Source organism: Bos javanicus, chromosome 3 (assembly GCF_032452875.1).
Source record: "Bos javanicus breed banteng chromosome 3, ARS-OSU_banteng_1.0, whole genome shotgun sequence".
Lineage (NCBI taxonomy): Eukaryota > Metazoa > Chordata > Mammalia > Artiodactyla > Bovidae > Bos > Bos javanicus.
Genome location: NC_083870.1, coordinates 41,608,959 through 41,897,316, shown reverse-complemented (window position 1 = coordinate 41,897,316; position 288,358 = coordinate 41,608,959). Strand labels below are relative to the sequence as shown.

The following is a 288,358-nucleotide window of genomic DNA, read 5'->3' as shown; positions in this document are numbered from 1 at the left end:
CTTAATGCCTCTCAGTGAAGCTTCCAGAATGATGTTAATTTATGGTAAGATACATTTCTGATGAGAATTATTATAAAGGAAGAAAAAAATTCATGTGAGAATTCTAGAAGCCCTGAAGGTCTAGAAGAGCATTCATTTGAAAACTTTTTTCTCCTTTTTCTTCCTCCTTCAAAATTTTGAATGGAAAATACATAAGGAGTCTCATTTTTACATATTGTGTTTGAGATGAGTTTTCTCAGATAAAGCCCAACTCTTTTAAACTGGAGGCTCCCCTTTAACTATCACAGCACAGATGACACTTGCTACTTTTCTTCCAATTCCAGCAAATGGAGAGAATCTAAGTTTTCAGTTCAGTGCTTCAAAATTTCTATATCCTGGTACAATATTTTAATTTTCAAGGACTGGCTATACTATTGATGGTGTTTAAAAGATTTTTTCCTACAAGTAGCATATTTCCAGTAGCAACTATTTTCTTCTTGAGAAACCACATTAACGTTTATTCACAAATGATTTAAAGTTTGAAACTTACAGTACTGTATATCCAATGACCTATCTTCATGTGAAAGGTCCCCAGAGAGGGGTCTAGAATTGAAGTCCTTATTTCCCCCCAAATTCTGCTCATTTTTTCATACTGAACAAATGTTTTAAAACTAGACATACTCCTCCCAGCCTCACTATTAAATACTCCTATGTGCTTTTATCTCCAACAAAGAACTTACCTTCTCTCCAGGCACTTGCAGTGCCTTCTACTGAACATACAGCTTCATAGTTCGCCGCTCTGCTCCTTTTGCCTGGAATATAAGTCTCCTTCTGGACCCCTTTGTGTCTTCTACTCATGATTTAGGTACTTCACTCTCTTGATGCTGCTGCTAAGTCACTTCCGTCATGTCCGACTCTGTGCGACCCCATAGACGGCAGCCCACCAGGCTCCCCCGTCCCTGGGATTCTCCAGGCAAGAACGCTGGAGTGAGTTGCCATTTCCTTCTCCAATGCATGAAAGTGAAAAGTAAAAGTGAAGTCGCTCAGTCCTGTCCGACTCTTAGTGACCCCATGGACTGCAGCCTACCAGGCTCCTCCATCCATGGGATTTTCCAGGCAAGAGGACTGGAGTGGGGTGCCATTGCCTTCTCCACTTAACTCTTAGGAAATGGTAATAACTGAGGAAACTCTCAGTCCAGGAGGAGAGACAGACAAGGACTATTTTAATGTAGAGAAAGGTGACAGAAATTCTGCTACAGTAATCTGTTTCTGTGTCTCTTTACCATTTGAATTGTGAACTGTCAAACTGTGTCTAATTTATTTTTATCTTTAGCATATAGACTAATAGTAAATATCATTGTACGTTTATTGCCCAATAGATACTCAGGAAGTGTTTATTGAATGAATATAATTCTCATGATCTACAAATATAAAAACATTACTTATACAAGTCTTGTTAATGTTTCTTTCCTTCTCAGATAAGCTCTATTCAACAGCTCACTGATAAGATTTAAATTTATGTGAGATCATAAATTCTGAAATGGAATATCGGGTGCTTTCCAAAATTAATGTAATATATTTCACAAATTCCACCACAGACTGTGCTTTTGAAGTGCAAAAATACAGGGTTAAAAACTAAGAGAAAGATGAGTCCTTGAAAGGAATTTTTGTCTGAGATAGTAATTTCTTCTCCACACAAAGCAACTTTCTTCCCTTTGCAGATCCTGTCTAGGGTTCTATTTTGCTATATGATCAAAGAATCAGAAGACTAGTTTGTAGTTTTGGCTTCTCCTTTTGCTAGCTATATAATGTATGAAATTTGCTTTGGAGGCTTAGTTTTCTTATTCACAAATATGGATGATGATACCTGCCATGATTATCTCACATACTTAAGATGAGTCTCAAATGAACCAATACACTTATTGGTAACCAATACAATTTCCAATTGAAATATATAAGTTGCTGTGAAAGTGTCAAGTATTATGATTAGGCAAAATGTATTAATTTTGTTATGAAGATCAGAAGAGATGAAGTAAATATCTTAGTAAAAATAGATAAAATTTCTAAATTTATTTGATAAAAAGTTTTATGAATACCTATCAATGCTTATCAATACTACTATTACAATAATATTAGTTGATTTTTTAAATATTTACAATATGCTGAAACTCATGTGGATTACCACATTTTATTATAATCACAGATCTATATGGTATAAATGATTATAAATATCCCCTTACAGGTAAAGGAACTGAAGATTACATATACTGAGTGATAAAGTTATTCTATACTATTGTCAAACTGTAGTATGCAAACTAATTTTGTTCTGGTTCTTAAAGTAGTCATTGTAAAGAAAAAAAGAGCTCCAAAATGCAAGAATATGTTCCTGTTAGTAAGTTATTTACTTTTCCCATACTTTTTCAAATACTATTCTGAGCTAAATAGCATGTTTACACATTCTCTGATTAAAAACAGTATTCCAGTTACTTAAGAATAGCACATAGCCTTATTCTAGGAAAGAAAAGTAAATTTGAGAAGGCCTCTGTAAGAGATGTTTGCCTTACCTATAAGCACTCATCTTTCCTGGAGACTTCTTTCCGTGCCTACTAAATCAGGATGTACCATCCGTTACCTACTCTGTTACTCAAACTACTTTGGATTATGCTTTTTCTTAAATTAATTTATTTTTAATTGGAAGATGGTAACTTTACAATATTGTGTTGGTGTCTGCCATATATCAACATGAATCAGCCATAGGTATGTCTATGTCCCCTTTTTCTTGAACCTCCCTCCCACCTCCCACCTGATCCCACCCCTCTAGGTTTCCACAGAGTGCCAAATTCAAGCTCTCTGCATCATACAGTAAATTTCCACTGGCTATCTAATTTTACATAGAGTTATGTATATGGATTATTCTTTAATCTTTCTCTCCCTCATCCCTATTTCCTATCCTCATTTCATGCAATCAATTATCATATCCTATTTCTTCTTCTCTGTACCTATTTCTTGATTCAGTTTCATCTCTTCATTTCCTTTCTACCCAACTTGGCCAAATCAGAATGGTGTTTTGCTTATAATACAGAAAACATCTCTGAACTGGTCCTATTAAATCTATGTTTTATAGTAACAGTTTGGTTAATCTTTTATATTGGAAATTAGATCATGCTAGCTACCTCTTTGCTTAAAAGTTTGTGGATTCCACTTGTTCTTCAAATAAAGTTAAAGAGGCTTGGGATTGCGTTGAGTCTCTGTATTACCTGGTTTACCTTATCTCATATCATACTACTTTCTTCTTATTTTATACCTTGTAGTCATGCTAGCTTTATTTCAGTTTAGCCAGTGCCCAGGCTTGTTCCAGTGTCAGGAATCTTTGCATGAAAATTCTGGTGGGAATGCTCTGTTACTCCCACCCTGTCATTTGGATAACACTTGCTTGTTCTTCAGGCTGGACTTTACATATCACTTCATAAAAGAGTCATTCCTTGATTACCCCTATCTTAGATCAGATCCCACTGTTAATTGCTCTCAGCTGCTGTGTTTTCTTGTTTTAATAGACTATATCACAATAGTTTTTGGTTACTGTAGAAATTATGTGTGTAACTCAAATAAAATACAGACATTTTGTTTTCCTTATATCCTATCCTCACAGCTGAGTAGTGTGGAAAAAAAATAGATTCAGAAGATGGGATGGCAAAATATCATAAATAACTAACCTCTAAAATTTTCCCCATCATACCAGTTTATTTTAATCTCTCTTTGAAGGCAGAATTTCTATTTTGTTCACTGATGTGTTTTATGACTGTTGTACAGTGCCTGGCACAGAGTGGGTATGCAATAAGATCTGGTGATTAAATACATGAAGTTTCTCTATGAATCATTTAGAACTCTAGAATTCTACCCCAGAAGGTAGAATAAAATATAATACTGTCCAACTTATTTAGATAAATGGAAACTGTCATTAATATAATATCTTCTCTGGATCAACGGGTTCTTCTAGGTATGCTATGTAAATTTTTTACATTTTTGATATTTCATTATCCTTGATAACTAATGTATTTGTTTATTCTTATTGTTTAATTCTAGAGATACTAATCTGAGCTTAATGTAATCTTATTTTTACAAATGAAGAAGTTAAGTACGGCAGAGACTTGTAGATACCCTCCATATCCTTTCTTTTCTTCCATAAAAATAAGATTCTCTACGTGGCACATAGCTCAACATTTCTTGGACTCTCTTACATTGAGCGATGGCTGTGTGGGTAATTCTCCTTATTGTCTTATGAGAGAAGCCGTGTATACTACTGCAGCCTGGAGCTTTTCAGAGAATGCGTGCCTGCAGCACATGCCTTTTCTCTTCCTCTAATTGACCCTGGATGTGGTATGGCAGCCTCCACTATCCTGACAGCAATAATCAGGGGATAGGGGAACAAGTTGCATCCTTGGTAGGAATGTTCATGTATGCAGGAAATAAATTTCTAGCATGTCTGAGATATTGAAATTCTGGATCCAGTAATTTTAAGTACAGTTTTTCTGTATATACAAGGTAGACTTGGAAGCTTAAGTTACTCCTTAAGGCCACCAGGTGGCAACCAATCTCAAGGCTCCTTGGCTCAAAGGCCATCCATCACTTCCAAGGACCACTCTTCCATGGACATCATTTAGAAATGACTCTTTAATTTGTGCACCTTTTTAACCTTAGTCGTCTATCCTGGTTCTTATGTGATTTTTTTTGTCCATTTTACTTTTTGTCTGTTGTACATGTTCAGTTCAGTTCAGTTCAGTTCAGCTGCTCAGTAGTGTCCGACTCTCTGAGACCCCAAGAATCACAGCACAGCCAGGCCTCCCTGTCCATCACCATCTCCTGGAGTTCACTCAAACTCACGTCCATCAAGTCGGTGATGCCATCCAGCCATCTCATCCTCTGTCGTCCCCTTCTCCTCCTGCCCCCTAATCCCTCCCAGCATCAGAGTTAGCATGCTTCAATGGTTCATTCAGTTATTCCTTTGTGTGTGTGTTTTATTTCATTAGTCTTTGCATCTACTGCAAAAGTGTAGGCATTCATTAAAAGCTGAATGCCTACACTTTTGCAGTAGATGCAGAGACTAGTGAAATAAAGTGGCTACTCTCAAGGAGCTCATAGACTGTTGGTGGCCCGGAGGAGACGTGGGCATCCTTAAATAAGAGTACGATTTAAAAGGTAGTGGCTGTAGTAGAATGTGAGTACAAGATTTAAATGCCACCAGAAGGAAGTGCCTGACATGTTTCTAATATTTTTAGTTGATGATTAATTAGCTAATACCCTGTTTAATTTATTTCCTGCCTTACAACTCAGTAAGGTCAGAGCACTTCTGACATCTCTATTTGGACTATAGCAAGCTTAAGCCTAAAAGAGGAGTGTCTGATGAGATTCTGGCCCTTCATCTCCTTCTGACAGCCCTTATACATTGAGCTCTACAGTCTACTAATGAGATCCGAATTGTATCATTAGGCCGGTAGTTTGGTTTCATTATCACCAATTCTTTCATTGTGGCACTGCTAATCTTTCCAATTAGCCAAGGGAAATCACTGCCAACTAATCAGATGACTGGACTGATGAAAATGGTTACTCAGAAATTGTTGTTTAAACTATGATAATTTGTCCAAAAAAATTAAAAAGACATTAGGAAGGATTAACAATCCCAAGGGGCTTACATGGACATAGATTTAAAAACAGGTCTGAATGTTTAGTTAGTTTGTCTTTGAAAATTTTCAAAGTAAAATATTTTCAGATGTTGATAAATTATCTTACTCTTTGAACACTTTCTTCTTTTCTCTGATTAAGAAGGTATTCTGTACCATAGATTATTACCTCCCCATGCACACATATTACACATGCTCACAATACACTTCCATTTTATAATGTCTGCATCATCAAAGGAAACCAAGCTTCAGACATGTTAGTTTTCTATGGGCATATTATTTAAAATTAAAACAGCATTTTATTTTCTTAAAAAATAAAAGCAAAAAGTTTATTGCCAATTGCCTGTGGTGTAATTCCCAGTATCCCAGTTGTTTTTCACAGATGAATATATCAATTTTGAACCAATATAAATCTTCATAGGTCCCACTTAAATTTAACTCCAGATTAGAAAAAAAAAAAAAAAAGTATGGAATGGGCCTTTCATGCATCAGGTTGCAATCTTGTTGTGGAAACTTCTAAGGATAATGGCTCAAGGAACAGCTCTAAACTTATTTCATGGTTCTGACCTCCATAAGACCAGCAGTTAATCACTGCAACTGACTGAAGTACAGTCTAAAAATAGACTATGTTAGACATCCACTTTCTTTTGCTATGAAAAGAAATACTTAGAATTACTTTAACATTTATGGATGGCAGGAGAGTATTGAATAGCGAAAATAATTTACTTCTTTAGCATTAGTTTTTCATCTTACTGGATGTTTTATAAACATGAAGTAGAATTTTAGATCTTGATTCCTTTGTATGTGGAATTTGAGAGAAACACATTTTCCTACTTAACGCCCTCTGATGATTATGTTTGTCCTTTTATATATGTGTGGAGAAAATGATGACAGATTTTATCACCTAAACTTTATCTTCTCTTTTCCACTTTATTCAGTTTACTTAATTCCTTAAATCTTAACATTCAAGTACTATTTCTTAAGATTCTTCTTCCATAATTCTCAATTATTATGTGCCCTTCTATTTAAGTTACAAGATATTTTAATAATAGTGCTATCCTAAGTCTTATATGCAGATATAATGTTAACATTATTTAGAAAGAGACATTTTAAAGTAAGGTCTTCAATACTGCCTTAAACTCATCTGGAACTAATTTCTGGAGAGTCAAAAGTTATTCTTTTGGAGCTGAACAAACCAAAGGGCATGGATTACTCACTTTGTATTATTTAAATACAATCCCTTTGATCTTACCTATCTATTTATGCAGAGTCTATCTGTCCAATATGTCTATGTAGAGAGTTAGAGGTGATTGAGAGAAAAGAGGATTTAATGGTATTAAGTGTCAATTTCAATGAGAAGCCTGCAGTCTGACCAAGATATCTGATGGGAATTCCTTACAAGAGATGGACTTAATTGGGATTTGAACATGTTTTAAAAGCTGTGATGAATAATTCTCCTAGGGAAAATGCATCTAATAAATAAAATTACTAATTGAACTGTAACGTTGATCTTTAAAATAACATACATGATTAGGTGCATATCATCAGAGTGGCCTTCCTGTCTAAATATAAGGCTTTTGAGTGTTTTATTCCTTTCTGCCTATTGACTTTGGTTAATATATTCTGTGGATTTATACTTGACATATTCAGTAGAAAAGAATTAAAGACTCCTTAGGTTACTGTCAAGAATGATGAAGTAACAGAGATCCACAAGGCTTTCATGGACTGCTGGTGTGAAAGCATTTTAAATCTTTGGGATCTCTTCTGTAATACCTCCACTATAGCATCTTTGAGAATGAGCCTTATTTCTACTTTTTGAAAGGGATATATGATGGCTTGTAAATTTTACACAAGAGGAACAAATTCAACAAAAGTAGGATTTGACTGGCAGGTACCAGCTAAGCACTTGGGAGATGAGATACAAATGACTGAACTCTAAGAAGTGAATGACTGATTGGTGTTGTTTAGTTGCTCAGTTGTGTCTGATTGTTTTGTGACCCCATGGACTGTAGCCTGCCAGACTCTTCTGTCCATAGGATTTGCCAGGCAGGAATACTGGAGTGGGTTGCCATTTCCTTCTCTAGGGGATCTTCTCACCCTAGGGATCAAACCAGAGTCTCTTATGTCTCCTGCATTGGCAGTTGGGAATTTTACCACTGAGCCACAGGGAAGCCCAGATGGCTAGTAAGATGCTACAACTGTGCAAAACCAGCAGGTGTAGGAGAGGAGAACGAGAGGGAATGTGAAGGTTGATTTGACTAATGATGTTTGTAGGGGTGGGCTGTATATCAGGGATATACATTTAGCAAATAGAATCTCCCCCCCCCCCCCCCGACCACAACCTTATGGAATAGTAACTATTATTTTTCAAATTTGAAAGAAGTTGAATTTGTAGACTCCTTGGCTTGTTGGATAAGGTTAAATAACTTCCCCAAAGTCACCATGCTGGAAACAAATACAGGTCTGAGAAATTCCAAAGTGATGCTCAGTTAAGGATTGTTTGGAAAACAAGATGGTGCATTTCAATGAGTGAAAAAGAATAGGTATTTTCGCTTAATATATAGGAAGGATGAAGATGAAAGGAAAGACAAAAAAGAGCTCCCATAAGGCTAACATAAAGCAGGAAGGTTTGCCACTTGAGGTGCTTTTAGGCTCAGATTGAGGATTCTCTCGTAAAGAACCAAACATGTACATTTCACATTTCAGCTGTGTGCCATTTTGAAACCACAAATAATTTTAATAACTACTTTTATTTTCTACTTAGTATGCTAAGAAGAGATATACTTAAAGTGAAATGTCAAGTCAGATGGGCCTCTAATTGTTTTATATCTATTGCCTGGCTAACATTTTTAAAATCATCATTACATGATTTAGCATTGCTCCTTTTAATATAATTAAAATAGGATTCACTATCAAACTCATACAACTATCACCTTCAGCTGTTAAGAAGTCATTCATGTGAGAACGTTGAGATTTTGATGCCGAATCATTTGTCATTTTGTAGCCTATCAGAATGACCCATAAAACTAATCTATTTCAAGTGAGTTATGCAATAAAATTATTTGAGTACAATGACAGTTTGGTGTTTCAATTCAGACTGTGCCCACACAAGTGCTGAAAACTGCTTTGGGTGTGACAGTAGCATTTCACACGATGCTCTCTGTTGGTTTGGTGGAAACATTTGGCCTCTGAGCTATAATTTGCAATCCTTAACTTAGATCAGCATGCTACCTACTGAAAATATGTGGTTAAGAATCTAAGAAAAATGATAAAAGTGAGCTTATATACAAAACAGAAATAGACCCACAAACAGAAAACAAACTTGTGGTTACCAAAGGGGAAAGGGAAGGGAGGGATAAATTAGGATTTGGGAATAACATATACAAACTTCTATATATAAAATAGATAAGCAACAAAGACCTACTGTATAGCACAGGGAACTCTGCACAATATTTTATAATAACCTATAGGGGAAAAGACTGAGAAAAATATGTATATATATATATATAACTGAACAACTTTGCAGTATATCTGAAACTAACACAGCATTGTATATCAACTATAATTAAAAAAAATAAATTGAGATTTTTAGAAACATGAGAAATTTTAGAGATTTTCTGGCATTCCCTTTTGCATTTTTAAATGAGAGAAATAAAGCCTGCAAAGAAGAAATGAATAGCCTAGGGCACCATAGCTACTCAGTCACAGAAAAAGAATAATTGTGGTTTCCCAGGTCACTGTTCACATGCCTTGGTTGCCTGAAAGGAAAGTTGCTCAGTTGTGTCTGACTCTTTGCGACCCCATGGACTGTATAGTCCATGGAATTCTCCAGGGCAGAGTACTGGAGTGGGTAGCCTTTCCCTTCTCCAGGGGATCTTCCCAACCCAGGGATAGAACCCAGCTCTCCCGCATTGCAGGTGGATTCTTTAACCAGCTGAGCCACAAGGGAAGCCCAAGAATACTGGAATGAGTAGCCTACCCTTCTCCAGTGGATCTTCACGGCCCAGGGATAGAGACCCAGGGATTGAACAAGGGCCTCCTGCGTTGCAGGGGGATTCTTTACCAACTGAGCTATCTGTGAAGCCCTTCAGCCACAATACCTGAGAGTGTGAAAGAACACCCTTTGGTTGTCTGGCAGGGCAGTTTTTCCTGCATTGTTAATATATGCAAATATATGCTAATTGAAAAGGAGATATTTGTCAGGCCTTAGGGAATCCACGTTTAGCTGCTACTAAGGAAGCTATCTCCAAAGAATACAAACTAGAATAAAATTGTTCCAAAGCCTGATTAATTTTTTGTGGTCTACATAGTGCTGCGTGCTCATTTATCCAATTCCATCAGCTGCATCTCCTCTGTCGTAGTCTCTTCATTTTTGCAAAGATCACACAGCACACATGCTCAGAATTATCCCTTTCATTTAAGCATGTAGCCACAACCTCTCACTCAGGCTTTGTGGTTTCTGGTGCAGTGGCAGATGTTGGAGTGCCTTTCAAGTTGAAACTTTTCATGTTGGTGATAGACTGGCGTTAAGCTATTTTTAACTTGGAGTGAGTTCTGGAGATTAAAGCAGACAGTTGACTTTGGAACTAGACTTATTTTAGAGGAGGAGACTAAAAGTAGGAGCAACTTTCTTGCAATCTGTTTTTGAAAAGAAAATGCCTTGAAAATACTAAAAGCAAACTCAATGTTTTGGACATGTGAATATGAAAATAAATCAGTAAAACATGGAAGTAGAAATTCTTAAAAAAGAACAGTGAGCATAGCTCTGATAAACATTATGATGATAAATAATTATAGAGGTCTTACTATATGGCAGATGTAGTTCTAAGTGCTTTCATATGTATTAAATAATTTATATTGTGTTCTGTACAAAACCACTTGAAGTTTTCCATTAGGTACAATATAAATCCAAAATCCTTAACATGTATATCAGTGTGTTTTTAGTACTTTTTTAAAGTTCTCCTGCATATGCCATATGCCCTATGCATTTGGTTTACTTGCTATTTTTAAAAAGTTTATTATCTCCATTGGGCTAGATACTGCTTTAGGTATTGCAAATGCAAAAGACAGAAATTACTTTTTACTTTTTAAGAGCTTGCTGTCTAGCTTGGGAAATGACTCATTGCTGTTTCTAGACCCTGTAAACTCAATTGGAAGGAATGGATGTTGCTAAGGCCTATATTGAACTCTCACATAATTAACTAGTATTCACCTGAAACAAATAGATTGCCAGAAAGATGGGTTTATTTGGAATTGGCAGAGAATTACGATTTGGGATCTGTAGCTATGGCAAAGGCACATGCAAGTCCCTATGGGGCATGGGAAGGAGAATGCTTTTATACAGAGGAAACGGAAATTGGGAGAGCTGTGTAAAGTAAACAAGGAGTCAGTGACTTTTCATGGGCTGAATTCTTGCCAGGAAAGAAGAGGCACTTTTCTCCTTCCTTGTGGGTTCTGGTACTTTCGGGGCATGAGAACTGCCCCTTTCTAGTCTCCCAGTTCTATTTAATTGGGGTTTCTCTTTACTAAATTTTTATATTTTCCCCTTTTGATCACAGTCCTTCTCTGAAAGTATCACTGATCAAAAGTCAGGTTTTCTAATTTCAGCAACCTTTTGTCCTTTGGTGTCAGGAAAAGCCTTTCCTGGGTAGATTGCTTCACACTGGAGGGAAAGTGCATAGATTGGAAACCTATTAGGGTCACATTGAGTAACAAGGAGAGGGAGGAGGGAGAGCTCTAAGGTACTTTTTTCTAAAGTTCATGTGTTGTCAAGATCATAAACATCAGAAGTAATCGGACATGTTTTGTCATTATCAAAAGCTTGGCCTCAAACATTAACAGGTCTAACAGGTCTAGTTGGAATATCATGGGAAAGCAATGTCATCCAAAGCTGTCTACTTCAATTCTGAGAAATCTTTACTTTCATGTGACCAGATGATATGCAGGTCCAATCAGGTATGTCGTGTGAATACAAGAGTCTGTTCCTTGGAACTTGGCCACACAGGTTTGGCTAATAGGGGCTTTTCCAGAGAGATTGGATAGAGTCCTTCTGGAGGTATCTTTTCTGGTTGTCAACATCTCCAGTTTGCAGAGTGTGATGCTTAAGGATTTTAACTCTCAAGGGCATATTGTAAAAAGATTGCTCTACCAAAACATGGTAATTTTTTAATAGAAGCAGTTAGCCTTTTGCACCATTGACATATTTTCTCTTTTATCAGTAGTGGTTCAAAAGAAACAGGACCCAAGTGCACTGGGCATCTTGTGACTATCTTCAGAGGTGAGAGTTTATGAGTTTCAAAAGGGGTGGATCTGAGATTTAAAAGGATCAGAAACAATGCTTTTTGATCAAGTTATTTGGAGGGCCTCCACAAATTTTGCCAGTTGAGTCTTAATAATGTGTTAATGTGTTTGGCTAACACCAGAGGATTAAGCATGGTACGCACAGTGAAAATTTTGTTAAAACTGGCCATAGTTTAATGCATGTGCGATGGTGAGGAGTGAGAATCTGAGAGCCCCTGGTAAAAAAAACTAGCTTGATTTGTTCCAAACTAGAGCTTTCTCTTTTTATCAAACCAGCAATTGTTGAATTTTTAATCTTGTTTTTCTTTTTTTTTTTTGAGGCCAGTTTTTCTAAATTATAATTTGGGGAAATATCCCTTTGGACCATGAGACAGGTTTGACTATTTTTGGTCTCTTTTAAGGATTGCATCCCTGGAACTTTCCTGGAAGGCAATTAAGATTTTGTCTTCCAATGCAGGGGATGCAGGTTCAATTCCTGGTTGAGAGCTAAGATCCGGCATGCCTCGTGGCCCAAAAACAAAAACATAAAGCAGAAGGAGTATTGTAACAAATAATAAAGACTTAAACAATGAGAAAAGAAAAGAATAGCATTCCTCCAGGAATATCAGCAAGGTGATTTCCCTTAGCTTCCAAAGAGTCAAGTTGAGAATGCCCCAATCTTAATGATAGCTGGAGTTGCAGGTAAAAGTATTAATTATTCCTGAACATAGGGGCTGTTTTAAATTTTATTTCCACTGGAAGCAAGAAAACCATATTGCTTCCACAACTTTCCAAAATCATGAGCTACTCCAAAAATGTATCTGCTGTCATTATAAGTATTGGCAATTTTGTCCTTGGCTTAAAGAATAAGCCCCTGTAAGAGTTAATAATTCAGTCTATTGGACCGAAGTAGCCATAGGTGATGATGCTGCCTCAACAACACCAGAAAGACTTGTAATAGCTTGGTTAATTCAGTATTTACCATTGTCACCCTTTAAATAAGAACCATCAGTGAACCATGAGAATTTAACATTACCCTATGGAATTTCTTGTAGATCATTGAGAGGAGTCAGGAGGTGGTCCATTAGTATTAAGCAGTAAAGAAGGACTTAATCAGATAGAGGGAAGAATAGCCAAGTTATTACAATCAGATCAGATCAGATCAGTTGCTCAGTCGTGTCCAATTCTTTGCAACCCCATGAATCGCAGCACGCCAGGCCTCCCTGTCCCTCACCAACTCCCAGAGTTCACTCAACTCACGTCCATCGAGTCAGTGATGCCATCCAGCCATCTCATCCTCTGTCATCCCCTTCTCCTCCTGCCCCCAATCCCTCCCAGCATCAGAGTCTTTTCCAATGAGTCAACTCTTCGCATGAGGTGGCCAAAGTTATTGCAATGCAGAAGAGTTATGTGAGGAACAGTTAACAAAAGTATTTCATTGGAGGTGAGGTGGCTGGCTGAGAAATGTTAAATGTGATGAGAATTCTAGAGAGCCTGTACTACATGAGGTACAAAAATGGTTAAAGGCAATCCTACGAGTATATTCTCCATGGCATTAGCGAAAAGGACAGTGGTCATAATGGTTCTAAGGCAAGGGCATTAGCACATGCTGAGAGTTCAATTGCTGGCTATAATACGCTATGGATTGGTGGTGATCTCCATGTTTTTGGGTGAGTACCCAATGACTATTCTCTTCCTTTTTATATAAAGAGAGTAAAAAGAAAGTCACAAGGAAGGTAAAAAGAAAATCTGATAATTGGGATGCCCAAGGGCAGTGGGTTCATCGAGCTCTCCTTTAAGGCTTGTTTGCTATGTTGTCAGGTTCTGCCCATGAAATTAGATTAGGGTTGTTATTGTTTAGTATAACATAGAGGTTTGGCAATGAGAATTTTACAAGCCAATTTTGGCAGAGAAAACCTTACATTTGGCAGTTACTTTTGGGTTTGGGGAAACTTAGAACACCATGAAATCTATCTGGATCTAGATATAACTTTTGTTCTGATATTAGATGCCATAAATTTAGAATTTGGGTTTTGGAAAACTGTAATTTTTCTTTGAATACCTTATATCCGTTAAGGCTAGACACTTTGGCAAGTGGATGCCACCTTCCTGTTACAAGACTTGAGAAGGAAAGCAAAAGAAGCGCATCATCCACGTATTGCAACAGAGTAGAAATTCTCAGGAACTTGATACCATCCAGATCAACTTTCAGGATTTGCAAGAAATAAGGAATCAGTATAATTCAGAGTCATTACTGTTTAGGTGAAAGGTTGTACTTTTCAAGTGAAGGGAAAAAGGTATTGGCTAGCTTCATCAACTGGAATACTAAATGCACTGCATGAAATAATTCAAGTAAAAAATTTGCTTCCAGTGAAAATGAATGTTAGTAGTGTATGAGGGTTAAAAATAATGATGTCAAGGGATAACAGTAGTTTATTGTTCAGAGGTCCTGGTCAAACCTTTACCCTTGGCCCTAAGGTTTTTCACTGGTAAAATGGTTGTGTCACAAGGGCTCAAAGAAGGTATAATCAGGCCTTGCTTCTTGTCATCTTCTATTATGGACTTAATGCCTTGAAGGGCTTCTTTCCTTGTAGGGTGTTGGCTGATTCTGGTAAGAGGCTTTTAGGGGTTTATTTAAATCTTGATTAGGAGGTGCATTGTGAATTTTGCCAGCATCAGTTGGAGATTTTGCCCATAAGGAAAGTGGTAGCTGATTAATAGGGCAAATTGATCAGTGTTTCCAGTGTCAGCTCTAGGACTATCAGAGCTGATTCAAATATGTCAAGGGGACATTTAATTCTCCTGGTGGGCTACTTTGATAAACACTCTTAAATTCTAGAATTATCAATATTTTCCCCTTCTGAGAGAAAAAAAAAAACCTGGCTTGATAGTTCTCTAAGTCTCTGCCTAATAAATGGATTGGGGCAGAGGAAGTAAGAGGAAAAGAGTGTGTGTGTATCAAATGGCCTAAATGAAATAATAGATTTTTAAAAATTTATTTATTTTAATTGGAGGCTAATTACTTTACAATATTGTAGTGGTTTTGCCATACATTGACATGAATCAACCATGGGTGTATATGTGTTCCCCATCCTGAAACCCTCTCCCAGCTCCCTCCCCATCTCATCCCTCTGGGTCATCCCAGTGCACCAGCCCTGAGCACCCTGTCTCATGCATTGAACCTGGACTGGCAATCTGTTTCACATATGATAATATACATGTTTCATTTGGATTCTCTCAAATCATCCCATCCTCTCCTCCCACAGAGTTCAAAAGACTGTTCTATACATCTGTGTCTCTTTTGTTGTCTCGCATATAGGGTTATTGTTACCATCTTTCTCAATTCCATATATATGCATTAGTATACTATATCGGTGTTTATCTTTCTGGCTTACTTCACTCTGTATAATAGGCTCAAGTTTAATCCACCTCATTAGAACTGATTCAAATGTATTCTTTTTAATGGCTGAGTAATACTCCATTGTGTATATGTACCACAGCTTTCTTATCCATTCCTCTGCTGATGGACATCTAGGTTGCTTCCATGTCCTGGCTATTATAAACAGTGCTGTGATGAACACTGGGGTACATGTGTCTCTTTCCCTTCTGGTTTCCTCAGTGTGTATGCCCAGCAGTGGGATTTCTGGGTCATATGGCAGTTCTATTTCCAGTTTTTTAAGGAATCTCCACACTGTTCTCCATAGTGGCTGTACTAGTTTGCATTCCCACCAACAGTGTAAGGGGGTTCCCTTTTCTCGACACCCTCTCCAGCATTTATTGCTTGTAGACTTTTGGATAGCAGCCATTCTGACAGGTGTGAAATGGTACCTCATTGTGGGTTTGATTTGCATTTCTCTGATAATGAGTGATGTTGAGCATCTTTTCATGTGTTTGTTAGCCAACTGTATGTCTTCTTCGGAGAAATGTCTGTTTAGTTCTTTGTCCCATTTTTTGCTTGGGTCGTTTATTTTTCTAGAATTGAGCTGCAGGAGCTGCTTGTATATTTTTGAGGTTAATTCTTTGTCAGTTGCTTTGTTTACTGTCATTCTCTCCCATTTTGAAGGCTGTCTTTTCACCTTGCTTATAGTTTCCTTTGTTGTGTAAAAGCTTTTAAGTTTAATTAGGTCCCTTATTTTTGCTTTTACTTCCATTACTATGGGAGGTGGGTCATAGAGGATCCTGCTGACATTTATGTCAGCGAGTGTTTTGCCTATGTTTTCCTCTAGGAGTTTTATAGTTTCTGGTCTTACATTTAGATCTTTAATCCATTTTGAGTTTATTTTTGTGTATGGTGATAAAAATGTTCTAGTTTCATTCTTTTACAAGTGGTTGACCAGTTTTCCCAGCACCACTTGTTAAAGAGATTGTCTTTTCTCCATTGTATATTCTTTCCTCCTTTGTCAAAGATAAAGTGTCCATAAATGCGTGGATTTATCTCTGGGCTTTCTATTTTGTTCCATTGATCTATATTTCTGTCTTTGTGCCAGTACCATACTGTCTTGATGACTGTGGCTTTGTAGTATAGCCTGAAGTCAGGCAGGTTGATTCCTCCAGTCCCATTCTTCTTTCTCAAGGTTGCTTTGGCTATTTGAGGTTTTTTGTATTTCCATACAAATTGTGAAGTTATTTGTTCTAGTTCTGTGAAAAATACTGTTGGTAGCTTGATAGGGATTGCACTGAACCTATAGATTGCTTTGCATAATATACTCATTTTCACTATATTGATTCTTCCAATCCATGAACATGGTATACTTCTCCATCTATTTGTGTCCTCTTTGATTTCTTTCATCTGTGTTTTACAGTTTTCTATATATAGGTCTTTTGTTTCTTTAGATAGATATATTCCTAAGTGTTTTATTCTTTTCATTGCAATGGTGAATGGAATTGTTTCCTTAATTTCTCTTTCTGTTTTCTCTTTGTTAGCATATAGGAATGCAAGGGATTTCTGTGTGTTGATTTTATATCCTGCAACTTTACTATATTCATTGATTAGCTCTAGTAATTTTCGGGTAGAGTCTTCAGAGTTTTCTATGTAGAGGATCATGTCATCTGCAAACAGTGAGAGTTGTACTTCTTCTTTTCCAATCTGGATTCCTTTTATTTCTTTTTCTGCTCTGATTGTTCTGGCCAAAACTTCTAAAACTGTGTTGAACAGTAGTGATTAGAGTGGGCATCCTTGTCTTCTTCCTGACTTTAGGGGAAATGCTTTCAATTTTTCACCATTGAGGATAATGTTTGCTGTGGGTTTGTCATATATAGCTTTTACTATTTTGAAGTATGTTCCTTCTATTCCTGCTTTCTGGAGGGTTTTTATCATAAATGGATGTTGAATTTTGTAAAAATATTTTCCTGCATATATTGAGATAATCATATGGTTTTTATCTTTCAATTTGTTAATGTGGTGTATCACATTGATTGATTTGCAGATATTGAAGAATCCTTGCATCCCTGAGATAAAGCCCATTTGGTCGTGATGTATGGTCTTTTAAATATGTTGTTGTATTCTGTTTGTTAGAATTTTGTTAAGGATTTTTGCATTTATGTTCATCAGTGATATTGGCCTGTAGGTTTTTTTTTTTTTTTTTTTGGTGGATCTTTGTCAGGTTTTGGTATTAGGGTGATGGTGGCCTCATAGAATGAGTTTGAAAGTCTACCTTCCTCTGCAATTTTCTGAAAAGTTTGAGTAGGATAGTTGTTAGCTCTCTAAATTTTTGGATAGAATTCAGCTGTAAAGCCATCTGGTCCTGGGCTTTTGTTTGCTGAAAGATTTCTGATTACAGTTTCGATTTCTGTGCTTGTGATGGGTCTGTTAAGATTTTCTATTTCTTCCTGGTTCAGTTTTGGAAAGTTATACTTTTTCAAGAATTTGTTCATTTCTTCCAAGTTGTCCATTGTATTGGTGTATAGTTGCTGATTGTAGTCTCTTATGATCCTTTGTATTTCTGTGTTGTCTGTTGTAATTTCTCCATTTTCATTTCTAATTTTGTTGATTTGATTCTTCTCCCATTTTTTCTTGATGAGTCTTGCTAATGGTTTGTCAATTTTATTTATCTTCTCAAAGAATCAGCTTTTAGCTTTGTTGATCTTTGCTATGGTCTCTTTGATTTCTTTTGCATTTATTTCTGCCCTAATTTTTAAGATTTCTTTCCTTCTACTAAACATGGGGTTCTTAATTTCTTCCTTTTCTAGTTTCTTTAGGTGTAGAATTAGGTTATTTATTTGACTTTTTTTTCTTGTTTCTTTAGGTAAGCCTGTATTGCTATGAACCTTCCCCTTAGCACTGCTTTTACAGTGTCCCATAAGTTTTGGCTTGTTGTGTCTTCATTTTCATTAGTTTCTATGCATATTTTGATTTCTTCTGTGATTTGTTGGTTACTCAGCAGTGTCTTGTTCAGCCTCCATATGTTGGAATTTTTAATAGTTTTTATCCTGTAATTGACATCTGATCTTACTGCACTGTGGCCAGAAAAGATGCTTGGAATGATTTCAGTTTTTTTTTTTTTTTTTTTTAAATTTACCAAGGCTAGGTTTATGGCCCAGGATGTGATCTATCCTGGAGAAGGTTCCGTGTTCACTTGAGAAAAAGGTGAAATTTATTGTTTTGAGGTGAAATGTCCTATTGATATTAATTAGGTCAAACTGGTCCATTATATCATTTAGAGTTTGTGTTTCTTTGTTAATTTTCTGTTTAGTTGATCTAGCCATAGGTGTGAGTGGGGTATTAAAGTCTCCCACTATTATTGTGTTATTGTTAATTTCCCCTTTCATACTTGTTAGCATTTGCCTTACATATTGTGGTGCTCCTATGTTGGGTGCATATATATATTTATAATTGTTATATCTTCTTCTTGAATTGGTCCTTTGATCATTATGGAGTGTCCTTCTTTGTCTCTTTTCACAGTCTTTATTTTAAAGTCTATCTTATCTGATATGAGTATTGCTACTCCTGCTTTCTTTTGGTCTCCATTTGAGTGCAATATCTTTTTCCAGCCCTTCACTTTCAGTCCTTATGTGTCCCTTGTTTTGAGGTGGGTCTCTTGTAGACAACATATATAGTGATCTTGTTTTTGTATCCATTCAGCCAGTCTTTGTCTTTTGGTTGGGACATTCAACCTATTTACATTTAAGGTAAGTATTGATAAGTATGATCCCATTCGGAGAAGGCAATGGCACCCCACTCCAGTACTCGTGCCTGGAAAATCCCATGGTGGGAGGAGCCTGGTGGGCTACAGTCCATGGGGTCGCTACGAGTCGGACACGACTGAGTGACTTCACTTTCAGTTTTCACTTTCATGCATTGGAGAAGGAAATGGCAACCCACTCCAGTGTTCTTGCCTGGAGAATCCCAGGGACGGGGGAGCCTGGGGAGCTGCCATCTATGGGGTCGCACAGATTCGGACATGACTGAAGTGACTTAGCAGCAGCAGCAGCATGATCCCATTGCCATTTATTTTGTTGATTTGGGTTTGAGTTTATACACCTTTTCTGTGTTTCCTGTCTAGAGAAGATCCTTTAGCATTTGTTGAAGAGCTGGTTTGGTGGTGCTGAATTCTCTGAGCTTTTGCTTGTCTGTAAAGCTTTTGATTTCTCCTTCATGTTTGAATCATATCCTTACTGGGTATAGTAATATGGGTTGTAGGTTTTTCTCTTTCATTACTTTAAGTATATCCTGCGCATTCCCTTCTGGCCTGAAGAGTTTCTATTGAAAGATCAGCTGTTATCCTTATGGGAATCTCCTTGTGTGTTATTTGTTGTTTTCCCCTTGCTGCTTTTAATATTTGTTCTTTGTGTTTGATCTTTGTTAATTTGATTAATATATATTTTGAGTATTTCACCTTGGGTTATCCTATTTGGGACTCTGGGTTTCTTGGACTTGGGTGGCTATTTTCTTCCCCATTTTAGAGAAGTTTTCAACTATTATCTTCTCAAGTATTTTCTCATGGCCTTTCTTTTTGTCTTCTTCATCTGGGACTCCTATGATTCAAATGTTGGCGAGTTTAACATTGTCCCAGAGGTCTCTGAGGTTGTTGTCATTTCTTTTAATTCTTCTTTTTCCTCTCTGCTTCATTTATTTCTACCATTCTATCTTCTACCTCACTTATTCTATCTTCTGGCTCAGTTATTCTACTGTTGGTTCCCTCCAGAGTGTTTTTTATCTCATTTATTGCATTATTCATTATTGATTGACTTTTTTATTTCTTCTAGGTCCTTGTTAAACATTTTTTGAATCTTCTCAGTCTTTGTCTCCAGGCTATTTATCTATAACTCCATTTTGTTTTCAAGATTTTGGATCATTTTTACTACCATTATTCTGAATTCTTTTTCAGGGAGACTCCTTATCTCCTCCTCTTTTGTTTGGTTTGGTAGGCATTTGTCATGTTCCTTTACTTGCTGAGTATTTCTCTGCCTTTTCATCTTGTTTAGATTGCTGTGTTTGGGTTAGCCTTTCTGTATTCTGGCAGTTTGTGGTTCCTCTTTATTGTGGAGGGTCCTTGCTGTGGGTGGGGTTGGATGGGTGGCTTGTCAAGGTTTCCTGGTTAGGGAAGCTTGTGTCGGTGTTCTGGTGGGTGGAGCTGGATATCTTCTCTCTGGAGTGCAATGAAGTGTCCACTAGTGAGTTTTGAGATGTCTATAGGTTTGGTGTGACTTTGGGCAACCTGTATACTGAAGCCCAGGGCTGTGTTCCTGCATTGCTGGAGAATTTGCATGGTATGTCTTGCTCTGGAACTTATTGGCTCTTGGGGGGTGCTTGGTTTCAGTGTATGTATAGAGGCTTTTGGATGAGCTCTTATCAATTAATGTTCCCTGGAGTCAGGAGTTTTCTGGTTTTGGACTTAAGTCTCCTGCCTCTGGTTTTCAGTCTTATTCTTACAGTAGCCTCAAGACTTCTCCATCTACACAGCACCGATGATAGGTTAAAGATGAAAATCTTCTTCACAGTGAGGGATGCCCAGACAGGTTCACAGAGTTACATGGAGAAGAGAGGAGAGAGGAGGGAGATAGAGGTGACCAGGAAGAGAAGAGGGGGAATCAAAAGGTGAGAGAGCCAGCTAGCCAGTAGTCAATTCCCTATGTGCTCTCCACAGTCTGAACCCCTCAGAGAAATTCACGCAATTATCAGAGAAGAGAAGAGGGAGGAAGGAGACAGAGGTGATCAAGAGGAAAAGAGTGGGAATCAAAAGGAGAGAGACAGATCCAGCCAGTAATCAATTCCCTAAGTGTTTCCTCAGCCTGGAACACACAGAGAGATTCACGGAGTTGGGTAGTGAAGAGAAGGAAGAGAGAGGAGATAGAGCTCACCTGGAGAGTCAAAAAGGGGAGTCAAAAAGGGGAGAGAGGAATCAAGCTAGTAATCACACTCCCAAGTAAAAATGAGTACTGAAGATTGGGTTCTTAAAGGTATAAAGTTGATAACATATACGAAAAAGCAAAGATTAAAAATCTGGAGTAGATGTTAGGCTCTCAAGAATATAATAGTAAAAAAACAAAACAAAGTCACCAAAATTATAAAAAAATATATATGAAGTTTGCTTAAAAAATAGGGTCTTTTTTTGGCAAAGTAATAATAGGTTATAAAAATGAAAATTAAAGGAGTAATAGAGGACTTAAAAATAAAAAAAAAATTTAGAAAAATGATAGTAGTAAAAATATATCCAGGCATTTCTCTGGAGCTGTTGTGGGCAGTGTGGGGTCAGTTCAGTTTCAGATAGTTCCTTGATCCAGCTTATATTTCTCAAGATCTATAGGCCCCTTTCAATGTAGTCAGTGCTAACTACAGGGTTTTAATCTGTTGCACCTGTCACTTCCAAGGCAGTTCCCTCTATTTATTTTAGCTTCTTCTGTTTGCTGGTCTCTTCAGTGTCTAATTTCTTCCCTGACACAAGGGGGTGAAGGTGGTCACTTTTAGGCTCACTTGCTTAGTCGTGCTGTGGGGAGGGAGGAACACTGTAAACAAATATCACTGGCATCTGTGGGGAGTGCTCGCAGTGTCTAGGCCACACTGGGTTTGCCCCCACTCACGGCGTGTGGGCTTTCCCAGTCTACACTTCTCAGGCTCTAGGTTGCTGTGCTGGGGAACTGTCTGAGATGGGCCCTGGTATGTTTGCACTTCCCAGGTCTAAGCTGCTCAGGTTCTGGTTCTCAGGTTCTCCACAAATGCGCAGACTTGGTTGGGCCTGTGTTTTGTGCCCTTCACAGGTCCGAGCTGCTCAGGCGACCAGGTGCTTGGTGAGCACAGTCTCCCCAGGTGGCGAGTGTGTCTTATTACCTCCCTGGTCCCAGCCACTCGGTTTCCTGTGTAGCAGCGGGCGTGCCCATTTCAGGTGTGCCGTGTTTCTCTTCTGGGGAGCTGATCTCTGGCTGCGACTCTCCCAGCGGATGTCAACTGTTCAGAATCCCAAGAAGTCTTGGTTAGCAACTGGGAGCCTACTTGCAGTTTGGTAGAGGATGCCTCTCTGGGGCTGAGATTGCCCCTTTCAGGCTCTGGGTGGCCCCGCCTGAGTCCCTGTCTCCGGCAGGGGATGGGCCAGTCTGCAGCCGGCTAGCTCTCCTCTGGTATTCGCTCAGTCCTTTGTTCTGTGAGTGGGCCTGGCCGTGCCTTAGGTTAGGGCTTTTCATGGGTTAGTTTTCTCTCTCTCTCTCTCTTTTCTCTCTTTCTCTCTCTCTCTGGCTATCCCACAGTTTGGGTTGCTATCTCAGGTTAGTTCCCTCAGATTGCCCCTCAGGGCATTCAGGCCTGTCCTTATCCTAAGCAATGCAGCCCGCGCCTCCCTGTTCAGCCCCCACTTGCTGGTGGTGGACGCAAGTGCTGGGAGTTGCCATTAGGCTCGTAATCTGTGGGTTTTATTTATTTATTTATTTTTCCTCCCAGTTATGTTGCCCTCTGAGATTCCAAAACTCCCCACAGACCCGCTGTTGAGATTGTTTCCTAGTGTTTGGAAACGTCTCCTCTTTTAAGACTCCCTTCCTGGAAATGGATCTCCGTCCCTACCTATTTTGTCTCTCTTTTTATCTTTTATATTTTGTCCTACCTCCTTTCGAAGACAATGGGCTGCCTTTGTGGGTGTCTTACGTCCTCTGCCAGCATTCAGAAGTTGTTTTGTGAAATTTGCTCAGGATTCAAATGTTCTTTCAATGGATTTGTGGGGGAGAAAGTGGTCTCTCTGTCCTATCCCTCTGCCATCTCAGGACCTCATCCCAAAAAATAGATTTAGACACAGGAACCTCTTGAGGTTTGTTTTGAGATAGGTCCCCACTATCTGAACTGTTCCAGTACTCCAAGGCAGGCTCTGCTGTACAGTCGTGGGGTTGAATCTCAAGAGTTTGGTTCTGGTGTTAGTTAAAACTGGAAGACAGTCATCCCCAATCTGGAGAAATGCTTTTTCAGCTGATTAAGAGAAGGGATTGGTAAAGGCCCTTGTAGTTCTGCAGAGCCCCGTTTTGGAGAACTGGAAGGGCATTGGAAAGCCTGGTTAGAAGGTTGAAGGTACCTAAAGTTCTTAAATTTGTGATGGTCTCTTTTCCCTGACTCTTTGCAGTAACAGGAGAAACTAGGAGGGTTTGGTTTTGTTAGGAACCTTCACTTACTGGAACCGAAGACTAAGAATTTGGTGGTCTTCCTTAGAGGTGGCTTCTCTAGAGTATTGCAATAAGCATTTCACTCAGTTCTGGAAACTTTTGAGCTGTTTCATGTTGCAGTCCAATTTAGTTTTAAGGAAATTAAATTTAGGAGACTTAACAAGTTCCCTATAATAGCCATTGATACTCTAAATTGCCTTTGCTCAGTTCAGTTCATTTAGTTAGAAATGTGCATGAAGAAGGACTATGTTTTTTAAACATGAAATTGGCTGAAGTCCTTGTAAGGTGGACATCCTCAAAATACTTAGATAACTGTGTTCCAGTTCCTAGTTTTTCCTCTAGAGCAAAGGATAATTTTCAAACAGCTTAAACAGCTTATAGCACTAAAGGCTTAATCCAAACAGCTTGTATGCCAATCTCAGCCAAGTCTTATGGAGGCAGCTTGGTCCAGGAAGAGCCAGAACAAAGGCTTTTTAAAATTTTAATAGCCAGTCTTCAAAAGATAGCCCTTCTAGAGTAATAGGCTAAAGACTTCAAAACTCAGTAGTGTTTTGGAGAAACAACCTCTGTTACCAAAGGAGTAGCTGGAAGACTTAGGCACTTTCAGGAGAGGCAGTGTTCCACAGGAAATAGGCTGAGGGCTAGCCAGTTTCAATAAAACAGTCTGATCTCTAAATCAAAGCGGAGTGTCATAAGAGTACTTGCGTAAATATATCCTGAATAAAGCCAGGAGAGCTTAAAATGGAAAGAGGATGTGAGCTGGGGTTCAGAAGAACATCATTCCTTCAAACTCCAGGGTCAATGGAAAAAGCAGTGAGGGACAATGGGCTCAACTGCGGGTATTGCACTTGTTTGCGCACAGGCCCCTGAAACACTGGGAGTCTTCTCTGGTTCCTGTAAACGTCACCAGAATATTGACCTCAGACAAACAGACTGTCAGATCTTTCTCCAGATAAGATGAGTCACAGTCACAGAGAATCACAGTTTGGGGTCTGCAACTGCGGCAAAGCTTTAGGAGAGTCCCTGCACAACAAGGGGAAGAGAGTTACATTTATAGAGGGAAAAGGAAGCTGGGAGGGCTACAATAAACCAAGAGTTCCTGGCTTATTGTTGGCTGAGTTCTTGCCAGAAGAGAAGGGGAGTCTTTCTTCTTGTTGGGATTTGTTACTGTCACATGATGTGAGAGTTCCCTTTCTGGTCTCCCAATACTAAACTGAGGTTTATGTTTATTTTTTATAGTATTTAATTAATTGCTGTATTTTTATCAGTTACTAGTTAATCATCAACTATATTCCATATATTGATGACACATTCAAGTCTGAGATCCTACTTATGACTTAAATGCTTTACAAAGCATTTAATACATATTAGAAAGATACATACACATTGGAAATACATACTAGAAAGATATCAGCTTCTTTAAGCTTATTCACAGTTAGGGAAAGGTAAAAAGGAGCATAGTGGAGAAGTTATTCTAAATGTAGAAGGAAACTAGGAAAGAGGATTTGCAAAAAGGAAAGGAGAGCTATCAGAATTAAAATATTATCAACTATGCCAAAGCCTTTGACTGTGTGGATCACAATAAACTGTGGGAAATTCTTCAAGAGATGGGAATACCAGACCACCTGACCTGCCTCTTGAGAAATCTGTATGCAGGTCAGGAAGCAACAGTTAGAACTAGACATGGAACAACAGACTGGTTCCAAATAGGAAAAGGAGTACGTCAAGGCTGTATATTGTCACCCTGCTTATTTAACTTACCTGTGGAGTACATCATGAGAAACGCTGGGCTGGAAGAAGCACAAGCTGGAATCAAGATTGCCAGGAGAAATATCAGTAACCTCAGATATGCAGATGACACCGCCCTTATGACAGAAAGTGAAGAGGAACTAAAAAGCCTCCTGATGAAAGTGAAAGAGGAGAGTGAAAAAGTTGGCTTAAAGCTCAACAATCAGAAAACTAAGATCATGGCATCTGGTCCCATCACTTCATGGGAAATAGATGGGGAAACAGGGGAAACAGTGTCAGACTTTATTTTTTTGGGTTCCAAAATCACTGCAGATGGTGACTGCAGCCATGAAATTAAAAGATACTTACTCCTTGGAAAGAAAGTTATGACCAACCTAGATAGCATATTGCAAAGCAGAGACATTACTTTGCCGACAAAGGTCCGTCTAGTCAAGGCTATGGTTTTTCCAGTGGTCATGTATGGATGTGAGAGTTGGACTGTGAAGAAAGCTGAGTGCCGAAGAATTGATGCTTTTGAATTGTGGTGTTGGAGAATACTCTTGAGAGTCCCTTGGACTGCAAGGAGATCCATCCAGTCCATTCTGAAGGAGATTAGCCCTGGGATTTCTTTGGAAGGAATGACGCTAAAGCTGAAACTCCAGTACTTTGGCCACCTCATGTGAAGAGTTGACTCATTGGAAAAGACTCTGATGCTGGGAAGGATTGGGGGCAGGAGGAGAAGGGGACGACAGAGGATGAGATGGCTGGATGGCATCACTGACTCGATGGATGTGAGTCTGAGTGAACTGTGGGAGTTGGTGATGGACAGGGAGGCCTGGTGTGCTGCGATTCATGGGGTTGCAAAGAGTCGGACACGACTGAGCGACTGAACCGAACTGAACTGAAAAAAAAAAAAAAAGGATATTGAAAAGTGTCAAGAAGAATGAGGACTGAGTTAAGACCCTTTAATTTGTCTTCTTTCTGTAAATTGGTAGTAATAGAAGCCAAGTATCTAGTGATTACAGAGGAAATGAATGAATGTGTGCTAAGTCACTTCAGTTGTGTTTGACTCTTTGCAACCTTTTAGACTGTAGCCCTCTGTCCATAGCTTTCTCCAGGCAGGAATACTGGAGTGGGTTGCCATTTCCTTCTCCAGAAATGAGTGAATAGGGTCTATGAAGTAGTCATTTAAATAGTTTTCATTGAATGGAATTAGCCCAATGTTAGCTTTAGGAGCCATAGGGGATGTCAGTGTCCAAACTTTGAGTCTCCAACAGTTACTTTGTTGGATAATCGTTTATTGTCCACTGATTGTTCAGTTGCTTAGTTGCCTCTGACTCTGTAACCTCATGGACTGTAGCATTCCAGGTTCCTCTGTCTTCCATTATCTCTCAGAGTTTGCTCAAATTCATGTCTATTATGTTGATGCTATCTAACCATCTCATCCTCTGCCACCCCCTTCTCCTTTTGCATTCTGTCTTTCCCAGCATCGGGGTATTTTCCAATGAGTCGGCTCTTTGCAACAGGTGGTCATAGGATTGGAGCTTCAGCACCAGTCCTTCCAGTGAATATTCAGGGTTGATTTCCTTTGATCAAATTGACTGATTTGATCTCCTTGCAGTCCAAGGGACTCTCAAGAGTCTTCTTCAGCACCACAGTTCGAAAGCATCAATTCTTCAGTGCTCAGCCTTTTTTATGGTCCAGCTCTCACATCTGTACATGACTACTGGAAAAACCAGAGCTTTGGCTATACAGACGTTTGTTGGCAAAGCGAGGTCTCTGTTTTTTAATACACTGTCTGGATTTGTCATTCCTTTTCTTCTAAGGAGCAAGCATCTTTTAATTATATGGCTGTAGTCACCATCCGCAGTGATTTTGGAGCCCAAGAAAGTAAAATCTGTTACTGCTTCCACTTTTTGCCCTTCTATTTACCATGAAATAATGGGACCAGATGCAATGTTACTTTTTTTTCTTGTTGAGTTTCAAAGCAGCTTTTCCACTCTCTTCTTTCATCCTCATCAAAGCTCTTTAGTTCCTCTTCAGTTTTATCATTAGAGTGGTGTCATCTGCATATCTGAGGTTGTTGATATTTCTCCTGGAAATCTTGATTCCATCTTGTGCTTCGTCCAGCCTGGCATTTTGCATAATGTACTCTGCATAGAAGTTAAATAAGCAGAGTGACAATATACATCTTTGATGTACTCCTTTCCAAATTTAGAACCAGTTCATTGTTCCATGTCCAGTTTTAACTGTTGCTTATTGACCCACATATAGGTTTCTCAAGAGGCAAGTAAGGTGGTCTGGTATTCCCATCTCTCAATTTTCCAGTTTGTTGTGATCCAAACAGTCAAAGGCTTTAGCATAGTCAGTGAAACAGAAATAAATGATTTTCTGGAACTCCCTTGCATTCTCTATGATCTGTTGAATGTTGGCAATTTGATCTCTGATTCCTTTCTTTTCTGTACCCAGCTTGTACATCTGGAATTTCTTTGTTCATGAGCTGCTCATGAACAAAGCCTAGCTTGAAGGATTTTGAGCATAACCTTACTATGAATACAATGTGAAATAAATGTAATTGCTTGGTAGTTTGAACATTCTTTGGCATTGCCCTTATTTGTAATTGGAATGAAAAATGACCTTTTCCAGTCCTGTGGCCACTGTTGAGTTTTCCAAATTTGCTGACATACCGAGTGCAGCACTTTCATAGCATCATCTTTTAGGATTTGAAATAGCTCACCTGGAATTCTGTCACCTCCACTGGCTTTGTTCACAGTAATGATTCCTAAGGCTCACTTGACTTCATACTCCAGATGTCTGGCTCTAGGTGAGTTACTACACCATTCTGGCTATCTGGGTCATTAAGACCTTTCTGGTACAGTTCTTCTGTGTATTCTTGCCACTGCTTCTTAATCTCTTCTGCCTGTTAGATTCTTACAGTTTCTGTTCTTTATCTTGCCCATCCTTGCATGAAATGTTCTCTTGATCTCTTCAATTTTCTTGAGATCTCTAGTCTTTCCTTTTCTATTCTTTTCTTCCATTTCTTTGCATTGTTAATTTAAGAAGACCTTCTTGTCTCTTCTCTGGAACTCTGCATTCACTTGGATATATCTTTCCCTTTCTTCCTTGCCTTTGTTTTCCTTAGCTACTTGTAAAGCCTCCTCAGACAACCCCTTTGCCTTCTTGCATTTCTCTGTCTTTGGGATGATTCTGGTCACTGCATCCTATACAATGTTATGAACCTCCATCCATGGTTCTTCAGGCACTCTATCTTCCAGGTCTAATTCCTGGAATCTATTTGTCACCTCCACTGTGTAATCATAAGGGATTTCATTTAGGTCATACCTGAATGGTCTAGTAGTTTTCCATACTTTCTTCAATTTAATCCTGAATTTTGTAATAAGGGGCTCATGATCCGAGCCACAATCAGCTCCATCTTGTTTTTACTGACTGTATTGAGCTTTTCCATCTTTGACTGCAAAGAACATAATCAATCTGACTTCAGAATTAACCATTTGTTGATGTCCACGTTTAGAGTCATGTCTTGTGTTGTTGGAAAATGATGTTAGTTATGACCAGTTTGTTTTCCTGACAATACTTTATTAACCTTTGCCTACCTCAATTTGAACTCCAAAACCAAACTTGCCTGTTACTCCAAATATTTCTTGACTTCCTACTTTTGCATTCCAATTCCCTGTGATGAAAAGGACATTTGTGAGTGTGTGTGTGTGTGTCAGTTCTAGAAGTTGTTGTATATTTTCATAGAACTGGTCAATCACAACTTCTTTGGCATTAGTGATTGGGGCATAGACTTGGATTACTGTGATGGTGAATGTTTTGCCTTTGAAACAAACAAAGATCTTTCTGTTGTTTTTGTGATTGCACCTAAGTACTGCATTTCAGACTCTTGTTGACTATGAGGGCGACTCCGTTTCTTCTAAGGGATTCTTACCCACAGTAGTAGATATAAGGTTCATCTGAATTAAATTTGCCCATTCCTGTCTCTTTCAGTTCACTGATTCCTAAAAATTCCAATGTTCACTCTTGCCATCTCCTGCTTGACCATGTTCAATTTAACTTGATTCATGGACCCAACATTCCAGGATATGCAGTATTGTTCTTTACAGCATTGGACTTTGGTTTCACTCCACTCCCCACCCCTGGCACATCCACAGCTGAGCATCATTTCTGCTTTGACCCAGATGCTTCATTCTTATTGGAGCTATTAGTAATTGCCCTCTACTCTTCCCCAGTAGCATATTGAACACCTTCTGACCTGGAGGGAGGTGGGGGTTCATCTTCAGGCATCATATCTTTTTGCCTTTTCATGCTGTTCATGGTGTTCTCCAGGCAATAATATTGAGGTGGGTTGCCATTTCCTTCTCCAGTGGACCACATTTTGTCAGAAATCTTCACTATGATGCATCTGTCTTGGGTGGGCTTGCATGAAATGACTGATAGCTTCATTGAGTTACACATGCCTCTTTGCCACAGCAAGGCTGTGATCCATGAAGGGGACATTATCCATAGGAAGAGCAATAGAGCCTGTTTATATTAGCTCTTTTACATGAAGCATTTGTATTTTAAATTTTTTTCATACTGTGAAGATACCATAATCAACAGATAGATTATATTTTCAAGGATATAAACCCTACTGGACCCTTTCAAAAGACTTTGAAATTTTGATTGATGATCCAAAGTCTGCAATCTTTAGGAATACACAAGAGCTTGAAGCAGTCTATAGACAATGATGGAATTACTTGAAAGTTAACCTGGCTTTTTTTCCCAAGAGTTAATATACCAGTAAATTCTTTGGCTAAATTTCAGTTATGAACATAATTTTTCTTTTTGAAAAAAGAGTGTTCTTGCTCTGTTCTCAAAGTGTATCGTAACTCTAAAACTTTTTTAAACTTTCCAAACACAGAAAACTATAGGTTTCAGATAGGACCAGATCTCTAACTGGGGTCTCTCTGCCCACCTTAAGCAGCGTCTGACTTAGCAGTAGAGCTGGCAGATGGCTGAATATTCATCTCTTCTTCGTTTTCTCATTGTTTGTAGGAATAAATTAAAATTTTGCTTATAGAAAACAGTGTTTTTGGTAGCTAGGTTATCTTTGTATTTCAGAATTTTGGGATGGGGAATTTAACTGACATGTTTGGCTATGAGTGAAGAAAGGTTGAATTTTGAGATGTTGAAAAAGTTGACAGTTTTGAGCTATTTGCTTTGACTTCCAAAGATTCTTGTGTGACTACTTGGTAGGCATCATAAAAATTTGCTGGTTATTAGAGTTAGAAAAGACTCTGATGCTGGGAAATATTGAGGGCAGGAGCAGAAGGGGACGACATGGGACAAGGTAGTTGGATGGTATCATTTATTCAATAGACATGAATGTGAGCAAGCTCTAGGAGATGGTGAAGGACAGGGAAGCCTGGCGTCTTGCAGTCCATGGGGTCTCAAACAGTCAGACATGACTGAGTAACTGAACAACAACAAGTCTATGATGGGAATTTCTAGCCTTTGAAATTTGAGGGAGTTGTAATTTTTTTTCAAACATTAGGAAACATTGTCACTATTATTTTGGCAGGACTAAGTGGATAACTGATGTTTTTGTTTAACTTGAAGTTGTACACTTTCTCTTTGCTAACAGCACCTTGATTTCATTAGGGGATTATACCTTCCTCATGATTAATATATTGTTCATAAGGATTTTATTCTTTCTCTGGATTTATGGATGGACAAATAGACTATTGGATTACTGTATCCTTTGGCTCAAATGATTGATTTGAGGTTAGTCATGTGACCTAACCATAACCCAGTAAGACTTTTCTGGAAATAGTAGGAGAGAACATATTTCATTCCACTAGTAGGGTTACCAGTCAAGATGATGTAAGCTTGAGTCTTTTGAGGCCATCTGATATCTGAGAATAAAGCCTTTAAAAATCAAAGTAGGTTTTATGATGTGAAATAAGTCAGATGGAAAAAGAAAAATACCATATGATTTATACATATGTGGAATATTAAAATAAACAGTAAATGAGCAAAAGCAAATAGATACAGTGAACAAATTGATGGGTTGCCAGAGGATGGGGACAAGGGTTGAAATGGTTAGAGTTAACTGTATTACAGATGGTAACTAGACTTTTGGTGGTGAGCATGCTGTAGTGTATACAGAAGTTGAATTATTATGCCGTACACCTGAATCTTATTTAATATTATAAACCAAAGTTACCTTAATTTAAAAAAAAAATCTGCCACCATATGTGTATATTAGAAAAAAATTAAAGAGCTAATTTTCTGCTTAAAACAAAAGCAAAAGCAAGCCAAAGCAGAGCTGAGAGATAAAGAGAAACCAAGTCCTAAAAACATCATTTGAATCCTGGAATAAGCCAAATCTGAACTTTACAACCAGGAATTTTTTTTTTTTAACATTGCTTGAGCCATAAATTCTCTTTTTAGCTTAAACCAGTTTGAGTTAGGTTTTAGATATATGCAACAGAGGGAGTTCAGACTGATAATTGGAAAGATCTTTCAGAAATACAAACAGTGCCATTTTTTATCACCATAATTTAAAAAGAATATTTTCACAAAAGATAGGAAAATAAAAGATAATTATTAAGATAGAAATAATTTAATAAGATTATTGCCTTTAATGCTCTCATTTCTTGGCAAGCAAGTTAAAACCATATCATAGGGCACTGAGGAACAGGGGGTCTAATAGAATAGTAATGGAATTGAGATGCAAGAGACAGGATTTAAGTCTTGCTTCTGCCAGTGTTGGTGATTATCAAGGAATTATTGAAGTTCTCTCATCAGTGCTCTCTCAGTGTTTAACTGGAACAAATGATTTCTGAATAGGTACCCCATATGTTCTTTCTGAAGAAAAAGGCAGGCTTGTTTATATAAAAATGTCCAAAAGTTTCAAGTCACCATAATGCACATTTATTTCTTACCTATGATTATGACTTAAGGACCAGATAAAGTTTAATCTCTAATGACTGACAAATTAACCTGTTCCTCTTCTTTCAAAGATTAAAATATTTGACTTTGAAAGATTAAAACAATTGACTATTCAATTTCTTGAAGTTTTAAAGTTTTTGCTAACATTCTGGATAAGATTTTGATATTATAAAATGCACTCTATTGAGTATGTTAGAGTTAAATGAAATAAAATGATTTTTTTAAAGAATGCTCACATTGTGTGAAAAATGAACATCTGTTTTATGGGCTAATTATGTGATGTATAGAAAGTTTCTTGTTGTTCATAGCTGTATTTTGAAGGATTAGTCAACGAGCCATGTCATAAACACTGTTAAAATGAGATTTTGTGCATGAATGAATCAAGCTATTTTCTATATGCTCAGCAATTTTTTTAAAATGACAGACTTGTTTTAAATGAATTTTATGACCAGAGTGAAACAACTGACTTTACATAATTTTAGCAGGCGAAACATCTGGTTTAGTGAAGTCCAGTGTTTCTTTACCAGGGGGCTATTCTCTTTGATTTTGTTATTTTCAAAGTTCTAGATGCTAAGCTGAGCTCCTGTACAATTTTAGGTCAAAGAAAAGGAACATGGGTGTGTTTCTGTGGAAGAGTCCCTGTTTTATAGTGAAGAACTTGCATCACATCCAATCATGTTTGGCAAAAGTAAGAGGGAAAGCAGATGAAGCAATTACTGAGGTTGCCCTGGAGGCCCCAGGTCTGCACAGCATGTTGGTTTACACTGTCTGCTTACTGACCTCTTTCCATGCAGGTGAGGGTTTCTCCTCTGTTTGCTTTTGCTGCTTCCTAGTGTAGGAACCAGAGGTAATGGACCATTTTGCACAGTATATAGGAGCAAAGTGAAAGCAGCTATTTCTCCTTCAGAAATCTACTGAAATGTCACCTGCAGTGAGAATACGTTACGGAAGAGCAAGGTCATACACTTGGCCATGTAAACAGCTTGATCAGAACCAATGGCCCCAGTTTTTTAAAGGCTACAACTTCAATTATGACTTGGCCTAAATATGTCAGCACCTTCTTTGTGTGTGTGTGTGTGTGTATAAACATTTAATTTTATTTATTTATTTTTAATTTATTATTATTTTTTTTTTACTTTACAATATTGTATTGGTTTTGCCATACATCAACATGCATCTGCCATGCCTTCTTTTGAGGGCAGCTATCAATCAGGTGGGGACTATTTCATTTTAATATTTTCCCGCATTGAGCTACTAATTCTACTTGTACTGAATGTCTTCCATAGTTGTGCTTTGCTGTATGACATGGATTTAGCTGCTTGTAGGTACCAGTGATAAATAGTGTGGTAGATACAGCGTGTGGACTCTAGAGCCATATTATCTTGAGTTCTGACACTATTAGCTGTATGACTTTGGGAAACTTACCTAATCTCTGAGTGCCTCAGTTTCCTTACATATAAAATTGGTTCAAGATTTGTTGTGAAGATCAAATGAACATGACTGGTATATTGTAAGAACTCTATCAGTGTAAAATATTATTTTCATTATTTATTAAGCTTTGTTGGAGAAGACTCTTGAGAGTCCCTTGGACTGCAAGGAGACCCAACCAGTCCATTCTGAAGGAGATCAGCCCTGGGATTTTTTTGGAGGGAATGATGCTGAAGCTGAAACTCCAGTACTTTGGCCACCTCATGCAAAGAGTTGATTCACTGGAAAAGACTCTGATTCTGGGAAATATTGAAGGCAGGAGGAGAAGGGGACGACAGAGGATGAGATGGCTGGATGGCATCACCGACTCGATGGATGTAAGTTTGAGTGAACTCCGGGAGCTGGTGATGGACAGGGAGGCCTGGCGTACTGCGATTCATGGGGTCGCAAAGAGTCGGACACAACTGAGCTACTGAACTGAACTGAACTGAAGCTTTGATACATCATTCAGTCCTTTTTTTTTTTTTTTTGATGATTCAGAAAAATGAATGGTATCATCACACAGTGATTCTGGAATGTTTATTCACTATATCTGTTACGTCCATATCATTGTCATAAGTGCTGCTGAAGACAGTAAACCAGATTATTAGCCCCTGAATATCTATGGTGATGTCTGACATGGGGATACTAGTGACAAAAAATTAACATTGGCAATTTTTAAGGCATCTTTGCAATTTGTTTTTACTGTGTCAGTTAAGTTCGCAAGCAAAACATGTATAGCAGATATTGCTATTCAATATATTGGAGGCACTGAACACAGCATTGGAAAGTCAAAGAAATAAACTGAATACTTTGGGCTGATGGAAGTATGTTGACCCTTAGTGTCTCATCTCTGTGCATTTAGGTTTAACTTGAGAACACTACCTGGTTTCTAAGACAGGGCCTGATACACAATCAATATTTGTTGTGCTTTTAATTTGCAAAGCATCTCATCCAGAATTTCTCAAGCTTGGCTCTATTGACTGTTTGGGCCAGATAATTCTTTGTTGGCATGTAAGATGTTTAGCAGCACCCCTTGTCTCTGTCTACTAGATCCACAGTCCTTTCTCCCTTCTCAGTTGCTATAACCAAAAATATTTCCATACATTTTAAAACATACTCCAGGGATCATACATATTTAGCTTCATTTGAAAACTATTGATCCTAATTTTATCATCATATTTCCTTATAGGAAGAATGGCCACATCAGGCTTGTCACTTACAGCTGGGAGGATTGAATTTTGATGTTTATGTGTCTTATGCAGTGTCCTCTGGCTAGTGACTAGTGGAACCAGCAGTTGAACTTGACAGGGCTTTTGGCTGAATCCTCTACCTTCTGACTTACATGACCGTGTGTGGCATAAAGGTAAATGTGGTGGTGGAAATGGGCAGGATTGACATAGCTCAGTAGAGTGCAAAGGCTGCCTGGCTGATTCAGCTAGGCTTGCTGGAATCATGACCACACAGCGATTCTTCAGCGATGTTTCTGTTCTTAGTGTTATCTTTGAAAAAAATTTAAAAAAAATGGCCACAGTTATAGTTTCTGGGGATAGTCCCAAAAGGAATATGCTATCTACTTTACTTAGGGGCAACAAACTGTCTATCTTATTTACAGAGATGGAAAGGGTAGCTTGCTTCAGTTTTCCTGGTGATGGACACAGTTTCCTAATACGGAAAGACATTCTGATTGTGTTTATATTTGTGATAGTCTAACTTAATTTTCCTTTCTTTCTTCTAGTGAAATATTCAAATCATTCCTGGAGGGAAAAGGTGAGGAAAAGAGTGCCTGCTGTCTTAGAGTCTGGTGTAAATCACTGGTAGAGACTAGCCTGTGAAATACAATAGCTGCTGCTTCCAGGAGGTTTTAACAGACACAGGAGATCTAAATTTTACATAACTGTGAAGATAAATTAGGGCCTTCTCCAAATGATGCTCCCTGAACTATAAATCTCCTTTGCAGTTTCAAATTCTATCTAAACAACTTGGCATTAAAATTCATTCACTAAGATAAGTTGGGCTAGAGCAGGTGTAAGCAATGATCACGATTAATATAAAGAAGCTAGAGAAGAAGAGATAAAGTGGAAACAACAGAAACAGAATGAGGCAGCTGGAGAGAGTTAGAGTACAATTCGAAAATAAACTCATGAAAATGATTTATAAAGAATTTGGTTTAAAAAATGCAGGGATGAGAACTCACGATTTTAAATCAGACCTCTTTACCCATTACAGTGAACAAAAATATACTCAGGATAGGTTTTAGCTAAGAAAGTAGATACCATCAGAAGTGAGTTTAACAGAGGGTTCAGCATGGCTTCCAAACTTATTATTAACATCATCAGTAAATCTTCCTTTATTGCATCAAAGTCAGAAGCAAGGTTCTTGAAGCAAAGATGGGACTAAAGCCATCTGAAATCAAAGGTTTACCATTGACTAATTCTGTAAGCTTAGATCAGTTGTTCTAAGGTTTAAGCCTAAACTGAATGATATGGGAGACTTGTAAAAACACAGATTACTAGGCTTTAACCCAGAGTTTTTGATTCAGTAGTTCTAGGGAGAGGGTCCAAGAATTTACCTTTGTGACACGTTGCCATGTGATGGTGATTGACGGGAGGCCACTGGGGGTTTCCCTACTGGGACCTATATGAGCATAATTTTCCTTAGGCATAGAATGTGACCAAAGACTATCTACCACTATAGTACTTACATGTGCAAAGTCTTTAAAGTATATATATTTTCTTAAAAATTGCTTTCAGTTACAATCTAAGACTATTTCACTGATTTGGCCTATTTTATTGGGAACATAATCAGATTATTCTAGTACAATAAAACTGTCAGTGGTAAATTCTAATGTCCTCTTAGAAATTCTGTATTCTCAAAAATGGACATAAATGTTATATTTTTTTTTAAGAGGAGGCAGAAGATTGGCTCTCATGTCTTTTCAGATGGCCTGTCTCTGAATATGCTTTCCTTTAGCTTTCTGATAGCTTTTGACAGTTAGGAAAATGGAAAATACTCTGGTAGTAGGTGAATTCTGAAAATAATACTTCCACAGATCAGTGATAATACAGTTTTTAACCTCTCAAAATTCCATATCTCCAACATGTACTACCCTCTAAGCAGTGTTATGATTTTTACTTGAACACTAATTTATAAGCCTGAACACTTTACAAATCTCCTGTGGAGACTCATGATTTAGAGAGTGGCTAACCTGAATTCTATGGAGTTCTAAAGGACAGAAATGTTAATTAAAAAGTATTGGGAATTTGAATATTTTACAATACAATCCTCAAAACTGTATATAGAAATATATTCAAGAATAAAAACTTTAAGCATCTGGGGAAAATGAAATTATTCTTTGGAGTTTTGGAGGAACATTCTCATGTTTAAACAGACATTTTGAGTCATACCATGTTCTAGATTCTATGCTAGTTGCCAAGGAAACATTTAAATGAAGGATTGATCTTAATTTTTTTTTTTTACATATTTTTATTTATCTATTGGCTGCTCTGGGTCTTAGTTGTGGCATACAAACTATTATACATCCTTGCAGCATGCGGGATCTTTAGTTGTGGCCTGCAAACTATTAGTTGTGGCATGTGGTTCCTTACTTGCGGTATGTGGGAGAAAGGAGCAGTTACTCAACAAGAGACTGACCCAGACTTACCTCTGAGTGTCCAGGAGTCCCTGGCAGAGGCCTGGGTTGGCAGTGGCCTGTTGCAGGGTCCAGGGCACTGGACCTTTTGAAGGAGATAGACATTATCTTCATTACTTCCACTATAGTTTGGCCTCAGGCCAAACAACAGGGAGGGAACACAACCCCACCCATCAACAGAAAATTGGATTAAAGATTTATGGAGAACGGCCCTGCCCATCAGAACAAGACCCAGTTTCCCCCACTGTTAGTCTCTCCTATCAGGAAGCTTCCATACGCCTCTTATCCTTATCCTTCAGAGGGCAGGCAGAATGAAAATGACAATCACAGAAAACTAATCAAACTGGTGACATGGACCATGAAAGTGAAAGTGAAATGGCTCAGTCATGTCTGACTCTTTGGCTGCAGTCCATGGGGTCACTAAGAGCCAGGCACGACTGAGCGACTTCACTTTCACTTTTCACTTTCATACATTGGAGAAGGAAATGGCAACCCACTCCAGTGTTCTTGCCTGGAGAATCCCAAGAACAGAGGAGCCTAGTGGGTTGCCATCTATGGGGTCACACAGAGTCGGACACGACTGAAGCGACTTAGCAGCAGCAGCAGGACTGTAGCCTACCAGGCTTCTCCATCCATGGGATTCTCCAGGCAAGAATACTGGAGTGGGTTACCATTTCCTTCTCCAGGGGATCTTCCAGACACAGGGATAGAACCCAGGTCTCCCTCATTGGAGGCAGATGCTTTAACCTCTGAGCCATCAGCCTTGTCTAACTCAGTGAAACAATGAGCAATGCCCTGTAGGGCCACCCAAGACAGATGGGTCATGGTGGAGAGTTCTGACCAAACGTGGCCCACTGGAGAAGGGAATGGCAAACCACTTCAGTATTCTTGCTTTGGGAACCCAATGAACAGCATGAAAAGGCAAAAAGATAGGCCTGAAAGATGAACTCCCCAGGTTGGTAGGTGCCCAGTATGCTACAGGAGAAGAGTGGAGAAGTATCTCCAGAAAGAGTGAAGAGACAGATCCAAAGCAAAAAGAACACCAAGTTGTAGATGTGACTGGTGATGGAAGTAAAGCCCAATGCTGTAAAGAGCAGTATTGCATAGGAACCTGGAATGTTAGGTCCATGAATCAAGGCAAATTGGAAGTGGTCAAACAGGATATGGCAAGAGTGAACATTGACATTTTAGGAATTGGTGAACTAAAATGGACTGGAATGGGTGAATTTAACTCAGATGACCATTATATCTACTACTGTGGGTAAGAATCCCTTAGAAGAAATGGAGTGGCCATCATAGTCAACAAAAGAGTCTGAAATACAGTACTTGGATGCAATCTCAAAAACGACAGAATGATCTCCTTTCATTTCCAAGGCAAACCATTCAATATCAGGGTAATCCAAGTCTATACCCCAACCAGTCATGCTGAAGAAGCTGAAGCTGAATGGTTCAATGAAGACCTACAAGACCTTTTAGAACTAACACCCAAAAAAGATGTCCTTTACATTATAGGGGACTGGAATGCAAAAGGAGGAAGTCAAGAGGTACCTGCAATAACAGGCAAACTTGGCCTTGGAGTACAAAATGAAGCAGGGCAAAGGGTAACAGAGTTTTGCCAAGAGAGAGCACTGGTCATAGCAAACACCCTCTTCCAACAACACAAGAGAAGACTCTTTATCTGGACATCACCAGATGGTCAATACTGAAATCAGATTGATATGTTCTTTGCAGCTGAAGATGGAAAAACTCTATACAGTCAGCAAAAACAAGACCAGGAGCTGACTGTGGCTCTGATCATGAACTCCTTATTTGCCAAATTCAGACTGAAATTGGAGAAAGTAGGGAAAACCACTAGACCATTCAGGTATGCCCTAAATGAAATCCCTTATGATTATATAGTGAAAGTGAGAAATAGATTCAAGGTATTAGATCTGATAGACAGAGTGCCTGAAGAACTATAGAGGGAGGTTCGAGACATTGTACAGGAGGTAGCGATCAAGACCATCTCCAAGAAAAAGAAATGTAAAAAAAGGCAAAATGGTTGTCTGAGGTCTTACAAATGGTTGTCTGAGGAAGTCTTCTGAGAAAAGAAGAGAAGCTTATGGCAAAGGATAAAAGGAAATACGTATCCATTTGAATGCAGAGTTCCAACGAATAATAAGCAGAGATAAGAAAGCCTTCCTCAGTGATCAATGCAAAGAAATAGAGGAAATCAACAGAATGGGAAAGACTAGAGATGTCTTCAAGAAAATTAGAGATACCAAGGGAACATTTCATGCAAAGATGAACACAATAAAGGACAGAAATGGTATGGTCCTAACAGAAGCAGAAGATATTAAGTAGAGGTGGCAAGGACACACAGAACTATACAAAAAGATCTTCATGACTCAGATAATCTCAGTGCTGTGATCGCTCACCTAGAGCCAGACATCCTGGAATGCAAAGTCAAGTGGGTCTTAGGAAGCATCACTACGAACAAAGCTAGCAGAGGTGATGGAATTCCAGTTGAACTATTTCAAATCCTAAAAAATGATGTTGTGAAACTGCCACTAAATATGCAAACAAATTTGGAAAACTCAGCAGTCGCCACAGGACTGGAAAAAGCTGATTTTCATTCCAGTCCCAAGAAAGGCAATGCCAAAGTGCCGGGAGCCAGTGTGAGGAACTCTGCCCATGGCAAAAGTGGCTCAGCATATGCAAAAGCGGGATCAAGCCTCAGGATTCCCCCTGGAAATTCTCGAGCATCTACCCCCAAAACCAGAGTCTGCCTACTTTACTGCTTTGTGCTCTCACCTACACCTCTGACTTTACGGGGGGCTGTCCCCCACCACCATCTCTATCTCTGAAAAAGAGTTAACTTACAGCACCAGTTAATAAAATTCCTGGGCGTGACAAGAGTGTTTCAACCTACAAACTCCTCTGAAGTTTCTCTAGCCTGCTTGACAGGCTTGTCCAGCCACATGTGATTGTTCACAGCCTCCCAACCTTGAGAGGCACAAGATGCTCTAAACTTTCTAAAAACAGATTCTTTTGAGAAGTTAGAAAATTATTAGTATAGTATTAGTGGGCTAGTTACGAATTATACTGGTGGAGGGTTTCATTGTTGAGCCAATATTTGCTGCTACATCTCCATATCCCTTGCCCCTTATACACATTAATGAATATAACTAACATATAAGAGAAATAAGTATTAACCTTGATATTAATCACGTTGGACCTTAGGCTAAGTAAATTCTTTTCTTGATTATAGCCCACTGCACCTTTGCCCTGTAGGAATGCAAATTTATCTGGTGCCTTCGGAGAGTGGTGCCTGACTTAAGAAACCTTTGGAGAAAATAAGTTTTCTGGTTGACTAATCATCATCAGAAAGGGTCATAAAATGTTAGCAGGCCTCTTGGCCAGAAGATGATGTAAATCACCTGAGAACTTTGTATATCGGAAGGAATGCAGAAAAAAAGCGTGGTTTCAATAAGGGTCAGGACTGCTGATCCCACGTGACTGTATTTTCCACTTATCTCTATGTATAATTCAAAGTATAAAAGCGAACCTGGAAAATAAAGAAACGGATCAGTTCCTGGAAAGACTGGTCTCCTCATGTCGTTCTTTCTCTCACCTTCTGGCTGAATTCCCATCTGGAGAATGAGGTTCGCCAAGCCTACTAATATTGCCTAGGCTTCTAAGATCTGACTGGGGAGGCTTTAGTGTCTCCTCTCCTTTGGGAGAACGGGAGGATGCCTGCGGCCTATGTAGGTGGTGCAAATTCCTTGTCTTGGAATTTTATTGGTTTTCCACATAAACCAAGTTATTCAGCCTCTTTTCTCCACTGAATTTCACACTGAGCTATCCCTGTTTAACCATTTTTTATATCTTTAATTAACACTTAAATACGCTATTGTTTCCTGATCGCCGACACTGTCTCCCCTTCGAATTCCCTAGATCCATCAGGGCAGGACCCTGGCACCAAAGAATGCTCAAACCACCACACAACTGCACTCATCTCACACTCTAATAAACTAATGTTCAAAATTCTCCAAGCCAGGCTTCAACAGTACATGAACCATTTAGAAATGGCAGAGGAATCAGTGATCATATTGTCAACATCATTGGATCATCGAAAAAGCACAAGAGTTCCAGAAAAACATCTACACTCATTTATAGACTGCGCCAAAGGCATTGACTGTATGGCTCACAGCAAACTGTGACAAATTCTTAAAGAGATCGGAATACCAGACCACCTTAACTGACTCCTGAGAAATCTGTATGCAGGTCAAGAAGCAACAGTTAGAATGAGATGAACAACAGACTGGTTCCAAATTGGGAAAGGAGTATGTCAAGGCTGTTTTTGTCACCCTGCTTATTTAACTTATATGCAGAGTACATTATGCAAAATGCTGGGCTGGATGAAGCACAAGCTGGAATCAAGATTGCCAGGAAAAATATCATAACCTCAGATACACAGATGACATCATCCTTCTGTCAGAAAGCAAAGAACTAAAGAGCCTCTTGATGAAAGTGAAAGAGGAGAGTGAAAAAGTTGGCTTAAAAATCAACATTCAGAAAGCTAAGATCATGGCACCCAGTCCCATCATCCCATGGCGAATAGGTAGGGAAACAATGGAAACAGCGAGAGATTTTATTTTTGGGGGCTCAAAATCACTGCAGATGGTGACTGAGCCATGAAATTAAAGCCATGAAATTAAACTGCTCCTTGGAACTGGAGAAGGCAATGGCACCCTACTCCAGTACTCTTGCCTGGAAAATCCCATGGATGGAGGAGCCTGGTAGTCTGCGGTCCATGGGGTCACCAAGAGTCAGACATGACTGAGCAAATTCACTTTCACTTTTCATTTTCATGCATTGGAGAAGGAAATGGCAACCCACTCCAGTGTTCTTGCCTGGAGAATCTCAGGGACGGGGAGCCTGGTGGGCTGCTGTCTGTGGGGTCGCACAGAGTCGGACACGACTGAAGTGACTTAGCAGCAGCAGCAGCAGCAGGTCCTTGGAAGAAAAGCTATGACCAACCTAGATAGCATATTAAAAGACAGAGACATTATGTTGCCAACAATGCTCCATGTAGTCAAAGGTATGTTTTTTTTTTTCCAGTAGTCATGACATGAATGGATGTGAAAGTTGGACTATAAAGAAAGCTGAGCACCAAAGAATTAATGCTTTTGAATTGTGGTGTTAGAGAAGACTCTTCAGAGTCCCTTGGACTGCAAGGAGATCCAACCAGTCAGTCCTAAAAGAAATCAGTCCTCAATATTCATTGAAAGGACTGATTGTGAAGCTGGAACTCCAGTTCTTTTACCACTTGATGCAAAGAACTCACTCACTGGAAAAGACCCTTATGTTAGGAAAGATTGAAGGCAGGAGGAGAATGGGATGAATGAAGATGAGATGGCTGACTTGATTGACATGAGTTTGAGTAGGCTTCCAGAGTTGTTGACGGACAGGGAAGCCTGGCATGGTGCCAACCATGGGGTGGTAAAGAGTCGGACGTGACTAAGTGACTGAACTGAACTGAACTGTTGTGGGATCTATGTAGTTCCCTAAACAGAGATCTATAAGCAGGGATCAAGCCTGGGTGCCCTGCACTGGGGGCATGAAGTCTTAGCCACTGGACCAACAGGCAAGTCCCCATCCTAGTTTTTAAGAAGCTTACAATATGTGAAGAAGATTCTTACAAGTAACTATGTATGATAGAATATGAAGTCTTCAGTGGGAGTATGTATGAAATGAATGAGAACAGATAAAGGGTAGAAAAAATAAAAGTATAAATGGGAAATCATTTATAGAAAGAAATACCTCATAGGTTACCAAATAAGCATTTTAAATTATGTAGGCTATTCAGAACCAAATGGACTGCTAGCTATGTGTTTTAAGCAGCAGAAGTAAGAAGCTGCTAGAAGTTTCTAAGGTTATTTTTGTTGCATATTATTGAGGCCTAAATAAGGATCCTTTGATTACCGTGTCTTTCTACCTGTCCTTTCATCCTTCTCAAATCAGATCAGTCGCTCAGTCGTGTCCGACTCTTTGCGACCCCATGAATCGCAGCACGCCAGGCCTCCCTGTCCATCACCAACTCCCGGAGTTCACTGAGACTCACGTCCATCGAGTCAGTGATGCCATCTAGCCATCCCATCCTCTGTTCTCCCCTTCTCCTCCTTCTGCCTATCTCTCCCAGCATCAGAGTCTTTTCCAGTGAGTCAACTCTTCACATGAGGTGGCCAAAGTACTGGAGTTTCAGCTTTAGCATCATTCCTTCCAAAGAACACCCAGGTCTGATCTCCTTTAGAATGGACTGGTTGGACCTCCTTGCAGTCCAAGGGACTCTCAAGACTTTTCTCCAACACCACAGTTCAAAATCATCAATTCTTCAGTGCTCAGTTTTCTTCATAGTCCAAGTCTCACATCCATACATGACCACTGGAAAAACCATAGCCTTGACTAGATGGACCCTTGTTGACAAAGTAACGTCCCTGCTTTTGAATATGCTATCTAGGTTGGTCATAACTTTCCTTCCAAGGAGTAAGCGTCTTTTAATTTCATGGCTGAAATCACCATCGGCAGTGATTTTGGAGCCCAGAAAAATAAAGTCTGACACTATTTCCACTGTTTCCCCATCTATTTCCCATGAAGTGATGGGACCAGATGCCGTGATCTTGTTTTATGAATCTTGAATTTTAGGCCAACTTTTTCACTCTCTTCTTTCACTTTCATCAAGAGGCTCTTTAGTTCCTCTTCACTTTCTGCCATAAGTGTGGTGTAATCTGCATATCTGAGGTTATTGATATTTATCCCGGCAATCTTGATTCCAGCTTGTGCTTCTTCCAGCCCAGGGTTTTTCATGATGTACTCTGCATATAAGTTAAATAAGCAGGGTGACAATATATAGCCTTGATGTACTCCTTTTCCTATTTGGAACCAGTCTGTTGTTCCATGTCCAGTTCTAACTGTTGCTTCCTGGCCTGCATATAGGTTTCTCAAGAGGAAGATCAGGTGGTCTGGTATTCCCATCTCTTTCAGAATTTTCCACAGTTTATAGTGATCCACACAGTCAAAGGCTTTGATATAGTCAATAAAGCAGACATAGATGTTTTTCTGGAACTCTCTTGCTTTTTCCATGATCTAGTGGATGTTGGCAATCTGATCTTTGGTTCCTTTGCCTTTTCTAAAACCAGCTTGAACATCTGGAAGTTCACAGTTTCACGTATTGCTAAAGCCTCGGTTGGAGAATTTTGAACATTACTTTACTAGCGTGTGAGATGAGTGCAATTGTGCGTTAGTTTGAGCATTCTTTGGCATTGCCTTTCTTTGGGATTGGAATGAAAACTGTCCTTTTCAAGTCCTGTGGTGACTGCTGAGTTTTCCAAATTTGCTGGCATATTGAATGCAGCACTTTCAGAGCATCATCTTTCAGGATTTGAAATAGCTCAACTGGAATTCCATCACTTCCACTAGCTTTGTTCGTAGTGATGCTTTCTGAGGCCCACCTGACTTCATATTCCAGGATGTCTGGCTCTAGGTGAGTGATCACACCATCGTGATTATCTGGGTCATGAAGATCTTTTTTGTACAGTTCTTCTGTGTATTCTTGCCACCTCTTAATTTACTATTATTCTTTAAATACATATATTAAAGTGCTCACAACCTCTTAATCATAGTTATCTTTGAATCCAGGTTTAATGGTAAAATTGAAGATGTTAAATTTAGTTCTTCAGACTCTATATTGTCATTGAATTGATATCAAAGCTAAACCTAAATTTAAGATCTTTTGATTTAAATATGAATGGAATTTCTGCTGTATAATATTGCTTCCTTTTGAAAGTTGAAACGGAGTTGTGTTTTGAACATACTCAAAGAAGAGTAGACCTCCTATAAGGAATTTTTTTTAGACCTGGAGTGGCAGTTGTTCTGGTGAATGGATCTGGGTGGGAGAGTAAATTGTTTAAAATGTGGAACTTGAATTAAATTTCATCAGTGAGCCATGGAAATAAAGACTTTAAAGACTTTAAAATTTTAAATATATGTACATTTTTGGAATGTTAAATTATGACCTTTTGATCAGGGTTATCCCTGTGTGTGTGGTCTCCTGAACATAGCAGCAAGTCTTTTCATCATCAACTAAGATGGATGGACTTGTTATGGACTGAATCATATCCCCTCAAAATTTGTATGCTTGTCTTAACCTGTAATGTGACTATATTTAGAAATGGGGTCTTTAAAGGTTAAATTGGAAAAGGCTCTGATGCTGGGAGGGATTGGGGGCAGGAGAAGAAGGGGATGACAGAGGATGAAATGTCTGGATGGCATCACTGATTCGATGGACGTGAGTCTGAGTGAACTCCGGGAGTTGGTGATGGATAGGGAGGCCTGGTGTGCTTCGATTCATGGGGTTGCAACGAGTCAGACACGACTGAGCGACTGAACTGAACTGAAAGGTTAAATGAGGTCATAAGGGTGGAGCCCTAATCTGACAAGACTAGTGTCTTTATTAGAAGAAGAGGCACCAGACATCTCTCTCCCCTGTGCATGCACAGAGAAAAGGCCAGGTGATGACATGGTAAGCAGGCAGCTGTCTATGAGCTAAGAAGAGGGGCATTGCCAGAATCCAACCCTGTTGGCACCTTGGTCTTGGACTTGATCTTGGTCTCCAGAGCTGTGAGAAAATAAATTTCTGTTATTTAAGCTGATTAGTTTCTGATATTCTGTTATGGCAGCCTGGGCTGATTAATGTATTACTTAATAGTAAGAAAAACATCTATTTTATTGATTACACCAAAACTTTTGACTCTGTAGATCACAGAAAACTGTGGAATTCATAAAGAAATGGGAATACCAGACCACCTTACCTGACTCCTGAGAAATCTGTATGCAGGTCAAAAAGCAACAGTCAGAACCGGACATGGAACAACAGACTGGTTCCAAATTGGTAAAAGAGTTTGTCAAGGCTGTATATATGTCACCCTACTTATTTAATCTCTATGCAGAATACATCATGTGAAATGCCAGGCTAGATGAAGCACAAGCTGGAATCAAGATTGCTGAGAGAAATATAAATAACTTCAGATATGCAGATGACACTACCCTTATGCCAAATAGCAGAGAAGAACTGAAGAGCCTCTTGATGAAAGTGAAATAAGAGAGTGAAGACGCTGACTTAAAACTCAACATTAAAAAAACTAAGATTGTGGCATCTGGTTCCATCACTCCATGGCAAATAGATGGAGAAACATGGAAACAATGACAGAATTTATTTTCTTGGGCTCCAAAATCACTGAATATGGTGACTGGAACCTTGAAATTAGAAGATGCTTACTCCTTGGAAGAAAAGCTATGACCAACCTAGACAGCTTATTAAAAAGCAGAGACGTTGCTTTCCCAACAAAGGTCTGTCTAGTCAAGGCTGTGGTTTTTCCAGTAGTCATGTATGGATGTCAGAGTTGGACTATAAAGAAAGCTGAGTGCCGAAGTATTGATTCTTTTGAACTGTGGTGTTAGAGAAGACTCTTGAAAGTCCCTTGGACTACACGGAGATCTAATCAGTCTATACTAAAGGAAATCAGTCCTGGATATTCATTGGAAGGACTGATGCTGAAGCTGAAAGTCTAAAACTTTTGCCACCTGATGTGCCTCAATTGAAAAGACCCTGATGCTGGGAAAGATTGAAGGTGGGAGGAGAAGGGGACGACAGAGGATGAGATGGTTGGATGGCATCACCTTTGTGATGGACATGAATTTGAGCAAGCTCTGGGAGTTGGTGATGGACAGGGAAGCCTGGCATGCTGCAGTTCATGGGGTTGCTAAGAGCCGAACATGACTGAGTGACTGCACTGAACTGAACTAAATAGTAAGAAATGTTACGTGTGTGTGAACTCAGTTCTGTCTTACTCTTTGTGACCCTATGGACTGTGGCCCACCAGGCTCCTCTGTCTATGGGATTTTCCAGGCAAGAATACTGGAATGGGTTGCCATTTCCTCCTCCAAGAGATCTTCCCCACCCAGGGATTGAACCTGCATCTCCTGTTTTTTTTTTTTTTTTCTGCATTGCAGGCAGATTCTTTACCACTGAACCATTGGGAAAGCTCATAATAGTAAGAAATATCATATCCTAATGCTACCCATTTGACTTTATTGATCTCAACATCTATATATTATGTGACTAGATATTAGAAGATACTTTTTTTTTTCTAAATGGATTTTTCTAAAAATATTTTTGAAAAGGACTTACAGGCTCCTTAATTGAAAGATTAGAAAGTAAGAAACTGCTTTGTCACAAAGATGAGATGATTTTTTATAATAGTTTAATATGATGATGGGCTTTTTGGCCTTTGAAATTATCTAAATATCTATTCCCTGGATAATAGCTACTTTCTGATATGTTTTAACTCTGTTTACTAAATACATTTCTTAAATTCATCTATATCATGTGCTGTGACTAATGTAAACAGAACAGCTATCAAATTCATTTCATTAAGAGATTAGATGGAGATTTTGCAAATTTCCCATGAAATTTTAATGTACAATTCTTTCCTTAATTAAAAGCAAACAGCCTTGCTTTTGGGGATTGGGCCATCTAATTATGTATAAAAAGAGAGAGAATACATTTATAAAGAGTATTTGAGTAAAAAGGGAAGAGAATACAATCAAAGAAGGAATGACATCCTGGAAAGCGGTATGCAAGAATTAAAAGCAAGAACTGTTTTTAAATCATCTGTTCTTCAGATTCCCTCAATGGTCAATGCTCCAGTGAAAGGCAAGAGTCAAGTTTATGAGACTTTGGCAAAGAGTGCGGATACTGAGATTGTTGATCCAGACTATAGAGAAAAGCTTGCCCAAGATTTCAGAGTTTATTCTGACCTCCACTACTAACTCACTACATAACCATAGGCAGGTGAGTTAATCTTTCTGTGACTTCATTTATGCCTTTGTCAAATGGAAATAATGACACCTCTTCATGGGAGAATTTTGAGGTTTAATTAAATAGTGCTTTGAGCTTCTTAGATTAAAGTTGCTATAGAAATGCAAAGTGAAATTATTGAAGTCATTTTTCCTATTCCTGTGTGGAACATGATGATTGAAACACACTTATTTTAATAGAAAATGGACTAATTGCCTAAAGAAATATTCCTTATGGAATATGACACATGTAAACAATAGGCCAAACCTCTTTATAATAAATAGGATCATAATCTAATTCCTTAAAAAAGTTTATATAATTTTTAATGGTTATATTCCATTTACAGTTATTACAAAATGTTGGTTGTATTCCTTGTGTTGTTCAACACATTCTTGAGTCTATCCTGCACCCAATAGTTTGTACCTCCCACCCCCTCACGCTATATTGGCCCTCCCCCCTTCCCCACTGGTAACCATTAATTTGTTCTCTGTATCTGTGGGTCTGCTTCTTTTTTTTGTTATATTCGCTAGTTTGCTATATTTTTTAGATTCCTCATATAAGTGACAGCATATGGTATTTCAGAGAAGACAATGGCACCCCCATTCCAGTACTCTTGCCTGGAAAATCACATGGTTGGAGGAGGAGCCTGGTAGGCTGCAGTCCATGGGGTCACTATAAGTCAGACATAACTGAAGTGACTTAGCAGCAGCAGCAGCAGCAGCATATGGTATTTGTCTTTCTCTGACTTATTTCACTTAGCATGATGCCCTCCAAGTTCATTCATGTTGCTACAAATGGCAAAATTTCATTCTTTTATTGGTTGACTAGTATTTCATTATGTATATATATGCCACATCTTCTTTATTCATTCATCTGTTGATGGACATGTAAGTTGCTTCCATATCTTGACAATTGTAAATAATGCTACTGTTAATATTGGGGTGCATGTGTGTTTCTGAATTAGTGCTTTGAGGGTTTTTTTTTTTTTTGTATATACCAAGATTGAAATTGCTGAGTCATATGGTAGTTCTGGTCTTCCCAGCTAGTGCTAATGCTAAAGAGCCCTGGTGCCAATGCAGGTGACATGAGACATGGGCTCGGTCCAAGAGTCAGAAAGATCCCCTGGTATAGGAAATGGCAACCCAGTCCAGTATTCTTCCCTGGAGAATTCCGTGAACAGAGGAGCCTGGCAGGCTCCAGTCCATGGGTTCGCAAAGAGTCGAACACAACTGAAGTGATTTAGCATGCACACATGGTAGTTCTATTTTTAGTTTTTTGAGAAACCTCCATACTGTTTCCCACCAACAGTGCACAGGAGTTCTCTTTTCTCCACATTCTTGCTTATATTTGTTATTTACATTCTTTTTGATGACAGCTGAATCAACAAATATGAGATAATATATCTCATTGTGATTTTGATGTGCATTTTCCTGATGATTAGTGATGTTGAGCATTTTTTTCATGTGCCTGTTGGCCTTCTGCATTTCCATTTTAGAAAACTGCTCAGTTCTTCTGCTCATTTTTTAATTGGGTAGGCTTTTTTTGATGTTGAGTTGTATGAGCTGTTTATATATGTTGACTATTAACCCTTTATCAGTCCTGTAATTGTCAAATATCTTCTCCCATTCTGTAGGCTGTCTTTTAATTTGGCGATACTTTGCTGTGCAAAAGCTTTTAAGTTTAATTAGGTCCCATTTACTCATTTTTGCTTTTATTTTATATAGAAGAGAGATCAAAAAAATATTGCTGTGATTTATATTAAAATAATGCATAATCTAATTCTTAATTTAATGACAAAATTTTAATCTGTGGCAAGTGAGTGCATGCTCAGTCATGTCTGACTCTTTGTGACCCTATGGACTGTAGCCCACCTCGCTCCTCTGTCCATGAAATTTTCCAGGCAAGAATACTGGGGTGGATTGCCATTTCCTACTCGAAGAGATCTTTCAATCCAGGGATCTAACCTGTGTCTTTTGTATCTCTGTACTGGCAGCAGGATTCTTTACCCCTGTACCACATGGATAGCCTAAAAAAGACTTGTTTTTTTCAATAATTATTTAACATGTAAAAATTCTAATATCTTGAGGTAGTAACAGTGGAATCTGGCTTATAGTCTGGTCCAGACATGTGATGACTCCAACACTACAGCTTATAGGCTTGATTCATTCATTTCCCCAGTTCTTTTTCTTGCAAATTGATTGCCCATTGCTTTTCTCGTTAAAAAACAAAAAACAAAACAGTGCTGTTTAAGAAAGTGTTAGTCGCTCAGTCCTCTTTGAGACCCCAAAGACCGTATCCCACCAGTCTTCTCTGTCATTGAATTCTCCAGATAAGGATCCTGGAGTGGGTTGCTATTCCCTTCTCCAGGGGATCTTCCCAACCTAGGGATCAAACCTGGGTTTTCTGCATTGCAGGAAGATTCTTTACCATCTGAGCCAGCTGTTTAAGTAAGGAAGATGCCAACTTTCTGAAGGAGGAAGTTTCCATGTGAAAAATCATTTGTGTGTACATTCTTGTCTGGGGTATGATCATGTGAGCAAGTGGCTCAGGACCATTGAGAAAGAGGAGGTCAAGGAACTGAGGGGCTTCAGTAATAGAAGATCATCTACAGTGGTAGTGTTAGAGAGAGTGATAAACCAGGATGCAAATTCTGAAATATAAGAGTGAGACCTGAGAGTCTATAGATGATTCTACAAAGAGCTGTAACAAGTGTTGAAACCTGGAGACAAGAGGTTCAAAATTGAGTCATGGCACCATTGGAATGAAGGGAGAATAAGTAGAAATGAAGAGCAGAGGGTACCCAAGCTCTTCATACCAGAACTTCATACCAGTTCCCACCTGAAACTCTAACCTGGGGACACTTCCTGCTGGGAGAGGAAATAGCCTTCTTTTGAGAGAGGAAGTCATGTCCTTCAGGGAGAAGCAGGTTTCTTTTTGATCAGGTTATATTACTGAGCAGAGGTTTTTAGAACTGATTATGTGCTAGGACCTTATTAGAAACTTTAAAAGCAATATTGTGGCTGAGCCCCATTTCAGGCTAACTAACTCAGGATCTTTGAGGGTAGATCCCAAAGAACAGAATGAAAAATCAAACAAAAACCTAACTAATATCTCTCCAAGTCATTAGGCAGGGTTCAAAAACTAGTACCATAAGCTTAGTTTGAGTTTGATCAAGGTGAAGGGAACATTGAGAGCAGAGGTTGGAAAGGTAGGGGATTTTGCTTATAACATATTTTGAGTTCTGTAGGACATTCTGAGTGGCAGTCAGAAGTCTGAAAGTGGATGTGTGATGTCATAGCAGATTGAAGTGACCTATGTTCCTAGGTTTGTTGGACAAAAAGATGTCAGACTTCATGACCACAGGCTGTGTTCATTAGACAGGGGCATTGGGGATGCTGGGAGTTCTTTCCAGGGTCACACAGAGTTCTCTGCCTTCCCTTTCACTTTTCTCCATTAGACGCAAGGAGGACAGGAAAGGGAAAAAGTTTATTCTTAGTAATCAAGGCCCCCTTTTGACCCTGACAACGAAAGTAGTGATGAGTATGAGCATAATCCAGAATACATTTTCTGTTTGCTTTCTCATTTTTTGATAACCAAAATGTCAGCCTTGTTGAGCATTATTATTATTTTTAAATAACATTGACTAAGGTACTTTGTCAGGAATTGTGAATTCTTGTTTTATGACCATCTCTTATATTTAGGAAACCTGTATCTTGGGTTGAACATGTGTATCTTAGGAAACCTGTATCTCACACAGATGAACAGTTTAGGCTTTGGTGAAAGATTATTCAGTACTAGCTTATAGTTTATAGATGTTGTGCAATAAAAGTGAAATTATATTGACACAGTCTTCCTGACAACATGAAAGGCAGAAGTAGGTCTCTGCTAGTGATTAAAATTTAACATGATTATTCTGAGGATTAAATTCTGCTCTCTAGATTTGAATATCTGTAAGTTGCTGGTAAGATTTATAACTCCTAGTGTGTCTGAGGATCTAGGTTGTAGAAAAATCTACAACGTCAACACAAACTGGAGATCCTACACGTTTTAAGAATTTGGTAAGTCAATAAAGTGAACATAGCATTTATATGTAAAGAATAACTTTTAAAACTGAACTCTCCCTACCACACCTTACTCTCTTTTTATACTACAGCACTTCTGTGGCATTCAGGGGAATCAGAACTTACATGGAACTGGAACATCAGCAAATGGCTCAGGACATCTAATTTATGCAGAATTGGTGCCTGTGTCATATATAGCACTGCAGACTTTATGCTTCTCTACTCAACTGTATTCTGTTCCCTGAGACCATTACATCACTCTCACAAGGCATTTATTTCATTTTTCTGGCTGAAACAGTGGGTGTAGGCAAAGCTCTGCAGGATGTTATGGGGAGATTCTAAAGGCAAGTTACTTATGACTGCAACAGATGTTGATGATTTTTAGGGAACTGCTGACTTTATATTGTGAGTCTCTTTCTCTCTTAGGGAAAAATAAGGAATTTCCAATTTCTTGCTAGCTGTAAGAACCATAAGGGCTGAACAGCCTAGCTATAAAAGTGGAACACTAAAATTCTGACAAAGAAAAATATATCTGACCAAAAAATGAAGGCACCTCAGTTCTTATAGAAAGCAAATTTTTCTCTCAATGTTTGTCACTCCACAGGTATGAATAAAGGAAGATGTAAGAAATTTAACCCTACATTTTGAAATATGTATCTCTATCATTTGATTTTAAGAAAAAGGTGAGCACAGAAGTGCAAACAGTATCAATATTTCTAGATATTATCAATCATTCCTGCTGTTAGTCTAGTATTAGTAGTATAGTGATAATAGCTATAGAAAGTTCTTATAATAAGCATATGGTTCCACTGTTATTTCTTGACAGTATAAAACTGAAGTATTTGGCTTGTGTTAGTGTGGACTCAAGACTTGAAATTTCTCTTAATCAGCTACTTAATCACTTTGTTTAACCAATTATTCTGTTATGACTGTAAATATAAAAAATTCAAAGCAATTCTAAAATTAATGAGGAAATAAGCAACTAAACTATATCAAATATTAAGATGCACAGTCTGGAGTTCAGACTGAGATATTTGTTTATTTTCAGTAACTTATTGGTTGATTGATTCATTCAGTTATTTAGTGGGATATTACTATATTCTTGGCACGAATTTAGGCTCTGCAGATAAAAACATGAGTAAGACAACTATGATCCTTACTATGATGGAGCTTCGTTGTTGTTTTGGCATTCTGTGAGAAGTAGAGAAAATAAGCAGTTTCAATGACATGAAACTGAATCTTGCAGCTACGTTTGATCAAGAAGCATTTAACAAGGTGGTCCATGTCTGCCTCCTGCTTTTATGAAAGTCACAGCACACCTAGTCAAGTACTGTGGACTTCAGAGTTCATGGAAGGAGTCCCTAAGCCTGCCATTAATTATCTTCAGTGTCCACAGTAATTAGTGCCTAGCTTATTTAATAGGTATACCTGAAATAAAGAGGGACCATAAATATTTGCTGAATCAGGGAATGGATTGTCTCAACTTAGAATCAATTTGTGTAGGACCTAAACTTACTGTTTTATTACTGAGTTTAATTCTAGTTTCTCCCATTGCCTGATTTTTTTCCTTCCTTTTTAAATCACACATTCTGGTCCTAACTTTCCTTCCCCCCTCCTCCTTTTTTTTTTTTTTTGGTGAAACTGAAATATTGGGGTTTTGAGAAAGTTTCATTAGACATAATAAATTTCAAAATTAGCCTAAAGAAAGCCCCAGGAAGGTTAAAGGCCCCAAGAAGGAATTTTACTGTAGCCCAGAACTGTTTATTCTTTAACAAATAGTCCAGTTCTCTTTGAGGATTCATTAGATGGGGTTCTGTTTTTTAGAAACACTAGAAATTTTGTCATTCCTCCAGAGCAACATCAACAATTTGAGTTGCTGTGATATGTTGGTTCAGATATGGGGTTTATTTGAAGAGATTGTGTAGCATCATTAGTCAGCTTCTGACAACACTAATCTTATGAAATAGCACACACAGAGTTGCAAAAGTAATTAATTAAACTGTGAAGTCAAGGACAAGGTTTTGTGTCTGTTTTATAAATGTGACCTAGTGTTTCCCTGAAAATCATTTCACTACATCACTATATATTCCGGCAGCAACAAAATCCACATGTTTCTTTGTGAATTTGTCTGAGTCCTATTTTTCTTTATATTTTAATATCGATGCTTTATTTGAAATTATTTGGACTAAGTGAGCTTTACATTTGGCCAAGAGGCATAAGCAAAAATTCTGATAACAGAAGAGGCATGAAAACACTGAGAATGTGAATATGAATTTAGAGAAAAGAAGGCTTATAGTATGCAAGTAGACTTTATGATTGGACTAGAGAAAGTATATTGGGTAATAATTGGAAAAAAAAGTTGTAAATGACAGGTGGAATTAGAGCAGCCTGAAATTGATGTAATGAGAAACGGAAAACCATGGTTTTTTAATGAAAGGGGTGTGTGGTAATTTTTATTGAGGTGAGCCTGATGGAAGAATGCAGATTAGATTTTGTGAGGAGAGGCTGGAGAGAGATGTCAGTAGCATTTGGCGTTTTTGTAGGTAGAATATGGTAAGAACTTGTATTACTTGAGACATTGAGATGAGTCTTAAGATGGAAGAAAAATCCTTTGAAAGATAAGACAACATTTTTTTTTGTATTTTAGTGAAAGATTGGATGTAGAGAATCAGGATGATGGAAGAGTTAAACATGTCTAGAAGAATAGTGGTATTATTGATGAAATATAATGGCTTGGCTAGTCAAGTCAGCAACATAGAGAGTTTGCAGTTTGCCAGGGAATACTGTGTTAATATAGTGACCCCAGGAGACTCAGTCCAGGATGGAAGACAGGCAAGCAAACAGATACTTGTATTAAAAGTGCTGTGATTGAGGCAACTACCAAGTAGTATGACTACACAAAAAGGGGGCAAATAGCATAGCTGAGAAAATAATTAGGAAAGCTGCTTAGAAGAAGCACAATCTAATCTTTGAAACAGGCAAGAACTGACCAGATAGGAAAGATACTATAGATAGTGCTGTACGTAGAAGGAGTAGCAGGGGAGTAGGGGGAATGCGAGGACTGAAGTCTAAGTATTTATTTGTTAAGGATGATGGAGTGTTGAATGTATTGTATATTAAGGAGATTTTACTTTATTCCCTAGGGATGATCATTCAAGTAAGATTAGTTCATTTATGGATATGCCACCTTTTTATTGATGGATCAATTGTATTATAAGTACCACTTAGATAGAAACTCTGAATTTGAAGATATGACATAGATTTAAAAGTCATTAAGTAGGTAGTTGAAGCCATGTGATAGGATGAGTTCTTAAAAGGAGTGCAAAGAAGAAAGAACCATGGATTAAATAAAATCCATGGATCAAATAGATAAAACCATGATTTACTGGGGGATTGGACATCCCTAGTAAGCTTAGTCAAGGAACAGGACAGTATGAAATTTTTGTCTTAGTTTTAACACAATACAGCTAACTCTGTAGAAACTACTTGGAAACTTTTGGAAACTGAATTAGTAAACTTCCACTTTTATCTCTCCTTTCCTCATGGTGTTTTCCTTTTGAGTCTGAGATGTACAAGTATCCAAGCCCCAGTTCATGCACAGCTGTTATTGATCTTTGAGAATTAGTGATTAGGAGAAGGTTAGAGTTGAAAGAAAACTGGGGGACCTCTAGGTAAGTGGCTTTTATAATTAGGGGAAAAAACATGTTTTCTGACAATAAAATCTTAAAATAGAAGCATTTAAAAAAGTAGGTAAAATGAGTTTGCTTTCATTGGAGGTGGTGGGGTGATGGGGAGATTGTGGTTCATTGTCCCACATCAGTTAAGGTCTTTTATCACTTGTGGTAGATTCTGAGGAATCCCTCTAGAAACCTCAAACTCTATAGGGCTGCTTTTGAAAACTACTGATAGACCCCAGTGTTCTCATTTGCAGAAGCCAGCAAACTCACTCAAAGACATACAGTTAGATCCAGTTTTAGAACAAATGGTCTGCCTTCTGGGAGAGTTTCTTGCACTGTAGGAGGAACTGTTCTTCAATAATGTTACTTAGAAGGTGCATTTACTTAGAATCATTGACAGATTAATGAATATCAGATTTCTTATTTGTGCACCCCCTAAAAACACAGAATAAGGAAGAAAGGGAACACATGAGAGGGGAATGATGAGTGTTTCACTCTTCCCTGCCCTGTTAGCCCATGCCTCTTTGATAAAACCTGTTTGTTCTGCCAAGACGTATATTTCTAAGAGATGTCTTACTTTCAGGAGAAAAAAGGCAAAATAGGGAACCAGAAGCTGAGTGGGTGAAAATATAAAGGCTTTTTCCTTTTAGAAGATGAATTTTAAGGCAAGAAATAATGCAAATGACTGTGGTTGCTGTAGAAATAAAATTTACTTCTGAAATTTACTCTGTTATGGAGAGATCAGTTTAACGAAAGAGTAAATTAAGCTCAGTTTTGTCTTCTTTATATTTATGTTTAGAATCTGACCTTAGTAAAAATGGAAATTATTTTCAATAAAATCAATTTGGAGAAGTTAATTTCTTAGGGTATTCTGAGAATGGAACAATGTTTTTAATGTTTTTAGATATGGGAAGGTAATCACCTTGTTGTTTAGTCTTATACTTCTTTGGTTATTAATGTCTCAGTTCAGTTCAGTCACTCAGTTGTGTCTGACTCCTTGCGACCCCATGAACCGCAGCACGCCAGGCTTCCCTGTCCATCACCAACTCCCAGAGTCCACCCAAACCCATGTCCGTTGTGTTGGTGATGCCATCCAACCATCTCATCCTCTGTCATCCCCTTCTCCTCCTGCCCCCAATCCCTCCCAGCATCTAGGTCTTTTCAAATGATTCAGCTCTTCACATCAGGTGACCAAAGTTTTGGTTTCAGCTTCAACATCAGTCCTTCCAATGAACACCCAGGACTGATCTCCTTTAGGATGGACCGGTTGGATCTCCTTGCAGTCCAAGGGACTCTCAAGAGTCTTCTCCAACACCACAGTTCAAAAGCATCAATTCTTTGGTGCTCAGCTTTCTTTATAGTTCAATTCTCACATCCATACATTACTACTGGGAAAACCATATCCTTGACTAGATGGACCTTTGTTGACAAAGTAATGTCTCTTCTTTTGAATATGCTCTCTAGGTTGGTCATAACTTTCCTTCTAAGGAGTAAGCGTCTTTTAATTTCATGGCTACAGTCACCATCTGCAGTGATTTTGGAGCCCCCAAAATAAAGTCTGCCACTGTTTCCACTGTTTCCCCATCTATTTCCCATAAAGTGGTGGGACCAGATGCCATGATCTTCATTTTCTGAATGTTCAGCTTTAAGCCAACTCTTTCACTTTCCTTTTTCACCTTCATCCAGAGGCTTAGTTCTTCTTCACTTTCTGCCATAAGGGTGGTGTCATCTGCATATCTGAGGCTATTGATATTTCTCCCAGCAATTTTGATTCCAGCTTGTGCTTCTTCCAGCCCAGCGTTTCTCATGATTTACTGTGGAATTATTCTGTGTCAGACACTGTGCTAGGAAATATAAGTATAACTCATTGTCCCTATGCTTGAGGCATGTGTATGCTCAGTCATGTCAGACTCTTTGTACAGACCCATGGACTATAGCCCACCAGTCTCCTCTGCCCATGGAATTTTTCAGGCAGAAATACTGGAGTGGGTTGCCATTTCCTCCTCAAAGGATCTTCCCCGACCCAAGGACCAAACCTGTGTCTCTTGCAGCTCCTTCATTGGCAGATTCTTTACCACTCAGCCACCTAGGAAGTCCTATGCTTGAGGAGTCCACACTAACTTCAAAAAAAACAAATAGAATGTGATGTGATAATTTTGATAATATGAGATCAATACTTTGAGAGAATGAGATTTTTAAGCTTCAACAATAAGGTGGTACTTTAAGTGAATTCTGAATGATAAATAGACATTTAGAGAGTAAGATATCAGTCTTAAATGTCAATTATGAAGAAACACATAAAATCCTTTAATGTAACTTGGAAAGTGGGGAGATTGCTTTATCAGGGGATATTCTATAAATCCATAGCTGATGAAAGTGGCCCTTGGCCAAAGCAAAAAGTATAATTATGTAGGAAATAATCAGAGGTCAGTAGATAAAAGAGGTATTTCTAAACAGGGCATCTCTTTTTGGGCATGGGGATGGAGATTAGAAGGTTAATTGAATAGAGCAGGAAACTGTAAGTGAAACCAACAAATTAGAAGGTAATATTTGAGACCAGTATCTGGAATAACATTGATTTAGATTTTACATATGATTAGGTTTTATTTGTTTATCCTAGATATCTGATAATAGAAGGAGCAGGTGTGTTGAAAGAGACAAAGGTGTGATAGAAAGCAGGGTTGTGGATGGAATGGTTTTTTTTTATTAACTGCGGTAGGGAGGAAAAATACACTGGGGGACAAGTGAAGGAAAGATAAGGATTCTGGTTGAAACATATTGAGTGTGAGGTGCCTGTGGAATATCTATGAAGAAATATAAACATTGAAACATAAATGTCCTGTTTACTCGGTTGTGAAATCAGAATGATGTATTTTGCCCTCCCTATTCCCAAGGATGTTGTAAGGCCTTAAAATAGAAATGCAATAGCATTGAAAAATAGAAAACAATGTACAATGAAAGAAAAGTTCTTTATGTTATACTTGTTTAGTCTACATTTTCTAAGGAAGAATGATAGAAAAAGCTAATAATAAATTAATTATGCATTTTAACCACTTTACTGGGTTAGACTTTACCAGAAGAGCAACAATGTCATTTGAGTGTAAGAACTCATTACTTATATAAAGACATGTTTAACTTCTTTTTCAATGTATACTGCATATTTCAAGAGTAAATTCTAATGGAGTTTGATAAAGATATTACAGATATATATTTTTATTATTTTGGTTCATATTAGGGTGGAAGTAAATGAATGTCTTCTAAAGTAGCTTGGTAAACAAACAAAATATCACTGATGGCAGGAGCCTCAATTCTCTACTCAGTATGACTTTATCTATGTGTGTGTGTGTGTCTATATATATGAGTTATTTTTTTTAATAAAATTATTTTTATTTCCTGAAGCTATTATGCATCTTAACTGCAGTAGCTTCTAGACCAAGGCAAGTGTTATACTCTTTCCTTTTGCTGTTTATGTGCTGCTGTGGTAGTTAATTTCAGAGGAGGAGTTAAATTTCATGGAGCATACTACCTCTGCTCAATTCCAGTCAGATTCTAATGGTGCTGCCGGAAAGCTGTGTTAGCATTATAAGAGAATGTCCTCCAGACGCCAGGAAATGTAGGACAGGCCTCATAATAGGAACATGGCCTGCAGATCAGGCAAGAATGTGCTCTGAAGGCTGTGTCACAAAGCAATAATTGGATTTGGCTCAGTCATAAAAAAGTCCTATTAGAGGCTTTTTGGTTTTGTTTTGAAGATTAAGGGGACAACTTAATCTTTACAACAACAACTTAATCTTGAGTTCTTATGAAGAAAAAAAATTGCTGTTAATACTAGGATGTTAATTGCTTTGCTATGATCTTAGTTTTTTGAATGTTGAGTTTAAGCCAGCTTTTTCAGTCTCTTCTTTCACCTTCTCAAGAGGCTCTTTAGTTCCTCTTCGCTTTCAGCCGTAAGGGTGGTGTCATCTACATATCTGCGGTTATTGATAGCTCTCCTGGCAGTCTTGATTCCAGCTTGTGCTTCATCCAGCCCAGCATTTTGCATGATGGACTCTGAATATAAGTTAAATAAACAGGGTGACAATATATAGCCTTGATCTACTCCTTTCCCAATTTTGAACCAGTCTGTTGTTCCATTTCCAGTTCTGTTGCTTCTTGACTGGGATACAGGTTTCACAGGAGGCAGGTAAGGTAGTCTGCTATTCCCATCTCTTTAAGAATTTCCCACAGTTTGTTGTGATCCACACTGTCAAAGGCTTTGGTGTAGTCAATAAGGAAGAAGTAGATGTTTCACTGGAATTCTCTAGCTTTTTCTATGTTCTAACAATGTTGGCAATTTGATCTCTGTTTCCTCTGCTTTTTTTCTAAATCCAGCTTTATATCTGGATGTTCTCAGTTCATGTACTCTTGAAGCCTAGCTTGGAGGATGTTGAGGATGACCTTGCTAGCATGTGAAAGAGTGCAACTGTGTGATAGTTTGAACATTTTTTGGCATTGCCCTTTTTTGGGATTGGAATGAAAACACATTTTCCAGTCCTGTGGCCACTGCTGAGTTTTCCAAATTTGCTGGCATATTAAATGCAGCACTTAAAGAGCATTATCTTTTAGGATTTGAGAGAGCTCAGCTGAAATTCTATCACCTCTGCTAGCTTTGATTATAGTGATGTGTCCTAAGGCCTGCTTGACTTTGCATTCTAGGATATCTGGCTCTAGGTGAGTGATCATACCAACTTGATTATCCGTGTCATTTAGATTTTTTTTTATGGTTCTTCCATGTATTTTTGCTACCTCTTCTTAGTATCTTCTGCTTCTATTAGGTCCATACCATTTCTGTCCTTTATTGTGCCTATTTTTGTATTTTGCATGAAATGTTCCCTTGGTATCACTTGTTCCTTGGAAGAAAAGCTATGACAAATCTAGACAGCATATTAAAAAGCAGAGACATTACTTTGCCTGCCAAGGTCTGAATAGTCAAAGCTATGGTTTTTCCAGTAGTCATGTATGGATGTGAGATTTGGACCATAGAAATGGCTGGATGCCAAATCATCGATGCTTTTGAACTGTGGTATTGGAGAAGACTCTTGAGAGTCCCTTGAATAGCAAGGAGATCAAAACAGTCAATCCTAAAGGAAATCAACTCTGAATATTCATTGGAAGTACTGATGATGAAACTAAAGCTCCAATACTTTGGCCACCTGATGCAAAGAGCTGACTCAGAAAAAACCCTGATGCTGGGAAAGATTGAAAGCAGGAAGAGAAGGGAACAACAGAGGATGAGATGGTTGGATGGCATCGCTGGCTCAATATACATGAGTTTGAGCAAGCTCTGGGAGATGGTGAAGGACAGGGAAGCCTGGTGTGCTGCAGTCCATGTGGTTGCAAAGTGTTGGATGCAACTGAGGAACTGAACAACAACAAATAGCTTAGGGATGTAACTTGGTACTAAACTACATAGATGAGTATGATTTACCAGCAGGTTTCTTGCAGCTCTGTTCCTGAGAACGTGTTTATATTCACCATATTGCTTCATATCTATACCTACGAGTGATGTTTTAAGATGGTTATTTTTATGAAAGTACTAGGAATGCATGAAAAGGTACAAATTTATGTTCTTTCTATATTATTTTCAAGTCATGTTCAATAATAATAATTTATACTTGTAAAACTTATGTGGCAATCAGTGAACTGAGCTTCAAAGAAGGTATGTTTTCTGTCAGTTAGTTTGATATTTTGGAGACAAGGCAGACTGCAAATATGATTAAATTCTTCTAAACCTAAATTCTTCTAAACCTAAATTCTTCTAAACCTAAATTCTTCTAAACCACATAATTTTCAGGTGTGATTCAGAAAAAATCAGCCTGGTAAAGTCAGTTTGTGGAGGATTTCCTTCTGATTGGTTATGTGGTAGAGTAAACGCTTTTCTGTTCTTTGTTCAAGAGATTGCCATCAATGGAATTCATCAATTATAGTTAATAACTAAAAGTTTGGTGAAATTGGTTTTTCCTCCACAAGCTAATGTTTTCATTGTGTTTTTTTCTGGTAGAAGTTCAACAATTCAACAGAACACATTTTATTAAGCTCAGGACCTTTTCTGAAGAGTCATTGATTAGGACAAACTATCAGCTAAGAGATTTATGCTGATCTTACTCAATTTTAGAAACAACTCATTCCATGATCTAGATGTTAGTGTGGATACAGGCCACTAAGCTGAATGATATGCAGTGCCTCTGAGCCTTTCCAGAAATGATTGTTTGTAGCTATGAGAAGTCAGAGATTAAGGCTTTGTGTCATCCTACAGTATCTAAGTTATAATTACTGTTCCTTGCGTATTGTGCTAGGTAGACCACTTTATAGTAGCTTTTCTCATGGTTCACTTATCATGTGATGATGGAGAGGAAAAATATGCTTTATCAATAAACTGACATTATTTTATATTGTCATATAAGAACTCAGATTGTGCATTTAGTAAAGTGCACATCATACCTACCCTGTCAAGTTAGCAAGACGCCATTTTTAAAATTTATTTATTTTTAATTGAAGGATAATTGCTTTACAGTATTATGTTGGTTTCTACCAAAAGGGTGCCATTTTTTATTCTTTTTAAAGGACACATATTTCTAGGAGGCTTGGTTTTTAGAAACTATACAGTGTTGATGATTTTTCATATTTGTTCTAACTTGAAGGGATACTTAATTTTGCTGACAGTTGTATCCAGATTTAGCTTTTTCAGAAAATATTTGGTAATCCTGAGTGCTAAGGAGACCAGATAGGGTTTTTAAAAAATCTATTTAAGGAGAATAAAGCTAAGGAATAAATCTATTTAGGGAGAATAAAGCTAATACCATGTAAAATTTACCTTAGTAGAAAAGCAACTGGTTTCATTTGTTTATGAACATAAGTATAATTTTATATTTATGCTTTTAAAATAATTCTTCTGTTTGAAAGATTTGTACTTTTGATGGTACTTTCAGATCTGAAGACTATTTTCTTGATAGTACTAAAAATCGATTTTATGAAAATAAGATTTCATCAGAGAAAATACTATGAATTATAAAGATGAGATATATAAATATGGTGATAGGAACCATAGATAGAGATTTTGAGTTCATGATAAATATTATCACAAACTTATCACTATATGAAATGTTGCATATGGAAACTCACTATTTTCTTTCTTTTTTATCTCTACATTTTGGTAATGCTCTGACACACTGGCATTTTCTGAATGCATAGATATAAGTGCATGTGCAAGTAGTAAGTATTATGATTCAAGTTCCACAAAAACAAACGTCACACAAACACAGTCAGACCATGATCATATTATTATTTAAATGACATAGAAGTTTGTTAATGATCTGGTTAATTCAGAAAAATACCAGTTAAACAGTTCACTTAGAATTAAAACTTTCTGAGCTTGGATTTCTTTACTGATTGAATAACAAGTATGATTTTAAACAGTCAATGTTTCCCTCATAAAATTCATTTGTTGGACATTAAAAAAAAAAAAACAGTGATTAGAATAAGTTCTTATTTATTTCAGGCACAAACTGATAATTTATTAAGAAAACACTTTTAAACTAAGTGTTTAATGCAAATCACACTTTTAAACCTATATTACCCCCATTGCAGTGACAGTAGTAAAATCTGTGCTTGCTCTAGCAGCACATACACTATAATTGGATATGGTGATGAACTCTTCCATAGAAAACAATAAAGTGCTTTACAAGCCGTACATCTCACAAAAAAGCTGTGAACATCCAGGTTTTGAATTTACATTGTATCATATTACATTATTTCCTTGAAAGTAGTGGAGACCCAGATATCCACTAGAGGCCATCTACTAAAAATTCATTCATTTCTGAAATTGACTTTCTTCATACAAACTCTTGATGTACAAAATATTGGCTTAATATTTTTGTAGTGTGTGTACAATGACAAGTGAGTCCCCTAAATTTTCTAACTCTCAAAAGCAGAGGAGAACATATGTAAGTGTTTCAAAGAGAAGACAGCATTGCAAAAGAACACAGAATGGTCATTAAATCATGCTAATATCTTTTTGTAGGTTAAAAAAAATTGTTAAATTTTAACAATTTCAAGATTGAGTTTTTCATCCTAAAATGTTGATGGTAAGATATTTGAGAATGATATTTTACTTGTGACATTTGAAGTGAATTACTCTTTAAGAATTATTTCTTTATACAATGCCTTATCTGATTTATTATATCCTTACTTTACAAAGGAAATGATGATATTATGTATATGTGAAACTAAACATTTACAACAATATAAGTTATATATTGTTTATTATAGAATATACTTTTTAAATTGTAAAACCAACCCACACTGGTTTCCATAAAACTGCCTTAAGTATGAAGAAAGTACATCCAAAAACCATGACATGTTTCATATATATTGATTATATGTTTTTGGTGTGATTAACATAAGATATTATTAAAGCTCTGTTTTTTTTATTACACCACTTCTGCACACAATGAATCAGGGTAACAAGGGGTTGTCTTCTCATCTTGTGTTCTGAATTGATTATTTAAACATTTAAACCACTTGGGCAACTCCCAAGTTTTCCCACAATTTTCTTTTGTACAAATCTTGCCAACAGCTCTTCAGAATTTATAAGTCTAGATGACATTACAAAAATTTAATCTTAAGAGTTTTCATATGTGCTTCATGTATTTTTAGAATCCTGATATAAGGAGTTAATTATTGCCAGTTGTATGTAAAATTTAAGTTAAAACATTGATATACTTAATTATATAAGAACAAAATTTGCATGTGTAATAAATGAGTAGAGTCCAGTCCAGTTGTGACCATGCTGCATCTTTGCAAGCAACTATATGGGTTGCTTCCAGTGGAGTGAACAGAGTAGCTCATCCTTACTGAATCAGTTTTAGGATTCCATGTCAGTGATCCAATAAACTTGGGGTAAAATAAAGAATCTATGTAAGAGATCTGGCTTGATTTTCTTTTTAGTTTATAATGCTTATGTAAAGGAGTAGGTTGAGAAGATACTTCTTTCTTGACCACTCTCGAAAAGTGACCCATAATGATTACTGAGATTAAACTTCAGTGTATTTTATAAAAAAATATTACTTACTTTCACAGAAGTGAAGAGATACAATTGCACAATGGTGGTTACAATGGTAGAAATACGTATTGCCAATAAAGTGTTAGCAAGAGATTTAAAAATGACTGTACAGCACCGCATCAGAGAATCGTATAACAGCAAAATGATTAATATTATTTTCTCATATAAATAAGATCTTTAAATCTGTTTTAGAAATAAATGAGGGGAAAGTGTTTTTTCCCCTAATTCCTACCAAAATATTTTCTGATGTGGAGCAAAACACAGTAAAAAATGACAGATTAAAAAAAAAAAAAAGACATTCATGCATTTAAGCCACCATTAATCTCTGACTCTAATATAAGGCAGATCATTAATCTTTTGTAAAAGTATGACTTTAGCCACTTAAGCTCTTTTAGTGCTTTTCATGACAAGGACATGATAGGCCTTGTAAATTAAGAAGTTAAGATGTGTTTCCAACAGGTTAATTTATACAAGTTCAGATGTTTTTTGAAACACCAACTTTATAATAAAATAATGCTTTGGAGAAATGATGAAAGTTATAATAAAGAGAAAACAGAAGGGGTCCTATAGAGTTGATCACAAATGACACTGTTTAGATTGATGACAACAAATTACATTTGCTTATGTGTCATCCTCAGTCTTAATGATGTGGAAAAGGGTGACATTGAACAGGACCTGGTGACCATTGTTCCAGGCATACAGAGCTCTATCTCTTGCATTGTAGTCAAGCATGGATATGTGAAAGTATTGGTTATGAAAGGGAATGTCCGTGTACTCATATGTGGAGGTTTTGGTGGAATAGGAATAATACACCTTGGCTCCAGTTAAGTGGGAGTTGGTGACATACAGTGTCCCACAGATCATGAAGGATTCCCCTGCACTTCTCTTGGGATAGCCAGTGTTCCAGCTCTTCATCACCTCCAGTGTATCTTGGTTAAGTTGGCTGATGACAATATTGCCTGCATTCTGGTTAGTTGCATACACAGCCCACAGCCCGATTTCATCAGCCATTAAGTCGATGTCAGAGAACCCACCCCATGTGTAAGGATAAACGTTGTGAAAACCAGCATATTCCAGGCTTCGTTGGGCAAGCACTCTCCCCAAATCAAAGCTGTATTTGATGATGATGTTACTCTGATACTTGTTAAAATAAAGTGAGCCATTGTAGACAACATGGTTAGTTCCTGCCCATTTGAAAGGGAGGTTGTATGTTCTTGATTCAGCCCCACTGACAAAGTCAGCAATTGATTTGTACTCACGGACAATTTTATTGTTGGTATAACTGTCCATGTACCAAACCTGGAGAAAAGGGGGAAAATGGAATAATTAAATTATATACGTTTTTGAGAATTCCAAAATAAAGACACTAAGAATCAGGACATATTACTATTGTTATTCTCAGGCTCTGGAATGTTCTCTTTCTACTTACCTGCTGCAGTGTGATAGTACTGCAGACTTTGACAAAAAACAGTGGCATGGCCTATATGAAAAGGAACAATGTACTGCCTTGAAATTGATTTGTTTTTTTGTCCTTTCTTTTTTTATTGTTTTTAAAATTTTTGATCATTTGGTGCTTATCACTGAGTGAATCATATATCAATGCAAAACACATCACTTTGTTCATTTACCTGATCAACTTGATTAGTGATAATTGCAAAAATCATCACATTTGGAAAATTTATTTATTCCACCCCTTGCTCTGAAAAATGTATGGTCTACTTTTGTACATTCAACTTATTTTCCCTTTATGGACACCACAGAACCTTCTAGTAATAATTGTTCATTGGATCATCCTATAGGTACAAGCACCTTTTAATGAAATAATTTTACTAATTAAGCTACTAAACTTAATTGGATATAACTTGTTTGGATATAACCCTTGAGAATCCTAATGTATACTGAGTTCAGTAATAGAACATTAATAGAACCACGGTATGTTTCTAATATATTGATTTTCTTAATATGGATATTGCCAAATACCCTTAAAGTTTCAGCAACGGTTTCTTTAAAATTACCCCTAGATTCTAGGAATATGTGGCTTGTTTAGTGAATTGGTTAACTCTTGAGATTTTTACTTATTTAGTGTTTTTTTTTTTTTTACACTAAGGAGCAAATTATAGGAGTATATGGAGAATTTTGTCCACTTATAATTAGCTCTTTAAAAGCATAAAACAGGTTTAAAACCAGTAAAAATTAGGCTCACTATACTGATAAATTATAGGATAGAACATTTTACTAAAGTAAGTTTAACATATATCTGTAGATATGTTAATATTATCAAACTGAAAATATTTGCAAACAGTAAGTATAGTACTTTCCAAGTAGAAATTGATGTCCTTGAAAACAAGTGAATAATCTAGTAGACATAAAATTTAATAAAACATAATTCTAAGCAAAGGTATTTGAGGAAGCAACATACTCTGTTATTTTTCTCAGATGCTAGCGGATCTGTCATCCAAGCACCAAATCGGGTTCCAGATGTCTTGACTGTAATTGGGCCTGTGATTTTCATCAGTTTGCCACAGGCTGAAAATAGAGTAATATAAACATGTTGGGTGAAAATGGCCAATGATTCCAACACACATATTTACACCAACAGCAAAGAAACGAATCCTAAAACAAAACAAAGAGAATTAATATCATTTATTCTAAATAAATGATCATTCATGTTGGGTGCTAAGATTTAACTATAATTTGAATCATAAGTAGTGGCTTTTTCAGTGCTGTAAATCCAAAGTGTGGAGTTTTAAAATGAGAAATTATTTCTATAATCTGGACAGAAATAAATGAAGAAAGTCACTTTACCAATTCAGCTGCTGTTTCTAAGTAGTCAGAAAAGTTAAACTATCCATGGACCTGTTTACCTGATCTTCAGCTCAGCTTCCCCTCACCTCACCCTCTCTCTTCATGCTTTGAGACTTTGGACTACTTTTATAAGCCAGAAAGAATTCTATAAGCTGATTTTCAGTTTCTACTGGTAAATGAGCAGCTCCTGTGAAAGTTATTTTTATAGAATATAATAATAACACTGTAATCACAGTCTGCCTGAATGAGGTAAAGTTTTAAAGGGTAAAATGCCTTTAGGTCTGGTAGAGCAGCCCTAAGCTTTAGTAGAAGGGGAAAAAAAAAAAAATCCCTCAAAACTCAAGCCCTCAGACCCTGTAGTCCCATGCCATGAAAGATACAGAGTATAAATTGATATAATAAATGATACAAAATAATGACTGCTGAAAAATTATAGTTTTTATCACTCTAGTTATGAATAAAATCTTAGGAAGAGCTTAGACATCATAAGTGCCAAAGTCTAAATGAAAAAGGAACCCAGGCATTTTGTGAATTTTTTTTTTTAACAGCAAAATTTAAAAGTAATTTATCATACACATTCTGAGTGTCTATCAATGTTGACTTTGGTCTAAACAAAAAATATTTCCTATTCATTTATACCACTTTTTCCTTTCTGTTCTTTTTTTTCCACTTAAAAAATTGTTCTAAATGGCCCATGCTGCTTATCCACCTCTGCCTGTCCTTAGAATTGATAAAATTCTCCTTAGTAGCTGTTGGTTCCTGTGTGTTTGGAAAGAAAAGAACAGATTCCCAAAACAAATAAAGGGCAAAACTAATTGTAGCTTTGGGCTTATCCTGGCTAATTTTTCTCTATGTATGTTAATCATAAGAATAATTTATAACTGGCAGAATACTAAGCATGCAGCTAGAAAGATGATAAATGCTAACATTATATTTTGTTCTATTACTTTATTGATAACTACACAGTAAGTAATCTCCAGCTTTTTATAAAGTCTAAGCGCAGGAGCAGCCAAGAGGAGCTACCCACCGCCCGAGGCCAGGGACGGCGGCCCAGGCGAGCAACCCCACACCCAAGGAGCAGTGGCTGCGCAGGCGCAGGAGGGCCCAGAGGAGCTATTCCACGTTCAAGGTCAGGAGGGGGGCGGTGAGGAGATACCTCTCATCCAAGGTAAGGAGCAGCGGCTGCGCTTTGCTGGAGCAGCCATGAAGAGATACCCCACGACCAAGGTAAGAGAAACCCAAGTAAGACGGTAGGTGTTGCAAGAGGGCATCAAGGTAGACACACTGAAACCATACTCACAGAAAACTAGTCAATCTAATCACACTAGGACCACAGCCTTGTCTAACTCAATGAAACTAAGCCATGCCTGTGAGGCAACCCAAGATGGGTGGGATATGGTGGAGAGGTCTGACAGAATGTGGTCCACTGGAGAAGGCAATGGCAAACCACTTCAGTATTCTTGCCTTGAGAACCCCATGAACAGTATGAAAAGGCAAAATGATAGGCTATTGAAAGAGGAATTCCCCAGGTGAGTAGGTGTCCAATATGCTACTGGAGATCAGTGGAGAAATAACTCCAGAAAGAATGAAGGGATGGAGCCAAAGCAAAAACAATACCCAGTTGTGGATGTGACTGGTGATAGAAGCAAGGTCAGATGCTGTAAAGAGCAATACTGCATAGGAACCTGGAATGTCAGGTCCATGAATCAAGGCAAGTTGGAAGTAGTCAAACAGGAAATGGCAAGAGTGAACGTCAACATTCTAGGAATCAGCAAACTAAAATGGACTGGAATGGGTGAATTTAACTCAGATGACCATTATGTCTACTACTGCGGGCAGGAATCCCTTAGAAGAAATGAGGTAGCCATCGTGGTCAACAAAAGTCTGAAATGCAGTACTTGGATGCAATCTCAAAAATGACAGAATGATCTCTGTTCATCTCCAAGGCAAACCATTCAATATCACAGTAATCCAAGTCTATGCCCCAACCAGTAACACTGAAGAAGCTGAAGTTAAACGGTGAAGACCTAAAGACCTTTTAGAACTAACACCCAAAAAAGATGTCCTTTTCATTATAGGGGACTGGAGTGCAAAAGTAGGAAGTCAAGAAACACCTGGAGTAACAGGCAAATTTGGCCTTGGAATACGGAATGAAGCAGGGCAAAGACTGATAGAGTTTTGCCAGGAAAATGCACTGGTCATAGCAAACACCCTTTTCCAACAACACAAGAGAAGACTCTACACATAGACATCACCAGATGGTCAACACCGAAATCAGATTGATTATATTCTTAGCAGCCAAAGATGGAGAAGCTCTATACAGTCAAAAAACAAGACCAGGAGCTGACTGTGGCTCAGACCATGAACTCCTTATTGCCAAATTCAGACTTAAATTGGATAAAGTAGGGAAAACCACTAGACCATTCAGGTATGACCTAAATCAAATCCCTTATGATTATACAGTGGAAGTGAGAAATAGATTTAAGGGCCTAGATCTGATAGATAGAGTGCCTGATGAACTATGGACAGAGGTTCATGACATTGTACAAGAGACAGGGATCAAGACCATCCCCATGGAAAAGAAATGCAAAAAAGCTAAATGGCTGTCTGGGGAGGCCTTACAAATAGCTGTGAAAAGAAGAGAAGTGAAAAGCAAAGGAGAAAAGGAAAGATATAAGCATCTGAATGCAGAGTTCTAAAGAACAGCAAGAAGAGATAAGAAAGCCTTCTTCAGTGATCAATGCAAAGAAATAGAGGAAAACAACAGAATGGGAAAGCCTAGAGATCTCTTCAAGAAAATTAGAGATACCAAGGGAACATTTCATGCAAAGATGGGCTCGATAAAGGACAGAAATGGTATGGACCTAACAGAAGCAGAAGATATTAAGAAGAGGTGGCAGGAATACACAGAAGAACTGTACACAAAAGATCTTCATAACCAAGATAATCATGATGGTGTCATCACTGACCTAGAGCCAGACATCCTGGAATGTGAAGTCAAGTGGGCCTTAGAAAGCATCACTACAGACAAAGCTAGTGGAGGTGATGGAATTCTAGTGGAGCTATTTCAAATCCTGAAAGATGATGCTGTGAAAGTGCTGCACTCAATATGCCAGCACATTTGGAAAACTCAGCAGTGGCCACAGGACTGGAAAAGGTCAGTTTTCATTTCAATCCCAAAGAAAGGCAATGCCAAAGAATGCTCAAACTACCACACAATTGCACTCATCTCACACTCTAGTCAAGTAATGCTCAAAATTCTTCAAGCCAGGCTTCAGCAGTATGTGAACTATGAACTTCCAGATGTTCAAGATGGTTTTAGAAAAGGCAGAGGAACCACAGACCAAATTGCCAACATCTGCTGGATCATCGAAAAAGCAAGAGAATTCCAGAAAAACATCTATTTCTGCTTTATTGACTACGCCAAAGTCTTTGACTGTGTGGATCACAATAAACTGTGGAAAATTCTGAAAGAGATGGGAATACCAGACCACCTGACCTGCCTCTTGAGAAACTTGTATGCAGGTCAGGAAGCAACAGTTAGAAGTGGACATGGAACAACAGACTGGTTCCAAATAGGAAAAGGAGTACGTCAAGGCTGTATATTGTCACCCTGTTTATTTAACTTATATGCAGAGTACATCGTGAGAAACGCTGGGCTGGAAGAAGCACAGGCTGGAATCAAGATTGCCAGGAGAAATATCAATAACCTCAGATATGCAGATGACACTTACCCTTATGGCAGAAAGTGAAGAGGAACTAAAAAGCCTCTTGATGAAAGTGAAAGAAGAGAGTGAAAAAGTTGGCTTAAAGCTTAACATTCAGAAAACGAAGATCATGGCATCTGGTCCCATCACTTCATGACAAATAGATGGGGAAACAGTGGAAACAGTGTCAGACTTTATTTTTTTGGGCTCCAAAATCACTACAGATGGTGATGGCAGCCATGAAATTAAAAGACACTTATTCCTTGGAAGGAAAGTTATGACCAACCTAGATTGCATATTGAAAAGCAGAGACATTACTTTGCCAACAAAGATCTGTCTAGTCAAGGCTATGGTTTTTCCTGTGGTCATGTATGGATGTGAGAGTTGGACTATAAAGAAAGCTGAGCGCCGAAGAATTGATGCTTTTGAACTGTGGTGTTGGAGAAGATTCTTAAGAGTCCCTTGGACTGCAAGGAGGTCCAACCAGTCCATTCTAAAGGAGATCTGCCCTGGGATATCTTTGGAAGGAATGATGTTAAAGCTGAAACTCCAGTACTTTGGCCACCTCATGTGAAGAGTTGACTCACTGCAAAAAACTCTGATGCTCGGAGGGATTGGGGGCAGGAAGAGAAGGGGACGACAGAGGATGAGATGGCTGGATGGCATCACTGACTTGATGGACGTGAGTCTGAGTGAACTCCGGGAGTTGGCGATGGACAGGGAGGCCTGGCGTGCTGCGATTCATGGGATTGCAAAGAGTCGGACATGACTGAGTGACTGAACTGAACTGAACTGAACTGAAGCTGAAGATATTTCTTCTCTCTCTTATTTTTTTTTAGAAAACTAGATGTGATAGCATCTTTGTACATTTTATATAAATGAGTTACTTTATAATTTCCCAAGACTGGATAAACTGAGCCAATCAGAAGTCAAGTGGCATTATCTATATTGAATAGCAAGATCGTTGGTTAAACCTATTAGCTCAAGTTGGTATAAACTCATGAACAGTATGTGAGTAAAACGTATCAGTTTGAACTAGAAAAAGGTAAATATATCCTGGGTTGTGTTGTGCTTATTCGTGTCTAACTCTTTGCAACCCCATGGGCCATAGCCGGCCAGGCTCCTCTGTCCATGACATTTTCCTGTCAAGAATACTGGAGTGGGTTGTCATCTCCTACTCCAGGGGGTCTTCCTGACCAAGGGAATGAACCCAGGTCTCCTGCATTGCAGGCAGATTCTTTACCATGGCACCATGTGGTAAGCCCCAAATGTATCCTGAAAGAGTATAAGTTGAATGTATTCTCTGAATGCACTCAATAAGTGAAAGCTATATACTCTTTAATGGTGGCTTACATAAATATTTGTAAATGCACAGATGACAAAAGTGCATGAAAATTTAAAGTATATGTACGTTGAGATAGAAAGACATCCCTTTTACTAAGAAAACACCACAAGTAAAATATGTGGCTTCCTCCTTAGGTGTGAACAATAAATTATTTCATTGAACAAAATATAAATATCAAATGTAGGTGAAATATGAAAAGTAACTGACATGGATGATAGTGCTTTTATTGCCTTTATTTTGCAAGATCTCATCAAAATGATGGTAAAGAAGTAAAATGTGGGGGTGGGGGTCAAAGCAAAGAGAATGGTACAAAAGCCTTGAGAGGAGAAGAAATTTTTAACAGATTTCTAGAAGGCAGAAAGTGATGGAGAATGGTAATTAATTAAAGGTGTAGGATTAAGTGAGATGCAATCATGTCTGTGCAAAGTAGATAAGAGCTGAGGATGGAGCTGCTCTGCTTTGAAGAAAAGTAAGGGACTCAGCATCTAAGAGCACTCAAAATGTCAGTGCAGGAAGATCCTGAACTCACCTTCTTCCATGGATACAGCAAGTCTGCAACTACATATGGAATAGTTCCAATGGAGTATTATTCCCTTGGAAAGGGATCTGAAAGCTGAATGAACAGAGTCTCCACAACAAAGGGGACAGCATTGAGGTGGGTAGAAGAGGCAGAGGTGGGCCTCTTGACAAGAGAAAAACAAAGCACCAGATTAAAAAGTTCATGGACCATAGGTGAAGAGGATCCACTTCCTGATCTTTAAGCATCTTCTGGAGATGGGTAAAGCAACTGGAATACTACCTGTGGACTGAGACACTGGTGGGAGCAATTTTGCAATCTCAGGCCACCTTGCTGAGGCCAATGCTGGTGGTTGCCATTTTGAAATTCTTCCTCTAACTTGTTAGTGCCAGTGGGTGCAGAGGAGGTGACTGTTGCTTTTCATTCTAGCCATACACGTACAATATTGAATTATAATTTAAAAAGTTAATATAGTTGCAAAAACTTAAAAGTGGACATTAAAAAAGCAAAAGTCACATTTATATACTGCCTATTGAAAAATCATTCCCAGATTTTTATTTGCCATGCTTCCTTGCAGGTCTAGGAGGTAGTTGGAAATTGAAGATGCAAATAGTCTCCAGAATTGGAAGCTGTGAATCCTCTGCATTTTAATTTGATTTCAGTACTGTAAGCACTAGAGTGAAATTGTGTTCTCTAAACTTCTTGCTCTGTTGTACAATTAATAATGCAATCTCTCTCTCTTCAGTTTTTTTTTATCTTAAAAAGGTAGAATCCATATTATGAATTTTAACATTCATCAGTCACTTCATATAGGTGTTAAGATAAGCTAGTAAGTGATAACATTGGTTACTACATTTGCAGGAGCTGTACTAAAAGGTACTGATCATGTGATTCCAGTAGAATTGTTTTTTGTTTCAGAATAGTAAGTGATTATGACCTTGGAATAATATGTGGCTATTGAATATCTTTCTCTATAGAAGGAATAATTAGATTAAAAGGTCTTAAAAAATATCTTTCAAAGGTAAATAACATTACATGATCATTAAAAAAGTAGATACAAAGAATCTCAGATGCCATTTTAAATTAGTTCTGGAGATAGATCAATATAATGTACCACATATGAAACATAAAGTAGGATAATGTTCACCCCCACAAAACTTTATACCCAGAGGAAATAACCAAATGGTAACACAATCAATAATAAATTATGATGATGTCAGACTGTTTTGATACTGAAAGTGAATAGAGATTTTGTAGTTACAAAGTTTAATATAACATTTTAGATGGACAGACCATAAAGTTAAACCCCAAACTGGGGTTTTTAACCTGTCTTCTCAGCAAAATTGACCTGGTTGCCGTAGGGGGCCTCCAGTGTCTGAAGACTGAAATATAGCTTGGACAAAGCAAGAAGATGCAAAGCTCATATTTCCTTCAGTCATACACATACTTTAGATGTTAAGTTGTTTTCTGGGCTTAATGTTTTTTGGGACTAAGATTCTCACCATGAATCTTATGAATCAACATTTCTAGAAACATAACACTTTGGTGGTTTGGGGTATCTTGGCTTCTGAAGCGTTTGGCTCTACCCCAGCATTGTATCTATATGGCAAAGAGATACTGCTAAGCCTTGTATTGTTTAGACCAGGAATTAAGAAAGAAATTACACCAGAGGTTAAAAGCTTCTAAACCTCAACTAAAAATGACTTTGCTTTCCTCTTGCAGCAGTAGGATTTTCCTCTGACGTATGATAGAGGGTGAAATAAATAGTTATGATTTAAATGTGAAATAAGTATTTTTAAGCAACCATTTACTGAGAATTTACTATGTACCAGGACTGTGCTAGATACTGAGGGCATAAGGTGAACAGGAAGACAAAATAGGTTCATAGGTTCTAGCTTCTCAAAATATGATTGTTTACATGCTATCCTTTCTGTTCCTCTTCTTTTCCTTTTTTGAATTCCACTGGCAAGGAAAGTTAAGTAGAGTTTATTTCAGACCAAAAGTATTTGGAGAAAAAAAAAATGTAGCATTGAGTGCCCTAAATATCTGTTGATGATAAATAAAATTTATAGAAATTCAGCCCTGGGTACTGAACTATATAATAACACTTCCTTCATTAACACAGCCTTCTTAGATACTAAAAATTTATCTCATTTTAAGCCACATTTAACTGTACTCTTCTTCAGAACATACCCATGAATGGTCAAACATAGAAACAAGCAAATTCAACTAATCTCCCATGTTTTGTTTTCTGTAAAAAATGAAGGTGAGAGTCTTGAAAGGATAAGTTCAATGGAGTTATATTTGTCTAACAACATGGAGTTATTATGTCTAACAACACTTGATAAGGGTAGTGGTCTTATCTGTGTGAAAGTAACTTATGTCTATTATCTAGTAAATCAATATAAATTTACAAACATTTAACTCTGGGAGATTTCAGTGAATAGGTTTATAAGTTAGATGAAAAGCATTTTCAAAATATGCCTGTGAATCTGTGTTACCTCTGGTTTCAAATAAAAATGTTTTGTATCTAATCTGGCCAGGGAAGATCCTATAAATCCTTAAGAACTTTGTGTTTTGTGTACTTTGATTTTTCTCTGTATATCTTTCTGGTACCATTGTCTTTGTCTTTCCAGTACCATTCGGAATTTGATCTCAGCCCACCATAAGTTTTAATCCCAAAGTGACAGCCTTTCAGTAAACCAGTTGTTGTAATATTAATGTAAAAAGTACACTTGAAGTGAAGAATTCACTTTTGTTTTGTTGAACAAAGCTAGTGGAGGTGATGGAATTCCAGTTGAGCTATTCCAAATCCTAAAAGATGATGCTGTGAAAGTGCTGCACTCATATGCCAGCAAATCTGGAAAATTCAGCAGTGGCCACAGGACTGGAAAATGTATTTTCATCCCAGTCCCAAAGAAAGGCAATGATAAAGAATGCTCAAACAACCACACAATTGCACTCCTCTCACAGGCTAGCAAAGTAATCTCAAAATTCTCCAAGCCAGACTTCAGCAGTATGTACACCATGAACTTCCAGAATTTCAAGCTGGATTTAGAAAAAGCAGAGGAACCAGAGATCAAATTGCCAACATCCGTTGGATCGTTGAAAAAGCAAGAGAGTTCCAGATGCCAAAGCCTTTGACTATGTGGATCACAAAAAGCTATGGAAAATTCTTTAAGAGATGGGAATACCAGAGCTCCTTACTGCTTCCTGAGAAATCTGTATGAAAGTCAAGAAGCAACAGTTAGAACTAGACATGAAACAACAGACTGGTTCCAAATTGGGAAAAGCATACGTCAAGGCTGTATATTGTCACCCTGCTTATTTGACTTATATGCAGAGTACATCATGTGAAATGCTGGGCTGGATGAATCACAAGCTGGAATCAAGACTGCCTTGCTGGGAGAAAGATCAATAACCTCAGATATGCAGATGACCCCATACTTATTGCAGAAAGTGAAGAAGAACTAAAGAGCCTCTTGAAAGTGAAAGAAGAGAGTGAAAAAGTTGGCTTAAAACTCAACATTCATAAAACTAAGATCATGGCATCTGGCCCCATCACTCCATGGCAAATAGATGGGGAAACAGTGAGAGACTTTATTTTGGGGGGCTCAAAAATCACTGCAGATGGTGACAGCATCCATGGAATTAAAAGACACTTATTCCTTGGAAGAAAAATTTAGTTCAGTTCAGTATCTCAGTCACGTCTGACTCTTTGCGACCCCATGAATTGCAGCATGCCAGGCCTCCCTGTCCATCACCATCTTGTGGAGTTCACTCAGACTCACGTCCATCAAGTCAGTGATGCCATCCAGTCATCTCATCCTCTGTCATCCCCTTCTTCTCCTGCTCCCAATCCCTCCCAGCATCAGAGTCTTTTAGAATGAGTCAACTCTTCACATGAGGTGGCCAAAGTACTGGAGTTTCAGCTTTAGCATCATTCCTTCCAAAGAAATCCCAGGGCTGATCTTCAGAATGGACTGGTTGGATCTCCTTGCAGTCCAAGGGACTCTCAAAAGTCTTCTCCAACACCACAGTTCAAAAGCATCAATTCTTCGGCACTCAGCTTTCTTCACAGTCCAAATCTCACGTCCATACATGACCACTGGAAAAACCATAGCTTTGACTAGATGGACCTTTGTTGGCAAAGTAATGTCTCTGCTTTTCAGACCAACCTAAACAGCATATTAAAAAGCAGAGACATTACTTTGCCAACAAAGGTTAGTCTAGTCAAGGCTATGGTTTTTCCAGTAGTTATGTATGGACATGAGAGTTGGACTATAAAGAAAGATGAGCATGGAACAATTGCTGCTTTTGAACTGTGGTGTTGGGGAAGACTCTTGAAAGTCCCTTAGACTGCAAGGGGATACAACCAGTCCATCAAAAAGGAAATCAGTCCTAAATATTTATTGCAAGAACTGATGCTGGAGCTGAAACTCCAATACTTTGGCCACCTGATACAAAGAACTGACTCCCTGGAAAACACTCTGATGCTGGGAAAGATTGAAGGCCGGAGGACAAGGGGATGACAGAGGATGAGATGGTTGGATGGCATTACCTTCACGATGGACATGAGTTTGAGTAAGCTCTGGGAATTGGTGATAGATAGGGAAGCCTGGCGTGCTGCCGTCCATGGGGTCACAAAGAATTGGACCTGGATGAGCCACTGAACTGAACTGAGAAGGATGAGAAAGACAGTGATGAGAAAGACATAACACCTCTGTTCTGGTGAAGCTTACATTTTGATGGGAAGAGCGAGAAAATAAATGAAAAAATAAGCAACCTAGCTAATAGATCAGATAAGAATAAATTTAGTGTATATTTAAGTAATTTGATAAAGAGGGACAGGGGAACTGCTTTAGATGGGTGAGTAGGGAATACCTTTCAAAGAAGGTGGTGTTTAATTTGGGATCTAATTGACAAGGAGGAAGCTATGGATCCTTGAAGAGAGATAGGTTTAGACCGTGAATCAGCTAGAGGAAGGCAGGATTCTAAAGTAACTGGAGGCATGGTTTAAGAAATTTGCCTGGATTTGAATCCTGATTTTATCACTCACTCCCTGGGGGTCTTGAACAGTTGGTAACCTCTCAGTGTCTGGTGGGTAACAGCAGTAATAATACCTAACTCAAACACTTATTGGGAGGATTGTATAAAAATATATGCCAAGTGTTTTGATTAGTGTTTTATACACAGTTAATTGTCTAATAAATGTTAGCCATTACTATAGGTCAATAAATCTTAGCTATTATTATTGTTCTTGCAAAGGAACTGAATTTGAATATGCTTGAAAGTTAAAAGGAAAACTGAATCTAAAATGAAGAAGGCCAGTGTATCCGGAGAAAACTTGGAAAAGTAGATGGTGAGGTTGTAGAGGTGAATAGAATAAAGCTTTGCAAAATCACTGTAAGTATTTGAATTTTATTCTAGGTTAATGGAAAGCTATTGGAGGATTTTAAGAAAATGGGAAAGTGACAAAATGTAAGTTGTATTTAAAAAAGATTACTCTAGCTATACGTGGAAAATTAATTGTAGGGGAGATATAGGCAAAGAGACCCATTGAATGTTATCACATTGGGCAGATGAGAGATAATGAAAGTGGTAATGAAGACTGGATGAAGCACAAACTGGAACCAAGATTGTTGGGAGAAATATCAATAACCTCAGATATGCAGATGACACCACTCTTATGGCAGAAAGTGAAGAATTAAAGAGCCTCTTGATGAGAGTGAAAGAGGAGAGTGAAAAAGTTGGCTTAAAACTTAACACTCAGAAAACTAAGATCATGGCATCTGGTCCCATCACTTCATGGCAAATAGATGGAGAAACAATGGAAACAGTGACAGACTTTATTTTTGGGCTCCAAAATGACTGCAGATGGTGACTGCAGCCATGAAATTAAAAGATGCTTACTCCTTGGAAGAAAAGTTATGACCAACCTAGACAGTTTATTAAAAAGCAGAGACATTACTTTGCCAATAAAGGTCCATCTAGTCAAAGCTCTGGTTTTTCCAGTAGTCGTGTATGGATGTGAGAGTTGGAGTATAAAAAAAGCTGAGCATGGGAAAATTGATGCTTTTGAACTGTGGTGTTGGAGAAGATTCTCAAGAGTCCCTTGGACAGCAAGGAGATCCAACTAGTCCATCCTAAAGGAAATCAGTCCTGAATATTCATTGGAAGGACTGATGCTGAAGCTGAAACTCCAATATTTGGGTCACCTGATACGAGGAACTGACTCATTGAAAAAGACCCTAATGCTGGGAAAGCTTGCAGGCGGGAGGAGAAGGGGATAACAGAGGATGAAATGGTTGGATGGCATCACTGACTCAATGGACATGAGTCTGAATAAACTCTGGATGTTGGTGATGGACAGGGAGGCCTGGCGTGCTGCAGTCCATCGGGTCACAAGGAGTCAGACATGACTGAGCAACTGAACTGAATGAAGATGGAGAAAAGTAGATGTATTTTGGTTTTAAATATTTTTTTCTTTCTTGGATAAAGTCAATGGGACCAGGCTTTGGATTAGATATTAGAGTGGGAAGTAGAAAGAGAAAGAAAATCTCAAATTGAAAAATAATTGGGGGTACTCTTTCTACCCCCTTCTGATGCCTATGTCAGAAGCTTTCTCTATCTCCTTTATACTTTAATAAAACTTTATTACACAAAAGCTCTGAGCGATCAAGCCTCGTCTCTGGCCCCGGATTGAATTCTTCTCTTCCGGGGGCCAAGAATCCTGGTGTATTCGTGTGATTCAACAACAACCTTTCATCTTGGGGGCTCGTCCGGGATCCTTCAGGACAAGGTAAGGATGCTTGGAGCTTTAGTTCTTTGTTCTCTTAGCGAACACGTTTTCTGCTGTGCTTTACTAACTCTACGGTGTGCTTGTGTAAATGAATGGCATGCCCTGCGTACAACAAGTAAGGGGCCCTGCTCTGCGGTTCCACAGTGATCTCATACGGCTTATGGCAAAAACCTGTCAGGGCGTTATACTGACCTGCCAATGCCAAGAGGCACCCAATGTCTCCTTCAGGAACCGACCAGAAATGGGCAAAGCGTGTGGACCGAACTCTCCTTTCTCGGTCAAACTTTTCGGTCTCTTTGACCATTTCATAACTCCTTGGGAATTAGAAGTACTAACCTAATCTATCGGATCATAGACTTTCAAGGGACTTGTGATCTATACTGTTATTGTGTACTGTGGCTTAGGTCCCAAACTTGAATTGGTAGTCAAGAAAGCGCCTAGCCTCGCTAGGAATTGAAAGTTATGGATATTGTTCCCCTAATCTATGTAAATGAAACTATTTGTATGGTGATCTGCCCTTCTTCAAGATTCAAGTTAATCATTTTATGGCCCAGGATAAACCATTTGGCACCAAGACTACCCGAAAATGCATCTTATGGGTGAGGGGCCTAGTGCCATTCTGAATTTTAAGACATTCCTTTCTTTCATTAACAGACTGCTAGTGACTATATAACACCCAGCTGAAGACTAGCAGGCGGGTACTCTTTCTACCCCCTTCTGATGCCTATGTCAGAAGCTTTCTCTATCTCCTTTATACTTTAATAAAACTTTATTACACACACACAAAAAAAAAAGAAAAATAATTGAAATATTGGCTTGTTCAGATGGTTAGATTATAGGGTCATTTACTCAGATTAAATGCTCAGGAAGGAATGGGTTTGGAAACAAAACTCAAGAATTCTGTATGAATTATTTTATGTTGTTTCATGACTATTATCCTTACTAGTAGAGAGGTAGAGATGACAGTATACAAATCTAGATAGTGGACACCCTTCTGAGACAGTTTTCAGAGTCTTCAGCACACTGATATTAGTGAAAGCCAGAGCCTTGAAGAGAGGGCACACACAAAGAAGAGGAAAGCATATAGAACATAATTCTGGGACATCACAGTATTTATAGCACCCAGTAAAGGAGCCCAATAAGAAGCTAAGAATGGAATAGGGAAAATAGTGTAGTGTTAAGAAATCCTAAAGAAGAACATGTTTTAGGAAGGATGAAGTACTGACCTCAGGGGAATACAGAGATTGTTCAGAAATAATCAAAGAAATGATCATGGAATTTGGCATCAAGAAGTCATTCATGATTAGAAGAATCAAATGAAGACAATGTTGAGATCAGAAGCTGAGTTAGAGTTGGTTTTGAAAAGACTGTAAACTAAAGCAGGAGCTATAAAAGATTATTTTAACTAAGAAGCAGAGAAAAGAGGGTGGAGAAATACGATGTTATGGGAAAATTTAGTTACTGTAACATCTTGTACTGATGTTACTCTTGTTGCTTAATAAAGATTTGTTTGCCTTTATAAATAATCTAGTAAAGAGGGAGAAACTTATAATACAAATGGAAAAAATGAATTTCATAAGCAGATGATAGATGGTGATTGCAGCCATGAAATTAAGACAGTTACTCCTTGGAAGGAAAGTTATGACCAATCTAGACAGCATATTAAAAAGCAGAGACATTACTTTGCCAACAAAAGTCCGTCTAGTCAAGGCTACGGTTTTTCTAGTGGTCATATATGGATGTGTGAGTTGGACTATAAAGAAAGCTGAGTGCAGAAGAATCGATGCTTTTGAACTGTGGTGTTGGAGAAGACTCTTTAGAGTACCTTGGATAGTATGGAGATCCAGCCAGTCCATCCTAAAGGAGATCAGTCCTGTGTGTTCATTGGAAGAACTGATGTTGAAGCTGAAACTCTAATACTTTGGCCACCTGATGCGAAAAGCTGACTCATTTGAAAATACCCTGATGCTGGGAAAGATTGCGGGCAGAAGAATGGGACGACAGAGGAGGAGATGGCTGGATGGCATCATGGACTCAATGGATATGGGTTTGGGTGGACTCTGGGAGTTGGTGATGGACAGGGAGGCCTGGCATGCTGCTGCGGTTCATGGGGTCGCAAAGAGTTGGACACGACTGAGTGACTGAACTGAACACTGAACTATCTTTTTATGGTTTTGTTGTTGTTTGTCTTTCTGTTCTTACTTCCACAGTTTCTCAGGAAATGTTCTTTGTTCAATGTATTTCATCCAGGTTAGAATCCTGAGGTGAGTGATAGGAGATCTGGTTTTTGAGTCATAATATTAAATCATCATATTATATTGGATAATGTACTTATTTTCCAGGATGGAGTTTTCTCATCTCTGAGATGCAAGTTCTGAAGCTTAACATTTTGTTACTTTAACTAAAGGGACATGGAATGGATAGAAGCTTCTCTTAGAAATGGTTATTAGATTCCTAAGCTAAAGTTCATCTTGTCAAGTGAAATTAATAAATTAAAATTTCAGGAATTTATAAAAACTGGCCGCTTTTTTAGTTATAATTTGTGGTAGTATTAAGTAAACACAGGTATTCTCATTCTGACCAAGCACAGAAGTTACACAGTAAAATAAAAAATAAAAGTCATTTCTGTTTCTTGGTTCCCTCGAACTGGCTTTTACTCAAGTAAACATTATTTTTCTGACTTTTCTCTCACTTCCTATGAGGACAAAGGAAGCCAGACAGAAAGGATAATTTCCCAAAATGCCTGAAAGATAAATGTTCCTGCAAAAATGATTGGCATAGAAGGAAGTTAGAAGTCTTGCTTCATTGATTTTCTCCTGCTGTGCTCTTCTGTCTGCTGTGAGACACATGAAAATATTAACATTTCTACATATGCATGGTTTTGTATGTTCAGAAAATATACTGAATGGGTAGTTGAAAAAAGTAACCATTTTAATACTCTGAGGATTTTGAGACATTAAGTTTTTTATGATCAGTTGCAATCCATATTTATCAGTAAGTAGTTCAGGAAAAGATATCATTTGGGATTCCACAGGAAGATCAGTTGTTTGGATCAATGAAGCATAAAAACCATCTGTCTTTTTGTTTATTTCTTTAATATATAATTGTACTTTGTAATATCCTGGACTAGTAGCTCAGGCTTTGAATCCTAAGGCCATGACCATATAAATAAATGGAGTGGCAAATATGTTTATGACTGAATGTTATTTCTTTTCACTTAAGGCTGTTGGAGAACTCATGTAGCAAGTAGATATGATTTGATCTTTGAAGTCTGTTTATTAAAGCTGCTTAGGTTTGTCTCCGTCATATATTGGATAGTAAAATCTGTTTATATTTATATTATTTAACCTTTTATTTGCATGTCTAATCTCACCGACTGCACTGTTGAAGGAAAGTTGGGGGATAAGAATGGACATATAGATGCTGTATTGCATGGCTTAGAATGAGTTTTCAGTGCGTGTCTGGTAAATGGGATCAAGAATAACATGTGTCTAAATACCTCCACTATCCAAAATTAACAGAATTTTACTCTTAAATTATTTTAAAAACTGCGTGAACTTTTTCTGAGCTTAAGCTTATTTTATGTAGCATCTTTAAGAAGAAACCTATTTAATATCCAAACTAAATGGAGCAGAATTGTATCCTGAAAACCAGTAATTTGGCAATTCACGCTTGCCTCTGAAAAACACAGGTTTTATATTGTTAAAAGGCTTATAATTTAGTTGTAATCTAGAAAAATGTAGGACATAGAAAAGGAAGATAAATAATAAACAATTTATGGTAGAACAAAATATATAAAGTACTCCCAAAATGTCATAAAATCACTAGGATTTCAGGGTTCCAGAAGAATTAATCATCAAGTTCATGGACACTATAGACGTAGCATTCTATATTGTAATTTTGAATTTTAGGAAGAATCAGTTCAGTTCAGTCACTCATTCAAGTTCGACTCTTTGCAAACCCATGGACTGCATCATACCAGGCTTCCCTATCCATCACCAATTCCCAGAGTTTACTCAAACTCATGTCCATTGATTCAGTGATGCCATCCAACCATCTCATCCTCTGTCCTCCCGCCTTCAAATTTCCTAGCATTAGGGTCTTTTCCAGTGAGTTAGTTCTTTGCATCAGGTAGCCCAAGTATTGGAGTTTCAGCTTCAGCATCAGTCCTTCCAATGAATATTCTGGACTGATTTCCTTTAGGATAGACTGGTTGGATCTCCTTGCAGTCCAAGGGACTCTTAAAAGTCTTCTCCAACACCACAGTTCAAAAGTATCAATTCTTTGGTTCTCAGCTTTCTTTGTAGTCCAACTCTCACATCCATACATGACTACTGGAAAAACTGTAGCTTTGACTAGATGGACCTTTGTTGGCAAAGTAATGTCTCTGCTTTTTAATATATTGTCTAGGTTGGTCATAGCTTTTCTTCCAAGGAGGAAACGTCTTTTAATTTCATGGCTGCAGTTACTATCTGCAGTGATTTTGGAGCGCCACCCCCCCCAAGTAAAATCTCTCACTGTTTCCATTGTTTCCCTGTCTATTTGCCATGAAGTGATGGGACCAAATGCCATGATCTTAGTTTTCTGAATGTTGAGTTTTGAGCCAAGTTTTTCACTCTTCTCTTTCACTTAGGAAGAATAGGACTTAGGAAGTGCTTATTCTTCACAGTGGAAAGTGCTATTCTTCACTTAGGAAGAATAGGATTCCGAATCACTCAGTAGTGTCTGACTCTTTTCTACCCCATGGGCTGTAGCCTACCAGGCTCCACCATCCATTGGATTTTCCAGGCAAGAGTACTGGAGTGGATCGCCATTTTCTTCTCCAGGGAATCTTCCTGACCCAGGGCTCAAACCAGGATCTCCCATGTTGTAGGCAGATGCTTTACTGTCTGAGCCACTAGAGAATTTCTCAATTTAATTTGAGGAGGTATTCTTATAAATATCTCCCATTAAATCTCCAAGTTAAATCCCAGGCACACAGTTTGACTTTTCTGTTAATTCTTCCTTTCACTGAGATTTTTACTGTCTATTGCTTTAAGTGGTAAGTAGAGCAAAATATAAGGTATTCTGAATGAAATACTGCATTGCTCTTAAAACAACAGATGGCAACAAAAACCAAGACTAAAAAAAGGTTGTGTTTTTGTTGTCTTTTTTCCCCAAAAGATAGTTATTTTACAGTTGATGTACACTGATTTATTTCTTGAAAGCAACATAAAGCTTTTTATTTTAAAAATAGTATTTGCTCTCAGAGACCCTATAGACACTAATTTTTACCTATTATGTTTCAGATATTTTATCATATTCTATATAGATTCAACTGAAACAAGACACAGATGATCCCTGACTTCTCAGTGCAGGGATAACTCCATAACGTAGTAAAGATTAAAGAAAAGCAAATGGGAATTTTGTGTAAAATATCTGAAAAGCCATGGGGAAGAGGGGTGGGGGCATGTGGGAGACTATGCTAAGGGAATTCAGCCATGTTAAGGAGCAATCAGAGAAGTCTCCATAGAAAAGTTGGTATCTGGTCTAAAATTAAAAAGCAAGCTTTGAATTTGGATAAGTAAGGTGGAGAGGAAATTCAGAGTCCAGGAGGGGAAGAAGCATGCAAGATTGAGAAATTGAAAGGATTAGAGTGAGTGCATGATGAGAATTGGAGAGAAAAGGCAGAGTGAGGCAGAATCCATGTCATCGAAATAAACCATGAACAGCTATTTAGATTTAATTTTAAAGGAAAATCACTTAAACATGGTGTGCTATAATTAGATTTGCATTTCAAAAAGAGTATAAATACCTATTGTGGTGGAGCAGGAATGACTTCAGGTAAGGGGAGTCCTTCGGAGGTCTTTGCAGTATTCCATCTGAGAGGTGATGAATGGTGTTCTTGATTAGGGTGGTGGAAGTGTGGATGTAAAGAGGTGGCTTTGAGAAATCCATGAGCGAGAGGTAAAGATGTGGTAATTGTGTGTGAGTGAAGTTCAGGGAAGAATCAAAAATGACTCTGACGTCTTTCTACAGCAATTGGGTTCTTTTTTTGTTGTTTTTGTTTTTTTTAATTTATTAATTTATTTTTTTACTTTACAATATTGTATTGGTTTTGCCATACATCAACATGCATTCGCCACGGGTGTACACGTATTCTGGCCTGGAGAATTCCATGGACTGTATAGCCTATGGGGTCTCAAAGAGTTGGACACAAATGAGCAACTTTCACTTTCACTTTAGTAACAAAGAAATGAAAGTGAAAGTGAAAGTTGCTCATTTGTGTCCAACTCTTTGAGACCCCATAGGCTATACAGTCCATGGAATTCTTCAGGCCAGAATACGGGAGTGGGTAGCCTTTCCATTCTCCAGGGGATCTTCCCAACCCAGGGATTGAACCCAGATCTCCTGCAATGCAGACGGATTCTTTACCAGCTGAGCCACAAGGGAAGCCCACTGTGGCTCTGTTACTATGTACCCAACAAAAGATACCATGTGTGAGAAAGAAATCTCAGTCTTTGAACTCAGAAGGATTTGGGATTAGAGTTGCTGCCTCCAACATGTACTTTTGGCAAATTTAAGCTGAGTATCTGTTCCATAAATTGCTAGTAATAATACCCGACCCACAGTTGCTGCAGCAGTTATGACTAACATACATAAAAAAGCTGGCAGTGTCTGTCAAGCAGTAGGCTCTCAGCATTGCTGCAGTTGTCTGCCTATGTGCTTATTCCCCACAATAATGCAAGCTTCTTGGCAGTAGAAGGGCACTGCCTGCTACTCATCTTTGTATCCCCAAATACCTGGTTAAGTGCCAATGCACACTGGAGAGTTAATAAATATTTATTGAATGTACAAATAAGATTATTGTCACAATTTGGTTTTTCTTTTACAACTAATTTGGCATAAACATGATAAAGATTGTAACCCAAGTTGAAATTACTTACAATTTCAAGTTTCTAATGCTGTTACTTCTGTTAAACATCAAGGCTCAGAACTGTTCCTGTAATAGAAGGGTGTGTCTTATATTTCACTAGATGGCACCAAACCATTGCCCTAAAATAGAACTAACATAAGGAAGTGGGAGAGGAGTGTAAAGGGCTGGAAAGTCAGAAAGCCTGATTATAATCTACATTAGATTTCTATTGGTGATCTCAGGGGTTGTACAAGAGCATTAACTGTGCTTTTCCAGTTAGATTCTCACAGGCATATAATTATAGTTTGCATGCCTTGGAATGTGATATGATTTAATTAAGCACAGGGGACTTATTCAGTCCCTCACAGGAGAAAATTAAGTACTTAGGAAACAGCATTACTGTACCTTATTCAGGCCACTAGGGTGCATTGCTGTTGAAGCTTTTTTTTTTCTTCTAATTTTTATTTTCTCTAAAACTTTAATTCCCTAGAAGAAATAAGCTGAATGGTGCCCTAGTGATCTCAGTGTCTTATGACTCCTTCTCATGACCTTATTAAGTTAAACTTTGCAGGCAATGACACTAGTTTATTTTTTAGTTTCTTAAAATTCGTGTGATGTACACTGACATTTTCCCTAAAAACAAATCAGCTGCAAAGGTGAGTGGAAATGTATTCCTCATAGTTGAAGTTTTATTTTCTTTCCCCAGTCCATTTTTACACTCTACTAATTGCCTGTTGTATGTTGAGGCTTTTGTGAAGAACAAAGATGTCACTGATGGATAAGCCTTCTTGCTCCTGTTACTATATTGCTGATATCATAATTATTCAATATCCCACTCTACATCTGAGCAGCATAGTAGCTGGATTTTAGACCTTTTTGGAACATTGAACTCCTGATATGTTTGTTTTTTTTTTCCCTCTACATTACTGTGAATGGTCCTAATTTTATTTAACATCTATTTTCTGAGTCTGTATGTTCTAATATTTTGATATTCAGGCACTTCTTTATGAGATACTGCTGGGTAGGCAGCTAGAAGTGTTCACAGAGATAAGTTGGTCCAATCTGTACAAATTTTCAGGGATTATAAAAACTAAGTAAAGTGTTACTCAAATTATAACTTGGTGTCACACAAAGTTATATATGTATGTATTTTTTGATGTAAATATATGTACCTAACCAAGTACTTCCATTGAAATTGGAGAAATTCTTTTTCTAATGAAAAAATGTGAAGATTCACTTATTTTTTCAAGAACCAGTGTGACTCTCACAGTGTCAGGGCTGTCTCTCTCTACCTGGAGATGTTTTCTATATTGTAATTAAGCCAATAGCAAACCTCTTTGCTCAGAGAGTCTCAGTAAATGGTTTTGATGAATTGGCATAAACATGGTGTGATGGAGAAAAGTACCCAAATGTTCCAAACCATTCTTGGGGCAAATAAATGAGTTAGAATCACTGGTTGTGGCACTGGCCTCTTTGTTAAGTGAATAGGAATCTGAGGGTTACCGATAATCTAAAGTGAAGTACTTGTGATGTGAGAACTATTTTCAGTATTTTGTAAGGTCATATCAATTAATCAAAGAGCATTCATCTCATTAAATAAAAAAGTAAATACTAATGTTATTGCTATTTGATATCTATATTTGCTGGGCTGGATGAAGCATAAGCTGGAATCAAGATTGCTGGGGAAATATTAATAACCTCAGATACGCAGATGGCACCACTCTTATGGCAGAAAGTGAAAAAGAACTAAAGAGCCTCTTGATGAAAGTGAAAGAAGAAAGACAAAAAGTTGGCTTAAAGTTCAACATTCAGAAAACAAAGATCATGACATTCAGTCTCATCACTTCATGGGAAATAGATGGGGAAACAGTGGAAACAGTGGCAGACTTTATTTTTTGGGCTCCAAAATGACCACAGATGGTGACTGCAGCCATGAAATTAAAAGACGCTTACTCCTTGGAAGAAAAGTTATGACCAACCTGGACAGCATATTCAAAAGCAGAGACATTACTTTGCCAACAAAGGTCTGTCTAGTCAAGGCTATGGTTTTTCCAGTAGTCATGTATGGATGTGAGAGTTGGACTACAAAGAAAGCTGAGCGTGGAAGAATTGATGCTTTTGAACTGTGGTGTTGGAGAAGACTCTTGAGAGTCCCTTGGACTGCAAGGTGCTCCAACCAGTCCATCCTAAAGGAAATCAGTCCTGAATATTCATTGGAAGGACTGATGCTGAAGCTCAAACTCCAATATTTTGGCCACCTAATGTGAAAAGCTGACTCATTTGAAAAGACCTTCATGCTGGGAAAGATTGAAGGCAGGGGGAGAAGGGGGTGACAGAGGATGAGATGGCTGGATGGCATCACTGACTCAATGGACATGAGTTTGAGTAAACTTAGGGAGTGGGTGATGGACAGGGAGGCCTGGTGTGCTGCAGTCCATGGGGTCGCAGAGTTGGACATGACTGAGTGACTGAACTGAACTGATATCTATATTGTTGCTAGGTTGTATATTTTTGATTAGGTAAAATAAAAATAGAATAGCATGTTTTCAGGTTGTTTTACTTGTTCTTCATTACCTAGATACAGTTTTGGTTCAATAAACTTTTTGTTGTAGTTACCAAAAACATGTTAACTAATTAATACAATTTATTTGACACATTCTTTCAAACTTGTGGTCCATGGTGGAAAATTAATAAAATGAGTCTTTGATATATATTGCTGATTGCAGTCCTGAGGCCTAAGGACACCATAGAGACATTATCCATGTTTCAGTAAGGAGAAATATGTTGAATTTGTGTCTGCATAGATTAACCCTTTTTGTCCCAAATATAATTTTTAATATTGGGGGACATTCTGTGTCAGAAGTTATATGTGGATTGGAAAAAACAAACAGCATTGTGAAAGAGCTGAGATGAGTGTAGAATTACCTAACTGTAGTAGACATTTTTTTCCAGCTAAGCAAACTTAGAGAGAGTATATGTCAAAAGTAAGTGAGTAAGTAATTGTTAGTCACTCAGTCATGCCAGACTCTTTGTGACCCCATGGGCTGCAGCCCACCAGACTCCTCTATCCATGAGACTTTCCAGGCAAGGATACTAGAGTGGCTTACCATTTCCTTCTCCAGGGGATCTTCCCAACCCAGGGATCGAACCTGGGTTTCCTGCACTGCAGGCAGATTCTTTACTGAGTGAGCTACAAGGGAAGCCCTATATGTCAGAAGTAAAGTTCACTTCTAAATAGCAAATCCCAAGAGTTTTCTGTGTTATTCCTTCAAAAACATAACTTGGCACACTCCAAGGTGATGACTAGGTGTAGAGCGTTTCTGTTGCTTGTCTTTGTTTTAGTAGAATCCATTTGTGCTAAGTAGGTGCCTGGACTTAGCATACAAAACCAGTGGCTTGGGTTTATTGTAAAATGGTAGGAATGACAGAGCGAATTGATATACAAGGTCTTTAATGGTTCACTAACAACAAATGGACCTCTTCCACATCAAACTGAAGCCCTACATAGACCAGTCCTATGTACTGTCATTTACAGAAAATCTTTACCCAGATGTTTTATGGGCTAACACCACCCTTATGGCAGAAAGTGAAGAGAAACTAAAAAGCCTCATGATGAAAATGAAAGAGGAGAGTGAAAAAGTTGGCTTAAAGCTCAACATTCAGAAAACTAAGATCATGGCATCTGGTCCCATCACTTCATGGGAAATAGATGGGGAAACAGTGTCAGACTTTATTTTTTTGGGCTCCAAGATCACTGCAGATGGTGACTGCAGCCATGAAATTAAAAGATACTTACTCCTTGGAAGGAAAGTTACGACCAACCTAGATAGCATATTCAAAAGCAGAGACATTACTTTGCCAACAAAAGTCCGTCTAGTCAAGGCTACGGTTTTTCCAATGGTCATGTATGGATGTGAGAGTTGGATTGTGAAGAAAACTGAGCGCTGAAGAATTGATGCCTTTGAACTGTGGTGTTGGAGAAGACTCTTGAGAGTCCCTTGGACTGCAAGGAAATCCAACCAGTCCATTCTGAAGGAGATCAGTCCTGGGTGTTCTTTGGATGCTGAAGCTGAAACTCCAATACTTTGGAGTTTCCTCATGTGAAGAGTTGACTCATTGGAAAAGACTCTGATGCTGGGAGGGATTGAGGGCAGGAGGAGAAGGGGACAACAGAGGATGAGATGGCTGGATGGCATCACCGACTCAATGGACATGAGTCTGAGTGAACTCTGGGAGTTGGTGATGGACAGGGAGGCCTGGCGTGCTGCAATTCATGGGTTTGCAAAGAATCGGACACAACTGAGCAACTGAACTGAACTGAAATATGCATTTTAATACTTCTTTGAACCACTAAAGTAACTTAGATATTGAGAGCCCTCAAACAATTCTTTATTTGGGATTTTTTTCTTGTTTGGTGCAGACATCATTTAGCAAGCTATAAAATCAGTCTGTACATAGAACTAAATTATTTCTTGATTAAAAAAAGAATAAAATATAACAGCAGAATTTATGTCAGTAATGTTTACCTATTTTCCATTTGCAGTAAACTCCACAGTTTGAACTATAAAAGCAAACCATATAAAGGAGTTTTTAAGTGTTGTATTAAATGACTTTTCCCTTGCTTAGTCCTATGCCATCTTGACACAAATATGTGGCTGAAGGAGATAATTTTTTTTTGTAAGTAAAAGAGATTATTCTGTTAGTTTTTGAAATACCTAATATTTACTCTGTTGAAAGTTTAGAAATTGTTATAGGACTGCTTATAGAATTAATTTATTCAGCAAACTTTACTAATTTAATAAGATTTTTAGGCACTGAGAGATACAGTACTTAGAGTGAATATCATAGACACTGTACTTATTCTTGTGGAACAAAACTCTAACAAAAGAGTCATCCAGTTACACACAAAATGATAATGAAACATGGAAAGTCCAATCATTGATGAGATATCAAGATTTGAGAGCACCTAGCAGGAATGCAGAGGGTACGGGGGGAGGGCTGTGAAGATTCTGGTGAGGCATAACATTTAAATTGAGACCTGCAAAATGAATAAGACTTTGTCACCTGTGGCAAGTGAAAGTGTATTTATTGATAAAGAAAAGATAAACAGAGGAGAGAGTGTTTCAGGAAAAGGGACAAACCAAGCCTCAATACGGTCCTATGGTTAGAGTGTAGACCGCGTGTGAAACTGGGACGTAGTGTGTAAGGGGAGAAAAGACAGGACCTGAAGTGAGGATGTGGGCTTCCCAGCTGGTACTAGTGGTAAAGAACTCACCTGCCAGTGCAGGAGATGTTAAGAATCATGGGTTTGATCCCTGGGTCGGGAAGATCCCCTGGAGAAGGAAATGGCAGCCCACTCCAGTATTCTTGCCTGGAGAATCACATAGACAGAGGAGTCTGGTGGGCTGCAGTCCATGGGGTCACAAAGAGTTGGACATTACTGAAGTGACTTAGCTGCAGCAGGAGCAATGAGGATGTAGGGAGGACCACACATGAAGGGCATCCTAAGCCTCATGCCCTAGGAGCAACTGTATCCTAGGGCATAAGGGAAGCATAGGAGATTTTAAATAGAGGAAAATCATTTCAGATTTATATTTTAAAAAGTCTCTTTGGCAATAATGTGGACAGTGGGTGGAGAAGAGCAAGTAGTGGAATCTACTCAAGTCATGACCTTAGGTGAAAAAGTATGGACTTTGCATGATGAGAAATAGGAACTGAGGGTTATTGCACATGTGTTTACCCTTGGGGGTTTATGTTACTGCCTTCTGATTAATTTTTTTGGATTCTCTTGGAAATCCTGAGATGACTGCTGTAGGGCCTCCCATGTGGTTATTCCCCACTTTATTTTGAGATTGTGATTACTGAATGCAACATTTTGCAATTCAGCTGTTTTTATCATTTGGATTGCATCTGTAAAATAAGTAGTCTTTAAAATATTCTTGTAAGTCATCCACATTTTAAGTATTTATATTTATTCTCTGAATGTTTTTTTACTAGAAATTCTTGTTTTCAAATTCTTCAGTCCTCTTCCCAGTTTATTTCATATTCTAGAAAAGTTTTTCTTTTCCTTGAGAGAACACTTTCTATGGTTATTGAGCACCCCCCTTCCAAATCCTATCATATCACATCAACAACTAAAACATTATTTCTAAATGGACTTACAACCCCTCCTTATTCAATTCGTAGACCCTTATTTATTTCATATAAGTTACAAACTAGCCTCCTGATGACTTCAATTGAGTAATTAGCTTATGCATGCAACAGAAAAGTTTGTAAACTCAGACCAGGTTGAACCACATATTTTAGTAGTTAAGAATTCGAGTCCATGACTCAAGTCAAATGCTTGGCCCCTTGTAGAGCAAATATGCATTTGAGTAGGTGCCTCCTTTTTATTTCTTGAGTGGATCAGATCATGTGATGGCAGCTCTGCATGGTAGAGGAATGGTTGTCGTTTCCTTTAACATGGCTGTTTCACATTTGTTCCCAGGGCAATATCCTTTTCCCCAGTCTCTAACTTGCTCCACTACCAGAAATGGCTTCCCTCTTCCCAAGCAGTGATTGATCATCACCTATCCTCTCTGTCTGAAACAAAACTTATTATTTTCATAGTGTAGCTGATAGAATTGCTGTGTCTGTCAGACCTCTTTATTTCAAGTGATCAAACAGTCACAGGGTGCTCTGAAAGTCAGGCAGCCATTAATCATAATGACCAGGAATGCTTAAGCCTTTAAGGAACACTTGCTTTACACTTAGAAAGCAGGCACTAGTTGCCCTATAATTAGGAGTTCATGACTATTTGCAAAATGCAAGAGAGCAGTTTTCATTGACACTACTTAAAAACACAAGCTGGACAAACGGAATTGCTCTACTCACTTAGCTTCTTCATGCAGTCACGAAGTCTGGTTTCCAAGCTGAGCACCCTTTGATGTAGCTCCTCATAGTCATAGGCACCGATCTCCTCCTGAATTCCCGTGAGGACAGCAGACAGATTCCGGATTTCCTCCTTGAATTGGGTGATTAACTTGGCATCTGTTTTGTACTGTTCTAGCACAGGAATCAAAGGCAGGAGCTCGTCCATCTTCTCTTTCAGCTCCTGTGAAAAGCAGCCAGTTGTTTCTGAGAGTCACTTAACCAGATCAAGCAGCTACATTCTTCGTCATGATGCTACAGGAAGATTATTAAAAAAGATTCATAATGCCTTACTGATTTTTTTATTGAAATTGGGTATTTCAGGAGCATGTAAGTGGCCACATGATCATTAGTAGTAAATCCACTTATCTCACGATTCAGTACAAGAACATCTCTTTAAATGGTTAGATGATTTTCTATGCAACGAACTGATCCTTATCATAATGACAGAACTTCCTATGGTAGCAGTTAGGGGTTTATGTAAAATATTGCTTTCTGGTGACTTTTTATAAAGTGAACAATGCATTATTTAGTCAGGAAATATCAGTATGGTCCATCTTCTAAATATGAATTATTATAAATAGGTCAAATACCCTGTTTAGCCAAGTCTACTTACCCATTAACTAATTATCAATAATATAAGGGTATTTATTGAAAATTTTGAACCCTGGAAGAGCTTTACACTAACAGAGTTTTTCCAATTTTAGGCTTGTTCCATTCCTCCCTTCTACTCCTCCCTCTTTTTAATATCCTTCTTAGCACAGCATCATTAGGAATGTAAGTTCATCAAGTATAAAAAAAATCATGCAAAGCTTTGCAAAGCTCAAAGAAATGTATGTTGCTGTTTACTGTTTTGAATTATTACTTATACTCTGACTTCATTTGCCTTAGCATAGGTAATTTAGAGCTCTTTATGTAGGGCAGAGTTGCTTACCAGTGTAGTGAATTAACTCTTTCAAGGACTAAGGTGGTTATGATTTATGTAATAAATGAGCATAGAGTTTTTTGAAATGGAAACACTGATTTTTGTCTAGAGAACAAGAAGTATACTTTGCCAATGCAGTTTTTCCCTCATTCTTATTTTAGGAATGAGTTTCTGGCCATGTCACGTTTTTTTTCCTTTCCTTTAAGTTGATGGTGGTACCCAGTAAAAATATTCCATGAGTTTGATTCAGTTGTAAATTTATTACAAATTTTCTCATTTGTGGAAGAGCTGTTACTGCTATGATCATTTGAGAATAATCCATAGGTGTTGTCAGAAACCATGCTGTATGCTAACTAATTTAAGGAGCTGAAAATTGCATTTTACAATTACGTTTAGAAGATGTTATTACTGTCAATGTGTTAAAATAACAAGAGCTCCCATTGCCACCCTGATTTATGGGCTTCTGTATCTTGTGGGGAAATTTCCATGTGTTCTGTAAGACTGGAATTCTCAGCGTTTATCTGTATGTCCATGTTGAGTGGGAGGGAGCAGAGGGTCTTAATGATGAGAAACATTAATAAATATCACAGTCAAAAGGCAGAGTTGCAGAGCTTTGCTCATTTTAGTGTCTCATTTTGAAATAAACTTCTTAGTTTGAGCATTTTGTGCTATCCCTAAAGGAAGACACAATTGCTTCATTAGAATTTTAATGAGAAGAGTTCTGATAGTACCATTTACTGCACATTATAACAACTGTTACAGTGATGAGTTTTACATTCTACTTATGGGTATATTGAAAAGAGAGCAATTCAGATGACATTTTTGGTGGCATTTTATTTCCCCTAAGCTAAAATCTATATATAGATATGGGTAAAAGTGTCAGTCACTCGCCCATGTCTGACTCTTTATGGCCCCATAGGCTGTAGCTCATCAGTCTTCTTGTCCGTGGAATTCTCCAGGCAAGAATACTGGGGTGGGTTGCTATTCCCTTCTCCAGGGGATCTTTCTGACCCAGGGATCGAACCTATATCTCCTGCACTACAGGCAGATTCTTTACCATCTGAGTTACCAGTTTATATGTATATAAATTTTGGAATCTTTTCAAAAATTTATAATTCAATTATTGGCAGTCAGTTCTAACTCAGGGCAATTGTCAGAGAGCAATGGAAAGTCTAACTAATGTATGTATCAAATACTTCAAATATGAAAGTAGAGTAACACAGATCTGTGTGCTTAATAATCCTTTCTTGAATTTCACATTCTACTACATTGCTTTTATAGCAAAGAGTATAGCTAGACTGTCTTACCCAACCAAGATCTCTTCATAGAAGAAGACAGTCTCAAGTATGATATTGAGACAAGTTTTTTTTTTTTAATCATAAAGGATATGGAAGATACAACATACTTAGATTTTTTGGCAAGTTGAAGATGGTGTGCTAGAGGAGGATTTTCTTCCAAGGTAAATGTATTAAATGGTAAACTTACTTTTGGAATATGCCATTTCTTCTTCTCAAATATGGCAGCTCAGCAGCTAGAGCAAAATCTGACTCGTGGTAGGACTTGGTGAATAAACACATTCAGCAAGTATATATTGAGCATTTAATTATTATTATTATATTTAATTCAGAGAACTATGGTTTAGTTGGAGAGGCAATGTAGCATTGGTTTAAAGAGGTTTAACTTAGGAGTTGGACTTTGTAGTTCTGATACATATTAGATATACGATCCTAGATGAGTTGCATGATTTCTTTGTACATGAGTTTCTTCATCTGAATGATGGGAATAAGCATAGTGTCTACCTTACAGGATTTTTGTGAGGATTAAAGTAGTTAATATATAATATATTTAAAGTTATTGAAACTATATGTTGAATACATGTAATTCTTCAGAAAAAATGATGCTATTATCATTATTGCTACATGAATTTTGACATACAAGTTCAGTATATACATGGATTACATGAACTAGGAAAATCAAAATCATTATGTCCTATGATGCCGCCTGAAAATTAAGTTTTCTTATCAGCAACTTGTCTGCTGCTAGACACACTTACAGAATAGGCAGTTTTCTCTCTCTTTTATTTTTTCTCCCAGCCTTGTATCTTTTTGTTTCTTTGTCTCCTATCTTCTCCCTAAAGTTCCCATAGATGCACATACATCATCATGTGTCACCAACTCTGCCAGCCCTGGTCCTGCAAGCAGTTCTTTGGCATGAGTTCTATGTTGTCCATCTAACTTTGAATGATTTTCACTTTGAGCCAGAAACTCCGAGCTCCTCTCCTTCTGTCCCTCTTCCTTTCTGGGAATGCTCCCTAGGCACTCTAAGTGCCAGCTTGTCATTTCTTACTTGGTTGATGGCTCCAGCATCAGGCTCACTGTATTGCTGTATACCCTAATCTTGAATATTGAAAATTGACATAGAAAATCTTTTGGTTTTCTTGCTCTCCTGTGTGATTTAATATTTTCTGGGGAAGAAAGTGAGCACTAGTCTAAAACCATTTTCTTGATTATTGGTAAATCTTTCCCTGAAAAGATTTTTGATAACCCTTCCCGTGAAGTTGTCTAAACAAAATTAATCACTTCTCCCTTTGTGCTGTCAAGTAATGTTTATGCCTCTTTTTACTGTCAGTGTGACCAGTTTGTTAGGTCTCTTTCACAGAAGAGAGTCTATGTGTTATATACCCAGCAGAGGGCCCAACACTGTTTTGTGCACACTATGTGCTCAATAAATATTGGTTAAAATTAATTTGTTTGCTTGTCAACCTTATATCCTTCTGTGTTTACCATTTCTCCATAAATTCTCTGTCCTTCTAAGTTTGCTTATTGTCTCATTCACAGTAATCTTTCAATTTATTTTTATCTTCTAGGCCTTGCTCTGATTTGTTATAATTTCTTAACCTTCTGGCTTTGCTTGCTTCTCTCTTTAACCTCAAGATTCATCACGTTAGTCCCCTCTCTCATCAGTACCCTGAACTTTCTTACCCTCTTGTCCTTCTTTTGTATCTTTCTGATAAAACTTTAAAACTGGCTCTCTATTCAGGCTCCTGAGCAGCAATGAAGGAAATGACAAAACAATGATAATTTCTGCCATATTATACTGTGTCATCCAGAGATCCTATTTTGTGACCCTATCTCCCTGCCAATCACAGTTATGTGTGAAAATAACTTCTGATGTTTGACCAAGAACTTGAATTCAGGACCATTCCCTCAGCCTTAGCAACGAATCTTACTTCCTAATTGGCAGGGAAAGCAGAGGCTATTATGTTTGTAAAATCTTAGTCTGTTTTATAAACTATGTCCTGTGCCTTTGTCAGGCAGACTGTGTCTTTTTCATAGAAGATCAAATGGCATTATCATGGTCAGATTTTATTTCAGTCTATGACAGTGTCACATAGTGTGCTCAAAAGCACCATTTCTCCATTTTCAGTGTTTCTAGATACTCAATAATGGCTTAAAACATGAAAAAAAAAAAACTTTATTTGTAAATAGTGAAACCAACCCTCTTCTATGTGCGGTTAATAATGGTGGTGTTATTGCTTCTTTTAATAATTTATATTCTCTATATTTCTCCTCATATTAGCAAGGCATAAAATCATCATAAAGTCTTTGACAAATTTAGTTATTGATTTTCCTATATTTCCCATTGGCATACACATTGAAATGCCTTTAAATCTATCCACAATATCCATCTAGCTCAAGGAGGGTGAGGCTGTTTTTAGAGTAAGTTTTCTATGCATTCCAACCAGCTAATGGTCAGTTTCAGTGGAGAGATGATTGATGTCCCCATTGAGTCTTGAACCTTATGCATATGGGCCGATGAACAGTTATTTCTAGCTGAGTGTCATGGTGGCTGTCCGTTGTACTCAGTGTCTTATTTGTATTAATAAGACAGCTGAAGTCACACCTACTTGAAAATGCTTGGTCATTAGTGTCTTCCGGTCATCTTCAATCTGCCGAAACTTGGCTTTCAGCCCTTTCATTTGTGTTTCCATTTTTAGGACGTATTGGAAATCTCTTTGAGTTCTCAAGTTTAAGACTTCAATAGATTGGGACATATTCTGAACCTGTTAAACAAGAACACTGGCTGTACATTATTGTCTATACTACTGAGGTATATGCAAAAAAAAAAAAATCAGTTTTTCCCACTAATAAAACTGTCAGTGCCGAGTCCATAATTACATTTCCACAGGATATACTTTCAGAAGGCAATTCTTCATACGAAACATTCCAATAATGTAGCAAAAGAAAATTACTGCTAGGCAGGAAATAATAAAATGAACATTCTAGCATTAGAAATGACTAAATATAAATAAGAATTTGATATATCATAATAATAAATTAAAAAAAAAAGAATATTCATTCCAGGGCTTAGTAAGCTTATGATGGCTCAATCTGTTAAATGTTAAGATAAGTTCTTTCTATCAGTACTAAATCTGACATCCTCAAAGTCTAGGATGCAGAGCAATTTTGGGGGTAGTGAAGTGTCCAACAGATCTAGAATGCATTTATTCCAGTACAGTCACTTCAGGCTGCATGTGCTATACTCCCAGGGGTGAGGCTGAATTGAGCAAGACGAATGGTAGTAGGGCTGGGACACCTCCTAACTTGGAGAGGGTACTATTGAAAAGACCTGGAAATCCCTTTGCTGTTCACCTTTAACTGTCACAACATTATAAATTTGCTATTCCCCAATACAAAATGAAAAATTTTAAATGATGTGCATCAAGATATGGAAGGATTATAAGAGTACATATTAGGTGGTTGATATTATTTTCCTGGTGGGTGGTGAGATATGGGTGAGAAGAGAAGTAACAAAATAAATATTGCAGAAAGATGTCCCTGGTAATTATTATATAGAAATCCATCTGCATAGAATTATATTTTTACTTACATAAATGAATACATGAAAGCATGGTCAAAAATGGTGAGATTCCAGGTGAGTTTTGCTTCATTTGGGCTTCCCTGGTAGCTCATCTGGTTAAGAATCTGCCTGCAATTCGGGACACCCTGGGTTCAATCCCTGGGTTGGGAAGATCTCCTGGAGAAGGGAACAGCTACCCACTCCAGTATTCTGGCCAGGAGAATTCCATGGACTCTATAGTTCATGTGGTCACAGAGTCAGACACAGCTGAGTGACTTTCATTTTCAACTTGCTTCATTTAATATATTTTTATCTGTTATTCCATATGTTTTAAAATAAACATGTATTATTTATATAACACATAAAAACTTATTTTCATTGTGAAACTTGTGAATTACAAATAAGAAAGGGATGATTTGTTCAGAGACAAATTTCTGTCATCAGGTAAAGTCACAGAGCTTAGTGGACCAGCTAGTTTTAAAGAGCCCATTGTCAATACATCCCTCAGATCTAGACTATTCAGAAAAGGTAGTGAATTCTTCTGCTTTGGCTTGCCTCAGTTCCTCCACTATTTTTTCCCCAGAGGTCATATTTTTCTGTTTCTCTTTCAGCTGTCTTAATGGATAGTCCTGTCCTTTACAAATCTTGTCTTTCAAGACATACTACAATCTCACTTATATTAACCTAATTGTGAATTGTGTGTGAATGGGAAGCACAAAAGTGGCTGTCCTTCTGTAAATTCCATGAGGTTAGATGCTCTGTCTTATTCATACCTTTTACTCACGAGACCTTACACAGAACCAGGGATGGAATAATTGCTCAATAAATATCTACTGGGTAAAATTATCTTATTTTTATCTATTGGGTAAAATTACCACAGACTTGTCTAACTCCATGAAACTGTGAGCCATGCCACGTAGGGCCACCCAAAACAGATGGGTCATGGTGGAGAGTTCTGACAAAATGTAGCACACTAGACAAGGGAATGGCAAACCACTTCAGTATTTTTGCCTTGAGAACCCCATGAACAGTATGAAAAGGCAAAAAAGATAGGACACTGAAAGATGAACTCCCTAGGTCGTTAGGTGCATAATATGCTACTGGAGATCAGAGGAGAAATAACTCCAGAGAATGAAGAGAGGGAGCCAAAGCAAAAACAACACCCAGTTGTGGATGTGACTGGTGATGGAAGCAAGGTCTGATGCTGTAAAGAGCAATATTGCATAGGAACATGGAATTTAGGTCCATGAATCAGGACAAATTCGAAGTGGTCAAACAGAAGATGATAAGAGTGAACGATGACGTTTTAGGAATCAGAGAACTAAAATGGACTGGAATGGGTGAATTTAACTCAGATGACCATTATGTCTACTACTATGAGTAAGAATCTCTTAGAAGAAATGGAGTAGCCATCATAGTCAACAAAAGAGTCTGAAATGCAGTACTTGGATGCAATCTCAAAAATGACAGAATGATCTCTGTTCATTTCCAAGGCAAACCATTCAATATCATGGTAATCCAAGTCTATGCCCCAACCAGTAATGCTGAAGAAGCTGAAATTGAATAGTTCTATGAAGACCTATAAGACCTTCTAGAACCAACACCCAAAAAAAGATGTCCTTTTCATTATAGGGGACTGGAATGCAAAAGTAGGAAGTCAAGAAACACCTGGAGTAACAGGCAAATTTGGCCTTGGAATACACACTGAAGCAGGGCAAAGACTAATAGAGTTTTGCCAAGAGAACACACTGGTCATAGCAAACACCCTGTTCCAACAACACAAGAGAACACTGTACACATGGACATCACCAGATGGTCAACACCGAAATCAGATTGATTATATTCTTTGCAGCTGAAGATGGAGAAAGCCTATGCAGTCAGCAAAAACAAGACCGGGAGCTGACTGTGGCTCAGATCATGAACTCCTTATTGCCAAATTCAGACTTAAATTGGAGAAAGTCGGGAAAACCACTAGAAAATTTAGGTATGCCCTAAATCAAAACCCTAATGATTATACAGTGGAAGTAAGAAATAGATTTAAGGGACTAGATCTGATAGACAGAGTGCCTGGTGAACTATGGACAGAGGTTCATGACATTGTACAAGAGACAGGGAGCAAGACCATCCCCATGGAAAAGAAATGCAAAAAAGCAAAATGGCTGTCTGGGGAGGCCTTACAAATAGCTGTGAAAGAGAAGTAAAACTCAAAGGAGAAAAGGAAAGATATACCCATTTGAATGCAGAGTTCCAAAGAATAGCAAGGAGAGATAAGAAAGCCTTCCTCAGTGATCAGTGCAAAGAAATAGAGGAAAACAATTGAATGGGAAAGACTAGAGATCTCTTCAAGAAAACTAGAGATACCAAGGGAATATTTCATGCTAAGATGGGCTCAATAAAGGACAGAAATGGTATAGAACTAAGAGAAGCAGAAGATATTAAGAAGAAGTGGCAAGAATACACAGAAGAACTGTACAAAACAGATCTTCATGACCCAGATAATCATGATGATGTGATCACTCACCTATAACCAGATATCCTGGAATATGAAGTCAAGTGGGCCTTAGGAAGCATCACTATGAACAAAGCTAGTGGAGGCGATGGAATTCCATTTGAGGTCTTTCAAATCCTAAAATTTGATGCTGTGAAAGTGCTGCCCTCAATATGCCGGCAAATTTGGAAAACTTAGCAGTGGCCACAGAACTGGAAAAGGTCAGTTTTCATTCCGATCCCAAAGGCAATGCCAAGAAATGCTCAAACTACTGCACAGTTGCACTCATCTCACACACTAATAAAATAATGCTCAAAATTCTCCAAGTCAGGCTTCAGCAATAAGTGAACCATGAACTTCCAGATGTTCAAGCTGGTTTTAAAAAGGCAGAGGAACCATAGATCAAATTGCCAACATCCACTGGATCATCAAAAAAGCAAGAGAGTTCCATAAAAACATCTATGTCTGCTTTATTGATTATACCAAAGCCTTTGTGTGGATCACCACAAACTGTGGAAAATTCTTCAAGAGATGGGAATACCAGACCACCTGACCTTCCTTTTGAGAAACCTGTATGCAGGTCAGGAAGCAACAGTTAGAACTGGACATGGAAGAACAGACTGGTTCCAAATAGGAAAAGGAGTACATCAAGGCTGTATATTGTCACCCTGCCTATTTAACTTCTATGCAGAGTACATCATGAGAAACGCTGGGCTGGAAGAAGCAAAAGCTGGAATCAAGATTGCCAGGCAAAATATCAGTAATCTCAGATATGCAGATGACACCACCCTTATGGCAGAAAGTGAAGAGGAACTAAAGAGTTTTTTGATGAAAGTGAAAGAGGACTGTGAAAAAGTTGGTATAAAGCTCAACATTCAGAAAATGAAGATCATGGCATCTGGTCCCATCACTTCATGGCAAATAGATGGAGAAACAGTGGAAATAGTGGCAGACTTTATTTTTGGGGGGCTTCAAAATGACTGCAGATGGTGATTGCAGTCATGAAATTAAAAGATGCTTCCTCCTTGGAAGAAAAGTTATGACCAACCTAGACAGCATATTAAAAAGCAGAGACATTACTTTGCTAACAAAGGTCCGTTTAGTCAAGGCTATGGTTTTTCCAGTGGTCATGTATGGATGTGGGAGTTGGACTATAAGGAAAGCTGAGCACTGAAGAATTGATGCTTTTGAACTGTGGTGTTGGAGAAGACTTTTGAGAGTCCTTTGGACTGCAAGGAGATCCAACCAGTCCATCCTAAAGCAGATCAGTCCTGGGTGTTCATTGGAAGGACTGATGTTGAAGCTGAAACTCCAATACTTTGGCCACCTGATGTGAAGAGGTGACTCATTTGAAAGGTCCCTGATGCTGGGAAAGATTGAAGGCAGGAGGAGAAGGAGACATAGACCATGTGGTGGCTGGGTGTTGGTAATGGATAGGGAAGCCTAGCATGCTGCTGTCCATGGTGTTGCAAGGAGTAGGATACGACTGAGCGACTGAACAGAACTGAAAATTATCTTTGGCTTTCAGTAGCAGTAAAAGGTAACAAGTTAATATTTTAAGAAATATGTCTTTCTCCTGTCATTGGTTAGGCTATAGTATTACATGGCTCTGAAATATTTCTTAATTTACTATCATTCCTACATTCAGAAAGCTTTGTTTAAAAAAATCTTTGATTCAGCCCAAAATTACGGAGGCAACAATGAAAGCCTGGTGACTGCATCTTAGATAAATGCAGTGCTTTCAAAATAATTTTCAGCTCCCTTATGGTTAAGCATGAAAGAGGAAAAGCCATTTGTGTTAAAGAAACACTTGACACATTTAAATGCGGTATTTGTCTATGAAGACAGTCATCATTTGCATGGCCAATATTCTCCTAGGATTTCTGTGTACTTTGGTAGAGTCCACAGAGTTAAGGAAGATCCCCTGGAGGAGGGCACGGCAACCCACTCCAGTATTCCTTTCTGGAGAATCCCTGTGGACAGAGAAGTCTGGTGGGCTATAGACCATGGGGCCGGAAAGAGTCGGACCTGACTGAGTAACTAAGCACAGCACACAGAGTTAGAAATTGATAGACAAGTGAGATATTATGGATAGTTAAAACACCCTCTCTTTTATTTTGCCTCTAAGTTACCCTATGAAGTTAATTTTCAACTTTATTTGTGTTATGGGAAAATGTACTGAGAGAATTTTTGCTGAGACTTAATTGTGACCTTCAATATTGAATAATCATATATAATTATAAGAACTACCTTTGGGGTGTGACTAGAGATGGAATAGTCTAGTTGGGAAGGATGGTTCTGGGCTGCCTTTTGCTCTTCCTGATGGCTGTACCTCAGACCATTTACTTTCCCACTGGTCATGGAGACCCACTGAGAATCAGTTTCTTGCTGAGACTGGAGACTGGACCCTCACCAGCATTACACTTGTGGGAAGGAGACTTCCTCCTCTGTTAGTCTGCTTATCACTGATGTTCTTCCATTCAGCTGCCTACTCATGTCTCTCTCCACCGTGTGGCAAGCTTATTGTCCCCCTTCATTCATAGTTTTTTTTTTTTTTTTAATTCTTTATTTATCCTGTTAATTAGGATAAAGGAAATATCTGAGTCCTTTCTAAACTTAAACACAAATTAACTTAGATTTTCACCCCCATTTATAATTAGCGTCCAACTCTTTGCAGACCCCATGGACCGTAGCTGGCCAGGCCCCTCTGTACATGGAATTCTCCAGGCAAGAATACTGGAATGGTTGCCATTCCCTTCTCCAGGGGATTTTCCTGATCCAGGAATCAAAGCTGGGTCTTCCGCTTTGCAGGCAGATTTTTTACTGTCTGAGCCACCAGAGAGGCCATGACTAATGCAGAGGCTACTTAAAAAATTAATAATAAAGCCCTACATTTCAGTATGCTTGGATAGCATTGGGGTTAACACAACTAAACAGGTATTTCATTACTGTAGGTCTCCACGGATCCTTTAATATTAAACTCTGTGATGGAAATCTTCAAGAGTGATGTATCATGTACTGTTGTTTAAAATTATTTTATTGGAAGGATGTCACCAGCTTCCTCTTCCAAAAATCACATTTTAGGCAATATTGACCTAGACAATGGAGGTACGTACAGAGAAGCTAAATAGCTGACAGACAAACTTTTTTTAGGTAAAAGATTTTAGCTGGGACACACTAAGGCCTGATGTATTGTAAAACCAATTGTAATCTTTCTAATATTTAGAAGTATAAATGTACTTGTTTAAAATATTTTACAGAGCTTGTATTAAATAATTGTGGGTACCATAAGTGGCATTTTGAATGACGCTGGCATGGTGTTAGAAAATGCAAAATTGATCTGGTGTGGATTCACAGTCTACTGATTGAGTGGCAATGATAAGGTTTTTAGCCTCAAAAAGCACCATTTTCCTTTTATGTAAACTTCGAAGGACATCTGCCTGCTATGAAATTGGAATGGAGCAGATACAAATATAATAGATGGGAACTATTGTTATTAATATTATTCTTATTATGAGTATTCCCTTATATGATTAAATCAATCCTTTGGTTAATAGTGAAATGGGCTACTTAATGGTCAGGCTTCTATTTGCTGTCTGGTACCTTGGATATTTGTAAAGCTATGAAGTCAATAGGGGCTTCCCTGGTGGCTCAGATAGTAAAGAATTTGCCTGCAATGCGGGAGACCCAGTTTTCATCCCTGGGATGGGAAGATCCCCTGGAGAAAGAAATGGCAACACTGTAGTATTCTTGCCTGGAGAATCCCATGGACAGAGGAGCCTGGTAGGCTATAGTCCTTGGGATCGCAAAGTGTCACAAAGAAGTGACTGAGCCACTGACCATTTCACATTTTCAGAGAAGTCAGCAAGGGACTGGCTGAATCTGAGTGAACTCCGGGAGTTGGTGATGGAGAGGGAGGCCTGGCGTGCTGCAATTCATGGGGTCGCAAAGAGTCGGACACGACTGAGTGACTGAATTGAACTGAACTGAAGATACTGTTAATAAATTTTGTCTTTTGTCATTTAAGTATTGAATTTTTAAAGATGTAATTTTCTAGAATTTCTTTAAAACTAAACAAATTGCCTATTGAATGGTGTGGTCATATAAATTTCAGTGATTGCTTTCAATTGGTTACCTTTAGTTGTACTCTTCTTGCCTCATTCGTCCTTCACAAATTTTAGGTTTTATTATAGCTCTGGAATACATTCCACTCTGGACATGTAGAGAGTATTATCTACTTCCTGACTTTCCCAGTTTATTTTAATTTTTCAACTGATTTTTGAGTAAATGTCTATTTTTAGATGTGTGTATGCAATAATATCGGAGAAGGCAATGGCACCCCACTCCAGTACTCTTGCCTGGAAAATCCCATGGACGGAGGAGCCTGGTGGGCTGCAGTCCATGGGGTCGCTAGGAGTCGGTCACCACTGAGCAACTTCACTTTCACTTTCATACATTGGAGAAGGAAATGGCAGCCCGTTCCAGTGTTCTTGCCTGGAGAATCCCAGGGACGGGGAGCCTGGTGGGCTGCCGTCTATGGGGTCACACAGAGTCAGACACGACTGAAGTGACTTAGCATAGCATGCAATAATATACTTAAAATAGTAATACAAATAAGACAGTCATGTCTAAGAAAATGTTTTCTCATCAAACTTGTAGAAAGAAGATATTTTTTGTGTGTAGAAAAGAAGATTGGAGCAGAAAGTAATCTGAGAAGAAATACAAACTAATAGAAAAGCAAAATTGGACTTAAAAGATTAAATCTTTTTACCAGCCTAATTAATTTCCTTAGTAACCAAACAATACTAAACTGCATGTTTCAATTTTTTTCAGAGATATAAAGAAAATCTAGATTGGAAAACAATACACAAGAATAACCATAGTTCATATGTCATGATTTCTAACAGTTGATAGCTGGAGTCATTAACTTGAATGACAATTAAATTTGCTCTTGTCTGGGAGACAGATTTTCAAGGAACAGGGAAGACTGGATCTTGTTTAAAAACAGTCTTAAGAAAAGAGCAAATAGATGATGATAACTCTGAGGATAAGGGCATCAGAAAGACTAATCTCTGTATGAAAATATGAAAAAAAATCTTCTTAAAATCTTAGGGCATCAAAACACTTTCAAATAATGTGCACTGAGGAAAGTTATTTTATTTATGTGGCAGTGGAAGAGAGTTACTGCAGCTTAAATTCCATAAAATAAGAATGTCTGTATTAACAGATTCAATGCTTTCATTTTCTAGTTTCTCTATTTTCTGTTAAAGCTTCCTATTTTGTGCCATAATTGTGTAGATGATCATGGAAATGATATTACACAGAGTGAATTGTTGAGCATGATATCCTCTGAAAACACATACTACCTAATTTATCTTATTATCCCCAAGGGTATTTAAAGTTCAAATATGTTGTCATCCTTCCATGAGTCTGGCCACTCCGGCTGTCCAACTATATTCAGGGACTGACACAGTGAAAGTCTGAATGAGAAAAATTGAAAGAACCATTCACTGTTTTTTTTCTTTTGTCCCTAAACTAAACATAAATAACCTTTCATGAGATGACTTTCATCTGTGAAAGAGAATAAATCAAGGGCATTCTGCATTTGATTGTTATGGATCCAGCTTAAGTAAATTATAGGGAGAGAATGCTCTTGAATGAAATTGAAGAACTTAATGTTCAAAGGAATGACTTAGAGGATGATGATAAATACTTAGAATTATTCATTATCTGTCCAGATAGCTTGCATATTGTATGCCATTATTTTTACTTCCTTGCAAGGTTGTTAATGAGATCCAAAAGTATGAGCTCAATGAGTTTAGTGTGATCTTGACAGCTGAGGCTAAATTTCTGACACAGGAATAAGGCTTTGTACTGTTTTTTTTCTTAAGGGGAGATCAATTGGATATTGAGAAATATGATGGAAATTAGTCTTAGAGCAAGATTGGAAACAGTAAAAGTCATAAATAGAACAGTAGGGCAGGAATCTTGAGGTACTGCTTTCAAGGGGGTAAAACATTTATTTGAGAAGGGGGAAAAATTGAAAGACTCCTCCTTACGCTAACCTGCTTTCCCATATTTCCTTTACAAAGAATGGTAGATTTCAGTAAGAATATTCACAGGGGATAGAGGACACCTACCTTTTCCAGCAGCTGGCGAAGCTGCCTGCTTTTGGCATCCCGGGAACACAGGTTTTGTTCTGGAGCAACCACTGTGCAAATGCATCGTCCATCAGGATCCTGTGCTGAGCTATATACCTGCCACCCTTCTTTGGGACTAATCTGAGTCTGAGGAAACCAATAGCAAACATACAAAACACACAGAGAGTTAAAGAGAGCATGAGTTTGCATAATTTTAGGCAAAGTATCTTTTTATTTTTACAGTTTTTCTCTAAATAGTTTTCTCTTAAATAGTTTTTCTCTAAGTTAAAAACGAGATTGAACAATTCAAGTAGGCAGCACATGTTCATTCACTTACAACTTCCTTTTCAATGGACAGAAGGAGACTCCACCTTTTTCTTTTGGTTCCATATTATTGATTTTGACTGTATATTATTGATTGTTTATCCTACACCACTCCCTAATGCTTTCTGTCATATTTGGACATTTTAATGCAACTTTAGAAGTATCTGCTAAATACTTAGTCACATATCACCAGTCTTTCTGCATAAGATCTGTTAGTTTGTCTTTTTCAACACAAATGGTAATTAGTAGTATATATATATTTTTTATGATTATTGTTCATGTGTAATCTTCTGAAGCAAAATTCTCTCCCAGAGAGCTTCCTATGTATTGAAGGGTCAATTATTAATAAAGCTGGAAAGGTATCACCTGAGAACATAGGGTAAAAGTAATTAGACCAACATTGTTTCGCAAAGGATATAGAGTCTCAGAGGAGTTAAAGACAGTATTTTGGCAGAGGCCAAATTACTCTGGCAATATTGATCTTCCCAGATTACTTTTATGCACTTATCACCTGCCTCCCTAGAAGCTTATCTCAAAATGATGTTTCTATTCTATTGCAGTCTGCCTCCTATTTATGTTTCTAGTTTTACCCCCTGTATCTTCCTATAAGAAACTTTTTCCCATCCAAATTGGTCTTGGTGTGTCCTGAAAGCATGCCCACCTAGATTCACACCTTTGTATATTTTACTCATTTTGTTCTATTTGAAATACCTCCCTAATAAACCTTCAATTATTCAGCCCTTATGGTTTCCCCTTGGGATTCCCTGGTGGCTAAGCTGGTAAAGAACCCACTTGCAATGCAGGAGACCTGGGTTCGATCCCTGAGTTGGGAAGATCCTTTGGAGAAGGAAATGGCCGCACACACTAGTATTCTTGCCTGGAAAATTCTATGGACTGTCTAGTCCATGGGTTGGCAAAGAGTCGGACATGACTGAGAGAGTTTCAGTTTCACTTTATGGTTTCCCTGGTGGCTTAGTGGTAAAGAATCCACCTACAATGCAAGGGACATGGGAGACATGGGTTCAGTCCCTCGGTCAGGAATGTCCTCTGGAGGAGGAAATAGCAATCCACTCCAGTATTCTTGCCAGGAAAATCCCATGGACAGAGGACTGTGGCAGGCTATAGTCCTTGGGGGTCTCAAAGACTTGGACACAACTGAGCATCTGATAGATAGAGTGCCTGATGAACTATGGAATGAGGCAAAAAATAAGAAATGCAAAAAAGCAAAATGGCTGTCTGGGGAGGCCTTACAAATAGCTGTGAAAAGAAGAGAAATGAAAAGCAAAGGAGAAAAGGAAATATATAAACATCTGAATGCAGAGTTCCAAAGAATAGCAAGAAGAGATAAGAAAGCCTTCTTCAGTGATCAATGCAAAGAAATAGAGGAAAACAACAGAATGGGAAAGACTAGGGATCTCTTCAAGAAAATCAGAGATACCAAAGGAACATTTCATGCAAAGATGAGCTCAATAAAGGACAGAAATGGTATGGACCTAACAGAAGCAGAAGATATTAAAAAGAGATGGCAAGAATACACAGAAGAACTGTACAAAAAAGATCTTCACCACCCAGATAATCACGATGGTATGATCACTGACCTAGAGCCAGACATCCTGGAATGTGAAGTCAAGTGGGCCTTAGAAAGCATCACTACGAACAAAGCTAGTGGAGGTGATGGAATTCCAGTTGAGCTATTCCAAATCCTGAAAGATGATGCTGTGAAAGTGCTGCACTCAATATGCCAACAAATTTGGAAAACTCAGCAGTGGCCCAGGCTTCAGCAATATGTGAACCGTGAACTTCCTGATGTTCAAGCTGGTTTTAGAAAAGGCAGAGGAACCAGAGATCAAATTGCCAACATCCGCTGGATCATGGAAAAAGCAAGAGAGTTCCAGAAAAACATCTATTTCTGCTTTATTGACTATGCCAAAGCCTTTGACTGTGTGGGTCACAATAACTGTGGAAAATTCTTCAAGAGACGGGAATACCAGACCACCTGACCTGCCTCGTGAGAAATTTGTATGCAGGTCAGGAAGCAACAGTTAGAACTAGACATGGAACAACAGACTGGTTCCAAATAGGAAAAGGAGTTCGTCAAGGCTGTATATTGTCACCCTGTTTATTTAACTTATATGCAGAGTACACCATGAGAAACGCTGGACTGGAAGAAACACAAACTGGAATCGAGATTGCCGGGAGAAATATCAATAACCTCAGATATGCAGATGACACCACCCTTATGGCAGAAAGTGAAGAGAAACTCAAAAGCCTCTTGATGAAAGTGAAAGAGGAGAGTGAAAAAGTTGGCTTAAAGTTCAGCATTCAGAAAATGAAGATCATGGCATCCGGTCCCATCACTTCATGGGAAATAAATGGGGAAACAGTGGAAACAGTGTCAGACTTTATTTTTCTGGGCTCCAAAATCACTACAGATGGTGACTGCAGCCATGAAATTAAAAGACACTTACTCCTTGGAAGGAAAGTTATGACCAACCTAGATAGCATATTCAAAAGCAGAGACATTACTTTGCCAACAAAGGTTCGTCTAGTCAAGGCTATGGTTTTTCCTGTGGTCATGTATGGATGTGAGAGTTGGACTGTGAAGAAGGCTGAGCGCCGAAGAATTGATGCTTTTGATCTGTGGTGTTGGAGAAGACTCTTGAGAGTCCCTTGGACTGCGAGGAGATCCACCAGTCCATTCTGACGGAGATCAGCCCTGGGATTTCTTTGGAAGGAATGATGCTAAAGCTGAAACTCCAGTACTTTGGCCACCTCATGCAAAGAGTTGACTCATTGGAAAAGACTCTGATGCTGGGAGGGATTGAGGGCAGGAGGAGAAGGGGACAACAGAGGATGAGATGGCTGGATGGCCTCACTGACTCGATGGACGTGAGTCTGAGTGAACTCTGGGAGTTGGTGATGGACAGGGAGGCCTGGTGTGCTGTGATTCATGGGGTCGCAAAGAGTCGGACAGGACTGAGCGACTGATCTGATCTGATCTGAGCATCTGAGACTGAGACATGGTTTCAGCCTCTTCTGAAGGATTTTCTGTACTATTCACTGGACATTTAATATGCATTGTCTAGTAGTATTATCTATCTTTCTTATGTCTTGTTTAAATATTAGTCTATATCCAACTATGGGATATATTGGCTATTTCCTGTCTGCTATATTAATTACATTCTATCAAGTACAAAAATAAGTAACTCATTTTTGCCTAGTTATTTTTCAGAAGAGCTGTGCTTTGAGCGTAGATTCTGCATTGACAATCAGAAATTGTGGTTGCCTTGAGGCAGTTTTCAGAGAGACTCTTTTTCATTCCTCCAACTGCTGAGGGTATCAGAGGCTTGACCCTCAACTGAGTTTTCTCTGGGGTTTGTTGAGGCTGAGGAATACTGCCTGCTCAAGATTAGACCCTATTCCAAGGGACAGCTCACATGCATTGACTTGCTAATGGAAGGATACAATCAAGGATGCCAAGAATCAGGAATAATAGTTATTCCCATTTCACAGAAGAGAAAGTTAGTTAACCTGCTTAAGAATGTGCAGCTTATATGCAGTAGAGTTTTGTATGAAGCAAGAGTGGTACTGTTTAATAGATTGAGAGCCACATGGATAATTTTAAATTTTCTAGTGGGCAGGTTTAAAAAAATAAAAGGATATAAGTGAAATTAATTTAATAATATATTTTATTTAACCTGATATATACAAATATTATATATATACATATATATACATGTATAATCAATATAAAAAATATTCATGAGATATTTTACATTGTTTTTCCTCCTTTTTTGTACACTGTTTGAAACTGATTGTGCATTTTACTCTCATGGCATACCTCAATTTGGACTAGCCACATTCCAGTAGCCACAGTGGCTCCCTTATTAGACTGTATAGCTATATTGTCTTGCTGTTAATTCCAATGTTATGGCCATATTAATATGATGCTGAACATCTAGATAATTATTCTTAAAGGTCAATCATATGGATACTGAAAAAACTACATAACAGATGTTACATAGACAGACTATCCGGTTTGCGTCTGAGTTTCTTTCTCCTGTGAAAATACTAGATAAATTGGTGGGCCTCTTTCTAGCTAAGCTCTGACTAACTTCTGCAACTGGGATTTGAAATTCTTCGGCTTTTCTTTGCCTTCTCCTCTATGTTTCCCAGGGAATCAAAATAAAAGGAGGTATTTCTTAAATGATCAGGAGAAGAGAGAGATGCATTTTGTCTATAAAAGAAGGTATTTAAAGACTCAGGCTGAAGGGACTAGAACAAAGGAGGATGAGAGGACTGAGGTGGGGTTAGAAACAAGGAGGTGAATGGTGACCAGCAGAGAACTATTTTGCATAATGCTTGGTGTAACTGCAGTGGTGTGTTTGCCTAAATGTATACTGAGGCACTTTACTTGGTAGGAAGCAGATTCTTAAGCAAACTCAGCCTGGCTGAACTCTCTACACAGAGCTGCTGTAGAATCTACTGTCTTGGAATTTGCAGAACAGATATACTCTCCTATTCTCTCCCAGGCCATGGCTTATCACATACCATCAACCAACACACAGATTTTTTTTTTTTCAAGAGCTTTAGAGATAATCACTACAGGGTGCTTAAAGTCATTCCAACACCAATCATGCAGAGGCTATAAATTTTAAACTTATGAAATTCAGATGTCATAGTCCTTGTCCTTGGTCTGTAATGAAAAGCAACTGATACCAAACCTACCTTTTAATCTCCTTTTTCAGATAATTCATAGAAGTATCCTGTGCTGCCATTTATTTCTGGGCTGTTGGATTCATTACCACTTCTTTTTTTTTTTTCCATTCCCCTTGCTCCTTCTTTCTAGCATTTATGCCTGACTACTGATTAGGATAGAAAAAATGTACTTAGAATTATATATGACTAGAATAGATAGGATCTTAAAGATAGTCTTTTTTTTTTAAATAAGAAGAAAAATGCAAAGAGATTATCTACAGAATGGGGATAGGTACAGCTGAGAGGGTAACAGGCAGGAAGGCCAGGGATCTCAAAATGGAGAAAATAGCCTGTAAGTGTCAGACATTTTTGTCTCTCTTAAGCAGCAGGAGGAAACAAACTAGCGATATTTTTTCCTTCTCTATACAAATTTAAAAGGTTTCTCTTAAAATACTGTGTTGCCATAATGACACCTGGTTTCACCTGAAGTTAACCAATGCCTTTTTCTTATGGAAATGTTTGTCTTAAGCTATGCTAATGTACTATGCATTTACCCCAAACTCTGCCTTCAAGTCGGTTCAGCCTCTTGGCTCAGAACCTACTTGACAAACCAGTATGTTATACTCAGATATTGTTCCCCTAATCTATGTAAATGAGACAATTTGTATGGTGGTCTACCCTTCAAGATTCAAGTTAATCATTTTATGGCCCAGGATAAATCATTTGGTGCCAAGATTATCCCAAAATATATCTTATGGGTGAGGGGCCTGGTGCCATTCTGAGTTTTAAGACATTCCTTTCTTTCATTAACAGACTTCTAGGGACTATATGACATCCAGCTGGAGACTAGCAGGAGGGTACTCTTCTGCCCCCTTCTGATGCCTATGTCAGAAGCTTTCTCTATCTCCTTTATACTTTAATAAAACTTCATTACACAAAAGCTCTGAGCGATCAAGTCTCTGGCCCTGGATTGAATTCAATCTCCTCCGGGGGCCAAAAATTCCGATGTCTTTGCGTGATTCAACAACAACCTTTCACAGCTTAGCAGAGTACTTTTAATGATATAATTAAAGGTTTAAGCTGAGTGACTGTGTGGAACAAATATATCTTGACATAGGTCCTATAGTTTCAACTAAGCTGCTCTTGACATTGGACACAAATCTCAAATGTGTCAGAAAACTAAGGCTTCTCACTAGAATGTGTTTAGCTTTTGTATAAAGGAAAAGGGGCCGCACAATTATAATACTGACATATCTTTAACAGCAGTGCAAATACTGATTATTAAACCTGGCAGCATTAATATTGATGTTTGCTTGCCAGGTGTTTGGCTAACCAGTGAGAAGCTTATCACATCTGGGCAAGGTGTCAGTTGCTCTCTGGAATGAGGGAAGCAGAAAAGGTGAGTAGAATTTGATGTTCATTTATCATTCTTCCTGAAGTGTCAGCTTAATAAGAATAGACTCTGGTCTTGTTTGTACGTTCAATTGTCTTCTTCTAAGTATTATTGAGAAGAACCCTGGCCTTATCTATACAGAGTTAGTTTGAATGATCTCAACTTTGGCAGCTTACCTCTTTGGCAAGAAAAGGTAACTCAAAAGAGAAATAAGCTAGTATAAAAGATGAGGGCTTGACAGTTGTGTGGGTTTGATAGAGATTTCTGTGTCAGGTTTAGTGATGAATGAAGGAAGCTTTGTGAGTAGCTCTAGTGTCCTCATTTGTGGCACCCATACTGGCATTGAAAAGAGGGTAAAAATAAAACCAACTAAGACCTCAGGTAGAGAGTTATATTTAGATGGGTTTTAGATACCAGTGAGAAAAGATCTGCTCCCATTTTAACTTAAAAAGAAAAATGATTCCTCAAGTGTCAACATGAACCTCATGTAATAGTAATAGAAACATTTATGGAGCTCCTAGTCTTCAGTTGGCAGTTCACATGCGTTACTGCCTTTGCATATCACAGTAACTCTATGGACCAGATGGTATCATTCTGCCCATTTTACAGGTGAGGAAACTGCAAATTTGAGACAGTAAGAAATTTGCTCAAGGTCATGATGGTGGTAATCAGCAAAGCTTGGATTTGCATACTTGCAGTCTGGCATCAGAGTTTGAAAGTTTAACCACCACACTGCACCACCAGTTGTCTGAAATTCCCTTTTTTGTATAGTGAAGATGATCCTCATAGCATTTTCTGAACTCCCAAGGAGCTGACTGCTTGGACCTGGAGGGTGCAGGGGTTTATTACTACCCAAAGCATTGCTATGCACAGTGATTACTGATGCAGTTCTCTGAACCTTTTGTGTTAATTAGAAGAACTAAATGAACTATTTAGCAGTTTTTAATATTACAAACTCATGAAATATTTAAGAATGCTCTAAAGAGGAGAATTAAAATGATAATTTTAACAATCGGATTTCAAGTTGGGGTTTTTTGTTTATAATTTAGTTACAAACCTATGCTTTATAAATATAGAGCTATTACTGCATGAGAAGCTCTCAGAACTTCAAGGGCTTTGTAACAGAAAAGAAAGATCCTGAAGACTGGGGTAAAAGTAAAATTATTGTATATTTCAGCATATTTTTCTTTTTATAAGATCCCTTCTCTTGTATTTGTTTCACTTCTTTTGAACCACCTATCCTTAGGAATAGGCATCATCTTATTTATGAGGTATCTGAAATTCAAAGAACTTAAGCAATTTTTTTCCAAGTCACCTGTTTAGTAAGTGGCATCTATGGGACTTATACCAGTTTTTCTCCAGTTTTCAACCCAGAGCTATTTATGTTTATGCCCTGCAGATAAGTGCCTTTGTCCATTCACCAATAGCTGAAAAAACTGTAGAGGATGTGTACCCAGGCAGGTGGACGGCATTATCCAAATTGTGGAAACAGGCAGAAATTGGAACTCTAGAGGAGTGGTTAGCAGTAGTCTTGGCAGAACACAAGTGCAGAGGCAGGTGAAGGGACAGAATCCTGATCCTTTGAAGAGGACAGAATCAACTAGTTGCACATTGCTAGGTCTCAGGTTTTATGCTGAGTGCCTGGGCATTTCTTAAAAGTACAGACTGAGGCAAAAAGAATAAGGGCTTTAGCTACTAAAAGTGGTGTACAGGCAGGGGAAAATAAAGTAGGAAAAAATCTGTTTACTAAAACCTGTTTGATTTACAGTAGGAGATACCTGATGCATTAGAGGAGATACCTGATGAAAACTCCTTATAAATTTTCTGTCTGAGGATACATTTGGTTTCGGATAATGAAATGTGGTTTAGCATGCTAATGGCTTTAGTTGTGGGGAGCAAAGAAATGTGAGGACAGAAATTACAGAGATGCTGACAGACCCCGCTAAAAGAAGCTGTGTTATGGAGGATGTGTTAATAAAGATGTCACTGCATTGCAGTTCTCTTCCCATTTCTTATGAGACTAGTTGGAACTGAAATAAGAAATGTATATTCTTCACTGAAGAGAACCTCAGAGCTCTATGAAAAACAACTATAAATACAGAACAAACAGTTAAAAGACTGAAGGCATCATCAAAGTTAGGTTGGTTGATCATTTCTGCTCGTATTCTGGAAATTACAATGACAGAGTTGGGAAAGACTTAGAAGTCGTACCTGGGACTGTCTTTCCACTCAGTGGCACTTCCGTGTATTCTGGTTGTGTTTCCACTTAAACTCTGCATGATAGGAATTTCAGTTTTTCATAGGCAGTCCATTTCATTGGTGGAAACCTGAAGGACTGGATCTCTTTGTAATTTTCCCCTTTGGCCCTACTTCTTTAAGTACTTGCTGCTGCTGCTGCTAAGTCGCTTCAGTCGTGTCCGACTCTGTGCGACCCCGTAGAGGGCAGCCCACCAGGCTTCCTCGTCCCTGGGATTCTCCAGGCAAGAACACTGGAGTGGGTTGCCATTTCCTTCTCCAATGCATGAAAGTGAAAAGTGAAAGTGAAGTCGCTCAGTCGGGTCTGACTCTTAGCGACCCCATGGACTGCAGCCTTCCAGGTGCCTCCGCCCATGGGATTTTCCAGGCAAGAGTACTGGAGTGGGGTGCCATTAAACAGGAATAAATCTACTCTCTTACCCACTTCACAATTCTACTCTACAAAGGCAATTATCACATTCTCTGTGTCTTTCAAGATTTACCATTCTGTTCTCTCATCCATCTCCTTAATGTGTTTAGTTGGTCTTTCACAAAATGGACATTGCCTAAGGATTTGGGGGAGTAAAATAGTGGTACAAAACAGAGAAGTCAGATATTTTCATCCAGAACGGAAAATAAAATTGGTGAGTTAAGAAAGTTGGAAAGCTTTGAGAGTTTGTGTTAGGTAGTCTACTCCTTTTCCAGAACTTAAAAGTGACTGCCTCACTGAAGTAGTTATTTGTGAGGAGAAGCTATTTGAAAATGTAGCAAAACAAATCACTTATGCCCAAGGTCCCCTCGAGGCCTCTTCCCACCACAGCGGTGGGGCTGACTGAGAACAGCTGGTGTGAGCCGAATGTCCTGTGCTTATCTAATTGCTTTTTACCAGGTTCTTCCTGGTGTGGAATCCACAGCATGGGGGATTTCTCAGAAGCTCAGCCTCAGGGGGAAGTTACTCTGCATCATAGAGATGTGCCAGAGGGAGCCTGAGCTTTTTCAGAGCCAAGGCTTTGCCTTTGCAGACAACAGCTCCTCCGAAGGCTGGAACAATTAGAAGGAAAAGAAAACAGGGCCAAAGAGAAGGATAAAGGCACGTTTCAAGATTCTAAGAGAAACAGAGAGCTTTTTCCCCTAATAAGGAGCTGTGTTTAACTTACTTACTAACAAAAATATCTTGGAAATTTAAAAACCTGTTTAAGCTTTTGAGCAATCAAATGTACACTACCTCTGAAAGACCATATCCATATTTGTGTAAATCTGCTTTTTTTGCCATCTGTGCATCCCACAGACTCTCATAAAACAAATGTTAAGACCTGCACTATTTATTTATTTGAGCTGGTATCACCAACTCAATGGATAAGAGTTTGAACAAACTCCAGGTAATAGAGAAGGACAGGGAAGCCAGGTGTGCTGGGATCATGGGGTCGCACAGAATCAGACACGACTGAGTGACTGAACATTATTTATTTATTTATTCATTCATTCATTTTGGGGGATGTTTCAGGCTTATATCATTTGTACCACCTAAAGTGAATATAGATAGAGTTTGAGAAGGGCTGGACATCATAGCTCTGCTTGCTACAAAGGGAATTGTCTACCAGGTAGAGAGACTCTCATGTGGCACCAGGGTCCGGGAGAAGTAGGGAGAGCAAAGGTGTGTGAGATGACTTCCCTGGCCAGGACTGCAGTCAGGTGGCTTGCTTCCACCCTTGGCTCTGCCATTAACCAGAGAGGGGAACTCTTTTTAGTTGCATACACATTTAGACTGCAAGTCAGTCTTCCCACTTGCAGAATAAGGAGGTTGGATTAGATCAGTCATATTTCCAGCTAAGCTCCTGAGAGTTTTAAGGTTCCCTTGGAGGTATTTTGATCAGGGAAGGGGGTTGATTATGTGGGGAGGGAACAGATGGTAGAGGCCCAGTAAGGCCTCACTCCTCCATCATTTATTTTTTGACACATAACCTGTTTTATATATTAGATTTCCACTTCAAGATTCATTCAACAAATATTTATTCTGCATGTATTACATAAGTTTTAATTAAAAAAAAAAAAAAAGAGGCACCACTGCCAAAAGTAATGCAAAAATAACTGGCCTGGATAGTTTTTAAGATCTTTTCCAGTGTTAACATTTAATGATCTTAATCTAGGAAATATATATTCATTCATTTTTCACCATAGGAATCCTAAGATATGAGCAATTATCTTGTATAGTTAAGATGGAGAAAGTACTTCTGTAAAGTTTGCACTTCCGTAAAACATGCACATAGAAACACATACACACTCACTCGCATACACTTTTGTAACCTGATTTCTCCATTCTAGTGAATAGCATGGAGAAGGCAATGGCACCCCACTCCAGTACTCTTGCCTGGAAAATCCCATGGACAGAGGAGTCTGGTAGTCTGCAGTCCATTGGGTTGCTAAGGAGTCGGACACGACTGAGCGACTTCACTTTCACTTTTCACTTTTATGCATTGGAGGAGGAAATGGCAACCCACTCCAGTGTTCTTGCCTAGAGAATTCCAGGGACGGGGGAGCCTGGTGGACTGCCGTCTCTGGGGTCGCACGTAGTCGGACACGACTGAATCGACTTAGCAGCAGCAGCAGCAGCAGCAGCAGCAGCAGCAGCAGTGAATACCATAGTGTAAACTTCTCTGAATTCTAGTTTGTTTTTTGTCACTCAAAGCAAGATTCGGTTGTGTTAGAACATTTGTAGGCCATACCAATATTTTATATTTTTCAACCAAGATTGCTAATCAGAAAGTAAAGGAATGAATTTACTTTAAACTCATAAATGAGTAAGAAACCCTAAACGAATCTTTGGAAAGTTGATTTTCCTCCATCAACAATAAATAGAAGATAACCAAACCAATATCTATAGATGCAAAAAAAAATATATATATCAGAACCAAGGTACCATGTTTGAAATATAATTTGTTCATGAATTGCTTCAATGGTTCATTTCCTGAAAGAGTTAATTCAAAAACTAAGTAGTTAAAAATCACCAGGTACTTGAACATTGAAGATACTTGGTTTGGTAAATATTAAATAGTTTACATTTTTTGTTTTGTCATTGCTTATTGCTGCCACATCAATAAGCTTGTGTTATATGCTTTCTTTATAACTATGAATAATCCCTTTTACATCCTTCCTGCCACACACATCATATAGGGAAGGAGGGCATTCTCAATCATGGAAACACTGAGGCAGCAGCAGTGACTGAGGGAGGTTAAGATGTGAAAGCAGGTCACACTGTGCCTCACGTGTGCTCTGCTGGTGCCCTGAGCACTGGGTGTTGCTGGCAAATTATGTAATTAATTTGATCTGACTCTACTCAGTTAATTATACATTGATTGATAGAGTAATTATTAGTAGTAACTGCAAACAGGTCTTAAAGGCGAATTGCTTTTTTTTCTTTTGAAGTATCTGACTTTTTCTGATCTGTTGGAGCAGTCCAATGATAAAAACAGATTAAAAAAAAGTAAAGGACTCCCAATACTAATGATTTCTGTAATTTTTATTTGCTAACATAGAAATTGTTTTTCTAGGATATTCCTTCTATTTTAATTTGTAACCTTCTATTTGACAAAACAATAGTTTTTATTTGAAACATTTTCGGGTATTGCTAACTAAACCATGTTTCATAAACTATGAGAAAAGACATTTGTTATCATGTGGGAAGGGTTAAAAAAACATTAATGAGCAAAAACTACAGGAGTACAGGAGTTAAACTTGTGACAGGAGAAGTCTTTATCAAACAACACAGGGAGATAATTGTATTAAGTAAGTTTTCTGTTGTTCATGATCGTTAGCTCAAAAAAAAAAGAAAAGGTTTTTTTTTTTGGTCAGGCTTTAAATTGTTGAGCTTTTTTTTTATTATTATTCATTCATATTTAGTACAGATTGGTTTCTCTGACTGAATACATTTCAAACACAGGAATTGAATTCTGAAGAAGAGCCTGCTATAGTAAAACTAGATTAGCTAGAATATACTCTGTAGCATACTCTGTAGGACAAATTATGAGGATTTTACATATGTTAAAAGAAGTGAAATCATAAGAAACAAAACACACTTTAAAAAGAAAGAATCCTTTAAAACCTCAGAATAATATAAAATAAAGCTTTGCATTAAGAATTTAATGAATCTAGTATTTCCTGTCACAGCTAATTTCTCAGGCAGTTCATTTATTCTTTGATGTAACTTTAAAGTGTTCATAAAAGAATAGCCATGACTATAGTTACCACATAAATACTGTATCGTTGAAGTAGACCTGTGAATAGAGAAGCAAAATCTCAGCCTTTGCAGTTTATTAAAAAAAAAAAAAAAAAGCCCACTGTTTTAATGCACTTACTTCCCAAGACAGCCAAACCCACCAGAGTGACTTACTAAGGTATCTGGCGTTGATAGCCTCGTGGTGTTCAGTCCTACCAAGGATGGGAGAGTTTGGGACATCCAGTTTGAGATCATTGCCATGGTACTAAGCACAGCGCCAAGCTTCAGCAGTGGAAGGCTCATTGCTGTGGAGCTAATGAGTTTTCATAGTGACTGATTAAGATCCTGGTGCTGGGCTGGCAGCGGGAGGCGTGACTGCAGCAGCCACATCCACGGCATGAAAAGAGATCAACTTCCTTAGCTCTAATCACGCGGGAAAGCTCACAGAACCTCTTTCCCCCACCCTCTCGGGAAGTGCCCTGTTCTTCCTTTTCCTCCTTTACTGCATACTTTGCTGGATCATCACACAAAATATTCTTGATGGGGCTTCGTTGGTAATTTTTAGAGCATAAGGATAAACGGAGGAGGAAACTTGAGCTTTTCCTGCTCCACTGTAGTCAGTTACCATGAAGAGTTCACTGCCTCTGGGATTTCTGTCAGGATAATCTGCTGTTCCTTATTCTTCATAAAAACAACAAAAAAACCCTCTTAATTGAGGTCTCTCACAGCACACGTTTCAAACTCCAAACTTACTGTCTACAGATTTCTCTGAGCATGGAAAAAGTGGTTTTAGACAAAACATGAAAATAAAATCTGCAAAGAATATCCAAGATCATTAGATACTGTGTAAGAAATTGTTATTTTCTTTAATGTAGTAGCCTAAAATTAGCACTGTTGCTTCTTAAAAAAATTGTCAGGGATTGATAGCTACTGCCTGTGGAGGACACTGCCCTAGGCATATAACATGTGAGCAGACAGAAAAGGCAGCCTTGGAAAAAGGCTTCTGATAATGAAATTTCATAGGTTCCCAGTTTTGCTTTCATGAATGAATGCTTAGCAGCTTCACAGGCACACAGCAAACTCAGTTAAATCTATTTTCACCTTGTGCAGAGTGACAGACTAATATTGGAAGTCTATATCATGAGAGAACATTAAAAAAAGCACAGGACTTGGCTTCAGGGAATCTTAGGGTCTAATTCCTTGTTCTCTTTTAGTTAGTTGAGTGACTGATCAGTGAATTAAAACTCCTTAGCTTCACTTTGTTTTCCTTCAATGAGTAGAGGTTGGATTCTCTGCTCTCGAAGGCCTCGTCTAGCTTTAAAATCCAATGATCTGTTTATTAGAGTTATGTTGGTAAGTGTGTGTATTGAATTTGGGCTTATGGGTAATTTTAATATATTCTTTTTATAAATACTACAAAATTGCCCACATCCAAATCTCAGGTCCCAGATGGTATAAATCAGAGGCCCCTGTCTTATATAATATATGTGATTTAAAATAAAAATGCAGAGAGAAGACATGAAGAGAAATATGGCTGAACGAAAATTAAATGAAAAGAAATATTATAAAAAAGAAAAAAAATATGTTTTGATTCCTTAGGAGAATTCTGTAATTATTTATATCTAGAAAGAAATATATATTTTCTTCAACAGTTTGGCAGAAGAAATAAAGAAAATATCTTTAATAAAATTTAAATATATATGTATATATATGTATTTATAGAGGTGTGTGCCTTTATCCTTAAAAACAGCTTTAAACTGGGGTGAGTACTGAGACTCCTCAAATCTTTCTTGCATATATTACCTTGAAATCCAGGCTACTTTTTTTCCTTCAGAATATATCCAGATGATTTCAGCTGGCCCTTATTGTTTAACCACAGTGCCCATAAAACCAAATACTTCTTAGTTTTGTCTTTTTCAAAAATTGTATCATATGGTAAATTTAACATAAAAGCACAATAGTTTATATATTAAACATAATATTAAATAACAGAGTATTCATGGAAAGGACTATGAAATTTGACATTATTATTACAATATGGCAGTAACAAAACATAAAGTAGATTCACAAATCTAATTCTTTAAAAAATTACCTGGTAAAAAAAAGAGAAGAGTGTCTTTTCAAGAGCTTAATTTACAAAATTGAAAACTAATATACGTGCAATTACTGGATAATTTAAGATGCAACATGTCGGATGATAATTATACTTATTAATGAACTATCAGTCAACAAAATAATAGCATCCTTAGAAGACTAATAGCATGAATGTCAGGGGAAATCGGTACTCTTATTTGCAAATTAAAGAGAAATGAAGAAAAATACAATATAATTGGAAGCCTTCTTATAATTTCCCAGAAATGCAAATACCTGCACTGAAGAACTAAAAGAAAACAACAGTGAAACTTTATGGTTTGATAATGTTTATAAACAACATAAAAGCCATAATGTGTTTTCAGAAAAACAGATTTAAAAGGTACACACTGAAAGAAAAAAAGCTTAAATTATGATAATTGTTAGTTATGGAAAATAAAACATAGCTATGATTTGTTAAAGTTAAACAGTTTGCATTTCTCTCATAATCTAGTAAATTGATTATAATTTCCATTTTATAGGTTGAGTTCTCATTTGCAGATGGGGGGAGCTGATTTTTCTATATAGATGTAACAACCTGTGTTCAGGACTAGAAACCCAGTGGTTACAGAAGCTCTATTAATACAAGCATGGTGTGAATGTTGATGGAGGAAGTAGCAAGAAATGAGCCTGGAAATACTAGCAGTTACCAACTCCCAGGGCTTCAGGGTCAACCAAAGATGTTTGGACATTATCTTGGATGTAATTCAGGAGTCTTAAGCAGGGCTCTGAAGTCATTTGTTTTGTGTCTGAGTTTATCACATTGGCATTTTTATGATTTGGGATAGGCAGATGGGGTTGTAGAAACAACAAAGCATATCAGAGGTAAGAGCATCACTTTAGGAGCATATTCTCGTAATTTGGTCAGAAAGTGATTTCCTAGAATACTGTCAGTGGAATTTAAAAGGATGGATTCCATAAAGAATTGGGGTGAAATTAATAGCACTTAGTGATTAAATAGATGTGAGAAGTCTAGGAGAGGAAGTTGCTTGGGGGAATTTCCAGGTTTGGGAATTTGGGTGGTGAATGTTGCTCATCAAGGTAGTAATACAAGTAGAAGTATGACTTTAGAGAGACAGTAGATTTTATTGTTATATGCTGGATGTTAGTTGCCTGTGGTAGAGAATCCCTGGATGGTGAGGTACTCACATATCACAACTCTTCAGAAAAGAGTTACATTTCATTAGACCATGCAAACTTAATGACCTCATAATATAATAATGTGTCCTACTTAGATAACAAAAATGGTTAATTTTATAATATAGTGTTAAAACTACTAAAAATTTTATTTAGACTTTAATTCAATCTCTATATTTAATTACATATACATAATTTCCTATATGCTTTTCTTTAAAAATAGCAAAGTAAGCCATACGTTCCTGATCCTGTTTTCTCTTCATTTATTTCCCCTATTACTCACTATCCCTTTGCAGCATATCTTCTTGAGAGTTGTCTGTATTCACTATTTTAAATTTATCTTTCCCTAGTGAACAAAAACTTTCATTAATGGCAAGTTTGTGTTCATACTTCTCTGCTCCACTCGATACTACTTTTATCAAGGCTATGGATAATACCACATTGCCGGATCCAGCAGTCAGTTCTTAGTTCTCAACTTTCTTGACCTATGAACAGCATTCGTCAGACAGTTACTTTCTCCTCCTTGAAATATTTTTTTTCATTTTTTTATTATTAGATTATAAATGCCTTATAATGTTGTTAGTTTCTGCTATACAACAAATCAGCTGTAAGTATACATATATCCCCTCTGTTGAGCCTCCCTCCCACGCTCCCACCGCATCCCACCACTTGAAGGATACCACATTCACCTAGTTTTCCTTCTACTTTCTGACAGCTCTTTCTCAGTCACTTTTGTTGATGCTTCTTCATCTATATGCTAATGACTCCCAAATTCATTTCTTCCTCACAAACCTCTCCTATCAATTCAGACCTGTATATCCAATTATCTACTTGACATCTCCACTTGGATGGTTAATAGACATCTTAAATTGAACACGTTAAAAAAAAATGAGCTTCTGATATGCCTTTCTGCTCTCTAGTGAACAAAACAAAAGAAATAAACCAAACAATTATATACATGCAATCATTCCTAAATTCTTCTTTATTTCAGCTCCATAGTTGAACAGTTAGATTTCAACCTTAACTTTTTATTTTATTTTTCACATCTTATCAGTTTCAACAGCATATCTTTTCATCTCTACTTTCAAAATATACCCAACATTCGCTGTTTCACGTCATACTCACTGCTACCAGGCTGCTCCAAGTCATCATCATCTTTTCATCTGTTACAAGAGCCACCAGTTATTGACCTTGTACCATTTCAGTCCTTTTGTAATCCCCAGGAATGATGCTAAAGCTGAAACTCCAGTACTTTGGCCACCTCATGCGAAGAGTTGACTCATTGGAAAAGACTCTGATGCTGGGAGGGATTGGGGACAGGAGGAGAAGGGGATGACAGAGGATGAGATGGCTGGATGGCATCACTGACTCGATGGACGTGAGTCTCAGTGAACTCCGGGAGTTGGTGATGGACAGGGAGGCCTGGCGTGCTGCGATTCATGGGGTCGCGAAGAGTCGGACACGACCGAGCGACTGATCTGATCTGAATCAAAGTGATTCTGTTAAGTTACAAGTCAGATTATATTATTCTTCTACTTTAAGTTATTTACTAGATTCCTATTTCACCCTGGCTAAAGCAAAAATGTTTAGCATGATCGTAAGGGTCTGCATAATCTGCTTTCTCTTACTTCTCTAATCTCATTTCTTATAACCCTTCCCTTCATTCTCTTCAATGGAGTCACTCTCGTTCTTCAGGGATGCAAGATAATTTTCTACCTCAGGGCTTTTGGAATTGCTCTTCTCTGGCGGAATTCCAGTTTCTCAAATGTCTTCTCACTTCCTTTCTGTTTTAATTCAAAGATCACTTTCTTATAAAATCTTTGCTGACTATGTGGTCTCAGATTGCTACACTTTTCATCTAATCATTTCATGTTATCCTTTGCTGATTTGTACTTTTTTTTTTTCCCATAGAATTTACCACAGGTTAAGATCCTATATAATTATTCATCTTGTTTTTTACTTGGTTTCTCCCCTAGAAATAAAGCTTCAGGAAAGCAGGAATGTTGCCTATTTTGTTCACTGGGGTATTTTCTATGCCTAGGAGAGTGCCTAGTACATGGCAGTACATGCCTAGTAAATGTGTGCACAAATTAATATACTACTGTTTTGTCCTTGAATTTCCCTCATGTTAAAAGGAGACCCTTTTAAATGCAAAAATTGAAATAAAGCACCCCTCTATTTTTTGCAAAATAAGCCAGAGTAATATTATTGCATTTTGCATGTGTGTGTTTGTGTCTGCATAATGAACGTATACCTGAGTATAAAGATAGTTTATACTTAAAAGTTAAGAATGTTTGTTCCTTCCAAAATTGAGATTTAGAATGTAAGCACTTCTGGTGTAAGCCAACAAGTCCTGTCTCTAACTCGTATTCTGACTTCTCCTGATATGCCTCAAGTCACTGGAACCCTAAATAAATATGAAAGCAGTCTTCTTTCCCTTTTGCCTTTGGCTAATGAAGTTTGTCTCTGATAACACAGGGTGAGATGGAAGAGACTGTAGGCTATGGAAAGGATGGGTTTAAATAAAATGAATTGGAGAAGATGGAGATCTGAGTGTCCATTCACTTGACTTCCTTTCATTTGTCCCTTGGCAATCAATTAGGGACTACTTGTGGCTCCTGGAATTCAGTGCTTTGCCATTCTTGCCTTGAGGTTTCAGTGTTGTCTTAAAACTGTTCACTGAGAAAGAATGAATTGAGTGAAAAACATTAGCAAAGTTCTCTAAAGGAGGGATTTCTGTCTTCTTATCTTTGCCTTCATCTGTGAAGCTGACTGATGCTGTATAAGCCCGGGGGATCCTCTGTTGGCAGCTGTTGTTGCTACTTCAAAGGAGAAAAAAATGGATGTGTGGGGGAGGAATATATTCAGGGCAAACATGGTTTTTTCCTCTGACTTTCTACTCAAAATTGAAGAAGTGAGAAAATATAAATCTAGGATTGAGCTAGAGGGAAGGAGGATACAAACTGGTACAAAGAGAGCCCCTCAGACTATAAGGCAAAAGACTTAAATTCTGCATCATCTTCCTCATTGCCTTGCTCCAGGTTGTTCTACTGGGAAATTAAGAAATTAAACTGAATTTCCTGTATAGTCCATTCCATGATACAGTGCCATATTTAAGAGCTCAGGTTTGATCTTTGCAGTCACACAGGCCCTTCCTTACTTTCTGCTTTGACGCTACTAGACTAGATGGCTAGCTGTGTAACTGTCCAGACCCTCGGTATAACTTGGGGATAACAAGAGAATCTGATTCCTTAGGAATTTGTGGGGATGAAATAATCATCTGCATATATAACCCTTATCACAAGACCTGGAAAACAAGGGGTTCACAATCAGTATTTGTCATCATTATTCTAGTGCAAAAGATGTTTATCTTTTCCCCACAGTTATAGAAGAAAGAATAGAGACAGAAATTGTTAGCAATGAGGAAGTGAAGATCACCAAACTTTGTATAAATTACTGATAGAAAGGTTTAGATTTAAGAGTTTTAAAAGTGGAAAATATTCTTAATTCTAATATGATTGATTCAAAGGGAATGACTGCTCACAATATCCTAGAAAGGATTTAAAACATATACATCCCATAGGCCAGCTTTGAGGAGCTTCTTATTTAAGCCTGTCTGCCTGGCACTGTTCTTAGAACTTCATTTGTATGAATTCATTTAGTTCTCACATGACCTCTATGAGGTTGGTATTGTTACTATAACCAGTTTGTAGATGAGGAACTGAGATACTGTAAGGTTAAGTAAGCTAGGACTTCCCTGGTGGCTCAGACGGTAAAACTGTCTGTTTACAATGCGGGAGACCTGGGTTCGATCCCTGTGTTGGAAGATCCCCTGGAGAAGGAAATGGCAACCCACTCAAGTACTCTTGCCTGGAAAATCCCATGGACAGAGGAGCCTGGTAGGCTACAGTCCATGGGGTTGCAAAGAGTCAGACACGACTGAGTAACTTCACTGACTTCACTAAGTAAGCTAGCTGAGGTCACACAGCTAATTAAGGGTAAGTGTAGTATTTGAACCCCAGCTGTCATGTTCTAAGTATGCTCTTAAGTGTTATGCACACACACATACAATAACAGTATTAAAGCAACTACTTATTTCAAACTTTATCTTTTTTAAATAATTGGGATTATTTGGGGGAAGCATTGCAGTGAAGTCATTGCAGGATCTCAGTAAATGAATACTTAAAGCTGAACATAAAAATTAAAAGTAACATGTCTTCACTTATTGAGTTCATCTTTGAATGTGACAGAGCAAGGCTGTCATCAGGGAGACACTGACTCTCAGGTAAGTGTTTAGTCCCTGCTTCATTTTCTTTGGAATCTATTTTCAGATTTTTCTAACTCAACCCAGCTTATGAGGGCAAACTGAAGTGTCAGATTATTGCCAAAATCTTTTCTGGAAGAAATTGTTTAGGAAGAGAAATCCCAAAAGAGGTTGGAAAATTGCCTGGTGATCAGAAAGAAGACTATTCCAGTGGTAACATGAAAGAATAAAATTGAATCTTGAGACGTGCAATTTTCTATAAGGTTGTAAGTTGTTTCTTAAAGCATATCTCCCTCTTGACATTTGAAATGTTTAGCTGGAACTAAAATTCTGGTAGTAGTAAATAACTCTGAACCTCAGAGTATAAGAGAAGATTACATTTGTAGACTGCTTTTTAGCAAATTCACAGAAATAGCAGGAGCTCTGGAGAGTTAGTGTATATGTAGCAGCATTAGCTACTTATTTGTCAGCATTGTCCCCTCCTCAGTATGTGTAGTCAAGGTTGTTCCGTAATTTTTCAAGAAAGATCCAGCAGACAAACATAGTTAAACATAAATGTCTAAAGATCTGAACTTGAAACATCAGGCAAGCTTTGTCACTGAAAGTGTCATAAGAGTTATGTAGTTCTATGAAAGGCGGTCAGTAAAACAGTTAAGGCCAGGTCATTAAAATAACTCACATAAATGATGCTGCACAAACTCATTACCTCATTCCCTTGTCCTTTTCTGTGTCAACACATTTAAGAACTACTGGCCTTGTAGAAACAGTTTTAGGAGGGCATAAGTAACTTAACTTAGAAATAGTTGCCTTTGTGAATACTCATCTAAAAGGAGTCCAGTGACATATGTATGAACTTGACAATGGATAAGAAAAGGAAAACAGTGTTGATAGAGGTTGTCTCTTGTTATTGAAATCAAATACTTTTTTCTGCTTATTAATTTTTTTTTATTCTCTCTGTATTTCCCAGATTAATTATGTATTATTTTCTGGTAATAAATTATTGATAATGAATTTCTGATAATAAATTGTTGTTAGAAAAACAAGCAGAAGTATGTCATTATCTTGTCATTGACTTTTAAAGACACTAATCTACTAAACATTTATTAGATATTCAATATATTCCTTGGTCCAGAAAGAGTACTATACGGAAAAATGCAAGATTGATTGGGTACAGCGTCATCTTTTGGGTAATTTACCAATCTGGGAATGTAACAGAGTATAAACAAACATGCACACATGAGCTAAATGGTTCGGATCTTATAGACGTACTGGAGGAGTAAAAGAAAAGGAGACGGTACCTCATAGTGAAATGGCCAGGAAAAATACAGTGCTTGAACTGGTTTTAAAAGTTTAGCTCTAATTCTCTGAATTTTTCACTCCAGGAAATGAACAGTGTCATTTACTATGGACCCCAAAATAAAATTTAAGTCACAGGAATTTTGTTTTATGCTTCAAAAAGTAGAGAATTATATTCTTCAGCCCTTCCTTTGTTAATATTCACCATTTGTGCTAGTACTTTACATTTTTACTTCTCTTCCAATTTTAAACCCATTATATTTACTTAAACCATAACAATATAGGGCTACTGAGTGAAAAAAGAGACTAGAAAAAGTGAACATTATTGTGAAAACAGCATTTTCTCTGAGAAGGAGGTGATGTGATAGAAATATCAAAGCTCTTAAAGGACATTGAATTATCAAGAAAATTGTATTTAAAATTACATGTCAATCAGGAGTAGTTTGAATTCTAATATTTATACATAATCTGAGTCATAAAGCATATGGCTGAAAATTTAATTCTAGTGTAGAGGCTTCTTGTCAAGTGTCTGCGAAAAGATATGAAGACACAGTATAGCGTGAAGAGTGTTGAGATATTGCCATTATTGAAAGCAGATCATCTTTGCAATGTATTCTTTTTCCCCCTCCCCCCTCCCTGCTTTCCCTTCTCCCTTTTTTCTCTCCCTTCTTTTCATCTTCCACTCTCCTGTGATTCTGACGTGTTCCCTAGGCTGTATGGCTACAATTTAAGCCCAGGTAATTCTAGTATTTTACATTTCCAATTTGGAAGTTTTATGTTTTACCTCTCTACTCATTCAACGCTATTTAAGAAAAAACAAAATAAAAGTTCCTTTTTCTGAACATTCATGCATGCTAATGCTATAGTTGACCTCCTACTGTGGTCCTTAAAGTTTTCAAGAAGTTATTGAATTTAAAGCTGGAGATTGTTCATAACTTCTGTTCAAAATGTATGTCATTCATGTGCACATCATTAATAGCTTTTTCTTCTAAGAGTGATTCAGAAACATGCCCATGATAAAATATGTCCTTTCTTATATAGTTTACCTTTCAATAATATATAACATCTATCAAAATACATGTATAAGTTAGTATTTTCTATAACACCTCCATTTAGAATTATTTGAGGAGCAGTGTTTATTGCATGGTGAATTACTTATGCATTCAACAGGGATTTATTGATCAGCCTCTGTATGTGTGTGCGTGTTAAGTCACTTCAGTCATGTCTAAGTCTGTGTGACTCTATGGACTGTTGCCTGCCAGGCTCCTCTGTCCATGGAATTCTCTAGACAAGAATTCTGGAGTGGGTTGCTATTTGCTTCTCCATGAAATAGAGTATTGAAGAAAAAGTGCTGAGGAATCACCTAGAACAGGGATAAATATTAAGGTACATATGAATCACTGGGGGGTGGGGATATTGTTAAAATGTAAATACATTCTATTTCAGATGCTGAGAGCAGGGCCTGAGGTTCTACATTTTTAACAAGCTACCAGGCAACCAGAAGTGGCTGATCTACAGACCACTTTGGTAGATGGGGCCACGGAAGCCAACCAGAGACAAGAGAACTAAGTGAAGAGCTGATGTTTGTGGACACATTCTGTGTCCAACAAAGGAGGTACAACCAAGGAAGGAAAAAAAGGTCAAGCTCTGCAAGAGAGGGGAGTGAGGATTCCCAAACAAAAATTTCGTACTGAAAAAAAATGTTCCCACCGTCCAGAGAGTTGTTAGCAGAAAGCAGACATTTACATTTAATGCATTTTAAATGGGTCCTAAAATTTCTTAAAGTTCTAGTTAGAATTTTATCTTGAAAAAGAAAGGGGAACACAAAATAAAGTATCTTAAAATTGTGGGGATATATTAGCATAGATAAGAATAGATGAATAATATGTGTGTATGAGATTATTATTTTTTTAAATCTTATCATTTGGTTTCACAGCACAATCATAAAGAGATTTGTTTTTGCAAAACTCTTCAAGAAATTCCCTAACTTTTTCAGAACCTCTCTTGTTCCTTTGACATGCAAATCATTGTCTCTTAAAGAGCTCATTCCGTAATTTCTCTCTTCAATTGTTAAAAGATATAAATTTGCCAGTTACTGTTTAATAATTCCTATGTATTTTATCAGGGCAGTTCTCTCATAACACTTCCACCACTGCATGAAATTATGTATTTTGGATGATTTTGACTAACTTCTCTTATATTTGCATTGAGTAGCATTGGATACTTGCCAACCTAAAAATCAGTTGCTCTTGATGGATGCTATCATTAAGGAGTAAGGGATATTTTAGTAGGATTTGAGGGGTTTCATTTTAAAAGTGTCCATAATTATTAAATATTTGCATTTTGATGGTTGTTGCTGTCTTATACAGCTTCACAATGGCAGGACTTGGGTGACATGAACTCAGGGTTGACTAGACACTTAGCATAGGCAGTTACCCATGTACTCTGATACTGGGATGAGTGGAATAAAAGAGGATGATGTTTTCACATAATTCACTCATTTTAGGGAAATAGTGGGGCTTCCCTCACAGCTCAGTTGTTAAAAATTTGCCTGCAATGTGGGAGACCTGGGTTTAATCCCTGAGTTGGGAAGATTCCTTGGAGGAAGACATGGTAACCCACTCCAGTATTCTTGCCTGGAGAATCCCCATGAACAGTGGAGCCTAGTGGGCTATGTCCCTGGAGTTGCAGAGTCAGACATGACTGAGCAACTAAGCACAGTACAGTCTATTAACTATATCTAGAAAGTTGATGCATTGTGTTTCAGCAGTTATGAAAGCTGAAATGTGTACATTTGATTTGGTTATATTCTCGTCCAACCAGGGAGGAAATAATCAGGGGATATGTGGAGTTCTGGGTACTGCCTTAAGTTACCAGTGTTAGAGTCTCACTGAAGGCTCCAGGTATCCCCCAAACCCCAGGAACATACTGGGCCCACAGAAGGTTCAAGCTAAAGGAAAAACCTGAAAAGTTGCTAATTGGCAGCTGAACAAAAATGAAACTACCCACGTGATGAGGATTGGCAGGTGGGGATACCTGGATTCTAATCCTAGTTCTTCATTTAAATTTAGCAGTCTGGCATACCTGAGTCACCTTTTCAGCTCCAACATCCTCTGACTCTGTGTACATAGTATTAAAAGCATGGGTTTTGAAATTGTATAGACCTGGGTTGGAATCCCAGTTCTGTCACTTACTATGTGATCCTGAGTACTTTCTGAAACTCATTCTACTGATCTTAAAATTAAGGATTTTAATAACTACTGATAGAACCCATCTGATAAAGAACATTCAAGCCATGTATATAGTCCAACAGAGTTAGGCCTATTAACTTGTCATATCACGAGAGGTGGCACACCGGGATAACCATGGAGCATCTCACCACGTAAAGGAAGGAACAGGGTTTAAAATAGGACTTGAGGGAAGGATAGAGTTTACATAGCATTTAAATAGAGCAGAATTTTGATAATGCTAAAAAAAGAGCAAGGCTCTGATGTAAAGCACTGAACATGAAGACTGAGTTGAGAAGTGGACTCTGGATTCTGTTTCCTTGGAAACTACAAAGTTAGGATGAATGCTAAACATGGTGTCCCAAAAAACCTTATCTAAGTTTTGTACCTGGGTTGGAAATTGAGGCTGCTTCTCAGTGTCAGAGTCGCTCAGATCCTCTAGGCAAGAGTGGACTGTTCCGTTTTTACCGATCTGATTTCAAACAGCTAAGTTTCTCGTAGTCTGTGGTTTCAGCAATCCAAGTATCCTGACACTACCTCCCCCAGGGAAGTAACAAAAGCTGTTTTTAGAGGTTGACTCATGAGCCTGTATTGGAGTGTGTTGTCATGCCCTTCTCCAGGGGATCTTTCCAACCCAGGGATTGGACCGGGGTCTCTTAAGTCTCTTGTACTGGCAGGCAGGTTCTTTATCACTAATCCACCTGGGGAACCCTACTAATAAAATTAGACAATGCGTTTGAAGTGCTAGGCACAGCTCCTGTCCTCTAAGCAATTATTACAGTTAGTAGTAGTAGTACGATTGTTTAGCTCTCCTTTCACACATAACCTTTCCGTAATAAAATTGGTTGTTGATTTTAAAGTGCCCAGTCTTTCATCACTAGAACACAACTTTGAAAGCCTAATCAGTCAACAAAGGGATGGAGTCCACTGTGACCTTATGAGCCCAGTGCCCTGAACAGACGTCTGGATGCAGTATCGTCACTCATTGCCCTTGAAAATACAGATTTCCTGCCCAGGCTTGATCAGAAATACTCCTCAAGGGGCTTGGAATGGGACATATATTTGTACTTTTCAAAAATTCCTGGTGTTGATGCCCAGCCAAAATTTCAGAAACATCCATATAAGCAAATAAGCCCAGGGAAGCATCATCACAGTCCGTACATTATCCCCAAATGGTTAAGAGTAAAGATTTAAAATGTCAAAGAGTATGGCTTAAAGGTCATCTAGTCCAGATTTCACTCAATACTGAAATGTACTTTGCAACATCCCTGATACTAGCATTTTTCATCCAAGATACTTTCAGTGTTGGTAAAATCAATCTTACACAACTAGCTACTTTGATATTAGATATGTCCTACTATGAGTAAGACCTTGTTGCCATTCATATTCCATTGACCATTTTGGTTCTGCCTTGTGTTATACCAACTGAGAGGTCTACTTCTTTCTGTTATGATATGGCCCTTTAAAATAACAAACTCCCTAACCTTGCCTTTTTTCAAGTCGAATATGCCCAGACTTTTTGGCTCTTCCTCTAATGATATGCTTGTAAGGCTTTTACCTTCCTGTTATTCTTATTTGGACACACTCTCGTTGGTTAATATTACTATGCTCAGAACAGAATGAAACTCTCTGAAATATGCCAGGTTTGTCTGATCATCCTAGATCAGAGAAGAATAAAAAGGCTTATTCATACATGTTTTTCTTTTGCAGGATTAATGAAATTTACTGTAATTTAAATATATTATCCTTCCCTTAATGAATTTTTATTATAACTGACTTAAAATGTTTTCCACTCTAACAACTGATGTTTATTAAAGTCAAATCCAGTTTGAGAGAACATGGAAAATTTGCACGTATGATAATCTATATCTCAGTGGTGAATGAAATTAAAATTTTCTCATCAGTCCACAGGATGATTTAAGAAACATTGTATTTTTAAAATTCCTTAAGCAGTCGCTATGCTCAGATTTCCCAAATAGCTGATCTGCTGAGAATTTGAGAGTCTTACATTCTGGATCTCCAGGCATCTTGCTGATTGAGAAGTGGGCTGCAACTCAGTGGAGAAAACAACTTAGAGGCTACCAGTGCTTTTTCTGTTTTATGGCTTTGAACTCTAAAATTCAATACTCTTCCTCTTTTCCTTACCCATTTAGCAAACTCAAATGTATTGGATTAGCTGACATATAGTTGGTTAATTCAGGGAAGATGTCAATATAATGTGTATTTAGATTGGTTCATATGTATTTTTTCCAAATTATTAACATCTTGCACCAAAAGTAACAGAAGCAAAGTACAGTAGCACAGCTGAACACAGCAAGCTGAAGTTATGTGCTTCTTTATACATTGTCCAATGTCATTTTTCCTCCCTTGAGGGGGACATGCACTTTGTCCTTTAGCTGAGTACTCCCAGATTGTGCCTTTTGCTCTTTATAGCTCAGTTGACTCAATAGGTCCTTACCTCCCTTTCCATCAAGTTGTCTTCAAATTTTCTTGAAAGTTAAAATCCTATATTCACTGAAATATTTCCTTACTTATTAGAAACTATATATGTTTAACCATTTTAGTATGCTAGCACAGTCATTTTTTTGTTAGTTCTCTAATCAGATCATATAGATGTGAGTGGTTTGACATAACCAATTATCTTGTAACCCTTCTTGTTTTTAATGCATGATTTTGGAAATGTGATATTTTTCATCAGGTGTTTATTTTGCATTTTATTTGCAGAGTGCTTAGGACTTTCCTAGCCAGGATTGGTTGAGGGATAGTGTGGTTTGAGGGGTTTTGTGGGGCTGGGATCCTCTAACCCTCAGCCAGCTCAGTACCTGTGCTTCTTCTAACTCAAGTGTTTGGGGTCACCCTCAACATCAGTGCCAATATGCCTCACTAAATGTGAACATCTAATGGCTGAATAGATGACACTTTTCTCTGTCAGGAATTGTCAGCCACCTCAGTACCACCACATGAAGAGGCTGACCCATAAAAACAGATGCTCAGGATTCCTACATTTTTGCCCCATGGTGATATAGCCACTATCCCATTCCATTTGGCATTATCCAATATGATTTTGCTTTATCTTTATTCCTTGGCTTTAATTTCTTGCCTCAGACCCCAGAGTTGATAAGTATCTCTTTCCCCTCCACACATGGAATTCACTTTTGCTTTCCTCAGGTGTCTGTACCACACAAACTTTATTTCTGTGTGGTTTCTTGTTTATTCTGTCTTTTCTATTATGTTTCTAAGCACAGTGGATCCTTCTCAACCAGGCAGATTTTTCAGTAGTGTCTCTGGTTGGAACAGCCTTGGCCAGTCCTTAAGAGGAAGTTGATTTAGACAGACTCTGTCATGGGAGCACATAATGACATTTTTGATCCTGAGGGCTTACTTTCAAAGACACTATTACTTTCCAATAAGGCTGTGCCTTTTCAATCTTTATATCTACAAAAGCAATCTATTTATTAGCACAAGACCAGAGTGGAATTCAATTTATGCTGCAGACCTCTATGCCTTTCGTTCTTCTTTTATAATGTTTTTTTAATGTTATTTTATATTCTGGTAGATTGTTCAAGTATATTGACAATTTTATACATGGGGAAGGATATTAGTGTAGATGGTAAAGGCATATTAATTTTTCCAGGTCAGTGGCAGGTCATTCAGGAATATTTTGTGCCATATAAGAATGTCCTATTCTAAAATCATTAGTCTTTATCCTCGCATATCTAATACCCCCATAAAGTCACAGCCTGGACAAATCCTGGGAGACACTGGCTGTGGTGCCCTCAGCCTAGGACTGGTAATGTTCACATGGACTCAGAGTTGGTGAGCTCAAGGACTACTAGGTCAAAACATGAAACTCTTAAACATTTAACTTCACCAGATGTTCCTTTAAGAAAAGAAAAAGAAAGGTTTTTATTAAGGTCCCTAAGAATTCACACAACATTTTTTGTTGGTTGAATGTTTATATATTTGGTCAGAATCTTTCTCAGAGAAAGGTAATCCAGTGATTTATCATTATATGTAACAAAGCTGCTTGCATTTATAAAAGCACCAAAAAATGAAAACAGCCATTATGTTTAACAAACTGAAAAAAATCTATCAGTATGTAGAGCACTAATGACCATTCATTTCTATATTTAAACATAGCCAGATGAAACAACTTGTCTCTAATTCCCAGAAAATTGTTTTACCAGCCAAGTATATTTAAGGAAACACCATTTATGTTTGGTAAATATAAACTAATAAACTACAATTATTTCTACTTTAAAAATGTCATCGCTATTTTGGAAGTAGAAGCTCAGTATTTTGTCTCGGTCAATAGAATCATTGATTCTGATTAAAATGTATTTTTGTGCTTGATTTAAATTGAATAAAGCTTCTTTAACTATATCTATATTATTTCTTTTACCAAAATTAAATGCTTTCAATATCATTGCTCAAATACTGTAATTTCATGTTGAATCTATAGATCATAAAATTTGAAAATACATAATGCCACCTCTGAGTTTACAGTGATTAGGGCCTTAATTTAAATGCTTGGCTTCATAATATCATAAGTACTTTGTTAAATGTTATAGTATATTAGGAATGCAATCTCTGTTTTAAAATCCGGTTAGTGTTCATTTTAAAAATAGCTATAAAAGAATATGGGAAATTGAAGAGCATTTATTGGTACTTAATGTAAGCTCAGTAAATTATCCAAATAAGCATTCATCTCCATATTAATGATTTTACATATGCATTCTGCATAAAACTTTGTAAGTTAGGTAATCATTGAACTGCAACAGGTAATGATCATTTACTAAAATATTTGAAATAGTTTTTTTAAATAAATAATAAGTATTCAAAGTAATTTTTTAAATAAACAATAAGTGTAGCACAGTACTGGAATATGGTTTCACTAATTTTAGGTTTTATATGTGTCAGTGATTTAAAATATTTATTTGTTTTGACTGTTTGTTGTGCCTGAGAGAAACCAAGTAAAAATATTACATTCTGATGATGTTAGAGGACAGTGCCATTCTCTAAAATTCAAACACTTGGCTCTTTGCTTACACAGTGGTGACTTACTGGTCTGCCTTTTGTGTAGTCTTGGAACAGCAGTGTGTTTATGAGCCCCTAGAAGTGGCTCTAGTGGTAAGTGCCTGCCTGCCAATGCAGGAAATGTAAGAGATGGGGGTTTGATCCCTGGGTCGGGAAGATCCCCTGGGGAGGAGCATGGCAACTTTCTCCAGTATTCTTGCTTGGTGAATCCCACGGACAGAGGACCCTGGTGGGCGACAGTCCTTAGAGTTGCACAGAGTCTGGCACAACTGAAGCAACTTGTCTCACACACACGCACGACCCGTTGTATTACCAGTACTTTACAACAGGCTTTTGTGGTTGCTTTGTATTGTTAAACCTATTTTGATCATGAACAACTGGAAGTCCAGAGAGTTTAAAAGCATTTGTCATACAGCAAGGTGGCAGACAAAAAAAAAAAAAAAATTGAAGCATCTGATTCTTCAAATCTGGAAATTATAGTTACTGGTAATTTTAGTCTTTGTGATCCTCTACAACTAGGACACTTTTGCTGTCATAACTTGAGCACTAATCTAAAAATGATAGACTGCCATAGCACTGTATATAGCAATGTTCTTCAAATCCAGGAAGATTGTTACACCTTGGCAGTTACACAGTGTTTATTAAGAGGATGTGGACTACAGTGTTATTCCTCTGCCTGGTTGTTTCATGTTAGGCAGTATTCTGCTCCTTGAAGAAGAATGAGGTTCATAATTATTTATCCCACCATGTCAAAATAACTCAGTGATAAAGAGCTTGTTCCCTAGATTTAGCCAGAACTGGCTGTGAATTCTGGTTCTGTTACCTTAACAATTCTGTAAGGAAGTTATTTAACTTATAGATACTTCAGTTACCTTATCTTTATATTAGGAATAAATACTACTACTTAACTGATAAAGTTATTGTGAGGATTACCATGGAATAATTGACCATCTAAAATGCTTAGTATAGTGTCTAAACTATATTAATATTAAAAATATTAGCTATTGCCTATATTGACTTCCAAGAAATACCATGTAGTCAGTAAATAATTGTGAATTTTACTTGTCAATTAAAAAATCAATTTCCTTATCGTCCCCACATAATGTGCATATTATCTCTTTGTACTTGGACATTTAAAAGATCTCTGAGATGTCATTAGCTTCAGAGATGTTGCTCACCATTTTAAAAACCGTCTATAATTCATCAGTAACATTGTGCTAACTTTTGCCCCTAACAATCTTCCCTGACACACGGTTTCAGCTACACTGCACAACAGTGACCTCATTGCCCTCACTGGTATCACTGAGACTAGTAAATGTGAAATTATCCATACTTGAATTGGCTGCAGATAACACAGGCCTCATCATACAAGCATGGGATTTACAGTTTTTTCATAAAGTATACGTTGTCCCTGCCTGGCTTTCCAATTGCTTATTCTACTTTGTCCTCATAAGTCACAGTATAAGACATCTCAATAACTAAGTTTCTGGTTCCTCTGTGCCCTTGGATACTATTTCTTTCTTCTAGAATATTAAAGGGTTTCTTATCCATAAAAATTTAACTCAAAATTTGTTTTCTCTCTGAAGGTTTTCTCAGCTCCTGCCTTTCAGCTAACTTAGGGGAAATCAGAGAGGTGTTTTCTTACAGTGGTTTCCAGTGGAGATAGAAGTAGAGTCAGAATTATAGGGATTTTAAAAATATTTGTATGTTAGGGACTCTACCGAATGTTGTGGGGAGCACTGGAATGTATGATATAAATTTTTTCCCCACATATTTCTAAAGCATCCACTACTTCTTTCTGTCACCCCATAGAGAAGCACTGAGTCTTGATTCTGTGGCTCTTATACTACCTAGTTAAGGTGTCAGTCAGCCAGTTCAGTCGCTCAGTCACGTCCAACTCTTTGAGACCCCATGGACTGCAGCACGCCAGGCTTCCCTGGCATAAGTGTAATACTTCTGTGAATCCCCTCATGACTAACAATTTCATTAATTAGAATTATTTCTGAGCTCATACTGCTTGGTGAAGTCAATTTAAAGAAATTGGTTTATGAAACAAAGTAATTAAATCTAGTAGTAATGAAGGAAAGTGAAATGACTCTGTATACAACAGAATTTTTAGATAGATAATCTCCCTTATACTGAAAGGGAAAGTACTGAGATGTCAGTTGGTGAGCAATCTGGAAAAGTACTTAAAATACATATTGATTAAGGGTAAGTGAAACAAATCTGTGTGATATTGTAATGGTGGATGCATGTCCTTATACATTTGTCAAAACCCATAGAATGAACAATACAAATAGTGATTCATAATGTACACTGTGAGTGAAAGTTGCTTAGTCTGTCCGACTCTTTGCGACCCCATGGACTATATAGTCCATGGAATTCTCTGGGCCAGAATACTGGAGTGGATAGCCTTTTCCTTCTCCGGGGGATCTTCCCAACCCAGGGATCGAACCCAGGTATCTCGCAATACAGGTGGATTCTTTACCAGCTGAGCCACAAGGGAAGCTCAATGTACACTGTGGACATTAGTTAATAGCAATGTGTTAATATTAGTTTGTAAGTTCTAACAAAGGTACCACATTGTATTAGTTTGAGCTGCTGCTGCTACTGCTGCTGCTAAGTCGCTTCAGTCGTGTCTGACTCTGTGTGACCCCATAGACGGCAGCCTACCAGGCTCCTCCGTCCTTGGGATTCTCCAGGCAAGAACGCTGGAGTGGGTTGCCATTTCCTTCTCCAATGCATGAAAGTGAAAAGTGAAAGTGAAGTCGCTCAGTCATGTCTGACTCTTCGAGACCCCATGGACTGCAGCCTACCAGGCTCCTCCGTCCATGGGAGTTTCCAGGCAAGAGTACTGGAGTGGGGTGCCATTGCCCTCTCCATAGTTTGAGCTACTGTAACAAAATACTGGGTGTCTTGGTGTCAGAGGCTTATCTTCTCACAGCTCTGGAGGCCATAAGTCAGAGATCAGGGTACCAGCATAGCAGGTCCTGGCAAGATCTCTCCTGACTTGCAGATGACTGCCTTTACATTGAGTCCTAACATGGCAGTGAAAGTTCTGATCTCTTCTGAGGGCACGAATGCCATCATGAGAGGCCCACCCCTCATGATTTCATCTAAACCTGCTTATCTCCCAAAGCCTGAATTTCAAAATACCATCACATTGAAGTTTAGGGATTCGATATGAAATTCAAGTGGCATACAATACAGTTCATTACATGCATTAATGCAAAATATTAATAATAAAGGAAATTGTGCAGATATCTGCACCAGGAAGTTGTATTTGGTAGACTGTACTTTCTACTCAATTTTTCTGTAAACCTAAAACTATTCTAAAAATGAATTTTATTCATCTAAAAGTTTGAAGTACATATTCTGGGACACAGAAAGATTTAAATGAGCAAATGTAAATTGCATACAGGAAGTGGCAATTCAATATACTGAATATTGACCTTCCCAGATGGAGCTAGTGGTAAAGAACCCACATACCGATCAAGGCAGGAGGCCTAAGAGATGTAGGTTTAATCCCTAGGTAGGGAAGATCCCCTGGAGGAGGGCATGGCAACCCACTTCAGTATGTCCTGGAGAATCCCATGGACAGAGGAGCCTGTTAGGTTGCAGTCCATGGGGTCACAAAGAGTTAGAACAACTGAAGCGACTTAGCACATACTGAATGTTATAAAACAGTATTATTTCAGATATGCTGTTTTTCTGTCATTAGACTATTTGTCCCATTTTGAAGCTATAACAAGATCCCCAAAAATGTTTTTATGGAAGAGAATTAGAAAATATCAATTCTTATATGTAACTTCATAATCTTGCAAAAATGGCCTTGCCAATTTTGAAATAAGTACAAGAAAAGGTTTCAGGGGCGTGATTTAAGTGAGTGTCACAAAGTTGACTTTAGTTGAATAACAAAGCTTTTTAATGTTTCTTGAAATTCATGTCAGTGTATGGCAAAAACCACTACAATGCGGTAATTAGCCTCCAATTAAAATAAATAAATTCATATTTGAAAAAAACAATTTGCGCAAAAATGAGGAAACAATTTACATAAACGGCTGGTTTGCTCACGCTAAAGAGAATTTATCAGAACTCTCTGGTAGATTCAGTGTTGCTCTCCTAATTTATTTACTGTACTTCAGATTAAAGGATTTCAGAAGTAACACAAGGAGGTTGTAAATATTTAAAAGATGGTGGCTTAGATCAGCAATTCCTAAGGTTCTTGGTTTAAAATTTATTTTTCCCTTATAAAGTGAAGATTGGGATTGTTCATAAATATTCATTTCATGAATATCTTTCCACAACTCTCTTTCTACTGCGGAAGCCACCTGCTCCGAGCAGCCTTAGAGTGCAAACCATATCAGAGAGAATTGGCGTATGCCAGAAGGCAGTGGAGCCAAGTGTTGGATGCCTTCTCAATCTCCTTCCTCCAGACAGCAATTCCAAAGACACCTGGACAGTGAGTGCTGAGAGACATGATGGCTGCTGGGTAATTTCATAATATATGCTCTAAAATGCTTTACAAACTTACATATTTTAAAGTATTTCTGTATCCTCTGGGATGAAGTCTGGCTAAAACATAAGTGTTAGTTTCAGAAATTTGGGGTAGTCAGTTAAATAGTTCTGGCTCTGTTGTTTTATTTGTATATGTTTTAAGATAAAAATGAGTTTAAGGTGGTCCATAGTGAGAAATAATTTAATGTGAATATTCTACCATGTCTGACCCTTCGCGACACTATGGACTATAGTCCGCCAGGCTTCTGTGTCCATGGGATTCTTCAGGCAAGAATACTGAAGTGGGCTACCATTTCCTTCCCCATGAGATCTTCCCAACCCAGGGATTGAACTTTTGTCTCTTATATCTGTTGCATTGCCAGGCGTGTTCTTTACCACTAGCGCCACCTGGGAAGCTCCAAAAGTGAGAACAAATTTAATGTGAATATTCCAAATTGAGTAGTCATTCATCTAGTTTAAGCTTTTCTATATTTCAGTTTTTCCATTTTTTGTTCATAATAACCATTCTACCTTAATTCTATATGTCAAAAATTTTTACAGGACTGCATGGTTTGTCTAAGGGTTTCAGCATGAAAAAGTGAAACAGTAAAAGTGTTAGTCACTCAGTCTTGCCTGACCCCATTAAGTGTAGCCCACAAGGCTCCTCTGTCCATGGAATTCTCCAGGCAAGAATACTGGAGTGGGTAGCTGTTTCTTGCCTAAGGATTTCAGAATAGGCTGTAGCAAATCATTGCATCACATAATTGATGTTAAATTGCCTTGTCAGAGGGAGTATTCTTTAGTGGGATGAACATGGGATGAAGTCACCATATTTGGATCCCATATCTAGTTCTGTTCACCCTTTTATGTGTGACAACAAACTGTTTTTCAACAAACTGTTCACCTGATATCTGAAACTTAATCATTGGTAAATGGATCTTTCATTGAGCTAATTTAAAGAGTGAGTGAGCTTGCATGTGATGGTTCTTTGCAAACAACAAAGTAGCATGCAAAGATTAGTTATTAAATATGCAGATAAGCACAATATTCGACAAGCAATCAGTGGCATGAGCCATGATTATTTTTCATTTGTTGATAATTTGAAGCAGTGTAGAGTTGAACCATAACCTTAAAATTTCAACCCTCCTGTTTGTTTAAGATAAACCCATAAGAATGGCCCCATCAGAACTCTGTAGGGAAAAATGAAATCCCTCTCTTTTCATCTATTTCCCACCTAAATCCTGACAGACTTCCTGACTCTAATTAGGTTGTCTTGACCTCTACTTTGTAAGATGGAGATCAGTAGATCAGAATATTGAACATGTATATTGCTCTGGTTAAAGATGTTTAGATTTCATTGATGCCATTGTTACATTTTAAAAACCAGTTTTGCAAAGAACTGTGTTTCCAAAATGGCATTAATAAACAAAAGAGCATCATCAGATGTTACCTTTGTATATTTTAATGTTTATGAGGAAGTGTTTAATAATCATTCTGAAATGTGAAAAGGAAGAAAAAATAATAAATAGGTGAAACTTTTTCTGGGCTTGTAGATTTCAGTGCTACCTTTAAAAGGAAACTATTTTTTAACTAAATTCCCTCCAAAGTTGTTGTATGCATGGAAAATCTTACTAAAACATGATCTTAGTGTAAGCATTTAAATTAGTTGGTTACATGGCACTTCCATACTTAGACTTTTAATGAAATACATCTTTCTTCAGATTTTATTTATACAACACAATTTTCATTAAAGCTTAGTTGTGACTTTAATATCAGCCATGAAGTCATAGGACTATTCAGATTTCCTTAGAGTTTGCTGGAAGTTTTCTCTGTTTGATAGTTAACGGCTGGTATAGGATGTGTGTGGCAGGTCACATCACTTTAGATGCAGCTCAGGACCTGAGAGGATCTCATGATCATGCTCTGGACGCACCATGGGATTTAAGTGACTTCTTCATCCAGTGACCAGAGAAGCTGCAACTGAACATTGAGTCTTCCATTTCAATGAAAAAATGTGGTCCTCCTGAAATTGACAAGTCTTTGGAGAGACCCCAAAAAAGTTTTATGCCTTTAGTTCAGTTCAGTCCCTTGGTTGTGTCCAACTCTTTAGACCCATGGACTGGAGCACACCAGGCCTCCCTGTCCATCAGCAACTCATGGAGTTTACTCGAACTCATGTCCATTGAGTCGGTGATACCATCCAAATATCTCATCCTATGTCGTCCCCTTCTCCTTCTGCCCTCAATCTTTTCCAGCATCAGTCTTTTCAAATGAGTCAGCTGTTTGCATCAGGTTGCCAAAGTATTGGAGTTTCAGCTTCAGCATCAGTCCTTCCAATGAATATTCAGGACTGATTTTCTTTAGGATGGACTGGTTGGATCTCCTTGCAGTCCAAGGGACTCTCAAGAGTCTTCTCCAACACCACAGTTCAAAAGCATGAATTCTTCTGTGCTCAGCTTTCTTTATAGTCCAACTCTCACATCCATATCGACTACTGGAGAAACCAGAGCTTTGACTAGACAGACTTTTGTTGGCAAAATAATGCCTGCTTTTTAATATGCCGTCTAGATTGGTCATAACTTTTATTCCAAGGAGCAAGTGTCTTTTAATTTCATGGCTGCAGTCACCATCTGTAGTGATTTTGGAGCCCCCCAAAATAAAGTCTGTCACTGTTTCCATTGTTTTCCCATTTATTTGCCATGAAGTGATGGGGCCAGATGCTATGGTCTTAGTTTTCTGAATGTTGAGTTTTAAGACAAATTTTTCACTCTCCTGTTTTACCATCATCATGAGGCTCTTTAGTTCTTCTTCACTTTCTGCCATTAAGTGTGGTGTCATCTGCCACCATAAGGGTGGTTTATGCCTTAGAATGAGACGAAGTGTAATATTACCTAGGAAGAGAGGCCTTGGCAATATTTTTAATCACACGATGATGTGGAGGACCAAATTGTTGGTTCAACGGTCATATGCTTTACTTCAGGGTATTGACTGATATGCAATGCTAGTATAGCATGCCTGAGCACACCTCTGCCTAGACTGTTCTACTGTGGATCTTGTCAATGTCAGAGGAACAGATACAGTTATCATGGAGAGCCCACAAAGCACACAGGTATTCATGGATGTTGGTCAGCCCATTAAAACATCACACTGGAAAGAACTGTCTGCCAAAAGCTGATACAACTTGTATCAACTACAATAAGGGCTAATGGTGCCATTTGTAGCACTGAGGCTCTAACACTGAGTTGAGTTTGGTGGTTTTAGGTAGCAGCAGGGGGAGAAATAATAGAGGCAAGATTCTAGTATTAACCTGGGCTCATGCCAGAAGCCATGGCCTGTGAACTACCAGCATAGTAGCATCTTCTGGGTAAATCTTTTGAGTAATGGCAACAGAGTTCTAGGAAGCAAGCTTACGATGGTAGCAAAAAAGTCTACTATAGAGTTTTGGAAAACAAAAGCTGCCAGAATCCCTGAAAACTGATTCAGAATTAGCCTCTATACATATTTTTTTCTGCTTTAATCATATTTGTTGATGTATTGACCAGAAATGATTGTAAAAATTCTGAGGCATGTTGCCAAGGGAGAAAAATGTGAAAACGTGATTTGGAATGAGCTAAATTATCTTCTTAGCCTTGTGGTTCTAACAAAATTAGAAGAGAGCTATAAAACTTCGTCAGAAGATTTCGTGGGATCCTGATGGACTGTGGTACCATTCTTTTTTGAAGGATTAGTGAAAACACATTTCTGTCTAAAATACAAAAGATAGGACTTTATGTTTGTCTATTAATCATTATATTTTCTTTTCAATATCAGTTTTTATGGTATTATGTGTTGCTAACTATACAACAGAGTTTGAATGGTACCTTCTGAATTTGTTCCTATTTATTCCTATTTTTGATAGTATCTGTATTTTACAAAATGAAAAACTATTCCCTAAAAATATAACCTTCTTTCAACTCAATATTTCAGCTATTTTGCTATATCTTAAATTATTTGTTGCTGTGCTCTGTGTCATTTCATCTTCTCTTTGTAAAAGTTTTCATTTTATTTTTGTTAGATATTTTATTTATCTTTCTTGGACTTAATGAGCTGTTTTGCCTTTTGGTGCAATACATTGGATCTGATTCCAAAGTCCTTTTCTCCTATCTTTTTATCATGGCTGGAATATTACTAATTCACATAGTCAAAGGGGTTTATATAGAAACCTAGGTTTAGCTATGGATTGATTGAATTTCATTGCGATAAATGCAATTCTGAATAGCAAATAGCCACATATCTTATATTCAATGTTCAGAAAATCTTTATTTATAGAAAGCTGATACAAAGCCCATTTTGTTAATACATTTTCTAAAGTTCTCAAATATTCACAGCATCAGCAGTAGCATAAATTTGTAAGAGGTAAAACTGCTTAAATATCAAGTTTCTTCTAAATTACATTCTCATTGAAAGGAAAAATAGTCCATCCATAGTAGATGGAAAAAACTCCATTTTAGGAGATATCCTCCATACCCTATAATCTGGAATTATAAAAACAGCAGTTGATACAAGAAACTGTAGACCTTTTACCAACAGAAATCCCATCTCTTTTTCTGTACTCTTGCCTAAATATTTAACATTATGTCTAGCTTTCTGATGAAATCATGTAGGAATTATTAACCATTTCTTCACTGATTACAACTTTAGTCAAGAGTCCCAAGAAAATTCATTCCACATAATATAATTTCTTTAGCTATATATACATTACCTAGAAATTGAGTCATATGAAATATTTATATATAAACATATTTATTTTAAAATATTATTGTATATAAGATGCAACATTAAGATTAATAATGTTTTTGAAGAAAACTGTATTGAACAACTATTGATTGTAAAATAATCTAATTTTCAGAAATGCTATATCCAAAAATTATATATATGTAAGACTCAGCAAAAGTAGCACAATATTATTTCTACTGTTAATATTGTGAACATATATATTTCTTTTAAGAGTAGAGGAACTCTATCAGTTCTGATATTACTATATAATCATATATTTGATTTCCATATATATATATATGTATGTATATGTATATAGGTTTAGGGTAACCCTAAAAAATATGCAAACCTTCACTGAAATCCCTTTCTTGTCTGTCAGTGCTGTCTTCCAGTTCTGCAGCCCTGGCTACCTATAAAAGTCTATTGCTCTGGTACCAGGAGAGCTCTTGGAACCTGGAAAACTGCTTTAGTTGCAGGGAGAACACTGATGTTAGCCTGAAGTGCTGCTGCTGCTAAGTCACTTCAGTCGTGTCCGATTCTGTGTAACCCCATAGATGGCAGCCCACCAGGCTCTGCCGTCCCTGGGATTCTCCAGGCAAGAACACTGGAGTGGGTTGCCATTTCCTTCTCCAGTGCATGAAGTGAAAAGTGAAAGTGAAGTCACTCAGTCGTGTCCGACTGGTCGCGACCAGTCGTACCAAGAGTACTGGAGTGGGTGAAGTGCAGGAGAGGGTAAAGTATGAGAGTCCGGCTATGACCTTGACACCTGATGCATCTTTCTGCAGAAGACTGTTTTCTGGACAGCAATCTAGATCTTCTGGACAATGCTAGGTGACATTGACCAATTACAGTTAGTTGTAGTGAGCAACCTAATGAAGGTCTAATTATTCTCAACAAAGAAGGGGTGGCTATCAAGAATGGGGAAGTCCAGGAAAATAGGTAGAGATTTTATGAAGTCCAGCCTTCCATGAAGAAGTCCAGTCACCCGCCTACAGCAGCACCAGTAAGGATCATCCGTATATAGATCACACTGAAGATCAGCTGCCTTTTGGTGAAAGTCTGAAAGTGAAAGTGAAGTCGCTCAGTCGTGTCCGACTCTTTGTGACCCCATGGACTGTAGCCTACCAGGCTCCTCCCTCCATGGGATTCTCCAGGCAAAAGTACTGGAGTGGGTTGCCATTTCCTTCTCCAGGGGAATCTTCCTGACCCAGGGATGGAACCCAGGTCTCCTGAATTCCAGGCAGACGCTTTAACCTCTGAGCCACCAGGGAAGCCCAAGGGGACGCTGTGGCTGCATAGGCTGGGAAACGAATCCGGGCCTCCCGAGTGGCAGGTGAGAATTCTAAATAGTACTAATTGTGGTGACCCAAGGATGAAAGAGCAGGTAAAACCAAAGAAGGTCTTGGAAAGCAGGAATAGAAAAACCAGACCCTTATCATCCTTCCCTCTCCCGTGTTATAACTATTGATGGATTTCAGGTTCTCCTGAGCAGCATAACCTGTCTCCCCTTCTACCCCTTAAGAAGAAGGTGTTTGCCTTACTCTTCCCCCATCCAGGATACATGCCTCATCCAATCAGCATATGGCCCAGAAGACTGTTATCCAACTCCTTGTACCCTGGGTATAAAAGTGGACTAAGGACCCCTGTTCAAATGTTGGTTCTCCCTTGAGCTGGCCTGCCATTCTAACAGCATCTTCCACTCAAATAAACTTTATTTCCCTCTCATTCTGTCTCATTTCTGGAAGTTCTTTTCCAACCTGCACACAGACTAAGACACTAATGCCTGGTCTTGCCCGTTTGGATAAATAGTTCATAAATCAAGAAAATGAATTGAATACTGCTACTGCTGCTAAGTCGCTTCAGTCATGTCCAACTCTGTGAGACCCCATAGAGGGCAGTCCACCAGGCTCCCCCATCCCTGGGATTCTCCAGGCAAGAACACTGGAGTGGGTTGCCATTTCCTTCTCCAATGCATGAAAGTGAAAAGTGAAAGTGAAGTCGCTCAGTCGTGTCCGACTCCTAGCGACCCCATGGACTGCAGCCCACCTGGCTCCTCCATCCATGGGATTCTCCAGGCAAAAGTACTGGAGTGGGGTGCCATTGCCTTCTCCGAATGAATTGAATACTGACTGTTTATTAACATTTACAGCACCATCAGTGATCTAGAAGAATCTGTGTTTTCCTTGGCTTCTTCTTAAATCTTTTGATTTCTAGATTCATCTGTGGACTTTTTTGGAGCCCCAAATCTCTCTCAGTTATCTTCTGAGACCATTTTTCTTGGTCTTCCTGAAATTTCCCTCTTTACTTGTCTATCTGTTTTTTCATATTTCTCTGCCTATATGTCATTAATGTTCTTTATGTATTTTTTAAAATAATTTGAAGAAGCACATCAGTTTCCCTTAATATGTATATAGACATCAGAGACAAAAGAAGAGGATGATCCCTTGTCTAAGTTGATTTCATGTAAAAGGTATTATAAAAACTTCAATTGAATTTCTGAACGTTCAATGAGGCCTGCAGCTAACTGTAGGCTGTGAACAAGAGGGTGTGTATACAAAATGGGAAGTTATTTTCCCCTGATTTCATATAAATATGGGAAGATTTTGTGTTTATTTTACTCCCTGAGATTTTGGATGGAACACAGAAGAGAGATAATGGAAGAGAAAAGATGAAATGTGTGAGAAAGAAAAAAAAGGAAAGCCCAAATACTTTTAAAATTAAGAATAAATAATACTCAATTTTAAGTTGATGGTTTTATAGTATTGAATCACACATTTTGGCTAAAAGATAACATACAGAAACTTGAAATTGTCGGAGGGGTGGGACTGATGGTGGGTCTGTAGAGGGGGGATGATTTTTTGCACCCATCAAAGAAATTGTTGATGCTTTACATCTGGTTTAGTACCAGGGCAAAAAAAAAAAAAAAGACTGGAGAATGAAGTAGGATCAAGGGCTTGGAATGAGTTTTAGAAGAGTTTTATGGGTCGTATAGTAGAGGAAGATCCTAGCAAATAGTTGCAGTAGTGACTTTGTAGGAGTGTACTTTTTCCCTCAATGAACACGCATCCTACTATTAACATGTTTGTGTATTCCCCTACCAAATTGAATCCGAGCCATTTTCATGCAGTGAATAAAGTAGTTTGCAAGTGCTGTGGAGAAGCCAGCTGAGATGACTTCAGCCATCTAACTGCAGCTGCATGAGATACCCTAATTAAAAGTGACACAGATGAAGCCCATCAACCCACAGAGCTATGACAGACCATAATAAATTGTGCCAAATATTTTGGACACTAAATTTATTAGACAGGAAATTTGGGGATAATATTTTACACAGCAGTAGATAATTGTAGCTCACTCCTTTACCAGTTTACTTATGAGATCATATTTTCTCTTTGTTGATTATTTCTAATTCATTCAGCTGACATTTATTAAATGTCATATACTATAACAGGCTCTTGATATTCTAAAGTAAATAAAATACCAGTGGATTACTCAAAGAGGAACATTTTAAATGGATATCAGTTTTGAAAGAAATATTAACATGCCTTATTAAGAATTCCATATAAAGGAAGATAGCATGAATAAAATGCTAGTTACTACTGGATGGATATATTAAAATAAAAGCAATAGAAATAAAATATAAGCACAAAAATATTGATGATCTGCTGACCACTGTTACTCATAGGAAGCACAGTTTTTTATATGGAACAGTTTCTTATAGCATATTTTCACTTTAAATGGATTTGCTTTTTTTTTTTTTAACTTAGGTTACAAGTCAATTCAGTGCTTTCAAGGTGTGATATGTAACAAAGACCAGTATTTATATGCACTAGATCATCTACATTAATGCCAATTTAATTTTGTAAAGCCAAGCATGGTCCTTAGCTATTGAAGAAAATGGATGTTAATAGCAAAATTTCTGATGAGTATATGCAAAACTATCTACATTTTATATTCATTGCTAGTGTTTACAATTTCAGGTTTGGCATGGACATTATTTACTTTTAAATAATGATATGTAGTGATATTTTACTACATTAGAATCATGTGAGGTTGGCATTTTATAAAAGATATAAATGTTGCATAGGCAATTTTACATAATTTAATCTAATCCTTATTTCTCACAAAATCTCAAAATTGCCTTTACATGCACTGTGGATGTTAAACTTAGGCATATTTTAATTTTTTCAAATGAGGAGCAAATTTAATCATATAAAGCTCACAGTCCTTATTATCTTAAGCTTTATATATTCTGTGTTCCTACTGGATAAAAATGAAACTCTACCTTGAATGAGACATTAATATTTTTGATAATAAATGATTCTGAAATTTATTTTATTCTCACCTAATGGGTGTGCCAAACAAAAGATGTGCAATGGGTCTGACCTCAATCCTACACCAGAATGTCTGGAGAAGACTAGGGAAAAGATAAGTTTTTGTATTTTCCCCAACTATTCTGACTACAAACTGGTAAATATAAGAGACCCATAGCAGATAACTGGTCAGATTTATTGTTCTATCAAAGCCTTCATACACAGAGGCTTATAAAACCTCTGAACAACAGGTTTGAAGTTGAAAGTTGTACATTTATCTGACATTCACCCTTTCCCTGATATTTTTTTTTCCTTTACCTTTGTAGAAAAACAGTGGTCACTTTTTACTCTAGCAATTTGAAAAACTTTACTTGGAAAATTTGCTTTACAGTATGTTCACATATCTTATATTTTCCCTCCCCTCCTCCCCTCACTTTTTTTCATTTTAATATCCAAGACTATTGAAAGAAGCCCAATAATTTTCCTCACTCATATTTTAAAAGCAGTGACATTTACATTGCATGCAAAATGCAGCAACAATTTGACTGATGTCCAAACCATTTTAAACACCCATGAGTTGCTCTGAGCATTATCATGTCCTTGGTGTAAAGAAACTACAGAGCCTGATAAAAGCCTATAGAAGAAGGAATGTGTTTAGAGGCAGATATTTGTCCTTCCTATTCAACCCAGGATTATTTAACAGATTGAAGGTAGTTGTATTCATAATTTGCTATCACTTTCAACTCAATATTTTTAGTGAAGTATAACAGTAATAGGACTTTGTTCAAATAGATTGAATGCTAGCTTGTATGTGGGTGCATATGTTCATTCATTCTGCTAATGAACCTCAATTCCTGAATGCCTGATCTCTCATATATTTAAAGGGTCTTTACAGATCTTTGGTCACTGAAGAAGCTGTCAACCTGACAAGAATAAGCATGACCAAAAAGATCTCTTCATTTTTTTCCAACACACAGTTTTAAATTTGGTTTTCAGAGTCACTTAACAGGCGATATATAATGGAGAACCAGAAATATAATCTCAGTGCTCTACTAATGGAGGTGTCAGATGGGAGATGATTATTTCCAATTATTATTTGATATTTCTAAGGCAATCTCTTTTGAAGTATTAACAATATATATGTGACCTATAAAATGGTAAACAGGTAAATTATCTGGTTTGTTAAATCAGTGCTGATATTTAGTCCAGACAGTTTAAACCCTTAAAACAATGTTTCAGGTGGATTGACTTTTATACCTTGTATGCTGTGTAAACTCAAAGAGAATGGCACTTTTTCAGGATGTGCCACTCTGCGACTTTCCATCTTTAAGAAAATGCAGTTTATAGTATAATAAATGATTACTTTATATTCATTTTTATGTCATTTTTGAATTATCTTTTAAAATTTCTTTTTAAACTTGTTCCATAGTTCAGTGAATGTAACAATAATACAACTTATAACTGTTATTCAACAACTTAAACTACTTGTTCCATAACAGTATAACTTCAGGAGTATTTAAGAGGCATCATATATATTAAAAGGACACCTGCCAGCTTAAGCTTGTTATTAGCATACTTGGAAATGTTTCCCCTGTGGAGCTGGAAATACATATGGTGTAGAAGCATCTGAATGATTTCTTTTATTTGGCACTCTTAAGATATAGAGGACAGGATCCCAGTATTGAGCTGTTTACCTTCCACAGGGAGAATAAATATGAGTACCAATAGACATAAGTACTCTGCTTACTCTCAGCTCAGCAGGGGATGAAGTGACTACATAAAATGAATGGGCACTGGGTTTTAACGTGTTTATCTGTAAATCTTTTTCTGAGTCATTATGTGCTTGTCCAGCTGCTAATTTTTATTTCTAACCTCAGTTAATGGGATTTATTTCTCCATGGGTTTTACCCTAGTCCTGGACTAAATTTCTTTATATGCTTATTTGTTTGCAATCTTTTGTCTTGTTTCTGGTGAATTCTTTTACAACCTGAAACCTCCAATTCAGTTGGTAGAGGTAGACTATGCATATAAGCACATGCTGATGAAATTATTCTTTATTCAAGCTAGGATTTTTGAATTCAAGAATGTGCTATTCTACTTTGGTAGACCATAAGAACATTGTTATTATTATTTGCTTATATTAAAGTAGACCTAAATTCCAGGTCTGTTAATCATTTTCCAAGTCTTATACATACCGCATGTATTGATGACAACTTTTAACTTTTCGTTCCTATGAAAGCTCCATCCCTCCTATTGGGCACATTCTGGATCCATATCTGATCCATATCATGGCACCTTCTGAAGGATGGATAACTCTTGGGCAGGGACAGGGGCAGTGGCTTAGAAATCATATGGTTTTCAGTTATTAGCTTATTAAATTAATTTAATTGGTCATGAATAGCTTTTGAAACTAAAACGGAATAGAACAGGATAAGACTGAATTTTATAATTCTTATATTTCCAGTGTAGGTGTAAGAACTTTGAATTTTTTCTTGTGTGTTTATGTGCTGCTTGTGGTAAATGGTATGGACCCAACAGAAGCAGAAGATATCAAGAGGAGGTGGCAAGAATACACAGAAGAACTGTACAAAAAAGATCTTCATGACCCAGATAATCACGATGGTGTGATCACTGACCTAGAGCCAGACATCCTGGAATGTGAAGTCAAGTGGGCCTTAGAAAGCATCACTACGAACAAAGCTAGTGGAGGTGATGGAATTCCAGTTGAGCTATTTCAAATCCTGAAAGGTGATGCTGTGAAAGTGCTGCACACAACTTGCCAGCAAATTTGGAAAACTCAGCAGTGGCCACAGGACTGGAAAAGGTAAATTTTCATTCAGATCCCAAAGAAAGGCAATGCCAAAGAATGCTCAAACTACCGCACAATTGCACTTATCTCACACTCTAGTAAAGTAATGCTCAAAATTCTCCAAGCCAGGCTTCAGCAATCCATAAACCATGAACTTCCTGATGTTCAAGCTGGTTTTAGAAAAGGCAGAGGAACCAGAGATCAAATTGCCAACATCTGCTGGATCATGGAAAAAGCAAGAGTTCCAGAAAAACATCTATTTCTGCTTTATTGACTATGCCAAAGCCTTTGACTGTGTGGATCACAATAAACTGTGGAAAATTCTGAAAGAGATGGCAATACAAGACCACCTACCTGCCCCTTGAAATCTGAATGCAGGTCAGGAAGCAACAGTTAGAACTGGACATGGAACAACAGACTGGTTCCAAATAGGCAAAGGAGTACGTCAAGGCTGTATATTGTCACCCTGCTTATTTAACTTATATGCAGAGTACATCATGAGAAACGCTGGACTGGAAGAAACACAGCTGGAATCAAGATTGCCGGGAGAAATATCAATAACCTCAGATATGCAGATGACACCACCCTTATGGCAGAAAGTGAAGATGAACTAAAAAGCCTCTTGAGGAAAGTGAAAGTGGAGAGTGAAAAAGTTGGCTTAAAGCTCAACATTCAGTAAATGAAGATCATGGCATCCGGTCCCATCACTTCATGGGTAATGATGAGGAAACAGTGGAAACAGTGGCAGACTTTATTTTTCTGGGCTCCAAAATCACTACAGATGGTGATTGCAGCCATGAAATTAAAAGACGCTTACTCCTTGAAAGGAAAGTTATGTCCAACCTAGATAGCATATTCAAAAGCAGAGACATTACTTTGCCAACAAAAGTTCATCTAGTCAAGGCTATGGTTTTTCCTGTGGTCATGTATGGATGTGAGAGTTGGACTGTGAAGAAGGCTGAGCGCCGAAGAATTGATGCTTTTGAACTGTGGTGTTGGAGAAGACTCTTGAGAGTCCCTTGGACTGCAAGGAGATCCAGCCAGTCCATTCTGAAGGAGATCAGCCCTGGGATTTCTTTGGAAGGAATGATGCTAAAGCTGAAACTCCAGTACTTTGGCCACCTCATGCTAAGAGTTGACTCATTGGAAAAGACTCTGATGCTGGGAGGGATTTGGAGCAGGAGGAGAAGGGGACAACAGAGGATGAGATGGCTGGATGGCATCACTGACTCGATGGATGTGAGTCTGAGTGAACTCCAGGAGTTGGTGATGGACAGGGAGGCCTGGCGTGCTGTGATTCATGGGGTCGCAAAGAGTCGGACATGACTGAGTGACTGAACTGAACTAAACTGTGGTAAATATAGTTCTTACTCTCCTCTGAGAACCTAAAGTCTTGTACAGAGTTTCTCAGGCTAGAGTCATCAAATGGACCCATTTAAAAGGTAGATGATGAGAGTGATGATGATACTGTAAATGGCATTGTTTACTTAGATTGACTTTTGTAATATATGTACAAATATATGTAACAAATATGTATAGAGATTAGGAATAAATTTATTATTCTTTGTACTCTTATATAACATATATCATATAGCCCTTTGCAGTTCAGTTCAGTCACTCAGTCATGTCTGACTCTTTGAGGCCCCATGAATCGCAGCACGCCAGGCCTCCCTGTCCATCACCAACTCCCAGATTACCCAAACTCATGTCCATCGAGTCAGTGATGCCATCCAGCCATCTCATCCTCTGTCATCCCCCTCTCCTCCTGCCCCCCATCCCTCCCAGCATCAGAGTCTTTTCCAATGAGTCAAGTCTTCGCATGAGGTGGCCAAAGTATTGGAGTTTCAGCTTTAGTATCAATCCTTCCAATGAACACCCAGGACTGGTCTCTTTTAGGATGGACTGGTTGGATCTCCTTGCAGTCCAAGGGACCCTCAAGAGTCTTCTCCAGCACCACAGTTCAAAAGCATCAATTCTTCGGCGCTCAGCTTTCTTCACAGTCCAACTCTCACATCCATACATGACCACTGGAAAAACCATAGCCTTAACTAGACGGACCTTTGTTGGTAAAGTAATGTTTCTGCTTTTGAATATGCTATCTAGGTTGGTCATAACTTTCCTGCCAAGGAGTAAGTGTCTTTTAATTTCATGGCTGCAGTCACTATCTGCAGTGATTTTGGAGCCCCCCAAAATAAGTCTGATGCTGTTTCCACTGTTTCTCCGTCTATTTCCCATGAAATGATGGGACCAGATGTCATGATCTTCGTTTTCTGAATGTTTAGCTTTAAACCAACTTTTTCACTCTTCTCTTTCACTTTCATCAAGAGGCATTTTAGTTCCTCTTCACTTTCTGCCATATGGGTGGTGTCATCTGCATATCTGAGGTTATTGATATTTCTCCCGGCAATCTTGATTCTAGCTTGTGCTTCTTCCAGTCCAGCGTTTCTCATGATGTACTCTGCATATAAGTTAAATAAGCAGGGGGACAATATACAGCCTTGACATAATCTTTTTCCTCTTTGGGACCAGTCTGTTGTTCCATGTCCAGTTCTAACTGTTGTTTCCTGACCTGCATATAGGTTTCTCAAGAGGCAGGTCAGGTGGTCTGCTGTTCCCATCTCTTTCAGAATTTTCCACAGCTTATTGTGATTCACACAGTCAAAGGCTTTGGTATAGTCAATAAAGCAGAAATAGATGATTTTCTGGAACTCTCTTCCTTTTTCCATGATCCAGTGGAATTTGGCAATTTGATCTCTGGTTCCTCTGCCTTTTCTGAAACCAGCTTGAATATCTGGAAGTTCACGGTTCACGTACTGCTGAAGCCTGGCTTGGAGAATTTTGAGCATTACTTTACTAGCGTGTGAGATAAGTGCAATTGTGCAGTAGTTTGAGCATTCTTTGGCATTGCATTTCTTTGGGATTGGAATGAAAACTGCCCTTTTCCAGTTCTGTGGTCACTGCTGAGTTTTCCAAATTTGCTGGCATATTGAGTGCAGCACTTTCACAGCATCATCTTTCAGGATTTGAAATAGCTCAACTGAATTCCATCACGTGCACTAGCTTTGTTTGTGGTGATGCTTTCTAAGGCCCACTTGACTTCACATTCCGGGATGTCTGGCTCTCGGTGAGTGATCAGACCATCGTGATTATCTGGGTCGTAAAGATCTTTTTTGTACAGTTCTTCTGTGTTTCTTGCCACCTCTTCTTAATATCTTCTGCTTCTGTTAAGTTCATAACATTTCTGTCCTTTATTGAGCCCATCTTTGCATGAAATGTTCCCTTGGTCTCTAATTTTCTTGGTATCTCTAATATCTCTTTTATTCTTATATAACTAAAAGTAAAAAAAGTAAAATTGAAAATAGTACAATTTAGATCAATAGCATTAATGTTATTAATATAATTGCTTTCTTGACTTAAACTGACCAGGTGAAGCTTGATGCTATAAAGATATGTTGGCACCTTTTAATTTTCATTTGCTATTGATTTTATCTTTTAATTTTGAGAATGTTGTATTGTCTCTGAATCACCGTCCAGGTCACTGTAATTATTTTGCATACTTATTGTGACAGTTACTATTTATGAACTGCTGTAGGTGATATGTTCCCGAAAGAGCAGCTGCACTTAGTGCACTCAAAATTTGTACTTGTACTTAATGCATTTCTGCTGGCCTTCTTATTTGGGTTTATTATGCTTATGCCATGCTATGCTCAGTAGCTAATTTGTGTTCATATCACTGCGACCCCATGAAGCCTGCAAGGCTTCTCTGTCCCTGGGATTCTCCAGGCAAGAATACTGGAGAGAGTTGCCTTTTGTTCCTCCAGGGAGTCTTCCTGACCCAGGGATTAAGCCTATATCTCTTACACCTCCTGCACTGGCAGATGGATTCTTTACCCCTGAGCCACCTGCGAACCCCCAGCATGCCTATGCACTCTGTACCTATACAGGGTCGCTATTCTCTGATCACATTTTTCTACTTGAACTATTGAAAAGCATGTTTTATATCATTCCTTGACTTTGACAGTCCCTGAGAACGAATGCAGTAAAAGCAAAAAGAAAAGAACAACAAAAAAAAGTAAATGCAAACAATAAAATCCTGAATCAAAACTACAATGAAAGATGATCACAGGATGATCTAGAACATGATTGAATTTAACTCTGAATTTTCAGCTTATCTTTTAAAGAGAAAACACAAAATTAAAACCTATCATAGAACTTTCCAGAGTATATTGAGGAGCTCAGGAATTCCTTAGACTCTGACATGGAAAACTTTCCCTGGAGGATTTCTCAAACCTTTTTGACTGCAGATGGATATGTATGTGTCTGTATCTCGTGTGCCCCAATTATTTATAGAAAAATAATCTCTGATAGAAAAAATATTGAAAGAAACAAAATGGTAGCAATGCATGAATTTACATGTTGAAAATTAACAAAACCATCAATTGTCCTAAAACATATATCACCATAAAATATGAAAAAATAGATACCAATACAAGATAGCAATTATCATGGGCTTGTAACAAAATTTTCTTTGCAAAACTTATTAGAATTCTAATAATTTATATTAACATGTATACACAATGAACTTTGTAAAATGATTAATTATTATATGGAGAACATTAAATTATGATGCAAAGTAGACTCTGCTCCCTAAGCAGAGTAAAGGTCCTTCTGGCCTTTGGTCTGTGAAGGCCAAACCTTTATTAATTCTCTTAGCACATTTCTACTACAGCCCTCGAGTGAGCATAAAAATGAAACTAATGAATAATGATGGATAATGTATGAAACTGAAGGGTGTGTTTTTAAAAATCAGTTTGAGCCATAGGAATACATGTGGGTAGTGCAACATAAATTCGGAAACAGTCGACCAGAAGTTTAAATAAAGTATTAGAAATAGAAATAAATATACCAAACTTTAGACAGGTAAAAATAGATTGTTCCACATTAAAACATAAAAATTGACCTATAGTCAATTAGTTCTGGAATGTAGAGCTAAGAAATAAGTGAATATAATCAGGCAACACATCTGATATAAGATGGAAAATCCTTTCTAAAGTAGATACATCTTTTAAGATTATGATAAGGAGTTTTGGTGTATAAAATCATTAAAGAAAAAAAATTCCCTCCTGTTTCTGTGGAAAATTTTTGTAATTTCTTTTGAGACAAATCCTATTAACAGTATATTTTAATTAAGTATCTGTTTAGCTTGAAAAAACATCATTATATAGCTGAAAGCAAAAAAAAAAAAGTTGCTTTTGTTTTTTACTTCTGGACATTTATTTGTTAGTTTTTACATAGGATTTTTTTCAAAGAAATGAGTTATTCTCCCTTAATATTCATCGACGTTAGAGATATCTTAAGCTTACTAAAGAAAAGTTTTAGAGGGGTTATTCCATATTTTCCAATTTGGAAGGATGATTTTAAATATTTATAATTTCTGAGCAAATGTATATGAGATAATAACAAATAGAATATCTTATTTCCTTCTTTATCAAAGATTTTAATGTTGAGTCACATTGCATTGCTTTTTTGCTATGCTTTTCTTTGGAGAAGAACATATTTACTTCACAGGTAGGATTTTCCCCCTTAAATTTATGGTTTAAAAATAAAGGACCCTTATTCCAAAAGAAAAATGTTTCTTAACTATAAAATACATTTTCAGACTATGCCAGGATATAGGGAGAAATAACAGAAAAGTATAGTTGCTTGGCATTTTCAAACTGCATCATAATATTAAGATGACACTTTAATGAAAGAATTTGATGGATTAAGGATATTCCAATTGGGAAAAGTTAATGGCAATTCTGTGTGCTTTGACATTTGCACATGCTAGACAAATACAAATCTGTTTTCCCATTTCTTGAGCGACTGAGCACATAAACACAGCATCAAGGGCTATAAGCAAACAATAGCACACTTAAAAGTGGATGATTTTAAAATGTTTAATGATAATTCAACCTCTGAGTTCCAACCTAAGTTAGGAATTCTTAAGAATTCTTTATATATATATAAATTTTTCAAGTGGAGTTAGTATGACCTGGGTCAAATATACTTCAGAGTGCAGGATAAATTGGAACATTCAATTTATCTTTCAGGAGATTAAAAAAAGATTTTTTTAAAAAAAGGATCTCTTGTTGGAGGCTAATTATAATAGCTACATGTTTGCCTGCTGCTGCTGCTGCTAAGTTGCTTCAGTCGTGGCCGATTCTGTGTGACCTCATAGACGGCAGCCCACCAGGCTCCCCAGCCCCTGGGATTCTCCAGGCAAGAACACTGGAGTGGGTTGCCATTTCCTTCTCCAATGCATGAAAGTGAAAAGTGAAAGTGAAGTCGCTCAGTCATGGCCGACTTTTCACGACCCCATGGACTGCAGCCTATCAGGCTCCTCCATCCATGAGATTTTCCAGGCAAGAGTGCTGGAGTCCGGTGGTGCGGGGAGCAGGAGCTCCGCCCATGGCAAAGGTCATGAGGAAGGAGGCTTGGCATACGCAAAGGTGGGATCGAGCCTCAGGAGTCCCCCTGGAAATTCTCGAGCATCTACCCCCAAAACCAGAGTCTGCCTACTTTCTGCTTTGTGCTCTCACCTACACCTCTGACTTTACGGGGGGCTGTCCCCCACTACCTCTCTCTAAAAAAAGAGTTAACTTACAGCTCCAGTTAATAAAGTTCCTGGGTCTGATAGTGTTTCAACCTACAAACTCCTTTGGAAGTCCTCTAGCCTGCCTGAATAGGTTTTTCCAGCCACATGTGATTGCTCAGAGCCTCCCAACTGTGAGAGGCATGAGATGTTCTGAACTGTCTAAATACAGATTCCTTTGAGCAGTTAAAAGATTGATTAGACACTGTATTGGTGAAGGGTTTTTCACTTGTTGGGCCAATGTCTGCTGCTAAGTCTCCATATCCCTTACCCGCTGTGTCCCTGGCAGTGTTTGTAACCTGGGACCCTTGAGTTAATTCTTTTACTTGTTATAGCCCACCACACCTTTGCCCTATAGGAATGCAACTTTATCTAATGCTTTTGGAGGGTGGCTCCTGACCAATCACCTTTAGAGAAAAATAAGATTTCTGAAGAAAGGGTCTTAAAATGTTAACAGGCCTCCGGGCCAGAAGATGATGCAAATCACCTAAACTTTTGCATATGATAAGTTTGCAGGAAGAAAGCCTGGCTTACTGCATGACTCTACCCCTTCCCCCATTATCCTCTATGCATAACTTAAGGTATAAAAACTACTTTGGAAAATAAAGTGTGGGCCTTGTTCTCTGAAACTTGGTCTCCCCATGTCGTTCTTTCTTTCTCCTTCTGGCTGAATTTTTTCCTCTGAGGCGGGGAAGCTCGTCAAGCCTACTAATTTTGCCTGGGCTTCTAAGATCTGACCGGGGAGGCCTTAGTGTCTCCTCTCCTTCGGGAGAACAGGAGGACGCCTGCGGCTTTCGTAGGTGACGTAAATTCCCTGCTTTGGAATTTTATTCAGCCTCTTTTCTTCACTGAATTTCCTCACTGAGCTATCCTTATTTCACCACTCTTTATATCCTTAATTAACATTTAATTAAGCAATTGTTTTCTGATCCTCGCCGACGCCATCCCCGCTTCGAATTCCCTGGATCCGCCGGAGCTGGACCCCGGCAGGGTGCCATTGCCTACTATTGGTCAAATACATTATTGAATTTAATCTTCATATAAACTTTTTGAAGTAGATTATATACTCTCCTTTTGACAGATTGGGAAACTATGGAAGTTTAGTGAGGTTAAATTGCTCACTCAAGGTTATATAACTAGTTAAGTGGCAGATCTAGGATTTGATTTTTGACTGATTCTAAATACATACAGTAATAGCAGCTTTACTTGTGAAGTGATTAGAAGTTTTTCAATTATAGTAGGTGATTAAATGTAATTTTAAATGATATTCAAATCTGAATTCTATGTGTTTAAATGATTTTATTTAATACTGTGTAATTTGGGGAACTAACTGATATCAATAAGTATGCATTTTCCATAAAAGAAAAAAAAAACAGAATTGGATGATGAAAGTACAAAATCCTCAACATTTAATACATTCAGTCAGCATTTATATGGGTGCCACGGAGTATACAAAGGGGAAAGGTTTTTATATTTGGTATCTATTGCTGTGCAACAAAGTACATCAAAACAGCTGCTTTTAGAAAACAAACTGAGTATCTCAAAATGTATGTGTGTCAGGAATCAGTACAGCTCAGCTGAGTGCCTCAGCCTCAAGTCTTTCATGAGGCCACAATCATGGTTGGAGTTGTGATCACTTCTGAAGACTCAAATGAGGGAAGATCGGCTTCTGAGCTCAGTCGTGGGTGTTGGCAGAGTTTAGCTCCTCACAGGTTATTCAGCTGGTGGTGTCATTTCCTCCCTGGCTATTGGCTTGAGACTGCCCTTGGTTCCTTGCTATATAAGTTTATTCCTAGGGCAGCTCACGACATGATAGAAGAAGAAGGAGAGAGCAGTGAAGGACAGAGTAAGAAAAGGTGAAAAAAAGAGGCTGAGGAGCAAGACCCCAACCCCTTGGCAGACAAGGGAATAGAGGGTCGACTTAAAGATTTTCTTCAGGGGGCAGGTACATAATTTTTTAAACATTCTTAAGCAGAAGAAGTTAGAACAACAAGTTAGTTAGAATATGAGATAAGTATCTTTGTAACTTCATATTGAAGGTATAATTCTATTACTTTTGTGAATTCTGTTCATTAGAAGAGTCACTAGATGGGACCATAGTCAAGTAGATAGGATTCCATAAGAGCATGAATACCAGACAGGAATCTTTGGGGTCATTTATTTTTCTGGAGTTGAGCTGTAGGAGTTGCTTGTATATTTTTGAGATGAGTTGTTTGTCAGTTGCTTCATTTGCTATTATTTTCTCCCATTCTGAAGGCTGTCTTTTCACCTTGCTAATAGTTTCCTTTGATGTGCAGAAGCTTTTAAGGTTAATTAGGTCCCATTTGTTTATTTTTGCTTTTATTTCCAATATTCTGGGAGGTGGGTCATAGAGATCCTGCTGTGATGTATGTCAGAGAGTGTTTTGCCTATGTTCTCCTCTAGGAGTTTTATAGTTTCTGGTCTTACGTTTAGATCTTTAATCCATTTTGAGTTTATTTTTGTGTATGGTGTTAGAAAGTGGTCTAGTTTCATTCTTTTACACGTGGTTGACCAGATTTCCCAGCACCACTTGTTAAAGAGATTGTCTTTAATCCATTGTATATTCTTGCCTCCTTTGTGTGGAAGCTCCCTGCCAAAGCAAGCAATATTTGTTAATTTCTGGTTGACACTGGCATATGAATTTAGGGTCTTACCAATTACCAAAGCTTTTATCTCATGAGTTTAATCTTTAATCTTTTCCTTTAATCACCAAAGGAAATAATTCTTATCCAAGGATAATTTTTAACTGCAAAAATACATGTAAACACTTTGAATTCTCAGTAAAAATGGATTGAATACATACATTAATATATGTCCAATATGTAAATAAATAATTTAAACTTGGAAATGTATGTATATTTCAATTAATACTTAATATGTACATTTTTATGTATTAAACTGCATTTCAATCTGTGTTTTAAAATTAGCTTTTTAGAGAGGACTTCTCTACCACATAATGGCCCTAGAATCTTAAGTTGGATTATAGAAGTTGAATCATTACAAGAAATTTTAAAATCCTCATTTGAAATAGAATATTCCATTACTGTGTTTTATTTTTTCCTGTGGCTTATAGTAGCCTGGCATTACCTATGAATTTGCTTATGTTTTTGATGTTTTCTTCACTCGAATATAAATTTCCAGGTGATAAGAAGTTTGTCTTTTTTTTTTTTTTCATTCCTGAGTACTTATTATCTAGACAAATCCATGGACACAGACTTAAGAAATAGTCACTGAAAAAAATGAATATAATGGATATGCAGATTGCTGGGCTTCCTTGGTGGCTCAGTGGTAAAGAATCCTCCTGCCAGTGCAGAAGATTCAGGAGACATGGGTTCAATCCCTGGGTTGGGAAGGTCCTCTGGAGAAGGAAATGGCAACCTGCTTCAGTATTCTTACCTGAAAAATCCCATGGACAGAGGAGCCTGACAGGCTACAGTTCTTGGGGTCACAAAGAGTCAGACATGACTGAGAGTGTATACACACACACACACACACAATACACACACACAGATAGTTATGCAGCATAGAAGAAAGGGTACCCTGCCAGACTGAGCCCGTGACATGTTTTATCACAGTTTCCCCAGAAGAAATAATGCTTGAGCTAAAACATACTGGAGTTAGAGGAAAGGAAGGTGAAGAACCTAAATTGATAGTGATACCAGTCTGTGCATATATTTGATCTTACCCAGAAGCTCATGATCTGGGTTATATGGAGAAGGCATTCAGTGGGTTACAGTTTGGTTGTGAAGATAGATGATGAAGCAACCAAACTGAATATTAAAGGAAGAAACTATTTAGCATAGGAAATCAAGGGGTCACAACTAGATACTGAAGGAAGTGAAGCCAGGAAAGAGGTTTATAACATGCAACAGAATGGAAATGTTACTTGATTGAAAAGCTCAATGTCACCAAAGACAAGTAGAATAAATTTGAATATTGGAGTTTATGATTGAGATATGGAACATATTTTTGATGACAAAGTCAGAGTAGGTCATGGATATAAGTTGCTATAGTGGTTTAGGCTTGAAGGTTAATGGAATCTGTTTTGAGGACATTTTAAATTTCTAGATTTAGTGAAAATTTCAAAATTCCTCTCAAAATAGATGCCTATACTTAAAGAAATCACTAACCATGTTTAAAAAATAAGGTTTCAAAAATGTAATAGATGTTCATGAGATTTTTGTATACTATATGTCCTTTACTTCTAAATATCTTTTACCAAATTCCTATATATAAGTCTATTTCAATGATTCAGTTTGCTACTGTTTTTCAGAGTCTATTTATGTCATGAGAGATACAAATATGATAAAATATGATAAAATCTCTTCTTAATAAACCGCTGAAAACTAATACAACTAAGTCAGTCAAACAACCTTAAAAGAGGTTTGCATTATTTTGAATATGCAAAATAAACAGTTGTCACATCAGTTGGGAGAACCAGAGAGGACTTCAGAAAAAATTATATCAATCACACAGAATGATGAAGAATTGCAGGAGGAAACAAACCCTGAAATTAAGCAGCGGAGATAAATGTGAGAGATATTTGGGAAGAAAAATATAGACGTGTAATGCCTTTCAGGATGTGGGGTACAGAGACATAGAGCTGGAAAGGTTAAGATAGGTAGAGAAGCAGGCTACAGGAATAGGGGTTTGGATTTAAATGTGTCTCTGATGGTCTGGAAAGAAGAGGTGAAAAATGGTGGTGCTATGATCTAGAAGACAAAGGAAGAGAAGGAGGGTATGATATATAATTAGGAAGTCAATAGTAGTTTGCAGAGAACAATTTCAATATTTAGTAGATCTGTTGAATAGTACAGATCCACACTTAATCATGATCACAAGGGATAAATTTGGGGAGTAAATAAATTCTGAGAAAGTGGAAGCATCAAGATGTGCTCTGTTTCCATAATTTTGGCAGCATAGTGAGGAGACAGATGGTGTAGAAACTTGAAATAGTTGCATCACAAAGAGGAAATGAAGAAATTGAACATATTTGCCATCCAGAGAGGAAGGAACTGCATAATACGGAGAAAATGCGTGAAGATGGAAATGAAACTAAAAGAAACTAGGGAATTTAGATGAGACATAGGTCAAGAGTGCAGGTAAAAAGAGAAATTGTTGCACGAAAGGAGGTTACAGTCACCAGATATACAAAAAAAGAAGTAGAAATGTTAGAAATAATTTATGTGTTAAGGAAACTCCATTTGGTTCATTCTAATCACAGCAATCAATGAGAAAACCTTAATATTTATTTAGGGGTTGCTGTTTGCTAGGAACTATTGCTTAATGGTTTATTTGTACTAACTCATTTAATCTTTCTAACAGCTCTATGGAGTATGTACTGTAAATACTCTCATTTTAAATATAGAAAACAATCTTTAGAGAATATAACTTGTTCAAGGCTCTTATTGAGAATTATCTGTATGTGCTCAGTCACTCAGTCCTGTCTGTCTGTGAACCCATGGACTGTGGCCTGCCAGGCTCCTCTGTCCATGGGATTTTCCAGGCAAATATGCTGGAGTGGGTTGCCATTTCCTGCTGCAGGGGATCTTCCCAATCCAGGGATTGAATCCGGGTCTCCTACATCTCCTGCATTGGCAGGCAGATTCTTTATCACTGTGCCACCTGGGAAGCCCATTGAGAATTAGGTCAGTGAATCAAATCCCTAACCACCTTGCTAGGTAGATAGGTTGAGAATTTAAAGATACAAGAGATTTCCTAGCAGCCACGATGATGATGATACACTCAGACAGGCTCTAATGTATTGTATTGTTAGGCTGGTTTTGTGACTTTTACCAGAAGAATTTGGCAATGTGAGGAGAGAGAAGATTGTGGAGAATTTCAGGAATTTCAAGGAAAATATCTCAGAAGAACAGCGGGGAAGATAATTCTAAGATGAATGATGACATGTATTTGAAATGGCTGACATCAGAGTCCAATCTGAGCAGGAAAGAAAGAGAAGCCTTAAGGAAAATAGCTAGTTGGAAACACAAGGAATAATCAAGAGTATGGACTTCACGAGAGGAACAAAGGCAGAGTTATTTGGTATTAGAGGATGAAACACTCTATTAAGAGAGCGATTTCATTCTTTCAAAAATATTTAAGTGCCAAATAGATGCCACTGTGATGAGCTCTTGAATGTACAAAGGTTAATTAGATATCATTCTGCTTGAAAAAATAGGTTTAATAGGGATGAAATAGATTGGAAATGGGGGTTGCAATAGTTATGGAGCTGAAGAACATGAGGCCAGGGATAGGCAGAGATTATAGTCAGTGCATCATGTTAACTGTTGAGTTGCTGAGGCTGATAATACTGACTTCCCAAAGGTTAAACAAAATACAGTTTTCTTTTACTATTTTATGCTTTATGATTAGTGATGCTTAAGAACTTCTTGCTTACAATTTTTGTTAAAATCTATGAATTCTCTCATTTCTTATAAAAGAAAAACAATTCTTGAAACTATTTTCCATATTTATACTTTTGCATATTTTGAAATATGCCTTTGCTAAGAGAATTTAGTATTTGAAAAACTCTGTGAGACAAAATATAATAGCATTTTAAAATGGATAAAAGGTTTTTCCATAGTAGGAATTCTTATGTGTCACAATAAATTATTTCTAGTTATTATTTTTAATGATTCTCTGATTATAGTAAATGATTCTGATTATAGTAAATTCTCTGATTATATGATTATGTTTTATTTACCCATGTGCTGTAGACATAGCTACATTTAACTATATTTTTCTGTATTTAAGTTCATCATTATTCATAGGGCTTTGGATACACAAACAAGACATATCCTTTATTTCAATAGAATCATTTTTTTTGAACCTTTCTTTTTCTGTAACAACTTTCATTCACTAGAGAATATGGAGTGGTTTTCCTACTGATTCAGTCATCATTACAGTTTGTGAAATTATAATTCTTTTTGTTGTAAAGTGTGCCATCACACACCTGAAAACTATTTAGGATCATCAAAAAGTACATGGAAGAAATTAAAGGATTTATTGTTGAGTGATTGAAGATGGGAGAGGATGTGGTCAGAGTAGATTGGAATACAATATCAAAATTTATCAGGTCAAGCAGGGGGAAAAAATCTTGACTTATTTTAGGGGCCAGTCCAAAGCTATTTGTAACATTTAGTAAGATAAAAGAAGATAGGGACATTTCAGTCTTCATTTCTAAAGATGTGGCTGCTGGCTACAAGTCCTAGCCTATCAGGTAGTCCACAATTCTCTAGAAAGAGGAGATGAGAATGAATTTTCAATTTCTAATTTTTAACTAACTTGGAATATATTGTTCATCCTTTCATATGTGGAGGAAAGTTAAATCTCTTTTAGTACTTGAATAAATGGTTGATATATGCAAAACTGTATTACACTAAGCTGTGAACAGAATTGCTAAAAGGTAGTGGCCAGCAAAGCAATTCAGTGGTGACAAGTGACTATTTTTCAAAGAAATTTCCTTTTTGGAAAATTGAAACTTCATGGCAAACAGGTCAAGGCAGTAACTTTCTTCTTATTCCTGAAAATAACTTACTGTCATAGAAATCAGCCATCTAGGAAAAGTAAAGCTGCTGATATCAATTCTCCCTCCTGTTTAACTCTGCTCTCCTCAATCTCTCCAACCACCACTACTACCAGCATCAAGCCAATGTCTGGAACAACTCACTGTCAGTGGGTGGACAAGACACTTGTAGTTTTTAGACAAAAAATAATGCAAAAAATGACGAAGTCTGAGGAGGTATTTGTTAACAATTCTTGTGCTATGATAAGATAAAAGGAATCTTTCCAATGATTTCCAAAAGAAAGTTTTGATACCAGTTTGTGGCAACAAGGGCTTTGATGAGTGTTCATGCATCACATTGGAGAAGGCAGTGGCACCCCACTCCAGTACTCTTGCTGGAAAATCCCATGGACGGAGGAGCCTGGTAGACGGCCGTCTATGGGGTCGCTAAGAGTTGGACACGACTGAGCGACTTCACTGTCACTTTTCACTTTCACTCATTGGAGAAGGAAATGGCAACCCACTCCAGTGTTCTTGCCTGGAGAATCCCAGGGATGGGGGAGCCTGGTGGGCTGCCGTCTATGGGGTCTCACAGAGTGAGACTTAGCAGCATGCATCACATCATATGTTTTGCATATTTGAGAGTTTTTATTTTTCATGAGTAAGGCTTCATTCAGCTACTATTCCTGTCTATGCACATTCTTCCATTCATGGTGCAAGTCTCCTTCCATATTCCAACACTCAAATGCAACCAAGGAGCAAAACCTCCCCCAGTTTTTAAAAGTTGAGAGTAAGCCGAAGGTAGCCAAACATTCACTGGATCATGATGGACTGCAAATGATTCCAGCTAATCTTCCTGGAATATCAAAATCTCATTAAAAGCAGCCATTAAATAAGAATATCACTTGAAATAAAATGCAATGATGGACTCAGGCCAAATGTAACCAGATTGGGTGTAAGAAATTGTTAACACCTGCAGGTGTTGTATTGCTAAAAGAGTTATTTTATTTTAGATCTATTAACTTCTTGGGGGAAGACTACAATTTGCTCTGTAAGGGCTCCCTTGCAGAAACAAAAAAGTGGTAAATTTCTCAGTGGGGAGTGATCATCAAGCTAATAGCCTGTTTCTAGGGAGTAAATAAAACCTCTGGAGATGTGACTGACTATATCACAAGGAGAAGGTACTATGAAAACGGTGATCACTGGCTTTGAGAATTGTAATTGGCTTTTATTGCTTAAAATCACAGCTGCAGTCAGTGTTTTGAAGATAGTTACTGGTAGCAGTCAGTATATGTTAGAATACTCAAAAGAAAAAAAAAAGAATACTCAACAATTGGCTAAAGGTTATCTTTAAGATTTAATGAATAATTCAAAGCCAAAAATAATCTGCCTCTTATTAGGAGCAGAAGAACATAGTTCTCAGCATTACAACCAGGGTATGATCTATTCTCATTATATTAACTTTTTATGGGCTTCTTTTCCTTTTCAGTTCAGTTCAACTCAGTCGCTCAGTCATGTCTGACTCTTTGCAACCCCATGGACTGCAGCACACCAGGCTTACCTGTCCATCACCAATTCCCAGAGCTTACTCAAACTCATGTCCATTGAGTTGGTGATGCCATCCAACTATCTCATCCTCTGTTGTCCCTTTCTCCTCCTGCCTTCAATCTTTTCCAGCATCAGGGTCTTTCCCAATGAGTTAGTTCTTCACAGATGGCCAAAGTATTGGAATTTCGGTTTCAGCATCAGTCCTTCCAATGAATATTCAGGACTGATTTCCTTTAGGATGGACTGGTTGGATTTCCTTGCAGTCTAAGGTACTCTCAAGAGTTTTCTGTAACACCACAGTTCAAAAGCATCAATTCACCCGCACTCAGCTTTCTTATTGTCCAAATCTCATGTCCATATGTGACTACTGGAAAAACCATAGCTTTGATTAGACGGACCTTTGTTGGCAAAGTAATGTCTCTGTTTTTTAATATGCCGTCTAGGTTGGTCATAGATTTTCTTCCAAGGAGCAAGCGTCTTTTAATTTCATGGCTGCAATCACCATCTGTAGTGATTTTGGAGCCCAGGAAAATAAAGTCTGTCACTGTTTGCACTGTTTCCCTATTTGCTATGAAGCGATGGGACCGCATGCCGTAACTTTGTTTTTTGAACGTTGAGCTTTAAGCCAACTTTTTCACGCTCCTCCTTCACTTTCATCAAGAGGCTTTTTAGTTCTTCTTTGCTTTCTGCCATAACAGTGGTGTCATCTGTGTATCTGAGGTTATTGATATTTTTCCTAGCAATCTTGATTCCAGCTTGTGCTTCATCCGGCAAGTCATTTCGCATGATGTACTCTGCATATAAGTTAAATAAACCGGGTGACAATATACAGCCTTGAAATACTCCTTTCCCACTTTGGAACCAGTCTCTTGTTCCATGTCCAGTTCTAACTGTTTCTTCTTGACCTGTATCCAGATTTCTCAGGAGGCAGGTCAGGTGATCTGGTATTCCCACCTCTTTAAGAATTTTCCAGTTTGTTGTGATCCATACTGTCAAAGGCTTTGGCATAGTCAGTAAAGCAGAAATAGATGTTTTTTTGGACTCTTGCTTTTTCTATGATCCAACGGATGTTGACAATATTATCTCTGGTTCCTCTGCCTTTTCTACATCCAGCTCAGACATCTGGAAGTTCACAGTTCCCATACTGTTGAAGCCTGGCTTGGAGAATTTTGAGCATTACTTTGCTAGTGTGTGAGATGAGTGCAATTGTGTGGTATTTTGAATATTCTTTGGCATTGCCATTCTCTGAGATTGGAATGAAAACTGATCTTTTTCAGTCCTGTGGCCACTGCTGAGTTTTCCAAATTTGCTGGCATTTTGAGCCAATTTGCTGGCTCTTTCATAGCATTATTTTTTAGGATTTGAAATAGCTCAGCTGGAATTCCATCACCTCCACTTGCTTTGTTTGTAGTGATGCTTCCTAAGACCCACTTGGCTTCTCATTCCAGGATGTCTGGCTCTAGGTGAGTGATCACACTTTCATGGTTATCTGGGTCATTAAGACCTTTTTTGGATAGTTCTGCATATTCTTGCCACTTCTTCTTAATATCTCTGCTTCTGAATTGGTTAAATCAGTTGTAATCAGTAAGAACCAAGGGAAAACTCATACTTCCATATCTCTTTCACTTTCTAAGTAGAGTGGGAATAGAGCTGGATTTAGAACAGCTTCTCCTTGAGGAATGGCAACCTACTCCACTATTCTTGCCTGGAGAATTCCATGGAGAGAGGAGCCATGGGGTCCCCAAAAGCAGGAAAGGACTGAGTGTCACTTTCACTTTCTCTTTGAGGAGTCAGAGGAAGAATAACTCTCTTCTCCCCCGTAAATTGGAGGTGTTTCCTTGACTGCTAAATTTACTCTGCAGAAAACATGTCTGGGCTCTCTTAGAGAAATGACTTTTATAACCACAGTTCCTCTTAAACTTTTGTGTTTAGTACACCTATAAAATGCATCTTATTTCTTATATAATTGCTAAATGAATTGAAACAAACATACATACATAAATGACACAGACCTGATTTTAATGAAAAGCCTATCAGTCATGAGAAAATTCAGATATCCGAATATAAATGATAGGTTTCAGTATTTCCAACTTCGCATTGCTTAATAAGTGTTCTCATATTTTATATCTCATATCTTATATTACCAAGTAGATCATCTTAGTGATAATCTATTTTAGTGCCCTCATTATACATGTAATATAGTTAAAATACTTCTGTTCACAAACACATGTACCAATCACACATTAATTATTAGAACTGTTTCTATATCTCCTAGATGAAAAATCATTGTGATAACAAATGCCATTCTCTGATTGGATGGTATTAAATGCAAATAGAGAAATTCTGGTTTCAGAATTTGCCTTACTCCTGTTGACTGCTTGACCTCACCTGTGCAGACTATAGAAGGAAGTAACCCAAGTCACTCTGACTTTGATAGTAGTTCCTGTAGTTTTAACAAGTGGAATTGCAGAAGTGACCCAGTCCACCCAGTAGTAAGAGCAAAGGCGAGGTGGTGGTGTAGGGGGAGCATTCTCCAGATGGGTTCCAAATAACACATTTCTAAATACTCATTTAAAAGTTTTTCTTATGTTACATATCATTTATATTACTACAGTGTTTGTCAAAGCCTTTTTGGAACTAGTACCATTGTCTGCCCTAAGGCAAACTTTAATGAAAGGGGACAGAAGTCCCAGTTAAATCTGGGACATTTTGTGGTTTCCTATTTTAAATTCAGAAGTTTATTTTTCTAAAAAGAAGAGGATCCTTGGGATCTTTTGAAAGTTCCATTTTCTTAGGAAACACTGAGAAACTGTATCAAGCAATTATAATTTTTGTCCTTGCTAATGAAATTTTCTACATTCCTGTAAAACTGGCACTTGCATATTATTGCTTTATCTATATGCAGTCCCAGAATATATTAATTGTGAAACCTTAGATGGAGATATTTACAGCCATGAAATTAAGATACTTGCTCCTTGGAAGAAAAGCTATTCCCAACCTAGAAAGCATATTAAAAAGCAGAGACTTTACTTTGGCAAAAAAGGTCTGTCTAGTCAAAGCTATGGTTTTTCTAGTAGTCACATATGGACGTGAGAGTTGGCCCATAAAGAAAGCTGAGCACCAAAGAATTGATGCTTTTGAACTGTGGTGTTGGAGAAGACTCTAGAGAGTTCCTTGGACTGCAAGGAGATCAAACCAGTCAATCCTAAAGGAAATCAGTCCTGAATATTCATTGGAAGGACTGATGCTGAAGCTGGAACTCCAATACTTTGGCCACCTGCTGTGAAGAACTAACTCATTGGAGAAGACCCTGATGCTGGAAAAGATTGAGGGCGGGAGGAGAAGGGGACTACAGAGGATGAGATGGTTGGATGGCATCACCGACTCGATGGACATGAGTTTGAGCAAGCTCTGGGAGTTGGTGATGGACAGGGAAGCCTGGCATGCTGCAGTCCATAGGGTTGCAAAGAGTCAGACATGACTGAGTGACTGAACTGAACTCAGATGGAGATATAATACTTAATATTTGCAAACTGGTCTACTTAGAATTTGCTTTCCCCACCAAATACGGAGATATGATTCAAAATCAAACACTGCATCCACTTGTTTTTACATTGCCTTCTACATGTTAAAATGGATTTGTCTGTATAATTTAATCATTGTGCATGCCTATGAGAGAAAATATTTAATCCTCATTTTATAGATGCAAAAAAAATTCTTTTGACCAGGACTCAGTAGGCAAAATCCAATCCTTGTTCAGTGCCCTTCGTAGTCTTGATTGTGCTGTGTATTAGTACCAGAAAAAACAGGTGTAGCTAAAACAGTCAGGGCAGATATTATGAAATGCTGTCCAGTCTAAATCAGGAAATCGTGGGAGACAGTAATGATACATGCTCAGTGTTCTTGAATAGTTTCTACCTTTTGTTGGAAGAAGTTATAGACAGAAAAACTATCCAGCCCAGGTAGTTCTCAGTGGGGTAATTCTGCACACACGAATGTGTCTTAGGTATCTGTAGGAGAGTTTTTGGCTGACACAACAAGGCATGACAGAACAGCAGCCCAGAATGGAAGAGATTGCAGTGAGTTGAATGAATAACCCCAACAGATATGTTCACACCCTAAATCCCAGAAGCTGTTAATACTGCCTTATTTGGAAAAAGGATATTTGCAGATATAACTAAAGATCTTAGATGAGATCATCGTGGATTATCCAGCTGGGTCTTAAATCCAACGACAAGTGTCCTAATAAGAGACATATCAAAGGAAACATAGAAGAGGAGGCAATGTGACTACAGAAGCAGAGATCTGAATGATGTAGCAAGAAGTCAAGAACTGCCTTGAGCCACTAGAAACTGGAAGAGTCAAGAAATTGTTTCCTCTAGAGGTTTCAGAGGATTATTGATGCCTTGATTTCAGACTTTTGGCTTCTAGAACTGTGAGAGAATACATTTGTGTTATTTTGATCCACCAAGTTTGTGGTAATTTGTTACAACAGCCACTGGAAAATAATATAGGAATGTATCAGGCAATTTTTGTGTTTTATTTCTGCCCTGCCTACTTTTTTCTTCAGCTATTGCTGTGAATTTTCTGCCTCCATTCAGCTATCTTTTTCTGTCTCACTTATTTCACTTCATATGGTACTCATTAAGTCCATCCATTTTGCTGCAAATGGCATTATTTCTTTCTTTCTAATAGCTGAGCAATATTCAATTATGTGTGTGTGTGTGTGTGTGTGTGTGTGTGTGTGTGTACCAAATCTTCTTTACCCATTTCTCTGTTGATGGACGTTTAGGTTTCTTCCATGTCCTGGCTATTGTAAATAGTGCTGCTATGAACATTGGGGTGCATTTATCTTTTCAAATAAGAGCTTTCTTCATTTCTGGATATATGCCCACTAGTGAAATTTCTGGATCATATAGTAACTGTTTTTAGTTTTTTAAGAAGTTTTTAGACTATTCTCCATAATGGCTGCACCAAGTGATGAGCTTTTAAATTCAAGTATTGGTACATTATTTTGTGTGTAGGTTGATAGGTCCTTTTTCTAAAGATAGGTCCTCTTTCTAAAGGTGCTTTGGGGCTTTAAAAGATTTGTAATAAAAATGATACATATGTATATATTAGCTTGGAAAATATTACGGTCCTTTAAGTTAGATGTATGTCTTTAAAGACATACCTGATGTCAAGGTAAAATACAGAATCATCCAATGAGATTCTTTGCATCATGAGAGAATAGCGTTTTTGGAGGAAAACCATGTCCGTGTCTTGTTGCATAACATTTTTTTTTTTTTTCTTATCCCTTGTCCCAAAGAGGTTTCCTCTCTATAGTTTATTGAGTACCAATAATGTAAAAATACATTTTGAATGAACTGGAAACATAATAAATTTCAGAATTTTGTCCTTAAAAATTTTATCAACAACATAAGTTACAAAACGTATATACATGAACTGAACTTAAAATCACGGTCAACTCTGTCACTTTCTTGCCTTTGTTCTGTGGTTGGTTAGCATTTTCCATGTCTTTTTATATTTTTTCTTGCCAGTGTTTTCTGAGATTGTACAGTCCTGAGGGTTTGGAACCATATTTAAATAATTCTCTTTGTACATACCCTAAAATAGCACAATGCAAAATTAGTACTTTAGAATTCTTTTTGATGAAGAAGCAAAGTTGTGTCTAAATCTCTGATAGAAATCACTCCTATTTGCAAATTATATAACTGATATATTTAAAGCTTCTGATATGGAACAATTTGTCAAAACAAAGATTCACTGACGCATCGGGGAAATTTAGAATTCTAGTGAGCAATTTTTTTTCAGGCACAATCCAGAAAGGATGTTCACACTATCGAATTATTGACTTTGTGGTGCTAAAATATTTGAAAGGAAACCAGCACAATAACATAACAACTCAGAATGGTAATATTTTATGAGTTTTGTTATTATTTCATGCATAGCTGCCCTGTGAGTAGAGACATTATAAATCTAGTCAATAATTTACTCAGGAACTCAGTGGATATTCTTTGAACAAAAGAGAAGCAGATATCTGGCAGGGCAAAGGCATAATCTCCTGCAACCTAAAGTTATGTGTGTATATAAAGTTACAGTATATAAAGTTATATACAGTATATACAGTATGGAGAAGGAAATGGCCACCCACTCCAATACCCTTGCCGGGAAAGTCCCATGGAAAGAGAAGCCTGGTAGGCTACAGTCCATGGGGTTGCAAAGAGTCGGACATGACTAAGCGACTTCTATATAAAGTTATATCTGATAAATAGAAATAGAATACATTATAGAAGGAAAGGGTAGAAATATATTAGGATGGGATTTTTAATTTAAATGGAGAGAAAGATATTCAAAAGAACCAATACCAGAGGACCAGTACTCAAATTTCGAAGTATGAGTTGAGACCTTGTGGCAAATTCAGGCTCTGTGGTAAGACAGATTAAATGACTGGAATTATGTGGATGTATTACTAGCCATTGGTAGGGGAAAAAAAAAAGATTTATTTTAAGGACTTTCCTGACATGTCTACCTACTTAACTATAGTACAACGAAAGGAAAAGAATTGAAATTAACATGCTCTGGGGTTTTACACTTGTTACCCAATTTTAACCTCACACTAGTCCTCTGAGGTTGTCAAGTGGGCACCAAATACTAATTGAGCACTTACTGTAAAATGGCAGTGAGTGATGAGATATAGGCACAGTTACTGTTTTGAGGATCTAATGTAAAAAAAGAAAGGAAGACTATAATTGCCCAATTTCTTAAGCAGTCCAAACTAAATCAGATTAAGAAGCCAAGACAAAAGCAGCAGTCTGTGAATTGCAGAGGGAAGATTTTGAGTCTAGAGGTTTATTTGAGTCTTCACACTACCCGAAATTGTGTGATTTCAAGTTACTTCCTTGAACTCTCTCCCATATTTTGAATTTCTAATCTTACTTAACCAGATAATTTCAAAAGATGTTTTATTTAAAACTTCTGGTTGTATTGTTATTTTCATATTGAGTGCATATTATTAATATTAAAAACATCACAAGTAATGAAGCTTGGAGATGAGGCATGGCAGTTTCTCAGTCAGAAGAGAAAGGGATTTTATTGAACATCTCTTGGTTCTGCTTGATATTCTCTTGACCCAGTTATTGCTCTGGCAATGGACTGTGCACTTATAACCTGACAGCATGCTTTCTAGGCTGCATCACATGACTTTTATGGTTTTCCTGCCTTTACACTTCTATATTCCTATAGGATGCCTATGGGAACCCACTGTGTCATTTGGATTTACATATATGCAAATCTGGAAGTGCATGGTGTTTAACACTGCAAATCTTAACTAATGGGAAACCTAAGCCAGAAGATAAATACTCCTCCCTCCATCCCTTGTGTAAGCAGATTGAGCAGCATTCAACATGGCTTCACAGAGGCTCTTCAGCATGTTGAGCCCTGGATAATATTCATTTATTCTTTACAGCACCCCTATAAAGTAAGCTTTATAATTTATCTTTACATCAAAGATGAACAAGTTGAAGTTTATAGATGTAAAACAAAATGCCCAAAGTCAGAGATTCTTAATGGAATATTTAACGTTTCAGTTCACATCTATCAGATTTCATGGTGTATGCTCTTATTTACTGAAGCAGTGCAGTAGAGATGAATCTGTTGGCTAACGGAATTTAGGGCAGAAGCTGAGAAAGCCATGGGAATGCTTACTGTGAAAAAGAAATGACTATACAATTGAGGTACATCAAAACTCGTGTCTTTTGGTGAGGTGCAATTTAAAGAAAACCCAGATGCTATCTTCTACTCATAGTCTCTTACCTGCTACCCTCCATAATAATCTGAATTTCCTTCATTAAATATTTATTATATCTTCAAGATCTGCTAAAATGCAAGTACCTTTTAGAAAGTCAGTGTAGATTAAACTCTAAAAGGTGTTAGTTGGAAGCTGAGAGCAATAGCTTTGAGATAGTGGAATCCAGTCCTAGCATACCAAAAACACAGGGAAGGAACTGAAACTAAAAGTAAAGGAGCCACGGAGTAAAATTTCACTTTCATTTATTTTATTTAGGGTTTCTTCTATCACTAACTATGAAAAAGTTTGAAATTTCAAAGCCAAGTTTCCACTGGAAGTGCTACCGTCTCCCTCTTAACACATTATAATGCCAATCTAAAGATTAATTTAGGGCTGGTGCGCTGGGACGGCCCAGGGGGATGGTATGGGGAGGGGGGAGGGAGGAGGGTTCAGGATGGGGAGCACGTGTATACCTGAAATTAAAAAGAATAAAAAAATAAAAAATAAAACATAAAAAATAAAAAAAATAAAAAAAAAAATAAAGATTAATTACTGGGAAGACCTTCTGATTTTAAAGTCTTGAAAGTGTTTCAGGAGCAATGCAATTTATAAAACAGTATTCCAAGTTTAGCTTTCTAACTTTAGTAAGGATATAAAGAAATAATTTTATATCTGGTTTAGTCATAATTGCACCATCCTCCCTCTCATGAAAGACTACATATTATGTAACTGTAGCTATTGATTTTCCACTTCAGACACTTTAATTGAAAGGTTAAGAGGAAGCTGGGTTAGCAAAGTTTGGGGTTACTAATTCTGCATTAAATAATTTGGGACTTAAACTCCCTTGACAAGAAGCCAAGAATTTTAAAGAACAATTTCACTTTTTTGGAAAAGGAGTATTACTATTGCCAATCAGAAGAAGATATTTAAATCCTGGCCTGAAATAAAACACATGAACTTTATATAATCCTAGCTCATGAATGGGATGTTTGGCACTATTTACTTTTGCTATTTATAAGAGAGGCTATAAAAACCTAACTGCCACTTTCCAGCTAACATTGGTTTTCATTGATAACTGACACTGACATTTGGAGTGCTCAGGTGAAGATGATGTCAGTATCATCATGTAGTAACTATTGGCATCCAGAGGTTACAAGTTCAGTCTTCAGTCGTAAAAACCTTACAAAAAAGGGAGATCAATACCCATTACTTAACTGTCAAAAATACTGATGCCCCAAGACCATTAAGTAGCAATAGAAAGCACTGCCTCTGTCACCATTAAAATTGGAGATCATCTGAAAATCTAGCAGCTGAATAAAATGATTCAAATGCTTCAGGAGAAGAAATGAATTGGATGAATAAATATTAAAAAAAAGGACTAAGGAAAATCAAAGCATTAATATATCTAGACATTTCTTACAGGACTTACTGTGAATATATATCCAGATACATTCCTTGTATATTGAGTTAATTAATACTAGAGGCAAAAAACTGAAAATCAAATATATAAAACTAAATATTTACAGTGATACCCTCCTAAAGAATTTTAATTATTTTGTCAATATTTTTCAAGTAAAAAGCTGTACAGTACCAATATTATTTCTTTTCAGAAAAAAATTGAGATTTATACAACTAAATAAATTGCTTATTACATATCATAATGAATTAACATTTAGTAGCCAATGGCAACCCACTCCAGTACTCTTGCCTGGAAAATCCCATGGGCAGAGGAGCCTGGTAGGCTGCAGTCCATGGGGTCACTAAGAGTTGGACAGGACTGAGCTACTTCACTTTCACTTTTCACTTTCATGCACTGGAGAAGGAAATGGCAACCCACTCCAGTGTTCTTGCCTGGAGAATCCCAGGGACAGCAGAGCCTGGTGGGCTGCCATCTATGGGGTCGCACAGAGTTGGACATGACTGAAGCGACTTAGCAGCAGTTATCCTTCATGTCTGCCCCACTGATACATCATTGTGAAGTCATTCTTGATGCTTTTGTCTGAATTGGGTTTTCACCACTTGCTCCCACCACAGGATGCTATACCCAACTTCTTACAATTTAGTGAACTAATGTTAGTCACTCAGTCGTGTCTGACTCTTTGCAACCCCATGGATTGTAGTCTGGAAGGATCCTCTGTCCATGGAATTCTTTAGGCAAGAATGCTGGTGTGGGTTGCCATTTCCTTCTCCAGGGGATCTTCCCAAGCCAGGGATGGAACCCAGGTCTCCCACATTGCAGGCAGATTCTTTATAGTCTGGGCCACCTCCACTATTTTTGAAATTGTCTATTTAAATGTCAGACTCCTCCAAATATACTGGGTGCATAATTGAGAATAATGACTATTTTCTAATCCATTTGGTAACAACATTGCTATCTCAGTATTGCTTGTTGGATGGCAGTGTCTGCCATCCAAAAATAATTATTAAACTGGACTGAGTCACAGGTTCAGGATTTAACCTGGTCAATTCTCCATCTCTGACTACCCAGTTTTAAGAATATTGTTTTGATAGAATTGAGTTAGCTCACTACTTTGGAGTGATATTCCAGCCACCTGTACCACTGTAGGTATCACTTCTAATAATGATGTGATGCCAGAAATCACTCATGGGTGAGAATAGGCTGAAGCAGGGATCAAGTGACAGGATGTAATGCTGACAGCATGTAACAACTGAAGGGTGAAAGCCTATGTAGGGCTTCCCTGGTGGCTCCGTGGTAAAGAATCCACCTGCCAAGCAGGAAACGCAGATTCGATCCCTGGATCTGGAAGATCCCCTGGAGGAGGAAATGACAACCCATTCCAATATTCCTGCCTGGGAAATCCCATGGACAGAGGAGCCTGGTGGGCTGCAGTCCACGGGGTAGCAAAAGAGACAGGATTTAGTGACTAAACTGCAGCAACAACAACAAAGGAAGCTTATGTGGTTCCTTTCAGCCTTCAATCTGTTGTTGTGGACCACAAAAAAGCAAGAGCATTGACGTTTTAAACTCATACACTCAAAGTGTCTAGATGTAAAAACTCATTTGACCATAAGAGATTGGGAGAGGGGCGGAGGCAGCCGGAAACCTTAAAGGTCCAGAGCTACCTGTTTCCTTAAGTCCCGCGAGAGCTGCTCAGCCCTCTCTCAGGCTGTCGGTCAGAGCATAGACTATGGTTGCAGATGCTGCGGAGGCCCAGGGGTGTGGAAGGACGGTGTCTAGAAACCCAGTGCTGTTTTACCTGGAGACATGACTGGCTGGCTGACTCTCTCTAAATCAGAGAGAGCAGTAGTTCCGAAAATGGAGTGGATGAGCTAGGCCGTGCTGACGGTGGACACAGTTAATGCCAGCAACTTAGTGGAAATCACCACCCTCTTCAGATGGCCGGAGGTACAACATCTTTTGAAGCATGTACTCCTGAGCCTGATGTCAAGGCACAGGGCACATTGTGCTAGGGGTGAGGATTTTGTAAAATGTGCATGTGGAGAGAGCCACGGGGAAATATCTGGTCATACATCTTCCCTAAACTTTTTGCAGTTTCCTAACTCGAGTATGCTGCCTGTAGACCCTGGGCATCCTTTTGTGAGCAGAGTACAATTAGGACTTTGGGAAAGTAGGCCGAGATGTGATATATTCAGGCCTGTCACCACCCATACCCCAGCCTCTGCTTGGTTATGCCACTATTTCCAGATCCTTGTTTCAGAGCTTCCAGCCTAAGAAATGATATTGCCAGCATCACTCCCACCCACCCCACCCCCATGAAGCAACAGTTTGAAATAGCAAGAATTTTTCTTATCCATCAGAGAAGATGAAACAACTTGAGGTCCATGCATCAGGTCCCAACATCCTGTTGCATAACTATTCTATGGATCATGAGAATAATCCTGATACTGAAGTTCAAGAGAAGCGAATGTACTTAAATCTCTGCATTTTTTTTTTCCTCCTGTGCCTTGATGGATAGTGGTTTGATTATTTTGATGCAAACATGAGTTCATGGTGCCATCTACTAAATAAATGATTTATTTTTTGTTATTGTTCAATGGCATAGGATCTTTGCTCACTCAAAACTAAGCAAATTTATAAAAGACTGATCATGTCCTGATGTGAGAGGTGGATAAATGGCTGATAGCTGGTGGATTTATTTTTGTTTTTATTTTCTCAGTTTCTACCATTTTGATAGTATTGATACTAACTGTTTTGACTTTAAGATCAGAGTTGGGCCCTCAAGCACAGGGGGACAGAAATGCAGAGTCTCAACTTTGGGTTTCTTTTGCATCATTTGTTCTCAAACTTTGTGTGTAAAAATAACTTTGAGAACTTGCTAAAACACAATTTCTAAGACCCCTTCTGCACTGATTCTGATTCAGTACACTGGGCCTATCAATTTGCATTTCTAACCAGCTCTTAGGTAATGCCAGCACTTCTCTGAAGCCATTATTTTTAAGCTGGTTGTTTGCCCCATGAGTAGCAAGGAGTGTGCCTATGCATTTTCTTGGAGTGGAGCTTCCCACTTCACACATGGGCAGGCATTCCAACAAACAAGCAAGCAGAAGTGATCAGCGTTCACTGTTATTTATATGAAGGAACCAGGGTCTTGGGCTGGTTGTGCATTGGAAAGTATCCTTCTAGTTTGCTGTTCCCCACCCTGAACCCTTCTCACAGAGGTGTCCTGCATGGGCTAGACTGTTGTTCTGTTACTCATTACAATGCTATGACCAATCTGTGCAAAACAGTCCCAACTCCTTGTTGTTTCCACCTTCAGGAAGCAGAATTCTTGAAGGAAAGTTACCAAGAGTTCTGTGGCTTCAGACACTAAGTTGGAGTGGATTTAACTCATGCAGTTTCTTTACCCCTATTATCAATGGATTCTAGCCATTTGCAAGGATTTTATAAGCACATATACATCTATCTTTGATTATAAGTCATAATTGAATGTTATTCTAGTTGGCTGTATATTGTCACCCTGCTTATTTAAGTTATATGCAGAATACATCATGAGAAATGCTGGGCTGGAAGAAACACAAGCTGGAATCAAGATTGTCGGGAGAAATATCAAGAACCTCAGATATGCAGATGACACCACCCTTATGGTAGAAAATGAAGAAGAACTAAAGAGCCTCTTGATGAAAGTGAAAGAAGAGAGCGAAAGAGTTGGCTTAAAGCTCAACATTCAGAAAACAAAGATCATGGCATCTGGTCCCATCACTTCATGGCAAATAGATGGGGAAACAGTGGAAACAGTGGCTGACTTAATTTTTGGGAGCTCTGAAATTACTACAGATGGTGATTGCAGCCATGAAATTAAAAGACATTTACTCCTTGGAAGGAAAGTTTTGACCAGCCTAGACAGCATATTAAAAGCAGAGACATTACTTTGCCAACAAAGATCCATCTAGTCAAGGCTATGGTTTTTCCAGTAGTCATGTATGGATGTGAGAGTTGGGCTATAAAGAAAGCTGAGCATGGAAGAATTGATGCTTTTGAACTGTGGTGTTGGAGAAGACTCTTGAGAGTCCCTTGGACTGCAAGGAGATCCAACCAGTCTATCCTAAAGGAGATCAGTCCTGGGTGTTCATTGGAAGGACTGATGTTGAAACTGAAACTCCAGTACTTTGGCCACCTGATGTGAAGAGTTGACTCATTTGAAAAGACCCTGATGCTGGGAGGGATTGGGGGCAGGAGGAGAAGGGGACGACAGAGGATGAGATGGTTGGATGCCATCACTGACTTGATGGACGTGAGTCTGAGTGAACTCTGGGAGTTGGTGATGGACAGGGAGGCCTGGCGTGCGCGGTTCATGGGGTCGCAAATAGTTGGACATGACTGGTACTGAACTGAACTGAACTACTTTGCTTTGCTTCCCTGATGGCTCAGCGGGTAAAGAATCTGCCTGCAATGCGGGGGACCTGGTTTGGATCCCTGGGTCAGGAAGATCCCCTCAAAAAGGGAATGGCAACCCACTCCAGTATTCTTGCCTGGACAATTCTATGGCTACAGTACATGGGATCGCAGAGTCGTACATGACTGAGCGACTAACACACTTTCACATTTTATTTTCTCCTTTGCTTTACATGTTTGTTAAATGTTTTTTACATCTCTCTCATTTTTTAAATAAAAGGTTTTTATTGAAGGATAGTTTATTTACAATGTTTTATTTGTTTCAGGTATATAGCAGAGTCATTCAGATATATATATATATATATATATATATATATATATATATATAATTTTCAGAGTCTTTTCCCTTACAGGTTACAGTTTCCTCTGCTACACAATAGGTCCTTGTTGGTTATCTCTTTTATATATATTAGAGTATATTTGTTAATTCCAAACTCTTAATTATCCCTCCCCCACTTTCCCCTTTGGTAACAAAAGTTTATTTTCTATGTCTGTGAGCCTTTTTGTTTTGTATATAAGTTCGTTTGTATTATTTTTTTTTAGATTTCATATATAACCTATATCATATGATATTTATCTTTCTCTGTGTGACTCACTTAACTTTGTATGGTGATCTGTAGGTCCATCCATGCTGCTGCAAATGGCATCATTTCGTTCTTTTTATGACTGAGTAATATTCCATCGTCTGTGTATACCACATCTTCTTTATCCATTCATATGTCTTAGACATTTAGGTTGCTTCCATGTATTGACTTTTGTAAATAGTACTGCACTGAACACTGTGGTGAATGTATCTTTTTGACTTATGGTTTTCTCCAGATAAATGCCCAAGAGTGGGATTGTAGGATCATATGGTAGCTCTACTTTCAGTATTCTAAAGAACCTTCATGATGTTCACCATAGTAGGTCCCAGTTTACATTCCCAACAACAGTGTAGGAGGATTCCTTTTTCTCCACACTCCTCCACCATTTATTATTTGTAGACTTCTTGATGATGGCCATTCTGATTGATAAAAACTACTCTCTTTGAAGTTTTGATTTGCTTTTCTCCCAAAATTAGCAATGTGAAGCAATTTTTTATGTGCTTCTTTGCCATCTATATGTCTTCTTTAGAGAAAAGTCTATTTAGACCTTGTGCCCATTTTTTGATTGTGTTGTTTGTTTGTTTTGATATTGAGTTGTATAAACTGTTTATATATTTTGGAGATTAATCCCTTGTTGGTCACATCATTTGCAAATATTTTCTCCTATTCTGTAGGTTGTCTTTTTATTTTATTTTTCTCTATCCATTCCTATCATTACTTCTTTAAGCTCTGAAGATAAGGATTTTTATCATCTGTCTAATCTTTTGTAACAGATAATGGTCCATTATAGCCAACATTGTCTACTCATTTGCTTCTCAAATGTTTTGCATAACAAAATTTTTATTGCATGTACTTAAACCAGTTACTGTTTTATGTGTGACTTTTCCTTGTCCCCACCTTCTACATTTAATCTTAGGAGTTCCTGCTTTTGACCTTTTGTAGAAATTTTATTCCTAAAAGATTTTCCTGGTGATATTTTTATAAAACCATTGAACATTTTTAACTGTTCAACATTTGGGGGAAGAGGGTTATACTTAAAACTTATTCAATTTTTCCAAAAGTTATCCAAAACTAAGTTACTATGTGAGCCAAAGAATGCTCAAACTACCGCACAATTGCACTCATCTCACACGCTAGTAAAGTAATGCTCAAAATTCTCCAAGCCAGTCTTCAGCAATATGTGAACCATGAACTTCCTGATGTTCAAGCTGGTTTTAGAAAAGGCAGAGGAACCAGAGATCAAATTGCCAACATCTGCTGGATCATGGAAAAAGCAAGAGAGTTCCAGAAAAACATCTATTTCTGCTTTATTGACTATGCCAAAGCCTTTGACTGTGTGAATCACAATAAATTGTGGGAAATTCTGAAAGAGATGGGAATACCAGACCACCTGACCTGAGTCTTGAGAAATTTGTATGCAGGTCAGGAAGCAACAGTTAGAACTGGACATGGAACAACAGACTGGTTACAAATAGGAAAAGGAGTACGTCAAGGCTGTATATCGTCACCCTGCTTATTTAACTTCTATGCAGAGTACATCATGAGAAATGCTGGACTGGAAGAAACACAAGCTGGAATCAAGATTGCCGGGAGAAATATAAATAACTTCAGATATGCAGATGACACCACCCTTATGGCAGAAAGTGAAGAGGAACTAAAAAGCCTCTTGATGAAAGTGAAAGTGGAGAGTGAAGAAGTTGGCTTAAAGCCCAACATTCAGAAAACGAAGATCATGGCATCTGGTCCCACCACTTCATGGGAAATAGATGAGGAAACAGTGGAGACAGTGTCAGACTTTATTTTTTTGGGCTCCACAATCACTGGAGATGGTGACTGCAGCCATGAAATTAAAAGACGCTTACTCCTTGGAAGGAAAGTTATGACCAACCTAGATAGCATATTCAAAAGCAGAGACATTACTTTGCCAACAAAGGTCTGTCTAGTCAAGGCTATGGTTTTTCCTGTGGTCAGGTATGGATGTGAGAGTTGGACTGTGAAGAAGGCTGAGCGCTGAAGAATTGATGCTTTTGAACTGTGGTGTTTAGAAGACTCTTGAGAGTCCCTTGGACTGCAAGGAGATCCAACCAGTCCATTCTGAAGGAGATCAGCCCTGGGATTTCTTTGGAAGGAATGATGCTAAAGCTGAAACTCCAGTACTTTGGCCACCTCATGCGAAGAGTTGACTCATTGGAAAAGACTCTGATGCTGGGAGGGATTGGGGGCAGGAGGAGAAGGGGACGACAGAGGATGAGATGGCTGGATGCCATCACTGACTTGATGGACGTGAGTCTGAGTGAACTCTGGGAGTTGGTGATGGACAGGGAGGCCTGGCGTGCTGTGATTCATGGGGTCGCAAAGAGTCGGACACGACTGAGCGACTGATCTGATCTGATCTGATCTGATGTGATCCTTTACTTTAACTGTTATATTCATTAACATGATGGAGTCCTAACTGTCAGTATTTCAGAATTCGAGTGTATTTGGAAATAGGATCTTTAAAGTAGTTAAGGTAAAATGGGGTCTTTGGGTGGGCCCCTATCTAGTATAACTGTTTTTTTAAGGAAGAATATAAACACAGGTATGTCCGTGCACAGAGGCAAGATGATGTGAGGACATAGCAAGAAGGCAGCTATCTGCAAGCTGAAGAGTGAGTCCTCACTAGAAACCAGGCCTACTGACACCTTGATCTTGGCCTTCTAGCCTCCAGAACTTTGAAAAATAAATACATTTTGTTTAAACCACCCAGTTTATTATTTTGTTACAGTAGCCCTGGTGAATGATTACAATATTTGATACTGGAAAAAGAATGATTGGAAAATTACTTTTTGGTTAGTAATTTAAGTGTTTGAGAATTTGGCTAATTCATGTATTCAACGAAGACACTACTTTTTAATCTTGATTTTTTTTTTACACATTTGGCATATTAAAGTCAGAAGATGTTAACATTTTAAGAATTCCATAAATTATACACATAGAAACATTACATAAAATAAATTCATTGTACATGATACACTGTATGTATTCTGTGTACACAGTACAGATAAAATTACAAAGTTGAATAAAAGAAAGTTTAATTTTTAAGTGGCAAGAAATTGAAGCAAATTCAATACTTTATGTATTGAATACAATTTGGCCAGTATGCTATCAAGGTACAGAAAATACTTGAATTTTTTTTGTGTGTGTGTGTGTATCCTTCATTAACCAGCTGGCATTGTTACTTTTTAAATGCTGTATTTTTGAGTTTGCTTTGAATATTTTTTTAAATTATAATTCTCTTAAGATCTGAACTGTCCAAAAAAAAAAAAAAAAAAGCATCTTTAAATCAAGCAAGTCACAATAAAGTAGGTTCTGTTATCTTAAGGTAAATGATAAGGTATGCCATTGAAACAGTGAAGCACTTTATCTTAAAGTTTAGACTTGATTCTTTAAAGATAATAATAATAATCATTTGATATAGTTAAAAATACAATAACCTCTTCTCTTAGAAATAACTCAAAGCCCATCCTAGAAAAGAAGTTGGCAAATATTCAAAACATGGAGAAACTTACAAGTATTAAAGTAATAGTCATTTTTGCAAGGTAGAATGTTTTACTTCCTATAGCTGGAAACACAGAGAACTGAGGATATTCCAGCTTTGGCATCCTTTCAGAAGTCTATTTCTATATACTTGCCAATTCACTGGAACTTTCTATCCTGAAAATAGATCATTGTAATGTCCTCAGTAAGATGACCCATTGTTGTGAGTTAATGCCAGATTTATCTGTGCTATTAAATTATTATGAGTATTAGCACAGCTATTAATAACACCACTTTTCAAAGAGCTTTCATTTGTATTGCCTCATTTGATTCTTTCAACAACTCTGAGAGGTAAAAGGACCGGTTATTATCATCCTAATTGTTATGTGTGTTAAATTGAGAGATGAAGGCTGAATTAATTGATATAAGCAGTCACACAACTTGAAACTGATTTACAGATCAGAAATATTTATAATTAAAAAAATATTTTAAACATTTATTATAAGTCATCACTTTCACTTCCTAATAATAGTTACTAAGCTTTGTATGTTTACTTTGTATCATATGCTTTGACATACTTTATCTTTAAAAGTTCAAACAAACTTTGAAAGATAGATATGTTGCCATCCTCCTCTACCAAGTGAGGATGCAGAGATTGGAGAGGTGTGACGTAATGGATTTTAAATTTAGGTTTGTCTGACTTCCAAGTTCAGTCTCTACTGTCTGAGATATTACTTCATTTAATTCTCACTCTATCCCTCTGAGGTTAGTATAGTGTTCTTCCTGTTTTATAACTCTGGAAATGATCTCAGAGAAGCAGTATCACAAGGAGAGATTAGTTGAGCAATTGAAGTTTGTATTGATGGTGATTACTTTTCAGTTCCTAAGTGCTTAGTTGCTCAATTGTGTCCGACTTTGCAACCCTTTGGACTATAGCCTGCCAGGCTCCTCTGTCCATGGGATTTTTCAGGCAAGAATGCTGGAGTGGATTGCTATTTCCTCTTCCTCAGGAAGGATTGCTAGAGTGGGTTGCTATTTCCTCTTCCTCCTCCTTAGGAAGATCCCAGGGATCAAACTGGTGTCTCCTATATCTCCTGCCTTGCAGGCAGATTCTTTATCTGCTGAACCAAAGGGAGCTCACCCTTGCCAAATTACTAGCTCAGTCATGTCCAACTCCTTGTGACCCCATGGACTGTAGCCTGCCAGGCTCCTCTGTCCATGGAATTCTCCAAGACAGAATATTGAAGTGGGTAGCCATTCCCTTCTCCAGGGGATCTGCCTGACCCAGGGATTTAACCTGAGTCTCTGCATTGCAAGCAGATTCTTTACCATCTGAGCCACCAAAGAATCCCATCAGTTCCTAAGCACTATTATTATTTTCACATTTTGTATTACTTTTATAGGTATTCAAGGCATCAAATTGGCTGGAATCTGTATTGACTGTTAGATACGACTGAATCTTGTTCTAAAAGATAAATTACTGAAGAGTTTTTATGACTGAGATCTGGATAATTGATTTATTATAAAACACCTACTGTGTATATATAGTAAGCTGTATACTGAGTATATATAGCTATATACTGAATATATACTGAGTACACCCATACAGAATGTGTAATAACTATGGCAAAAAAGACGTGAACAAAATAAACATGTAAACTAGATTTTATAATATCAGGAATATCACAGAGTTATAAAAAAATCAAGTGAAAACTTTAATATATTTTAGGTTTAGGCATATGATCGGCATATCCTAAACTGTATTACTTATCTCTATCCTCTCCTTCACAAAAACAATGCAGAATTGCTCAAGTGACCATCCCCATCTCAGTAAATGGCAGCTGTACTTTTGTAGGTGTTCGAGCCAGAAGCGTTGTAATCAGCCTTGACTCATACTTCACCTCCAATCCATCAGCAAATCCTGCTGACTCTACATTAACCATAGCTCCAGAATATGAGCACTTCTTACAACATTTATTAGCACCATTTTCCTCTCACTTAGATTAATTTCATGGTTTCCTCACTGGTCTCCCTTGTACATTTGCTTCCCTAAAGTGCAATTTCAGCCAACAGACAAAGAAATCATTTAAAATGTAAGTCAAATAATTTAATCTGCACACATCTTACAAAGAAGTTCTACTCATTCTGAATACAATTTAAAGTCATTACAGTGACTTATTAGCTGGTTAACTCTCTGATTCACGGTTACCTACCTGAACTCAATTCCTACAACTCTCGCTTATGGTACTTGAGTCTCACAGACCTTCCTGATGTGCTAACTCAGTGATTTTCACATTCTCCTCTTCCAGAATGGTTTTTCTCTAGATATCTTCATGGCTTGCTTCCTACAATTTTTAAGGCCCCTTTTCAAAAGTCAGTCTCAATATAAGATCTTTCTTATTTTAGGGCTGAGTAATATCCATTTTATAATATTACATCTTCTTAGTTCAGTCACTGTTGGTGGGCACTTGGGGAGATTATATCCCGGCAGTTGTAAATAGTGTGCTGTGAACATGGAGGTGCATATATCTTTTCAAATTACTGTGTTTTTGTTTTTTGTTTTTCTCCTAGATATATAACAAGGGGTGGAACTGCTGGATCTTATGGTAGTTCTTTTTTTTTTTTTTATTTAAGTTTATTTATTTTAATTAGAGGCTGATTACTTTACAATATTGTATTGGTTTTGCCATACAGCAACATGAATCCCCCACAGGTGTACACGTGTTATGGTAGTTCTATATTTAGTTATTTAAAAAACCTCCATAGACTATATAAAATAGGTAAGCAACAAAGATATGCTGTATAGCACAGGGAATTATACCTTGTATCTTTGAATAACCTATAATGGATTATAATCTGAAAAAATTACTGAATCACAATAGTGTTCACCTAAAATTAAAACAACATTGTAAATCAGCTGTACTTGAATAACAAAAGAACTTTCCTGTCTATTCTACTTAAAATGGTAATATTCATCCATTACTCTAGTATTTTCTGTTCTCCTGTGCTTCAATTTTCTTCAGTTTCAACAATTAACACAATGCAGTATTATACATCTATTGTACTTACTTATTTTTCCTATTGTCTCTTTTCTAGAAGATCAATCCTATGAGGCCAGAAATATCTGTCTGTTTAATATTTCCAGTTTTAAGAATAGACTGGTTCAGTGAAGGAATTCAGTGAATATTTGTTAAATGGATTAACATATTTAGTCCAAAACTTAATGTGAAGTCAAAACTGATTACTACTCTTGCACTTCATAAATCTGATGAAGGCAAGCATGCAGATGATTTGTTCTTTTTCTGCTTATGTTTAGCATCTTATTACAAAGGAATGTACAGTCTGGTTATTGGTAGGTAGTCAGTGACTTGCATGTATTTTTCTAGTTAGGTCCACTTGCCAGCTGACAGGGTTAAGTGTATTTCTGCTCCTTTCAGGTCTCTTTCATCAGCCAATCTTAGAGATGCCAGTGGTGCTTTAGTAAACAACAGGGACCCTTCACCAGTTCTTCTTTACTCCTGGTTAGTCTAGCTGTTGCTGACAGTGGCAAGGTGAGTACTGTTTTTTGTTTTTATGTTTTATTTGTGTATTTAGTATCTTAGACATCAAAAAACCATCACAGGTTTTTCTCAAAAGTTTTTTTTTTTCTTTCTGTTTCCATTACTTCTACTTTTATCTGTATCAGATCAGATCAGATCAGTCACTCAGTCGTGTCTGACTCTTTGCGACCCCATGAATCACAGCACGCCAGGCCTCCCTGTCCCTCACCAACTCCCGGAGTTCACTCAGACTCACGTCCATCGAGTCAGTGATGCCATCCAGCCATCTCATCCTCTGTCGTCCCCTTCTCCTCCTGCCCCCAATCCCTCCCAGCATCAGAGTCTTTTCCAATGAGTCAACTCTTCGCATGAGGTGGCCAAAGTACTGGAGTTTCAGCTTTAGCATCATTCCTTCCAAAGAAATCCCAGGGCTGATCTCCTTCAGAATGGACTGGTTGGATCTCCTTGCAGTCCAAGGGACTCTCAAGAGTCTTCTCCAACACCACAGTTCAAAAGCATCAATTCATCGGCGCTCAGCCTTCTTCACAGTCCAACTCTCACATCCATACACGACCACAGGAAAAACCATAGCCTTGACTACACGGACCTTTGTTGGCAAAGTAATGTCTCTGCTTTTGAATATGCTATCTAGGTTGGTCATAACTTTCCTTCCAAGGAATAAGTGTCTTTTAGTTTCATGGCTGCAGTCACCATCTGTAGTGATTTTGGAGCCCAGAAAAATAAAGTCTGATACTGTTTCCATTGTTTCCCCATCTATTTCCCATGAAGTGATGGGACCGGATGCCATGATCTTCGTTTTCTGAGTGTTGGGCTTTAAGCCAACTTTTTCACTCTCCACTTTCACTTTCATCAAGAGGCTTTTTAGTAGTCTATTAATCAAGTTGTTCATACAATCCACCTTCCTCTATCTACCCTCATTGAGTATTCTCCATATGACCAAACAGAAATGCCTTTACTGTTTTTCTTGTTCTCAGCATAACACTTAGATGCTTAGACATGTAGATGTATTTTAGCAATGCTCAGTGTTGAATAAAATGTATAAAATCTTAGTTAATAAGGAAACATAATAGTAAAGTGTTTAATAACCTCAAACTTGATATATGTTCTAATATTTTATTCCATCAACTTCTTTTAAGGCTGGTAAGCCTAATGATTGCTTGATTCAGAGCAAACTGCTTATAGCAATGAGTCTAAATGATCCAGATGCTTGATTCTGACTTATATAATCCAAGTTTCAGATGAAAAGGAAATGTATTTGGAAGAATAGAGGCTGCTGCAAGTGTCTTTGTTCCCTTCCGATGTAATATTTTCCCTGAGTTGGAGAAAGGGGAACCATAGTAAGGAAATGTAGTTGAAACTGGTATCTCTGAGAAGGGGCTCAAACTTAGCCCTTTGTTGGGAGGAGTGATGCTAGAATCTCCAGAGAAGCTTGGAACACAGGGCACTTAGGCCCATTGCCATTTGGGAGCAATGAGTCAACAAACCTTAGAGTTCTACCATCTACCACAGTGGAGTAAATCCTTCATAACGAATAATGATAAACAACACAATTCTATTGATCATGATAAATGAATTAAACCCATTGTCTAAGTGGATCTCTGCAACAAGTCTGTATGAACTAATGAGAAAACTGACATTCAGAGAATTTAAGAAACCTGTCTAAATTTGTGCTGTAAGAGAGGCCATGGTCTCCGCAGTCAGACTGCCTAATCTGAATCCAGGCTCCACTTCCTACCAGCTGTGTTCCTAGAGCAAGTTACTTAATGCCTTCATGCCTCATTTGCTGTTTTGTATTTTTATTAGGATTAAATCAGTTAATACATGTAAAGTGCTTGGGTCTTAGTAAGTACTTAATAAATATTGGCTCTTAATTTACTTTGTAGCAAAGGTAGCAGTCAAACTGGAATTCATGTGACTTGATAACTTGACCTTGAAGAATAACAATCTCCCTGATATTAGCTAAGTGGGGATGGCTGAGGTCCAAGATGACAGGTCAGGCTTTTCCTTCTTAAGGCTATCCCTCTGTTTGACTTAATCTCTTTATTTCTTCATCTTTTCTTGGGGCAGTCCTGGAGCTACGTAGCACTAATTATTCTCATTGAATGTCTGTCAGGAATCTCTTGTATTTGTATTCTATGAAGTAAGAGATGTAAGAGATACTAAAATTCCTATAGTGAAATCCCCATTCCATCCTAAAAATGGGTTGTCTCCTGCATCATTTTTCTCTCAGATGTATCACACATGCCTATGTATATGTAAATAATTCTTTTAAATCAAAACCTATGAAATTGTGAAGAGTAATTTGTGAAGTGAAATAAAATTATACCTAGTATATTTAGAGCTTATGATTTGAGAGGCACTGTTCTAAGCAGCTGACATTCAGTCACTCATTCATTGCTCACAGAAACCCTGTAAAGTAGTCACTGTCATTTCTCCCAACTTTGCAGGTGATGAAACTGCATCTCTGAAAGTAACTGGCCTAAACTAGTAAGTTATAAAGCCTGAATATTATCCAGTCTGCCTATAGGGACCTATGACTTAACCATGAGTCACTATGGATTTTATCCAGGCATTTTCTGGATGCCAGGTCATCTGATGCATTAGACAGTGCCCTTTATTTCTTAGACATATTTCTGTAGGATGACTGACTTTAACCTGATTGCCCCAATGAATGCTAATTTTAAAATTTACACAAGGATGTAGTCCTTCCCGTGTGACTATTTTTTTTCATTTGAATGTTTGCTCCTGAATATAATATAAGGAGATTTTGTAGAATTTATAAATATTTTAGAATTCTCCTGTGGCCATGTCCTTTTAAATCTGTGTATTTATAATCTCAATCCAATTACTTATTTTTAACTTGTTGCACTAAATTCTACAGGGGGGATTTTAAAACTCTTTAGCATTTCTGAATTCTGAACAACCTGGATATAGGAATGTCTGAAATATGTTCTCAGCCTTATCCTGTGAGTGAGGTAATTCAACTGTGGGTAAAATCTTTTTAAAGTTTATGTAATTTGCAAAACTTGTGGGGGGAAAGTCCTATTTAAATCTAATAAATGAAATTTATGTATTTGTAAATTTTTCATGAAAAGTATAGATAAGTTGAGTCAATTATCAGAAGGACCTAAGACTCTAAATTTTTAACATAATTATCTGGATCTTCTCTACTTATAATGGCTTGACAGTAAACATTTGGCGAATATATTTAAGCACATGCTTTATGATAGTAACTCTGACCCAGGCGTCAAGGATGCAGAGAACTGAAGTGAGCTAATAGTTCAGTTCAGTCATTCAGTCATGTCTGACTCTGCAACCCCATGGACTGCAGCATGCCAGGCCTCCCTGTCCATCACCAACTCATGGAATTTACTCAAACTCATGTCCATTGAGTCAGTGATGCCATCCAACCATCTCATCCTCTGTCGTCCCCTTCTCCTTCTGATCTCTATCTTTCCCAGCATCAGGGTCTTTTCAAATGAGTCAGTTCTTCACATCAGGTGGCCAAAGTATTGGAGTTTCAACTTCAGCATCAATCCTTCCAATGAATATTCAGAACTGATTTCCTTTAGGATGGACTGGTTGGATCTCCTTGCAGTCCAAGGGACTCTCAAGAGTCTTCTCCAACATCATAGTTCAAAAGCATCAATTCTTTGATGCTTGATTTTCTATACAGTCCAACTTTCACATCCATAATGACTACTGGAAAAACCATAGCTTTGACTAGACAGACCTTTGTGGCAAAGTAATGTTTCTGCTTTTTAATATGCTGTCCAGGTTGGTCATAACTTTTCTTCTGGGAGCAAGCATCTTTTAATTTCATGGCTGCAGTCACCATCTGTGGTGATTTTGGAGCCCCCCAAAAATAAAGTCTGTCACTGTTTCCACTGTTTTCATCTATTTACCATGAAGTAATGGGACCAGATGCCATGATCTTAGTTTTCTGAATGCTGAGCTTTAAGTCAACTTTTTTGCTCTCCTCTTTCACTTTCATCAAGAGTTAGTAGTCAAGGAAGTTGCAAAGTCTGGGTTTGCACCTGGATGACTGTTTTTAAAGCGGTGAAGATTCTGTACTCTTGCTCTTAATAAATTACTGAATATTTAAATCCTTAGGTGAGCTTACTTAAGCTGGTGCATAAAAAAATAGAAATTTTTTAGCTGTAGGCCAAAGCCAATCAAGCTGTATTCAGCCACATTTAGCTATTTGGTCATAAACCTTTTGTCTATAACAATGGAGATGGTACTAAAATAAGTATGTTATCTAATCTATAGCTAACAAGGCAGTTTCTATAGTATAGTATAGTCTCTATACTACAAAGTCACATTTGTAGTATCTAGTCTTAAATCTCTTTTACAATAAGCTACAGTTTTCCAAATCATTTCTCTTCAGCCTGTCACTATATTCATGTAAGCCTTTGCTCAATCCATGGTACAGGTGGCCTGGAATAGCAGATAGAGCTATGTATTAAGACAAAAGTCTCCAGAAAAAGTCTCAGTTCTGAAGTTAAATCACTTTATGATTTTTGACTAGTCATGAACTAGGACTAACGACTCTGACTTCAAGTTGGACGTCAGATTTAAATGAGGTGAAATAGATGAAGCACCAAGTTGAGTAACTGGCACATTGGAGGTATTAGTCTTCTCCCTTATTTCTTCACTTATTTTAATAGGAGAATTAGTTGCAGCCTTTTCTGATATCATAAGAATCTGTAAGTCTGTACGATGGGTTTTACAACTAGCTGTTTACATTTCACATATGGTAGATAATTGTCTCTCAGTTTGGTATGACATAAAAAATAAAAACTGAGCAAAGTTTTCCAACTTCAGTTTAAAAGCAAGTTTATTGTTTTATTGCATTTTTAAAAGGAAGTTCTTTAATTGTAGCATTGCCTTCTGAAAAATGGATACATAATAACAAGAGAATTGGAAAAATAACACAATCACTTTGCCTATTGATAAGTGAAGGCCACAACATTTCTAGGAATTGAAAAGCATTTGAGGGCCACTCTTAGCTTGAAATCATCTTAAAATTATTTAGCCTTATTTAGAAGGAAGGGTAGCTTTCATTCTTTACATATAACCACTTTCATTTTTTATAAAATTAGGTAAAAGGACTGAAAATGACAGTCCTCTATAACCCTGTCCTGTAAAGACCTAGAGAAGAATTGTGAGAAAAGAAGTAAAAGCTGCCTGAAATGGTTTGATAGAAAGAGGCATTTTTTTTTCTAAAATGGCCTTTGACTTGTCTTTGAACTTCAGGTTTTTTTTTTTTTTTTTTAAATGAAACAGAACCAGCTTCCTATTAACCTAGAAAGGTTTTTTTTTTTTTTTTTTTTTAAATCCTTCTTTGAAAAATAATCCAGTCAAACATTTCTTGGCAATATGGAGGAAGATTTATCACATCACTAGAAATTTTCTTTAAGAAGCACATTGGCTGATAAAGTCAGTCCATCTTTTTAAGATTTGGGGCCTAAGGAGCAAATGGTAAGAGGATAATCAGGTTAAGGCTGGCAGCTCTGTGGAAAATTTCCTTTCAGGACTCTGTGAGGACTTTTTGGCTTCTCTGATGCCTGAAGTCCTATTCCCAAATCCTTTTGTTTTTTTAAAATTCAAGTTAATTCAGAGCCTGCAACCTTTATTAAAAGGAAATATATTGAGTAACTACCATGACTTCATCATTTTCTAAATATTAAAGATTATAATACAATTTTTGAAAAATAATTTTGTTTAAGAATGTAAATGTCTTCAGGAACTAGAAAATGATGTCATTAAAAATTTAGTAGTAGGCCATCAAAGAAAAGAGTGAGATGTGAAGGAAAAGGTATCAACTCCAGAAGAGCAGGCCCTATTTCTGTCTTGTTCACTATTGTGTTTCACCTTGTCTACCTCACAGAAACCACTTAGTAAATATTTCTTGAGTGAATGGAAAAATTAAAAGAAGCTGCCACTACCAATTTCAAGGTTGTCCTCAGAGACCATGTGAAATCTTTCTTTGATGGGAACACTTATATTGTTAGTTTAGAATAACATGTCTTTAGTCATTGCAGTGGAAATAAACATACCCAAAACACCTACAGGTGCAAGCTTTGGGAAATATAGTCATTCAGTGGAGAAAAACAAACAAACAAAAAGCATGCTCATTGTGTTTGCTAGAATGACTCTTTTTGCAGGATTATAGGGGTACATTGTGCATGATTCAACACACATTGAATTTGGGAAGATCTACAGAAGATCTTCTCCCATCTACTTGTGTCTTTGTTCTCTGGGAGGATGTTTACTGGGAAAATTAGCCAGCAACATTTGCACAGGGTATGTGTTTCCTTTTACTTAAATTCATAAATTATTTTCCACTTTCTAATGGAGAAAACTTTACAAAAATCTGTGTTTCATAATTTCACCATCATTCTGATGTTTTCTTCTGGCACAGGGATTCAAAAAGTGTGATGAAGTGTAACTCTGTATATTTACACCTACAGAGACAGCAGAAAATGCCATGTTCCAAAGGCCTATTTTACATTTGTCATCATATTCATTTTCTAATTTGTTCCTTCTAAAGAAACCCCTAAATGTGAACATTATTGCATCCATTTTTAGATGGTAAAGCCAAGGCTCAGAAATATTTTCTCATACAACATCTGGCTGGAAATTTCTGACCTGAGACTCAAATTCCAGTAGATCTGAATTGAAGAATGATGTCTTGTGTTGTTTTGATTATGATGAATTGTTCTTATGTCTTCACTGAATCTTGCACACCCTGAAACATTCTGATGGCATTTAAAGTACTCTCCTGAAATGCCAGGACTTGGACTGTTCTCAAGCTGTCACATGCTTTCTAGCTATGATATATGGGCCTGAACTCATTAGTGATGGATTCCTAGTGGCAGCAACTGTGTAAGTAAAACTTTGAAACTAAGCAGATAGTCCATCATCCTGGCAGTGTAAAATGTCATAAATGCTCTCAGTGTAGTCATCTTTTGTTTCTTTGTTATGTTTGGATGATCAAAACTTCAGGAAGCTTTAGAGTAATACTACACGTGTCAAGTGTCTTCAGTTGTGTCTAGCTCTGTGCAACCCTATAGGCTGTGACCTGCCAGGCTTTTCTGTCCATGAGATTCTTCATGCAAGAATACTGGAATGGGTTGCTGTGCCCTCCTTCAGGGGATCTTCCTGACCCAAGGATTGAACCCGTGTCTCTTATGTCTCCTGCTTTTGCAGGTGGGTTCTTTACCACTAGTGCCCCCTGGGAAACCCAGAGTAATACCAACGCCTACCAAAAGTATAGTCCAAATATAGAGGCACCCTGAGAAACCCACCTCCTTCAGTCCACTAAGGTTTCTTGAATCCTGACTGTTTAATGCCGAAAATACTGGTTGAACTGCAGTCTTGTTCATTTGAATGCAGGAAACTAAGTGCCTTGGGCTCTTACTCTTATTTTTGGTGTCTCCATTCTGGCGGTCCTTCATCTATCTCTACCCCTCAGGCTCCAGGAGTTTGGCACATTGCCAACAGTCAGCTCCTGAGACAGCCTAATGAAAGTTAATAGACCTCCAATTCAGGTAATTTACATGAATTAAAAATGACTAAGGAAACCATTTAGGGCTCTATAAAATCAAATTTAAAATACTACATGTAGAGTTCATAATAGTACAATTCAGCTGTGCTACTTCACACAACAATATAAAGTTTATTTGAAGCTCATCTGAAATATATGTATATTATGAGAAGTTGGAGAGAATATAATGTTTACATGTGTTTTGAAAAATAGATAATCCCAATAATGCTTTTTTGCTTAGTTTCTTCCAGATATTATAAGACTATATTTCAAGGTCACTGATAAATTAAAAGTCCATACAGAAAAGACTTTCAGCAGAGGATAAACTTATGAGAAATTATTTTGGAGTTCCTATTAATTCTGTAAAAATTATGAGATAAAAATAGAATATATAGACTATGGAGAACAAAAAAGTGGTATTTGTTCAGAAACCACGTAAAATTCTACGATAGATGTAAGAGAATTGGAGGAACTTGAATTTGTTGTAAAAGAGGCAAAATAATACTACTGTTGAAAAATCATTTCATCTTTTCCAGTGCCACAGATAGAGCCACAGCCAAACCAACCCAGAGGAATTGCTGGAATCTCTTTAGAAAGCTAAATTTCTCAAATATTTATTGAACTAGGCAATATGGATTCAAACACAAAGATCAGTAGTGTGCTCTTTTGTCCTTAGGAATTAAATTTAGTTAATGGATAGAGTGAGTGTTGGCACCTCACAATGCAAGGAAGAATATAATAGTGGCCAGAGGCAAAGCATAAAATGCTTTGTGAGCTTTCTGAAGGGAAACTACATCATGATGAAGTCTTCATGGCAGAGTGAGGAGATATACAACTGAGATTTATTTATTTTTTTTATGCTTACTGAACATTTTATTTATTTATTTATTTATTTTAATTTTATTTTATTTTTAAACTTTACATAATTGTATTAGTTTTGCCAAATATCAAAATGAATCCGCCACAGGTATACATGTGTTCCCCATCCTGAACCCTCTTCCCTCCTCCCTCCCCATACCATCCCTCTGGGTCGTCCCAGTGCTCTAGCCCCAAGCATTCAGTATCGTGCATCGAACCTGGACTGGCATCTCATTTCATACACGATATTTTACATGTTTCAATGCCATTCTCCCAAATCTTCCCACCCTCTCCCTCTCCCACAGAGTCCATAAGACTGTTCTATACATCAGTGTCTCTTTTGCTGTCTCGTACACAGGGTTATTGTTACCATTTTTCTAAATTCCATATATATGCGTTAGTATACTGTATTGGTGTTTTTCCTTCTGGCTTACTTCACTCTGTATAATAGGCTCCAGTTTCATCCACCTCATTAGAACTGATTCAAATGTATTCTTTTTAATGGCTGAGTAATATTCCATTGTGTATATGTACCATAGCTTTCTTATCCATTCATCTGCTGATGGACATCTAGGTTGCTTCCATGTCCTGGCTATTATAAACAGTGCTGCGATGAACATTGGGGTACACGTGTCTCTTTCCCTTCTGGTTTCCTCAGTGTGTATGCCCAGCAGTGGGATTGCTGGATCATAAGGCATCTTTTCTGACCACAATGCAGTAAGATTAGATCTCAATTACAGGAGAAAAACTATTAAAAATTCCAACATATGGAGGCTGAACAACACACTGCTGAATAACCAACAAATCACAGAAGAAATCAAAAAAGAAATCAAAATTTGCATAGAAACGAATGAAAATGAAAACACAACAACCCAAAACCTGTGGGACACGGTAAAAACAGTCCTAAGGGGAAAGTTCATAGCAATACAGGCACACCTCAAGAAACAAGAAAAAAGTCAAATAAATAACCTAACTCTACACCTAAAGCAAGTAGAAAAGGAAGAAATGAAGAACCCCAGGGATAGTAGAAGGAAAGAAATCTTAAAAATTAGAGCAGAAATAAATGCAAAAGAAACAAAAGAGACCATAGCAAAAATCAACAAAACCAAAAGCTGGTTCTTTGAAAGGATAAATAAAATTGACAAACCATTAGCCAGACTCATCAAGAAACAAAGGGAGAAAAATCAAATCAATAAAATTAGAAACGAAAATGGAGAGATCACAACAGACAACACAGAAATACAAAGGATCATAAGAGACTACTATCAACAATTATATGCCAATAAAATGGACAACGAGGAAGAAATGGACAAATTCTTAGAAAAGTACAACTTTCCAAAACTCGACCAGGAAGAAATAGAAAATCTTAACAGACCCATCACAAGCACGGAAATTGAAACTGTAATCAAAAATCTTCCAGCAAACAAAAGCCCAGGTCCAGACAGCTTCACAGCTGAATTCTACCAAAAATTTAGAGAAGAGCTAACACCTATCCTGCTCAAACTCTTCCAGAAAATTGCAGAGGAAGGTAAACTTCCAAACTCATTCTATGAGGCCACCATCACCCTAATACCAAAACCTGACAATGATCCCACAAAAAAAGAAAACTACAGGCCAATATCACTGATGAACATAGATGCAAAAATCCTTAACAAAATTCTAGCAATCAGAATCCAACAACACATTAAAAAGATCATACACCATGACCAAGTGGGCTTTATCCCAGGGATGCAAGAATTCTTCAATATCTGCAAATCAATCAATGTAATACACCACATTAACAAATTGAAAAATAAAAACCATATGATTATCTCAATAGATGCAGAGAAAGCCTTTGACAAAATTCAACACCCATTTATGATAAAAACTCTCCAGAAAGCAGGAATAGAAGGAACATACCTCAACATAATAAAAGCTATATATGACAAACCCACAGCAAACATTATCCTCAATGGTGAAAAATTGAAAGCATTTCCTCTAAAGTCAGGAACAAGACAAGGGTGCCCACTTTCACCATTACTATTCAACATAGTTTTGGAAGTTTTGGCCACAGCAATCAGAGCAGAAAAAGAAATAAAAGGAATCCAACTGAGATTTAAATTCTCACTTTTCCGCCTTCTTGTTCTGGATTCTAGGCTAATTGTTTAAAATTTTGGAGCTTTAGGTTTATTTTCTGTAAAATGGTAGTGATTGAATATACTTAAGTGTTTTGCACAAGATTTTTCTCATTGATTCATATACACCTACGCACTGAGAGTTCACTGTTTGCCTGATTGTACAACTGTATGGTGTAGAGTGTGGGTGGGTGTCAGAAGTGCGGTAGGTGCTCTGATAAAAAATACTTGTAGTTTATAACAAAACTTTAAAGAAAAGGGTGGTCAATTCCATAAAAGGAAAATCTAGAATCTCTTTATAGAGAAGGATGCCATAATCCTTACTACACAGATGAGATAATGCAGGCTTAGGACATTGAATAATTGTCCCAAGAGTATAAAATTAGTAAATGGCTAAACTTGGATCCAGAGATTCTGCATTTTCACATAAAGCAATCAATTCTGTTTGATTTTGTTAGGTAGTTAGAATAAAGAAAAGGAGTCCAGAATGGCTGTGGCTGAAAGATAAGGAAGAGAAAAGCCCAGGAAAATAGAACAAAGGAAGGTCTGAGCTGGAGTGAGGACCTCAGGTAAATCAAACAACACTCCTGGCTAGCCCAATTTACACAGGACAGGCCCAGGGGGGTGGGGCTGGGGAACCATATAAAAAGAGGAGCCAAAGATAGCTCTCCCTCTCTCTCTCTCCCACACACTGGGGTGATCTTCTCTTCGTGTCTTTGGATCAACATGCCCTCACGCCTCGGAGATGGATTTTCCTGCTATCTTCTGAATAAAATAGAGCTGTAACACTGAGCTGTAACACTGATTTCTCTAAGAGCTATAACACAGTCTATCCAAGACCTGAGAACTGTGACAGGCTGAGAGGACTTTAATGTCTGTCACTCTAAATCTTTGTTGTGACAAGACAAAAACCAAGGAGCATACACTCGCCTGACAATTTGAAAGGGATTTTCTGCACAATGAGACCTAAAGGAGTCATGTCAGTGGGAATGTGCTTTTTGCTATACCTCAGAGGATTTTAGACATATTGATATTTTGTTTTATAATTACTTTTCAAATTAATGGTATACCTTACTCAAAAAATTGCCATGCAAAACAGCATTTTAAATGGAATATGGAAATATTTAAGAGGTCTTTTAACTGCAGGTTGCTTTCAAGAAGTTTTTGTATCTAAACCAGCACAAATGGGATCAACTATATCTGTATTTCAAGAATAAGCTCTTCATGACCTCCACTAAACTCACATTTTTATACCATGCTAATGCACTGAGAAGATTCTTGAGGGTCCCTTGGACTACAAGGAGATCCAACCAGTCCATTCTGAAGGAGATCAGCCCTGGGATTTCTTTGGAAGGAATGATGCTATAGCTGAAACTCCAGTACTTTGGCCACCTCATGCTAAGAGTTCACTCATTGGAAAAGACTCTGATGCTGGGGGGATTGGGGGCAGGAGGAGAAGGGGATGACAGAAGATGAGATGGCTGGATGGCATCACCGACTCGATGGATGTGAGTTTGAGTGAACTCCGGGAGTTGGTGATGGACAGGGAGGCCTGGAATGCTGAGATTCATGGGATCGCAAAGAGTCGGACACGACTGAGTGACTGAACTGAACTGAATGCACTGAGCTCATAAAGATACATAAGACCAAAGAAAAAAGGGTTTTTTTTCCCCCTCTACTGAGTAGAACCTTCATGTAAATCAGCTCTCCCAATGGGGAGTCATCTACTCTCCTGCATCTTCCTCTGTCTCTTCCCTTTTTCATTGCTCTTACACATTTTTTAAAAGTATCCCTCAGTGAATCCCTCTGTCCTCCTTTCCCTAAACCTGCATCCATTGTCAGTGTAATAATGTTTCTCATCTTAGTGCACTAGCTATCACAAGGGCATTTCTGGTGTCTCAGCCAGTAAAGAATCTGCCTGCAGTGCAGGAGACCCAGGTTCAACCCCTGGGTTGGGAAGATCCCTGAAGAAGGGAATGGCAACCCACACAGTATTCACAAATATATTACACGATAAAGTCAAATTTAGAGTTTACAGAGAAAATGAGATAAAGGTGCCCATAGCCATATTGTGCGGATGACTAGATCATAATAAGAAATGGTGAAAGACTGGAGGATGTTCATATTCATGAGAATCCATATGTTTTTGGTTCAAATATTGTAAAAATTTTATTTAACTTATTTAAACTTAAAACAATTCACTACCAGCCTGTTCTCTATATCTATGAGCTTGTTTTTGTTTTAGATTCCACATATAAGATTATACAGTGTTTGACTGTATCTGTCTGACTGACTGACTTAGCATAATGCCTTTGAGGTCCTTGAGATGGCCATATGGTTTTTATCTTTCATTTTATTAATGTAGTGTATCACATTGACTGATTTGAGAATGTTTTGCCATCCTTGTGTCAGGCGAGTGTATGCTCCTCGGTTTTTGTCTCGTCACAACAAAGATTTGGAGTGATGGACATTAAAGTCCCCTCCATGGGTCACAGCTCTCGGGTCTTCGACAGACCGTGTTATAGCTCTCAGGTTTCGAACAGACCGTGTTATAGCTCTTAGAGAAATCAGTGTTACAGCTCAGTGTTACAGCTCTATTTTATTTAGAAGATAGCAGGAAAATCCATCTTCGAGGCGTGAGGGCACATCGATCCAAAGACACGAGGAGAAGAGCACCCCAGTGCGCAGGAGAGAGAGAGAGAGAGAGAGAGCTAGCTGTGGCTCCTCTTTTTATGTTTTTTCCTTCCCCGTGGGCCTACCCTATGCAAATTGGGCTTAGTCAGGAGTGCTGTTCTACCTGAAGTCTTCACTCTGGTCCTCGGACCTTCCTTTGACCTTCCTCTATTCTATTTTCATGGGCTTTTCCCCTCCTTGTCTTTTAGCCACCGCCATTTTGGACTCCTTTTCCCTATCCTAACTACCTAACACTTGCATCCCTGCAATAAATCCCACTGGACATGGTGTATGATCCTTTTAATGTATTGTTGAATTCACTTTGCAGATATTTTGTTGAAGATTTTTGCATTTATGTTTATGTGTTTGCTTAGTCTCTCAGCCATGTTCGACTCTTTGTGACCCCATGCACTGTAGCCCTCCAGGCTCCTTTGTCCATGGGGATTCTCCAGGCAAGAATACTGGAGTGGGTTGCCATGCCCTCCTCCAGGGGATATTCCCAACCCAGGGATTAAACCCAGGTCTCCCACATTGCAGGTAGATTCTTTACTGGCTGAACCACCAGGGAAGCCCAATTTATGTTTATAAAGCATATTAATCTATACTTTTCTTTTCTTGTAGTATCCTTGTCTGGTTTTGGTATCAGGATAATACTGGTATTGTAAAATGTATAAATGTATTTCCTCCTCTCCAACTTTTGAAAAAGTTTGAAAGGACTGATATTAGTTCTTTAAATGTTTAGTAGAATTCCCCAGTGAAACCATCTGATCTGGATTTTTGTCTGTTAGAAAGTTATTGATTACTATTTCAATGTTCTTATTAGTTATCAATCTCTTTAGATTTCCTATTTCATCATGATTCAGTTGTGGCAGGTTGAATGTTTCTAGGAATATATTCATATCTTCTAGGTTGTTTATTTTGTTGGTAATAATGGTTATTGACAGTCTCCTTTGTATTTCTGTGGTATCGATTGCAGTAACTCCTCAGTATTTTATTTATTTGAGTCTTCTCTTTTTCTTTGTGAGTCTAGCTAAAGGTTTGTCAATATTATTTATATTTCAAAGAAGCAGGTCTAATTTTATTGATCCTTTCTCTTGTCTTTTTAGCCTCTGTTTTATTTATTTTCTGTCTAATCTTTGTTATTTCCTTTCTTCTAATTTGGGCTTCATTTATTCATTTGTTTTTCTTTTTATGTTTCTTGAGGTATAAAGTTGTTTATTTGAGACTTTTATTGCTTCCTAAGTAGGCATTTATTGCTATGAAATTCTCTCCTTAGAACTGCTTTTGAACTGTGGTGTTGGAGAAGACTCTTGAGAGTCCCTTGGACTGCAAGGAGATCCACCCAGTCCATTCTGAGGGATATCAGTCCTGGGATCTCTTTGGAAGGAATGATGCTGAAGCTGAAACTCCAGTCACCTCATGAGAAGAGTTGACTCATTGGAAAAGACTCTGATGCTGGGAGGGATTGAGGGCAGGAGGAGAAGGGGACAACAGAGGATGAGATGGCTGGATGGCATCACTGACTCGATGGACGTGAGTCTGAGTGAACTCCGGGAGTTGGTGATGGACAGGGAGGCCTGGCGTGCTGCGATTCATGGGATCGCAAAGAGTCGGACACGACTGAGCGACTGAACTGAACTGAACTGAACTGAGAACTGCTTTTGCTTCATTCCATAAACTTTGGTATGTTACATTTCCATTTTGCAGTCTCCAGGGTTTTTTTTTTTTTTAATTTCATTTTTATTTCTTATTTGACCCACTGATCTGTAACATGTTGTTTAATATCATCATATTTATGAATTTTTCAGTTTTGTTAATGTAATTAATTTCTAGTGTCATACTGTTGTGGTCAGAAAAGATGGTTGATATGTTCTCTGTTCGGTGAAAATAATCAAGACTTGCTTTGTGGCCTCACATATAATCTAGTTTGGAAGCTGTTCTATGTGCATTTGAAAAGAATGTGAATACTATTGCTTTTTAGATGGAATAGTCTGTAAATATCTATCCATCTGACCTACCATGTTATTTAAGGCTAATGTTTTCTTACTGATTTTCTGTCTAGATAATCTGTCCATTGAAGTAAGTGAGGTATTAAGGTCCCCTGCCATTTTTATATTTCTGTCTCTCTCTCTTTTGGTATGTTAATATATGCGTTATACATTTAGGTACACCTGTACTAGATGCAGGCTGCCCAGGTGGTTCAGTGGTACAGAATTCACCTACAATTCAGGAGTCTCAGGAGATGTGGGTTTGATCCCTGGGTTGGGAAGATCCCTGGAGGAGGGCATGAAAACCCACTCCAATATTCTTGGCTGCAGAATCCCATGGATGGAGGAGCCTGGCAGGCTATAGTCCATAGAGTTAAAAGAGTCGGACATGACTGAATCAACTTAGCATGGCATGGCATGCTAGATGCATAAATAATTATGAATGTTATATCCTCTTGTTGGATTGACCCCTTATCATTATGTAATGTCCTTCTTTTTCTCTTAGTATGGTTCTTGATTTGAAGTCTATTTTTCAAATGTAAATTTAGCTACTCCAGCTTTCTTTTGGTTTCCCATTACATGGGATATCTTTTTCATCCCTTGACTTTGTCTGTGTCCTTACCTCTAAAGTGTTTCTTTTGTAGGCAATATATATATGGGTCATTTTAAAAATCCGTTCAGCCACCCTATTTCTTTTGGGTGGTTACTTTATATTTAAAGTAAATATTAATATGTTTATGTTTATTGTCTTTATGATAATTATCTTCTAGCTATTTTTGGACTTCTCTGTTTCTTTTTCTCTTACTCTCTTTCTTTGTGTTTTGATGATTTTTCCTTAGTGGTGTGTTTACATTCCTTTCTTTATATCATTTGTGTGTTTATTGTACATTTTGGTTTTTTGTTACCATGAGGCTCATTTCATCTGATTCTGTGTTGCTTTCTTTATATCCAGTAGATGAGACAACTACCTCTTCCAGTGTTGAAGGAGGGGTCTTATGTAGGAGATTAAATTTTTTGTTCAGCCCTGTCCCAGCTCTTGGTTATCTCTTAATAAACAAGGCTGTTTATTCACATAGCCTATTATATTTTTAAAAGCTTCCAGTAGTTGAGAATGTGCTGATACCTATCATGTCACGAAGGAGATGACTTCATCTCCCAGTTTCAGGTTGAGTGGAAGCTAGACCCTCAGGCAGCAGTTTTTTAAAAGTCAAATAATAACAGTCCTCAGGGGCCTCAAACATGAGCCCTGCTGGCCAACAGAGCCAGGCGATCTAGAGATGTCCCCTGATAAGCAGTTGCAAAAATTGGGATTCCAGATGAGTATATAAGCTCCATTCTGGAAGATACTGGAGAGCTGGAGCAAGGCAGAAGAAGTGTGCCAAAATGGCATCCCCGGGCTACATTCCTTGAGTATAGCTGTGTAGGCTGCTAAATGTGTATCAAACCTGAGTAGGTGTTTTGACTTGTGCCCCTGGTATAGCTTTTGGGGAGCTCACTAGTTGCTTCTCCTAATGATGACTGGTAATCCACTGGGTTATGTGAGTTTGGCCTACTTCAGGAAAACAGATAAAAGAAATTTTCTGTAACAATGTGGGCAGCAGGTAAACAGATTAAAAATACTTAAGACCATTTATCCTTGCTAAAAAGCAACAGGGAAGCCTGTCTCCTGGGGAGAAGTTCATTTTCTTGTTTTCACATGGTCAATTAAAGGCAACCTACAGTAATGGAACAGTTGTTTTTCAAAGGGCATGATATACTTAGGGATCCTGATATACTTAGGCAAAATCTCTGCACTCTTATAAAAAGTGCAGAGAGTGATTTTTGTCCATGCTGTAAAGATTTCGAAAAGAAAACAAAACTGATTTCAAATTTTCTTTTGTGGAAATCTATTGTTCTCTACACTGACTATAGGTGCAGTAGTTATCAAACCTTCCTGTGCTTTAGAACCTCCTAGATTGGTATTTAAACAGGATTGATGGACCCACCTTGCATTCTGATTTAGTAAGGCTATTGTGAGAATCAAGAGTATGCATTTAAAAATAGGATTTGGTATCATAAAACTCAGATTTGACATCTAGCTTTGCTACCTATTAGTTGCATGTCCCTGGGCAAAACTTTCAATCTCACTGAGTTTCAGTTTACCTATAAAGTTGGAAAAATATTCACACTTAATTTTACAGTATTGCTGAACAAATCAAAGAATAATATAATAATAGCAGCCAACATTCAGTAAGTTAATAAGTGCTTACTGTGCTCCAGTCAACTTGTGGGGACTTTAAGTGTTTCTACTTTATCTTTGTCACAATCCTCTGAGGCCAGCACTATTATTATCCCCATTGTATAGATGAAAAAACAAACATTTGATAGTTACTTAATTCTTCTGAAGTCCTACAACTAGTGTATGGCAAGCTAGATTCCATACCCAAGTAGTCAGGCTTCAGATTTAGGGTTTGTGTAGTGTATTATAATCCCTTGGTGGTGGTTTGGTCTCTAATTCATGTCCAACTCTTGCGAGTCCATTCCCAACCCAGGAATCGAACCCAGGTCTCCTGCATTGCAGACAGATTCTTGACCGACTGAGCTATGAGGGAAGCCCCATTATAATCCCTTAGTGAGACAATAGATGTTACTATTGTGAACTCTACTGTAATATAATAACTGTGATATATAGTTTGCAAATAATGGTGACTGCTTGTACCATATTTGTAAACTAAATATCCAAGCATGTGGATTTCTGGATTAGTCTTAATCCTGCTGCTGCTGCTAAGTTGCTTCAGTCATGTCCGACTCTGTGCGACCCCATAGACGGCAACCCACCAGGCTCCCCCGTCCCTGGGATTCTCCAGGCAAGAACACTGGAGTGGGTTGCCATTTCCTTCTCCAGTGCATGAAAGTGAAAAGTGAAAGTGAAGCTGCTCAGTCATGTCTGCCTCTTCGCTACCCCATGGACTGCAGCCTACCAGGCTCCTCTGCCCATGGGATTTTCCAGGCAAGAGTACTGGAGTGGGGTGCCATTGCTTTCTCCAGTCTTAATCCTACGTGTTTGAATATATTTTTCTGGTTACTCTGGTTACCTGACAAATTACCACAGAACTTAATGGCTTAAAACAATCATGCTATGTATTATCTTGCATGAGTGTTACAGGTCAGGCATTGTGATAGGTTACTGGGAGGATGGATTGTTTCTGTTCCTTAATATCTGGGTTTATCAGCTGGAAGACTCAAGATTAGGAGATGGAATCATCTGGAGGCTCTTTAACTTATGCATAGTGTAAAAGAAACTCGCTTCAATTTGGTGTGGCAATAATTTAGAAATAATATAATCTAACGTGCCCAGGAACATTTTTCCAAATATTTTTCTATATGTAATTTATATTGATAAAGATCTAATAATATTATACATATATTTCTAATTTTCCTATAAGACAAACAGTATCATGTATTATAGTAATCTGTTTATATAAAGCATAACCTAAAAATATCCTTTATGCTTTCTCATGTTTCTGGGTCTTTGCTTATGTTATTTACATTACTTTTCCCCAGTGTAATTCCTGCCTATCTACCAAAATATTTCAAATATCACTGTGTCTTTAACACTTTCCCTGAGACTCACCATCCCACCTGCAAAGTTAGGAACGTTTTCTCTGTATGCTCACCTTCACATAAAAACTTACAAAAATGTCCACCAAACTCACTTCAGTGGATGCTTATGAAGGTTCTCAAGTCTTTCAGCTGTATGAGAATATTATATCCCTTAATTATTAATAAAATGGCTTAGTTTCACTACTCAGAGAGTAGCAATTCTAGTAGCTTTTCAAACATAATGCAGATTATCTGGTATGAGTGGTATTGACTCCGGTTTTCCAACACTGCTCAAATTTGAAGCTCTTTATATTTTGTCTCCATAATCACATTCTCCTCTCTGTGCCATATTGATTCAAACATGCAACATATTCCTATCTCTTTCAATTACCCTAAGCAACACTAAAACAAAGCCATGTTGATTAGAGGCAGGAGTGAAAGTTATATACTGTGTACCCTGCAAAAAACACAAATCAAGAAATGAAACTGAATATTAGACAACTGACTCTTACTGTCTAAATTCTCATCAATCATATCCGCTCCTGGGGGAATTTCTTATTTTCCATATTCTTCTTTTAGTTTCAGCTCACTATTACCTTCCTCGATCTTGTTCTCTAGAACATCACTCCTCATACTTCTAGCTTCTCAAGCCTCTGTCTCATGCTACTCAGATTCAGTAACAACTCTCAAATATATGTCATCCTTCCATATGGAGAAGTGTCTCTCTTTGTTTTACTTTTATTCCATGCCTATTCATGCCCTATTCTAGGAAGGTGGGAGAGTTGCATGATTGTTGCATGCAGGTTTCCTTTATTTAAGAAAGCTATGAAAGAGATTTTTAAACAGAATTTGATATATAACAGATATTCGGATATAAAAAATGAAAGAAGAGATGGATGGGTAGATGGATGAATAGATGTTTTACTATTTTGTATTATATGTATAATTTCAATGCCTGCTTATTAATACAATCAATTATTTTGCTGTTTTTACTCACCCAAGCCCTATAGTGGTAGATTTGGTTTGTTTTATGTTGTGACAATAATATTAGTAATAGGTAATATTAATTGTATATCTATTACATGCAGACACTTTAAATGAACTTATGTAATGCATGCTGAATCCCTTCAGTTGTGTCCTACTCTTTGCGACCCCATGGACTGTAGACCGCCAGGCCCCTCTGTCCATGGTATTTTCTAGGCAAGAATACTGGAGTGGGTTGCCATGCCCTCCTCCAGGGCATCTTCCCGACCCAGGGATCAAACTCACGTCTCTTATGTCTCCTGCATTGGCAAGTGGGTTCTTTACTACTAGCACCACCTGAGAACTTATGTAGTACTCACAGCAAAAATTGTGATATAGACATATTATTATCCTAATTTATATATAAGAAATGTGAAGCACAATGTAGTTAAGATCTTACCTTTTTTACCTAGCTAGTAAGTAATTGATGATTTGAACTTAGTAAACTTCATACATAAACTCTGTGTTTTTAATTTCATAAATTTATTTTCACATACCTATTCCCCATACCTGTTTTCATTTGGTTATCTTTGCTCTATTTCCTGGTGGTTTGTCTGTTTTTTATCTCGGCTTCCCCCACAGCTCGGTTGGTAAAGAATCTGCCTGCAATGTGGCAGACCTGGGTTTGATCCCTGGGTTGGAAAGAGCCCCTGGAGAAGGGAAAGGGTACTCACTACAGTATTCTGGCCTGGAGAATTCCATGGACTATATAGTCCATGGGATTGCAAAGAGTCAGACATGACTGAGAGATTTTACTTCACTTCCACTAGTTATGTATCTCAGCCTTTACCTGGCCACTAAATGATGACTTGACTATTGCTAGATCATCAGCACAAACTTTCCTTGGGTTATGCACATAACAGCACATGCTGCTTCTGCTAAAGAGCAGTAACAACTTTGACCCACTTGTGTTAAAGGTTTTGCTCCCTACAATGTATTAGTAAAGTGAAAGTGTTAATCACTCGATCGTGTCCAATTCTTTGCAGCCCCATGGTCTGTGACCTGCCAGACTTCTCTGTCCATGGAATTCTCCAGGCAAGAATACTGGTGTAGATAGCCATTCCCTTCTCCAGGTGATCTTCCCAAACCAGGGATCAAACCCTGGTCTCCTGTATTCAGAGAGCAGATTCTTTACCCTCTGAGCCACCAGGGAATGGGCTTACTTTCTCAGTTTCTTACAGCTCCCTCTCTCAAGGTATTTATAACAAGTTTGGCCAAAGCTGGAAAGAATTCTGATGTCTCTGTCAAGTATTCATCCAAATCCTTCTTCTATGCTAAGAATCAGTGTATTTACCAGGATAAATCCCAGATGCTTTGCTTCTTTGGTAAATTGCCTGGAGTCCTTGCTGAGAGACTGGGACTGCAGAGAGAGCTGTTTCTTTCTATCCTTGTTTTAGTATTACTTTTTGTAAATTATAATACCGAAGTAGGACTTATTTTGTAAAATCCATGCCATAATTGAAAAAAAAAAAAAAGACCCCAAAAGTATCTTTAGAAAGTAAGCCAAACACAGCTGGCACAGATACCATCCAGTACTATGGCCAGGTAAAAATTTCTAACTCATATACTAATACTAAGTCTCTTAAACTTCTTTTTCCAAGAAACTAATTTACTTGCTTTTTTTACTTGCTTGTTTAAATACTTGTTTGGAAACTAAAATTGGACACATAAATTATATGGAGAAGTATATTATTAAAGGCAATTTAGATTACAAACATATTTTGAAAGTAATGTCTTGCATTAATTTGTTCATCCAGCAAATGTGTCCATTGCTCATTAGTGGTCAGATATGTTGTGCCTATGGAGATGGTTATACATGGTCCAGGCCCTGCAGAAAGCACAACTGTAGATGTAAATCACACTCTTTTTTAGCACTTTTTTTTTTGTTTATTTGTTTTTACAAACTTGTATGCATCTTCATGAAGGCAGATTTATAATAAAAGGAAAATTCCCATCAGTGAAAAGTTAAAATTATAGGGACATATTAAAAACTTTAAAAACATATATATTTCAGAAGCTAGAATCTACCAAGGGTTAAAAAAACACCTACAAGTCAAAATATAAGTAACATTTGCTAAAACTGAAGTACATCACTGTTTCAAAGTAGAGCATTTGTATCAGCCTGAGTAATCTTTCCAGGCTGTTAGAAATAACTAAGGAGAAGACAAGAGTTATACTCCCTTAGCCTCAAAAAGATCCCAGTAAAGTGTTAATATAATGCATGCATGTGTGCACCCTCACTGGTGTCCATCTCTTTGTGATCCCATGGGGTGTAGCCTGACAGGCTCCTCTGTCCATGAGATTCTCCAGGCAAGAATACTGGAGTGCCTGACCAAGGGATCAAACCCCAGACTCTTGCATCTTTTGCATTAGCAAGCAGCTTCTTTCCCAGTTGAGCCACCGGGGAAACCCAAAAGTGTTTATATAGAACATTTTCTAATTAACTGCTTTCATATTTATATTCTTATTTATTATTCACAGTAGCCCTTTCAAGAAGTGTTTTCATTCCAGTTTTTGTAAGCCTGAAAATCAAAGTTAGGAATGATGAAATCACACCCTAGGCCACAAGGATTTTGAACTTAAGTATTTAGATTACAGTTACAACTACCCGGCTGTGAGTACTGACTTATACTCAGTTGCTATTCAGTCATTCAGTCCTGTCCAACTTTTTGTGACCCCATGGACTGCAGCACGCCAGGCTTCCCTGTCCTTCACCATTTCTTGGAGCTTGCTCAAACTTATGTCCACTGAGTCGGTGATGCCATCCAACCATCTCATCCTCTGTCATCCCCTTCTCCTCTTGCCTTCAATCTTTCGTAGCATCAAGGTGTTTTCTAATGAGTCGGCTCTTCCCATTAGGTGGCCAAAGTCTTGGAGCTTCAGCTTCAGATCAGTCCTTCCAATGAGTATTCAAGGTAGATTTCCTTTAGGATCGACTGGCTTGATCTCCTTGCAGTCCAAGGGACTCTCAAGAGTCTTCTCCAACACCACATTTCAAAAACATCAGTACTTCGGCACTCAGCTTTCTTTATGGTCCGACTCTCATATCCATACATGACTACTGGAAAAAACATAGCTTTGACTAGACATACCTTTGCTGTCAGAGTAACATCTCTGCTTTTTTATATGCTGTCTAGATTGGTAATACCTTTTCTTCCAAAGAGCAAGCATCTTTTAATTTCATGGCTGCAGTCACCATCTGCAGTGGCTTTGGAGCCTCCCAAAATAAAGTCTCTCATTATTTCCTCATCTATTTGCCATGAATTGATGGGACTGGATGCCATGATCTTCATTTTTTGAATGTTGAGTTTTAAGCCAGTTTTTTAACTCTCCTCCTTCACCTTCATCAAGAGGCTCTTCAGTTTCTCTTTGCTTTCTGCCATAAGGGTGGTGTGATTGGGATATCTGAGTTTTTTGTTATTTCTACCAGCAGTCTTGATTCCAGCTTGTGCTTCATCCAGTCTGGCATTATGCATGATGTACCCTGCACAGAAGTTAAATAAGCAGGGTGACGATATACAGCCTTGACATACTCCTGTCCCAATTTGGAACAGGTCATTGTTCGATGTCTGGTTCTAACTGTCACTTCTTGACCTGCATGCAGGTTCCTCAGGAGGCAGGTAAGGTGGTCTGGTATTCCCATCTCTTTAAGAATTCTACAGTTTGTTGTGATCCATACAGTCAAAAGCTTTGGCGTAATCAGTGAAGCAGAAATAGATGTTTTTTTCTGGAATTCTTTTGCTTTTTCTATGATCCAATGGATGTTGGCAATTTGGTCTCTGATTCCTCTGCCTTTTCTAAATCCAGCTTGAATATATTGAAGCTCTTGGTTCATGTACTGTTCAAGTCTGACTTGCAGAATTTTGAGCATTACTTTGCTAGCATGTGCATGAGTACAGCTGGGTGGTAGCTTGAACATTCACTGGCATTGCCTTTCTTTGGGATTGGAATTAAAACTGACCTTTTCCAGCCCTGTGGCCATTGCTGAATTTTTCAAATTTCCTGACATATTGAGTGCAGTATTTTCACAGCATCATCTTATAGGATCTGAGTGTGTCTTAATAATTTTAGTTTAATACAATATTCAGGAAAGAATAAAGAAAGTGGTAGTTTTCTTTCCAGGAAACTACACAGACACACATGTATACAAAATTAGAATATTCTTTCAGAAACACTCTGAGACATAGTTAGGTATACCCTATGTATTGAAAGACTCCAGGAATAGAAAGTCAGGTCAAGGATTAATGGTATGTTGTTTCACTGTACTGTTTTGGTTTAATAAGTGAAGAGCTTTTGTAAAAAAATAAATAAATAAAATAAGAAAAACAAAGATAACTAGGATGATTTAAAGCCTTCTTTACCCGTGCCCCCACTGATACTCAAGAACTGAGGTTTTTTTCGCAGTTGAAGTCATATCCCGAGTTCCAGGGCAATGATACTATTTCCTCCCAATGTATTTATATATTCACACTGGGGCAAAGGGTTCTCTGTAGTTGCTCTTTCCTTCTATATATCCCCATGATGCATCTTTCATCTTTCTCTGTTCCTATAGCAGTAATCAGCACGATCACTATATGGAACAGTCACAGTTCATTGTCTTACGGATCTTCTATGATTTTCCCAATTACTAGTAGACAGTTGCCTGTCATAATTGGTAGCCACGGGGTGAACTGTTCTTTGATGCATGTGGTACACTATGAGGACTCTGAAATTATTTTCCTCCACAGTTAATGAATACATTAATGGAGAGGCATCTTTGAATAATAGCATTGCATTAGAAGAAGCCACACTTCTGCCCTTGCTTTGTTCTTAGGAAAAAAGGGGGAGGGGAATTAAGAATAACCTTTAACCTTTTAGCAATTAGACAATAATTTCCTCTTTGGTTAATAACAGTGGCTGATGAAAGCAACTCTTTAGAACTTGGACACTTACAGCACCTTTGGATGGGAATTATCTATGGATGTCTTAGCTCAGAAACACACAGGATTGGCAAAGCCTCTGCTTTTTTGTTCCAAGTCTTATAACAGGACACTAGAACATTATGATGGTCTTTTGAATGTGTCAACTCAACTGTGCTACAATCTTAAGTTATGCAGTCAGATAGAAATCTAAATGTTGGCTGTGAAAGTATATATAATTATAGCTCATAATCAGTTGACTTTAAATAAGGGAGGTATCCCAAATAATCTGGGTGGGTTTGAATCAGTCAGCTGAAAAGACCTTAAAAATAGAGTTGAGGCTTACCTGAGAGAAGAAATCCCACCTGTGGATAGTTTCTTCAGCCTGTGCTGTGAGTTTCAGCTTACTCTTCTTGATGGCCTGTCTGACAGATGTTGGGATTACCTAACCACCCCATGATTGTGTGTAGAGAATTTGTAGCAATAAAAACTCTTACTCACCTCCTATTGGTTCTGCTTCTCTGGTTGAACACACTAAAACACATATATAAATATCACCTCCTATAGAGCAGTAACCTTGGTTATCTATTTAAGTCCTCAGAAAATATACAAATTCAATAGGAGTGACCCTCGTTTAGAGAGAAACATGATGATTCCCTTGTAGTTTTTGAAATATTAAAGAGATCTGGATCTCTAGAGAACTACTATTGTAGATACACTGTTTTCTATTATTCTCACTTAATTTGTAAGTATGTTATTTATCAGTCTTAGCTGAAATATTTTCTTAAAAAGTACATAGATATAGGTATCTGTATATTTATACATCTTGTATTGTATATCTATGCATGTATATCTAATGCCCTTCAACATGTATTTGCATGGCGATAGCCACAGAAGATTCCGTGATACTGTGTATTGGTGTATTTAATAATGGCTTCCCAGGTGGAGCTACTGGTAAAGACTCTGCCTACCAATGCAGTAGACAAGAGATGTGGGTTTGATCCCTGGGTCGGGAAGATCTCCTGAAGTAGAAAATGGCAAGCCACTCCAATATTCTTACCTGGAAAAGTCCATGTACAGAAAAGCCTGGTAGGCTACTGTCCAGGGGGTTACAAAGAGTCAGACATGACTGAGCATGCACACACACACACACACACACCTGGTTAAATTAATAAAACTCAAAAAATAAAATGTATTTGCACCATATTACTACCCTAAGCTTAAAATTAAGTTAAAAAATTTGCCTTTTGCAGCAGTGACTAAAAATGTATGGTAAAGTAACCCCAACAGAAAATGTCATTGAAAGTTATGTTCCTACTATTCTTAGTAATAAAAGAATGGTTAGATTTCTGATGTCAGTGTCTTTTAGGAATCTATGTCTATTTCTGTATTTTATAATTGCACATAAATTATATATAATTTCTGTCAATACCTAGAAAAATAAGCTCTTGGAATGAAATGTTAATATTAACTTATCATAGATAAGAACATACACAAAGAAATTTACATGCAAAAGTTATAAATCTGTAAGAATTGCTTATAACTATATTGTATTAATAAGTAAAACAGATATAGTAATTGAAAGAAGCAGATGATGGAAATTGGTCAGAAGAAATAAAGGAAAGTATCAGAGACAAACTTAGATAGTACTTGCTCAAGCACTACTTAAAGAAAGAGGCTGGCCCATTGAGAAAATAGTTTCTAACCAAGAGATGAATGATTCTAACTGTCCTATTTTGATTTCATATGTTCCTCTGTCTATCTTCCTCCAGTCTTCATTCTGAGATATGCCAGCATACCATTAGCAGTATCTAGGACATATGCTGTTGGTCATGTATTAAAATACATTATATTAATTATTAACTATGTTCCAGTTATTATGCAAAACATATATATGCATTAGCAAATTTAAAGTTTACTCTACCATAAGAGTTATTACCTTAATAATATGATTTACATATTATATGAAATATGATTATCTTAATTTTATAATTAAAAATAAGAGATTCAAAGAAGTAAAGTTACTTACTTAAGCTCACATAGCTGATAGATTACCTGGTATTATACCTTTATGTGAATCCAGTGCTCATAATGAAAAAATACAAAAACACACCATAGTGCAAGTCTGGTTGTGATGTAGGGTCTAACAGATTTATAAAAGTAGTCCATAAGAGCATGAAAGGGAATTTCAGTTTCTGACTAACTTGCAGTCAAATGGAACAGATTTGCTCTCTCTTCTGATATATTTTTAAGCTTGAAAAAAATATAAAACAATGACTTTAACAACATTGGAACCAGGTAAGAAAGAATAATAATTTCAGAGAGATAGGAAAGAAACAGAATGAAGACTAATATAATCTCAGTTTATTGTTGTTGGGATTTCCAGATTATAGAGGAAGGGAATCTCAGGAGGAGTCCTTAGAACTTGCTAAATTGAGTTCTGTAGAAGAGAGATTTACACACAGAGAAAAATGTGTAGATTTGAAAATGTGTACCTCAAGTATTGGGGACACAAAAAATTTTGTTCAGGATTTTCCATAATATCTTTCTTATGTTTTCTGTAGCATCTTTCCATATGGTGTTATGGAAAATCCTGAACGAATGTTTTGGCCAACCAATTATTTGGCAGATAGTGATCAGCACTGCATCAGTGTGTGTGAGGAAATATCAGAGGCCTGAGAAGGTGCTCAGTATCATTAATCATTGAGAAAGGTAAGTCAAAACCACAATCAGATATCACTACATACCTGGTATCAATAGAATGTCTAAAATTATAAATATTGACCATGTCAAATATTGGCAAAGATGTGGAAGAACTGGAATACTCATACATGGCTGGTAAAAACCTAAAATGGCAAAACCACTTTGAAGAAAAAACAAATATACATATACTATACCATCTAGTCATTCTACTATTAGGTATTTATGCAAGAGAAATGAAAACATATGTCCAATACAGATATTTGTATATGGATATTCAAAACAGATTTGAAATAGTCAATAACTGGAAACCCAAATTTTCATCAAGAGGTGAAAGGATAAATTATAGTATGTCCTTACAATGGTGTACTACTTAGCAATAAGAAGGAATTAACTGCTGATGAGTGTGAATGAATCTAAAAATAATGCTGAATTTTAAAAAAAAACAGACAAAAAGGTACATGTGATATGATTCTATTTATATATAATTCTAGAAGATACAAAGTAATCTATAGTTACAAGAAGTAGGTCAGTGGTTTACTGGGAGACAGGTCTGGAAAGGATGGAATAAAGGATTTACAAAGGGGCCTGAGGAAATTTTTCAAGGTGAGAGATATATTCTTTATCTTGTTTGTAGTGATCATTTTATATGTGAATATACATGTCAAAATTGGTACAACTTATAAAATTATACATTTAAAATATGTATTATTATATGTTAATTTTGTCCCAATAAAGTGATTTTAAAATCAAAAACACTAAACACAACAGTAACAAAGTAAAGAAAAACATAATAGCATAAAGGAAGATTACAATTATAATGAAATGAATTAAAATGGAATACACTTTCTGTTAATGGTCTTGAGTCAAGGACAAGGCAGGAGTCTGGAGTTGTTAAAAAAAAATCTTCCAAAAATTTGGTATTATAGGAGTGATACTTCTGATCATCTTATCCTTTCATAAAATGCCTCTGGGTATCCTCGGTACTATCATCCAGTCTCAATTTGGTACCTTACTCAGCACGATTTTTTTTTTTTTCTGTTTTCTTTTTTGTTGTTGTTTGTTTGTTTTTTTAAATTTTATTTTATTTTTAAACTTTACATAATTGTATTAGTTTTGCCAAATATCGAAATGAATCCGCCACAGGTATACATGTGTTCCCCATCCTGAACCCTCCTCCCTCCTCCCTCCCCATACCATCCCTCTGGGTCGTCCCAGTGCACCAGCCCCAAGCATCCAGTATCGTGCATCGAACTTGGACTGGCAACTCATTTCATACATGATATTTCACATGTTTCAATGCCATTCTCCCAAATCTTCCCACCCTCTCCCTCTCCCACAGAGCGATTTTTAAATCTTGAAAACCACCCAAGGATTGCAGAAGGTGGAGGAAAAATCAGTGCTTCAGTATCAGCAAGAATCTAATTTGATTTGATATTTATCAAATGCCTGTCATTTGGAAGCAATGAATTAATTCCCCCTGCATCTGTGAAGATGACTGTAACACAAATAATACTATTGAGTTGGGCAAAATTTTAACTGTTTAACATGTATCCAGTTATTTGATTCTCACAAAACTCTTTTGAGATAAGCTCTACTAACAACACCATTGAAGTTTTACAAATGAGGAAACTGAGGGGCAGAAAAGATATGGTACCTTGTACATAGTCTCAAAACCGATAAGGCTTGGAATTAAACTTAGGCATTAAAGCCTTTGACTGTGTGGATCACAATAAACTGTGGAAAATTCTGAAAGAGATGGGAATAACAGACCACTTGACCTGCCTCTTGAGAAATTTGTATGCAGGTCAGGAAGCAACAGTTAGAACTGGACATGGAAAAGCAGAGTGGTTCCAAATAGGAAAAGGAGTACATCAAGGCTGCATATTGTCACCCTGCTTATTTAACTTATATGCAGAGTACATCATGAGAAATACTGGACTGGAAGAAGCACAAGCTGGAATCAAGATTGCCAGGAGAAATATCAATAACCTCAGATATGCAGATGACACCATCCTTATGGCAGAAAGTGAAGAGGAACTAAAAAGCCTCTTGATGAAGGTGAAAGAGGAGAGTGAAAAAGGTGGCTTAAACTCAACATTCAGAAAACGAAGATCATGGCATCTGGTCCCATCATTTCATGGGAAATAGATGGGGAAACAGTGGAAACACTGTCAGACTTTATTTTTTGGGCTCCAAAATCATTGCAGATGGTGACTGCAGCCATGAAATTAAAAGATGCTTACTCCTTGGAAGAAAAGTTATGACCAACCTAGATAGCATATTCAAAGCAGAGACATTACTTTGCCAACAAAGGTACGTCTAGTCAAGGCTATGGTTTTTCCAGTGGTCATGTATGGATGTGAGAGTTGGACTGTGAAGAAAGCTGAGTGCCGAAGAATTGATGCTTTTGAACTGTGGTGTTGGAGAAGACTCTTGAGAATCCCTTGGACTGCAAGGAGATCCACCCAGTCCGTTCTGAAGGAGATCAGCCCTGGGATTTCTTTGGAAGGAATGATGCTAAAGCTGAAACTCCAATACTTTGGCTACCTCATCTGAAGAGTTGACTCATTGTAAAAGCCTCTGATGCTGGGAGGGATTGGGGGCAGGAGGAGAAGGGGATGACAGAGGATGACATGGCTGGATGGCATCACTGACTCGATGGACGTGAGTCTGAGTGAACTCCAGTATTTGGTGATGGACAGGGAGGCCTGGTGTGCTGCGATTCATGGGGTCGCAAAGAGTCGCACACGACTGAGCGACTGAACTGAACTGAATTGATTCCACATCCATATTCATTGTTCTTAGTTACCAACTTGTTGTTTTCTGCTGCATACAAATTAATTAATTTGGTATTGTTATTTTGACAGAGGTTCGTAAAATTGTACAGAAAGGGGATCATCAAAGCCATCCCCAAGAAAAAGAAAGGCAAAATTGTCTGAAGAGGCCTTACAAATAGCTGAGAAAAGAACAGAAGTGAAAGGCAAAGGGAAAAAGGAAAGATATACCATCCGAATGCAGAGTTCCAAAGAATAGCAAGGAGAGATAAGAAAGCCTTTTTAAGTGAACAATGCAAAGAAATAGAGGAAAACAATAGAATGGGAAATACTAGAGATCTCTTCAGGAAAGTTAGAGATACCAAGGGAAAATCTCATGCAAAATGGGCACAATAAAGGGCAGAAATGGTGTGGACCTAAGAGAAGCAGAAGATAGAAAGAAGAGGTGGCAAGAATACACAGAACTACACACAAAAAAGGTCTTAATAAGCCAGATAATCACAGTGGTGTGATCACTCACCTAGAGCCAGACATCCTGCAATGTGAAGTCAGGTGGGCCTTAGGAAGCATCACTATGAACAAAGCTAGTAGAGGTCATGGAATTACAGCTGAGCTATTTCAAATCCTAAAAGTTGATGCTCTTAAAATGTCACATTCAATATGTCAGTAAATTTGGAAAACTCAGCAGTGGTCACAGGACTGAAAAAGATCAGTTTTCATTCTAGTCCCAAAGGAGGAAAGTGACAAAGATTGTTCAGACTATCACACAATTGCACTCATTTCACATGCTAGCAAAGTAATGCTCAAAATTCTCCAAACTAGGCTTCACCAGTCTGTGAATTTTCAGATGTTCAAGCTGGATTTAGAAAAGGCAGAGGAACCAGAGATCTAATTGCCAACATCCGTTGGATCATAGAAAAAGAAAGAGAACTCCAGAAAAACATCTGCTTCATTGACTATGCTAAAGCTTTTGACTGTGTGGATCACAACAACTGTGGAAAATTCTTAAAAAAAAGGAAACACCAGACCACCTTTACTACCTCCTGAGAAGCCTGTATGCAGGTCAAGAAACAACAGTTAGAACCAGACATGGAAAAAAGGACTGGTTCCAAATTGGGAAAGAAGTATGTCAAGGTTGTATATTGTTACCCTGCTTATTTAATTTCTATGCAGAGTACATTATACGAAATGTCAGGCTGGATGAAGCACAAGCTGGAATCAAGATTGTGGGAGAAATACCAACAACCTCAGATATGCAGATGACACCAACCTTATGGCAGAAAGTGGAGAGGAATTAAAGAGCCTCTTGATGAAAATGAAAGAGGAGAGTGAAAAAGTTGGCTTAAAAACTCAGCATTCAAAAAACAAAGTTCATGGCATGTCGTACCATCACTTCATGGCAAATAGATGGGGAAACAATGGAAACAGTGACAGACTTTATTTTGGGGGGCTCCAAAATCACTGAAGATGATGTTGCAGCCATGAAATTAAAAGATGCTTACTTCTTGGAAGAAGCAGTGACAACCCTAGACAGACAGCATATTAAAAAGCAGAGACATTACTTTGCCTACAAAGGTCCATCTAGTCAAAGCTATGGTTTTTCCAGTAGTCATGTATGGATGTGAGAGCTGGACAGTAAAGAAGTCTGAGCACTGAAGTATTGATGCCTTTTAAATTGGTGTCGGGAATGTCTCTTCAGTGTCCCTTGGATAGCTAGGAGATCAAACCAGTCAATCCTGAAGGAAATCAACCCTGAGTATTCATGGAAGAACTGATACTAAAACTCCAATACTTTGGCCACCTGATGCAAAGAGCAAATGCATTGGAAAAGACCTTGATGCTGGGAGATATTGAGGGCAGGAGAAGAAGAGTACAACAGAGGATGAGATGATTGGTTGGCATTATCCAATCAGTGAATATGATTGAGCAAATCTGGGAGATTGTAAAGGACAGGGAAGCCAGGTGTGCTGCAGTCCATGGGGCCACAAAGAGTCGGACATGACTAAATGAACAGCAGCAACAAAGAATTTTGAGCAGCCAATGTTTCCTGAAAAAATAAAAGGTAGAGAAAGAAGCAGAAAAAAAAATGAGATGAGAGGATGTTTTTCCTTCTTGAAATAAATATGTATTACAGAGAGGGAATTTGCTGAATGTGATGAATATAAGGGAAGTAGGAAGATACCTCCTACCTCCTAATGAAAATCCTGAGATAAAGGGACATACACAACAAAAGTAGTTTACCAAGTTGTTAAGCAAGTCAATATTGGGACTTCATTTAGTGTCGTATCTTTAAATAAACAGTCAATCAAACCAGTAAAGAATTAAGTAAATAATAAAAAAATTTTTTCTTTTGAAATTACTTGATTGAACTTATATTTTTAGAGCAGCTATCATTTGAAAGGAAAAGTTACAAAGATTGTAAGTGGCAATAAAGAGTAAATTAATTATATATTCTAAGTTATGATGTAGACTCTACTTTTAAAATGTTTCCAAAATCAGAACCTTTCTCATATTTTGACTGCCAGGCCTCTAGACAATTTCATATTAACATTGATTTCTTTCTTTTTTTTTTTTTTTTTTACCCTTTTATCTCCCATTATACTCTATTCTCTACAAAGTAGAAAGAGCTGTCTTTTGCAGAACAAAAGCTTAGATCCAGTCACTGTTAAAAACTTTTGATGACTGCAGTTTTACTGAAGATTTGATCTAAAATATGCTTATTATGTTTAAAAGTCTTTGGGATCTCATTCCAGTGACCTTTCTAATATCATTTCTGATTACTCCACAATCCTTTTCAAGCATACTTGTCTTTTTGGTGTATCTTGAATATACCAACAGGATTCACCATTAAACCCCTTTATCTTTTTTTGTCTTGGTACATGTACTCTCTTACTTGCTTCACATATCTGCTAAAATGTCATTTTAACATAGAGGCCCAGCCTAACCTTGATGTATAAAAATCACAAACCACCTGAACCCTTTACCATTTATCTCCACCTGGATGGATTTCTCACCTGACCAACCCCTATTGCTAGTGATATTATTTAATTGTAATTATTTTTAATTGACAACCTCTGTCTACTAGAGTGTCTTCAAAGAACAAGGACTTTGTCTGGTTTGTTCATTGCTATATCCCTTAGAACAGGGCTAAGCTCAGAAAAGAAATTCAATAAATATTTATTGGTTCAGCAAATAAAAGAATTCCAGATAATGCCACTTACTGCAGCTCAGGAATGTTACATAAAAGCTCTATATTCTGGCTTATCAATTTTTTCAGCAAGAAGATCAGTCTGATCTGCAGGGTCTGTTTTAGATTAAATGACAGTATATACCATAAGGATACTTTAACATATATACAAGTTTAATAAATGGATTATAATACTATGACAGTTTGGACAGAAACTATTTGGAAATGTAGCCTTTTAGTGCCTTAATTTTTCTATTCTAAATTGCTTGAGAGCCAATTTCATCAGATAAAAATCAATAACAACCATAAATGTGTATTTTGGCAGATCGAATGAGACGAGTGAATACATTTTGAATTCATAATTGTAAATGCTCTGTGAGAATGTACAACTTATTTTTAACTGAAGTTTACTTTCTATGCAATAGGATATGTGAGGAAACTAAGGTATTAATCTACATTTTGGGGAAAATATTATTTTAAATTTAGTACAATGGTTTCTTTCCTATCTCAGTATTCCAGGTGTGTGCAGCTTAGAACTCATATAAGCTAGAGAGTGACTTAATGAATCATTCATGATAAGTTGGAACTAATTGTCAGAATGATCAGAAGTTGGCAAGTGTTCCTGCAATGAGAAGGGATGATCTACTGTTCATAAGTGCCTCGGAATTCTGGAGGTTCTTAGCTGGTGCTGCTTTTCTTTTCCCAACACTTAGTCATTCTCTGCAGCCATTTATCTTGAATAAGCCAAAAGAAGGAAAGGTCAGCCAGATTCAAGACTTCTAAGGTGCCATTTCCTTAGCAAACATGCTCTCTTCTTGATAGATTTTGAAATATTCTACATCTATAAATGGTTTATTCAGAATGATAAATTATGAGATCTTACAGTCTTAAAAATAAGAGCATGTTTTGAGTTTGGGTCAGCAAAACCATTCAACTCAGCTTTCTTTGTCCCACATGGTAAAAAAGATTTAAGGGGACAGTAGTTTTCCATTTTTCTATTCTTGTATAGATGGTATATTGAGAGATATTAATTAGAATAATTGTTTCTTTAAAGCTAAAATGCATAGATATTTAAATGTATTCAAATCACAAAAATATTTTAAATACCAAATATTTAGCTAGTTAATAGCTGTCTATCTTATTTTTTGTTTTAAAATAGCTTTCTCCCTGGTTCTCTTGATTGTAAAGCATTACATAAACAGTACCAGGACCACATGGTTTACCGTCATAAACAACTGATTGAAACACCTGTCTAGTTTTTAGGACTTAACTCAAGTAAGACTGCCTCTCTGATTCCTTTCTTGCTCTTTTACTGGACTGACTTGATTACATACGGGTATCTTTTGGCTAATTTTTGGAATATTTTAATTATTTCATTTTTCATGATTTAGTTACCTAGTACTTAGTTACCATGTATTTAGTTACCTAGTACATAATACAGTTCTGTATTATGGTTCAATACTTTATTTTGAAGTCACATGCTTTTTTGTGCTGCTGCTGCTAAGTCACTTCAGTCGTGTCCGACTCTATGTGACCCCATAGACGGCAGCCCACTAGGCTCCTATGTCCCTGGGATTCTCCAGGCAAGAATACTGGAGTGGGTTGCCATTTCCTTCTCCAATGCATAAAAGTGAAAAGTGAAAGTAAACTCGCTCAGTCATGCCCTTAGCGACTCCATGGACTGCAGCCTACCAGGCTCCTCCGTCCATGGGATTTTCCAGGCACGAGTACTGGAATGGGGTGCCGTTGCCTTCTCCAATGCTTTTTTGTGAGTAGATGGTAAATATCAGAGAAGGCAATGGCACCCCACTCCAGTACTCTTGCCTGGAAAATCCCATGGATGGAGGAGCCTGGTAGGCTGCAGTCCATGGTGTCGCTGAGAGTCGGACATGACTGAGGGACTTCACTTTCACTTTTCACTTTCCTGCATTGGAGAAGGAAATGGCAACCCACTCCAGTGTTCTTGCCTGGAGAATCCCAGGGACAGGGAAGCCTGGTGGGCTGCCGTCTTTGGGGTCGCACAGAGTCAGACACGACTGAAGCGATTTAGCAGCAGCAGCAGCAGCAGATGGTAAATATAGTAAAATGTACCTATATATATCAAGTCAGTGACACTCAGGAAGCTCATAATTTATAGAATACTTGAGTTACTTCATTTTTCTTGATTTAGTTACCTAATACTTAATACAGTTCTTATTATGGATCAATAATTTATTTTAATGTAACATAGGGGGGCAGTCCTAAGATGGTGGAGGAATAGGATGGGGAGACCAGTTTCTCCCCCACATATTCATTCGAAAGATGATTTGAATGCTGAGCAAATACCACAAAACAACTTGTGAACCCTGGCAGAGGACACCTGGCACCTAGAAAGGAAGCCCATTGTTTTCAAGAGGAGGTAGGACAAAATATAAAAGATAAAAAGAAAGACAAAAGAGTTAGGGATGGAGACCCGTCCCGAAGAGGGAGTTGTAAAAGAGGAGAAGTTTCAAAAAACCAGGAAACCCTCTCACCGGCGGGTCTGTGGGGAGTTTTGGAATCTCAGAGGGCAACATAACCGGGAGGAAAAAATAAATAAAACCCACAGATTATGCACCTAACTGCAACTCCCACCAGAGAAGTAGCCCAGATGCTCGCGTCCACCACCAGCAAGTGAGGGCTGAACAGGAAGGAGCAGGCTGCATGCTTAGGGTAAGGACCGGGCCTGAATGCCCTGAGGACAATCTGAGAGAGCTAACGTGAGATAGCAACCCAAACTGTGGGATAGCCAGAGAGAGGAAAAAAAAAGAGAGAGAAAAGAGGAAAGAGAGAGAGAGAGAACTTTCCCGTGAAAAGCTCTAACCTAAGACACTATCAGCCTCTCACAGAAACAAAGGACTGAGTGAATACCAGAGGAGAGCTAGCCAGCTGCGGACAGGCCCATCCCCCGCCAGAGGCAGGGAGGCAGGCGGGCGACAGCCAGAGCCAGAAGGCAAGGGGCAACCTCGGCCCCAGAGACGGATCCTCTACCAAACTGTGAGCAGGCTTCCAGTTGCTAACAGAGTCTTGCTGCGATCCTCGATGGTTGACATCTGCCAGGAGGGCCACAGCCAGAGATAAGCTCCCCAGAGGAGACATACGGCACACCTGAGACAGCATTCCTGCTGCACACCTAGGAAACTGAGCGGTTGGGACCGGGGAGGTGATAAGACGCACCGCCCCACCTGGGGAGAGTGCACGTGCCAAGCACCTGGTCACCCAAGCTGCTCAGACCTGGGAAGGGCACAAAATGCAGGCCCAACTGAGTCTGTGCCTTTGTGGAGTACCCAAGAACCTGAACCTGAGTGGTTTAGACCTGGAATTGCACACAACCCAGGGCCCACCTTAGGTAGTTCCCCTGCAGAGCAACCTGGAGCCTGAGCAATGTAGACTGGGAAAGAATACATGCCAGGGGGAAACCCAGTATGGCCCAGACACTGTGAACACTCCCCACACACACCAGTGATGTTTGTTTGCAGTGTTCCTCCCTCCCTACCACACAATTGAACAAGTGAGCCTAAATAAAAGACCACCTTTGCCCCCTTGTGTCAGGGCAGAAGTTAGATACTGAAGAGACTTGCAAACAGAGGAAGCCAAAATGAACAAAGAGGGAACCACTTTGGAAGTGACAGGTGCAACAGATTAAAACCCTGTAGTTAGAATTGACTACATTGGAAGGGACCTATAGACCTTGAGAAGAAGTATAAGCTGGAACAAGGAACAATCTGAAACTGAACTGACCCCACAATGGCCTCAATAGCTTCAGATAAATTACTAGATATATTTTACTATTATCATTTTTTAATTTTCTTATTTTTAAGTTCTTTATTACTCTTTTAATTTTCATTTTTAAAACCTACTACTACCTTCCAAAAAAAGACCCTATTTTTAAAACAAATTTCATATTTTTTTTTATAACTTTGGTGCTTTTGTTTTGTTTTGTTTTTAATATTGTATTTTTGAGAGTCTAACTTTACTCTAGATTTTTAATCTTTGCTTTTTGATATTTGTTATCAGTTCTGTACCTTTAAGAATCCAAACTTCAGTACCCATTTTTACTTAGGAGTGTGATTACTGGCTTTATTGCTCTCTCCCCTTTTGACTCCTTTTTCTCCTCCAGGTCACCTCTATCTCCTCCCTCTCCCTTCTCTTTTCTACTTAACTCTGTGAATCTCTTTGGGTGTTCTGGGCTTGGAGAACACTTAGGGAACTGATCACAGGCTAGATTGGTCTCTCTCTTTTTGACTTCCCCTCCTCTTCTCTTGGTCACCTCTATCTCCTTCCTCCTTCTCTTCTCTGTAGAACTCCATGAACCTCTCTGAGTGTTCCAGACTGTAGAAAGCAATTAGGGAATTGAATACTGGCTAGATTGCTCTCTCCCCTTTTGATTCCCCCTCAGAAGACGGGGAATCCTGGTCACCTCTATCTCCCTCTTCCCGCTACTCTTCTTCATGTAACTCTGTGAACCTCTCTGGGTATCCCCCACTGTTGAGAATCTTTTCACCATTAACCTAAATGTTTTATCATTGGTGCTGTATGGATGGAGAAGCCTTGAAGCTACTGTAAGAATAAGACTGTAAGCCAGAGGCAGGAGCCTTAAATCCAAAACTTGAGAACACCAGAAAACTCCTGATTCCAAAGAACATTAATTGACAAGAGCTAATCAAAAAGCCTCCATACCTACACTGAAACCAAGCTCCACTCAAGAGCCAACAAGTTTCAGAGCAAGACAAACCAAGCTCCAACAACACAGGAACATAACCCTGAGCAGAGAAATCAAGATGACCAAAAGTCAAACCAAACCCATAGACACCTCAAAACTCACTATTGGACCCTTCATTGCACACCAGAGAGAAGAGATCCAGCTCCACCCACCAGAATACCAACACAAGCTTCCCTAACCAGAAAACATTGACAAGCCACTTGTCCAACCCCACCCACAGGGAAGAACCTCCATAATAAAGAGGAACCACAAATTTCCAGCATACATCCACCCCAAACACAGCAATCTAAACAAGATGAAAAGGAAGAGAAATATTCAGCAGGTAAAGGAACATGATAAAAGCCCATCAAACCAAACAAAAGAGGAGATAGGGAGTCTACCTGAAAAAGAATTCAGAATAATGATAGTAAAAATGATCCAAAATCTTGAAAACAAAATGGAATCACAGATAAATAGCCTGGAGACAAGGACTGAGAAGATGCAAGAAAAGTTTAACAAGGATCTAGAAGAAATAAAAAAGTTAATCAATAATTAATAATGCAATAACTGAGATCAAAAGCATTCTGGAGAGACCCAACTGAGGCAAAATATAGGATAAGTGAGGTGGAAGATAGAATGGTGGAAATAAATGAAGCAGAGAGGAAAAAAGAATTAAATGAGGACAACCTCAGAGACCTCTGGGACAATGTTAAATGCCACAACATTCGAATTATAGGAGTCCCAGAAGAAGAAGGCAAAAAGAAAGGCCATGAGAAAATACTTGAGGAAATAATATTTGAAAACTTCCCTAAAATGGGGAAGGAAATAGCCATCAAGTCCAAGAAACCCAGAGAGTCCCAAACAGGATAAACCCAAGGCAAAACATACCAACACACATATTAATCAAATTAATGAAGATCAAACACAAAGAACAAATATTAAAAGCAGCAAGGGAAAAACAACAAATAACTCACAAGGGGATCCCCATAAGGATAACAGCTGATCTTTCAATAGAAACTCTTCAGGCCAGAAGGGAATGGCAGGACATACTTAAAGTGATGAAAGAGAAAAACCTACAACCCAGATTACTGTACCCAGCAAGGATCTCCTTCAAATATGAAGGAGAAATCAAAAGCTTTACAGACAAGCAAAAGCTCAGAGAATTCAGCATCACCAAACCAGCTCTACAACAAATGCTAAAGGATTTTCTCTAGACAGGAAACCCAGAATAAGTTTATAAACTCGAACCCAAAACAACAAAGTAAATGGCAATGGGATCATACTTATCAATAATTACCTTAAATGTAAATAGGTTGAATGCCCCAACCAAAAGACAAAGACTGGCTGAATGGATACAAAAACAAGATCCCTATATATGCTGTTTACAAGAGACCCACTTCAAACCTAGGGACACATACAGACTGAAAGTGAAGGGCTGGAAAAAGATATTTCATGCAAATGGAGACCAAAAGAAAGCAAGAGTAGCAATACTCATATCAGATAGACTTTGAAATAAAGGCCATGAAAAGAAACAAAGAAGGACATTACATAATGATCAAAGGATCACTCTAAGAAGAAGATATAACAATTATAAATATATATGCACCCAACATGGGAGCACTGCAATATGTAAGGCAAATGCTAACAAGTATGAAAGGGGAAATTAACAGTAACACAATAATAGTGGGAGACTTTAATACCCAACTCATATCTATGGATAGATCAACTAAACAGAAAATTAGCAAGGAAACACAAATTTAAATGATACAATGGACCAGTTAGACCTAATGATATCTATAGGACATTTCACCCCAAAACAATGAATTTCACCTTTTTACTTAAGGGCCCACGGAACCTTCTCCAGGATAGATCACATCCTGGGCCATAAATCTAGCCTTGGTAAATTAAAAAAAAATTGACATCATCTCAATCATCTTTTCTGATCACAATGCAGTAAGATTAGATATCAACTACAGGAAAAAAGCGAAAAATACAAACATGTGGAGGCTAAACAACACACTTCCAAATAACTAAAAATCACAGATGAAATTAAAAAAAAGAAATCAAAATATGCATAAAATGAATGAAAATGAAAACACAACAACCAAAAACCTATGGGATTCAGTAAAAGCAGTGCTAAGGGGAGGGTTCATTACAGTACAAGCCTACCTCAAAGAAACAGGAGAGAAATCAAATAAATAATGTAACACTACACCTAAAGCAACTAGAAAAAGAAGAAATGAAGCACCCCAGGGTTAGTAGAAGGTAAGGAATCATAAAAATTAGGGCAGAAATAAATGTAAAAGAAACAAAGGAGACCATAGCCAAAATCAACAAAGCTAAAAGCTGGTTCTTTGAGAGGATAAATAAAATAGAAAAACCATTAGCCAGACTCATCAAGAAAAAAAGGGAGAAGAATCAAATCAACAAAATTAGAAATGAAAATGGAGAAATCACAATAGACAACACAGAAATACAAAGGATCATAAGAGACTACTATCAGCAACTATATGCCAATAAAATGGACAACTTGGAAGAAATGGACAAATTCTTAGAAAAGTGTAACTTTCCAAAACTGAACCAGGAAGAGATAGAAAATCTTAACAGACCAATCACAAGCACAGAAATTGAAACTGTAATCAGAAATCTCCCAACAAACAAAAGCCCAGGACCAGATGGCTTCACAGCTGAATTCTACCAAAAATTTAGAGAAGAGCTAACACCTATCCTACTCAAACTCTTTCAGAAAATTCCAGAGGAAGGTAAACTTCCAAACTCACTTTATGAAGCCATCATCACCTTAATACCAAAACCAGGAAAAGATGCCACAATAAAAGAAAACTATAGGCCAAAATCACTGATGAACATAGATGCAAAAATCCTTAACAAAATTCTATCAAACAGAATCCAACAACATATTAAAAAGATCATACATCATGCCCAAGCGGGCTTTATCCCAGAGATGCAAGGGTTCTTCAATATTCGCAAAGCAATCAATGTGATACACCATGTTAACAAATTGAAAGATAAAAACCATATGATTATCTCAATAGATGCAGAGAAAGCTTTTGACACAATTCAACATCCATTTATGATAAAAACCCTCCAGAAAACAGGCATAGAAAGATCACACCTCAACATAATAAAAGCCATATATGATAGAGCCACAGCAAACATTATCTTCAATGGTGAAAGACAAAAGCATTTTAGGGCATTTCCCCTTAAGTCAGGAACAGGACAAGGATGCCCATTCTCACCACTACTATTCAACATAGTTTTATAAATTTTAGGCAAGCAATCAGAGAATAAAAATAAATAAAAGAAATCCAGATTGGAAAATAAGTAAAACTCTCCCTGTTTGCAGATGACATGATACTCTACACAGAAAACCCTAAAGACTCCACCAGAAAATTACTAGAGCTAATCAATGAATATAGTAAATTTGCAAGATATAAAATTAACACACAGAAATCCCTTGCATTCCTATACACTAACAATGAGAAAACAGAAAGAGAAATTAAGGAAACAATTCCATTCACCATTGCAACAAAAAGAATAAAATACTTATGAATTAATCTACCTAAAGAAACAAAAGATCTATATATGCTGCTGCTGCTGCTGCTAAGTCACTTCAGTCTTCTCCGACTCTGTGCGACCCCATAGACGGCAGCCCACTAGGCTCCTCTGTCCCTGGGATTCTCCAGGCAAGAATACTGGAGTGGGTTGCCATTGCCTTCCCCAATGCATGACAGTGAAAAGTGAAAGTGAAGTCATTCAGTCGTGCCCAACTCTTAGCGACCCCATGGACTGGCCCACCAGGCTCCTCCATCCATGGGATTTTCCAGGCAAGAGTAGTGGAGTGGTTTGCCATTGCCTCCTCCAAGATCTATATATAGAAAACTATAATTATAACACTGATGAAAGAAATCAAAGATGACACAAATAGAGGGAGAAATATACCATGTTCATGGATCAGAAGAATCAATATAGTGTAAATGAGTGTATTACCCAAAGCAATCTATAGGTTCAATGCAATCCCTATCAAGCTACCAACAGTATTTTTCACAGAACTAGAACAAATAATTTCACAATTTGTCTGGAAATACAAAAAGCCTCGAATAGCCAAAGCAATCTTGAGAAAGAAGAATGGAACTGGAGGAATCAACCTGTCTGACTTCAGGCTATACTACAAAGCAACAGTCATCAAGACAGTATGGTACTGGCACAAAGACAGAAACATAGATCAATGGAACAAAATAGAAAGCCCAGAGATAAATCCACACACCTATGGACAACTTATCTTTGACAAAGGAGTTAAGAATATACAATGGAGAAAAGACAATCTCTTTAACAAGTGGTGCTGGGATAATTGGTCAACCACTTGTAAAAGAATGAAATGAGAACACTTTCTAACACCATACACAAAAATAAACTCAAAATGGATTAAAGATCTAAATGTAAGACCAGAAACTCTAGAACTCCTAGAGGAAAACATAGGCAAAACACTCTCTGACGTAAATCACAGCAGGATCCTCTATGATCCACCTCCCAGAGTAATGGAAATAAAAGCAAAAATAAACAAATGGGACCTAATTAAACTTAAAAGATTTTGCACAACTAAGGAAACTATAAGCAAGGTAAAACAACGGCCTTCAGAATGGGAGAAAATAATAGCAAATGAAGCAACTGACACAGAATTAATCTCAAAAATATACAAGCAACTCCTGCAGCTCAATTCCATAAAAATAAGCGACCCAATAAAAAAATGGGCCAAAGAACTAAACAGACATTTCTCCAAAGAAGACACACAAATGGCTAACAAACACATGAAAAGATGCTTAACATCACTCATTATCAGAGAAATGCAAACCAAAACCACAGTGAAGTACCATCTCATGCCAGTCAGAATGGCTGGTATCAAAAAGTCTACAAACTATAAATGCTGGAGAGGGTGTGGAGAAAAAGGAACCCTCTTACACTGTTGGTGGGAATGCAAAATAGTACAGGCACTATGGAGAGCAGTGTGGAGATTCCTTAAAAAACTGGAAATAGAACTGCCATATGACCCAGCAATCCCACTGCTGGGCATATACACTGAAGAAACCAGAATTGAAAGAGACATGTATACCCCAATGTTCATCACAGCACTGTTTACAATAGACAGGACATGGAAGCAACCTAGTTGTCCATCAGCTGATGAATGGATAAGAAAGCTGTGGTACATATACACAATGGAATATTACTCAGCCATTGTAGAGAATGCATTTGAATCAGTTCTAATGAGGTGGATGAAACTGGAACCTATTATACAGAGTGAAGTAAGTCAGAAAGAAAAACACCAATACAGTATACTAACGCATATATATGGAATTTAGAAAAATGGTAATGATGACCCTATATGTGAGACAGAAATGGAGACACAGATGTAAAGAGCAGAGTTTTGGACTCTGTGGGAGAGGGCGAGGGTAAGATGATTTGAGAGAATAGCACTGAAACATGTATATTATCATATGTGAAATAGATCATCAGTCCAGGTTTGATGCATGAGACAGGGTACTCAGGGCTGCTGCACTGGGATGACCCTGACGGTTGGATTGGGAAGGGAGGTGGGAAGGAGGATCAGGATGGGGAGCACATGTACACCCATGGTTGATTCATGTGAATGTGTTGCAAAAACCACCACAATATTGTAAAGTAATGAGCCTTCAATTAACATAAATTAAAAAAAATAAAGGAACATACATTTTTGTGAGTATATGATAAATATAGTGACTATCACATTTGGTGCTTATTAAAAAAAAAAAAAGCAGTTATTGAACATCTCCATGGAATGAAATAAGAAAAAGGGTATAGGAGACCTACTGAATCACAAATATATGCAGCACAAAACCCCCTTTCTCTGAAAAGTTGCACTTTAAAAAATAATGAAAACACTGTCATGTGAAATATATATAGGATGAGATGATCTATGGACTTGACAGCATTTGTCTGATTGTTCGTTCATGCATTTATCTAGGTGAGGCTCTTTGAACTGCCAAGAACAAGATCTTCCCAGGCTATCTTTTTTAAAAAGTGCTACAACTGAAATCCATAAGGGCTCTGGGCTTCACAGGAGACTGGCTGCTCACAATCTGTTTTATAGTCTACTGGCTGCTCACAATCTGTTTTATAGTCTACAGTCACACAGTTCAGTATTATAGCCACTAATCAGTGGTGGCTATTCAGCACTTGAAACATGTCTAGTCTAAATTGAAAGGTTATGTTTAGTTGAAATGCATAGTCTAAATTAAGAGGTGTTTTAAGTGTAGAATGCATACTGTGTTTCCAAGACTTAGTATTTAAGAAAATATAAAATTTCTCAATAATTTTTAAAATTAATGGTATGTAAAAATGACAGCATTTTAGGCACATTGGATTAAGTAAAATATATTAATACAATTAGCTTCACCTATTTTAACTTTTTAATGTGACTAGTAGAAAATATCAAATAAGATACATGATTTACATTTGAATATTTCTGCTGGATAACAGTACTGTAGAACAGGAATTGGCAAGTGACAGCTTGTTGGCCAAATTTGGCGCATCACCCTTTTTTGTACATTTTTATTGTAACGCAGCCATATTCATTTGCTTACATATTTATTCATGTCTGCATTCTTGCCACAGTGGCAGAATTGATTAGTTGCCACAGGTGAAGAATGTAATGCATGCAACCTAAAATGCAATGCCTAAAATATTTACTGTCTGTTCCTGTACAGAAAAAAAAAAAAAAAAGCACATCCCTGTTCTAGAAGACAGCTCGTGATATCTCTGCTTCTCTTTGTATGTCCCTTCTGCCTCTTCCTGCTGTGAATTAGTCAAACCTCTTTGTAACCTCTAGTCTAAATTCTGGAAGACAAACAGATTTGCCCAATTTCAATTGATTCTATTTGGTTGGAGCATTTTTGGCCAGGCCATTTCATCCAACCTATAGATCAGATACTCATTTCCAACCAATACGTGGCTAACCCTGAGCAAAAACTCAGCCTAATATTTTTGCCCTTCTCAGACATCTGTTAGTGGGCAAAGAGGATGCTGTGCCCAGCAGGCATTGTGACCTGTGTCCAACACATTTAGCCCTATTTTAGTCCCTGGGTAAGAGACATAAGTAAGAGTATGACAAATTTAGATACAGATAGTAGGAAATAACCAGGTCAGATTCTAGGTCCTGGGGAGCCTTAAGAAAGCAGGGGAAATTGTTCAGGGTTTTGGCTTCTTCCTGTGTTGATCTTCATGAATTATAGTATTATTCTCTTTAAAATGAAGTTTATTCCTAGGATACATTCATATTTAAGTGTAACTGTTAAAATATATATTCTAACATAAATTTTAAAATGACCTTTGGATTATTCATTTAAGATTATTTTAGTAATACCACTATTTCTTTTATGATTAAGAACTGACCAAATCTCCTACCCATTTGAATAGAATTGTAGCCAAAATGCAAATTGCTTTTCTATCTTATATGACAGAATTAAATAAACTTGTCTACTTTCACTGTAAAAAAAAATTACTTCAAATATTTGAAGTACTTTACACAGTAGGACTGTGTGATTTCTTCTACCTATGGTTTTTATTTTAGAAATAAGTAAAAGTACAAAATTTGATAGTATAACTTGGTATATATAACTTGTGAAATCAAAGTGAATTTCATCATGGTTTTGGAGACATGAAATAATTTTCCTTGCTTGTAAATAACATGCACACTAAAATGTTTATTCCCTTAATGATTTTATAGCTTTCCTAAGATGAGTTCTTACATTGTCAATAATGACTTATACCTAAAAGCAACACCTCTATAAATATTTCAAACAAAATGTGTCCTAATATAAATGTAAACTAAATATAAGGTAAATAACAATGTTTCTGAAGTTTAGATAGTAGTAACAATTGACTCCTTCTCAGTGAGGAGGCCCACCTTCTTTTATTCCATGCTAAAGAAGAAAGATCCCCTGGAGAAGGATATGGCAACCCACTCCAGTGTTCTTGCCTGGAGAATCCCAGGGACGGGGGACCCTGGTGGACTGCCGTCTGTGGGGTCGCACAGAGTCGGACACGACTGAAGCGATTTAGCAGCAGCAGCAGCAAAGAAGAAAGAATGGTAATATAGATTAGCGGAAATTTAAAACATTTTATTGGGTGCTATGCTGATAAGTGATACATTCAGATGATGTCAGATAGCTAAGTACGACTGTTTTCAAGGTCATTCCTTTATAGGAGTTGCTGTCTCCCACATTTTTTCCTGTTTTGGATCAGAATACACTATGTTGTGGGAATGTGTGACTTTACTGCATACCAAACTCAGTTTGATTGCTGGAGTTGGGGGAGAGATAAGGAAGACTGAACTATAGCCTGCTTCATTATTAGGCTGTTTCAGTTAGACCAAATAATATGTAAAATAAATTCTTTATTTGGTTCATTTTGGCATGCTAAAATTCTAAGAATCTGAGATTGAAATCTTAGTTTATAAGAAGAATGTTAAAGTCTTTTGCTGCTGGTTTCCCTATATGTCCCCTGGGATTCAAAGGGAAAAAGCAGTCATTGGATCAAGGCAGAATTTACAGGTCCATAGGTCTGCTGAGTATCATCATGATGCTGCCTTAGCTGTTTAGGAATTAGGAAATGGAGATCAACCCAATTTGTAAAAAAACCATCTCTCATCCAAAACACTATCACCCTGGGTTATTTCTTATCAAGTTATAACACTATTCTTTTATTCCATATACAAGTAAGATTCTGTTGAATTGTTACACCTACTTGACTTCTGTTCTTTTTAAAAATTTAACCTGCCTAAACTTATGGAAAACTTATGGAAACACAAGTTTTTTTTAACAAATTCATGATTACCATTCTGATAACTTGTCTTCAGCACTACTTTACTTCTGTGTATGCTTTTTACTAATATTACTTATTCCCTGCTTCTTAAAATTTTTTCACCCTTGGTTTCTAAGACTTCTGATATCGTTCCTAGATGTCTAATGTATTGATATGTGGCAAACCTATGTCTTCAGTCCTGAACTCTTTATACTTAACATCTAATTGCTTCTTGAATATACCTAAGGAAGTATAAAGTGAAGTCGCTCAGTCATGTCCAACTCTTTGTGATCCCATGGACTGTAGCCCACCAGGCTCCTCCATCCATGAGATTCTCCAGGCAAGAATACTGGAGTGGGTTGCCATTTCCTTCTCCAGGGGATCTTCCTGACCCAGGGATCGAACCCAGGTCTCCCGCATTGCGGGCAGACGGTTTAACCTCTGAGCCACTAGGGAAGCCCTGAATATACCTGAGTTTCCTCAAATACTACTGAACTTTCACAATTTCTCATTACCACCACCTGCAAAGTATCTTCCTGTTCTTGTATTCTTTATATCAGTTAAGAGTATCACCAGCCACCATCAAGCTATAAATCATAGTTATTAAACTTTTATATTTCTCATACCAGTCACCAAATTTGATTTATTTTACCTCATGTTTCTTTCTTATATCTGCTGACTCTCAATTCAACCCAATCCCACTTTCACATAAAACTTTTTCAGGATTTTTCTTGAAATTTTTTCGTTTTCATTGTTTTCTCATTCCATCTAAATTTCACAGTAATATGTAATGCTACTAATCAAAAATCTTTTTAAACTCCTTTTTTAACTCTTTGATTGTTAGATGAAATTAAAATTCTCTAATGTATCATATAAAGCTCTACAATTTGGTTTTGATCTACATAATTAATTCATCTCATCTCTTATCACTCCAATTCATAGAACCATTTGTCTTTAGTTCCAGCTGTACCACACTTTCCAATGGGTCCTCACGTATCAGCAGTTTTAAAACTCCATGCCTTTTCCATGTTATTCTCCTACTGGTAATACTTCACACTTGCCTTCCATTATTGGGAAATATCTTTTGCCTGTCAATATTCAAATATTCTTTTTCTCTCTCTTTGAACCCCTGCCAGAGCTTTATCTTCTTTAGCTAGTGGACCTATTCAACATTAATGATAAATTTAGCTTTGGAAATTTTGAGTCTGAAGGTGGTAGTTTGTTTAATTCTTTATCTAACCTAGAACAACTGATATCAACAAAGGCCCTAGCATTTTGAATGGGTATTTGTAATTCTTCAAATATCTGTTTTGGTCTTTTAGTAGAAAAGAGCATCTAATTGCACGTGGACAGATTTCTTCAAACACACTGAATATACGTTACAGGAATTGGAAGGAAAAAAGGAGCCATAGTTTGCATCTTTTTAGTCTTTGACTATCTTAAGCCATTGCCTATACATAATTTTATCATACTGTATTACAGCAAATGCTTTGTATGTCTCTCTTCTCCTGCAAGACAGATTAGCCTGGGACCTCTGGCTAATAAAGGGAAAAGTTCAAGCTGCAGGTTACAAAATTCAATATCAATGAAGATTCGTTAAAGGGAAAACTGAGGAATGCTGAAGTCTCACTCTTTCTTCTCCTCTCATACAACCTCTCCTGATATGAGGCACAGAGGATTCCCTCTCTCCTTCTATACAATAGTCCATCCCACATTTGGAATTAAGTGTTCAATGAAGTGAAGTGAAGTGAAGTCGCTCAGTCGTGTCCAACTCTGCGACCCCATGGACTGTAGCCTATCAGGCTCCTCGGTCCATGGGATTTTCCAGGCAAGAGTACTGGAGTGGATTGCCATTTCTCTCTCCAGGGGATCTTCCCGACCCAGGAATCAAACCTGGGTCTCCCTCATTGTAGGCAGACGCTTTACCGTCTGAGCCACCATTAATTAAAGTGTTCATTAATAGGCCTGCTGCTGCTAAGTTGCTTCAGTCGTGTCTGACTCTGTGCGACCCCATAGACGGCGGCCCACCAGGCTCCCCCGTCCCTGGGATTCTCCAGGCAAGAACACTGGAGTGGGTTGCCATTTCCTTCTCCAATGCATGAAAGGGAAAAGTGAAAGTGAAGTCGCTCAGTCAAGTCCGACTCTTCACGACCCCATGGTCTGCAGCCTACCAGGCTCCTCTGTCCATGGGATTTTCCGGGCAAGAGTACTGGAGTGGGGTATTAAAGCCAATTGTACAGCTATCCTTCTAAAGATATTCTTCGGGAGGGTCTGTCATGAGGGATGCACTTTTGGAGGCTGGTTTTATATCTTTATAGTTTAATCCTAATAAGTAGGGATTCTGTGATTAGCATCTTATCATTTTTTTTAAATTTGTTTTTAATCAACAAAACCTATAACTATATTCATATGTTACTTTTTAATTATTGTCTTTAGCTAACCTTTCCTAACCTGACTTGTGGTGCTGGTGTTTAGATTAGGGTGGGGTTGTAGAAATGGCAAAAACTGGAATGGCTCAAAGATATTTAGCAGGCAAAATCAAGAGGAATGGAGATGAAGGTGATAAGGGAGAAACTGTCAAGAGTGACATCTAGGTTTCTGGCTCACACAATTGGATGTGAGGACAGAAAATATTAGGGCAGAAAATATTAAGCCAAGTTCATATTAGGGACTGGAAATCCATGAATTTATTTTTGGACATGTTAAATTTGAGATATTTCTGACACATATACAAGGAGATATCAAATGGCTATTGTAAATTTTGGCTTAGAGCTCAGAGTATGGTCAGTAAATATAAGTAATTAATTAGCTAGCTAGCTAGTTAGTTATAAATAGTATGGAGTTTGAATTACTTTATTGAGTTCACAAGCTATTCAGAGAGACAGCATATATTAATATATACAAAATATAAAAGTAGTTATATAGCCAAACCATAAGTGTTATGAGAGGAATAAACCAAACATCATAAAACCATATAAAAGGAAGCAAGTAATTCTGTTGAGTGATGAGTCTGGAGTATAAAGATGAGAAAATGTAACAGAAATTGTGAAATTTTAGCTGTGTCTTGATAGAACATTGAACAGTGTCATTCTTAACTGAGTGAACAGTACATTCTCAGAGGCATTAGGCTCATGGCAAGTTTGAGGATCAATAAACAGTCCTTTGGGGAGGGATATAATCGGGAGAAACACTTTTCCTGTATCTTTAATTGCTGCAAAGAGGAATCTTTGAAAGTGCTGCTCATCAACTTTTCTCTTTCCAATGATCTTATATTTGTAATTCAACCAATTTTTATTTGAACAAAATTAGGTAATAAACTTCTAGACTCAATTATTTCATTTTTGCCTGCACTTATGTAAATATTCTGTGCTTTTAGGCAGTATCTGATATAAAATGCTCGTGTAGTGCTTTGGGAGGCTTGTTATCCTAGTGCTTGATTTCCAGTAGGAGAATGATGTACTCCTGATAATATAAAAGGCATTGGTATGTATTTGAAGGACAGTTCCAGAAATAATTATTCCCAGAAAAAACAAGGTAATTTTATAGCCGTTGTGTCTGAGTTGAATATTCTACCAGAGAGTAGCAAGTAAAGCCTTTTACTTGGTGTTTCGACTGCTGAAAATGAGACATGTTTGAAGAACACTTAGACTGAATGCTTATGTAATGTATTCTGTCAGAGTGCCAGAAACAATGAAGCTCAGAAGGCAAATAGATTAAGAAAACACCAAAGGAATGGTTTGAGAGCCTACATAGGAACCTCTGAACACAAATTAAAATCATCTTCACCTTCACAATAAACTACACAGAGGAATTCATAGATTAAAATTTTTAAAATCTAACTCAATCTTTGTTAAAACATCACATAAAAATCTAATTATTACTAATTTTATTGCCAAATATGGCTGAAATAATTAAATGTATGATTAGTTATTGTGCCAAAGAATGGTTACAGAGATTACTTGATAGTTAAGGCTTAAACTATATGTACTTCCTCTTTCTGCCTGTGAAATTTAAGGAAATTTTAAAGGCTAGATATTACACAAGTAAGATCAGTCTGTAAAGAGGCTGAATAATTAGGAAGTGAAAGGATACTATCATAGGATCTTAAAAGGCTAGACACCATTAAAACTGACAAATCACCAGTTCCAAGCATCATATATCAAAGAATGGTAAGGAAGTGAGAATGGAAATTAGAGAAACTTCAGACAACACTTTGTTCTTAAGTGCATTTAATTCAGGAAATATACCAGGGGAGAAAAAAAAAAAAAACGGTAATATAATGCTTGCATTTAACTTACAACCAGATAAAAATGTAAATGTGCACCAGAAAGAAATGCAGTAACTATTAGATTAAGCAATGATTTATTCAGCTAAGTGAATGAATGTTAGAGGTGCTGTTGCATTCAGGAGATGGCATTGGTGAGTGAATGGTTTAGATGACCTGTTCTTTCTCTAATTTTTATACCTGCAATAGCCAACCCAATTCCCTTAAAAAACTGAGACTTTTAAAAGTATCTTGGGAAAAACAGACTATATGCTTTATTTAATACTGATAATTAGAAATGCATATTTATTGTATTTGCTATCTTTATTACCTTGGAATTTTTTAAATTGGAAGTGGTAGGCATGACTCACATGATTAGTCCCCTCAGAAAAAAATAGTCTCAGATAGGTCTAAGGGTTTTCCTATCTCAGACAATTTATTAGTAAAAGTCAAGATTATTCAGTAATTCAGAGTATTTTATACAAGACTGCATTATAGATTTGGGGGTCAGAGGAGTGTCAAGATTGAAAGCATTTTAAGTTTTCTTCAGGACATGTAAGCTTTTTGTCTTCAGAATTTTAGAATGTAGCTAGCTACATTTGCTCTCTCTGAGCAGGCAATGAAAATTGGATTTGAAGAAGACATAGACTGAATTTCCTGGTTAAACTGTGTGAGCATGAGAATGGAATCTTGAGGAACATTATTTTTTCCTCAAATAGAACATGTATGCATAGTCTTTGAACTGACTTAAGAATGTAATTTGGGCTAGGATAGTTATAGAGCTTTCTACCAATAATACAGCTCTAGGAGTTGCTCTGGACCTCCTAAGATCTGCATCTATCTGAGGCTGTAGTCTATATATAGACATAATTTATAACCCTTTTCTTTTCAGGAATATTACAGAAATAAATTTTCTTTACTGTTGAATATGCCAGAAGTTAGAATTATAAAGGTGAACTAGCCAGGTCTCAGATCGCAAAACAACGTATTTCTAAATTCCCAATGCATTCTTCTTTTCCTCCCTTTGCCCTTCCCCACCCCCAACTTTTACTTTTTAAAGGTTTGTCGAATTTAGAGACCTCATGGTGGGAAAGGACTGGTGCAAATATGATGTACTGATCACCATGAATTATAATAACAATGAATATACTTTAAGAAGTACCTCTGCATTCTAAGCACTGTGCTATACTTGTAAAACATTCACAGCAACCCTATGCAATTGGTATGTAAACATCATTTCTTAAGGTAGAAAATTAGGCTCAGTGAGGCTAACTGATTCATTTAGAATTCAGTGTTTGAATCACGATTGGTCTCCATTGTGTTGTAATATAGAAATTAGACATTTTTAAAGGTTTCACAGTAAGATAGAAAGATGGATCAATCTTGGATGAGGCCAGATGGTGACCGAGTCAACACCTTAATGGATGGCATTAATCTCTAATAGTTTCTAGGTGTTCAGAGTCTGATCTTCAGCTTTTTAACCTCATAAACTCAATTTTGTTAGTGCTTGGACTTGACTGAGCAGTTGTTTGCTGAAAAATATTATCCAAATTGACATAAGATTGATATATGTAATAGAAATGCAGACATAATCTCCCATGTGCAGTATGACAGATAGGTTGGGTATTTGCATTTGAGTGACCAGTCATGATCAGAAGTTGCTTCAAGCAAAGGACGTCAAAATAAGATGACAGAGTCATATAATTCAAATAACGCCAGTGCCACACACCCTTAATTCTCTCTACAGAAGGTAACATCTACACGTTTCTGTTGTAAAGTGATACCTGGATTCTTGAAAAACTCTGTATCCTGAAGAACTCAATGCTAAAAATTATAGTATTATGGGAAAAATGGGATTGGAACAGATCACCCCAAACCTATGTAATTGTGTATCTAGAACACTAACACAAACAATTAATTGGTCCCTTGAGAGATTACTTGAATAACTTGGGGAGGCAGCTCATGGTAGCTTCAGTTTGCACCATGAGAGGCTATAAATGTGCAAGAGCAATTGAGTGTAAATGCTGACTTGTTGGAAGCATAACTCAGAGTTACTGTGGCTGCCTCAACAGTAAGTATGACCTGCCACAACTCTAGAGCAAGAGTGGTGGTACATCTTACTGGGGAAGGTGACCTGGGTGCACAGGCTCATTATCATTCTACTCTCATAATTGCAGCTCCGCATGCCTGGGGAAAAAAGCATTTGTAAAACATCCCATTTCTGTTATGTTAACATAATCCCTGTATTTGGCACTCTTATAGGAATGGGACTCTTTCACTGGTCTAACATTTCATCTACTTACAAAAAACCACATATGATAATTCTAAACTTTTGAGTGTTTAGAGGAAGCATACTAAATTTAAATGAATCTTTAGCTTAAAAATAAACTGGGAAGAAAATTCTGATTCTAAATATTGGAATACAATTAATAGGATAAGATTTATTTGGATAATATATCTAGAATGGTCAGTGGCTCTAGGAGACATTCAGTTTGTCATCAGGAAGGCTCATCTACAGAACTGATGAAGGAGGATGTTGGGGGCAATGAAAATTTCTCTGAAGTGTATTTTTACAAAATTAATGACTTGCAAATTTCTCAAGCAGTTAATGGTTGTTGTTTTGTGATGAATCTTATAAAGAAGCTAATTTGTTTGATGTAATTTTACAGCTAATTTGTATATAGATAAATTTAAGTTGACTAAACCTTATAATGTAAGTCTTTTGTAAATTATAATAACATACTTAAAATGGATACTGTATTTTGTAATCTATTTAATTTTACCTTCAATAACTTGATTCCTTGACCCTCTTACGTACCACATGTCAAGACTTCTTTATTAGTCAAAAAGAGCAGAGCCATAAATAATAATGTTTAACATTAGAAAATCTTTTTAGTGAAAAAGTAAGTTTAAAATATTTTAAAATATTTGAGTCAGATAAATATGATAAAGTTAGAGATAGAAGAAAACACCTACAGAAGTACTTTTCCTAATGATGCTTGGTTCCTAATAGACTAATGGACTGTGTAATAAAATGTCATTAATATTGTTGTTGTGATTTGTAATACTGCAGTGTTTCACAGAAGAGTAGATAAAGATACCCTGCAGACATAGAGGCGAGAACATGCCTTAGTGTTAGGGGAAGCACACTGATTAAAACCGCCCACCCTGGCCAGGCACCATAGTAACCATTTGCATGCATTATTTTATGACAGGAGATCCTGATAAGAAATACGGAACTAATAAGCCACCACCAACCAGAAGAGTTCGGGAAAGGTCTAAAGGAGATACCGCGTGTCCGCCCACTTCCCAGAATCCCTCTCGCCAGCCAGCATCCATCTTGGCTGAGTGATGCGTGTGCCATCAGGAAAGACCCTGAATTAGAATGATTGGCCAAAGACCATCCGGAAACTAATCCCATCACCATAAAACCCAAGACTACCAGCCACACGACAGAGCTGTTCTTCTGGGTTCCCTCACCCTACTGCTCTCCACCTGGGTGCCCTTTCCCAATAAAATCTCTTGCTTTGTCAGCACATGTGTCTCCTCGGACGATTCATTTCCGAGTGTTAGAAAAGAACCCAGTTTTGGGCCCTGGAAGGGGTCCCCCTTCCTGCAACATTAGCAAAAATCAAACTCCTATCATGGGTTGGAAGCTAAATAACCAATATAATTTTATGACTGAAAGAATTTGCAAAGTGATCGAGGAAACTGGGTATAAAACTTCACATAAGAGTTAGGCTTTAGAGCTAATATGTTAAAAAATTCTAAGGTAAGAAATTATCTAGCAGTATACTCATTGAGGACTGTGAGAAGTTCTTTGATAAGCTCAAGATTCAACTGCTTAGCTTCCTTTAACTTTTTGTTGGCTTCTTTTCTAACATTCGTAATAAATGAGCTCACTTTTATGTAATAATACTCCTGTCAATTTTTTCATTTATTGTCCAGATTATCAATTTGCTGACTTTTTTTAGCCTCTTGTATGAAATAGACACAGAAGTATTTTCTGAAGATAAATAAAAAGCTTATTGTTAGTCATTTCTTATCGTTATCAGTATATTCTTATTTTTGAGGGGTCAGTGTTGGAAGGGGAAGGGGTAATGGTTAGAGCTATAGAGATTGCAAGGTTTGCAGAGATTCACAATTCAGTGCCAAAAACATATATGGAATTTTGATTAGATAGTATACAACTGCCCTTCCACATTTTTTGAACTGCTATACCTAGCAAAGCACTTTTCTTCTAGTAGGGACTTTGACAAATGATTAATGTAAATGATGATTGTAAAGTCAGCTGTGTTGTTTTCTTTCCTTTTTAAAAAAGTACAGAAATATCAAATAAAAATTTTTAAATTTCCATAATGAGTTTTGGAGAAAAAATTATACTTCATTTTATAACTAGTTTGTTGTGCTAAATGACATGCAAATTATCATCAAAATGCCATTTCTTTTTGACTTTTTCTTGATCCTCAATCCTTTTTTCAGTGAGAGTTAACTTCTCTGTCCCAGGGAGAAAGTTTCAGCAGGTCCTAGAGATTTTACATTTTGACAAAAATAACACAATTCTAAAGTTACTTCAATAACAAACAATCTGATTCAGAAATTAGTGTGAAATTTGTAATGATGAAAGAACAAAAGTTTCTCTATGTTAAGTATTCTTCCCTGCTCCTTCTTCGACTGGATTTAGAGTGGAAGCCTATAGATAGCTCTTAGTCGCTCTTTTTTATCCTTCCAATTTGTTTGTCTCCATCCTTCTGAAATGGTTAACTCTCTGCCAAAGTTGACGTTTGAGGGTGATGCATAGAAGGGCAGCAGTGGTAGGGAATAAACCAGTTCTTTTTAGCTAGGTGTCTTTGTGCTCCTTGGGCTGCTAGTTAAATTTGATATTACTGTGTGGAGATGCAATTGATTAAAGTTGACTGTCTGACTGTATGACTTGGGATTTTTACAAGTTCCTTGATGGGATGTTTTTCTTGAAATTCAGTTGACATTAGTGGATGCACCACATGCAGAGTAGAGCTCCTTTTGTAAGTAAGTTTCTTTTCATTCACTTTGTCAGTTTTTCATGTCCTTTTTATATCCTTGGTATTGATGAGGGGACCAAGAGATGCGAAGAGATTTTATTTCATCCCTCCTGTAAATTCCTCATATAGGGTTGGAGGTATACCCTATCATCTCTTTTTTTACCAGTTTCTCTATTGAAATAGGGGAAAGGGAGATATTCATTCTAGTAGTTTTTAACACAGCAAACATTGCAATTATTAAATGTGTTGCAAATACTGATTTACAATTGTTTTTTAAAATTCTGCCAAGGATGACCATGTCCTAGAAGGCATGGGTTCTTTTTTTTTCATGGGTATATTGCCAGGCTAGTATAGTGCCTGAGATGTATGAATATTCAAAAATTATAATAAAAACAAAGCTTTTGCCCATATTTCATGGCTTTCATTTTCATTGATGCCTGATCAGTGATTATTTTTTATTACAAGTTCAGCTAACACTGAGGTTGGCTTTATAGAAGAGATTCCTGTGTTTGTCTTGAAGCAGATTGTGAGTGGTGGTGGTAGTAAATTTATGTAGAGTTTGGGAGGATCATGGTGTACATTTCAGACCAAGGGATCAGCAAGTACCAAAATATGGGACAGAACACGTTGGCGACCCTTGGATATTGCTGGAGTGTTTGGCAGAAGGAGGAAGGCAAGAGGTGAGATCAGATAATGCTGTGTGGGTTTTGTGTGCCACATTGAAGAGTAAGCATCTTATCTTTAGGATAATGGGGGGATTTTGAAGAATTGTAAGTGAAAAACATGTTAATTTAGAGTAAGATATATTGTCATCAATTTATAAATGAAGAACTTGAAAATTCATTTATTGAATATACATTATATTTTGAAACAGTCATTATCAAATATTTGTGTTTCTCTTGGTTACATATGTACAGATTTCAGTAGACCTTCACCATTATCCAGGAGCTACGATTTTCAGACTTTCAGTTTTAGGGGAAAAAAAATGAATTTCTTGCTTAAGATGAGAAAGTGTTATTTTCACTTCATAATTATGAAGAGGAGGACCAGGGAATTTTACTTTTGAATCCTTGAAAGCTGAACTTCTCCACAAGCACTGATTTAATTCAAGTAAAAGGGAACAAAATTCAATACAGAAACATTAAAATGCCAGTGTGCAGGAGAAATGCATTTTTATTTTATACAAGTTGGTAGACACCAGTGGAAGAAAATAGAAACTGAGTAAGATGAAAGGCAAAACCGCAAGGAGAATGGAGTTTTGCCACGTCCCCCTATCATTTATATGAGGGGTGTGTACTGTAATGTGAGTACAGTATCAGGAAGCAAGTCTGAGACAGCAGATTAGACAGTACAAGAAACTCATATCTATTTTCTGGCTCAAAGAGGGGCGATCATTCAAAACCTGTTTAAATTGTGATGAGGTTTAAAAGCTGAGGAAATTGCACAGGCAGCAACTCTTTTAGGGGGAGAGTAACATTTGCTTAAAGGTCATTAAAGGACCTCAGGAAAATACAAGTAGTAACTGGAGTTTCCATAGTACTCAGGAAACAGCTTTTGTCATTTGTGGCAAAAAGTATCTCGAAATCTCCTGAATGAGTGCACAATAGGATGTATATGCCTAGGATAATGGGAATTTCTACTTCCCAGAAAAGGATCAAGAGAAGAATGAAGATTGTAGAATTAAAATGTGAGTTGCTAAAGAGGGCAAAGATTTTGAAGCAAGGAAAAAAAAGGGATGTTTCTGAACAATTAGCTATTAAATCATGCACATTTATTATAGCCAGACTTGGCTTTACAACTGCTGGTTAAAGCATGTCAGAGGTTTCAACATAAAACTCCTATTAGAAGTGGTTATTGTGTAAAATTAGCTATCCAGATCTTTATTCATCCCATACCATCTGGCAGACACATACAAGCCAGATCTCCCATATCTTTATACAGTTTTGAGTCACTGGGTTTACACCCAAAGCTATAAATACAGCATTCTGGGGAAAAGCTAAGATGCAGTTCATGTTTTCAATTTACTTTACTCTATCATTAATACCAATTAACACGATATTTGTACTCATAGTACCCACTCCACTATAACCCAAATCTTCATATTACTGAAGAAGAACCTATGTTCAGTTTGCATCTCCCTGGTCCACTCTGTATTCCTCCTGTAGTATGTTTGGGAGAAGAGCAGGAGATATTTGGCTTCTGACTGAATTTGACCAGTAGGAGGTGGTGGCAAGACATTAGCAGGCAGAAGGAAAGTGAAGTTGATAGACTTATTTCTCTGACTCCCTGCTTTTACCCTGACTCCTGGTTTATTTGGGGTGAGCTTCTCCCACAGGTGTGTTTCTGTCCAGTTAAGGTAGTTGCTAACTCCCTTCTCCCTTTAGCTTTGGGGTAGTAATTGCTCTCTTCTGCTGCTATCTTCAAAGCACTGTTCCATCTCTCATCAGTTTTCCTTAATCTTGTTATTCTTTGGTAAATAAATCAATCTTTCATTAAAGTTCCTCATTTGAATGTGCCATCTGTTTTCTCCCAGGAATCTGATTGATAGGTATCCACTTACTAAAAGGTGAAAGGCTTATTAGCTTGTGAGGAAATATTTTTCATGTGGTGTACTGATCAGAAAACCAAATAGTCAGTATAAGAGATAAATAGTAAGTCCTGACTTTCTACTTTACACTTAACAAAGCTCTGGAATTCTTTGCTGGGATGTTAGGCTAGTGGTCTCACATGTGTGTGCTCAGCTGTGTCCAACTCTTTGCAGCCCCATGAACTGTAGCCCACCAGGTTCCTCTGCCTAGGGAATTTTCCAGGCAAGAATATTGGAGTGGGGTGCCATTTCCTACTCCAGGGGATCTTCCAAACCTAGGAATTGAACTCACATCTCTTGCATCTCCTGCATTGGCAGGTAGATTCTTTACCACTGCACCATCTGGGAAGTCCCAGTATTCTTATATTTTCAGTTAATGTTCAGAAATGAAAGCTTAATTTTGGAATGAATTTTTGATATTTGGGAAATTTATGTATATTTCAAATATTTTTCTTGTTTTATTGGTACACTCATTTGTTGGTCAGTCTCTAAGTCATGTCTGACTCTTTATGACCCCATGGATTGCAGCAAGCCAGGCTTCCTTGTCCTTCACTATCTCCTAGAGTTTGCTCAAACTCATGTCCATTGAGTCAGTGATGTCATCCAACTATCTCATCCTCTGTTGTCCCCTTCTCCTCCTACCCTCAATCTTTCCAATAATCAGGGTCTTTTCCAATGGATCTAAAAGTATATATTGCAATATTATGAAACAATCATCAATCAATTAAAAATAACTAAATATAATTTTTTTTTTAAAAAGTATATATTGCCTTCTCACTCTACTGTGTTTTTCCATCCTGATAAATCTTAAGTAATGGGGATGATAGCCTAAGTCTAACTCTTTTCCTTTTAGAGGAGTTTCAGTGGGTGCTATGTGGTGGTCATTTTCAAAGTATTCATCTCCTTTAGCTCCCAGAATCTTCTTTCATTCTTTTCCCTTTTACTCCATGTCTTTTTCAATAAAGGTTAGTCGCCTGTTGCTTTTGGATTAAGCATGTCAAGAGAGTGCTTAATTTCTCCTATAATGTTTCTAGTTTCAGGAAGCCAATTAGCCAACTGGTTTATTTTGTTCATTTGATAGTAGTTCCGTGATGCCTTAATTTCAACAAGATAGCAAAGGAAACAAAACAAGTAGCTTGGCATCCTATTTAGTTATTATGAGCCTGTATATTGTAAAGGAATGGAGAAGGCAATGGCACCCCACTCCAGTACTCTTGCCTGGAAAATCCCATGGACCGAGGGCCTGGTGGGCTGTAGTCCATGGGGTCGCTAAGAGTCGGACACGACTGAGCGACTTCACTTTCACTTTCACTTTTCATATTGTAAAGGATGAAATACAACTTTCTGTGATTCTCCAAAAAAGGAACCATTGTGCACTGCTGATGAGGAAGTGAACTGGTACAGACAATATGGAAGACAGTATTGAGGTGAAAATTAAAAAATAGAACTACCATACAATCCAGAAATTCCTCCCCTAGATATTTATCTGAAGAAAGCAAAATTAATTTAAAGATATATGCATCCAATTTTCATAGAAGCATTTACAATAGACAAGTTATGGAAGCAACCTAAGTGTCCATCTACAGGTAAATGGATAGAGAAAATGTGAGATACACACACACACACACACACACGAATGTTCAGTTCAGCTGAGTTCAGTCGCTCAGTCGTGTCTGACTCTTTGTGACCCCATGAATCACAGCACGCCAGGCCTCCCTGTCCATGCAGCCATAAAAAAGAATGACATGATGTCATTTGCAGCAACATGGATGGACCTTGAGATTGTCATACTGAATGAAGTAAGTCAGACAAACACAAATATTGGGTTGGCCAAAACGTTTGTTTGGGTTTCCCCCAAAGATATTATGGAAAAACCAGAACAAACTTTTGTCCAACCCAGTGTCATACAATATCACCTATGTGTGGAATCTGAACTTATTCATAAAAACAGAAATAGAGTCACAGATGTACAAAACAAACTTATGGTTACCAGGGTGTAAGTAGGAACAAGAGATAAAAGAAATTGAAATGAACATATACACACTGCTATACATAAAATAGATAACTAACAAGGACCTATTGTATAGCACAGGCAACTCTTCTGAGTATACGATAATGACCTGTATGGGAAAAGAATCTTAAGAAAGAGCTGCTGCTGCTAAGTCACTTCAGTCGCGTCGGACTCTGTGCGACCCCATAGACGGCAGCCCACCAGCTCCGTCGTCCCTGGGATTCTCCAGGCAAGAATAGCGGAGTGGGTTGCCATTTCCTTCTCCAATACGTGAAAGTGAAAAGTCAAAGTGAAGTCGCTCAGTCGTGTCTGACTCTTAGTGACCCCATGGACTGCAGCCCACCAGGCTCCCCCATCCATGGGATTTTCCAGGCAAGAGTACTGGAGTGGGGTGCCATTGCCTTCTCCGTAAGAAAGAGTAGATATATGTATATGGGTAGCTTTTCACTTTGCTGTACAACAGAAATCAACACAACATTTTAAATCAACTGTACACCAATAAAATTTTTTTAAAAAAGGAATTAAGTTGAGATTGAATAAAAACAAACAAACAAAAATTAACGAAACTTTGCCATACATGACAATTTGGATGGACCTGAAAGATATTATTGATTAGTGAAATAAGCCAGAGAGAGAAAAACAAATGCCATATGTTTCTACTTATATATGGAATCTAGAAAATATAAAACAGAAAGGAGAGGAGTGGGAGGAGGGACAAAATAGGTGAAGGGAATTGAGGTACAAATAGTAAATATAAAATAAGTCACAAGGATGTAATGTACAAAAGAGGAAATGTAACAATATTTTATAATAACTTTTATGAAGTGTAATTTATAAAACTATCAAATCCCTATTTTTGTACACCTGAAACTAATATATTGTAAGTCAACTCTACTTCAATTAAAAGAAGAAACTCTTCTTCTTATAAGTTCATACTGTTTCTACATTATGTATTTGGCACCAGATTAAATGGTCTTATGACATTCTTTTTACAGTTACCTTCCTCATACAGAGGAAAATACCACAGCATAAAGAATTATGTTTCAAGAAATTTCCAAGTCAGCTGCTTGGGACTCAGAGAACATAACTTTCATAGAAATGATGATCCAAAGTCAAAGGAAGCTTAGGTTTTCTGATTTTTACAGAGAAAATCCATCTAGTCAAGGCTATGGTTTTTCCAGTTGTCATGTATGCTTGTGAGAGTTGGACTATAAAGAAAGTTGAGCGCCAAAGAATTGATGCTTTTGAACTGTGGTGTTGGAGAAGACTCTTGAGAGTCCCTTGGACTGCAAGGAGATCCAACCAGTCTATCCTAAAGGAGATCAGTCCTGGGTGTTCATTGGAAGGACTGATGTTGAAGCTGAAACTCCAATACTTTGGCCACCTGATGTGAAGAGCTGACTCATTTGAAAAGACCCTGATGCTGGGAAAGATTGAGGTCAGGAGGAGAAGGGGACGACAGAGGATGAGATGGTTGGATGGCATCACCAACTCAATGGACATGAGTTTGGGTGGACTCCAGAAGTTGGTGATGGACAGGGAGGCCTGGCGTGCTGTGGTTCATGGGGTCACAAAGAGTCGGACACGACGGAGTGACTGAACTGAACTGAATTTACATTTAAGTCCACAGCATAGCTAATGTATAACACTAACCTCAGTTCTTAAGAGCAGAATGTCGCTGAACAAAAGAAAATAAGATAAAGCAGGACTTGCTCCTCTTATTGTTCAGGAAAGAAAATACTATTAGAACTTCTTCCCCATCTTCATGTTTATCCCACACGTGTTCCATATACTCCTGCCTTAAGGCAAAAGTAAAACTAACCCCTACCCCACCACTGAGTTGTCACATTCTCCTCAAATGAGCTACTCCTCCTGAATCAAATTAGGCCAATCTCTGAGTGCCTTCGTTGTGATAGGAAGAATGTTGTATGTTTGAATAAACTCCACTGTGTGAACAGAAATCAGTAGCTTTTTCACATTCTTTGAAATAATTGTAGTTTTTTAAAGATGTTAATTTTATCACGGATTTCTTGAGTGGTAGAATTTTGAGTAAGAATAACAAGGAAGTCAAGTGAAACCAGGAAGAATGAAGACCAGAAATTAAAAATGGGAATACTGATGATTGATAGTGTCCCATTGAACATTTTCTGCCTTTTTATTGGTTTTCCTGTCTCTACTTCAAAGCTCAGAGATTCTCTGAGGGCTTTCAGTTTCTCTCCTGATAATGGCGTTAGGGGAAAAGGGTGAGCAACCTTTGTATGGCAGGACTATTTATGTTGTTATTTCACTTACCTGGATTGTAAACAAGCTAAGCCATATCTAACGTTTCTTATTATTCTCATAAATGGCCAAGCACAGTGGCCTGTATAAGGAGGTACTTTAATAAATGTTTATGGACTGGTTGGGTCGAAATATATATACTCTCTCTTTTTTATTTGAATGATCCATTTCCTTTCTGTCTATTCAGACTTCAAAATTATGCAGCCAGTTCTAAAATTTTACGTGGGCTTTTCTCTTTCTACGTCCTGCAATTCATAATGTAGTCCTTGAGGATGATTTTTTTGAATTTGCCTTCATGTTGATTTTAGCCCTTTGGACTGTTTTTGTCTCTGTGCCATTAATAGAATACACCTGGGTAGAAGTCAGGGAAGGGGGTTGTGTCAACTCTAAATGACGGTGAAAATAAGTGAGTCAGAGCTATAAGAAAGTACTGGGACGAGGGTAAAGGACATTTCATTTCTAGATGAAGAACTAAATAGAAATAAGAGGTTCTTAGATTTTATGATGCTTGAGTTTCCTTGGGGTCCCCTCATGGACCCTTCAGACTGCAAGTTCTCATTTTGTTATAGCAGATTCTTTATTTTCATTTTTTTCTTCTAGCAGAAGAAAAAAAAAATTCAGCTAAAGTAAGCGTCATGCAAGAAGAATAGTTTAAACTGAAGCATGGATAGGAATTTGCTAGGTAGAATAACTTGGAGAGAAGGATATTCCCATCAGAAGGAATACCTTATGCACGTTAGTATAAGTTGGCATAATATAAAATCACATATTGAATTTTAAAGCACATTACTGCCTGGCAAAATATGTGAGGGAGCTGAGTGATGGGAGATCAACAGTGCATAGCCAGATTGTGAAGGCCTTTGAATGCATGTAAATGTGCTTATAAAATGTTTTGAAGAGTTTTGAGTCGGATTCTGAAATAATTATCTTTTCAGCAATTATTGAAAAGATTACGCTGAGAGCAATGTTGATGTACTGAGGAAACAGAGAATGGGAAACAAGTAGGCATCCATTGTTCTAGTCCAGGTGAGAGAAAATGAGGTCCTGAGTAATTGCAGTCACAGGAGAATTGGGGAAGAAGGGCAGAGTAAATCAGAGTAGCAGTACAAATGGGATTCCATGGTGGCTCAGTGGTAAAAGATGTGCCTGCCAAACAGGAGACACGTGGTCTGATCCCTGGATTGGGAAGATCCCCTGGAGATGGAAATGGCAATCCACTCCAGTATTCTGGCCTGGGAAATTCCATGGACAGAGGAACTTGGTGGCTATAGTCCATGGAATCACAGATTGGACATGGCTGAGGAACTGAGCAGGAATATGAGAGGTGCAGATATGACAGGGATTGATGATCACTTGTACACGGAATTAGAAAGAGGTGGGATTTGGGATAACCCTCGCATTAGGATTTAGGATGACACAGGCTTTTTTTTTTTTTTTTCCTTTTCGCCAGCTATTTTCTGACAAAAGTGAAAAGGCAATTTATAAAGAAAGCAGTTGCAAAGACCTCAGAATGCTTGAACTCAATTTTCCACTCTTTTGTTCTCTGCTATCAGTAAAAGTATTTTCTTATTCTTAATTAGAGAACAGCCATACCTCCCATGATAGTGTGATCACTCACCTAGAGCCAGACATCCTGGAATGTGAAGTTAAGTGGGCCTTAGGGAGCATCACACGAACAAAGCTAATGGAGGGGATGGAATTCTAGCAGAGCTAAGTTAAATCCTAAAAGATGATGCTTTGAAAGTGCTGCACTCAATATGCCAGCAAATCTGGAAAACTCAGCAGTGGCCACAGGACTGGAAAATGTGAGTTTTCATTCCAAACCCAAAGAAAGGCAATGCCAAAGAATGTTCAAACTACCACACAATTGCACTCATTTCACATGCTAGCAAAGTAGTGCTCAAAATTCTCCAAGCTAGGCTTCAACATTTTGTGAACCAAGAACTTCCAGATGTACAAGCTGAATTTAGGAAAGACAGTGGAACCAGAGACCAAATTGCCGACATCCATTGGATCATAGAAAAAGCAAGAGAATTCCATAAAAACATCTGCTTCATTGACTACACTAAAGCCTTTGTGTAGATCACAAACTGTGATTTTCCACAAACTGTGGAAAATGCTTTAACACTACACTAAAGCCTTTGTGTAGATCACAAACTGTGATTTTCCACAAACTGTGGAAAATGCTTTAACAGATGGGAATACCAGACCACCTTACCTGCCTCCTGAGAAACCTGTATGCAGGTCAAGAAGCAACAGTTAGGACCAGACATGCAATAGTGGACAGGTTCCAAATCATGAAAGGAGTATGTCAAGGCTGTTTATTGTCACCTTACTTACTTAACTTATGTGCAGAGTGCATCATGTAAAATGCTAGGCTAGATGAAGCACAAGCTGGTATCAAGATTGCTGGGAGAAATAGAAATAACTTCAGATACACAGATGTCACCAACCTTATGGCAGAAAGCGAAGAGGAACTTAAGAGCTTCTTGATGAATATGGAAGAGGGGAGTGAAAAAGCTGGCTTAAAACTCAACATTCAAAAAGCAAAGGTCATAGCATCCAGTCCCCATCACTTCATGGCAAGTAGTTGGAGAAACAATGGAAACAGTGACAGATTTTATTTTCTTAGGCTTCAAAATCATCCTGGACAGTGACTGCAGCCGTGGAATTGAAAGACAGTTGCTCCTTCAAAGAAAAGCAATGACAAACTTAGCATATTAAAAAGCAGAGATATTACTTTTCCTTCAAAGATCCATATAGTAATGTACGGATGTGAGAGCTGGACAATAAAAAAAAAAGGTTGAGTGCCGAACAATTGATGCCTTCGAACTGTGGTGCTGGAGAAGACTCTTGACAGTCCCTTGGGCTGCAAGGAGATCAAACCAGTCAATCCTAAAAGAGATCAGTCCTGACTATTCATTAGAAGGACTGATGCTGAAGCTGAAGCTCCAATACTTTGGGCACCTGATGTGAAGAGCTGACTCATTTGAAAAGACCCTGATGCTGGGAAAGATTGAGGGCAGGAGGAGAAGGGGATGATAGAGGATAAGATGGTTGGATGGCATACTGGCTCAATGCACGTGAGTTTGAGCAAACTCCAGGAGATAGCAGTGGACAGGGAAGCCTAGCATGCTGCAGTCCATGGGGTCACAAAGAGCTGGACACAACTAAGTGACTGAAGAACAACAACACACATTCCAAAAGATCAGACTGCATTCTTAGTAGTTCACAAAGACACACACATTTCAATGTGGAGTTTAGAAAACCTTTTTGAGTTAAAGCAAAACTTCTACATTCACTTTAAATGCTTAATAAGTTCAACTGAATAAGTAATTTAAGTGAAATGTGTGATTTTTTTTTCAATATTAAATTTATATATGCGGTTCAGTCAGTGCAGGTTTTAGTGTGACCTGGAGATAGCTGAAGTTAAAGAACTAGACTGAAAACTGACATTGATCTTGACTTCAAATTTGGTCAAATCATTTTTTATTTATTCTTTTTCACTTATTATGAAGCAAGATGTTAGGAATATGAAAAGTATCCCAAAGAGGAAATAAAAGGATATCTTTCTTTTATGTAGTTTAATGCCAGTGGTTTGATAATCTATTTTGGTTTTGCTTTAAGTATCAGAGTTTGGGTGTGGGTGCATGTATGTGTATATGAGTGTGTGTGTATATATTCCTAAACTTTGTTTTAAGATAATTTTTTAAAAGTAAACTTCTGAATTTGTGGTTTAGTAAGTATTTATTTCAACTGGACTTGTCTCTCTTTGCAGATCTATAATAGTAAGGCATAATTACTATTTTTAAAGTTATTGTTCAGGTTTTTCGAGTCCCCAACATTTAATTTTATTGCTCTCTTTTGTCTTTGAGAAGTTAATGGTGATATGGCACCTACTGTTTCTTAGGTAGATAAAGTATTTTTATCTCATTAGAAGACAGTCCTGTGATATTTTCAAGAGGATATTAAAAACATCAGTTTATGTTGAAAATTGTGTCTTTATGATAATACTTATATGTAGTCTCTGCTATTCTTCATACATTTCAGTGGCAAAAATTAATGCATTGATCTTGACTTTAAAAAATTCACTCCTTTGTTGCTTGATGATATTTTCCAGTGGATTATCTCTGATGGTTGAAATGTTTATTATCTTTCATTGGCTAATTCTTGAGATTAGACTTTAGTACATCGCTCTAGAAAACGTTTTATTTTCATCTGTGTTCTTTTAAAATTTTTATTAGACATTGCTTTACAATGTTGTATTAATTTCTACTATACAACAGTGTAATCTTTTGAATTTCCTTCCTATTTAGGTCATGAAAGAGCATGAGTAGAGTTCTCTTTGCTATACAGTAGGTTCTCATTTTATACGTAGTACTAATGTTGTATAAAAAATGATCAAACTACCACACAATTGCACTCACTTCCCATGCTAGTAAGGTTATTCTCAAAATCCTTCAAGCTAAGTTTCAACAGTACTTGAATCGAGAACTTCCAGATGTTCATGAACTTCCAGATGCTGATTTTAGAAAAGGCAGAGGAACCAGAGATTAAATTGCCAACATTTGCTGAATCATGGGGAAAACAAGGGAATTCCAGAAAAGCATCTTCCTCTCTTCTGTTTCATTGATTATACTAAAGCCTTTGCCTGTGTGGATCACAACAAACTGTGGAAAACTCTTAAAGAGATGGGGATACCAGACCATCTTTACTTGTCTCCTGAGAAACCTCTATACAGGTCAAGAAGCAACAGTTTAGATCCAGGCATGGAACAACTGACTGGTTCATCTGAGAAAGGAGTCAAGGCTATATATTTTCACCCTGTTCATTTAACTTATATGCAGAGCACATCATGCAAAATGCTGGCCTGGATGAGTTACAAGCTGGAATCAAGATTGCTAGGAGAAATATCAACAGCCTCAGATATGCAGATGATACCACTCTAATGTAAAGTGGAACTAAAGAGTCTCTTGATAACAGTAAAAGAGGAGAATGAAAAAATCTGCTTAAAACTCAATATTAAAAAAAAAAAAAAAGATCATAGAATCTGGTCCAATCACTTCTCTTCTTGGGTTCTAAAATCACTGTGAGTGGTGACTGCAGTCATGGAATTAGAAGACTCTTGCTTCTTGGAAGGGAAGCTATGAGAAACCTAGACAGTGTATTAAAAAGCAAAACCATCACTTTGCTGACAAAGGTCTTTATAGTCAAAGCTACAGGGACTTCCCTGGTGGTCAAGAGGTTAAGACTACACCTTCCAATGCAGGGGTGTGGGTTCAATTCCTGGTAGGGAAGCTAAGATCCCACATGCCTTGAGGCCAAAAAAAAAAAAGCTATGCTCTTTCTGGTAGTCATGTACAGATGTGAGAGTTGGACCATAAAGAAGGCACAGTGTCAAAGAATTGATGCTTTTGAACTGTGGTGCTGGAGAAGACTCTTGAGAGTCCCTTGGACAACAAGGAGATCAAACCAGTCAATCCTAAAGGAAATCAACCCTGAATACTAATTAGAAGGACTGATGCTAAAGCTGAAGCTCCAGTACTTTGTCTACCTGAGGCTAAGATCCAACTCACTGGAAAAAACCTTGATGCTGGGAAATATTGAGGGCAGGAGGAGAAGAGGGCAACAGAGGATGAGGTTGAATGGTGTCACCAATTCAGTGGACATGAACTTGGACAAACTTCAGGAGATATTGGTAGACAGTGCGTGCTACAGTCCTTTGAGTGGCAAAGAGTCAGAAAGGATTCAGCAACTGAACAACAATAGTGTACGTATGTGTATCCCAGTCTCCCAATTCATCCTATCCTCCATTTCACCCTTAGTATTCATACATTTGTTCTCTACATCTGTGTATCTGGGGTTTCCCTGGTGGCTCAGATGGTAAAGAATTTGCCTGCAATGCAGCAAACCCATGTTCTATCCCTGGGTCAGGAAGATCCTCTGGAGAAAGGAGTGGCAACCCTCTATAGTATTCTTGCCTGGAAAATCCATGGACAGAGTCAGCCTGGAGGGCTACAGTCCATGGGGTCACAAAGAGTCAAATATGACTGTGTGACCAACACATACTTCTGCATCTCTATTTCTATGCTGTAAATAAGATCACCAATATCAGTATTTTGAGATTCCACATAAATGCATTAATATATTTATTTTTATCTTTCTGACTTACTTCACTGTGACTATTTCTAGGTCCATCCATGTCTCTACAAATGGCTCAATAGAATTTTGGAAAGAATTCTTATTTTATAGCTGAGTAGTATTTATTAATTAGAGAAATATCAATAACCTCAGATATGCAGATGACACCACCTTTATGTCAGAAAGCAAAGAGGAACTAATGAGCCTCTTGATGAAAGTGAAAGAGGAAAGTGAAAAAGCTGGCTTAAAACTCAACATTTATAAAACAAAGATCATGACATCTGGTCCCACCACTTCACAGCAAATAGATGGGGAAACAATGGAAACAGTGACAGACTTTATTTTCTTGCACTCCAAAATCACTGCAGATGGTGACTTCAGCCATGAAATTAAAAGATGCTTGCTCCTTGGAAGAAAAGCTATGACCAACCTAGACAACATATAAACAGCAGAGACATTACTTTACCAACAAAGGTCCATCTAGCCCAAAGCTATGGTTTTTCCAGTAGTCATATATGGATGTGAGAGTTGGACTATAAAGAAAGCTGAGCGTTGAAGAATTGATGCTTTTGAACTGTGGTATTTTAGAAGACTCTTGAGAGTCCCTTGGGTTGCAAGGAGATCCAGCCAGTCAATCCTAAAGGAAATTAGTCCTGAATATTCATTGGAAGAACTGAGGCTGAAGCTGAAATACTTTGGCCATTTGATGCAGAGAACTGACTCATTGGAAAAGACCCTGATGCTGGGAATGATTGAAAGCAGGAGGAGAGGCAGACAACAGAGTATGAGATGGTTGGATGACATCACCAATGCGATGAAAATGAGTTTGAGTAGGCTCCAGGAGTTGGTGATGGACAGGGAAGCCTGGCATGCTGCAGTCCATGGGGTCAAAAAGAGTCAGACAACTGAGCGACTGAACTGAACTGAATATCTGTTGAAAACATATTAGATATGACTGAGTCCAACCCCTTGGAATTTAGATCAAGTCACCTGGTCCAGAGTGTTAAGTGAGGCTGCTTTATTTCTTAGTCAACATGATCCAGAGCTAGAACTTCAGTGCTCTGGAGCATAAGCCAGTACTTTTGTCAGGTTGGGGCCTTAGTATAAAAGCTCTACAATTGTTCAAAAGAGGGAGGTCCACATCCTGTTTTATATACTTAATGATTTCCTCAACTGATCTCTAGGCTTGGAGAGAAGCCAGATGGACCAGACTAATCTATATGTCCCACAAAAAGTGAGTCTACGTATCTGTCAGTCTCAGTTATTTCAACAGCCACATGTAGAGAAGCTACTGCATGCTTCCTCTGGGGCATTTGTAAAAATGAGGAAGATTGAATTTCTGGCTTTGAACTGTTCATGAGGGAATCTGACACAAATACAAATGATTCCAAAAGAATAGACTGTCTAAATGTTATAGCAAAAATTAAAAACAGTGTTAAGGTCCCATGGAAGAAAGAGCTAATTCTCTCTGCAGAGTGAGACCATGAAGAATCAGTTGGTTTTAAGAGTTAAAGAGTAGAAATATTAGTCTTCTAAGGAAAATAAATATCATAAAGCAAAGGAAGAGAAACTTCAAAAGGCACAGATGTTTTTGAAGTAGAATAGTTTTGAAACAGCTTTGTCAGAGAGTGTCCAGGGACTAGAAAGAGAGATGAGGTGACAGTGTAAAGAATTTTACATGAAATACTATGTTCCCCACTCTGCCCTGAGGAAAATTTGAGGTTAATGAAGGTTTTGATAAGAAAAACAGATGAAAAATCTACTTGATTTGATTTAATGTTTTCCCAGGGTTTTTGAAATCATATAGCTTAAACTATCCACTTTTACAAAACATCTCTACAACCCCAGTTTTTGGGTTTTTTGTTTTTGTTTTTGTTTGGTTCACTTGCTGAGTACTTTTCTACTTAAGATTTAAGACCCAGTTTATGTTGCATGTGTCTGATGTTTTTCTTGACCCTCTGAGCATCAGCTCTTCTTATTTCTATAACTTGTAAAGGTTCTACACCACTAACAAAGATTTTAATACCTGGAACATGTTTAGCAACTTGATAGTTGCCCAGAAAGTATGTATCAAAATTAGCAGTTATTGCTGAGTATTTTTACCCACTGCAGGGTCAGTGTTTCATACTGCTTCCCAAGGACTAGCAGCTTACTCTTTTACTCATTAATAGTTTATAGACTAAATCAGAGCATGAACACATGACTTAATAAGTGGATAAATGGGTCTTCTAGGGGTTTGAGTATTTCCGTAGAAAGTACATTGTTTAAAATCAGTCTGCTCATAACTAATTATTTTAAGGAGCTGTAACTAGGTTATAAATATTTTAGTATCAGCTCCTAGCTCTTTAATTTCAGAATTACTGAGGTTTAGACACCTTGGTAGTACCAAGGGTGCTGTCACTTTCTTTAGTTTTGGATACTGCAACAGTGGTTCTCCTTTCATAATTTTACATTTATGCCACTGTGGAGGTGTTTTAGATCTCCTTTTATCCAGATGATAAAGACCTATAATAACCTGTAAATTTATTATTGTACTTCTGTTGGCTTTTTGATACAAGGTGCAGGGTTAGTCATGCTACATAACCTTACCATCTCCTCATGTTTATGCCCTGAACTAGTCTCTTGAAAATTTGCAGATGCTACATTATCTTGATACTTATTTATCTATTTTTTGACTCTGTCTGGGTTCACAACCAGATTGTAAGTCCCATTAAAAAGGAACTGTCCTAACATGGTCTTAAAGTGTGTTCTCTGAAATAAGATGTAGAATAAATGGGAAAGGAGAAAAAGCTGTTGTACTTCAGGTTCCCTTTCACAAAGGAGGGGACTCAATAATAGGACATGTTTTTGTTGTTCATGTGGTTGATGCCACTGGTGATGACATGAGAAAAGCTCTGACTCAATCTCCCTTATCACAGAACTTGCCTAGTTAATTGATTTTGACTTTACTTCAACCAGTGGGAAGCCAGTAGGAGGTCATCAGCGTATGTTCCATGGAGGGATGTGCTTTACAGATGAAAGCAAAGCATGTAATTTTTCTTGTGCAACAGAAGGCATACTATTTAGGTTATCTGAATTAACTCCATATCCAGGTTTCTTCCAGGCAAATAGTTGTTATTTGGGGGCAGTGGCTTGGATACTGTTGGATAAAATTTAGATTAACATTTAAAGTGTATGGCAACTTACCTACATAGTGCCATGTCTAGAAAGTAATTATTAAGACTAAATCACATACATACGTGTAGTTTATAACATGATTTTGAGCTTATTATCTATGCACTGATGCTTTTACCTGTAAGGAACCATAAGCAGTAGTATCCTTTGGATATTAAATAATTAGTAGTAGAAACATTTTTGAAAGATTTTCTGTCTTTGTAATATGTCACTTTTTCCCCTTGAGGTAGACAAATTCACAAAATATCTGAAATAATCTGCTTTGTTTCCTAAGGGGAGCATTTTTCTGATGGCTTTCTGACTTACAGCCAGGCTTTTTTTTTTTTTTGGCCAAAATATCAATGTTTGAGGACAGAAATAGTCTCATTTCAGCCAGCAGAAATGTCATTTGTAAATACAAGTGACCATTACCACCCAAAACATAAAGCTCTTGTTAATGCTTGCAACATTACAAATATTAATGACACAATGATTTCATAAGAGATTGCTGTTCACATACAGATGTAACTTAATAAAAAGAGACAGCAAAAGTAAGATGAAGGCAGCAGAATGTTATTTCATAGGAGGTACAGTATTCGGGAAAAAAAAGTACTCAGGAGAACACAAGTAACAGTACCATATACATATATAGAGAGTTGAAAAAGAAGGGAAAAATAATATTTAAACATGACACAGAGAACTGAAAAAAAAGAAGGAAGGAAAGCACAGGAGGAATGAGAAGCAGGTTTTAAGGATGTGCTACAAGTTACCAAATAGATTCAAGGGATTAGTTCTGATAGACTGAGTGCCTGAAGAACTATGGACGGAGGTTCGTGACATTGTACAGGAGGCAGTGATCAAAACCATATCCAAGAAAAAGAAATGCAAAAAGGCAAAACAGTTGTCTGAGAAGGCTTTACAAACAGGAAAGAAGAGGAGCTAAAGGCAAAGGAGAAAAGGAAAGATATACCTATTTGAATGCAGAGTTCCAAAGAATATCAAGGAGAGATAAGAAAGCCTTCCTCAAGATCAATGCAAAGAAATAGAGGAAAACAACAGAATGGGAAAGACTAGAGATCTCTTCATGAAAATTAGAGATACCAAGGGAACATTTCATGCAAAGATGAGCACAATAAAGGACAGAAATGGTATGTATGGACCTAACATAAGCAGAAGATATTAAGAAGAGGTGGCAAGAATCCACAGAAGAACTATACAAAAAAGATCTTTACGACCCAGATAATCATGATGGTGTGATCACTCACCTAGAACCAGACATCCTGGAATGTGAAGTCAAGTGGGCCTTAAGAAGCATCACTACAAACAAAGCTAGTGGAGGTGATGGAATTCCAGTAGAGCTATTTCAAATCCTGAAAGATGATGCTGTGAAAGTGCTGCACTCAATATGCCAGCAAATCTGGAAAACTCAGCAGTGGCCACAGAACTGGAAAAGGTCATCTGTTTTCAATCCCAAATAAAGGCAATGTCCATACTACTGCACAATTGCACTTATCTCACATGCTAGCAAAGTTATGCTCAAAATTCTCCAAGCCATGCTTCAACAGTACAGGGACTGTGAACTTCCAGATGTTCAAGCTGGATTTAGAAAAGGCAGAGGAACCAGAGATCAAATTGCCAACATCTGCTAGATCATTGAAAAAGCAAGAGAATTCTGGAAAAACATCTACTTCTGCTTTATTGACTGCACCAAAGCCTCTGACTGTGTGGAAAACTGTGGAAAATTCTTCTAGAGATGGGAATCTCAGAGCACCTGACCTGCCTCTTGAGAAATCTGTAGGCAGGTCAAGAAGCAACAGTTAGAACCAGAAATGGAACAACAGACCGGTTCCAAAGTGGGAAAGGAGTATGTCAAGGCTGTATATTGTCACCCTGCTTATTTAACTTCTATGCAGAATACATCATGTGAAATGCCAAGCTGGATGAAGCACAAGCTGGGATCAAGATTGTCCAGAGAAATATTAACCTCGGATAAGCAGTTGACACCAACCTTATGGCAGAAAACAAAGAACTAAAGAGCCTCTTGATGAAAGTGAAAGAGGACAGTGAAAAAGTTGGCTTAAAACTTAACATTCAGAAAACTAAGATCATGGCATCTGGTCCCATCACTTCACGGCAAATAGATGGGGAAACAATGGAAACAGTGACAGAGTTTATTTGGGGGGGGGGGGCTTCAAAATGACTGCAGATGGTGACTGCAGCCATGAAATTAAAAGATGCTTGCTCCTTGGAAGAAAAGCTATGACCAACCTAAACAGCCTATTAAAAAGCAGAGACATTACTTTACCAACAAAGGTCCATCTAGTTAAAGCTATGGTTTTTCCAGTAGTCGTGTATGGATGTGAGAGTTGGACTATAAAGAAAGTGAGTGAAGTCGTTCAGTTGTGTCCTACCTTTGCGGCCCCATGGACTGTAGCCCACCAGGCTCCTCCATCCATGGAATTTTCCAGGCAAGAGTACTGGAGTGGGTTGCCATTTCCTTCTTCAGGGGGTCTTCCTGACTCAAGGATTGAAACTGGGTCACCTGCAATGCAGGCAGATGCTCAGATGCTTTACGATCTGAGCCACCAGGGAAGCCCTGAAAGAAATCTGAGCACCAAAGAACTGATGCTTTTGAACTGTGGTGTTCGAGAAGACTCTTGAGAGTCCTTTGGACTGCAAGGAGATCTAACCAGTCCATCCTAAAGGAAATTAGTCCTGAATATTCATTGGAAGGACTAATACTGAAGCTGAAATTCCAATACTTTGGCCATCTGATGTGAAGAACCAACTCATTGGAAATGACCCTGATGCTGGGAAAGATTGAAGGCAGGAGGAGAAGGGGACGATAGAGGATAAGATGGTTGGATGGCATCACCAACACAATGGACATGAATTTGAGTAGGCTCCAGGAATCGGTGATGGATAGGAAAGCTGGCTTGCTGAAGTCCATCGGGTCACAAAGAGTCAGACACGACTGAGCAACTGAACTGACTGACTGACAAATTACCAAAAGCATAGTCACAGTTGGTAGTCTGGTGGACATTAGTAAATTCAAGTGGCATATTTTAAGTTATTTGTAAAATTAATAAGGATAGGATAGAAAAGAATATAAGATTAAGAGATATCCCCCAAAATTCTAGGACACAATACAGTCAGTATGTATTTAGCAGATTGTGTTTGTTTAGCTTTTTCCATTAGCCTTTTAAAATAAATTTACCTAGTATATAATTAGATAAATTCAAATTACCCTTTTTATGGTTAAATTCCACTTAAGAAACTCTGACCTGATATTAATTTGTGGGAGAATTTTATGTATCCAGGTGGATTGTAGTGACCATCTGGTTACTGGATGGATGCCCAGGACTGGACAGATTATTGCTGATTTCTAGCTGTGCCCACACCTTTTTCACTTGGAAAAAGCACAATTGTTTAAGGTTTACATAATTGGTAACCAAAAAGAGACATTATGCTCACACAAAAGTACTAATATCAATGATAGAGCTAGTTATCAGGCTATAATAACCATTAGTGTCTTTGTTGTCCCTGTCTTACTATGAGTTCCAAGATACTGCCAGAAACTGTATCTTATGTGCTTCTCACAACAATCCTATGATAAATGTTTTATTTTACTCTGACTTTATATATATATACATACATACATAAATATAAACAAACATACTGAGGCTTTTAGAAGTAAAGAAAATTCCTCAGAGTTCCATAGCTAATAAGTAGCAATCCTTGATAAATTCTAGTTCTATATCATGAGTTTTTAGTAACTATGCCCTTTCCCTAAACTAAAATATATATATATATATATATATATATATATATATATATATTTGAAGGCTTACCATATGCTAGACTCCAATAAAGAACTTTTTCATCTCTTTATTGAGAATCTCAAAATTATTTATATATTCATTAATACATTTACTTCACATGATTAAAAAATATACTTCAGTAGGAATAATGAAGTGAGGTAGAGCATATTGCAGTATACATTCCTACCTCATGGACAACCTGGTTTGACATACTAGTATAATCAACTTTTTCTGAATTATTTGCTCTCAAAAATGCCTTTAGTTTCTATAAGTTGGGTAATAGTAAACTAGGAATTTTACATTCTGTAAACCTGAATGGTAGTTATATAAACTATGTGTATTAACATTGGTGCTAAGGGTAGAATTAGCATACTTTATTAAAATTAAGGGATCAAAAAGGATTTATAGTTAATGTTTATTTGAGGGTTTCAATCAAACTTTCTCTTAATCTTAACATTTTGACTATAACATTTGGGTAGAGTTCTCTGATTATTCAGTAACCAAATTTATTCTATTTTGGCATCTTCATGTTTTGGGTTAAATAACTGGTACTTTATGTTCATCTTTAATTAATCTTTGAGTTCTTTGATATAGTTTTCTAAAGAGCTGTATTACAATAACTAAAATTTATATTCATTTGTTTTTCCTTGAGCATTTATTGTGATTTTGGATAAATAACAAGTGGGGTATGAATACAAAAAAGACAGAAAATTGGGAGGGGAACCAACTAAAATCAAGCATCTGGAGGACATGAACTGAACATGTGTTAAGCAAAGATTTGTTGAATTAAAACACATTTCAGAATTGAAAGGGATTCTAGGGGTCATTTGTTAATCCAGTTCTATTGTATTTTATCAAAAGATTTTTAATATTAATGCTAACAGTCAGTGTTCAGAAGATCAGAGACAGTCTGTAAGCAAGTAAAGATAAAACATAAAATTCCTTCCTTTCACCTCTCTTTTGTCAGCTGTTGTGGCAAATCATTGATTGTTATTTTTTTAAATAATTGTGGTCTTGATTTGTTCCTATAGACATAGCCTTTTTTGCTTTGAAGAATGTTGCTTTCCTTTCTGTTTTGGTCATCTGAATATAAACAATTACACACCACTGTTTCAAAAGGTAATCTCAACTCTATGATGATGTGGACAAGGACAGGTGGAGAGATTTTGAAAGAAATATGTATTTTCTGTTTTCAGAAGTATACTGGAAATAATGTAAAATTGAATAAGAGAAACTGAATAAGTAATGGCAGCTAACAAATTTAGCACATTTAGTGAAGAAGTAGGATATATAGCACAAGCAATGTTTTCTTTAACATTGATTTACTGAAGAAATAAGCTGCTATTTATTTAGTAGCTTCTAAATGCCAAGCCATGGACTTGGTGCTCCCAAAAGTTATCTTATTTAACTTTCATCTAGTCCCATAAGGGAAGTGTTATTTTCCCCACTGTATCACTGAAAAAAATGTATGATTTAGAGAGAAGTAACATGCTTCAAGCAGGACAAGTAATTTATTACAATTTCAATAAATAAACATTTTTTGCACTATTTTCCTATCATTTGGACCATGTAATAATTGTGACAGGTAAAAAACAACATTTTCTTTGCATAAAAGGATAAAAGAAGAGAAACAAGGATGGAAGGAAACAAGCTTTAAAAAAATGTTAACAGAATTTTTACAGGAAATTTAAATTATTCTTGTTTATTCAATTGATAGGATAATTAGAAAGTCATTTCACCTGCTTTTATAATGAGTTCTAAAGATTAGAACAAGAGTTAGGCAAGAGTTCAAATACAATTTGTAGGACTAACTAAGTTTGTTATGTAATTTGGAAATAAGCTATATTTATAAATATTTTACAATTCATGCTGTTTACTTTCATAATTGGCATAATTAGTTTGGATTGTTGAGGCTTTATTCTAGTAGTTATCAGATAAAACTTCCACTCTCACACACAAACACACTTGTACACATATACAGAAACATGCTTTAATATTCCATTTTCCATTTCTCAACATCGTTACATTACCTTACACATTCTTTTGATTATTATAATGTCACCCAATAGCAAGGAAAATGAGAACATCCCATAGATCCTTTTTATTTTTCTTTGCTTTAGTCACATAAAGCTAAACTAAACATTTCTCTTCTTCTATGTTTGTTTGATAATTAGAAAGACATCAATAACTGATGAAGAGCCATATATGAGCCTGGTCTCCATAAGCATATGCTAAAGCAGCGGTAAACTGCTAAATATAACAAACAACAAATTTCTTTCCATTAATATAGTACACTGAAGTAAGATTTTATTTTGGTTGCAGGATTTATGGAAGAAACAAAGGTGAACTCAGATTTCCTATGTATTTGAAGCTGAAACAGTATGACCTGTTGGACATAAGAATATTGCTGTTTAGAACTGGTAGCTCTCAAAAAAAAAAAAAAAAGAACTGGTAGCTCTCATCTCAATCAGTGATATACCTTTCTTGTATTGTTTTAAAAATGTTCCAAGGTAGCTTTCAGGATAGAGTTTTGACCCATTATAGTTAAAATATATAACTTTGCTTGCTGTTAGCTCTGCCATTCTTTCCTGGTTATACCGTATCTACTTCTAAGACTCAATGGATGAATCTTCCCTCGAGTATGATGTGACGCCTAAAACAAATCTAACCCAGAGTAAAATGGGAGGGAGTGAGAAGGCAATGGCACCCCACTCCAGTACTCTTGCCTGGAAAATCCCATGGATGGCAGAACCTGGTAGGCTGCAGTCCATGGGGTCTCTAAGAGTCGGACACGACTAAGCGACTTCCCTCTCACTTTTCACTTTCATTCATTGGAGAAGGAAATGGCAACCCACTCCAGTGTTCTTGCCTGGAGAATCCCAGGGATGGGGGAGCCTGGTGGGCTTCCGTCTATGGGGTCGCACAGAGTTGGACACGACTGAAGCGAATTAGCAGCAGCAGCAGCAGATACATCTTTCTACTTTCTACTATAACCTTTGTTGAATGCCCTCCAACTAGTTTATGGCTCTGTATGTTTTCTGTATCTGGAGATAGTTGAACTTGCCCAACCATTTCATAAAGTCAGTGAAAAAAATAACTAGTTCCTGGGGAAAACTCAGACTTCCTGTCTTTCAATGTACATGAGAGATTCATTATTGATTTAATGCAGACAGCAACATGTGAGAAACTCACAGTCAATCAACTGTGACATTCCCTCATGTCTGCTCACTTCCCTGAAAATTTCTTTCACCTTTTTACTTTTATTGAAATCTCAGGTTTTCCTCTGAGTTTAGAAGCGCAGCTGCTTCTAAAGTGAGCTCAAACCCTTTGCCACATTCCTCTATTACTAAATCTGGCAGTGGAAAAGTGCTCTTTGCTCCTAATTGCAGTCTTCAGGATATTCTTTTTATCTCTATACCAATAATTTCTCTCACTTTCAGCTGATGACTACGTTTTCTATTTCATTGAGAAGATAAAAGCAACGACAAGAGAGCTTCCACATGCTTGCACTTTCTTATCTAATCTGCCAACATTTGTACACATATACTTTTCCTTTCCACTTCTTCCCATAGAATTATCTGTGTTCCTATTTAAAACCAACCTCTCATAGATCATTCCAATCAGCATTATAATATGGTGCTATTTTTCTAATTTTAGACATCAAGAAAAAACAAACATGTCTGATGCTGTATCTTCCTCTAGGTGTACCCAATTTCTCTTCTCTACATAGCAAAACTCCTAGAAGTCATTTATCTCTATCTCAAATTGCTCTTCTTCCATGCTTTATTGAATCCATTAAAATGAGAATATTGCCACCATCCGTCTACTGAAACCACTTATCGGTGTCATCAATGATTTCTATTTCTAAAGACTATAAATAATTTTCAATTTTCATGTTACTTAGCCCATATGAAGCATATGATAATTTAGTAATTTAATAAATCTTTCTCCTTAAGACATTTTCTTCACACTGTTTTCAGGACAGTATCTTCCCCTATTTGTGGACTACTCAGTTTATATTGCTGGTTGTCCCTCAGCTTTTAAACTCTAAATATTTGAGGCAGAGTGGTCTGGCTACTTCTCTTGGTGATCCCCTCCAGTTTCATGGGCTTAAATATTGTATAGGTATGAATGATTCCCAAAATGAAACATTCAGTCCAGACATCTCCACTGGACTCCAGATATCAACTCCCAACACAAACAATCTATTTGGATGTCTAATAGACATTTAAAACTTATGTCCAAAATCAAACTCCTAAGCTCCTCTCCCAGAGGTTTTTCTTTTTTTTTTTAGTTTGTTTGTTTGTTTGTATCTCAGGGGACACACTTTTCTCCAGTGACATAAGTCAAAGATCTTTTATAACCAATTTCCAGTGCATTCACAAATTCTAACCACCATCAACATTAACTTAATTTTTATGTCACATGGTCTCTCTACTTTTTCCCTTAACACTAGAAATAAATTCTTCACAGAGCAGCCAAAGTGATCGTTTTAAGAGAAATACATTTCATTCCCATCTTGCTCAAAATCCACAAGACTTTTCCTATCCCGCTCAGAATCTGTGAAACCACTTCCAGGGATCTACATAATCAGGCCTCATTGTTAGTCTTCCACTTGCTCAATTCTCTTGTTTGCTTGTCTCCTTGCTTTCCCCCAAAATTACTATATATGCTCTTGCTTTAATGAACACAATTTTCTCTGCCTGGAATTATCTTCTTGCAGATATTTGTATTTTATTATCTCACCTTCTTTATTTTTTTGCTCAAGTATCATGTGTACTATGGAACCTGTTCTGTTTGTTGCTACCCCATAATGTACCACTGCTTATCACTGTACTTTGTTTTGTTTTTCTTCTACATAATGTATTACTTTGAAACATATATTTGCTTATTATTTTTTATTAGACTAATTTTATGAGGGCAGAGCTTTTGTCTTCTTGGTCACTGCTATTATCTTTAGATTTCAGATAGCTCTTGGTACATGGAAAACATTTCTACAAATACGGTAAAAGTCTTTCAGAAGTCCCTAGTGATGCACATATCATGTAACAGTGATTAATCCCAAACTTCTATAGCAGGATTACTTTAGTTATTTTGTTACCTTTGTTACAACATGGCAACCCATTTATGTGATTTAAACTTTGGGGCTTCAATTTTAACATTATGTTGGGATTTTCTTGTATTTTATTAAGAGTAAACTATCCTGAAAACAGATTTGTGACCAAGGGATTTACAATAATTTTAATAATTGAGTAATAATATATCCATGCACAATGATGGTGATACAATCTATGATTCAAAGAATCTTCAGTGTGACTTTCATGGGAGTTCAATCAGCATGATATGATCAAGGCAGGGACAGATAATCAAAATAAAATTGTAGAAATCTTGGGGTTAAGATAGGTGTTGGGATTTCAGTAATTACTCTTTTGATAATTGAAATAGGTAGATGGTTACAAAACTAGCTAGATAACTATACATGAGATTAGATAGATTGATATGATACAGAGACAATTAGATATATAGCTATATAGATTTTTAAAAATTTTACTACTGTGATGACTAATTTTAGGTGTCAGCTTGACTAGGCCATGGGGTATACCTGTATTTCACCAAACATTACTTTGGGTCTTCCTGTGAGGGTGTTTGTGGATGAGACTAAGAATCGAATTGGTAGACTGAGTAAAGCAGACTGCTTTCCCAGATGTAGATGGGTCTTTTCCAGTCAGTTGAGGTCTTAAATAGAACAACAACAATGGCAACAAAAATGAATAAGAGAAAATTCCTTCTCCCTAAATGCCTTTGAGTTGGGACATGAACTTTTTTTCTTCCCTTTGGAATCAAACTCAGTTCAGTCACTCAATGCTGTCCAACTCTTTGTGACCCCATGGACTGCAGCACGTCAGGCATCCCTGTCCATCACCAACTCCCAGAGCTTGCACAAACTCATGTCCAATGAGTCCGTGATGCCATCCAACCATCTCATCCTCTGTTGTCCCATTCTCCTCCTGCCTTCAATCTTTCCGAGCATCAAGATGTTTTCCAATGATTCAGTTCTTCACATCAGGTAGCCAAAGTACTGCAGTTTCAGCTTCAGCATCAGTCCTTCCAATGAATATCCATGACCGGTTTCCTCTGGGATTGACTGATTTGGTCTCCTTGCAGTCCAAGGGACATTTAAGAGTCTTCTCCAACACCGTAGTTCAAAAGCATCAGTTCTTTGGCACTCAGCTTTCTTTATGGTCCAACTCTCACATCCATATGATTACTGGAAAAACAATAACTTTGACTATATATACATTTGTCAGCAAAGTAATGTCTCTGCTTTTTAATATGCTATCTAGGTTTGTCATAACTTTTCTTCCAAGGAGGAATCATCTTTTATTTCATGGCTGCAGTCACAATTTGCAGTGATTTTGGAGCCCACGAAAATGAAGTTTGTCATTGTTTCCATTTTTTCCCCATCTATCTGCCATGAAGTGATGAGACCAGATGCCAAGATTTTAGTTATTTGAATGTTGAGTTTTTAAGCCAGCTTTTTCACTCTCCTCTTTTATCCTCATCAAGAGGTTCTTTAGTTCCCCTTCACTTTCTGCCATAAGGTGGGGTCATCTGCATATCTGAGGTTATTGATATTTCTCCTGGCAATCTTGATCCCAACTTATGCTTCATCCAGCTGGGCATTTTGCATGATGTATACTGCATAGAAGTTAAATAAGCAGGGTGACAATATAGAGCCTTGATATACTCCTTTCCCAGTTTGGAGCCAATCCATTGTTCCATGTCTGGTTCTAACTGTTGCTTCCTGACCTGCATACAGATTTCTCAGGAGGCAGGTCAGGTGGTCTAGGATTTCCATCTCTTAAAGAATTTTCCACAGTTTGTTGTAATCCACATGGTCAAAGGCTTTGGCATAGTCAATAAAGCAGAAGTAGATGTTCTTCTGGAATTCTCTTGCTTTTTCAGTGATCCAGCAGATGTTGGCAATTTGATTTCTAGTTCCTCTGCCTTTTCTAAATTCAGCTCAGACATCTGGATGTCCATAGTTCCTGTACTGTTGAAGCCTAGCTTGGAGAATTTTGAGCATAATTTTGCTAGTGTGTGAGATGAGTGTACTTGTGTGGTAGTTTGAAAAATTCTTTGGCAATGCCTTTCTTTGGGTTTGGAATGAAAACTGACTTTTTCCTGTCCTGTGGCCACTGCTGAGTTTTCCAGATTTGCTGGCATATTGAGTGCAGCACTTGCACAGCATCATCTTTTAGGATTAGAAATAGCTCAGCTGGAATTCCATCACCTCCACTAGCTTTGTTTGTAGTGATGCTTACTAAGGTCCACTTGACTTCATATTCAGGATGTCTGGTGCTAGGTGAGTAATCATACCACTGTGGTTATCTCGGTCATGAAGATCTTTTTTGTATAGTCCTTCTGTGTATTCTTGCCACCTCTTCTTAATATCTACTGCTTCTGTTACATGTATACTGTTTCTGTCCTTTATTGTGCTCATCTTTGCATGAAATGTTCCCTTGGTATCTCTAATTTTCTTGAAGAGATCTCTAGTCTTTCCCATTCTATTGTTTTCATATTTCTTTGTATCGATCACTTAGGAAGGCTTGCTTATCTCTCCTTGCTATTTTTGGGAACTCTGTATTCAGATGGGTGTATCTTTCCTATTCTTCTTGTCTTTCACTTCTCTTCTTGTCTCAGCTATTTGTAAGGCCTCCTTGGACAACCATTTTGCCTTTTTGCATTTCTTTCTTTTGGAGATGGTTTTGATCATAGACTCCTGTACAATGTTATGAACCTCCATCCACATCTCTTCAGGCCCTCTATCTGTCAGATCTAATCCCTTGTCTCTATTTGTCATTTCTACTGTATGATCATAAGGGATTACAATTGTCAGGTATGGAGCTGAATGAACTCTGTGTGAATTTTGGAGCTTAATTCCTTGTCGGTTGCTTCATTTACACATATTTTCTCCTGTTCTGTGGGTTGTCTTTTTGTTTTGTTTATAGTTTTCTTTGCTTTGCAAAGGAATGTTTTGGTTACATGATCCCATCAGAAAATTCAGGGTAATCTTCCCATCTGAAGACTCTTTATTTAGTCAAATACGCAAATTCCCTTTAGTTATGTAAAGTAACATATTCACAAGATCTGTAGATTGGGATATGAACATTATTGGGAGGACCTTATTCTGTCTACTACAGTTCATGTTTCTTTTTTTTTTTTCTTACTATATTTAGCAACCTAAAGAACCATAGCTCATTATTGGAAAATATCATTGTAAGTCATAACTCAATAAAAATTTGTTATTTTCAATTAAAAATAGTATAATTACATGGATACTATATTACTACCAAATAGACTGAGCTATTTGTCTAAAAACATATAGACACAAGCTAGCCAACCATCTATCGGTTATGCTAGAGGCAATTTTTGCCGTTATGAAAAATTAAAATAGATGGCCTTTATATTTCATATAAATCTAGAAGTACATTTAGTTTTGAATGTTGTTTGATAAAGACAGTAGAAACATAGTCATTCACTCTATTTTTCATTAAATATTCAAAAGCTAATGAAAAGGAATGATACAAAATAAATGTTAAATATGTTGTAATGCTTGGGATATGACATGAGCTTATGTGTTTTTACATTTCGTGTGTGTGTGTCACTGTATGTCCCCAACTGGATTGTTATAGCTTTCTTAGTGATATAACTTTGATTTTTAAGAGTAAAGTAGAAGAAATATAGATTATATTCTTAATTTTCATAACCTGAGTGTCTGTAAGCAGAAGGAAGGAGGATGAATGGGTGATGATATACATTTAGAAGAAATAAATATTCCCCATTTTAGGATGACCTACCAATAGTCAAGGCTATGGTTTTTCCAGTAGTCCATGTATGGATGTGAGAGTTGGACTGTGAAGAAGGCTGAGCACAGAAGAACTGATGCTTTTAAGCTGTGGTGTTGGAGAAGACTCTTGAGAGTCCCTTGGACTGCAAGGAGATCAACCAGTCCATTCTAAAGGAGATCAGTTCTGGGTGTTCTTTGGAAAGAACGATGCTAAAGCTGAAACTCCAGTACTTTGGCCACCTCATGCAAAGAGTTGACTCATTGGAAAAGACTGATGCTGGGAGGGATTGGGGGCAGGAGGAGAAGGGGAGGACAGAGGGTAAGATGGCTGGATGGGATCACCGACTCGATGGATGTGAGTCTGAGTGAACTCTGGGAGTTGGTAATGGACAGGGAGGCTTGGTGTGCGGCAGTTCATGGGGTCACAAAGAGCTGGACACGACTGAGTGACTGAACTGAACTGAACTAAAGGATAGGGAGACAGGACAGGAAATTAATCAAAAAATTAAAAAGATAATAATCTTGCAGCATTCTTCAATATAAATAACCTGGTATTAGTTCCAAGCCCTTAAAAAACAAGGTTCTTAAAATTAATCTTACTTCCCTACCCTTAAGATATTATCTAATGAGCACATGGATAAAGAACACAGATTTGAGTCATTTAACCTAGGACTTTAAGGTTTTTGCTTCATTTCTTCATTTGCTCATTCAGTAAATGTTGACAAATTCCATATCTGAACAGGCATTGTGCTAGTTGATAGATAGGAAAGGATAAAATCATGACCACAAATGACACAGAGCCTGTCCTCAGCTACATTATAATTTAGTAGGGAAAACACATTATGGTAAATACCCAGTTGTTTTTTTTTTTTTTAATTTGTTTGTTGTTTTAAAGAAAGTGGTAAGTATAATAAGGGTGATTGGAGAGAGTGTTTTACAAGTCTAGGAAGAGGAGAAATCCAATTTATTCTGTGTTCACTGAACACCTATTCTGTGTCAAACACAGTGCCAGCGGCTGTAGATGCAAAGATAAATAAAACATGATTCTTTTCTTATAAGAGTTCTTAGTTTATCAGGATTACCCCCTCCTGGGGTGCGGAGAGTGTCAGGAAAGGATTTCTGGAAGAAGTGACATTTTAAGTTGCATCTTAAAATGTAGGTAAATTTTGACAAGGGGAAGAAGGATAGAGCTTTCCAGGGAGAGGCAAAAGCAAGAACATAGCAGTGTCTGTGATCCCTTTTTCTGGTATTATTTTTATTCTTCTGAAAGCTTGGTATGAGAATGACAGGAGGCATAACTTTGTGATATATGCTTTACAACACCTTGTTTTTATTTATTTTTTTATTTTTTTTTAATTTTATTTTGTTTTTAAACTTTACAAAATTGTATTAGTTTTGCCAAATATTGAAATGAATCTGCCACAGGTATACACGTGTTCTGCATCCTGAACCTTTTAAAGCACAAAAGATAAGTGTTTTTAGAAAACTATATTCTTTTGAAAACATTTTTGAGTATTTTTATTAATATTAGCACCATTTATATTATTGGCACTGTTGATCAAATTGCTCTTACTTTATTTCTGTATCTTGGAAACCACCCCCCCCCCCTTTCTCAAGAATGGCTTTCAGTCTAAGTAACATGTGTTTTAAACCTCACTGCAGTACAGTTTGCAGGTGTTTTTGAAATACTATATTTCTTAAATAATAGTTGGTCATGGATAGGGTCTATCTAGATATTATATGATTGCTCTCATCTATTTTTACCCTTTGTATGAAATAATCAATTCTTGAATCACTTAGGTGGACTTTTATTTGGATGTGCAAATCAGGAGAAATGTTATTGTGTCTAATTTAGGGTCAAGTCTTTATAAGGAGTTTATAGTTAAGTCTCTATTGAGAAAAGCAAGGGAACCAATATAAACAGAGGAAGTGGAAGACAATCCAAGAGAAAAGAAAATTATGTTTATAGAAGTGGTCATTTCTCCATTACTGCTGTGGTCTGAATGTTTCTCTCTCCCTAAATTCATGAGATGATATCCTAATGCCCAAAGTGATGATATAAAGAAACGGGGCCATTAGGAGGTGACTAGGTCAGGGGTGCAGCCTTCAGGTCTCTCAAAATTTGTGATCTTACAAGCTAGACTCTACAAAAAAAATCTAATTTTTAATGAGTGGTCACACGTTATTAAATAGAATATCTTAGTCTGTTTGGACTACTATAACAAAATAACCCAGACTGGGCGTCTTGTAAACAGATACTTACTTTTCACAATTCTGAAGGCCGGAAGTTCAAGATCAATGTTACAGCTGATCAGTTGAGTTCCTTCTTCCAGGTCCCAGACTTCTTACATTCTCACATGGTTGAAAGAGTGAACTATCTCCCTGTGGCCTCTTGTATAATAACTTTAATCTCATTCATGAGGACTCCATGTTAATGATCTCATCGCCTCCCAAATGCCCCATTTTCATATCATCACCTTGGGATTAGGCTTCAACTTATGACTTGTGGGAAGGGGAGGGGGCACAGGCATACAGACCATAGCATGGAGCTATTCTAGAATTTAACAAAGAAGTCTCAAGAATATGTAGATTTTTTGTCTAGTAATGCGGACAGGGAGGCCTGGAGTGCTGCAGTTCATGGGGTTGCAAAGAGTCAGACACGACTGAGTGACTGAACTGAACTGAATGCAAAAAATGCCATTGATAATTTGATAAGATATTGCATTGAATATGCAGATTGTTTTGGGCAGTGTAGTCATTTTGATAATATTGATTCTTTAAATCCAAGAACATGATATATCTTTCCATCTGCTTATGTCATCTTCAATTTCTTTCATCAGGGTCTTATAGTTTTCAGAGTACAGGTCTTTCGCCACCTTGTGTATTAGTTGCTCAGTCGTGTCCAACTTTTTGCGACCCCATGGACTGGAGCCCACCAGGAGTCCATGGGATTCTCCAGGCAAGAACACTGGAGTGGGTTGCCATTTCCTTAGGTAGGTTTATTCCTCGGTATTTTATTCTTTTTGATATGACAGTGAATAGGATTGTTTCCTTGTTAGTGTATAGAAATGCAAGAGATATTTTTTTATTAATTTTGTATCCTACAGCTTTACCAAATTCATTGATGAGCTCTAATAGCATTCTGTGTATAGCGTCATATTTGTATGAAGACACAGTTCAGTTCAGTTGCTCACTCATGTCCGACTCTTTGCGACCCCATGAACCATAGCACGCCAGGCCTCCCTGTCCATCACCAACTCCTAGAGTCCTCCCAAACCCATGTCCATCGAGTCCATGATGCCATCCAACCATCTCATCCTCTGTTGTCCCCTTCTCCTCCTGCCCTCAATCTTTCCCAGCATCAGGGTCTTTTCCAATGAGTCAGCTCTTCACATCAGGTGGCCAAAGTATTGGAGTTTCAGCTTCAAAATCAGTCCTACCAATGAACACCCAGGACTGATCTCCTTTAGCATGGACTGGTTACATCTCCTTGCAATCCAAGGCACTCTCAAAGAGTCTTCTCCAACACCGTAGTTCAAAAGCATCAATTCTTCGGTGCTCAGCTTTCTTTATAGTCCAACTGTCACATCCCTACACTAGAAAAATTGTAGCCTAGACTAGTCGGACCTTTGTTGACAAAGTAATGTCTCTGCTTTTTAATATGCTGTCTAGGCTGGTCATAACTTTCCTTCCAAGGAGTAAGTGTCTTTTAATTTCATGGCAACAATCAGCATATGCAGTGATTTTGGAGCCCAGGAAACACAAAAAACCTCAAATAGCCAAAGGAACCTTGAGAAAGACAAATGGAACTGGAGGAATCAGGCTCCCTGACTTCAGACTATACTGTAAAGCTACAGTAAAAAAAAAAAAAAAAAGTATGATACTGGCACAAAGACAAACGTATAAATCAATGTAACAGGACGGAAAGCCCAGACCTGAACTCATACACCTATGATCAATTAATCTATGACAAAGGAGACAGGATATACAATGGAGACAAGACAGTCTCTTCAATAAGTAGCACTGGGAAAAACTAGAGAGCTATGTGTAAATAAACAAAATTAGAACATTCTCTAACACCATACACAAATGTTAAACTCAAAATGGATTAAACACCTAAATGTAAGACCAGATACTATAAAACTCTTAGAGGAAAACATAGGAAGAATGCACTTTGCCATAAATCACAGCATATATCTTTTTGGATCCACCCCTTAGGTAATGGAAATAAAAATAAATAGAGTCTTATTAAACTTAAGATCTTTTCCACAGCAAAGGAAACCATAAGTGAAACAAAAGACAACCTACAGAATAGGAGAAAATATTTGCAAATGAAGTGACCAACAAGGGCTTAAGCTCCAAAATATACAAACAGCTTATGCAGGTCAATATCATAAAAACAAACAACCCAATCCAAAAAAAGGCAGAAGATCTAAATAGACATTTTTTTTCCAAAGAAGACATACAGAGATGGCCAAGAAGCACATGTAAAGGTGCTCAACATTCTTAAGTATTAGAGAAATAAAAATTAAAAATACAATGGAGTATCACTTCACAGAGGTCAGAATGGTCATCATCAAAATGTCTGCAAACAGCAAATGCTGGAATGGGTATGGAAAAAAGGGAACCCTCTTATTCTCTTGGTGACAATGTAAATTGGTATAGCCAGTATGGAGAAAAAAAAAACAAAACAAAGCCACCATATGATTCAGCTATCCCACTCCTGGGCATATATCCAGAGAAAGCTATAATTTAAAAAGAAACATGCACTCCAAAGTTCATTGCAGAATTATTTATAATATCCGAGACATGGAAGTAACCTAAAATGTCCATCAAAGAGGAATGTATAAAAAATGTGGTACATATATACAATGGAATATTACTCAGCCATTAAAAAGACTGAAATATTGCCATTTGATACAATATAGATGGACCTAGGGATTGTGATATACTGAGTGAAATTAGAAAAAGTAAATATCATATGATATCAGCTACATGTGAAATCTAAAACAAATGATACAAATGAGCTGATATATAGAACATATACACAACACTGTAAATCAACTATACTCCTAGGTAAATTAAAAGAACATGTCAGCTTCTCATTTTTACAGGTGAGAGCATTGAGATCAAAGCTTCACAAAGTTATATATGTGTGTATATTTATTATATTATATATATGTAACTGAAATAGGAAATGGCAACCTACTTCAGTATTATTGCCTGGAAAATTACATGAGTTACAGTCCACGGGGTCACAAAGGGTAGAACACAACTTAGCGACTGAGCATGAGCACATATGTAATAAACACACACATATATACATAAGAATGGCAAAGTTGGGATGAAAAATGAGGGTCTTGTCTGGAATCCTGACCCCTTTGCTTCTCACTCTGGTGCTGCTTTCCATCCCAACAGAGAATGGGTCATCACAATACTTATTTTCTAAAGAGAACTGTTAGAAAATTACAGAGGGCATACACACTGAGGAAACCAGAAGGGAAAGAGACACGTGTACCCCAATGTTCATCGCAGCACTGTTTATAATAGCCAGGACATGGAAGCAACCTAGATGTCCATCAGCAGATGAATGGATAGGAAAGCTGTGGTACATATACACAATGGAGTATTACTCAGCCATTAAAAAGAATACATTTGAATCAGTTCTAATGAGGTGGATGAAACTGGAACCTATTATACAGAGTGGAGTAAGCCAGAAGGAAAAACATCAATACAGTATACTAATGCATATATATGGAATTTAGAAAGATGGTAACAATAACCCAGTGTACGAGACAGCAAAAAAGACACTGATGTATAGAACAGTCTTATGGACTCTGTGGGAGAGGGAGAGGGTGGGAAGATTTGGGAGAATGACATTGAAGCATGTAAAATATCATGTAAGAAACGAGTTGCCAGTCCAGGTTCGATGCACGATACTGGATGCTTGGGGCTAGTGCACTGGGACGACCCAGAGGGATGGTATGGGGAGGGAGGAGGGAGGAGGGTTCAGGATGGGGAACACATGTATACCTGTGGTGGATTCATTTTGATATTTGGCAAAACTAATACAATTATGTAAAGTTTAAAAATAAAATAAAATTTTTAAAAAATGATGAAAAAAAAGAATTTTCAAAGAAAAATAAAGGCGAGCAGTACCATTTTAACCTTGTCAAGTTACTGAAAGAGTAAGAAAGAATATTTACATTTCAAAATAAACGTTTAATTGTGTTAAGAAGGGTGTTATAGAATGGGAGTAAGGAAGTCATTTACTTTTTCAAAACATAGATGGACTGTATTGAACTTTTCACTTTTTTACCATACCAGAGTTTATTGGTGTGTAATTACAGGTCCCTGCCAGATTCTATCGATTAGTATTTTCTGTTCTAATATGAGTTGATCCTGTTGTATAGAGGATGTGTCTGGCAAACAGGAGTTACAGGAGAAGATAGATTTTTAAGTCACCTTTAAAAGATGACTTTTAAAGCAAATTGATACTGATCTCAATTTATTTCTCTTGCCGTTTTTGCTGTTATCATTTTCATTTAAAAGCTACAAAAACATGAACTTTAACTAGATTTATATACTAAAGCCACCCCTAGCCAATTTAGGTCTTTGATAATTTTCTTTAGCAATACCAAAATACAAAGGCACTTTTACGTAGGCACATAACATCTTATGTTATGAAGATATAACAATATAATTATTGAAATTCTCTTACTTCCTATCATGTTTATATGGCTTAACACAACTGTTTTATTTAAAGCAAGAGTTCTAATGGGCCAAGTTGTTTTGGAGAGGAAAAACAGTTTGTGTTGAGGATTATTGCTGAATCATTGTTTCATTTTACGTCTGTGGTGTCAGCAAGTACCATGGTAATAAGTTCTTTAAAATATTTCTAGGTAAGGACATAGTGAATGCTTTCTCAGTCTAAGCATACTAGGGCATTTTGCAATATATTTATCACACAAGTATGACTGCTTTAAAGTATTAACAGTCACTGCAATGTGTGGCTATGCCTATGTCACCTCTTTTTAACTGCTCCCCAAGTGTCTGAACCTGGTATAAATGTTCTGTTTGAAATCTGCACAGTCACGTTTATAGCTCCTTTCTTTATAATTCAGCATTGCAGAGAAGAGAAATTCATGGTTCTGTTTCAAGGGATTACTGTTTTGTTATGATGTTCAAATAATGGTCTGCTAAAGATATTCTTGTAAAAGAAAAAGAGGTTCACTCTCCTACTATCAAGGTCATTACTAAACTCTGTGCCTTCAGTTTAAAAGCACAGAGATGCCATCTAGCAGCCGCCCTCAGGAATTTCCTACACAGAAATAGTCCTTTCTCTGCAATAATTGAATTCTTACAAGCTTCAGGTTTTTCTTTATTTATTGAATGAATGATGATTTGGCACATTGCCTGTAGTTCAGATACTCCATTACAAGCAAAATTATTTGATAGCTCTTAAAATAAGCAAAGTGATACACCTTTGAGTTTTTCTGAATGGAACTGGAAAGTTGTTAATAAGATTTTAATTAAGAAAACATAATTCTCATGATTTTTTTGAGAGGAAATAGATAATGTCTATATAAAATACAAATAATTGATTAGTATTGAATTGCATTCCTTTACTGAAAGAAAATACTAATCTTACCAATTTTCTGGTATATTAAATGAGAGAAAAGAAAGTAAATGCATGCTGAAAGTAAGTTCATCCGATGATAATAAATGTTTTTTTTTAATTTAAATATAAAATTGATTTTCAAGTAATTTATCTTACCATAAGATGGCGATATCTAAGCACTTTATAAAGTCATATATGATCTGTAAGTTTCAATCTCAGGAAGAATGATTATAAACATAAATATATCTTCTATGAAATGGAATTGGTACTATTGTTAGAAGGCCTTTTTTTCCAGACAAATTAATATATAATAAGAATGCTCTAAAATTTAGTTCTCTAATATTTGTTATATGTGATAATATTTTACCTAAAAAAAGTCTATTCCATTTTAATAGCTCTCCTATTTTGCCAATTTGTGTGTATTCATGCATGATTTATATATAGTATAAATGAAAAATGTAATAATAGAGAAGAATACTTAAATGGATTTATTTGAAAATATGATTTTGAAATATATCAGCCCTGACATGTTAAAATATTAAAAAATTAGCTATTTAGAATTTTTCTATGTTTAAGTTTCATCACTTAATTATTACTTATTTGTCCACAAACTGGTCTTGTGTGCTATTGTATTATTAGAATTTAATTTCAATTTTACCAAACAATTTACATTATGGATGCTTATTTTATTATCTAAAATATATAGTTAGTAAAAAAATAACATTTGATATAATTTCTATTTCATAACCTAATTGACAATCATTCTGAGAATTCAGTGGTACCATTTGTGATTTTGGGGAGGAGAGATGATATAGTGTGTTGATTCTTAAAAGTTTGATAAAACATAACATGTTCACTTTTTTGAAGCAAAATGTGTCTACTGTCCAAAGACTACAACATTAAAATCACTTGCTATGAACATTTTAATATTCTCTATATTGTCATATATGGTGTAGAGCAAATACCCGTCTGGTGTTCTTTGCACACTGCATTGCAATATCTAGAAGCTGAAAAGGACAGTTTGAAAAGTTAATGTTTGCCTTTTCTTTTCTAGATTTCTCAGCTCTGTTGTATCAAACAGCCAGAATTAAGTCTGAAGGAAAGTTTTCTGTTGTTGAATACATGGAAATAAACTTATCAATACTAGAAGATCATGTTAACTAAAAAAGGATCATTTACTTGGAGGATTTATCTCAGTATTTATCAGAAGCTCTTCTTATATATTTTTTAATTTGGGGAAGAATGGGATACAGAAATGAAGATATTTATGCATTAAAGATATCATAAAAATCAAATGAACATGCAATTGTTAGTAAAACTCTGCATTATGAAATCATTTTAAAGAATTACAAAGTTTACTTTAAGTCTAATGATTTTTTTAATGTAATAACTCAGTAATTAGCTTTGCTTTTTAAAAATGTATTACCAAGAATATTCCAAATGAACTATATAATAGAATGTATTCGGAGCTGTAATGAATATAAGTATGGCAAAGTAATGTGTTACCATAAATCCATAGAAAAAAATGAAAAAAAAAAGATTAAAAAATATGAAAGCAAAATCAGCACTTTGTACCTGGATGTAAAATGCTTTAAAGCTATACCTTAGTGTATAAAATATTCCATTAAGATCATTAAGACAATATACTACATGAAAATTTCACAGTGTTGATCAGCATAACCATAACTTTAAAAGAAAATTATTTTATTCTCATCAGGTCTTTAAATATGAAAAGTGTGCAGAAATAATTATATGTATGTATGACATGATTCTAAATTTTCACTATGTACTTATTTAGGCCTAGAAATATTCAGTCAACCACAATATTAGGCTATGCTTAGTTCTATTCAATTGTGAAAAGAAACAATTTCTCTGCACTACATGGTTATTTTAAAATAACTTTACTATATTCAAAAATATAACTTTGTCACATCACATCATTTTTCCTATTGTGTCAAATTATTCTTAACCAGTTAAATAAAATAGTTTTTGAAATTGTATTCCCTTACTCTTTTTACTAGATGCCTTGTATCTTATTCCAGATAATTACAGTTTTATTAGAATGCTGATGCTCTCAAATTATCTCACTTTATCCTCAACACTTTTCTTATATATTGCTGAAAATATTTCTCCATATTTCCTGACTTTTTATCAAAAGAGGTTAGCGTTCACTTTAATTGCCAGTACTGGATAATTTTCAGAGTTCAACAGCTCTGAGAGGACACATCCTTCCTATTCCACTCCTTAGTTTCAAAGGTTTCTCACTTCCTGTTTCTTAACACTGGTAATCAGAACTTTCTCAGTGCTCTCTAATTTCCTTAATGAAAAGAAAGAAAGAAACACAAGCCCCTTTGCCCACTGCCTCTCAGCCATGGCAGGGAGTAGAGCTCTGCTGCTCTGCCGTGCGTGTTACCAGCAGCATCCCAAATGTTTTGGACACAAACTGCAGCACGTCTGCTACGGGAGTATTATTTACCAGAATCAGCTGGAAAACGCTTCTCTCCTTTCAACAAAGAAAAGGTTCACATCTCCTAAACATGATTACAAACTGCATTATTTTAACTGCTAACTCCTTTGCATTACCCGTCCGACTTCAGAAGAGAACGTTAAGCTCTTGGATATCAAATAAGCTAAATTCTCCGGAGAGCCGCATTGCCCGCTGCCAGTACACGTTATATTCGCTCCTGGTCCCTCCCCCCTCTCCAGGACTCTACCTTGAGGAGCTATTCCTCGGGTAGTTCACCTTGTATCTTCCAAGCAGTGGGATACGCCAGGCATCACAGGCTTTCTAGAAAAGCTGTCTTTAATGTTTCTTTTCTTTCTTTCCTTTTTTTTTTTTTTTTGCATAATTAAATGCATTTTTGTCCGGTCTGTTACATATTGCACATTTATTTCAAACAAGAGTTAAAATATTGCCCGTACCTTGGAAGGATCTAATCCAGCAAGCAAAGACAGCAGCAGGAGATTGAGTAGGTTGGACGTCGCCTGCATTCTGATCTGCGTTTTTGCCCCCTCTTTACTCTTTTATGTAGGCACTCCACTCTCACTGCAGAGACCTTTCCTTCGTCAGTTGCACTTTCTGCCTGCCAGTCAGAGCAGAGTGGAGAAAGAGGCAGTGGCAGGAGCGGTAGCAGTAGCAACAGCAGCGACAGCAGTAGCGGCAGCAGCGGCAGCCGCCCTGGGGGGCGATCATTCCGCAGGCATTCTCAGAGCTGAGAGTCCGGGAGCTCTAGGGGTGGGTTGAGCTGCGGTGGGCGCTGACCGAGGTGCTGAAGCGCCTTCAAGCCTCACGCCCCAATTTACCCTCTCTCCCGGGGCTATCTAGCCAGCCCACCTCAAAAGTTTTGACCCAAGAAAAAGATAAAGGGAGCAACTGCTGAGAGAGGTGTGGAGACCTGGACAACGGATATGACATCACTACAGCTCCTGGGGGTTTGGGGAGATATTTTGCGAGGAATTTGTTAACCAAACAAGGATTGACTCTCCTGTTCCAGTTCAGCATTTACTGGCATCTTCATCTGCAGAGAAGTAGTCAGCTAGATAAAGGATTATGAAACAAATCGTCTCCTGTCATTTACAGAGGACCTGATACCATATTTAGTCCTTTAAAGAAAGTTTGCAATGCAGACTATCAATGTGTATTTTCTTCTCAAAGCACACAGTCCGTAGCTATTACATATGCATATATAATATATTTGGTTAGGAATTCATGTGTTTTTAATCTATCTAGGGCTTTTGATCATCTGAAAAAGCTATGCATAAATAAATGAAGTTTTTTTTTTTTTAACATGTAAATGAGATATTCTACTAGTGACCCTATACACCTGAAATTTCGGCCCCTCATACACAGTCATTCCCAGAAAAATAATATCCTTG

The 288,358-nt window shown here is 37.5% G+C and overlaps 1 protein-coding gene across 4 annotated transcripts; it reads right to left on the bottom strand.

The window, feature by feature from the left end:
• Positions 1-63,252: 63,252 nt before the first annotated feature.
• OLFM3 (olfactomedin 3) lies at positions 63,253-287,978 on the bottom strand. 4 transcript variants are annotated; one of them, XM_061411033.1, is made up of 6 exons: positions 287,405-287,974; positions 108,446-108,592; positions 98,865-99,020; positions 93,997-94,216; positions 67,472-67,578; positions 63,253-66,351 (listed from the first exon to the last, which is right to left on the bottom strand). In XM_061411033.1, the coding sequence occupies exons 1-6, from the start codon at positions 287,471-287,473 to the stop codon at positions 65,674-65,676; spliced, it is 1,377 nt and encodes a 458-aa protein (XP_061267017.1). In that variant the 5' UTR covers positions 287,474-287,974; the 3' UTR covers positions 63,253-65,673. The 4 variants fall into 4 exon arrangements, with proteins under 4 accessions (XP_061267017.1, XP_061267016.1, XP_061267019.1 ...); XM_061411032.1 differs by lacking the exon at positions 287,405-287,974 and adding an exon at positions 121,483-121,813; XM_061411035.1 differs by lacking the exon at positions 98,865-99,020 and having other exon boundaries at positions 287,405-287,978.
• Positions 287,979-288,358: the final 380 nt, after the last annotated feature.

What these genes read in the sequence shown, in the direction of transcription:
- OLFM3 (XM_061411032.1), bottom strand. Translation starts at nt 121,611, where the DNA reads ATGAGCCTTCCACTGCTGAAGCTTGGCGCTGTGCTTAGTACCATGGCA. An exon ending in TTCGCCAGCTGCTGGAAAAG is followed by an intron (nt 99,021 to 108,445) that starts GTAGGTGTCCTC and finishes CTTGTTTAACAG; the next exon opens with GTTCAGAATATGTCCCAATC. An exon ending in TAATGACCAAGCATTTTCAA is followed by an intron (nt 94,217 to 98,864) that starts GTAGGTGTGACT and finishes TGCTTTTCACAG; the next exon opens with GAGCTGAAAGAGAAGATGGA.